The sequence below is a fragment of the Anolis carolinensis genome, chromosome 2, assembly GCF_035594765.1.
Source record: "Anolis carolinensis isolate JA03-04 chromosome 2, rAnoCar3.1.pri, whole genome shotgun sequence".
NCBI classification, from domain to species: Eukaryota; Metazoa; Chordata; class Lepidosauria; order Squamata; family Dactyloidae; genus Anolis; species Anolis carolinensis.
The window spans coordinates 189,963,177-190,235,911 of NC_085842.1; the positions used below are offsets into that span (position 1 = coordinate 189,963,177).

The following is a 272,735-nucleotide window of genomic DNA, read 5'->3' on the forward strand; positions in this document are numbered from 1 at the left end:
ATGCGGGGACATCCCAAAAGGATGGTAAAAACATCATAACATCCAGGCATCCCTCAGGCAACGTCCTTGCAGATGGCCAATTCTCTCACACCAGAAGCGACTTGTAGTTTCTCAAGTTGCTCCTGACACACACACAAAATAAAAATAAAAATAAAGAGGACATAAATGCATTTCTGGATTCCCTTACTATGGATCAAATATGAATTACTGCTCTTTCACAGGTACAAAAATCCCTTACATATTAAAAACTACAGCACTAGAAAGGCCGTTAAAGGCCATTATGTATTCAGTAGAATCTAGGTACAGTAGAGTCTCACTTATCCAACATAAACGGGCTGGCAGAACGTTGGATAAGCGAATATGTTGGATAATAAGGAGAGATTAAGGAGGAGCCTATTAAACATCAAATTAGGTTATGATTTTACAAATTAAGCACCAAAACATCATGTTATACAACAAATTTGGCAAAAAAAGTAGTTCAATATGCAGTAATGCTATGTAGTAATTGCTGTATTTACGAATTTAGCACCAAAATATCACGGTGTATTGAAAACATTGACTACAAAAATGCATTGGATAATCCAGAACGTTGGATAACCGAATGTTGGATAAGTGAGACTCTACTGTACTGCTCTTTCACAGGTACAAAAATCCCTTACATATCAAAACCTACAGCACTAGAAAGGCCGTTAAAGCATACAGTATGTATTTAGTAGAATCTAGGTAAAACATTTCCAGAATAACACTACTTCAGACTAAAGGAGAGTGTGTGATATACTGTATCCTGCACACAGAAAGCTCACATTGAAAGATTTTTCAGCCTTGAATTCTCCCTGACATTTTAATTTCTATGTGTGGGGAATATATGAAGGGGGCATTAAACATGGAAAACCTCCTCGATTTTCAACACTAATGCATATATGCATGTGTCTTTTCCAAAACTGACAAAAACATGTAGACATATTCTAAGATGTAAAGAGTTATTGCTAAAAGAAATGCAGGACTACAAATAAAAGGGATATGTGTAATGGAGAAGATGAGTGTCAGAAGAACTAACATAATTTTTATGCTAATTCAGAGAGACTTTCAGGTCACAAGGAACTTATTTCACTGTGTGTATGAGATTATGAAGATTCCTCCTAATCTGATGCATGAAGCCAAAGCAGAAGGTTCTTTACTCTGCTTCCTCAGAATCATTGTCTTCAGGGCATTATCTGGCACTCACATAACTTTGTGCTCATTTCTACAGGCAACCTTGCTTCCAATTGGCCACAAAGGAACATCTTTGTGACTAAAATGATTAAGGGTCTGGAGAACAAGCCCTATGAGGAGCGGCTTAAAGAGCTGGGCATGTTTAGCCTGCAGAAGAGAAGGCTGAGAGGAGACATGATAGCCATGTACAAATACGTGAAGGGAAGTCATAGGGAAGAGGGAGCAAGCTTGTTTTCTGCTGCCCTGCAGACTAGGACACGGAACAATGGCTTCAAACTACAGGAAAGGAGATTCCACCTGAACATCAGGAAGAACTTCCTCACTGTGAGGGCTGTTCGACAGTGGAACTCTCTCCCCGGGGCCGTGGTGGAGGCTCCTTCCTTGGAGGCTTTTAAGCAGAGGCTGGATGGCCATCTGTCGGGGGTGCTTTGAATGCGATTTCCTGCTTCTTAGCAGGGGGTTGGACTAGATGGCCCATGTGGTCTCTTCCAACTCTACTATTCTATGATTCTATGATTCTATGATTCTATGATTCCCATTCTCTCTGTCTGAAAGAGTGAGCCAAGTTTCTTTCCTACCATTGCAGCTCTCCTCTCATGGTAAGAAACAAGGGTATGTAGATGAACCAATCATAGTGGTAGGCTCTGAGAGGGCAACAAAGAGATTTTTTTTTTCTGTGCTTCACTCAGACACGGCCTCCAGGCAGTAGTGGAAGTTGTGGACAAAAACATTTGGTTTGCATCCCAGACACCCTTCTCCAGTGCCATATAAAATCCATGGTTTATTGAAATTTTATTACTGTCCACACCCCAAATGGTTTATTGAAATAGTGGAGCCCCTAGTGGTGCAGTGGATTAACCCCTTGTGCTGGCAGGACTGTTGACTTGAAGGTTGGATTGCCGACTTGAAGGTTACTGGTTCAAATCCAACTCGGGGAGAGCACGATGAGCTCCCTCTATCAACTCCAGCTCCATGTGGGGACATGAGAGAAGTCTCCCACAAGGATGGTAAAACATCAAAACATTTGGGCATCCCCTGGGCAATATCCTTGCAGACAGCCAATTCTCTCACAACAGAAATGACTTGCAGTTTCTCAAATTATTCCTGACATGGGAAAAAAATACGATATATTTCCTCCATCCCAGTGGTCTTTTTTCTTCTTTTTTCTTTGCAGATTCATATGTTATTTGAGTGATTATATTCCTTCTGCTTATGAGATTGTTTTAGTCAATTGTTATGTTTTGTTTTTGTTTTTAATTCTTAAAGCGTTTTATAGTGTTTTCAGTGTTTTATTGTATAATGTTTTATGCTGATTTTATATTGGAAACCGCCCTGAGTCCCTTACTTACTTACTTACTTACATGTAGGTGTTCTACTAATGGGAAAGATAAAATAAGTTACAACTGGGAGTTTTGCACATGTGGAGAGAAATTCATACATTAAGGATTGGGTAGATCATAGTATGTATTTCAGAAAACTAGAAACAACTTTAATCTTGTTGCCATCTAACTGTTTTGTCTTCATGTGTTTAGACATTCATATTGGCCTAAATCTTAGTAGGATGGATCCAAACATATATTTGTCATTAAACTATTCATAGCTATGAGTGGTAAAGGGGGCCAAATTTACAAATAAAGTTTGAACGTTGAGCACGCAATTCTGAGCATAATGTCATCTTCCAATGAATCTCATTTTTGCACATCGTACTAAAAATTATGATGGCTGAAAAAGGAAATAGCCATGTTGCAAAATAGATTAAAAAACCCAAAATCAGTAAAATCTATATTCAACATGGTGAAATGAGCATGCGATATCAGCTAGGAATACGCTGTCTCCTGCCCTTGGTAGTTTGACATCCATTCTGATCAATGTATATATGCGAACTATATAAACAAGATTGTCAAGGTTTCTAAAAGTCCCAGGGGATGCTGCTGACTTAAGACCTTATCGAATGGGCAGTGGTAAAGCGGTGGGACAGCAGAGGGAACCATCAGGTTCTGTTCCTTCCTGTCAGGGTCTGTTCTCTCTTCCCACATCGCTTCCCCATTTGTCCCCGCTTCCTTTTCGTCTTCTCTTCCCTTCTTTAATGAGGAGTTGGGTAAACATCTGACTCCGCTGCTACAATGCTACTGCAATGGAGCTCCACGGACTCCTGCTGGAAGTAATCCTGCATCATGTGATGGGCTTCATGGGATTCGGTTCCAGCATCGTAGAGAAGTGGGGAGAAGACGCTCCTCTCCCTGCATCTGATAAGGTCCCAAATATCTATGAGATTCTCTGTCTTGACCTCATCTTCCCTCAACCAGCCTCCATAGCAAGCATGGGATTTTATCCTCACATGGGAGCACTCAACTATTCCCAAAATGATAGGACTTTTGTGTGGGAAAACTAAAATGTTAAAGCCCTCACTAAAAAAATAATTCCTTCATATAGCAGGGTGATTCATACTACTCTCATTCTGAAAGCAGCATTTGGAATTAACTTGTTGATGGACTAATAACATTTTAAAAATGTGAACATTTTAAAGTGATTTTATCTAACTTTGAAGATTCAACAATTCATGCTGAAGGTAAAACTATGCTTTAGTGAACTTATTAGATTCAAATTCCCCAGGTTCACTTCACTTCACTTCACTTCACTTTATTTCTTAATTAGTCGCTCTCCACCAGAGTGCTCCGAGCGACTTACAAATTTAAAATATCATTCCACAATATAAAAACATTCAACATAAAAACATTGAACAGTGACTATTTGGCAAATTAGATCTGATTTACTTAAATGCACAACCAAACAGCCAAGTGTTGAGCGCTTTTACAAAAGGTTGCAATTCCGACATTGCTCTAACATATGGAGGCAATGAGTTCCACAGAATTGGAGCATAGGTCGAAAAGGCTCTATGCCTTGTAGCTTCCAGGTGTACCTCCCTAGGGCCCAGTACGTACAGGAGATTTTCCTGGGAGGGTCGAGGTGACCACTGGTTGAATATATCTCTGTTGGTCATGTGCCACAAAACACCAAGGCCTGCTGTTTCAGGAGAATCCCCATGCTAAGTTTATGAGATGCAAAAAATTAAGAGTCCCCCCAGGCACTATCTCAAGCAGATATTGACAGGTCTGTAGCGAGGGGGGGGGGTGTTAGGGGTTCAACCCCCCCTGGAATTTTCACCTCCCCCCCAAAAAAAGCTGGCTACAGCTCTGAGTAAATGCACCGTGTTGCTCTGCTCTTAAGAAAGGTAATGTGTAATGTCTTTGAAAATGTACTCTAGCTGAGAGTTTGTGGAGCAGAAAAATTGTTAAATTTGAAAAAGAAGAAAAAGAAGAAGGATGCAAATGTATTATGGTGTATCATTGCAGAATGAATGTAGTATGATACATTAACTGCAATCTGACACCACTTTCACTGCTATAGCTCAATGCTCTGGAATCAAGGGGGTTGTAGTTTTACAAGGTCTTTACCCTTCTCTGTCAAAGAATGCCAGTGCCTCACCAAACTATAATTCCCAGGATCTCATAGTGTCAAGCAGATAGGACCATTTCAACATTTCAATATTTTGCCATCTCTTTATATGAAGACGTATATGCAAAAAAAGTGTTTTAATCTTTCTGGAGATTGCATTCTGATTAAAAATTTACATTATGCAATTATTTTTCAAACCTGACATTTCATGTTCTAGTTCAATGACGGGCAAGCTTTTGCACTTGGTGTGTCAAAATTCACCAAAAAACCTAGCATGACTTGGGTGGTGTGTCACTTCGAGAGAGAAAAAACATAATTTTTAATATGTATAGTTTAAATAACAAAAATGTATAATTGTAATATATAACTGTATTTAGTAAATCAAAAACTATTTACTACCCTTATTTCCATGTACAACAATCTATGGTACCTCTTGCAGTTTCCACGTTGATTTCTCTCTATTCTAGTTTCAATGTAGTCATGAATAATTAATAATATAATAGTAATAATATGATAATATACTACAATAATAGAATTATACATATATATATGCATATATATATATATATATATATATATATATATATATATATATATTATTAAACTTATATACCGCTACTCCCGGTTTGGCTCGGAGCGGTTTACAAAAATAGATTAAAACAATACATTTGGCTTTAAAATAACAATACAAACAATAAAAGCAACAATAAAAGCAACAATAAAAGCAACAGTAAAAACATATATATAAACATATAAAATATATATGTAATGTGCATAATTCTCATGGAGTAAACAACAAAACCACTGGACCAAATCACACCAAATTTGGCCACAAAAGACATAGTCATCCAATCAATCTGCAGGCAGCAGCGCGTCAGCAAAAAAGGCTAGGCATGTCAGTACTGACACGCGTGTCAAGGTTGGCCATCACTGTTCTAGTTCAAAGCATGTTAAATAAATAGATTACACTTGTCTCTCCACATTTGATGTTTTATTTTTGTGGATTTGATTATTCACATATTTGATTAATATGTTCTGTCTAGGAATCTCTCGATCCTCCAGTGCAACTTGAAGGTCAACTTCCATCGTACAATCGTGCTGGAGGACATAGATTTTTAGAAGGACACTTCCCTAGGCATTTATAGACCCTTAAGCGTGTTTCTGGCAGCAGATGACTATAATTGCACAGAAGAGCTAGAGACTCCTAGAGAGATGTTCTCTTAGGTTAAATATTAGTGGGGTTTTTAAAATTAGTGTTTCCCCCCTTTACTGCACCAACTATGTGCTCATTGTCCTTACAATCAAATCCATGCTTTGCTAGAAATGCATGGGTCAACCAATGTGGGCCTTTCACCTCACAAATATATTTTGAAGTGGGAGAGAGAGTGTCGTTCGAATTCTTCTATGAGTGTTGCCTGCATCGAGCCCTAGAATCAGCAACAGGAGTAAGCAATGTTTTCAAAAAACTGTATTTCAAAATCCACCCCTCTCTCCAATTCAAAACACTTTTGGTCCCAAGCATTTTAGATCTTCAACTTGTTACCATACACAGTCAAAATGAAAATGGAGGGAACCCATTATCTTTACTCCCATTAAGCCTATTTCTCACAAAATGTACTGACAATTTTCAAACCTCACCCCAGTCTTCTTTCAATGAACCAATAGCAGCACATTTTTGTGTGTGTGAAAGAAGTGACCTTGTAAGAAACAAAATAAAAGCCACCCTTCAAAGAAATGTTAATCCAGATTGTGAGAATTCAGATTGATTTCCCTCAGTAATTTTTGAACAGTTGTTAAATGCATTTCTCTGGAGACATCTAGTGGGGAAAGTCTTGTAAGCAGTGTCCAACTTTTAAACATTAAGAAGCTTGCATGGACATTTGCTTGAAGTGATGTTTCTTACATTTCAATCCCCCAAAAGCCATCTTCAAAGATTTTTCATTTCAGCATGTGAGTCTGAGCCGTTCTTGTGATTGCAGTCATCAGTTATCTGACTTCATCTTGTGACACATTCTTTTTCTGGATTGCGTTTTGCTTCTCTTATTACTTTATCTTCCAAACCTTCTTTTGTAAGGCTACATATTTCAATTAAATTGATCTTGGATTACATTCCACAGAAAATGTATTTATGACTGGTGGACTTTCATGGCATGGGAAGGACTTGAGATTAACCACATACTAATAACTGGGGCGAGTTACAGGGTGAGATCCACTCCCTTGTTCAAGGAGCTCCATTGACTGCCGTTTATTTTCCGGTCCCAATTCAAGGTGCAGACCATCACCTATAAAGCCCTAAACGGTTTGGGACGCACCTACCTTCGTGACCGTATCTCCTATCATAAACCTGCCCGATCCCTTCGATCGTCAGGGGAGGCTCTCCTGTCGCCACTGCCAATATCTCAGGCCTGCCTTGTGGGAACAAGGGAGAGGGCCTTCTCTGCTGTGGCCCCCCGATTGTGGAACTCATTGCCCGGTGAGATTAGGCAAGCCCCCACACTAGCAGCCTTTAAGAAAGACCTGAAAACATGGCTCTTCCGTTGTGCCTTTGGAGAGTAATCACTACATACATCCCTTTTGCTGCTTTCCTTCAATATTTGTCCTCCATATCGCACCGTCACTTTATGACTCTGTCCTCTGTGGTTTTTACTCCTACTTCCTTTCTCACCTCGAGTTTTAATCTAGTGTTCATGTGGCCCGCCCATGGTTTTATTGTTCTTTTGATCTTGTTTAATGTAGTGTATATTTTCTTTTATTGTGTTGTTTAATGTGCTATGATTTGTTGTTCTATTATATTCTGTTATATTGTATTGTTCTGGGCATGGCCCCATGTAAGCCGCCCCGAGTCCCCGTTGGGGAGATGGTGGCGGGGTATAAATAAAGTATTATTATTATTATTATTATTATTATTATTATTATTATTATTATTATTATTATTATAGGGCTGTGAAGAATCTTGAGAAGGGTTACTATTCGACACAAACAATGTTATCCTTGTTGATCTCCTTTAAAATGGGCTCACATTTGATTATTTAAAAGTACAATCATGTGGTCTCTGGACAGCACTGAAAAGGCTGTAGGAAGGAACATAACCCTTATGATGTTTTAGACCAGGGGTCCCCAAACTAAGGCCCAGGGGCCGGATGCGGCCCTCCAAGGTCATTTACCTGGCCCCCGCTCTTAGTTTTAGACTTCGCCTCACCCAAAGTCTGAAATGACTTGAAGGCACACAATACCAACAATCCTACTTACCTTGTAGGATCTTGAGCATTACCTTACTGGCATGTGAAATAATGCTACTGTACGAAAGTTTGAGCATTCTTTAGCGTTTCCCTTTTTTTTTTTTTAATAAGGTAAGGTAAAGGTTTCTGCTGATGTTAAGTCCAGTCATGTCTGACTCTGGGGGTTGGTGCTCATCTCCATTTCTAAGCCGAAGAGCCGGCGTTGTCCGTAGGACCTCCAAGGTCATGTGGCCAGCATGACTACATGAAGCGCCGTTACCTTCCCGCTGGAGCGGTACCTATTGATCTACTCACATTGGCATGTTTTTGAACTGCTAGGTTGGCAGAAGCTGGAGCTAACAGCGGGTGCTCACTCTGCTCTTGGGATTTGAACCCGGGACCTTTCAGTCTGCAAGTTCAGCAGCTCAGTGCTTTAACTCACTTCGCCACCTTTCTTGTGTTTTCTATATTTGCTGGCATATGGCATGCATTACCTTGACAGCATCATCTTTCAAGATTTTAAACAACTCTGATGGGATTCCGTCGTCTCCTGCTGCCTTGTTATTAGCAATGCTTCTTAAGGCCCATTAAATCTTACTCCTCAGGATGTCTGGTTCTAATTCATTCACCACACCGTCAAAGCTATCCTCTATATTATTATCCTTCCTATACAGATCTTCTGTATATTTTCACCACCTTTTCTTGATCTCTTCAGCTTTTGTTAGGTCCTTGCCATCTTTGTTTTTGATCATGCCCATTTTTGCCTGAAATTTACCTCCGATGTTTCTAATTTTCTGGAAGAGATCTCTTGTCCTTCCTATTCTATTGTCCTCTTCCACTTCCATGCATTGCTTGTTTAAAAATAGTTCCTTGTCTCTCCTGGCTAACCTCTGGAATTTTGCATTTAATTGGGCATATCTCCCCCATCACTTTTTCCTTTCGCCTTCCTTCTTTCTTGGGCTACTTCCAGTGTCTCAGCAGACAACCATCTTGCCTTCTTGGTTTTCTTTTTCTTTGGGACATACTTTGTTGCTGCCTCCTGAACAATGTTGTGAACTTCTGTCCATAGTTCTTTTGGGACTCTGTTTATTAAATCTAGTCCCTGAAATCTATTCTTCACCTCCACTGCAAATTCACTGGGAATATTTGTGAGATCATATCTAACTGGTCTATTTTCCCCAATCTCTTTAGTCTGATTCTAAATTGTGCAATAAGAAGTTCATGATCTGAACTACAGTCAGCTTCAGGTCTTGTTTTCACCGACTGGATGGATGTCTGCCACCTTTGGCTGCAAAGGATGTAGTCAATCTGATTTCGGTGTTGACCATCTGGTGAAGTCCATGTATAAAGCCGTCTTTTTGGATGTTGGAAGAGAGTGTTTGTTATGCACAATGAGTTTTCCTGGCAAAATTCTATCAGCCTACGTCCTGCTTCATTTTGTTGTCCCAAACCATGCTTGCCTATGATCCCGGTGATCCCAGTTGTCATTTGACGGTCCACTTTAGCATTCTAATCTCCTGTAATGAAAATAATGTCTCTTTTTGGTGTATTATCCAGTAGGTGCTGCAGATCCTCATAGAACTGATCTACTTCTGCTTCTTCAGCAGCTGTAGTGAAATAATAATACTGTGAAGTAATACACAAAGGAAATGTGGAGACATTTAACAGTGTGATAAAAGGTAAAGAAAACATCTGTTTCATTTAAAAAAAACAGAGTAAGATTGCGCTCTTCTCTGCTGTCCTCTGCCACACACTTCCCTGTCTAATGTGATGAAGTGGTAAGTGAAATATTGCACCTTCTCAGGCTGGCAGTAAGTGGCACTGTTGGAGAAGGCAAGTGATGATTCTCAAACAGCTCTCCACAAGTGCTCCCGGTTGAAATACAGTTAAGATCTGCAGGGCAGACTGAAGCTGTAAACAGTGCTATAGAAGGGATTCATTATTCCACCAGTAGCAGAAGATTCAGAAATGAGATGAAAGTTTCTCAACTCCAGCTTTTTTTTGTTTGTTAAGTATTGATCTCAAAGAATCTCTTCCAACTTCTAGAGATTTTCAGGTATAGCACCTGTTCTTTTCAAACTGCACACAAAACTGCACACTATAATGCAGAATTGCTTTTGTTGTGTTTCTAGTGCTTATTTTTCTTGTTGATGTGTTATGGAAATGAAAAAAGCATTCTGACAGCATCATGTGCCTTAATGTTTGCTATAATCCTGCTTTTTTGTTCATAAACCAGGGTTTATTAGACAGACAACCCTTCCCCTCTCCTCCTCTCTTCTTCTTCTTCAGTTCCCTTGCCTCTCTTCCTGCCTTTTCTCACCCATTATAACGTAAAACTTTCACATTGCACAAGTACTAGAAAATCCTTGCTTGTTCTCTGAGAGGGAGAGCTGAGGAAGCATCTGCACCAAATGGGATTATGCTATCTTATTTCTGATCAAGAGGCAGGGGATCACATTACTGGAAAATTTGCAGGACATTTCCCTCTAGCCAGTTTCAACTGACCTGCTCTTTGCTGGATTTTTGTGAAAAGATGTAGGAGAGTTGTGTGTCATCTGTGTATAGATGGCACTGAACTCCAAAACTCTGGATGAACTCACCCAGCAGTTTCATGTAGGTATAGAAAAGCATGGGGGATAGAATGAAACCTTGTGGGACCCCACAGGTCAGTGGCCAGTGATCCAAGCAGGTGTCCATCAGCTCCACCAACTGGGTGCGATCCTCCAGGAAGGAGCAGAGCCACTGCAGTGCAATGTCCCCAAGATCCATTTCAGAGAGTCTCCCCAGATGGTATCGAAAGCCGCTGATATATCCAAAAGAATCAATAAGGTCACACTCCCCCTGTCTAGCTCTTTGCAGAGGTCATTCACCAAGGCAACCAAAGCTGTTTCTGTTCCGTGTCCAGGCCTAAAACCAGAATGTGATGGATCAAGATAATCATTATCAACCAAGAATTCCTGGAGTTGAGAAGCCACCACTCACTTCAGAACCTTGCCCAAAAAGGAGAGATTAGAAATTTGCCGATAGTTGTTTAGCATCAAAGAATCCAGGGATGCCTTCTTCAAAATTGGTCTTATTATTGCCTTTTTGAGGCTTGAAGGATGTTGTCCCTGCTCCAATGAGGCATTTATAATCTTCATGAACCACTCAGCTAATCCCCCGCTGGCAAGTTTGATAAGTCAGGAAGGGCAAGGGTCTAGAACACATGTGGTCACTCTCACAGCTCCAAAAATCTTGTCCACATCATCAGGCTGAACATGCAGAAACACATCCATCAAAACAGGACAGACTAGTGCCTTAGGCACAACCCTTGGTACTGATATAAGACTGGTGTGTCAAGTCGGAATGTATCCAAGCAACTTTATCTGCAAAGTGATGGGTGAACTCATCATTTCGAGTTGTCGAGTGGTCAGGGGTCTCCTCCAGATCACTAGGATGAAGGAGTTCCCTGACTACCTGAAAAAACTGAAAAAACTCTGCAGGTCTATTTGTTGCAGATGCAATACAGGCAGTCCAGAACACTTTCCTGGATTCCCTCACTGCCACACAGTAGGCCTTAAGAAAGGCCCTAGCCCATGCTCAGTCAGATACTTTCCAAGTCTTCTGCCAGTGGCAATCTAGTCTATCTCTAGGAATATGCTGTACAGACTGGCTTGCCTGTTCTATTTCTACTTCACAAATTATCTGTTTCCACTTCCTTTTCTTTCTCTTTGAATGGTATCTGAGGACAGCTTCCCTCTCCATGAGACTTGTCCTTTTCTTGCTTCTCTGTCATGGAAATACTCTGCCATTATGCTGGGGAGAGGTGGGAGCAGCTACTCATACATCCAGCTGTCTGAAAACAGTTGCTCATCATCCCACCCCTGCATGGATATTTTGTGGCTGTAGGGAGTACCAAAGGATGCATCCAGGTTTCAGAAATTAGATGATTCTCAGCATTGGAGGGTTCGGACCAAATAGTGGCTCAGCCAGAGAACAGTGAGTGTGGAGCTTATTGCATTCAAAGCACTTCAAAGCAGTCTCAGAAAGATGGTCTGAGCAAATATTCTCAAGCAGTAATTTCCAAAAAAAAGACTTACTTCATCACATGCAATAAAATCAGCATTTCTATACATTTAAAAAACAGCTACCAGCATAGCCCATCACAGGACACAAACTCATACAGTTGGTTCCAGGTATTTTGCAATGTTTTCCCAGTTTTTTTTTTTTTAAATTCCACAATCTGTAATAGGGAGGTAAGGAGGGAAGGCAGGATTTATTCACGTTAGTTTTAGTAATTTAATATATTAGTTTCATAGATTTTAACAAATGTCTAATAAATAATCTAAAAAGGCGGGTGGTGATGGGGGCAGGTAAGGGGCCTTTTATAACAATATATTGCATTACATTCAGTTTTTGGTCTCTATTATACTAACATTAATTGTTTACACTACTAAAATTTTTGGAAAGTCTGTGTTTCTTCTATGCCCTTTAAACCTATTAATCATGTCTTCGTATGTTAGATCTTTGATTCCTGTTGGTTATCTTCTTTCTTTTTCTGCTTTTCTTGGTTGTTTCTGTTTGGTTGTTTCTTTTAATTATCAAACCATTCTTAGAAAACTATTACATAAACCTATTTGTTAGTACATTAGTATTGTATATACTTATATTATGTATACTTATATACTGTATATATATTATATATCTAATCTAATCTAAATCTAAATCTATCTAATCTAAATCTAATCTATCTAATCTAATCTAAATCTAAAATCTATCTAAATCCATAATAAAAGCAAAAACCTGTATGTGCGTATGTGGCATGGATGTCTGCTCACACAGACAGCCTCCGGCCTCCACAAACAGGCTATACTTCCCAGGGTTAAGAATCTAACAAGTCACTCTTTTCCACTGACATTACGGTTACAGCGAGCGCCATGAACATGCAGCCCAACTCCTGCCAATGTCCTTCCCAAACACTACAGCCCACCACCCATGGAATGCTTTTGTTTGGGGACCATTTCATCCTAGATTTTGCTTTTTCTTCCACCACAGGCAGGCATCCCAGGGTTCTCCATTGCTGTGGAATTTGCATGGCCCCGCCCACTGCCCTTTCCTTTCCAATCTCTCTGCATAACAAACAGAGCAGAACTGAGCTGCAACTAAACTTACTGGAGGAGTTTAGGGATTGACTCCACATGGTGGAAGTTGTAGTTCACTCTTCATCAGGTCAGAGCACTGTCACTCCTACTGAGGAATATAGAGGAGTTGTAGTTCACCTACACCCAGAATGCTATTAACCCAAATAATGATGGCTCTCGGCCAAACTTGCCATGCAGACCCGATATGCCCAGATTTGACTACTGGTGGGTTTTGAGGGGAACTGGGCTGGAAGTTGAGGAGTAGAAGGTACTGGGGTTTATAGTTCACCTAAAATGAATCAGCATCACACTTGGCACACAGAGCCCCCATAACCAATACAAAATATTGGACAAGTTTGGGAAAAGGGGAGTTATAGTTCACCTGCAGCCATATAAACACTGACCCCCCACCGACAATGCACTAGGACCACACTTCACACAGAGAAGCCTCATGACCTACTGAACATACTGCAGATATTTGTGGGAAGGGGCCTTGATTTTGGGAGTTGTAGTTCACCTCCATCCAAAGACCACTGAACCCAGCCAATAACGAATCTAGACCAAACTAGGCACACAGACTGAATATTGCCTGCTGTGGATTCTGATAGATATTTCGGGGCAATTGCCCCAGGAATCTGGAAGTTGCAGTAGTTCACCCCCATCCAGACAGTACTGCACCACACCTGGTACACACACCCAAAATGGCCAACTTTTCTTTAGGGAGGACTTTCCAGAGGGATGGGGCAACCACAGAGAATGCCCCCTCTCTTGTTCCCACCAACCGTGCTTGAGAAGGGAGTAGGGCCGAGAGCAGGGCCCCCTCGGCTGATCGCAGTGCCCAAACAGGTTTATATATGGGGATGCAATTTGTCAAATAGTCTGGTCCCAAACTGCTTAGTATTACAGTAGAGTCTCACGTATCCAACATCCTGGATTATCCAACACATTTTTGTAGTCAATATTTCCAATACATCATGATATTTTGGTGCTAAATTCGTAAATACGGTAATTACCAAATAGCATTACTGCGTATTGAACTACTTTTTCTGTCAAATTTGTTGTATAACATGATGTTTTGGTGCTTAATTTGTAAAATCATAACCTAATTTGATGTTTAATAGGCTTTTCCTTAATGCCTCCTTATTATCCAACATATTCGCTTATCCAACATTCTGCCGGCCCATTTATGTTGGATAAGTGAGACTCTACTGTATTATTAAGGGATTATGTCTTCCAAAACTAAGAGAAATAGATTTCCTTTCTTTTATTAAAAAAAATTAAAGGAAGCATTCATAACCTTTGAAAATGTTGGCAGAATCCATTTTTATGTTTACAGAATAATTTTTTGCTGTTTTATAAATTAAGACTGCTAAATTGTAGAGGAACAGATGCAGTGGTTTTATGAAGAAATATCATTTAATTCCCTATGGGCCCAAAACACAGGCACTATCACGGGCATAAAATTAACGCTGCAGGTAAACCCAAATTAATATTTTAATATTAAGAAAACTGAAGCAAAGCAGCTTTACATACAGACAATCAAGGCAACAAGCATAAAGTTGTTTGCAGAACTTACTCTGATTTAATTTGACACATGGAGAGATCCGGACCTTAATGTAAGGTCTGGATTTTCCCAGAGCCCCTTCTACACTGTCAGATAATCCTGGTTATCAAAACAGAAAATCCACATTATCAAATTTGAACTGGATTATCTTAGTCTGCACTGCCATATAATCCAGTTCAAAGCAGATAATGTGGATTTAATACAGATGTGTAGAGGGGGCCCAGGTGTGGGCCCTCTGGGGATGAACTCCCAGGACTGTTTCTGCAATACTGGGATTCAATTCTCAATGCAATCCTGGTTCTTTGGATTGGGTGTGGGGCCTCAGTCTTAGCAGGGATATACCAATTCCTCCTGGGATTGATGCTTGTATAGAATGGCCCTATGTAACATGATTTTTGTCACTGGGTTATAAATGTCATTTTGTAATTAGTTCTGTCGTAGAAATGTGGAAAATGTTAATCAAACTTCAAAAAGTTTGTTTTTGCGGTCTACACATTGAAAAGTTTAAAAAGGCATATTTTCTTTAAGGAAAATTACAAATGAAGTGCTTAGGCTGAAGGAAAATATAGTACTACCCTCAGTCACAAAAACAAAGTTTCTGGAGTGTAACAATTGCTTTCAAAGTAAGTACTACATAATTAAACAGAAAACAAAACTTTCAGTGGGGACAAATTAGCAAACAGAAGTTTGTAAAGGGAGAAGTGGGTGGGCTGAAGTTCCCCTTGGGCTGGCTGCATTCCTCTGGTGAGATGGCTATTTGAGGGCCCTTCCAGACAGCCCAAAATGCAGGACATGTTGGATTTTTACATGAGGCATCCAAATAACACCTCAGGTAAAAGTAAAGTAAATTGAGACAAAGCAGGAAAACTCTGCTTTGTCCCAATTTATTAAGATACTCAGTTAAGGTAAAGGTCTCCCCTGACGTTAAGTCCAGTCATGTCTGACTCTGGGGGTTGGTACTCATCTCCATTTCTAAGCCGAAGAGCCTGTGTTGTCCATAGACACCTCCAAAGTCATGTGGCCGGTATGACTGCATGGAGCGCTGTTATCTTCCCGCCAGAGCGGTACCTATTTATCTACTCACATTTGCATGTTTTCGAACTGCTAGGTTGGCAGGAGATACTCAATTAGATCCAGACTTTCCTGAAAGGCCCATTTCTCATGGGGTATGGGCCCTGTGGGGACAGACTACTGGGACTGCGGAAGCAGTCCCAGTAGTCTGCCCCCACAGCCCAATCTGCTCTTCAGGCCCTATGAGCCTGGAGAAGTGAAAAGGGCACCCACCCCCTCCCCAAAACCCTGCCTAAAAGCTTTAAAAACAACAGAAAACTGCAGACCTCTTAGTACCAATGATGCATCAGGAGGCTAGGGAGGGGGACCAGGAGCAATCCCCCCCCCCTTTCTGGCATATCATTGTTACATTCCAGGAGGCCTGTAAATTTTCTGTTGTTTTTAGGGCATTTAGGGAGGGTTTTGCAAGGGGTGTTCTTTTAATGAAATTTCAGTGTGAGGGGGTATATCAGAACTTTTACAAAATAACAAAGAACAACATTAGACATACAGACATATAGACACATAAGATTCTATGAGACTACATTGGATTCACAACCTACTTACATTGACTAACAAAGAGATAACGGGAGGTTACATTTTTACTCAGCATTCACACACATGTACATGCATTCATCCTCATGCACACATCCAAATATTACCATGTCCTTTTCTCTCTCCTTTGAGAAGCACCTGCTTAGGGCAGGACCTGCATTCCTGTAGCCTGCCAACACATAGTTCCAAAACATCAAAATGCCAAAACTCCAAAACGCCAAAATGTATCCTCTTTCCCCTAAGAACAATGCCAAGGTTTGAACACCTGTTTCCATACAGCAGAACTGACTCCCTGCAACACATTTCATGACTCCAAAATGCATATCTTCCTCTTCCCTTGAAAAAAGGAGCAAGTTACAGACTTTGTTCCATTCCATATCTGCCACTCCCAAAAGCATACACTATCTCTGTCCTTCCCATGGAGCAGAGCTTAGCAGGTGAGCTAAACTCCTCTGGTCTGCCACAATTTCTGGATTGTCATAAGGTCACTTATATAGCAATATTTTGCTGATGTTGTCCCAAAGTTGTAAATGAATGATAGATGTCTTACATCCTGGCTTCATCTTAGTTTACTGGACCAGATGTTAATTCTTCTTGATTTGTGTTGCAAAGATAAGTCTTGTGTTGACTTCCTTCTTAACATCCTTAACTTAAAAAGAGCCATTGTCTCTGCCCCAAAAGTTCATAAAGTTAGCAAATGTTGACAGATGTAAACATTTCTCTTATTACTGCCACAGTTCTTATTACAGTTAGCAGGCAGGTCCACTATTTCACCTCTCATTAGCAGGTTTTAATTACAATTAATTGCAGGCCTTAATATTATTAAATGGTTTGTCCAAATTATTAGGTTTCATTCATTCATCTTCCATATGATTCATTCATACCCACATATATCAAATTCACATTTATCAAATCTGCACATATGGGCATGATCAAAAACAAAGATGGCAAGGACCTAACAAAAGCTGAAGAGATCAAGAAAAGGTGGCAAGAATATACAATTAAACGAACAATTCCAGAGGTTAGCCAGAAGGGACAAGGAACTATTTTTAAACAAGTAATGCATGGAAGTGGAAGAAGACAATAGAATAGGAAGGACAAGAGACCTCTTCCAGAAAATTAGAAACATCAGAGGTAAATTTCAGGCAGAAATGGGCATGATCAAAAACAAAGATGGCAAGGACCTAACAAAAGCTGAAGAGATCAAGAAAAGGTGGTGAAAATACACAGAAGATCTGTAAAGGAAGGATAACAGTATAGAGGATAGCTTTGACAGTGTGGTGAATGAATTAGAACCAGACATCCTGAGGAATGAAGTTGAATGAATAATAATAACAAGGCAGCAGGAGATGATGGGATCCCAGCTGAGTTGTTTAAAATCTTGAAAGATGATGCTGTCAAGGAGATGCATACCATATGCCAGCAAATATGGAAAACACAAGAATGGCCATCAATTTATATCCCCATACCAAAAAAGAGAAACGCTAAAGAATGCTCAACGTTTTGTACAGTGGCACTTATTTCACATGCCAGTAAAGTAATGCTCAAGATCCTGCAAGGAGATTCCAGCAATACATGGAGCAAGAGTTGCCAGATGTACAAGCTGGGTTTAGAAAAGGCAGAGGAACGAGAGACCAAATTGCCAATATCTGCTGGATAATGGAGGAAGCTAGGGATAATGGCAACCAGACTGACTGATGACTGGCAAATAGAGGGAGAAAATGTGGAGGCAGTGACAGACTTTATATTTCTATGAGCGAACATCACTGCAGATGCAGACTGCAGCCAGGAAATCAGAAGATGTTTACTTCTTGGGAGGAGAGGAATGGCCAACCTCGATAAAATAGTGAAGAGCAGAGACATCACACTGGCAATGAAGGTCCGCATAGTTAAAGCAATGGTATTCCCATAGTAACTTATGGATGCGAGAGCTGGACCATAAGGAAGGCTGAGCGAAGGAAGATATATGCTTTTGGACTTTGGTGTTCAAGGAAAATCCTGAGAGTGCCTTGGACCGCAAGAAGATCCAACCAGTTCATCCTCCAGGAAATAATGCCCGGCTGCTCACTGGAGGGAAGGATATTAGAGGCAAAGATGAAGTATTTTGGCCACATAATGAGATGACAGAAAAGCTTGGAAAAGATCATGGTGCTGGGGAAAATGGAAGGAAAAAGGAAGAGAGGTCAACCAAGGGCAAGATGGATGGATGGTATCCTTGAAGTGACTGGCTTGACCTTGAAGGAACTGGGAGCGGCAATGGTCGACAGGAAACTCTGGCGTGGACTGGTCCATGAAGTCACGAAGAGTCGGAAATGACTGAATGAATAAACAACAAAGCATACTATTTTTGTGATGGGGTGGGGGCCCGATGCTCCCCAGGGTGTGGGGACTTAGCCCTGCTTCCGAGTGGGTTTAACGTGTGTCTGGAAGCGCCCTAAATTTTCTGCCCTCAGCAGGCTTTTTAGCCAATCCAGATACCTGACTGCCTCCCCTCTTTCTCCAGGAACAAAAACACCTGTTGATACTGGCACTGTCTTTACTGCACACTATGCTGTCCCTACTGACAAGGATCAGCTCAGCTTTATTCCTGCCTGTCATAAATAGCACGGATGAGGGATTCCTAATAGAAGTCTCAGCTGTAGAACTAGAGTTTGGCAATAAACAGCTTCCTCAGCCATATCCTGAAGGAACATCTATACCGTGTTTCCCCGAAAATAAGACAGTGTCTAATATTAATTTTTGCTCCCAAAGATGCGCTAGGTCTTATTTTCAGGGGATGTCTTAGTTTTCCATGAAGAAGAATTCACATTTATTGTTGAACAAAAAAAAATATGAACATTTATTATATACTGTACAGTAGTTGTCATCACAAACCAACATAACCAGATAAACTGAATCCTATCAAGAATTTCTTGTTACTACCATTATTTCCATGTACAACAATCTATAGTATGTACATTTACCGATCCTGCACGCTCTGGTGTTCTGTTCGGCGGGCAAGCTTCCAAACAAAGACTTTGCTAGGTCTTACTTTCGGGGGAGGCCTTATATTTAGCAATTCAGCAAAACCTCTACTAGGTCTTATTTTCTGGGGATGTCTTATTTTAGGGGAAACAGGGTAGAAGAAATGACTACTTTGCCTGCCGACCAGATGAGCACCCCCACCCCCCACCCCCCACAGACATGACTAGACTTAATGTCAAGGAGAAACCTTTACCTTTACTATGTGAATGATCTATGGTTTAGGCATTAATAAACTGCTACTATATAGAATCTTCAAAGAAGATTGCCTTTAAAAATGAATCAAAGGACAATAGAGTCCAAATGGACCACATGGGCAATTGACTGCCATCCCTAGCTCAGAGCAGGATTTCCATCCTCAGTATCCTCAGTACTGAAGACCTCAAGAGGAGACTCCATTAACCCTAGGCAATTGGTTTCACTTATGAACAACTCTCACTGTGAAGCAGTGCTTTCAAATGGTTAGTTGAAATCTAACCTCCTGTAACTTAAAACCATCAGACATGGGCTTATCCATGGGCTTATCTGATGCAGCAGAGAATAGGCCTATTTCCCAGCCTTTTAATCTCTGGCTGATTTTTTATACCTTAGGTCAGCATTTCTCAACCTGGGTGTCGGGATCCCTGGGGGGGGGGGGGGTCACAGAGGGGTCACCAAAGGCCATCAGAAAACACATATTTCTGATGGCCTTAGGAACCCCTTTGACAAAGAAGTCTGAATATCTCTTCGCCTGTCCTTCTCTTCCTTTTTGGAAACATATGGTGAATCCTCCAATCAAAAGCCCAATTTGCCCAATTCTCTTTTTGGTGAGGTTCAAGGGGCTCTTTGATTGTATGTGAACTATAAATCCTAGCAACTACAACTCTCAAATGTCAAGGTCTATTTTCCCCAAATTCCACCAGTGTTCAAATTTGGCCATATTGAATATTGGTGCCAAGTTTGGTCCAGATCCATTATTGTTTGAGTCCACAGTGCTCTCTGGATGTAGGTGAACTACAACTCCAAAACTCAAGGTCAATGCCCACCAAACCCTTCCAGTATTTTCTGTTGGTCATGAGAGTTCTGTGTGCCAAGTTTGGCTCAATTCCATCATTAGTGGAGTTCAGAATGCTCTTTGATTGTAGGCTAACTACAACTCCTAAATGACAAAATCAACAGTATTCAAATTTTGGCGTATTGGGTATTTGTACAAAATTTGGTCCAGTGAATGAAAATACATCCTGCATATCAGATATTTACATTGCGATTCATAATAGTAGCAAAATTACAGTTATGAAGTAGCAATGAAAATAATTTTATGGTTGGGGGTCACCACAAGAGGAACTGTATTAGGGGTCATGGCATTAGGAAGGTTGAAAGAACCACTTTTGCAAAGCAGAAATTTGCAAGAATAGCCAATTCTACTAAGGTGCCTGAAGTGGCAGCTCTCCAGAGGTGTAGGGCTCTCCATTGACAAGGGGCCAGTGAGATGGTTTTTTCCCAACACCCTGATCCCACCTATGGCATGAGCATGGCTAATTCATGCATCACATCTGCTCTGGGTATATAAAATCCTTGACGAACAACATACTGGAAAGCATCTTGTTTACCCAGATTCAGCTGGAGGCAAGTCTTTTGAATGTGAATATATTTTCTCTGACAAGGAATTCATGCATCTTTGTCATGAGATTAATAAATGCAGCCTTCTTATCACATTCCACAAACTCCAGATGCAAGAAAGTATTTCCATTATATGGAAGGGATTTGGTAGTAATTTATAAAACCTTTCTGAAAGCATATTGCCTGTATTCTTTTGCCTCCAAAGGTGAAAGTATGAAATTTGAAGGAGCAATGGATTTCTTGCGACAAGTATATTGTAAGGCAAGGAATGAAAATACATGTGGCCCTTTGCTTTCTCCACTGGTAGCAACCTGCTGTCTAATTAGTGCTGCAATTTCTGTGGTACACTGTGGCATTTTCAGCTTGAAGAGCTCTGGCTCCACGTCCATTGTCACAGCATGCCTTGACACTTGAAAAGAAGTGCTTGCTTTAAAGGAGCTGCAGATGGGAAAAGAGAATATTCTCACTTGTATTGTCAAGTTAAGTGTTGTGCACTTAGATGTATAGAGAAGCTGGATCACACAGAGCATGGTTTCCTCTGGAGTTAATTGAGCTGCTCTATTTTGATATGTTAAACACCCAGAAAGCAGCTAAAATAAGTCAGCCAGCCTTTCAAATGGCAATCATGAAGCAATGGTGTGAATGTTTGCAAGGGGAAATTAAGAAGGTGTGATGGCAATTACTTTTCAGCTAAATCTGTGCTCTGGATTTTTCTTCAAGGAGGCAGGATTGAACTCCATTTAGTGACTGCTTCACTTGACTAAACTCCTGTTCAAACCTGAATTTGAAGTATTCTCTTTGCATACATTTCCCATTATTTGGTGTATGAGTTGTTATTATTCCATCTTGCTGGCACAATTAATCACAGAAATGGAAATCTAGACAAATAAGACCTCAGGTTATCTGCAGTGAACCCATCATATATTGAAACAACCAGGAACCTTACAATCAACAAATTGCATACACTGTCCTTGAGTAGAGCCCCTTTCATTAGATGAATGGAATTATCAGCTGCACTGATCTCATAAATTTGCTTACACATATCTATGGGAGGGTTATAAAGGGATAAAAAGAATGGAGGTGCAAAAAAGTATATAAAGTGATAATTATCCCAATATTGAGATTCACAAAATTGTTGCTGGGTGATACTTTAGATATAAGTGGTGAATTGATTAGCATATGTACTGTATATGATGGATATTCTTATTTTTGACTTGTGTCAGTATATTCTTTAGCAGTCACCTATTTGCTTTATGTAGACTGCAGTAGGGCTTAAATGACATCATTTATTGTAAAAGCGATATAGTTGGCAACTGGTTCATCACAGGGTCTGTCTCAAATATATAAGCCCATTGATAATTTGTTTTTGTATTTCATTTATATTTGGCAACTTTTCCTGAATTAAGTAATTCTCAATGTTTTCTAGAAATATGTGGTTAGCCTTATATAAATTACTGTAGTAGTAGTAGTAGAAGTAGTAGTAGTAGTAATAATAATAATAATAATAATAATACTTTATTTATACCCCGCCACCATCTCCCCGACGGGGACTCGGGGTGGCTAACATGGGGCCATGCCCAGAGCAATACAATATAACAAAATATAAAACAACATAACATAGCACCATTAAAAATACAATAAATGCATCACATCAAGAAATCAAAAAAACAGTAAAACAAGGGCAGGCCACGTGAACACAAAGATAAAACCTGGAGTGAGAGGGACATAGGGGTACTCCACTGCGGGCAGGGACATATGGAAGTGGGGTAATCTAGAGGATAGATGTTCGGGGGTGGGAGTAACACAGAAATAACAGATGTTACTCACCAAAGGCACAGCGGAAGAGCCATGTTTTCAAGTCTTTCCTAAAAGCTAACAGCGTGGGAGCTTGCCTAATTTCAGTAGGTAGTGAGTTCCACAATCGGGGGGCCACAGCAGAAAAGGCCCTCTCCCTTGTACTCACAAGGCGGGCCTGGGATAAAGACAGTGGTGCTAAAAGGGCCTCCCCGGATGATCGTAAAGATCGGGCAGGTTTATGAAAGGAAATACGGTCACGGAGGTAGGTGGGTCCCAAACCGTTTAGGGCTTTATAGATGATAGTCTGCACCTTGAATTGGGACCGGAAAATGAACGGCAGCCAGTGGAGCTCCTTAAACAGGGGAGTGGATCTCTCCCTGTAACTTGCCCCCGTTATTAATCTGGCTGCCGAGCATTGGACCAATTGTAATTTCCGGGCCGTCTTCAAGGGAAGCCCCACGTAGAGCGCATTACAGTAGTCCAGTCTAGAGGTAACTAAGGCATGGACCACCGTGGTCAAATCAGACTTCACGAGGTATGGTCGCAGTTGGCGCACAAGTTTGAGTTGTGCGAAAGCCCTCCTGGCCACCACCGACACCTGTGCTTCAAGCGTCAACGCTGAATCCAGGAGGACCCCCAAACTGCGGACCTGTGATTTCAGGGGGAGTGCAACCCCGTCCAGCACAGGTTGCCACCCAATACCCCGATCCGACGCACGATTGACCAGGAGGGCCTCTGTCTTGTCAGGATTGATCCTCAGCTTGTTCCTCCTCATCCAGTCCGCCACAGCGGCCAGGCACTGGTTCAGCACCCGAGGGGCTTCCTCGGAGTCAGGTGGAAAGGAATAGTGGATTTGCGTGTCATCTGCGTAGAGATGGCAACGCCCTCCAAAACTCCGGATGACCTCTCCCAGCGGTTTCATGTAGATGTTAAATAGCATGGGGGATAAAATAGACCCCTGCGGAACCCCACAGGTCAATGGCCAGGGGTCCGAGCAGGTGTCCCCCAGCTTCACCATCTGGGAACGATCCTCCAGGAAGGACTGGAGCCACAGCAGAACCGTGCCCCCGAGCCCCATCCCGGAGAGCCTCCCCAGAAGGATACCATGGTCGATGGTATCGAAAGCCGCTGAGATATCCAGGAGAACCAGCAGGGTCACACTCCCCCTGTCCAGCTCCCTGCGGAGGTCATCCACCAAGGCGACCAAAGCCGTCTCGGTGCTGTGCCCAGGCCTGAAGCCAGACTGCGAGCGGTCCAGAAAATCAGTGTCATCGAGGAACTCCTGGAGCTGCGTGGCAACCACCCGCTCCAGAACCTTGCCCAAAAATGGGAGGTTGGAGATTGGTCTGTAATTGTCACAAACCGATGGTCTAGTGAGGTCTTTTTTAGTAACGGTTTTACCACCGCTTGCTTAAAACAGGATGGAAATGACCCTTGACCCAAGGAGGCATTTATTATAGCCACAAACCACTCCAACAACCCATCTTTGGCCAGTTTAACCAGCCAAGAGGGACAAGGATCCAGAGCACAAGTGGTCGCCCTCACAGACCCAAGAATCCCCTCCACGTCATCAGGAAGAACAAGCCGGAAAGATCGAACCGACAGGTGCTTCGGTTACCTCCGCTGAAACCACAGTCAAGCTGGAGTCCAACTCACGACGTATCTGAGCAACTTTGCCTGCGAAGTGGTGTGCGAAATCGCTACACCGAGTCGCCAAGTCATCGGGAAGCTCCTGGGCCTCAGGAGGCCGCAGGAGCTCCCCAACAACTCGGAACAACTCCGATGGCCTATTGGCTGCAGACGCTATGCGGGCAGTCGTGAAAGCTTTCCTGGCTGCTCGCAGAGCCACGGAGTAAGCCTTAATAGCGGCTTTATCCCGTGCTTGGTCGGACACATCCTGAGATTTTCTCCAGATGCATTCTAGTCCCCTCCTCGTACGCTTCATCACGGCCAGCTCCTCAGTGAACCAAGGGGTTGACGTGACTCTACGCAGCGAGAGGGGACGTTCGGGAGCGATCGTGTCCAGTGCCCTTGCTAGCTCACTATTATAGTGATCAGCCAGGACATCAACAGGATCGCCAGTCTCCAGAACAGGAAGGTCCCCATGAGACCTCAGGAGTCCATCTGGATCCATCAGCCTCCTGGGGCGGACCATCTTAATGGGTCCACCACCCCTGCGGAGGTTAGAAGACACGGCGAAACTTAAACAGATCAGATGATGGTCAGACCATGACAATGGAAGGATGTTTTGTTCTTCCACTCTGACTGTCCCACCGTCCACAATGAAGTCAAGGTCCAACGTGTGTCCCGCCTGATGTGTGGGCCTAGATATAACTTGAGTCAGCCCCATGGTCGTCATGGCAACCATGAAATCCTGAGCTGCACCTGTTAATGTGGTCTCGGCATGGATGTTGAAGTCTCCCAAAACTATGAGTTGTTGGGAGACCAAGGCCGCATTAGAGACCACTTCTGCTAGCTCAGACAGGGAGACTGCTGGGTCGCGGGGTGGACGGTACACCAACAGAATCCCCAAGCTGTCTCGGGCTCCCACCCTCAGCAGGACACATTCAAACCTCGTAGATTGTGGAACGGTGCATCTGATCAGGGCGATGGACTGCTGGAAGACCGCAACTCTTCCTCCCCGCCCCTCAACCCTGGCCTGCTGATAGACCCCGAAATCCGGTGGACACAGCTGGGTGAGATTCACCCCACCCGGTTCATCCAACCATGTCTCGGTAATACATGCCAGATCCGCCCCCTCATCCAGGATCAAATCCTGGATGATAGCTGTCTTACCATTGACAGATCTGGCATTCAGAAGCAGGACCTTAAGGTTGAGGGGTCTGTCCTGAAGACTACCACACCTATTCCTCTCCAGGGTCGCAATAACTCTGTTGCGCTTCTCCCTGGGTCATTGGTGACCGTTCTTCCTTCTCCCCCACACCACCTCAATGGGCCCCCACCCGTGAGAACCCTCTTCCTCCTGAGGGATTGGCTTGTTGAGATTGCCATTTGAAGGGGATAGTCAGCTATCCTGGGATGAAAGGCCTCCAAGTGTATTTGATTGTTTAAAAGAGAGGCTTATCTCCGCTGGTATGAGAGAGGAGGAGTCATCTAATATGATAACATCATCTAATGTGGGAGGGGGACTAGGCACAGCTAATGACTGATGACAGGGCTGGGGGGTAGAACAGACATGGCTTGAAATTAGAGACTCTTGTATTTCGCGAGACAGCCCAATGTCTAGGGGGCGGATCACTGGGTCTACTAATACCCTCTTAAGAATGATACCCCATTGTTGGAGTTTAGGCCCGTACAAAAACAGTTCTTCCAGTAACATTCTATCCTCCAGCCCAATGAGAAGACATAAGGAGCGGTTCAAGATTGATAGTCTCTGCGAAGCCAGTCAATGGTCTTGATCTTCACTTCCAACCGGCTCAAAGAAAGAATTTGAGAGAGAGATATCTGGACAGCTCGCTTTGATGTCCATCTGCCTCTATTTAGCATAGAGTCTGAGACTTCCACTGCCACCTTGTTGGTTCGCAACAGATTGCAGGAAGTATCTCGAGATTGTCCAAACAGTTCTGGGGACAGTGTGTTGTTTGTCCTTTGGTAGACTCTATTAATTTCCTTCCAGGCCACCCTCCCCTGACCCTCTTTCCCAGATAATAGCCCATCCCCATCCTTGGCCACTTCCAAATCTGACGTATTAACTACTTTCTGCTCCTCTAGCTTTATTCTTCCATGGTCTTCCAGAACGTTTAGTTCCTCATTAATGTTAGTAGAACTGGTTGGTACAGTTGTTATAGTGTCTATAGGAGAAGGGTTTTTCGCAATCAGGGAAATTCCCTTGAAAAGATGATCAATTTTCTTGTTCAGTGTCTCCAGTTGATACAAAACAGTACTGAACGATTTCCCCAACAAATCACATAGGTGAAGAAGTTCATTTTTCTTCGGAAATTCCTGCCAACTCATTCCTAATACTTTCTCAAAAACCTTCCTATAGTAACCACTCTAATCTTTCAAAATTAACAGACCGTTTCTACTGACTCTTTCCACTCAGATGTATATCAACCAACATGCGCACACCATCATTCACATTCTAATACCATCAATATACCAGACAATTAACTTCATGGAACTCACGAATCCTATGTGATCACTTCCTATGTTTAAGTACCAAATACACAAATCCACTTCCTATCAACAATCAAATCTGTCTTCCTGCATCAAGATAAAATTTTCTCACTCCTATCTAAATACACACACATACACACTTCAAAAGGGGAGGGGAGGAAAAAAATAAAAATAAAATAAAAATAAAATAAAAATAAAAATAAAATAAAATAAAATGGAATAGAATAGATGGCGGCTTCAGCACTGAGGATCCTGACAACGCCGCTTCATACAATCCACCCTGTTCAGTAGAGCCGATGAAGAGGGCCCAGCTGTCTCTCTTTGAGAACTGAAGGAGAGGGTTGGGAGAACTGCCCGGTCCGGCGCAGCCCCCAAGGCTCAACTCTCACCACGAGGAAAGCTGGGAAGGAGGCCGGGAGGCAGCACAGCAAAGGCAGCGGCAGAAGCAGGAGGAACCCAGGCCGGCGGGAACACCTCAGAGGGCCATCCAAGACGACGCAAACCACCGCAGGCCCAAATGTCCTCTCTCCACCCAAGCCGCTGGTAAGGCTCAAGGAAGCTGCCCGGATCGGCGCAGCTTCCAGGGGCTTGCGATAACTTTAAAGGCCCAGGGAGGAGGTTGGAGACAGGGGGGGGGAGGAGGCCGCCCGGTCCGGCGCGGCCTAGATCTTGTTGTGGGGGCCTACCAGGGGTTGCAGGAGGGCTGGTAGGGAGTCGAGAGAGGCCGCCCGGTTCGGCGCGGCCTCCACCGTCGAGGGAAAGCTGAGGACGGAGCTAAGGGTGGTCACCCGGTTCGGCGCGGCCACCCAAAGACAGAGGTGGGGGTCAAGTTGGAGTTGAAAATAAAAAATCTACGATCAGATGCAAGTAACATGAAAAATATGAAAGAGAAGAAACTGAAGAATGACAGAATCAAGCAATACCTGATCAGAAAGTACTGGCTGAACACCAGAAAAATTGCAGAAGTTTTGGAAATTGTGAAAGAACACATTACAGTAACTGCCAGAAAAACTGAAAGATATGAAGCCAGAATAATCCAGTACAGACAAAATCAACTGTTTCAATCAGACCAAAGATGGTTCTACCAGAGCCTGAACCAAACAACAGACACAGTAACCACAAAGCCTGAGAAAAGTGCAACTACTAAGTTCTGGAAAGAACTTTGGGAAAATAATAAGAACTACAACAAAAACGCTGGGTGGATAAAGGAGTTTGAAGGAAAATTCTCACAGAACAAAATGGAACAGATGGAAATAACAACTAAAATGTTCAGCAAGCGAGTGCAAAAAGTCAAGAACTTCACATTGCCTGGTAGTGATCAACTGCATGGATTTTGGCTCAAATATCTGATTAGTTTACATGGAAAAATGGCCCACCAATTCAATGAGATGCTGCAGAAAGGAAGTATCAATGAATGGTTAACTACTTGAAGAACATACCTGATACAAAAGGATCCAGCAAAAGGAGCAGCACCAGGAAACTACAGGCCAATAACATGTCTGCCCACTATGTTTAAACTACTGACTGGCATCATAGCTGACAGAATTCAAGACTATCTTGGAGAAAAGAGCATCTTGCCAGGTGAACAGAAAGGCAACAAACGGAAAAACAGGGGCACAAAAGACCAGTTTTTAATTGACAAAATAATTCTAGAGAACTGTAAAAGCCGAAAAACTAATCTTCACATGACGTGGATTGACTACAAAAAGGCCTTTGACTCACTCCCACACAGCTGGATCATCAAGTGCCTGGATCCCATAGGGGTTTGTAAAAATGATGGAGCACTGGAAAACCGAACTGTTTGTTGGAAATGAAAGCTATGGACTTGTCAACATCAGAAGAGGAATTTTCCAGGAAGAGTCATTATCCCCACTGCTTTTCATTTTTGTCATGATCCCTCTGTCAACAATCTGACAAAAAAACAAAACAAAACAAAAACAAAAACAAAAAAACCTTGGCTATCAAACCTCTAAGAAATCTCACAAAATTTCACATCTGATGTACATGGATGACCTGAAGCTGTATGGGAAAACTGAAACTGAAATCAAGTCTCTGACTAACACTGTCCAAATCTTTAGCACTGATATCAGCACAGAGTTTGGTCTGGAAAAATGTTTGACAGTGGCATTGAAGAAGGGAAAAATCATTGTAAGTGAGGGCATAAATATAGCTAATGGCCAAACAATAAAGTGTAACCAGCCAGAGGCCTATAAATATCTGGGCATAATTCAGCTGGAGAACATCAAACATGAACATGTAAAAACTGTGGTCAGCAAAGAATACACTCAAAGAGTCAGAAAAATTCTCAAAAGCAAGCTCAATGAAGGCATCACCATCAAGGCCATCAACACCTGGGCCATACCTGTCATAAGATATACTGCTACCATCATAAATTGGATGCAGTTCATCCTCGCAGTGATGTTGACTGGCTATATCTGCCTAGAACATCTGGTCTTGGGTGGCCCTGCACGGTTTAGCTCATGGCATCAACAAGACTCGCAAGCCCCAGCACCAAGACAAGGTAACGATCCTTTGCATGGGGGGGGGGGTGCAAACTTTAAATCCCATGATTCCTTAGCATTGAGCCATGGCAGATAAAGTGGTGTCAAATCACATTGATTTTACAATGTAGATTAACCCTAGGAGCCAACAAGATGTATAGCAGTCTTAATGATGGGGTAGGCCTAGAAACAGAGGTTTCCACATGTCTTTTGTCACATGTCAGAGCCGAGGTTGGTACCCATACCCCTTGTTTAACTCAGAATCAGCTTAGGACATCAAAATAAACAAGTATTCTCAAAATATGACATGCTTTGGGGGGTCGGGACTGTTACTACAGTAGAGTCTCACTTATCCAACACTCGCTTATCCAACGTTCTGGATTATCCAACGCATTTTTGTAGTCAATGTTTTCAATACATCGTGATATTTTGGTGCTAAATTCGTAAATACAGTAATTACTACATAGCATTACTGTGTATTTAACTATTTTTTCTGTCAAATTTGTTGTATAACATAATATTTTGGTGCTTAATTTGTAAAAGCATAACATAATTTGATGTTTAATAGGCTTTTCCTTAATCTCTCATTATCCAACATATTCGCTTATCCAACATTCTGCCAGCCCGTTTACGTTGGATAAGTGAGACTCTACTGTATATGCACTGAATTATATCAACATGTTCTGTATCAGAAGCTGAGTCCAAATAATCTGTCTGTAGAAGCATCCTTACCTACCTGTTAAATTGAATCATGTTTTCTAGAAGTTTAAATAATAAAAGTTGTATACTACACACACACACACACACACACACACACACACATATATAGTATATAAAATATAATCAATCTTATGAAAATCTACAATAACCTGGCCAATCTTTCACCAATGTCAGCAATCCCAACATGACACAATCTTCATTCTTTTTCCTTATGGAGACCAAAGGGACAACCTTGCACTTCATCTTGTATTTGATACTAGTGCTGCTTAAATTGGGAGCTCATTCTGTTTTTTATGAGAATCTCAACTCTTTCCTTGGCCCTTTTATATAAATGTTACATCCCCTGCAGATATCATGGATTTTTGAAAGTACAGTTTGAATTCATGCTAATGAAACATGCTTTTACAATGTATTTTTGAAAGACTGATGTTATATTCCTGTGGTGTTTCTTTTTTAAATTACAATAATGTAATTTAAAAAATGTAGCAATGTAGCAATTACAATCCCTCTAATGGAAAAATGCTTTTCAGTTGCATCAGAATGCCACTGCGTTTCAAGCTCATGATTTTTTTTTTTATTCTGAGGGCTGTTCTTTTCACTTTTCATCCCCCCTGCGGTGTGAATAATAATGGAATATTATGCATCTAGCTCCAGGTAGTGAACGAGTGAATCAAGCCCATTTTTCTGGAGGTGGAAAAGAATGAGCTGTACACTTTTGCTTCCTCCCACCAAGTTGATTCACATGGTTTCCTGGGGTGCAGTAAAAATCTTGACCAGCATACTTTGCAATGTTGCTCAGCAGGTATGTCCCTTGGGAAGCTTCCAGAATGCCAAATGGCTCATTATTTGGACAAAAAAAATACACCAACACATATTATTTTCATGTGCTGGGGGGCTCTGGTCCTGCTTATGTTCCCTTCATATTTTGAAAAGGTAGCAGGCTAAGATTATTCTAGTCACCTGGCAATGTACTCAAGCAAAGAAATCTCGCAATGTACCCTTGAGATAAAAGGTGAACTAGGCCTCATGAGTTGCCTTATTGTTATTTTAAAGAAGGAGGGAATAATTTGGTATGATTCAGAATGCTCAAAGTGTGTACCCAGGTAATGATGGCCCTGGTTCACTTGCCTCCTTGACTTTGAAAGGCTGGCCATTAAGCAAGATTAAGAAGCTGATCAGGGATGTAGTCATACAAATTAAAATTTAAAAAATGTGTTAAGACTGTGCAATCAGTGTTTCATGAAGCACAATAATAGCCAGATGAATTCTCTAGATTCTCTACATTCAGAGGTACATTCTACAATTAATACAACTTTACACCACTTTAACAGCTATGTCTCAATACCCTGGAATCGTGGAGTTTGTAGTTTTGCAAGGTCATCAGTTTTCTCTGCCAAACAGGACCACTGCCTCACCAAACAACAAATTACAAGATTACATTGCATTAAGTAATGGCAGTTAATGTCACGTCCAAAATGGCCATCCAAGATCTGCACAGTAATAATACAATTCGAATCATAGAATCAGACAGTCAGGAGAGACCCCTAAAGGCCATCCAGTCCAACCCAACTCTGCCATTGGACGATACAATCCAAGCACTCCCAACAGATGGCCACCCAGCCTCTTAATAATAATAATAATAATAATAATAATAATAATAATAATAATAATAATAATAATATCATACAATCCTAAGGTTAGCAAAAAACCCTAAGGATCATCCAGATCAACATCCTTCTACCACGCAGGAGGACACAATCCAAGCACTCCTGACAGATGCCCATCCAGCCTCTACATAATAATGATGATGAAGATGATAATAATAATAATAATAATAATAATAATAATAATAACAGAAGCATAGAATCCAAGAGTTTGGAGAGACCCCTAAGGGCATCCAGCCCAACCCTTTCTACTGTGCAGCAGGACACAATCCAAGCATTCACAACCCATGGACAACGTATAAATACTATACAATACTACACAGGGACATAGACCCCCCCTCTACCCTCACCACTTTCACAGTACACAAACAACCAAATGCATACTAAACATAAAGGCAACCATACAACAGACATTCAATACCACCACTACCTCAACAAGTTCTCACCAACACCACCAGACAACGCCACAGCAACGCGTGGCCGGGCACAGCTAGTGTATATATAATGTAAAGTGCGGTTTTACTATGGAGTAAACAACAAAACCACTGAACCCAATCACACCAAATTTGGCCACAAAAGACATAGTCATCCAATCTATGTCTTTCAAACAAAACAAAACAATAGAAAATAAGGTCCAAATTAGAAGATGTGGAAAAGCTGTTTTCTCCCTGGCTGCTGTTCAGAAGGGTAGGCCCCGCCCCTTTAGGCCCCACCCCTGAAAAAGGAATGCTTTGACTGCAATATAGGATATAATATGATAGGGGAACTCAAACAAACACAGATCAGTACCCCTTATTTTTATTTATTTATTTATTTATTTATTATTTAAACTTATGTGCCTCCACTCCCCTAGCGCTCGGGGCGGCTTACAAGAAAGGCTAAAATCTAACAATGTAAAAACATCTTTAAAATATCTTTAAAAAAAAACATCTTAAAAACACTCCCCCAGGGCTCAGAGTGGCTTACAAAAACAAGCTAAAATCTAAGCAATTTAAAAACAGCAATAATGGAGATCAAAAGCCTGCCGAAACAGGTGTGCCTTACATGCCCTGCGAAAGACTGATAAGTCCCGCAAGGCACGAACTTCAGGCGGCAGAGTGTTTCAGAGTGATGGCACCACTGCTGTAAAAGCTCTACATATAGTTGCTGTTAGACGCAAGGTCTTAAAACTGGGAACTTCCAATAGATCTTGGTCCTCAGAGCAGAGGGATCTCTGGGGTTGGTAGGGGGTGAGGCTGGCTTGGAATAGATGTTTTAAAACAATGTGAAAAGCCTTAATAATATGGAGAAATCAAACAGAGGGATTTTCCTCAGGAGTAGACTTGGCTTTGCAGGCTATATGACTTTTGAATTTATACAAACACTGATTTTAGAAGCTGATATATTGATTTCCACAAACTACAAATCCCCCTCCCCTAACTTAATTGGTCAGTTTTGGTGGGTTTCAATTGTAATTCAAATAAAAAAGACACTAACACCCAGGCTTTTAGCCCCAGCACTCTTCAACCAAATGAACCCCACTCATGCTGCCCCGCAGAGGAGGAATGTCAGGACACAGACCCCTCTTAAAGGGCCACACACAATGGGTAAAGATAACAAATGTTTATTAAATGATATTCTGAACCTAGGAACACTTAACTTCAGTGTTCCTGGTAAAAGTAAATGTCTTTGCTTCAAGAAAAAGGCAAAAATGCGAGAACATAAAATAATCTGCATTATCCTGCCCAATAATCCAGCTTAACTCCAGCCAAGAGTTCACTGAAACTATAGTCATGCCAAACTACGGCACAGGAAGCCAGGAGAGGGCCAAACGCACACCCGTAGCGAGAGCAGGCGACACCATTGTCCAAAAGCCAAGCCGAATCCAGAAACCAAAGGAGAGCCAACTAGGAGTAGCGAAGTCGCCGTCAAAAGCCAAGCCGCATTCAGGAACCAGAAGGAGAGCCAACCAGGAGTAGCGATGCCGTCGCCAGGAACCAAGCAGAATTCAGGAGCCGAAGGGGAAGCCAGGAAACACCAAGCCAGGAACAAGCGATGCCGTCGTCAGGAGCCAAACCGCATCCAGGAACACGAAGCTGTACAGCCAGGACCCAAGCCCAACAGGAGAACAGGCAGCGACAACCCAATGTCCAAAACGACACCTTGCCTTCTGCAAGGAGTCTGTACTTCCAACTCCACTTTTAACTTACACATCATTATCCGACGATGATGAGGCCTCCGCCCTGTCATCATTATCCACAGCTGATCTTGATCTAATACGTGAACCTCGCCCATCATCCATCCAGTCCCTCCATCTTTGTTCAAGACTTAGATCTCCCCATGTCCCTGGTGTATCAGTAGTTTGCCAATCTCCTGATGCATTCCCAGGAACTGGCTCTGCACACACATTTACTTGAGTCCAATCTGCAGCACTTTCCATCTCACTCCCAGACCCATCATTCCCAGAAAAACCCTCAAATGTTTCATCTTCCGTGGGAGCAGTGAGTAGATCCCGGATCTTCTTCCTTTCCCTTTCCTCATCTGACTCTTGCTCCTGAGTTGACCTTTTAGTTCCTCTACTCTCTGTTAACCCATCTTTATTTATTTATTTATTTATTTATTTATTTATTTATTTACAGTATTTATATTCCGCCCTTCTCACCCCGAAAGGGACTCAGGGCGGATTACAATGAACACATATATGGCAAACATTCAATGCCAACAGACAAACAATATACATTAGACAGACTCAGAGGCATTTTTAACATTTTTCCAGCTTCACGATTCCGGCCACAGGGGGAGCTGTTGCTTCACTGTCCAGGAGTGGCTGTACTTCCGCATTCCTTTCCTCGTGTTTTGCTGGCAGTTTTATGGTGTTGTAAATTAGCCTCCCACATAAAGCGTCCCTAAATTTCCCTAATTGACAGGTACAACTGTCTTTCGGGGCTGCATAGGTCAACAGCAAGCTGGGGCTATTAATGGTTGGAGGCTTAACCCGACCCGGGCTTCGAACTCATGACCTCTCGGTCAGTAGTGATTTATAGCAGTTGGTTACTAGCCAGCTGCGCCACAGCTGTGCCACATCTTCTTCCACCATTGACTCCTCATTGCTAGAGAACCCTTCAAACATTTCATCCTCAGAAGGAGCCATAAGTATTTCCCTGACCCGCTTTGCCTGCTGTTCCTCATCAAACACCTGCTCACCACTAGCCCTTTTCCTCCTGCAAGCAGTTCTACTACTAGTAGTAGTAGTAGTATTGCCCCCTGGTCCAACTACTACAAGGAGATTACTTTTCCCTCTCCTTCTTTCTTTCTTTCTTTCTTTCTTTCTTTCTTTCTTTCTTTCTTTCTTTCTTTCTTTCTGTCAGTCTCTCTCTCTCTCTCTCCCTCTCCCTCCCTCCCAATATCCCTCCTTCTTCGCTGTTCTCCTGCCTGCCTCCCACCCTACTTTGCCAAGCAGCTAGCCACAGCACCCAGTAGCAGCCGCCCTCCACCGTCCCATCCTCAGGAGCAATGAAGCTTGCTGCTACATCGGTTTTTAAAAGGGTAGTGATGGCCAGATGTGCTGATAATCCCTCCCCCTCCCTCCAACATAAGCCCTGATTGGCTGAAAGGCAAGCCTACATGTTCGGCTTTGCTTCCCAGTAGGGCTTGCTTGATTTGCACCGAGTCCCCTTGGGGAGATAGGGCAGAATATATTATTATTATTATTATTATTATTATTATTATTATTATTATTATTATTATTATTTCAGCTAAGTCATACTTATGAATACATCCAAGCCATTGGAAGCAATGGCTCCAAAAGCTTCAAATTGTACATGTTGAAGGGGGGGGGGGGGAACGTGTGCATGTGTGTCAGAACCCCCTTCGGAAGTGCTAAACTTCCAAATTAGATCCAACTTCCAAGAACTTCCACACCAAATGCACAACCCTACTACCTTTCTGTCAGTGAATTTATGTCAGGATCAAGTTGGTGCTTTTTATGCATACTCTATCTGTTCTACCATAGCTATTCTAACTACTGTCATTTAAGGACAGTTTATGATAATACACTGTTTTGTCATTAATGCACTGTCCCCATTAGTGATACAACAAAATGAAACACAACTGGAATGCTTAAGTTTACTATAACAGATGTTCACATGTAAATGTGTTTCATTCTTATTCTTTTCTTTTCTCTCTCTCTCTTTTTTTGTAATATTGAACACCACCAGCCACAGGTGATAAAGAAACAGATAATTTAATTTTAAAAACTGCTGACAGGAAATGACATATGAAAATACTCTCAGATTAATAATATACATTTCAAAACCAACAAATTTATTGTGCAAACAGTCAGAGAAGAGGCTACTAACATCTCAGCAAGAAGGCTGATCTGTCAAGGTTGGTTTTTTAAGAGATTTCTAATGATTGTCATAATTTTGTAGTATTTCAAAGGGGAATATTTTAAAGCAGTCCAATGAAACACCCTGGAACAATAAAAACAGAAGGGAGTAAAGACACCTCTCAACAATGCAGAGATCTACCTTGGTTTGTGATCGATTAATCCAGACATGTAAATACACACTTCCCTGGCTGTCTCTGAGGAGGGCAGAACTCCTGCTGTAAGAATTGGCAGGGAAGCTTTGAAAAGTCGAGTCCATTTTTCTTTCAATCATTCCACAGAGAGATATATGCAAGGTTAAGAAAATAAACACGTTTGTTGGTTGGAAATTTTCCTGGAGCCATGTTATTTGGAATGGACGACTCCCAATAAAGAAACAATATTTTCTATTACTATGGTGCTAGTTAAAAATTTAGGAAATTCAGTTGTAATATCAGCTGTAAGTTCAGCAGTGTAGCGGGTTAAACCGCTGAGCTGCTGACCAAAAGGTTGGTGGTTCAAATCCGGGGAGCAGGGTGAACTCCTGTTAGCCCCAGCTTCTGCCAACCTAGATGTTCAAAAATATGCAAATGTGAGTAGATCAATAGGTACTGCTCTGGCGGGAAGGTAACAGCGCTCCATGCAGTCATGCCGGCCACATGATCTAGGAGATGTCTATGGACAACACCAGCTCTTCGGCTTAGAAATGGAGATGAGCACCAATCCCCAGAGTTGGACATGACTAGACTTAATGTCAGGGGAAAACCTTTACCTTTACTATTTATTATGTGCAGAAAAACCAAATCATATAGGGGATACTAACAGAATTAGCAACATGATTAATGAGCTGTAAATTACAATTTTAACCACTTTCAATAAATTAATTTGGTCTTTGTTTCAAATTTTATTTGTAACTTAACATTTCTAAACTACTAAAATATTTTTTGAACAGAAAACACCTAGAATTCTTAAGCCTGCCCATATATTGTAATTAAGAATCCTAAAAAAGGTCCATAAGGCTCACATTTTGTTAAGCTACATTTATTTGCATAGAAAAATATTTACCATAGGCATTAACTATCACAGAGAAATTGCATTTCTTTCAAATTGAAAAAAGATAGCTAAAAAGTTTCTGTGGGTTATTGCAACAGTACAAGAATACAAGATGCTCCCATTTAATAAAAAAATGTAAAAGAAATTGTGAAAGCTAAAGCAGGCTACAAAACAGAAGGTTTTTCTCTTTATTTTCCTTCATAGAATTATGTTACAAGTTCATCTCCAACAATTCTGAATGCTTTGCTTTTCTATTGTCTGATGTAGTTTTAAGTATCTTCCCAAATAATGTAATATATGTATTTTTAAGCTCAGGCTGCTGTCATCACAATCTTGTGGTCAAGTAATTTTCCTGAATAATTGTCTCTTGTTTCACAGTGGAATCACTATTGATATCCTGCTCTTTCTCCATCAAATCCTTTGGTATGGTCAGATCCAAGTCCTGAATCATAGCCTTCTTTGTTTCAGAAGAAGTAGCTTTGTCATCCAAGACAGAATCTAAAGTCTCATTTTCAGTTTGTGTTTTAGTGGCCGCTGTGCACTTTCCACCGACATCCTGAATGTTTAGTTCACAGTTCACAACTAATGTTTTCTCTCCAATTCCAGGGACTTTCTCACTTTGTTCTTCTGCTTGTTGCCGCGAAACTTCTTCTGAAATGGAGTAGATTTTGTTTGTACTGTGGTCAGTGGAGCTGTTTTTTGACTGTCTGTGGAAGAACCCAAACTTCTTTGCATCAGCCTTAAAGTTCACTTTCTTTTCCTTTTCCTTGGTGGCCTCCAATGCCACCATTGCTGACCCATTGCTCTGGCTGTGTGCTCCAGAGGCTCTGGTCACAACTCTGGGCCGAATCATTGTAGTTAAGTCAAAGAGGCTAAGGGGCTTCTTTTTAACCTTCTCGTTTCCTCCATTTTCACTGCCTTCATCAGACTCTGGCAAAGAAGAAGATTCTCTGCTGTTTTTTGAGGACTGCAAATTAGGCAGCTTGTTTCCTTTTAGCAGACCCAGGACTTCAAAGCGGAAACTAGAAATATCTTGCTTTAACTCCTAGAGATATAGAATAAAATGAGTGAGAGTTACAGCTTAGAAAACGCTACACGTAACAGGAAAGGATCTGACTTTTTAAGCACCATGTATTCATTTTATATATGTTGAACAACCATAATATTTGGTTGTTATATGTTTTCTGGGCTGTATGGCCATGTTCCAGAAGTATCCAGAACTATCCAGAAGCAAATATTTTAAGACCTGTGACAATGGAAAATGGAAACGTATGACTGGAGGCAACAGGGTGGTTGACTGTATGTGTTCAGGATTGTGAATCTCATAAAAGTTCCATAAGGAAGAATAGCTCCAGTTCCCTACATGCACATGTTCTGTTTTGTCAAGTGCTGCCCGCAAAATTGATGGGAGCTACATATTAAGTTAAACTTCCATCATAATTTGATAGATTACACTGTGAAAATGCAAAAAAATATGTTCCTGGTTTGAAAGGATTATTTCCTGTGTAATTGTGCGGTACTTCCTTTGAAAGTAGCTGTTATACTCCAGAAACTTCATTTTTTTTTTGTGGCTGCCACAAACTATGTTGAATTGGTCAAGTCTCCATGAGATACTCACTGAAAAACTATAGAAAAATGTGCTGCAGGATGTCCCGCAAAATCAAAGTTATTGCAGTTTAATAAGCTTGTTCCATGTTTTAATGTTAGAACTGATTCAGAAATGACATTTATATATAGGAACAAAAATGTGTTAGTTTTATCTCTTTACCCAGTCTACTTTTACAACCTCTCCGTTTTAATACATGTTTTATTAGTTCTTGTCATTTGTTTTTATTGGCTAATGTTTAAATTTTTATAATTGTGCATGTTCTTTGTCTATTGTTGTGTTTTATATTGCTATTGTTTTTATTCGGGCTTGGCCCCATGTAAGCCGCCCTGAGTCCCCTTTGGGGAGATAGAGGCAGCGTATAAAAATAAAGTTATTATTATTATTATTATTATTATTTATCAAGTGGCATCAATGTGGATGCAATCTCTGGCTCTATGACTTCAGAGAATTCATAAATCTGTTGCATATACACAAGTAGATCTTTAATGTATCTTCTGCAAATTGTGATCAAGTGCATTTTTGTGGGGAAGGGGTCCATAGCCTTAATTAGATTCTCAAAAGGTACAGTGACCTCAAAAATGTTAAGAACTACTCCTGTATTTCAAAGAAGGTATTGGAAATAACTATATTTTGCTTGTGTTTGTAATGACAACAAAATTGGTTGAGGAAAAATATCAAAACCATGTCTGTGTCTGTATTAATATGGTGGTCAAGTTTCTGTTGGCCTAAGTTTCATTCTGAGAACTGAGAACAGAAATAGGCAAAGGGGGCGAGGTAGGAAATATATAAAATCTCAATCTCACACAGTTCTCAGAATAATAACAAATCCTATTTGGTCACAGCTTAAAGAAGCTTAACACATTACTGAAAGTAAAGATGGGATGAGGTGATCACATATATCTCATTACAAAGTCAGAAGCTACTGAAACACCTGTGTTCCTGTAGAAATGTCCGCTAGTTTATTTGTTTAAAAGACCTTGGAGTGAGTGGGCATCCATTTTCTTTCTAAATTTCTTTGGGCCAGGAATCTGTAGATAGCTGGTATGAACTGAGAACTGAATTAGGTGAGGGTGAATAGAACTGAGAGGAAAAGATTGCTAGCGATTGGTTTTGGAATTTATGGAAATAAAGGACAGATCCAATTCATGGTGCATTGTTCTCTAGAAAATTATCCTATAGAAGGTGGAAGTGAGTTGACAGGAGCCATATTACATTGCTGGGCAGCTTCCTTTCATGCCAGTGGCCTTCCACAAGAAAACGTTGTCTCTTATGTTATTTGCGGGACAAGTGGGTGTCACCTGAATTCTTTAGATTTTTCTTCTTTTTTATGAAATTTTCTTGTAGCTATCTGTTCAGTGCTAAATCAATTAAACTGAGCTGGATATCTTTTAACATATTATTTGCATTAAATATATTAAATGCTTGCTTTTATGTATAGAAACTTAACTGTTCTCAATTCTTAAGATTATTCTTTTTTATCTGTGATTCTGTAATTCCGATCCACTGTTACTAGATAAATAAATAAATAAATATTGGAGGACTTAGTAACAGTGGATTGGAATTACAGAGTCGCAGATAAAAAAGAATAATATTTAAAAAAAGAATATGGCAGGAATTACCTTAAAATTTTCTTCAGTCAGCCCCTCTTCAGTTTTAGCATCTCTTATCATTGCTGCCACATATCTCTTAACCAGATTTCTCATGACCTCCTGAAAGATTAAAAACAGTTGAATGTGTTATCACGCCTAGCTGTGGTGACTTCAATAAACACAGACGGTGCTGTTTTTTCATATTGGGTAGAAATAAATTCTGGAGCCCTTTGGCTATTTCACAGTTGGGTGAAAGCAGCAGAAGTACTAGTAGCATATAACAGCAAGGGTAGTAGGCCATTTTACCATTTTCTCCTGATGTTTTGCCTACATTTATGGCTGGAATCTTCAGGATCCTCTGAAGATGCCTGCCACAGATGCAGGTGAAACGTCAGAAGAAAATACTGCTAGAACAGGGCTACACAGCCCGGAAACCACACAACACCCCAGTGATTCTGACCATAAAATCCTTCAACAATACTCTGAAGAAGAATGTTTGACTTTTACACAAAGGGTAGCTTCAAAATCTTAGCAACAATCTCTGCCCATTCCCAGCTGTGGCAAAACTCTCTGGCTCAGTACTAAAGGTATTTGCAGCCTTATTGGGTTCATTTAATGTTGATGTGCAAAGAGGCCAGGAGGAAGGTACTAGAGAAAGGATCTGTGGGACCCATCATGCCATTCAGAGCAATGCCAGGAGTACAGTACTAGGATTCTGTGAGCCTTCAGTTAAAAAACCTGGCAGTGATGGCATAGAGAGCTCCCTGCTTGTAGAAGCAGTGAGTCTTTGCAAGCCCTAGTAATACCAACAGCATAGGCCCTAGAAAGGTTCTTCATATGCCATGCTTGATCTAAGCCAAAATGCCAAAACAGGTGATAGTAGAAAGGCAACCTCTGCAGCCACTGAAAATGAAGGAGAAGATGGGTTTCTAGTGAAAGGCCCAGAAGAATGTAGCTACAGCTCTGACTTCCTCCTTATAACCTATTATAATTACCAGACCCATTATTATTATTATTATTATTATTATTATTATTATTATTATTATTATTGACACAACAAGATAGTATGACAATAATAATAATAATAATAATAATAATAATAATAATAATAATAATAATAATAATAATAATTTTGAATATTTCCATTTTTTCCACACAAATGTGTGTGTGGGAGAGAGAGGTGTGAAAGTCAGGGAAAAAAGGAAGAAGAAAGAAGATGGGGAAGTGGAGTTATTATTAGTAAAATAAGTCTTTAAAAAGATCTAGTGTGTCGCCGAGAGAGAAGAAGAGGGTTGGAGTGTGGGGGATGGAACACAGTACACACTTATAATTGTGAAGAGGTCCCTTGTATTATCCTATGTTCTTTCTGTCTTCTCCCATTATTTTTATCAACCAGACACATTTACCTGCATGTCCAGTCACCAAAAATGATTTGACTTCCCCAACTCTGGTTGACTGTATTACCTGGTTAGCTGGGTTTTACCCAAATGCTGGGCCTATTTACCCAAGTTCTCCTCATGCTTGTGTTCATAATTGGTTGACCCAGAATTAGTTCCAGCTCATCTGCCAAACCTTGCTTTACCCCACCTCTGCAACATCACAAACCACCCAGCTCGGGTTCAGGTTTTGGCTTGGAAATCTCAGGACTTTGAGGCTTTTGAACAGTAATGCAGGTTCAAATTCCTGTCAGCCAATAAGGTCACCGAGTGACCACTCACAATCTCGAATTATTCTTACATCTCCAAATCTGTGCATTAGCATATCTCAGTGAATTCAATTACTCTTTGATATAAAAAAATATTCAGAGTTCTGCAGTCATGGTGAAAGAGAAAATCAGAACTTTTCTGGGCAACTGACATTCCTGTCCAACTTTTCAGATTTTTCTTTCTGATACTGAATTGAAATGTGCAATTTGAACACAATGATTTTTGTCTGTCCCATTAGCCATGCTGGATGGGGAAGATAGAACAGTAGTTCAAGACAATTGGAGGGTGAAAGGTTGAGGAAAGCTGGGCAAGTTTGTTCATTCCATTGCACGTGAACACCATTGTACATCTCCCTTCGGGAGATGGGGCGGGATATAAAAATAAAGTTTATTATTATTATTATTATTATTATTATTATTATTATTATTATTATTATAATAACAGCAAAACAGTTCAAAGGTGGGGTGTAATGTCATATTTGAAAGGGTTGAACTAAAGGCTGGTTACCTGGTACTGATGATGCCTTCTCAAATTATCAGCAGCACGTCTCTGAAAATGGAGTATATGTAAAATAAATTAGTCAGAACACTATTTTGTTTAAAAACACACACAAGTAGTGCAGGTAGAATTGTCAACAAAATCTTCCTCTAAGTTGGGCTAAATTTGACATCATCTATCAAAAAACAATATTCAGGAGGAATGTAACACCACATCAAAATGAGAAGCCCATATAATGTTTACAGAAAACCCTTCTTCATGAACAGTGCAGAAGTCTAGACCTAACTCCACACAGATTTCAAGAACTCGGCAGTATTTGATATTTTAATTCCTTTAAAAATATCCACAAACTTGTAGCCTCAATACTGTAAACTGAAACCAACTGCAAATTGGTAGCCTGGAAGCAAAGGGAGCAGCAAAATAAGGCTGCAAGGCACAACCACACAGCCAGCCATAAAATGGTAGTTGGGGGCACAGTTATTGTAAAACATTAATCAGTACATAGAAGAAATCCCAACTACCATCTGTACAAAGAAGGCCTCTGTACAAATCTCTCTCTGTACAAATGCAAGTACTACTCAGAAGGACTAAACATCAAAATCCAATCTTTAACATCTAATGGGAGATATTGGGCTTGATGCCACACACAATTTTGAAAAGGGGTCAGACAGTGCTTAGAAGCTATGATACTTTGTGTTAATGGCAGATTACAAGAGTTAGTTGCAGTTAATGCTGAAGGCAAAGATCGAATGCTGTGATCAATCCAAGTCAGTGAATTAATGGCAAAACATTCAGGCTTCCCTTTCTTAGGCATTTAATTCAAGTACAGATATAAACACACATAGACGATACACAGGCATTCTATTTCTTTAAACACAGAAACTCTACTCAAGTGTGCAAATTACATAACCAGTGAGATAAAACAGGCCAGCCAAGTTAATTCCATTCTCATTGCAATCCTCATTTATAGAAGTTGGCCTCTACTTCACGAAGGCAAGCAGGATATTGGTGAGGTGATGAGATGTTATACCAATTTCTCTCTTTTTAAATAGAATCTAAGGCCCATTCTACACTGCTATATAATCCAGATTATCAAACAGATAATCCACATTATCTGATTTGAACTGGATTATTATTATTATTATATGACACAGCAAACAGAACAGATATACTGGATTTCATATCACAAAATCACAAGTCGAACACTTCCCAAGTGTCTAGGACTGTGTGATGTATTTTCGGATGATGCGCGCAGATCCCAGTAGGGTGGCCTTTTGCAGTTGGCAGATCGTAATTTTGTCAATGCCTATTGTTTCCAAATGCCGGCTGAGATCTTTTGGCACGGACCCAATGTGCCAATCACCACTGGGACCACCTGCACTGGTTTCTGCCAGAGTCTTTGAAGTTCGATCTTGAGATCCTAATAGCGGCTGAGTTTTTCCTGTTGTTTTTCGTCAATGCGACTGTCACCTGGGATGGCAACATCAATCATCCAGACCTTTTTCTTTTCCACAACTGCGATGTCTCGTGTGTTGTGTTCCAGACCTTTGTCAGTCTGGATTCGGAAGTCCCACAGCATCTTTGCGTGCTCATTTTCCAATACTTTTGCAGGTTTGTGATCCCACCAGTTCTTTACTGCTGGGAGGTGGTACTTGAGGCATAAGTTCCAATGAATCATTTGGGCCACATAGTTGTGCCTCTGTTTGTAGTCTGTCTATGCGATTTTCTTACAGCAGCTGAGGATATGATCAATGGTTTCGTCGGTTTCCTTGCACAGTCTGCATTTTGGGTCATCAGCTGATTTTCCGATCTTGGCCTTAATTGCCTTTGTTCTGATGGCTTGCCCCTGGGCTGCAAGGATCAGGCCTTCTGTCTCCTTCTTCAGGGTCCCATTCGTGAGCCAGAGCCAGGTCTTCTCCTTATCAGTTTTTCCTTCAATTTTGTCAAGGAACTTTCCATGCAATGTTTTGTTGTGCCAGTTGTCAGCTCTAGTTTGTAGTGTGGTTTTCTTGTACTGGTTTTTTGTCTGCTGTGCTTTGAGGAGTTTCTGATTTTTAACTTCAATCAAAGCAGGTTCTTCACTTTGCTTTACATATTCTGCCCGGGCATGTTCTTCTTCTTTGACTGCTTGTTTGCAGCAGCAAACAAGTGCTTTGACTGCTTTGACTGCAGCAGAAAATAAGCCTGCTCCCTCTTCCTTATGACATCCTTTCACATATTTATACATGGGTATCGTGTCTGCTCTAAACCTTTTAGGTTTGGTCGCTTAGTCAATTATAGATCCATCTAACATTAGCATTGTCTAGCCCACATTGGACTAGTTTGTTTGCAAGAAGGTCATGGGGGACCTTGTCGAAGGCCTTACTGAAATCAAGATAAACTGCATCAACAGCATAAGAGTCCTCTGCCCCCTGATCTTCTGGGCAGATATAGCCGGTCAACATCACTGCGAGGGTGCAGTGAATGATGAATGGTCATGAGGCCGGGCCGGGCTGTGGCGCAGCTGTTGAGCAGCTGCCTTAAATCACTCTGACCATGAGGTCATGAGTTCGAGGCCAGCCCGTGGCGGGGTGAGCACCCGTCAATTAAAAATAAAAAATAGCCCCTGCTCGTTGCTGACCTAGCAACCCGAAAGATAGTTGCATCTATCAAGTAGGAGATAAGGTACCACTAATAAAGTGGGGAGGCAAGATTAACTAATTTACGACCTGGAATGAGGAAGTGCCGTCAGTGTGGATGATGAAGCAGCTGCTCCCCCCTGTGGCCAGAATCGAACATCCCCTCAGAAGATGGTTAACTTGCCTCTGTGTGTGTCTCTCAGTCTCTGTTTGATGTGTTTATGGGCATTGAATGTTTGCCCTATGTGTGTTATAATGTGATCCGCCCTGAGTCCCCTTCGGGGTGAGAAGGGCGGAATATAAATACTGTAAATAAATAAATAAATGAGTTTTCTTGTTTTTCTGTCCAAATTGTCCAATTTATAATGCCAGCAGTATCTCTTATGACAGGTATGGCCCAGGTGTTTATGGCCTTGATAGTGTTGCCTCCATTGAGCTTGCTTTTGAGAATTTTTATGACCCTTTTATTATTATTATTATTATTATTATTATTATTATTATTTTATTTCTTACCCACCTCTCCTTACAGCTCGACACGGGTTGCAACATTGTTAAAACACACAATCAAAACACAAAATCATTTAAAAACACTCTGTAAAATACACATATTAAAACATATTTTCATACAATACATATTAAAATAAACAAAAATTAGACATAAAATTGAAGTTTAAAATTTGTCATTAAAACTGTCTGGGTAGGCCTGCCAGAAGAGATAGATCTTCACTTATGTCTTAAATTCTGACAGCTGATTCAGCTGTTGGAGCTCTACTGGCAGGTCGTTCCACAGTCATGGGGCAGATGATGAAAAGGTCCTTTGGGTGATGGTTGCCAGTCGGGTTCTGGCAGGCTGGAGCAGATGCCCTCCAGAGGATTTCAGTGTTCAGGGGAGAAGACAATCCTGTAGGTAACCATGTAGGGCTTTAAAGGTCAAAACCAACACCTTGTGCTTTGCCCGGAAACTAACTGTCAGCCAGTGGAATGACTTTAGGATAAATGTGATATGTTCATACCTGGATGTTCCCAAAACCAATCTGGCTGACATATTTTGAACCAGCTGGAGTTTCCAAACTTGGTACAAAGGTAGCCCAATGTAAATCTCATTGCAAAAGTCCAATCTTGAGATTATCAGTGTGTGCACTACCATCTTCATGTCTTCCAAATCTAGGGAGGGGCGCAGCCAAAGCACTCCTTACTGTCGTATCTACCTGGGCTGACGTTTGGAGAGATGGATCCAGGGGCATTCCCAAGCTATGGACACAATTTTTCAGGGGGAGTGTAAGCCCATACAGAACTGGTTGACACACCTCCACCCCAGATTAGGACCCTTGATAGCAAGCACCTCTTTTTTGACTGGATTCTGTTTCAGTCTGGTTCTCCTCATCCAGCCATTACCTTCTCCAGGCATTCATTCAGAGGAGATACACTATCCTTAACTGTAGCTGTTTTGGAAGGCATGGAGAAATATATTTTGGTGTCATCAGTATACTGATAACACCCCGCCCCATGCCTACAGCTGATCTCTCCCAGTGGCTTCATGTAAATATTAAAGATCATTGGGGATAGAATGACACCTCATGGAATACCACATAACTGCTCTTTTTTGGAGGGGCAGCTATCCCTAAGCACTACCATCTGGAACCTGCCTGAGTCTACACTGCCATATAATCTAGTTCAAAACAGATAATCTGGATTTTATATAATAGTGTAGAAGAGGCCTAAGTCAGGCTGGATCTACATTGCAATATAATCTAGATTATCAAATCAGATAATCCACATTATCTGATTTGAACTGGGTTATATGAGTCTACCCTGCCATATAATATAGTTCAAAGCAGATAATCTGGATTGTATATGGCAGTGTAAATCTAGCCTATGATGGAAAGTATACAAAGATATAATGCAACCCATTCTCCAATAATAAAAATACAGCACCATAGATAAAGAGCATGGACAGCCCTTCTACACAGCCATAAAACCCAGAATATCACGGCAGAAAATCCCACAATATCTGCTTTGAACTGGGTTATCTGAGTCCACATTGCCATATATCTCAGTTCAAGGCAGATAATGTGGGATTTTATTCAGCTCTGTGGAAGGGGCCGGAGAGGCACCTATTCAGAAAAGGGAGCCAATATAAAGAGATGTCAGAATTTAAAATGCAATTGAAGACCCAACTATTCCAGCAGGTCTACCCAGTCAAATTTCAATCATGAGTTTTGATTTACATTCTATTGCTATTATATGTCAATTATGTATCTTTGTTTGGTGCAGGTTTTTAAATATATCTGTGTTTTTATCTATGTAATTTTTGTATATATTTTATATTCATATATTTTTGCTGTACCCCATCTCAAGCCATCAGGAGAGGCAGGTAATAGATAAGAATTATTATTATTATTATTATCATTATTATTATTATTATTATTATTATGACACAGCAAACAAGATAGATATGCTGGATTTCAAAAAATCACAAGTTGAACACTTCCCAAGTGTCTAGGATTGTGTGATGTATTTTCGGATGATGCGTGCAGATCCCAGTAGGGTGGCCTTTTGCAGTTGGTAAATCGTGATTTTGTCAATGTCTATTGTTTCCAAATGCCAGCTGAGATCTTTTGGCACGGACCCAATGTGCCAATCACCACCGGGACCACCTGCACTGGTTTCTGCCAGAGTCTTTGAAGTTCAATCTTGAGGTCCTGATAGCGGCTGAGTTTTTCCTGTTGTTTTTCGTCAATGCGACTGTCATCTGGGATGGCAACATCAATGATCCAAACCTTGTTCTTTTCCACAACTGTGATGTCTGCTGTATTGTGTTCCAGAACTTTGTCAGTCTGGATTCGGAAGTCCCACAGCATCTTTGCGTGCTCATTTTCCAATACTTTTGCAGGTTTGTGATCCCACCAGTTCTTTGCTGCTGGCAGGTGGTACTTGAGGCATAAGTTCCAATGAATCATTTGGGCCACGTAGTTGTGCCTCTGTTTGTAGTCTGTCTATGTGATTTTCTTACAGCAGCTGAGGATATGATCAATGGTTTCGTCGGTTTCCTTGCACAGTCTGCATTTTAGGTCATCAGCTGATTTTTCGATCTTGGCCTTAATTGCATTTGTTCTGATGGCTTGCTCCTGGGCTGCAAGGATCAGGCCTTCTGTCTCCTTCTTCAGTGTCCCATTTTTTAATTGTTGTTGTTGTTGTTGTTGTTGTTATTATTATTATTATTATTATTATTATTATTATTATTATTATTATTATTAAAGGGACATCACTTCTTCACAATGGATATCCTGAGTTGTGGGAACAAGGAACTGCTTTGGACCTGGGAAAATCTGACTTCAAAAGATATATCCACTTGCTTGTTTCTAGCCCAGGCCCAGGAAAAGACACTACAAGCCATAGGAATATGTTTGTTTAATTAGTTCCTCCAGAGGAAAAGGAAATTTTTCCCAATTTAAGAATACCTTTAAAATCTATGCTGCTGTTCTTGTATAACATTTCCATCCCACTTGCTTTTTAGTGCCCCCTTCCCCCCTGTAAGGCAAGGGAAGAGGGTAGCCACAAGAAAGTCCTCCTGTTTTTGGTTATCATGGCTGGTGGCAGACAAGGAACTGGAGGAAAAAAATATGTGTTTAAGCTGGATTCGTTTTCTTGGAGATCCTAATACTCAAGACGTTCCCTCTTTATCACTCTCCCCAGTATCTTTACCTTTTATCTCCAGTAAACCACTATGCAGAGAGATCTCACTGAGTACATACTTGAAATCTATGCATTGTAAACATATTGCAAATACACCAGTAAAGTGTATCGGAGTAAAATTGCTTCCCTAGAATGCTGTTTTTATTTTATTTTCTACATATGGCTTGAGGCATATGTAGAAAATAATATTTAATATTTAATATTAATATTTAATAATATAATATTTTCTACATATGGCATTATTTAGCTGGAGATTAACGTTGTGTAGTTGGTAGATGTTGGTGGGTTAAAATTCTAAAAATGTCTAATTTTTTCCTGATTGCAATAAAGCAAGAATAATGATTTCTTTTTGCCATGAATTGGAAATGTATTGTCACTTTGTGTTGGTTTCCCAAGAATATAGCAGCAACAACTGAGAGATTAAACCCAGACTCTTTATGGGCATCCTAGCCTTGGCATCTGATTAATTTGCTAGTTGCTGGTATACATGACTAACAGATGTACATAAAGACAGAAGGGCATGGAGAAAGTAATACACTCTCTTACCCCAATAGTTCCAAAACTTTCAGGTTTCCTTCTAATCTTTTTCCTGCACAATTGTCTCCATAGCCATCTGATGAGGTACCAGAGAGATTTGGGACTTGGTATGACGTTGAAGGGAGTGGGCAAAGTTCCCCCTTCTTCAAAGTAACTCATCCAGAGTTTTGTTCGTGCAAATTTCCATTCAATGTCTGCATGATCCTAAATAAAGGAAACAGAGGGCTCAAATAAATATTAAAGTTGATACTGAATTCATATTAGATTGCATTCTCTTGATTTCATATTCTTTCTGTTTTTGAATGGGTACTGGAAAATATCTTTTAGATACAGTGGGGGGGGGGGAGTATTTAGTCAGATACCAATTGTACAAGTTCTCCCATTTAAAAAAATGAGAGAGGCCTGTAATTGACATCATAGGTAGACCTCAACTATGAGAGACAACATGAGAAAACACATCCAGAAAATCACATTGTCTGATTTTTCACGAGTTTATTTGCAAATTATGGTGGAAAATAAGTATTTGGTCACCTACAAACAAGCAATATTTCTAGGTCTCACAGACCTGTAACTTCTTCTTCAAGAGGCTTCTCTGTCCTCCACTCATTACCTGTAGTAATGGCACCTATTTGGACTTGTTATCAGTATAAAAGACACCTGTCCACAACCTCAAGCAATCACACTCCAAACTCCACTATGGTGAAGACCATAGATACCAGAACCTAAATTATAGCCATGCACCAGACTGGGAAGACTGAATCTGCAATAGGCAAGCAGTTTGGTGTGAAGAAATCAACTGTGGGAACAATAATTAGAAAATGGAAGAGATACAAGACCACTGATAATCTCCCTCGATCTGGGGCTCCACGCAAGATCTCACCCCATGGGGTCAAAATGATCACAAGAATGGTGGACAAAAAGCCCAAAACCACACGGGGGAACCTAGTGAATGACCTGCAGAGAGCTGGAACCACTGTCACAAAGGCTTCTATCCGTAACACACTATGCCGCCAGGGACTCAGATCCTGCAGTGCAAGATGTGTCCTCCTGCTTAAGCCAGTACATGTCCAGGCCCGACTGAAGTTTGCTAGAGAGCATTTGGATGATCTAGAAGAGTATTGGGAGAATGTCATATGGTCAGATGAAACCAAAGTAGAACTGTTTGGCAGAAACACAACTCGTCATGTTTGTAGGTGAAATAATGCATCCAAAGAACACCATACCTACTGTGAAGCCTGGGGGTGGCAACATCATGCTTTGGGGCTGTTTCTCTGCAAAGGGACCAGGACGACTGATCTGTATACATGAAAGAATGAATGGAGCCATATATCATGAGATTTTGAGTTCAAACCTCCTTCCATCAGCAAGGGCACTGAAGATGAAACATGGGTGGGTCTTTCAGCATGACAATGATCCCAAGCACACCGTCAGGGCAATGAAGGAGTGCCTTCGTAAGAAGCATTTCAAGGTCCTGGAGTGGCCGAGCCAGTCTCCAGATCTCAACCCTATAGAAAACCTTTGGAGGGAGTTGAAAGTCCGTGTTGCCCAGCAGCAGCCCCAAAACATCACTGCTCTTGAGGAGATCTGCATGGAGGAATGGGCCAACATACCAGGAACAGTGTGTGCCAACCTTGTGAGGGCTTACAGAAAACGTTTGACCTCTGTCATTGCCAATAAAGGATATATAACAAAGTACTGAGATGATTTTTTGTTATTGACCAAATACTTATTTTCCACCATAATTTGCAAATAAATTCGTGAAAAATCAGACAATGTGATTTTCTGGATGTGTTTTCTCATGTTGTCTCTCATAGTTGAGGTCTACCTATGATGTCAATTACAGGCCTCTCATCTTTTTAAATGGGAGAACTTGTACAATTGGTATCTGACTAAATACTCCCACCCCCACTGTATTTGGCAACCCTAAGGTGAACCTATTGCAAGATTTTTCTGACATAATTTGTTCAGAAGGGATTTGATTTTGCTTTCCTATGAGGCCGAGAGATTGAGAATTGCCCAAGGTGTCCATGGTCAAGGAGGGATGCAAACTCTTCTCAGTTAAAACTTCAATTAAAGTGGAATCAAACAACATTAATTCTACAGCGTAGATGCACCCTAACACTGAATGGCGGCACCTGTCTGCAGTTAGCACACTTGTGGCTGTTTAAAAAAAATTGCATAGAAAATGTGTTGTCGAAGGCTTTCATAGGTGGAACCACTGGGTTGCTGTGAGTTTTTCTGGCTGTATGGCCGTGTTCCAGAAACATTCTCTCCTGACGTTTTGCCCACATCTATGGCAGGCATCCCCAAAGGTTGTGAAGTTTGTTGAAAACTAGTCAAATGGGGTTTATATATCTGTGGAATATCCAGGGTGGGAGAGAGAACTCTTGTCTGAGGCAAGTGTGAATGTAGCAATTGATACCTTGATTAGCATTGAATAGCCTTTCAGCTTCAAAGCTTGGCTGCTTCCTGCCTGGGGGAATCTTTTGTTTGGAGATGATTAGCTGGCCCTAATTGTTTACTGTCTGGAATTCTCCATTGAAATCCACAAGCATGTGGACAATTTCAACAGAAAGGAGGAAACCATGAAAATGAACAAAATCTGGCTACCAGTATTTTAAAAAACTGTAAAATCAGGGCAGTAAACAAAGAACAATACTCAAAAACTGAAAGGCTATTACAATTGATTACCTTGATCAGCACTGAATAGCCTTTCGGCTTCAAAGCTTGGCTGCTTCCTTCCTGGGGGAATCCTTTGTTGGGTGGTGATTAGCTGGCTATGATTGTTTCTTGTCTGGAATTTCCCTGTTTTTGAGTATAGTTCTTTGTTTACTGTCCTGATTTTAGTTTTTTTTTTTAAAAAAAAAATACTGGTAGCCAGATTTTGTTCATTTTCATGGTGTTCTCCATTTTGTTGAAATTTTCCACATGCTTGTGGATTTCAATGGGGAATTCCAGACACACTTGCCTCAAACAGACAAGATTTCTTTCTCCCACGCTGGACATTAGGAATCTAAGACAAGGTTATGAACAAGGATAAATTGGCTTAATGTCTTCACAGTGCTTTAGTGACAGAAGTCATGGTGAAGGGTGCACGGGTGTGGGGAAGTGGTTTTACCTTGTCTGAGATATGGGGTTTGGGTTTGTGTATGGTTTGCAATACGTTGTGTGCTGTTGTTTGGTTCTTATGGTGAAGTCTTTTATTAATAAAAATTATACGGAAGAAAAAAAATAAGATAAGGGACAAAAGTGAACAGACGATGCTGGACATGTTAGACAAGTTCAGTAGATGATAAGTGAGAAGAGTGAAGGAAAAGAAAGAATGAACAGATAAAGGAAAAATGGAGATTAGAATTAGAGTAGAAAATATATAGGTCAGGATAGACTTTGTCTTAACAGTATAATGAAAAACAAAATAGCAATATAAACTGATACATAATCATAACAACACTTTATTTGTATTCTGCCCTGTCTCCCCGAGGAGACTCAGGGTGGATTCCAGCATATACAGAGAGATTCAATGCTTCAAAACAATGAAACACAGACACACAGATAAAGGTTTTCCCCTTCATCTCCGGCTCTGCAGGCTGGTGCTCAGCTTCGTTTCTAAGCCGAAGAGCCTGCATTGACCATAGACACCTTCTGGTCATGTGGAGCTCCATGACTGCATGGAGTGCCGTTTACATTCCAACCGAGGCGGTACCTATTGATCTACCCACATTTGCATGTTTTCGAAATGCTAGGTTGGCAGGAGCTGGAGCTAACAGCGGGAGCTCACCCCATCCCATGGATTAGAACTGCCAACCTTCTGGTCAACATGTTCAGCAAATCAATGGTTTAACCCACTGTGCCACCGAAGAATTGAGAAGAAAGTCAGAAGAACTGAGGCAAGAAAGTAAAGAGAAAAGACATTGAAGCTGAGAAGGGGATTGGCTAGAAAGAAACATCCAGTAACACCTTGGCATAGACTGCCATGGTTCAATGTTGTGGAATCTTGGGAGTTGTAGCTTTTCAAAGTCCTTATCTCTCTCTATTTAAAAGTGCGGGTGCATCACCAAACTATAATGTTCAGGCTTCTATTGCACTGAACAATGGCAGTTAAAGCACATCTTGTATTCACTATATTTTAATCTTTGTTCTGTGTATTTTAATATGTATATGTAGAAATACATTTTAATATGTGTATTTTATATAATGTTTATGATTATTATATGTTTTAGCTATGCTGTAACTCACTTTGAACTGCAAAGAGAAGCAGGTAAGAAATACAGTTATTATTATTATTATTATTATTATTATTATTATTATTTTATTAACACAAAGACATAGTGTGACAGCAAACGAGATATATATGCTAGATTTCGTATTACAAAATCACAAATCAAACATTTCCCAAGTGTTTAGGACTGTGTGATGTATTTTTGGATGATGCCTACAGATCCCAATAATAATAATAATAATAATAATAATAATAATAATAATAATAATAATAATAATAATAATAATAATAATAATGTCAGACTACATTAATTCTACTGTTCCGTATCTGCTGAAAATTCAGCTGAAATTGAACAGCTACTGGGATGTTCAGGGCAGAGCTTATTAATATTAGTTTTATAAATATCGACAGCCAGAATTTCCCAGACAGTATAATTGCTGGCCGTATTGGCTGGGGGATTCTAGTGGTTTTAATCCCCAAAAGAATGTTTTCTGGCCTCTAACTGATTTCTGCTTCTTTTTCAATGGTACACAATCATGAAAGCAAGGCAAAAAAGTAGGAACTGACAGCAATGAGCTGGTAGGAATTATTCATCATGGCTATCAACATGTTGAGCAGGACGACCAGAGAGATGACGTTGTAGGTACCAAACATAGTGGCCCCAACAAATTCAGTGAATTCATGGCGTGCTTTAACATTGGTGACATAGAGGTTGATGAGTCCAAAGACAGACCAAAACAGTGACTGGAGAGTTTCAAATAAACTGCAAAAGAAGAAAAAAGAATCATTGCTAGTAATGACTACATTTGTATTTTCCAAGCAAATGCAGGTATAGTAGAGTATCGCTTATCCAACATAAACGGGCCGGCAGAAAGTTGGATAAGTGAAAAAGTTGGATAATAAGGAGGGATTAAGGGAAAGCTTATCAAACATAAAATTACATTATGATTTTTCAAATTAAGCACCAAAACATCATGTTTTGCAACAAATTGACAGAAAAAAGCAGTTCAATATATGGTAGTGTTATATAGTAATTTCTGTATTTACGAATTTAGCACCAAAACATCGCAACATTTACTACAAAAATATTGACTACTAAAAGGCAGACTGTGTTGAATAATGCTGAACATTGTATAAGTGAAGGTTGGATAAGTGAGACTCTACTGTAATACCTTTTTTTTAAAAGAGAGAAGTAGTTTTAATGAGAACTGCTTTAAATATCACATCTGTACCAAAAGTTAGATTTAAATCTTTTAGCTTAAAGTATCAAATGAAAAAATACATAAAATTAAAATTTAAAAGTACAGCTCCAGAATATACAAATTGAGTATCCTTTATCTGAAATCATTGGAACCAGAAGTACTTTGGAATGCCTGTAATTGCATAGACATACATAATGAGATACCTTAGAGCTAGGACTCAATACTAGACACAAAATTATGTTTCATACACCTTATAAATATAGATGGAAGGCAATTTTATATGTATTTTAAATATTTTTGTGCATGAAACAAAATTTGGGTACACTGAAACATCCGAAAGCAAAGGTATGGACAAATTTGGATTTTGGAGCATTTTGTCTTTTGGAATGCAGGGTAAGAGATGCTCACTCTTTATTAATTAGGATGCCAGCATGAATTATAGGAAAGTCCCATTTCTATTGGAATAGAAAGAGCCTCTGGAGGACAGGGAGGCTTCATTTATTTGAAACACTCCTACCTCCTCCACCAAGAGGGTCATACAATAATTTAACACTTTAAAGTATCAGAAATCTAAAATAACACATAAACAACAAATACAAGCTGTCAAGAAAAGATAGGCGGGGTGTCGCAACTGAGGATTGCCATGCCACTGGGGGAGGGAGTTAGAGGGGTCTATGTCCCACTTCCCCAGGCCAAATGAGCCAGGGGAAAGTAGGATAGCAGTCAAAATTGCTACTGCCAGCTCTGCTTCATGACTAGTCCAGCTGTCTTCCCTCTAACTCAGGGGAAAGCTCTGCATGAAACCTGGGTCAACTGAACCCTAGGCAAGGCCACATTGAAGCAGCACTGACACAAGTTCAGCCGGATCAGTCTTGTGCAGTGTTTAGCCACAACAGAGCTGATCCAGATACACAATGACCGAGACAGGGTTCTCAACCTTTAGTCCTCTAGGTGTTTTGGACCAACTCTCAGAAATCCCATTCAGCATACCAACTGTTAGGAATGTTTGAAGCTGGAGTCCAAAACACTTGGAGGACCAAAGGTTGGGAACCACTGACCTAGAGAAAAGCCTGTGTCCAGTATCTACTCTTGCTGGGTGGTGAAGGTGAGGGAGGACAGGGCATGTTCCTCTATCATTCCTTTGGCATGAACTCCAAACGCACATGGAATTTTTTGCTAGCCATGGCACACTGAGCATTCCCCCCCCCCATTTTTATTTGCAAATTATATCAAATTAGCCATTCTGTTGTGATTTATTAGATACAGAACGTATGAACTCAATGCTTTTTTGTGTCTTCCTATATATTATTGAGTTCCCAGCTCCTTTTTCTATTGAGTTCCCTGCCTGAAGTCATTAGATGTTGTTCCTTCACAGAGACTCTGAAGCACAACATATTTGTACGCAAAAACACATTGAGCTTTGGACTGCAATTTAAATGATTAATGTATTGCTTTGTTTACCAGAAGAAGGCAGATTGGGATCTATTAATAGAGGGAGGTTGGCAAGGATTTCTAACCCCTAATCATTCAACATTAGCAATACTAAAGGGATTCCCATTCAGCCTAAATTACTGGAGTGGGGTGCATTTTCACTTGAGTCAGGCTGTATCTCTCCATTTTTGGATTTAAAAATGAAGCTAGAAGTGACCAGAAATAACCACCAATTTACACTTCCTTTTTTCTTATCTCTGTTGAATTATTAATTTGTTTTCAGGGAGTTGGGAATATTAAAGGTCTGACTATCAAATCTCTGGCAATTTGGGTGTGTGTGTATTTGGGAGGGGGCATCTGATCAAGGGCAACACATTCTCCATCCATCTTCTGAATTGTATACTTAGCAGGACAGGTTAAGCAGGCTTGTAAATTTATATGGGAGGTCTGCCAGCTCTTATCCCTCCTGAGACCCAGAATGAACTGTTGGGCTCAGCATGAGGAACGTATCTTTTACAACAGACTTTGTTTAGGGCAGTGGTTCTCAACCTGGGGTCCCCAGATGTTTCTGGCCTACAACTCCCAGAACTCCCAGGCAGTTTACCAGCTGTTAGGATTTCTTCAAGTTGAAGGCCAAAAACATCTGGGGACCCCAGGTTGAGAACCACTAGTATAGGGGCTTCCAATTAGTACTTGGGCTGTTTCTCCCTCTCTTTCTTGTGGCAGTTGTTATGCTAAGGTCAAAGAAAAAAAAGGACCATATTATTTGTACAGTTGCCTGCCTACATTTGTAGTTTTCACTTTGTAGACTCGATTATTCCTAGATTTGATTTGAAATGTTCTTCCTAGGAATCTCTAGGTCCTCCAGTATGAATCTATAGTCAACTACCTCCACTCATGTTGGAGGATCTAGAGAGTTCTAGAGAGAAAACCTCTCTAGGAATTTCTAGGCTCTCCTTTGCAATTCTGTGGCCAGCGTCCAGTGGAAGTTGACCTCAGGTATGATAACAACAACAGCAGTAATATACAAATAGTAATTTATTTATTCATAGTTTTTCACTTTCATAGTGGTCCTATGTCCTGTAACTCCAGTGAACATGGAGGGCTGGCTAAAATTTTTAGAAAGTAACCATGTACTTTTCCATTTCTCAAAAATCACCAAAATCGTTAGATTTGTCATTACTTAAAACACATACCCACACACACACACACACACATCTGCATTCTATAGGCTTTTTCTCCTATGGCACACCCCCAACACACCTCCCATCCATCTGTGTCACCTCAAAACCCACAACAGAGCATGAAGTGACAGCATGAGGCACAGCCATGAGCTGGCGCTTGGAAGAATGTGATTTTAGCCCTGTGCAGTCACTATCTAAGCATGCTAAACTGATATATGGAGAAAGGCAGACAGCCAGCTCTTTGGTCTCCTGTTTCTTCCCTGAAGGGGAGAGTCTCTACAGAACAGAGGCCAACAAGAAAAGCAATGACGAATCTGAATCATTGTCTGTGCAGTGTTTGCATACAATCTAATGGGTTTTGTGTGCAGGAAATTTGGGGACAGAAACAAAAGGATAAGTTTTTATAAAACATTTGAGCAATCAATGAGAAGATACTTCACATCTATAAAATATCCACAGAGACACGAGAGGAAATACTAATAACTGGGTCTTTTTCCTTCTCCGCTTGCAACTTGAGTCAAAGGCAAAGGTGTAGAGCAGGTCTGCACAACATGTGGCCTTACAAGTCTTTCATGCGGCTCAAAGAAACTCCGAGCCTAAGCCTTAGAGATGGAGGTCACACACAGCGCTACAGAAGAGTAGAAATCAGATCCTGTCATTCCCTCCTCCAAGAGTTTTACCTCTACATGTTTCCTTTCTATATGCATCAAAGTTACCAAACTAACCAGTGACAAAGGGGGCACTACCGCCTACTAGGGATGTTGTTAGACTCAGGCTGGAGCAGTTGGGAGTGGGGATCAAATTTTAAGGGGAATTGGACCTTTATTGCTGTGAAGATGGGGATCTTGGACTCCAAGTTATTATATTAAAATTTAACATTAGATTGGCTGTTTTAGAGGGAGAAGGAGGCGGTAAAGAAGAAGGGCCTCAGTTCTTGTCTCTGCTGCTATTTTTTAATCTTCACTTCTGTTGTCACCTTCTCATCCAGTGGCAAAACTGCCATTTAGGCTAATCCTGCTGTTTGTTAACAAACAAAGTACTACTGTGTTTGGAGGATAATAAGACTTTTCGATTAGATGGACAAAACTAGACCTCTTTTCACTATTGAGTCAATGTTGAAAGAACCACACACACACACACACACACACATATACACACACACACACACACACACACACACACACACACACACTGAATTCTAGCATCAAATGTGAGAATTGTCTTCGTCTTTCATTTTGTTACCTGAAGTAACTGAGAGTTTCCCAGGGATGACGGCTATATACATTTGCTGTAAAAACAGCATCATGGAGTCAAAATACAAACTAATTTTTAGATAGTAGAACATGTTAAACATTTTGTGTTACAGTAGAGTCTCGCTTATCCAATGTAAACGGGCTGGCAGAACATTGGATAAGCGAATATGTTGGATAATAAGGAGAGATAAGGAAAATCCCATTAAACATCAAATTAGGTTGTGATTTTACAAATTAAGCACCAAAACATCATGTTTAACAACAAATTTGACAGAAAAAGTAGTTCAATACGCAGTAATGCTATGTAGTAATTACTGTATTTACGAATTTAGCACCAAAATATCATGTGTATTGAAAACATTGACTACAAAAATGTGTTGGATAATCCAGAACGTAGGATATGCGAGTCTTGGATAAGTGAGACTCTACCGTACTTGTGTAAAAGGATCAAAATGTGAAAAATGGGCAACTATATAAAATGTTCTTTCTTTGTCTAGCATTCTATCTGAGGTAGTTTGAAACAGTTATCTATGCCAGGAAAATGAGATGGTAGCTTTGAAACTCCATATGAAGCACCTGATTGCATCCTGCATCAGGTCATCACCGTTTAATCAAAATGAGCCAGGCTTGGGTTTATTCCAGTTGGGTTCTTGTTTGGATGTTATAATCTCATATTTTATTTCATACAATGTTGTATTATTATATGAAATCTAATTGCATACTTCCATAACCTTTTCATGTGGTATGTGAATCCCGCCACTTCATCACATAACTTAAATTCCACTGAGTTCTACACTTAAAATCTGGTATTCTGTGGGTCCACTACATTCGTTTTGGTTAAAGTGCAGTTTTTGAGTCTTTTAAATGTTGACGAGAGCATTTCCCCCCCCCCCCCCCCAAGGTATCAGGGAGAGATTTCTCAAAAATCACGACATCGAGAAATGGATTTTTCTCGAAACTCCGGATGTTTTGCCAAATTTTTAATGAAGTAGCATTAATTGCTCTCAGGTTAGAAACATCCAATTTGTGGGAGAAGAAACAGGGGGAGGAGTCAAAATAAACTTTTTTGGGCAATTTCCTCCCCAAGCTGTTGGGAATTGTGGGAGTTGTAGTCCAAAAACCAGCTGAGCTTCTGCTGCTGCCTCTTCAAATGGGATTCCCTCCCACCTCTTCCTCTCGGCTGTTGGGACTTGTGGGAGTTGAAGTATCAAAAAGCATCGAGAAGGATGGTGGGCAGGGCTAAATATGCAAGACAACTGAGTGCATTAAACAGTGTGATCCCAAGGTAAGGAAAAACTCTTTTTTATTACAGAATGGAATTAGACTGAACTCTCTTCTTCTGAACACTTCCCAGTGTAATCTAATGAAATCCCCAGGATCAGGCCTGGAGTACACATGGCAGGTACTATACAATAGCATCCTGGTTGAGATAAATTAATTGTACATATATCTGTCCAATTAGAGTGAACCAGTTCCCTTCTTCATGAGATGGAAAAGTGAAGAAGATCAGGTAAGCAGAATATGTTATGTATGTCATATAACTGTATATTTCCATTACATCATAGTAATACATTCCTGCTAGTAATACCCACATTACTGAGACATGACTGTGGGTGTAAACCTCCAAACCGAGAAAAATGTTACTTTAACAAGGATGAGGCTTTTCAACATTAGAAGTGAGAAAACTGCCTTATATAAAGTCATTTGAAAGGAAGGAGAATACTTCAAGGTTCCAAGGAAATGTTTTCCAACTGTACCAGAAGATACTGGGAATTAAACAATAATGTCTCTTTATTTTGAAAGTGCATTAGTAAAATCCATAGATGCAATACACATATTTCTCCCATTCATTCCCAAGTGTTTATATAACAAAGCTGCTGTTCCTTTCCATTTCAACATAATGGAATGAATGTGTACAAGCAGCAGCAATGCCATGAATGGGAAATCTGCTCCAGTGCCACATCACTGTATTCCAAATGCAACCTCATTCAATAGCTATGAAATATATCATGGCATTCAGAACATTTGCATTATCTATCATGACCTATATAATCATAGCCTCCAGACAGTGCTGATCTAGTTTGGATTCTATCTTTACTGCTGTCAGATAATTTTTATGACCAAGGCCTTCTAGCACTAGTGTCGTGCAGTCTATATTTCTTAAAATAATTTCAGCCTTCCATACAATGTTTTACCAATAAATCAGTACAGAAGTAAATAGAATTGTGTGAAACAATTAAAAAGATGTGAAATAGTAGGAAGGGACATGTTAACTTACGTTGAAAATGCATTGTTTTGATTTTCACACCTTATCCCTTTGCAGCGATCAGTTTCAGTAGTCTCATAATAGAAATATAGCTGGTTGAGTCCATTTGCAAAAGCTAGCAGCACAAGGCAGTAGATGAACAGAAACTTTAAAATGTCCAGCAGCATTCTTCCAAGGGAGATCTGCAATGGTCCCAGGTGAGAATTTGCAGTGAATAATGAGATTAGGCGGAGAGAACTAAAAATGTTTGCAATAGCAAACAGGGCCTCAGCCACCAGGGTTGGGTGCCACATATCCCAGCTCTGTCTTGGGAGTAGCCCACTGTACTGAAAAGAAAAGAGTGAGGTAACATTAACAATTTTTCCTGGCTCAATTAAAAAAAACATTTAAAACTTCACAAGTTTCATGTTTATTTTCATGGGTTTAAGACCTTATGTTTTCACATATTTATTTTGGTTTAAGATTATCATTTAAGCAAAGTACTAGTTATGGTTTGTTTATTTGTGTCAGGAGAGACTTGAGAAACTGCAAGTCGCTTCTGGTGTGAGATAATTGGTTGTCTGCAAGGACGTTGCCCGGGGATGCCCAGATATTTTGATGTTTTGACTGTCCTTGTGAGAGGCTTCTCTCATGTCCCCGCATGGAGCTGGAGCTGATAGAGGGAGCTCATCCACACTCTCTCAGTTGGATTCGAACTGGCAACCTTCAGGTCAGCAACCCAACCTTTAAGTCAGCAGTCCTGCCACTGAGCCACTGGCGGCTCCATGCTAGTTATGGTGAATTTAATTTAATTTTTACAACAGAGTCCTACGTTCAGATACAGTAGGGCTGTTATTTGCAAGGCTTGCTAAACAGGCTGAATTTTCTTTTTATGTACAACTGAAACATTTTTTGCAGAGTCTACTGTTAAACACTGCATTTTGTTGCTAACAGATTCATGTAAATGTCTAAAAAGACACTAGATTTAGTGTTGCCAATTTTTTGCAACTCTAACATTGAGCTAAGGAGACCCCATTTGGGTTTGAGACCCACAGTTTAAGAAGCAGCATTCTATGGTATATTTCAGGTGAAAGTGCACGACATCATTAATTTTAGGTAAGAAAAAGATAGGGTTTAAATTATACAAAAATTGTATTATGCAAAAGGTCCTGGAATGCATCCATCATGTAATATGCAGACCTACAATACAGTTTGCAGTTCTAGGGAACCTGTTTCAATAAGGAGTAGTATATAACTATGAAGCAAACACATGCTTGCTTGCAAAGAATAGTAAAGCACCTCAGCCTCTCTAGATCAGAGTTTCACAGGCCCCTTCCACACAACTGAATAAAATCCCATATTTTCTGCTTTAAACTGGAATATATGACAACTAGCTGTGCCCGGCCACGCGTTGCTGTGGCGAAGAATGGTGGTATGGGAAATAAAGTATTGAGGAATTGGTGGTAGTTAAGGTCAAGGGTAAACGTTTTCCCCTGACGTTAAGTCCAGTCATGTCTGATTCTGGGGGTTGGTGCTCATCTCCATTTCTAAGCCGAAGAGCCGTCGTTGTCTGTAGACTCCTCCAAGGTCATGTGGGATGACTGCATGGAGCGGCGTTACCTTCCTACCGGAGCAGTACCTATTGATGCACTCACATTTACATGTTTTTGAACTTCTGGGTTGGCAGAAGCTGGGGCTAACAGTGGGGGCTCTGTCAGTTCCCCCAATTCAAACCTGCGGCCTTTCGGTCCAGAAGTTCAGCAGCTCAGCGCTTTTAACATGCTGTGCCATCAGGGGACATTATTTCCTAAAGGTTGTGAATATACAATATTTCTGATTGTTTTTTTTGTCTGTTGGAGGCAAGTATGAATGCTGCAATTAGGAAAAATGATTAGGATGTAATGGCCTTGCAGATTTAAAGCCTAGCTGTTTCCTCCCTGAGTGATTTTTTTGTTGGGAGGTGTTAGCTGGCCCTGATTGTTTCCTGTCTGGAATTACCTTGTTTTCAGAGTGGTGTTGTTTGCGATATTTTATATGCTTCTACTGTCTGTGGCCCTCAGAAAACAGAGGATTGGCCAGACTTTGATTATGGGAATCCTTTGTTGGGAGGTGTTAGCTGGCCCTGATTGTTTTCTGTGTGGAATTCCCCTATTTTCAGAGTGTTCTTTATTTAGTGTTCTGATTTTAGAGATTGTATTGTTCTGTTTTATTATACCACATTAATTTTTATATATTCTGATTTTAGTGTTTTTGAATACTTGGAGCCAGATTGTATTCATTTTCACGGTTGACTGCAACACAACAATAATAATAATAATAATAATAATAATAATAATAATAGTAAGGATAGTAATGATAGTAATGATAGTAATAATAATGGCTTTGGTAATACATAGTGCTTCACTGCCTTCTCAGCTTCCTTTCTGGAAGAATCCTTTCTTGGGAGGTGTTAGCTGGCCCTGATTGTTTCCTTTGTGGAATTTCTAATTTCCTTGCTTTATTTACTTTCTTTATTTCTTTATTACTGTCCTGGTTTTAGAGATTATATTGTTCTGCATTATTCTATCCTAGAAATTATTTCATATCAAAGTAGAATCTCACTTATCCAACATTCGCTTATACAATGTTCTGGATTATCCAACACAGTCTGCCTTTTCATAATCAATGTTTTTGTAGTCAGTGTTTCAAATTCATTGTGATATTTTACTGGTAAATTTGTAAATACAGTACAGTAGAGTCTCACTTATCCAACATAAGTGGGCTGGCAAAATGTTGGATAACCGAATATGTTGGATAATAAGGAGGCGTTAAGGAAAAGCCTATTAAATATCAAATTAGGTTATGATTTTACAAATGAAACACCAAAACATCATGTTAGACAACAAATTTGGCAGAAAAAGTAGTTCAATACGCAGTAATGCTATGTAGTAATTACTGTATTTATGAATTTAGCACCAAAATATCACGATATATTGAAAACATTGACTACAAAAATGCGTTGGATAATCCAGAACATTGGATAAGCGAGTGTTGGATAAGTGAGACTCTACTGTAATTACTACATAGCATTACTGCGCATGGAACTACCTTTTCTGTCAAATTTGTTGTATAATATGATGTTTTGGTGCTTAATTTGTATAACGATTACCTAATTTGATGTTTAATCAGCTTTTCCTGAATCCCTTCTTATTATCCAATATATTTACTTATCCTGCCGGCCTGTTTATGTTGGATAAGTGAGAGTCTACTGTATATTGATCATCTTATATTATCTGCTTAGAACTGGATTATATGAGGCCCCTTCTTCACAGTTGTATAAAATGCACACTGAAGTGGATTATATGGCAGTGTGGAGTCAAGATAATCCAGTGCAAAGCAGATAATATAAGATTATAAATGGGTTATATAGCTGTGTGGAAGAACCTTGAGTCTACACTGCCATATAATCCAGTGCAAATTAGATAATCTGTGGAAGAAGCCTAAGTGAGGCCTAAATCTGCCTGTCCCCTAACTGAAACCTGGCTGTCCCTTGGTTGCTAGGCAACGAAGTGGGCAGAGATTAGCCCTCTAAACTGGCAGCAATTGGATAAAAACAATTATTGCTCTCCCTCTAATTAGGACTTTATTTTTCTTTTCTTTTTGTTGTATCAACCTAGAGGCGTGGATGATGGGTTGTGTTGTCAAATTTCGAGGTTGGGGGGCCTGTAGTTTTGTTGTTTTGTCCACTGCCCTGATGCCATCACTCTTTTATATATATAAATGTGGACTCAGACAACCCAGTTCAAAGTGAATATTGTGGGATTTTCTGCCTTGATATTCTGGGTTATATGGCTGTGTGGAAGGACCCTTAGATGCTTTGGACTAAAGCTCCCACAATTCTTAACAGCTGGTAAATTGGCTGGGATTTCTTAGAGCTGAAATCCAAAACACCTGGAGGAGCAGTTTGAGAAACTTTCTATATGAAGTGGACTAGGGGTCCTTCTACACAGTCATATAATATCAAGGCAGATAATCAAGGCAGATAATCCACAATATCTGCTCTGAACTGGGTTATCTGATAATGTGGGATTTTATACAGCTACTATGTGGAAGAGATTCTCAGATGCTGTCAGGTCACAGACAACCTAATGTCACCCACTGAATGTTTGCCATTACCTCTGCATTCTCTCCAGTCCTTGAATAAACAGAATTACAAAGTGTAAAGAAGTGTGTGTTTTTGTTTTGATTTATGGATGACATGTTTGTTTGATTTTGTTTTAAAAGTCATGTTTGGCTATGTTTAAAATGGGTAAGTATTAGAGTTGATAATATGTAGGGGAGGTAACCGGCTCAGCATTCTGAGGCAGGTTACTATAGCAACAGGGGCGGAGCCAATCACCATTTGGAGAGAAAAGGAGGGAACGTTTTAAACCCACTTTAGTCTGTGATTTTTAGTCACAGGAGATAGACTAGTTCCAGATAAGGGAAACAGGGAGACAGACCTCTAATAGACCAGACTAAGCAAGTTGGGTGACTTGTTTAGGGTTATTTGTAGAGGCTGTGGAGTAAGGGGAAGAGACCCCAGTAGATCCAAGTGATCAGTTTATAGATTGGTTCGGAGAGGAGAAAGTATTTTGGAATTTGGAACACCTCACATCTATTTGTAACAATTATTTAAGTGCCTCAACGAAGTTATAGCAACCACAAGCTTTGTACATGAAATAAACTTGTTTTTGTTCTTTAACCCATCTAAGTCTCTGTCACACTCATATTCTAAGCTAAGCAACATCAACATCAAAAGTGAAATAAATAAAGAAAGCTTAAAAAGAATAAGTATCCTCTGCCTGACATCTCCACAATTGGTGGCCAGAGCTGAATAAAGCATATTTATATTGGTGGCAGCGAAGATAGTTAAATATATATATAATAAATAACTAGTTGATTAAAGTCATCATCGATTCCTCCCTGTCACATCATCTTTACACAAAGCAACTTAAATGGAGTGAGAGGGGGCTTCCTCCTCCCAAGCTGCATTGCTCAGTCACATTCTGGAGCTCAGGTAAGTACCATTTTTTCTGTATGTAGGGGGATGACAGGATCAGAATGCTAGAGAGATGGAAAGCAGCGCCAAACCAGATTTAGCATGGCTAGGCTGTGGGGCCTGGCAATGCCTTTGTCTGCCCATAATGCAGCCCTGTACTGTCATGTTTCATGTCGGTTTGTCACTGCATTATATGCCTGTGCCAAACCGCCCCACCATTCCCCATAGAATGGAGGAATTAACCCTTAAGGGAAATTCTGCATCAGTGGTTCCCAACCTTTGTCTCACCAGGGCCCACTTTGACCAGGGCCCACTCTTCAACATTAGTACCAAAAGGGTAACGAATCAGTTTTTGGTCAACTTTAGATTCGGTTTAGTTATTTGAAGAGAGAGTTCAAGAGGGCGTGAAACCGTTAAGAGGTAAACGGGTGGGGCCCGCGCAGTCCGCCCGGAGGATTCATGGCCATCTGTCGGGGGTGCTTTGAATGCGATTTCCTGCTTCTTGGCAGGGGGTTGGACTGGATGGCCCATGAGGTCTCTTCCAACTCTACTATTCTATGATTCTATGATTCTATGATTCTAGGTGATGATTCAGAAAATTGCATTGGATAGACCACATCAGCTCTAGTTTCTGATACAGAACCATCTGCTTGCCCACAGAAAATCATATCTAATAATCTAGAGCTGATGTGCTTTATCCATTGCAATGGTCAGCTCTGCAGAAAAAATAAATAAAGAGGAAGTAGATTTGCAGACCAGGTTTTAATTCTTGCGGCTCACTGTTGGGCCACGGCCCACAGGTTGAGAACCACTGTTCTACATAAACACTATAATCCATTTTGGAAGTGGATTAAAAGGAACAAGGGTTGCTGTGCAGTGCCCACAGAAACACTCCAGAAACTGGTTCAAGGCTGGGATGGTGAGTCCCCTCGGGTGAGAAGGGCGGGGTATAAATGTTGTAAATAAATAAATAAAATAAATGGTGGCTGCAGTATTTGCTGATTGTGGATTGGAACTGGACCCAGGAATCGCAGTATGCCAATTGTGAAGCTGCCCTGAGTCTCTCTCTCTCCCCTCCTCCCTGGGGTGAGAAGGATGGGATACAAATGTATTAAATAAATAAATAAATAGGCAGCAGCACTCATTGGCTCCTTCCAAGGTGCGAGGGTTTGCCGAAGGACGTATCCCTGGATCTCCCTCGGCCAGGCCCTTGCTGGAGGAAAGAGTTTCCTTCAGCAATGGCCTGGCCAAGGAAAACCCCCGGCATGCTCCTTGTATGTGTTTTTTAATATGTTGTTTCTGGTTTGACAAATGCTTCTGTTAGGTGCTGTATATTTTGTGGACACCCTGAGCTGGCTTCAAATTGAATTATAGTGTCTGTATAGAACCATCCTAAGTTGAAACTCGGGAAAAGTGTTCTGTAACCAAACCCCAATGGGTATCAAGCCAACTTCAGTATCCCTGCCACCATGTTTTTTTCCATTAGTCTGTTGAGCCATGGAGAAGATACCAGTGCAGTGACTGGCAATCAAGCATAACATAAGAGAGTTAGCACGGTTCTCCTCTCCCTGTCCAGCAACACCTCAAGCTCAACTGTTTATGTTACGGGTGGCTCTCCATGCTTCAAAAACTACACCTACATTTTACAGTTGTGGTATTTTAAAATAGCTGTTAATAATCCTGCCAAATATTTCACAGATGAAAACACAAAAAATCCTGTGCACAGATGCCTAGGTAAACACAACAGTAGCACTCAGCAGTTCAGGGAAGATCGCCTGCTTGGCATATCCTAGTTGGTATCCCAGCTAACATCCAGAAAACATATCATGCAACCCTCCAACATTTCATAGGTGAAAACAAATGTCACCAAAGAACATCATAATGTGATGAGGAGGAGCCTCCGGTGGCCTAGGGGATAAAAGCCTTGTGACTTGAAGGTTGGGTTGCTGACCTGAAGGCTGCCAGGTTCGAATCCCACCCAGGAAGAGTGTGGATGAGCTCCCTCTATCAGCTCCAGCTCCATGTGTGGACATGAGAGAAGCCTCCCATAAGGATGGTAAAGCATCAAAACATCCGGGCGTCCCCTGGGCAACGTCCTTGCAGACGGCCAATTCTCACTCCAGAAGCAACTCAGGTTGCTCCTGACACGAAAAAAAAATCATAATGTGATCAAGATGACAACAGTTATTGAGGAAGAATACATAAGCAGTCATTAGCTTTTACTGGAGATTACTGAGAAGAGCAAGATTCTGTTCCTCTTCCCTGCTGAGAATTGAGTTAAAACTACTTTTGACTTTGAACTGTCTGCAGACATTTTTGACTTTGAACTGGGCCAAGGGCAAAAAAGGTTAAGTGGGAGGAGGAATGGAATCTGGGACATCAAAGAATTCAAAATGATCTTGACAGACTAGAGAGGGCCGAAACTAACAAAATGAAGTTCAACAGGGACAAATGCAAGAATGGGGGGCGCCTGGCTTGACAGCAGTGTGTGCGAAAAAGACCTTGGAGTCCTCGTGGACAACAAGTTAAACATGAGGCAACAATGTGATGCGGCAGCTAAAAAAGCCAATGGGATTCTGGCCTGCATCAATAGGGGAATAGCATCTAGATCCAGGGAAGTCATGCTACCCCTCTATTCTGCCTTGGTCAGACCACACCTGGAATACTGTGTCCAATTTTGGGCACCGCAATTGAAGGGAGACGTTGACAAGCTGGAAAGCGTCCAGAGGAGGGCGACTAAAATGATTAAGGGTCTGGAGAACAAGCCCTATGAGGAGCGGCTTAAAGAGCTGGGCATGTTTAGCCTGCAGAAGAGAAGGCTGAGAGGAGACATGATAGCCATATACAAATATGTGAGGGGAAGTCATAGGGAGGAGGGAGCAAGCTTATTTTCTGCTGCCCTGGAGACTAGACACGGAACAATGGCTTCAAACTACAGGAAAGGAGATTCCACCTGAACATCAGGAAGAACTTCCTCACTGTGAGGGCTGTTCGACAGTGGAACTCTCCCCCCCGGACTGTGGTGGAGGCTCCTTCTTTGGAGGCTTTTAAGCAGAGACTGGATGGCCATCTGTCGGGGGTGCTTTGAATGCGATTTCCTACTTCTTAGCGGGGGGTTGGACTAGATGGCCCATGAAGTCTCTTCCAACTCGACTATTCTATGATTCTATCTTAAAAGCAACAGGGAAAATGGGACGACAGATGAATAAACAGGACTGTGTCTCCCAAATTGGGGCAGTTAGAGGGCATAGATCAGGGGTCCTCAAACTTTGAAAGCAGAGGGCCAGTCCATGGTCCCTCAGAGTGTTGGGGGCCGGTATATAAGAACAAATTCTTATGCACACTGCACATGTCTTATTTATAGTGCAAAAAATGAAAAAACAATACAATATTTAAAAATAAGAACAATTTAAACCAACATAAACCTACCAGGATTTCAATGGGAAGTGTGGGCCTTCTTCTTGCTGATGAGATAGTCAAGTTAATTAGGATTGTTGTTGTTGTGTGCCATCAAGTCATTTCAGACTTAGGGCAAGCCCAAGTTAAAAACTGAGGGCAGGGGTGAGATAAATGACCCTGGAAGGCCGCATCCAGCCCACAGGCCTTAGTTTGGGGACCCCTGGCATAGATAATGCCAGACCACATATTTCGGATTACAAAGATATTGTGGGTGGATGCATTTGCAAATGGCTGTCCTCCTGGAAGTAGACACAAAATGAAATGGACATGCTACAAATAAGCATGGAAATGCAAATGGACAAATCATTTGCATAAAGATCATGAGAAATTGTTTCCTAACACTGCACCTGCAGACTGCTGAGCCTTTGAAATCATTTTGGAAAAAGACTCCCCTTACTGTGTTGAATTCAGTTTGGTATAAATGCCACCAGCTACAATTATTTATTTATTTATATCCTGATTTTCTCCTGTGCGTGGGATTCAAAGTGGCGTGCAACATATAACATTCATACAAATACATCCAACCACAATACATAATCAGATAAAAACATCATATCCTAATATAAAAAATCCGATTAACATATCAAATAAAACAATTTAAAAAACATGCAGCAAGAACCATTTACAGATATCCATAACCTCTGGCCACTGAAGTCATTTGTCAGGTATGATCAAATTATTTATCAGACTGGCAGTGCCTATTATCATTTGTCTGGGAAGGCTTGGCTCCACAGAAAGGTTTTAATTTGCTAACAAAAGTCCAGTAACGAGGGGGCTGATTGTACCTTATTAGGGAGGGAGTTCCAGAGCTGCGGGGCCACCACCGAAAAGACCCTCTTCTCTTGTTCCCACTAAACGCACCTACAGTGGTGATGGGACCAAGAGAAGGGCCTCTCCTGAGGATCTCAGGGCTCGAGTGGATTGGTAGAAGGAGATAGGGTCCCTCAAGTAGGCTGGGCCCAAACCTTATAAGGCTTTGTAGGCCAAAGCCAGAACCTTGAATTGCGCCTGGAAACAAACCAGAAGCCAGTGTAGCTGCTTCAGGAGCAGGGCAGTTCTTTCTCTATATCCCACTTCTGTGAGCAGTCTAGCAGCTGACCTTTGAACGAGTTGAAGCTTCCGAACGCTCTTCTGGGGCAGCCCCATGTAAAGTGTGTTACAGTAATCTAGCCTGGATGTGACTAAGGTGTGTACTACCATGGCCAGATTGGGCTTTTCAAGGAAGGGGCACAGTTGGTGCATGAGTTTTAACTGTTCAAAGGCCCTCCTGGCCACCACGACACCTGGGACTCCAGGGTCAGCTCTGAGTCCAGGAGGAGCCCCAGACTGTGAACCTGTGCCTTCAGGGTGAGTGTGACCCCATCCGGCACAGGTTGCAACCCAATACCCTGATCAGCCCTACGGCTGACCAGGAGAACTGTCTGGATTCAATTTCAACCTGTTCAACCTCATCTAGTCCATCACAGCTGACAGGCTCAAGGTTCAAGGCATCCTTGGCAACAGGTGGAAAGGAGTAGTAGAGTTGAGTGTCATCTCCAGATGATCTCTCCCAGGGGATTCATGTAGATGTTATATATCAAGGGGCACAGAATTGAACCCTGCAGGACCCCACTGGACAAAGGCCAAAGCAGGAGTCCCCCAGCACCACCTTCTGGACTCAACCCTCTAGGAAGGACCAAAACCACTGCAAGACCCATTTCCACAAGGCGGTCCAGAAGGATACCATGGCCGATGGTATTGAATGCCGCTGAGAGGTCTAAGAGAACCAGAAGGGACACACTCCCCCATCTAACTCTCTACGTAGATCATCTACCAAAGCGACCAATGCCATCTCAGTCCCATGGCCCGGCCTGAAATCAGACTGCAATGGATCAAGCTAATCCATGTCATCCAGGAATCCCTGGAGTTGTAAGGCCACCACACGTTCCAGGACCTTGCCGAGGAAGGGGGGATTTGACACTGGCCTAAAGTTGTTCATGTCTAAGTGGTCAAGCAATGGTTTTTTAAAGATGGGCCTTACTATGGTCTCTTTCAGGCTAGTTAGAATTACACCTTGGACCAATGAGACGTTAACCACCATTTTGACCCACTTGGACAGTCCCCCTTTGGCAAATTTTATAAGCCATGAAGGGCAAGGGTCTAGGATACATGTGGTGGCTCTCACTCCTCCAAGGATCCTGTCCACATCCTTGGATTGAACAAGTTGAAAAGAATCCATTAAAACAGGACAAGTCAGTGCCTGAGTCACATCCAATGTTACTGTATTTAAACTGGAATCCAGCTCAGAATGGATCTGAGCGACTTTATCCGCAAAGTGCTGAACATATTCCTCACAATGAGCCACCAAGTGGTTAGAGATCGTCCCACTCGGTGACGAGTGCAGAAGACCCAGGACCGCTCAGAACAGCTTCGACGGGCGGTTCTTTGCAGATGCAATGCTGCCAATTATGTAATTTCTTTTTGCTGCTTCCAATAGGCTTTTAAATAAGCTCTGTCCTGTGCTCGGTCGGACTCGCTATGGGTCTGGCGCTAATGACACTCTAGCCTTCATTTCTCTTGCTTCATCGCCACCAGCTCCTTGTTGTACCAAGGGGCTGGTTTTGCTCTGAGAGGGCGTTCGGGAGCAATTGTGTCAACTGTCCTGGTCTTTTCCCCATTCCAGAGATCAACCAAGGCTTCGACAAAATCACCTATCTCTGTGGCAGGACAATCCCCAAGAGCCATCAGGAACCTATCAGGTTCCATAAGCCTCCTGGGGCAGACCATTCTAATTGGTCCCCCCCCCCCCCCAATTGGTCAGGGGCAGCGGTAAGACTAAACCTGATCAGGTGATGATTGGTCCATGACAATGGGACTATAGATAAGTCCTGCACACAATCACCTTCCTCCCATCCCATAGAAAAAAATGAGATCTAACATGTGTCCAGCTGTATGGGTAGGGCCAGAGATTTGTTGGGACAGCCCCATGGTTATCATGGCTGCCATGAATTCCTGAGCTGCGCCCAACAGGGCAATCTCAGCATGGATGTTGAAATCCCCCAGTACAATAAGCTCCTGAGTTTCTAACACCAAGCTCGAGACCACCCCGGTCAGCTCAGCTCACTGTAGTGCAGTGAGGTGGGCGGTACACTAACAGAATCCCTATTCTGTCCCAGCAACTCACTCACAGATAGACACAGAAACTCAGATGATTGTGGGATGGGGCACCTGGTCAGGGAGATAGTATTCCTATAGACCACCGCTACTCCCCCTCCCCGCCTCCTGGGTCTAGCCTGCTGCTGTACAGAGAACCCTGGAGGACAAAGCCGGACCAAATTGACTCCTCCAGCCTCATCCAGCCAGGTCTCCGTAATACAAGCCAGGTCAGCATTTTCATTGCAGATTAAATCTTGGATGGCTGTTGTTTTGCCATTCACTGACCTGGCATTGAGCAGCAGCAGTCTAAGCCTGACTCTTCTAAGTGCTAACTATGCATCTATGTCAGTCAAGGCTATCTCAAGCAAAGATTGAGGGGCCTATACTTTAATTCAATGCTATCCCAAATAAAAATGACAAGAGTGAGGATATTGCTAAAAATCTTATCCCCTGAAAAAAGGTAACAGAAAGTGAAAGTGTCCAGTTCTGTTCAGGTCTCTACAAAACATAAACCTTTTCTTAGGAACGTTCTTTTTATCTTATAGGCTGCAGTAGTATATTGGTCACCAAGGAAGGTCAACATGAAGATTTTGAAAAGCAAACAGAACAGAACTATGTCCGAAGTAAATGCAAGTCATATAATATGGCAAGAATACATGTCTGTCTTTTACCTTTGAAAATGCAACAATTTTTAATGATATTGTTGCAAGATATAAGGAGTTCATTACAAAATCCATCAGGTTCCACCAGTCATGGATATAATCCTGAAGGCCACCATCCCACATTTGCTTGATTTCACCCCAGATAAACCCTGAAAACAGAAAAAGGAGACATTTTAGCATACTTAAATACAGTTGGTCCTTTATATCCAGGGATTCTGTATCTACAGATTCATCCATTCCCTACCGCCACTGCATCCCCCCCCCCCCCCGCCCCCGCCCAGTAAATCTTTATTTTACTATTCCATTCACTGCTCTGTTGCATATAATGAGAATTGTCCAACCATGAGTTTTGGTATCCACAGGGAGTCCTGGAACCAAACTCAATCAGATAGCAGTGATAGCACTGTTGAGTCCACAATCAAATTGCATTTTAAAAGCAGGACCCATAATTATTTTGCATGTGTAACTCATGTTTCCATAACTCACAGGGAACAATCCAGCAGACACTCTCCATGACAGGCTCTGTTATGTAGAACAGCTGAAGCTATTCTTCTCAATGTATGGTGTACTTCTATCTCCCTGACTACATCCTAGCACTGAAGGCAGTAGAACTAATGTGAAAGTCACATTAGTCCTACTGATTTGAATCCTGCATCAAATTTATAACCATCTTTCAATCTTTTCTTTCCTGCAAATAAATCATCTTATAGAATACTCCCTAAAACTCAGCATAGGCAACATATTTCCCTTTTATTTTCCTCAGGGTTCTGCCCACGTTTATTGTTGGAAAATAAATCTTTTATGACCTTGGACAACCATTTGCAACATCTTTTGTTTTCCATGGCAGTCATAACTGAGCTCACACATTCTTAGGAATGGCTAATTGCAAACACTTATCAGATTTTATGCATCCAGGTGCTTGTGGAAACCAAGATATTTTTTAAGTTGCTAAGGAACTTCATGCTGAGTCTTATATACCTTTGAAAATAATGGTTTTGGGGGAGAAAATGTTGGGAGTATTTAAGGTCATAATCCTATGACAAAGATGCAGGTTTTTGAATGGATCAGAACCATCCCTGTCCTGTAGAAAAAGAGAATTGTCTTCAACGTAAAATGCAAAGTTTCAATTACATGGTTTCCTTGTTATACTCTACTGTCTACATATTTCATATTTATCTTAAATACTTTGATGTGATTCTGAATACTACAAAATACTCACGATTCATGAAACTGAAATTCGTAAAGCAAAATTATTTTGAAAATGCGAACAAACCCGGTAAATGGTTAGCCAGGAAAATTTGGAAAAAAATTCAGGCACGACAAATTGTGAAAATAAAAGGAAAGGATGATGAAATTACGGAGGCAGAAATTATAAAAGCAATAAATTTTTTTAAAACCTAACAAATCACCTGGCCCTGACGGCTTCACTGCAAGCTTTTATAAAACAATGGAAGACAAAATCATCCAATCTCTCAAAAAAAACGAATGAATCAGGCATTACAAGAAAAAATTATCCCAGACACATGGAAAACATGGAAATTATCATGATATATAAAGAAGGCAGAAGATAAAGAACTACCACCCCATTTCCTTACTGAACACTGACTACAAAATCTATGCAAATATTCTGGCAGAGAGAGTAAAAGGATTTCTAAATTCATGGATAGTGGAAGATCAGAATGGGTTCTTAACAAATAGAAATGTAAAAGATAACATAAGAATAGTGCTGAACACAATAGAATACTATGAGACTGTACATCAAAAGGAAATGGGGTTGTTATCGCTGGATGTGGAAAAAGCCTTCGATAATTTAAATTGGGAGTGTTTTCAATTACTATTCCAAGAGTTAGATTCAGGATTCTGCTTTCAAAATGCAGTGAATGCTATATACGAAGATCAGAAAGCAAGTATTATTATTAATGGACGCAACACGGAACAATTTACTATCAACAAAGGCACCAGACAAGGCTCACAACGATAGAAGAATTCGGTTGACTAGCTGGACTTAAAATTAACAAGAAAAAGACAACGATTCTAACCAAATATATGCCAAAGAAGAATTAAGAGGAATTACTGACCATCTCTTTGAAAATCAAATATCACTGCAAGAAACAACCAATTATTGGAAAATAATTATATTGCAACTTGGAAAGGGATAAAATCGGATTTAGAAAATTGGAGAAACTTTAACTTATCACTACTAGGCCGTATTACGTCTATCAAAATGAACATTTTACCAAGATTATTATATTTATTCCAAAGCATCCCTATAATCCCGAACATGAAACTATTTAAACAATGGAACAGTGAACTGATGAAATTTACTTGGAATGGAAAAAAACCCTAGAATTAAATATTTAACTATGATTACACCAAGGAATAAAGGAGGATTTGGTTTTCCAGACCTCAAATCTTATTTTGAAGCATGCACCTTAGGATGGGTAAAGGACTGGGCAAAGCTAGATAAGAAAAAAATCTTATCTCTTGAAGGTTTTGACCTGAGAAGAGGGTGGCATGTGTACCTATGGCACGGGAAGACGGCGGTCGAGAAGAATTTTGGCAACCACTTTATAAGGTCATCCCTCATCAAAGTATGGAAGAAATACAAAGATTATTTTTACATGAAAACACCTGTGGCTCTCACTGCTGGAGGCCAACCAAAGAAGAGTTCTCAGTTGGACAGAATGGACCACTTACAAGGGAATATTGACAAAAAAGGGTAAAGATGAAGGCCTCCAAGTAAGAGGATTTGAAGAACTTTCCCAAAAATACAAAAATATCTCCTGGCTTCAGTATATGCAGGGGCGGTTCACCCGTAAGGCAAACCAGGCAGTTGCCTGTGGTGCCATTCTCTTTGGGCACACTTGAGGAGCTCCCCCGTGCGCATGCACACACCCTGCCTCCTCCTCCCAAGTTCGCTCGCAAACCTCCCAGCACCAGGAAGTCGAAGGTGGAGGAGGAAGAAGCACGCAGCTGGGCCATGGCTCTGCCTTTGACTTTGGCACAGCAGCAGGCAAGAAGAGGAAGGAGGCGAGGCAAAGGTTCAATGCCAGACCCATCCCTCCTCCCCTCCGGACTCTCCAGCGATGCCTCGGGCTCCTGCTCCGCTCCTTCCTCATTTTCCCACCTCCCCCCACCATCCAGGCCCCCTCCCACTGCTTGGTGCTCCTCAGGGGCATCTACACGCAGGAACCAAGGCAGTTTGGCACCACTTTCCCTGCCCCGGGCATCCTGCTCTGCCCCCTTCCCTTCCCGGCTGAGCCCTCTCCAAGGCTGTTCAATGCTAATCAAGGTGGCCATTTGGAACATTAGGAATTGTGGGAGTTAGTGGAAATAATAACCATGAATATGAACATAATCTGGCAACCAGTGTTTAAAAAATCTCTAAAATCAGGACAGTAAACAGATAACAACACTCAGAGGAATTCCAGACATGAAACAGTCAGGGACAGCTAACACCTCTCAACAAAGGATTCCCCCAGGCAGGAAGCAGCCAGGCTTTGAAGCTGCAAGACTATTTAATGCTAATTAAGCTGGCCAACTGCAACACTCACACTTGCCTCAAGCAGAAAAGAGTTCTTTCTCCCACTCTGGACACCATTCCACAGATATATAAACCCCACTTTCCTAGTTTCCAACAGACCTCCTTTAAATGGATATTTGGCAAAAGGGAATATGCATGAAGGAAAGCGGGCAAATGGGCCGGAAAGCCCTTCTGCAAGGCTCCCAGCTCTCCTCTCTCTATTTCCCTCCGGGCTTCTTTGGTGCTGCCTTCGCTCCCTGCCTCTTGCCTCTTGCCTCCTGCGCAGCCCTCACCATGCGGCTGGCTGCCATTTGCTTCCAAAGGCTCCGTGTTCTTCGCCCACAGGGAGCGAAGCATTCGCCGAGCATTCAAGGCGAGCCTTGGGGGCTGTGAAGGTACTTCTTTCTGACTCCAGGGAGAGAAGGGGCAAACTACATAGGGCCACAGGGTTGTTGTATGTCTTTCGGGCTGTGTGGCCATGGGGCCTCCTTCTCTGGAGGCTTTAAAGCAGGCATGGGCTGATAATATAATATATTATATATGCATATAATAGTGATAATAATATTATAATAATGTAATGCAATATAATAATAATAATACACTATTATAATGGTATATATTACATGTAATATTACTAATAATAGTGCAGTGTAGTGGTCTAGTACAATATAATACAGTAGTCTCACTTATCCAACATAAACGGGCCAGCAGAAAGTTGGATAAGCGAATATGTTGGATAATAAGGAGAAATTAGGGAAAAGCCTATTGCGTTGGATAATCCAGAACATTGGATAAGCGAGTGTTGGATAAGTGAGATTCTACTGTAATACTAAAATGCTATACTGTAGGCTGTTAGGAATTGTGGGGGTTGAAGTCCAGAACACCTGGAGGGAAGGCCCAAGTTTGCCCATGCCTGCTTTAAAGCAAAAGCTGGATGGCCACCTGTTGACTGTGTGGATCCTAGAGTGGAGCTTTCTCCCATACTAGGATCCTATGACTCCTTCCTTAGGAAACCTCTCGGGTTTCCTAGCAGTTTGAATACATGCAAATGTGAGTAGATCAATAGGTACTGCTCTGGCAGGAAGGTAATGGTGATCCATGCAGTCATGTTGGCCACATGACCTTGGGGGTGTCTATGGACAACACTGGCTCTTCAGCTTAGAAATGGAGATAAGCTGCAACCCACAGAGTTGGACACAACTAGACTTAATATCAGGGGAAAACCTTTACCTTTGAGTTATATTTATTTGTCCTGTATGTCACCTTTTCCCCTCTAAAAATGCTCCAAAGCAGATCATAAGCATTAAAATAGCAACAATTTAGAAAATGTGTTATTCCACACAGCCATATAACCCAGAATATCAAAGCAGAATAACCCACAATATCTGCTTTGAACTGGGTTATTTGAGTCCACTCTGTCCTATATCCCAGTTCAATGTTTGGTGCTAAATTCTCAAATATAGTAATTCCTACATAACATTACCATGTATTGAACTGCTTTTTCTGTTGATTTGCTGTAAAACATGATGTTTTGGTGCTTAATTTGTAAAATCATAATGTAATTGGATGTTTAATAGGCTTTTCCTTAATCCCTCCTTATTATCAAACATTTTCGCTTATCCAACACTTTTATTTTTCAGTGATTGGTTGGGGGGGGGCAAACTTCTGTTCACTTACACTTGAAAATTACCTAGGTCCGGCCCTGAGTATATGCAAATTAAAGAAGCATTTGGATTAGATAAAAATCAAGCTTTAATGAGAATCAGGACTGTTGGAACAAAGTGTTACTATCGGACAGGAAAAGGATTACTAAACTATATAGTAATTTAATTGAATGGGAAACGGAAATAGAAGAAATAAAAAATTCAGTGATACTCTGGGCAAGAAATATTGGCAGACCAATAAATCGGAAGGAATGGGAAACAATCTGGACAAAAAAATTAAAATATACGTATGCCACCGATCTAAAGGAGAACTGGTTAAAAATGATACACAGGTGGTATTTAACATCAGAAAGATTAGGGACAATGTATAAGGATAAGGACAAAAATGCTGGAAATGCAAAGAACAAATTGGTACATATTTCCACATGTGGTGGAGTTGTAAAAGAACATTTTGGAAAATGATTCAGGAAGAGTCCAAAAAAATCCTAAAAATAAACTTACCACTGAAGCCAGAATATTACCTATTAGGAATGACTGATATGCAAGTAATGGAGGAAACAAATAATGATAAGATCTTTGCATATCTGATTGCAGCAGCCAGAATAATATTTGTCAGTGTGGAAATTGGAAACTAAACCCAATCGGGAGCAATGGTTAGAGAAAATAATGGAAATAAAAAAACATGGATAGACTGACATTCTTATTGAAAAGGAATACTGGAAATCCCCTGAAGGAGACGGAATGGACTTGCTTGGAAGAATATTTAAAGCAGGAATACTATGGAAGAATCTTAAAGACTGAAAAGTTGGAAGACAATGGAATAAAATTAAGACTATAATTATATTGTTCTTCTCTCTTCCGCAGTTACTAAGAAGAAAGCCGAATTTGGGAGGAAGATGAACGGAAGCAAACCAACCTCCCGCCCCCACCCCCCCCTCCCATCCCCATAATGCCCTACTCCGCCCCCTCACTTCCTTTACCCTTCACTTTTACCAACCCCCCCATTCTCCCTCTTCTTTCCCTTTTCCCAACCTTTTCCCAATCCTCTTTTTTGTGTTTTGTTTTATCTCTATAAACTTCAATAAAAACTATTTTAAATAGAAACTGACTTGTCTAATGTCCTCCTAAAAGGCATTCACTGCAGCAAAGATTCTAGCAAATTCGAAATTAGGATTCAATATCAACACAGCCCTGTTATGTAGAGAATTCCTGAGAATATCCTGAGAATTATGGGTCTTCCTGCCACAACAAATGATGTGGAAAATGTGTAGTAACAGGAATTATATTGCTAATAATGTCAAAATTAAGTCCTGAAAAGGCAATATAATGTTTTAGCTTTTGTTTTCCTTCTTCCCTCTCCTTGAATGCTCATATTTCAATCTATTTTCTTACTTTTTTTCCTCCATCGGAATGAGTCCATTTTCAGAGAATGGCTCAGGAAACAATGCTGATGTGCGTGAGCAGAATGTTCTTATCCTATGTCTGGGTAGAAGAGTTTTGAACCCCAACATATCTTACTTTGCACAAGCTTCCTTGGCATGCAGCATCCCATTCAGATAAGTAAAGGAAGAAATTTCAAGGAAATTATGCCATTTCATAATGTTGTTTAACTGCATTATATGGCACTGTAGACTCATATAATGCAGTTCAATGCACTTAAACTGCATTATGAAACTCCATTTTGGCAGTGCAGATGGGCCCCAGTTTCTGTCCAAAAAATCTTGAAAAACATATGATTCTCCTGACACAATTATGAGACTTATCCTCCTACTATACGGTTATCCACCCTTCCATTACTATTTGGTACACAAAGATATGAGAAGATAGTTTCTTTTTAGAGTTATACAATAATAGAGATGGAAGAGACCCCATGGGCCATCTAGTACAACCCCCTGCCATGCAGGAAAAGCATAATAAAAGTACCCCTGATAGATGGCGAAGAAAAAAAAAAAGAAGGAATTGGGGTTACTAGCCTCAAACTGCGTAGAGCAGAATGTGTGTCTCCTTTAGTGAGAAAACATGAAGGCAGTGACAGACTTTGTATTTCTAGGCGCGAAAATCACTGCAGATGCAGACTGCAGCCAAGAAATCAGAAGACGTTTACTTCTTGGGAGGAGAGCAATGGCCAACCTCGATAAAATAATGAAAAGCAGAGACATCACACTGGCAAAGAAGGTCCGCATAGTGAAAGTAATGGTATTCCCTATAGTAACCTATGGATGCGAGAGCTGGACCATAAGGAAGACTGAGTGAAGGAAGATAGATGCTTTTGAACTCTGGTGCTGGAGGAAAATCCTGAGAGTGCCTTGGACCGCAAGAAGATCCAACCAGTCCATCTTCCAGGAAATAATGCCTGGCTGCTCACTGGAGGGAAGGATATTAGAGGCAAAGATGAAGTATTTTGGCCACATCATAAGAAGACAGGAAAGCTTGGAAAAGATCTTGATGCTGGGGAAAATGGAAGGAAAAAGGAAGAGAGGCCGACCAAGAGCAAGATGGATGGATGGTATCCTTGAAGTTACTGGCTTGACCTTAAAGGAATTGGGGGCGGCAACGGCTGACAGGGAGCTCTGCCGTGGACTGGTGCATGAGGTCATGAAGAGTTGGAAACGACTGTGTGAATGAAGAAGAAGAAGACTTATTTACAACACTTTCCTCTTACATTTAAAATAACATTGATTTGAATTTTCTACTACTGTTCTAGTTTGCAACTTATTTGGAAGAAAGTTTCTGATCTGTTCTTGTGCCCTGTGTCACATTTCTTTCAGACTGCAGTAAGGCAATTGCTTAAGAATTAGACAATTCAATTGTATTTGCTTTACTAATACATTTACCCAGGACCCACGGTAATATCATCCATTCGACAATGGTTGGTGGCGGCCCCTGCATGTTCAGATCTGACCTGTCGATGTGCTGTGATGCAAGCAGCAGGAGAAACAAGAAAGTCAAGTAGGATGCAGTATGGCAGATAAATTTGATGAATGGCTTCCTGATAAACAGCCCCAGTGGGCTCTTGGGAGCAATCAGATAGCAGGCAGAGAAGACAGGGAAAAGGAATCCAATGATGACACAAGTCAGCATCTTCACAGCCCAATGGCGCCTTCTCCATCCAGGGAACTCATCATACCAGCGAGAGGCAAGAAGCTGCTGGCAATTTGGCTGGGCAACAAACTGAAAGAAAAGCACAGAAACAGTTAAATCTCTTCCACCTCATACAATATCATCTACTGTATTGCAAAATCTATGCTGCTGTTATTATCATCACCACCACCACCACCACCACCACCAATATTTATATCCTGCCTTTCCCCTAAACTTAAGACTCAAGGTGGCTATGCTGAATTTCACGACTTGCAATCCAGTGTTGCTTGCCAGCTATGCAATTTAAAATTCCATGAAAGTCAAACTTAAATTGCCCCCCTTTCTGCATAGATATTAATGACATGAAAACACTGTCTTTCATTTCATCGAATCACCATATTTTTCAATTAACACAGAATGATTTTTTAGACCTTATCACAGTGGTCCAGCCATTTGAAAATCACACCTGAGGGAATTCTGTTTGTGGAACATTTAAAAGAGACTGGATTTGGCTCTTTGACTCAGACCAAGATGAAAACAAAGAGGAATTTAAGCATTACAAATATAGATTGCACTATATAGCGAAAACGCTACCCAATTTACATTGTACACATATACTAAAATGTTAGTATTTAATTTAAAAAGAAAGAATTCTTTTAGAAATATTCAAGAGGATCTATAACACATATACACAGGGACACAAAATTTGACAAAGCACAAATTCCTTTGAAACTAAACATTATCTAGAATTAGACCAAGCATATATTTAAATTAAGGCATTCTTGTCATTCTTATAGAACTAGATTTGAATCTACATCTATAAAGAAGTCTGTCATACTGTGGTGAGAGTAAGATTGTTTTCTGCTGCTCCAGAGACTGTGACACAGCAATGGAGAAGAGGTTCCACCTAGATATTAGGAAGAAGTTCCTGATGGTAAGATTTGTTTGACAGTGGCATATGCTGCCTTGAAGTATGGCAGAATCTATTTTTAAAATATACAAATATTAAAGCAGAATTAAACAGCATTGAGCCCCCGGTGGTGCATTATGGAGCCCCCGGTTGTCAGGACACAGACCCCTTTGAAAAGGCCACACACAAGAAAGTAAAGTCAGCAACATTTAATAATTAGCTCTTTTCCTCCTGCTAGTAGTTCTACTAGTAGTAGTATTATTGCCCCCTGGCCCAACTACAACACCGGTGGTGCAGCAAGTTAAACCGCTGAGCTGCTGAATGAAAGATTGGCAGTTAAAACCTGGGGAGTGGGGTGAGCTTCTACCAATCTAGCAGTTCGAAAAAATGCCAATGTGAGTAGATCAATAGGTACTGCTCTGTCGGGAAGGTAATGGCGCTCCATGCAGACATGCCGGCCACATGACCTTGGAGGTGTCTATGAACAATGCCGACTCTTCAGCTTAGAAATGGAGATGAGCACCAACTCCAGTTGGACATGACTAGACTTAATGTCAGGGCAAAACCTTTACTTTTACTTAAACATCATTAGTATCAAAGACAATTCAGATTAAATCCATAAAAACATTAAAAAAAACCACAGCATCCCCGACATAATCTTTAAAACTTTCTTCTTTAAAAGTCAGCTTAAATAAAAAGATTTTAGCCTACCGCCTAAAGGATAGCAGGGAGGGGGCCATTTTGGCTTCCCTGGGCAGAAGAGAGTTCGGGTTGAGAGGCAGCCACTGAAAGGCCCGCTTTCTCGTTCCCACCAACTGAGCTTGAGATGGAGGTGGGACTGAGAGAAGGGCTTCTCCTGAAGATCTCAGGGCCCAGGCATGTTTGGAAAAGGGGATACGTTCAGTAAAATAGCCTGGACCTGAACTGACTATGGCTTTAAAGGCCATAACCAGCACTTTGAATTGTGTCTGGAAACAGACTGAAAGCCAACGGAGCTGCTGCAATAGGGAGGTTGTCCGTTCCCTGTAGCCAGCCTCAGTTAGCAACCTAGTTGAAGCTCTTTGGACCAGCTGAGTTTCTGAGCACTCTTCAGAGGCAGCCCCACATCAAGCGCATTATAGTCTTCCAGATGGACTATAACTAATGCATGTACTACTGTGGTCAGATCTGGCTTCTCAAGGAACGAGCGCAGTTGACACACAAGTTTTATTTGTGCAAAGATTCAGTGCTGAGTCCAGGAGTACACTCAAACTGCAGACCTGTGTCTTCAGGGGGAGTATAACCCCATCCAGCATATATTTAGGTGGAACCCCTTTTCTTGCAGTTAGTCTCTAATAGAGTTTTGTACAGATCCCATTTCCTTCGGTACTGGCTCCTTCATTGCCTTCAGGAGCTGCTTTGGTTTCTTTTCTTTTCTTTTAAAACATTTGGGTCACTCTGAGAGCCTTGAGTCAACCTTATTTTTCTCCTCCCCTCCCCTCCTTCTCAAAATCCCTTTTTAATAACAGCAAACAAAAAGGAACACTCTCAAAACCTTCCTATAATGTAATTGCTTTACTTCTGTCATATTTCTGTGTATTCAGCCTGCTTTGTAAATAATTACTATTAAAACAAAAACATTTGTGGGCTTCTGTGAAGAAAGTTGCCCTGTTGGCCATACAAGCCTTTGAAAACTGGATCTCTCTTTCTAGTCTCTCTGTCTGGCATCTGCTGTCTCTCTGCTGCATTTCCAGAAGTAATTATTAATAATAACAGTAATCTGAGGTGCCCCATAGTGCCACAAAGTTTCAACAACTGCTTTGTTGGGATTCATGCTACATTATTCAACATCTGCCCTCGAACTCTTTGCTGCATTTCCAGAAGTAATTGTTATTATAATCACAATAATTCCAAGAAGAAGAACAGTATTGATTTGGCTGGGAGGCAAAGGTGCCCCATAGTGCCTCTGAGATTCAACAAATGTTTTGTTGGGCTTCACACTGCCATAGAGTAACTTGGCTCGTGGGCACAGAGCCAGCCCTAGGTATTTTTCAAGTGTAGGCGAACAGAATTTTGGCGCCCCCCCCCTCCCCCAAACCAATCACTGAAAAATAAAAGCGTTGGATAAGTGAAAATGTTGGATAATAAGGAAAGATAAAGGAAAAGCCTATTAAACATCAAATTACATTATGATTTTACAAATTAAGCACCAAAACATTATGTTTTACAACAAATCAATAGAAAAAGCAGTTCAATACATGGTAATGTTATGTAGGAATTACTATATTTGCGAATTTAGCACTAAACATTGAACAGGGATATAGGGCAGTGTGGACTTAGATAACCCAGATAGCCCTCAGTATTAAAAAAACTCTAAAATCAGGACAATAAATAAAGAACAACACTCTGAAAACAGAAGAAATCCAGACAGTAAATAATCAGGGACAGCTAACACCTCCCAAAAAAAGATTCTCCCAGGCAAGAAGAAGCCAGGCCTTGAAGCCACAGGGCCATTAAATCATCAAGGTGATTAATTACAACATTCACACCTGCTTCAAAGAAAAGTTATTTCTCCCACCCTGGACCTTCTACAGATATATAAACCCCACATACCTAACTTCCAAGTTCCCACAGACCTCACAATCTCTGAAGGCCCCAAAGGTGGGCTCCCATGGTGCGAAGGTGGGTCTGCGCCGGACGGAAAGCCCAGCGCGGGCACCGGGAGGCCCAGCGTGGCTGCCGGAAGGCCCAAAAGAGAAGGAGGTGGAGAGTGGTGCCCTCCTCCCAGGACAATGCCGCCCCTGGGACGATGGCGCCACAGGCAAGTGCCTAGTTCGCCTTATGGTTGGACCGCCTCTGCGTGGGCACATCCTTTGTAAACTAGATCTTTATTTATTTATTTATTTATTTGCAGTATTTATATTCTGCCCTTTTCACCCCGAAGGGGACTCAGGGCGGATCACATTGCACATATAAGGCAAACATTCAATGCCATAACATAGAACAGAGTCAGAGGCAGGCATGGGCAGGCCTCAAACTCATGACCTCTTGGGCAGAGTGATTGGTTGCAGCTGGCTGCCAACCAGCCTACGCCACAGCCTGGCCTACTCTAGTCTCTCTATCCAGCATCTGCTTTCTAACAGTCTGCTGCATTTCCAGAATTAATTGTTATTATAATCACAATAATCATAAGATGAAGAATAACAGTATTGATTTGGCTGGCAGGCTAAGGTGCCCCATAGTGCCACAAACAAACAGGAGACCATCAACTGCTTTTCTTTTTTTGTCTTGTCTCTCTATATCTGCCCTCTCTGCCTTCTGAGTGACAATTTATAATACCAAAGAAAAAAATAACAATTTTCCAAACTATGAATGTTGCAGATGACAATGATGTTAAGGATGTTGATGCTCTGGATCCTGATTGCAGTGCCCATATGACAAAAATCATCAGATTAGGGCATGTATGTTTCCCTACCACCTTGTCACATGCTGTAAGCACCATCCTGATATTGTGAGAAAGCTGGTCATGTGCCCATTTAATGCCTGCCATCAGGTTCCCAGAGAAGAGCTTTGCCAACACATAGCAAACTGTGATGATTAAAAACTCATTGTGCAGGGCATCACATTTGGGCAGAATAACAATAGAAGAAAGGTTAATGACAATGTCATACATTCTTCATGGCAACCTCCTCCATCTGAAGAAAACTGGGACAAAGAGATGGACAACCCACCCCCATCCTGGGGGTCTCCTTCTTCCCCGTCCTCCCCTTTCCTTCTTTGGGGGACTGATTGACTCATTGTAAAGCTGGGTGGCCACTCTAGCCAATCACTCTGCCCCTGAGCTGAAGTCATCCTTCTCCCCTTTTCCCTGAGCCCCTCTATTGCCGTTTTTTGGGGCTGCTGCCACAGCTGTCTTACTTTTCTGGATCAGTGAGGCTGATGGTCATGCTCTGAATCACTAAGACATGAAATACAACAACCCTGTGATCCCGGCCATGAAAGCCTTCGACAACACATTGAACATCTCTATGGGGAGAAATTGTTCCAAGACACACGGAGATTGGAAAAACTAAGGACCAGGAAAGCACATCTGCTGTGCTCCCTGACCTTCCTTCTACGCTGCAGAGACCAGTATTACAAAACTCCAAAATCAAAACAGTAGATGGGAACCAACACAATGAGGGCTTGACTGAACAAAGGATGCCCCCAGGCAAGAGAACTGAAACATTAATGCTGGCTACACAGATATATATTCTTTCCTTTCCTTACTTAGTTTATCCATACCTCACAACCTCTGAGGATGCCTGCCATAGATGTGGGCGAAACGTCAGGAGAGAATACTTCTGGAACATGGCCACACAGCCCGAAAGACATACAACAACCTTGTGATCCCGGCCATGAAAGCCTTCGACAACACAATATGCTCCAAAAACATGTTTTCCCCCCAACATGGCTAATTTCCAACAATACGTTTTGAAAAGTTTCCCCCCCCCCCAGTGGATCAGTGTTTTTTTAAATAAGGGGACAATGCTTGTTTGCTGCTGCTGCTACAAAAGCTTTGGAAGAAGTTGCTTGCTGTTTTATTTATTAGTAAAGAAGAAAGTGCAATAGTGTGGCTGGGTCCTGGGCTGTGTGGTGTGGTGCATCTTGGCAGGAAGGAATAGTTCCCCACCCTGCCTCCCTCCTCCTGCTGCTTCTGGAGAAGTTAGAGGACAGGGCCAGCGGGAGGAAAGACGGAATGTTTTTAAGGACATTTTATTACTAGAAACAAAAGAAACCTAAATATCAAGTGATGACCAAAACGTAATAAAACTGGGTGAGCTAACAGTGGTAGATGTGTCCTCCAAGTGTGGTGATTTTCACTCCTTTAGCCCTCAAACTGGGAGCCTGGGAAGCCCACCCATTGGCATCAATAGGATGAAAATATCAGTTTTTTCGTGTGCTAAACAAAATGTCCATTTGGGAGCGTGACCATTTTTGTGAGTAATGTGAAAACAAGAATGGGGGACTTCCGGAAGAAGCTTACTTACTAACTTAGGCAATTGTCTGAGTATGATGTCCTTCCAAGTGCAGTGTTTTGGCGGTGGATATGCAGATGACTGTGGAGGCTTATTCTTGACCCACATGTTCTTCCACAGCAAGGGCATCGATTTCCAGATGAAAGGCAGCCCCAGTCAGGGTTGATTTGACATGCGTTCCTCTTGGCACATTTCTCCCTTTCGCCCTCCATTCGTACCTCTTCAAATTCCACAGCACTGCTGGTCAGAGCTGACCTCCAGTTAGAACGCTCAAGGGCTAGGGTTTCCCAGTGCTCAGTGTCTATGCCACAGTTTTTAAGCTTAGCTTTAAGCCCAACTTTCTTTTCTCTTTTCCTCTCCACCAACATTTCATTTTCTGTTCTTGAGTTGGGAGTATAGTAACTGCATTGGGAGAAGGTGATCTGGCATTCAGACAATGTGGCCAGTCCAGCGGAGTTGATGGCATAAAAGCATCACTTCAGTGCTGTTGATCTTTGCTTCTTCCAGCACGCAGAAATTTGTCCGCCTGTCTTCCCAGGAGATTTGCAGGATTTTTTCGGAGGCAATGCTGATGGAATTGTTCCAGGAGTTGAGTGTAACGGTCGAGAAATGTTTGCACTTTGTGCTCTTGCCCCGAAGCACTTTATAACCATACTATTGCACTTTAGTTCAAATGCCCCCCCCCCCTCCACCAAACTGTCGGTCCATCTTATTTTATTTTATTGTTACTCATTTTATGCTTTAAAAGAGTTTTTATGGTCTAATGTATTGTTCTGCATAATGTTGTTTTTACTGTGTTTTTATTCTTTGTAATATGTTTTAATTGTTGTACTTCGGGCCTTTGTCCCGTGTTAGCCGCCCCGGGTCCCAGCCGGGAGATGGTGGCAAGATAGAAAAATAAAGTTACTTACTTACTTACTTACTTACTTAACGTCTGTAGACAGTCCATGCTTCGCAGGCATATGACAGAACGGGAGAAATCCCAGCAGATTGGAGGAAAGCAAATGTGGTCCCTATCTTCAAGAATGGAAAAAAGGATAACCCAAACAAGAGATTAGAGAGATGTGCTGAAACTAACAAAATGAAGTTCAACAGGGACAAATGCAAGACTTAGGCACTTAGGCAGAAAAAATGAAATGCAAAGATACAGAATGGGGGGATGCCTGGCTTAACAGCGGTTTGTGTGAAAAAGATCTTGGAATTCTTGTGGACAACAAGTTAAACATGAGCCTACAATGTGATGCGGCGGCAAAAAAAAACCCAATAGGTTTTTGGCCTGCATAAGTATAGTGTCTAGATCCAGGGAAGTCATGCTACCCCTCTATTCTGCCTTGGTCAGACCACACCTGGAATACTGTGTCCAATTCTGGGCACCACAGTTGAAGGGAGATGTTGACAAGCTGGAATGTGTCCAGATGAGGGTGACAAAAATGATTAAGGATCTGGAGAACAAGCCCTACAAGGAGCAGCTTAAAGAGCTGGTCATGTTTAGAAGAGAAGACTGAGAGGAGACATGATAGCCATGTATAAATATGAGAGGGGAAGTCATAGGGAGGAGGGAGCAAGCTTGTTTTCTGCTGCCTTGGAGACTAGGACATGGAACAATGGCTTCAAACTCCAGGAACAGAGATTCCACCTGAACATCAGGAAGAACTTCCTCACTGTGAGAGCTGTTCAGCACTGGAACTCTCTGCCCCGGGGTGTGGTTGAGGCTCCTTCTTTGCAGGTTTTTAAGCAGCGGCTTGATGGCCATCTGTCAGGGGTGCTTTGAATGTGATTTTCCTGCTTCTTGGACTGGATGGCCCATGAGGGCTTTTCCAACTTGATTCTATGATTCTAGGGTTGGGAGGACAATAGCTTTATAAAAAAGCACCTTGGTATCCCTATGGATGTCCCGATCCTCAAACACTCTCTGCTTCATTCAGAAAAATGCTGCACTCAGGCAGTGCTGTATTTCAACATAGTGGAAATGTCAAATGTTTCTAATGTTACACCATTAAGCTGTATTTCTGGCATTGCAGAAGAATTGGTTGGTGACAGCTGGAAGAGCACTTTGGTTTTCTCGATGTTCAGTGAGAGACGAACTTCTCATATGCTTCTGCTAAGGTGTTTAGAGTGGCTTGTAGGTCTTCTTCTGAATGCACACAGATTACATTATCATCAGCATATTAGAGATCTATAACAGATGTTTTGACCTTGGCTTTGGCTTTCAGTTTGCTGAGGTTAAACAGATTGCCATCTGTCCGATAGATTTCCACTCCAGTGGGAAGCTTCCTATCAACAAGATGAAGTATCATAGCGATGAAGATGAAGATGGCAAATATGTCCCTGTTTGACAACTGATATCACCTTAAATGAGTCACTTTGGGAGCCAGTGCTGTCCAAGACTGTTGCCATTATTTCATCATGGAGGAGCCGTAGGATGTTCACAAATTTGTCAGGGTATACAGAAAAAGCAAGTTGAAATTGATAGCCATTATCACGAAATGCACAACCCTAGTCTCTAGAGAGCAACAGAAAACACATTTGCTATCTACTCAATGTGATATCCTTTCAAATATTTAATCACTTTCTCATTCTAAAGCTAACTCCCTACATTGCTTCCTCTAGACCTTTGATTATCTTGGTCGCCCTTCTCTAGCTAGTCAATATCTTCCTTGAATTGTGGTGCCCACAACTTGATATAGTATTCCAGGTGAAGTCTGACCAAAGCAATATATCGTGGGACTATGACTCCCTTCAATCTAGACATTATAGTCCTATTGATGCAGCCTGAAATCACATTGGCCTTTAAAGCTGCTGCATCACACTGTTAACTCAAGTTCATCATGTAACTACAAACGTTCATAAATCCCTTTTACATGCACTGTTTATTTATGCAATGCTTTTGACATGAAATAAATAAAAGACAAGTACCATCCATTCTCTACCCATGCATTTCATTTTTACTGCTGTAGTGTGTTACCATACATTTCTCCCTGTTGAAATGCATTTTGTTAGTCTTGACCCAGCTCTCTAGTCTACTCAGGTCACTTTGGTTACTGATCCTGTCCTCTAAAGTATTAGCTATCCCAATTTGGTGTTATCTGCAAGTTTGAAATGATGCCTTCTCTTCCACCAGTCAAGTCTTTAGTAAAGATGGGGCCAGGAAAGAACCCTATGGCACCCACTGGTCACTTCTCTCCAGGATGAAGAGAAGCCATTAGGAAGCACCCTTTGGTTTCGCCATTTAAACAATTCCCAGTCCACCCAGTAATATTGCCTAGTCCGTATTTCACTAGCTTCTTTGTGAGAATATCATGGGGGGGGGATGGGACTTCTGTTGAAGTGGGAATGATTGTATATAGAGTTGTTTAAATGTAATTGAGTCATGTATGCAATGTGTACTGGGGATTGCATCATGCACTGTCTGCTGTCCACTATGCAAGTGTGTAAAGAGTTAACTGAGTGTTGCATCATACAGCAGAGGTGTTTATATATAGCCTTCTGCTTCCTGTATTCTCTCTCTGGTTATCTGCTCTCTGCACTCTGTCTGTATGTATATCGTCTTGTGAGAGTCTTCCGTTCACCAGTAAACCTGTTTATAGATAGCTGAAGTTTCAAGCCTCGTTACTGGTGCTAGTGCTTCTACGTGGGTCTTCTGCTGCGTGTATGCTTATCCAAAGCGCGCTCTGACAGTGGTTATGGGCCCAGGTTTGACCAGTTTGACCAGTATAGCCCAGTCTGCCCAGTTTAACCAGTCCCAGAAGGACCAGGCAGAATCCAGAAGGACCCAGAAGGACCAGTGTCTGCAGCTGAACCAGCACCAGAACCTGCTACTCCAGAGCCTGCGACTGTGCCAGAACCAGACCAGTTTCCAGTGTACCCAGTATACTGAACAGTCTGTGTGGAGCCAGAAGTCCGGGTGAGCTGAGTGGTGAGCTGAGCTGTGAGCTGTGTGAAGGAAGCCGTTCCGGTGAGCCGTGCTTAAGCTGCTTGAGGGGGAGAGTTTGTCTTCGGTGGAAATTTTGCCCGTAGCAGAAAAAGCAGAGCTTCGCAATGGGGCATGCTGGGCTTTGAAGAGATTTACGAGGTGAAGGTGCAAAGGAAAAGCCATAAAAAGCCATAAATTCCTGTGGTGGTGGGGACTGCCGGGCTGTGCTGAGCGTGTGTGTCGTCAGCTGCTAAAGGCTTTATCTCGGGGAATCGAGGGTCCTCCAGGAAAGGCAGAATGGCAAGTTCAAATCCTTTGGCTGTTTTTGATAAATTAAATGACGGAAATTATAAGGAGTGGAGTATTTATGTAAAGCATCTGTTAGTCAGAGAAGGACTACAAAATACTATTCTAGGAATGGAACAAGAAGCAGTTAAAAATGAGAGAGGACTGGCAACATTGGTTTTGAGTTTAATGCCAAGTCAGTTGGTTCATGTGCAGAATTTGCAAACTGCACAGGAGGTATGGAATGTGTTGAAGCAAGTGCATCAGAGACAGAGTATTCTTGGAAAAATGATTTGGACTAAACGCCTTTATAAAACTACATTGGAAGAAGGAGCAGATGTGAGGCAACATGTGAAGAGGATGAAAGATTTGTTTATTGAATGCCAAAACAGAGGTGTTTAGATTGCTAAAGAGCAACAGGCTTATATTATGATGTCCACCTTAACTGCTGATTGGGATCATCTGTTGCATTCCTTGCAAAATGTGCCAGAAGGAGATCTGAGTCTGGATTTAGTGTGCTCCAGGATCTTGGAAGAAGCTGAGCGTCTGGAGTTTGAGAGAGGAGCCTCGTGTGGGAGAAGATGCCTGAGCGAGGGGGAGTCAACTCCAGAGATGCCAAGCCAGACAGCTGCTTGTGCGAGTGTGAGAGCTGTAAGGAGATGTTTTATTTGTAACAGGCAAGGCCATTTAGCAAGAAATTGCCAGAGCCGAGGAAGACATCAAAGAGGCCAAACCAGAGGTGGACACAAGAGGAGTGGACTGAACAACAAACCTGAGCCAAGAGTTTTGATGGCTGCAAATGAAGATGGAGACAGCGAAAGAAGTAACAAATGGGTTTTGGACTCAGGGGCCACTCATCATGTTACTAATGATATTTCTCTGTTGAGAGATGTACAAGATTTGGAAGGTGCAAATGTAACATTGGCTGATGGGTCATTTAAATTGTTTTCTAAATTTGGAACCTGTTACATTTCATGTTTGAAATTGCATTGGGAGAAAGTTTTGTATGTGCCTGAAATGAAGACAAATTTGTTAAGTGTAGCCACATTGACTGATCAACAGTTTAAAGTGTTCTTTAAAGGAATTTACTGTTATGTTCGTGATAGGGAAGGAAAATTGGTTGGCAAAGGAGTAAAAAGAAACAGAATGTATGAAATGTTTGAAAAAGTGAACAACATTGATGGAGAAAATGTAGAAGTTATGTGTGTAGGAGGTCAAATTCAACATGATCGTTGTCTGCATTTGTTCCACCGAGTAATGGGTCATGCTAGTATGGAAGTATTAAGGAAGACACTCAATTTGTGCCCTAATCATAAAATGGAGTCATGTAACTATGATTTAGATTGTGCCATATGTAATGAAGTGAAGGAAGAGCCTGTAAAATTTTACAAGAGATCTAAAATAAGTGTGGATGGCATGTTTGAAAAGGCACATGTTCATATTGAGGGACCTTTTGACAAAAGTACTGGTGGATCTAAATATATGATGCTTGTTGTAGAAAGAATGAGCAGATTTGGTTATGCATATTTCTTTGCTAACTTATCAGAAGCAACTAGAAAACTGAGTGATTGGCTAAATTTGGTAGAAAATGTGTATGAAAAGAAATTGGATACTTTAATAATTGACAAAGGTGCAGGAGTCTGTGGCAGTGAATTTAAAGCATTGTTAAGGTCAAAGAATATTAATTGGATTGAAATTGAACAAATGAAAGGTGAAGAAGGTGTTGCTGAAAAAAGTGCACAGCTATTAAATGTGATGAAATTGTGTATGTTTAAAGACAGTCATATAGCTAACAACTATTGGCCAGAAGTGTTACACACGTGTAATTATTTGACAAACAGGCTATGGGATGAGTGTGTACAAGACATTCCTTTTCGTAAAATGTATGGTCATGTACCAAATTACAAGTTTTTGAGAATATTTGGCCAGAGAGCAAATATAGTCATCCCAGCCAGTGAGAGAACAAATAAGAAACAAAAATACAAAGAGATGACATTCATTGGGTACAGCAAAAAGTCTTACAAATTCTTAGAGGCACCTACAAAAGTGAAATTGTCAAAGCTTGCTTATTTTGAGAGACCTAGTGATTGGAAACAGATTCATTCGAATTCGGAACAGCTACATGGTTTCCAGAAAGCGAAAGTCAATGTAGAAAGTGAAGAAACATCTAAGAAAGTAAATGAGTCATTAAAGTCAGAATACACAACACCAAAGAAAGTAAGTCAAGGTACACCTAAGAAACATGAAATAAGAAGAAGATCAAGTAACAAAGGTGTAGACACACAGGTGAAACAAGAAGTTAAAGAAGAGGTAAATTTGAGTAGTGTTAGTGCTGAGAAGAAAGAGAAGAAGAGATATGCTTTAGTACCAACTTTATCTGATCCAACTAAGTTTCATAAAACACCTGTGGCAAAAGATTTTGTTAGTAGAGGTAGATTTGTAATTGTTGAAGAATGAGTCTATAGTTGTTGGTGATTGTGTGTAATGAATTGTAAACTTGTGAAAGTGTTCCCCATACATGTAAGAAGATGATTGAAATGTGTTCGAGCTGTGTATATAACTGTGGTGACTAAATTACATTTAAAGAGGGGGAATTGTTGAAGTGGGAATGATTGTATATAGAGTTGTTTAAATGTAATTGAGTCATGTATGCAATGTGTGCTGGGGATTGCATCATGCACTGTCTGCTGTCCACTATGCAAGTGTGTAAAGAGTTAACTGAGTGTTGCATCATACAGCAGAGGTGTTTATATATAGCCTTCTGCTTCCTGTATTCTCTCTCTGGTTATCTGCTCTCTGCACTCTGTCTGTATGTATATCGTCTTGTGAGAGTCTTCCGTTCACCAGTAAACCTGTTTATAGATAGCTGAAGTCTCAAGACTCGTTACTGGTGCTAGTGCTTCTACGTGGGTCTTCTGCTGCGTGTATGCTTATCCAAAGCGCGCTCTGACAACTTCCACTCAGCTCACACAAACAAATAGCCTTCTCCCAGAAGACACTACAACTTTAGCTCAACAAATTCTCTCAAATGATTCTACTTGAGAGGTTTTTTCAAGAGACACAATCTCACTTTGTGCTGTTTCTTCTACCACACTAAACACACGTCCTGTTTCTCTTGCCTGTGTCTCATTCCTGTAAACTAAGGGCCCTTCCACACAGCCATATAACCCAGAATATCAAGGCAGAAAATTCCACAATATCTGCTTTGAACTGGGTTATCTGAGTCCATACTGCCATACATTACAGTTCAAAGTAGATGATGTGGGATTGTATTCAGCTGTGTGGAAGGGGTCTGAGCTCCAGGAACTGGTAATGTATTGCCATTAACCACCATGGAGTTAATTTCTGGGGTGTCACAGTGTTTCTGCCTTTGGGGCTCATTCAGAAAACAGTAATCAGGGATTTCTGCTCAAATCCTGAGCAGCTGTGGGGTCCTACAGAGTTCCATCTTATTATTTAACATCTGCATGAGTTCTTTGAGAACTGGCATTGGGCAATTAGGGGCAAAATGTCACCAGCATTTTCTACACATCAGGCTATAAAGATTATTGAAGCTAGAGGGACCAATACCCTTTTCTTCAGAATGAAGCCTGAGCCTAGGCTACTAAAACAACTGTGTTCTTCCATACAAACCTACATAGCGTTTGAGGTACAATAATTATCTCTATATATAAAAGGGTAATGAAATTTCAGCCTAGGACAAAACAACCAAACTACACATCCCAGAAACACTAAACTTGGCAGCACAACCCCTCATCCATGCCTCTATGTTCATACAACAAAAAGAAAAGAAAATTAAAGTCCCAATTAGAGGGAGAGGGATAATTGTTTTTATCCAATTGCTGCCAGTTAGAAGGCTAAGCTCTGCCCACTTGGTCTCCTAGCAACCCACTCAGCCCAGGGGACAGGCAGAGTTAGGCCTCACTTAGGCCTCTTCCACACTGGCTATAAAATACAGATTATCTGATTTTAACTGGATTATATGGCAGTATAGACTCAAGGCCCTTCCACACAGCTATATAACCCATTTATAATCCTATATTATCTGCTTTGAACTGGATTATCTTGACTCCACACTGCCATATAATCCACTTCAGTGTGCAATTTATCCAGCTGTGTAGAAGGGGCCTCATACTTCGCCACAGCAACGCGTGGCCGGGCACAGCTAGTAATATAATATATTAATAAAACTTTATTTATATCCCACCCTATCTCCCCATGGGGACTCAGGGAGATCTTCAAGAGAGTCTTGTTTTCCCTTATCCTCTCCTTAAGACATGTAATGTGGAAACTCAAGAAAAGGTTTTCACCATGATGGCTTCCAGTTTGTGGAATTAAAGATAGATTGTCCTCCTTCCTGTCATTTTTATTCCAGCCAGCTAAGACCACTTTTTCAAAAAAAGGGATCTCTTGACAATTGAAACCTGAGAAAAGGAGTTTTGAACTGGTGTGTCCTGTAAGATTTTTATCGTTGAAATTTATTTCAATGTAGCTTTATGTTAATGTTAGTTGAATGGTCTTTCAATATTGGTGTAATTATTTGCATCTGCTCTTTAAGTCGGTTGTAAGTTCCATCAAATTCCAATTTTGGGAGAAAAGTGCCATATAAATTAAAGAATTAAAAACATTGTGCCCAATTCAATAGATCTTTTAAAATGTTTGTTTTCCTGCCTGTGTAAAGCACAATGCTTCCAACTGGCATTCAGAAATTTGTGAAAATAAAACCTTGTTCTCTATTAAAGTTTTTCTAACAATTGATCCAGAATAATTGGTGGGAAATGGAAAATAATTATTTTCACAGTGTTTTTGAAGGCTTTCATGGCCGAGATCACAGGGTTGTATGTCTTTCGGGCTGTGTGGCCATGTTCCAGAAGTATTCTCTCCTGATGTTTCGCCCACATCTATGGCAGGCATCCTCAGAGGTTGTGAGGTATGGATAAACTAGGCAAGGAAAGGAAAAAAAAAATATCTGTGGAGAGTCCAGGGTGTGGCAAGAGTCCTTTGTCACTGGGAAGCCAGCATTAATGTTTCAGTTAATCACCCTAATTAGCATTGGAAAGGTTTTGTCTCTTGCCTGGGGGCATCCTTTGTTCAGTCATTAGCTGTCCTCTGCCATCAGTGTTTTTTTTCCACAGTGTTTCCCTTTAAATCACAATGCTCACACCCAGACTAATGAGAAAAGACAAACTCTTGTTATCTGACAGACCATAAAACATACTGTTTGTTTTGTATCTGTTATTATTTACAGTGACAGGCTATTAAATACATTTTACAACATTTGAATGACAAATAAGTAGCTGGAAACAGTAAACAGAACCTCTTTGTCCTGTGACTAGAAACATGTATGGAAAGTTTTTAAATTTTTATTCAAACTGGCGCACCACATTACCTAATATGAAACATCATCGTCCTCATCTTCATAGGTGATCCCTCGTGGTTGAGTATGATTATTTTCCAAAGGTAGAGCCTTGGTGGTGAATCTATAAGTGGCTCTAGAGACCTATTCTGGATCCTCATGGTCTTTTGCAGTGAGGCCATACATTTCCAGATGGAAGGCGGTCGTGACAAGGGTTTCCTTGATGTGACTTCATCCTGGCACATTTCTCCCTTTCTATTTGTACATCACCTTGTGGTTATCTATGATGCATTATCAGTGTACTAATCTATTAATTCATCCCAAGACATGGTGTAAAGGTGAATCAGATATCAGCGCCTGTGAAGCAAAGCTTGTCTATCCACTCTTGCATGCTGGTTTCTAGCAGCTATTTTTAAGGCTCCAGAGGATTGCATCATCCTTAATAGCACAGAGGGCCCGACCAATTGTCCTAAAAGATGAGCCAGGGATGGGGAGCCTCTGACACAGCCCAGAGGTCATCCCTGCAAATTCTCCCAAATTTTTGCCTAATCCTTCCCCCTGGATACAGCTTCAAGGGAAGGGAAATAGTTTCTTCTTTTCAGGGCCAAGAAGATGATGAGTCTCCCTGAGCACTGGGCAGGGAAAAGACATCTCAGCTTATCTGTATGACTCATCTGAAGATCTGGGACCGAGAAATATGCATTTGTGTTCATGGTGAAGCTCAACAGTTGAACTGAGTGAGGATGATGTGTGACTGAAGGGTGACATTGTGTGGAGTATTTGCATACCAGCACTTTAAGAACTGACCTTTTCTGGTATATAGCATGCAATGTTGCACACTTGGGCCAAAAATGGTTCCCAGATCTTATACAAAGCCCATTCGTATATAGTATAACCCCATACCCAAACTCCCTCTGTGGATATCTGAAAATGTGGATAATAGCAAACCCTATATTTTGACTACACGTGGGCTGGACACATTATCATAGAATTGCTTTGGAGGAACTAGAGATGTTCACAAACACTTTTGAGAATTTTTTTATGCAGCAGGAATAAGTGAAAGCATGGATATTGAATCTGGATAAATGGGTTGCACCGTACGTTAGGAATCATCCTATGCCCATTTTTGGTAACTTAATCCCATTATAGCCCTCCTTACAGGCACAGCTCTCTGATATGCAAAATCAAGATTAGTTTGAAAAAAAAAAACCCAGGTGTGGCTAGCATACTGGATACCCCAGCAACTTTTCCTGATTTTTTTTACTAGCTCAACCAGATATTGGCAAGGCACATAATGTGATTGTGGTTGTGGTGGCTTCCCTCTGTAGAAAGTTCTGGTCCACAATATGAATATTACTTTAGGAAAACCTGGTTGGTTTTTTTCCATTAATAAATCATAGTCTAGATTGCGAAGTCTAACAGTGAGACTTTCTAGATCTATACAGTGACAAATAACATGTCCTTCAAGGCTGAAAAGCTAAACTCCCTCAACACATCCCATAACAATCAGAAGATCTCCATGCTGAATCTACATATGACAGTTGTTTATTTTTACATATATGGGCTTAATCTATATGGTTGATAGATGACCGTTTGAGTCATACTAATGTCATTGTGAATTGGCTTCAGGTCCTTTCCCTCTCCTTTTTATTCTATTTTTCTTTCATTACATTATTTCCTTTGTGGTTATTGTTTCTCTCCCTTTCCTACTTTGTATATTTGCAAAGAATAATGTAAATAATGTAATTGTGTGGTGTGGTGTAGCAGTGTTCATAAGTGTGTATGCGTGAGTGTGTTGGGAGGAGGATCCAATCAATTCATCCATCAATTTTGAGCAAAAACTAACATGAAGGAGCACAAGGCTACAAGGTTGGGTGATTTGCAGGTTTTGTTTTTTCCCTTACTCAATTGTGGGGATGCGGCATATCATGGTGGATCATGTATCCTACTCCTCTGCTATTTTCTACTAATTAAGGACAGGGACCTTCCCTTGGACCCAATAAGGATGCACAGATAAGTATAGTCAAAAGACTTTTCACTCTCTAGAACAATGTTATGGATGATTACATGTAATTCACCCAATAATATATTTTTAGAAATTTAATTATCTCTCCAAATTGAGCATGTCAGATGGTAGTTATTAAAACCTTACCAATGTATAATACATGCTTCAATATGTTAGATATTAAATCCAAGAGCAGCAGTACAGAGGACGTCAAATAAAGAACTCCATTATTACTATCAGAATTTTCCTGTGTTACTACAAAGGGGTTAATACATTTAGTTAATTGTTTTTTAAAACCTCTAGATAGAGACTATTTATTTACTGTATTTATACAACACCCCTTTCACCCTGAAGGGGACTCAGAGTGGCTTACAAGTACATTAAATTGTCATTTAAATGTAAGTTAGATGCTGGCACTAAATGTCTTATCATAATGAAGCTTTAAAATGCCATCTATGATTTTGCTTTCAACATCCTTGTTCATATAGGCCCCATCTGCACTGCCATATAAAATCCAGATTATCTGCTTTGAACTGGATTATATGCCAGTATAGACTCATTTGATCCAGTTCAAAGCAGATATTGTGGATTATCTATTTTGACAATCTGGATTATATGGCAGTGTAGATCCAGCCACTGACTATTTTAACTTCGCTTTAAGTATATTCACACTACACAGAACATTTTGATAGCACTTTCATTGTCCTGATAATTATATGGTCCCTTGAATTGAAGCATATAATTATCAGCCTATCATTAAGCTGTCATTCATCACCTCTCAAAACACAAGACAGAATCTTTGTTCAAAAAAATCCACACACACACACACACACACACACACACACGAAAATATTAAGTAAACAGGAGGTCCAGGAATCCCATAGGCTCTAAAGAGGTTTGGAATCTTATAAACACTCCTCTAACTTTGCCTTGAAGAGGAAAACTGGCATAGTTTGCTGCTCCTGAAGCACTTTGGCTTTTAGTAGTTCCAAACCTTTGGGCTTCCTGGTGTTTTGGACTTCAACTCCCAGAAATTCCAGCCAGTTTAGCAGCTGTTAGGAACTGTGGAAGCTGAAGTTCAAAACACCGGAGGTCCAAAGATTGGGAATCACTGCCCTAGAAGGAGGAAGGAAAAACTGTCAAAGGAATACAGACGATTCTTCACTTTGCTTTTTCCTTTCAGTTACATACACACACCTTTTCAAATGCACAGGATGATGTTGTGCTGCTTCAAATAACTGGCTATTTAGGACATTCCCTACTTCAATCAAACTTGTCTTGGTAAGATTTATTCAGAAAGGGGCTGCCACTGCCTTCCTCAGAGTCTGAGAGAGTATAACCTGCCCAAGATCACCTAGTGAGATTCCGTGGCTGAGAGAGGGGATTCCAACCCTGGTCTCTTAATCCTAACCCAGCACTCAAACTATTAGAAATACAACCACGCTTACCACTGAAAGGTGAAGAAGGATGTTGAAAGTCTTATCTTATTAAAGTCTTAAAGTTTTATGTAAATATTCAAAAACATTTAACCTACTGATGTCTCAATCAGTATAATTTTATTGGTGTCTGTTTTATTTTTATTTTTGAAATTAATAATAGCTGCTGCATTTCTCACCCTCGTCTTATACTCAAGTCAATAAGATTTCTGAGTTTTGTGTGGTAAAATTAGGTGCCTTAGCTTATATTTGGGTTGGCTTATACTCGAGTATAAACAGTAGGTCCTACAACAAAGCTTAAGTTCATTCTCCAAGCAATTGGAATGTTTGCACCTTAAATCAAGATCTCTACTGCATGCATTTTAACACAAATACAGCACACTAGCCCTTATAGGGACACTATATTTTTACAAATACAGGTTAGTCAGTCGCCATCTTATTTCTTATGTTAGCTATTAGAATCATAGAATCATAGAACCGTAGAGTTGGAAGAGACCTCACAGGCCATGCAGTCCAACCCCCTGCAAGAAGCAGGAAAATCTCATTCAAAGCACCCCCGACAGATGGCCATCTAGCCTCTGCTTAAAAGCCTCCAAAGAAGGAGCCTCCACCACTGTCCGGGGTAGAGAGTTCCACTGCCGAACAGTTCTCACAGTGAGAAAGTTCTTCCTGATGTTCAGGTGGAATCTCCTTTCCTGTAGTTTGAAGCCATTGTTCTGCGTCCTAGTCTCCAAGGCAGCAGAAAACAAGCTTGCTCCCTCCTCCCTATGACTTCCCCTCACATATTTATACATGGCTATCATGTCTCCTCTCAGCCTTCTCTTCTGCAGGCTAAACATGCCCAGCTCTTTAAGCTGCTCCTCGTAGGGCTTTAGAGCAGCCAGGTATTCCTGGATGACTTCTTTCCCGATTTGGGGTTGGATTTCCCCCAATCATTCATTAGTAGTGCTATTTTCTCTTAACTCACTGATATATTTGTAATTTCTTCATCGTGGTGTCTGAGAAAATTGCACATATGGTACTTCTCCTGGGCCTGCACAGTAAGCTTCGGAATCTCCTTGAAAGCTTTAGCGCTTTAAGGCTATGGACCTGCTCAGCCTCCCCAGGTGATGTAAGCAGTGGCTGGGGCTATACGCTCAGTTCCTTTTGTCTGCCGCCTTAGCAGCAAGCAACTGGAATCGCTTTTACAAACAGTCTGGCTATTAAATGGTTATTTGACCTAGGATCTATTTGACTATTCTCTTCTTTGCTAACCTTATGGATTTGTTGACTACGAAAAGGCCAGTTATGTCTTCTTTACTTAAGAAATGTGTTTCGTGTGGAACTACTTTACAAACTTCAAACAAACACACTATGTGTTTGTTATGTCTGGGAGAGGGCCACAAGGTGAATGCCTGTGAAGTGTGCCTTTGTTTCATCACCAGGCCAAAAAGAACAGGGCAGGATGCCTGCAGACTATGCTTTGTGAGCAAACCCTGTTATTGAAAGCCAGTTCTAGGAAGAGGGAGACCTCAGAGCTGGCCCCGGAGGCTAGGAAACAGCGCTTGTTGGTGAAAGCATCAGTGGCGTCTTCGCCAGGAGAGCTACAGCCCCCACCAGTGAAACGGGCTAAGTCTGCCCCAGTGGCAGCGACGAACTTACCTAGCAGTTCTGGGCAGCCTAAAAAAACAAAGAGGAAAACTGCAACAGCTGGGCATGCTTTTCACGCAACCACCTTCATTGGCTGATGTACCTCCACCCTCCCTGCTACTGCTGATGGGAGAGGAATCGAAGAGAACTATAGCAACCAGGCATGCTTTTATGCCACCACTTTCCAGGGCTGCAGAGTGTCCTCCCTCCCCAGTGCTTCCACTGCCGGGAGTGGAGTCAATGGGGCAGGGCAGGCGTTTCCTGCCAGAAGTGCAGGGCTCGGTCCTTCTTCCCTCTCTGGCAGAAATAAAAGAGGCCTAGATGCCTATGCAGCATCACAGAATCATAGAATTGTAGAATCATAGAGATGGAAGAGATATGGTGGGCCATCCAGTCCAAACCCTCCCCTCCCACACCAAGAAGCAGGAAAATCGTATTCAAAGAACTCCCGACAGATGGCCATCCAGTCTCTGCTTAAAAGCCTCCAAAAAAGGACTCCCCCCACCACACTCCAGGACAGAGAGTTTCACTGAACACCTTCCTCTGAACACGTTCCAGCTTGTCAACATCTAAAATGATCAAAGATCTGGACAACAAGCCCTATGAGGAACGACTTAAAGAACTGGGCGACAGAAGAGAAGGCTGAGAGAAGAAATGATGGCCATGTATAAATATGTGAGGGGAAGTAAATAAATATAGGGAGGAAGGAGGAAGCTTGTTTTCTGCTGCCCTGGAGACTAGGACACGGAACAATGGCTTCAAATTACAGGAGATTTCACACTTCCTAACTTTGAGAGCTGTCCAGCAGTGGAACTCTTTGTCCTGCAGTGTTGTGGAGGTTCCTTCTTTGGAGGCTTTTAAACAGAAGCAGGATGGCCATCTGTTCAGGGTGCTTTGAATGTGATTTTCCGGTTTCTTGGCAGGTGGTTGGACTGAATTGCCCACGAGATCCAACTCTATGATTCTATGATTCTAAGTACAGTAAAGTCTCACTTAGCCAACATAAATGGGCCGGCAGAACGTTGGATAAGCAAATATGTTGGATAATAAGGAGGGAGTAAGGAAAAGCCTATTAAAAATCAAATTAGATTATGATTTTACAAATTAAGCACCAAAACATCATGTTATACAACAAATTTGACAGAAAAAGTAGTTCAATACGCAGTAATGCTATGTAGTAATTATTGTATTTACGTATTTAGCACCAAAATATCACAATGTATTGAAAACACTGACTACAAAAATGCGTTGGATAATCCAGAATGTGTTGGAAAAGTGAGACTCTACTGTACCACACAATTAAACACAAAATAATATTTTCAAACCAGGAACAGATATTTTTCTTCAAATTTTGTTACATAGTGTAATTTGAGTAAACTCATCATTCAAGCAAATTCATCACCTTAGAGTCTAATGAGTTTGCTCCAATCTGTCCATGTATACGGTTTTCTCTTGTTGCTTTTGACATGAAACAGGGCTGGCCGGAGATAAATTTAAATATTAAGCGGGGGTGCTGAAAAGCGCCTCCCGCCGGCCCCGCCTCCTGCGCCCTGGCCCCGCCTCCCGCCCAGCGTGCCCTGGCTCCGCCTCCCACTCTGCGTGGGAGGCGGGGCCAGGGCACGCTGGGTGGGAGGCGGGGCCAGGGTTGGCCCCGCCTCCCATGCTATTCGCCCTGGCCTCGCCTCCCACGCAGAGTGGGAGGCGGGGCCAGGGCACGCTGGGTGGGAGGCGGGGCCAGGGTTGGCCCCGCCTCCCATGCTATTCGCCCTGGCCCCGCGTGGGAGGCGGGGCCAGGGCACGCTGCGTGGGAGGCGGGGCCAGGGCACGCTGCGTGGGAGGCGGGGCCAGGGCACGCTGGGTGGGAGGCGGGGCCAGGGTTGGCCCCGCCTCCCATGCTATTCGCCCTGGCCCCGCGTGGGAGGCGGGGCCAGGGCACGCTGCGTGGGAGGCGGGGCCAGGGCACGCTGGGTGGGAGGCGGGGCCAGGGTTGGCCCCGCCTCCCATGCTATTCGCCCTGGCCTCGCCTCCCACGCAGAGTGGGAGGCGGGGCCAGGGCACACTGGGTGGGAGGCGGGGCCAGGGGTGGCCCGCCTCCCATGCTATTCGCCCTGGCCCCGCGTGGGAGGCGGGGCCAGGGCACGCTGCGTGGGAGGCGGGGCCAGGGCACGCTGCGTGGGAGGCGGGGCCAGGGTTGCCCCCGCCTCCCATGCTATTCGCCCTGGCCTCGCCTCCCACGCAGAGTGGGAGGCGGAGCCAGGGCACGCTGGGTGGGAGGCGGGGCCAGGGTTGGCCCCGCCTCCCATGCTATTCACCCTGGCCCCGCCTCCCACGCAGTGTGGGAGGCAGGGCCAGGGTTGGAAAGAGGTAGCCTTCGCCGCCCGGGGGGGGGGGAGGATAGGATTCCTCCTCCCCTTCCCGGGCGGCGAAAGAGAGAGGCTTCGCCGCCCGGGGAGGATGGGATCCTTCCTCCCGTTCCTGGGCGGCGAAAGAGGGAGCCTGGGCAAGGCCAGCCAGGCCACAAGGCCAGGGCGCACTGGTCGGTCGGCGGGGCACCGTCAGAGCGGTGCCCCGCCTCCCGCCCAGCCTGACGGCGCCCCCCGGGACCTGCGCCCGAGGCGGCGGCGTCACATGGCCTACATGGTGGGGCCGGCCCTGACATGAAATAAACTGTAAATTGGTTCATAATGTTTTAGGATTAATTTTTTTTATATACTGCTTTGATTTTTTCAGCTACTTCGAACAGCTTTTACATAACTACAGTATGTTCCAAAAAACTTCAGGATATCAATATTTTAATAAATATACAAATAACATAATATATATTACAAGCATAGAAAACATTTATCTGAAGCAAATAAAATGGTCAATGTACTTGGTGATGCACGGTTTAACCTGGATTGTACTTACAATGCACTGTTCAACTTGCATATATGCATTTGATGGTATATAATGAAAGATATCACTGAAGACTGGCATTTCTCCGGTGAACTTAAAGCAGCAATCTGCTGTGGGCCAGTGACATGTAATACTATTTCTATGTAATATGCAGAACATTCTTTCTACCAATGTATATGCATTTTTCTATTTATTCACCCTAGCGGGCCAAAGATAAGTGGCCTAGCTGTGTGTCATTTTCAGTATCTTGCTTTTTTATTAATATGTCAAATAATTTCTCCCTCCAGACATGTGTTTTTCCTTGCCTTAATGCTAGGTTTTCCATGCCTGAAACATGGTGAACCATAAAGCTCATGTTAATGAAGCCCTTGAGCTTACCTATTTAGAAGAATCTCCAGCTCAATGAATACATTCCTCCGGTAATTAAATACTATTACTCCTCTTATACAACATTATCATTCTTCAGGCTTATCTTAGAAGAGTATGGCCCACATTCCCAGTAAGTTATCGTCATGTTTCCTGTCAGCAAAGGGATGGTAATTCAAAGTAGCAGAGGATCAGGGCAAAGCTACTGGCTCATGAGTTAACTGGCCCATATGCAAAACAATTCAAGAAAGAAGAGAATGGCAGAAAGCAAATGACGGCTTCCCACGAGGTTTATTAAAATAAATGAAATTTGAGCACCAGCTTGCTTGGCACTTGCGAATTTTTATGTATAGCTCTTTCTTTACATTTTTTTCTGTTCTCAGAGATCCCACAATAATGCAAAGTTTTCAAAGTCTTTACATCCTGGATGTAAAGGAAAAAGGAGGGTAAAGTTAAAGGTTTTCCCCTGATGTTAATTCCAGTCATGTCTGACTTTGGGGATTAGTGCTCATCTCAATTTCTAAGCCGAAGAGCCGGCGTTGTCAATAGACACCTCCAAGGTCATGTGGCCGGCATGACTGCATGGAGCGCCGTTACCTTTCCACCGCAGCGGTACCTATTGATCTACTCACATTGGAATGTTTTCGAACTGCTAGGTTGGCAGAAGCTGGAGCTAACAACGGGCGCTCATTCTGCTCCCGGGAATTGAACCTGGGACCTTTTGGTCTGCAAGTTGTCGGCGGTGGCCGGGAGGGCCTTTGCACAACTCAAACTTGTGCGCCAACTGTGACCATACCTCGTGAAGTCTGACTTGACCACGGTGGTCCATGCCTTAGTTACCTCTAGACTGGACTACTGTAATGCGCTCTACGTGGGGCTTCCCTTGAAGACGGCCCGGAAATTACAATTGGTCCAACGCTCGGCTGCCAGATTAATAACGGGGGCAAGTTACAGGGAGAGATCTACTCCCTTATTTAAAGAGCTCCACTGGCTGCCGTTCATCTTCCGGTCCCAATTCAAGGTGCAGACCATCACTTATAAAGCCCTAAACGGTTTGGGACCCACCTACCTTCGTGACCGTATCTCCCACTATAAACCTGCCCGATCTCTCCGATCATCTGGGGAGGCCCTCCTTACGCCACTTCCTATATCCCAGTCCCGCCTTGTGGGTACTAGGGAGAGGGCCTTTTCTGCTGTGGCCCCTCGACTATGGAACTCACTGCCCATTGAGATTAGGCAAGCTCCCACTCTGTTAGCTTTTAAAAAAGATTTAAAAACATGGCTCTTCCGCTGTGCTTTTGGAGAGTAACTGTTTTTATTCTTCTTTTGCGCTTCTCCAACATCTTTCCTCTAGTTGGTTCCACTCTCGTATATCCCTGCTCCCCGTGGTCTCCATTCCCTTTATCTTTCTCACCCGAATTTTAATTTTTGTATTCATGCGGCCAGCCCTGTTTTTACTGTTTTTGTGATTTGCGTTGTAGTGTATATTGTATATTATTATTTACTGTATCGTTTATTGCTCTATATTATGTTGTATTTATACTTGTTATATTGTCTTGCTCTGGGCATGGTCCCATGTAAGCCACCCCGAGTCCCCGCCGGGGAGATGGTGGCGGGGTATAAATAAAGATTATTATTATTATTATTATTATTATTATTATTATTATTATTATTATTATTATTATAAGTTCAGCAGCTCAGTGCTTTAACACACTTCACCACCGGGGCTCCAGGAAAAAGGAAATGAAACAAAAAATTCTGGCATCCTTCCTTCAAACTGGTCAGCCTAATATCTGGGCTTGGGAATTCCATGCTTCTTTCTTGCTTTCTCTCTCTCACACACATGCACAAACACACATACACAGGAAGGACTGAAGTCAAGGGAACTTTATCAAGTTCAGCTAGAATGAAAAATGTGAAGTAGATCCAGCTTGTAAAAGATAGTTTTATGGACTATTTATTTATTTACAGCATTTATATTCCGCCCTTCTCACCCCGAAGGGGACTCAGGGCGGATCACATTACACATATAGGCAAACATTCAATGCCTTTTAACATAGAACAAAGACAAGACAAACATAGGCTCCGAGCGGGCCTCGAACTCATGAGCTCCTGGTCAGAGTGATTCATTGCAGCTGGTAGCAGCTGGCTTGCTCTCCAGCCTGCGCCACAGCCCGGAGCCGGAGACTACAATGCATTATATCATATTGAATTGTTGAAAACACTGGAAGCACTTTCCTCCTCCTTTGCACAAAATTTCACAATTCGCATATAAAAAAACTACACGAAATTCTAAATTTCCTGCAATGTGCAGGTTCCTGAAACACTTTATGATGTCTGAACTCTGGGCAAAAATGCAAAATTCTTGCCACTGTTCTACTCCTCCTTACTGAGGACAGCAATAAGGCGGGGTTGAAAACCCTCTTCTCCCTTCCCATTTCACTCAGCCATTGGGCTTTCTAACTGACATCAGCTAGAGTGTCCTCAAGAAGGTTGATGAAGGTGCCACTGATTTAGTGGCAGCTGAAACAAGGGGGTAGGAAGGAGAGGTGACTGCCATTCCATGTCCCTGAGCCGCAAGAGCCCAGGGCTTTTGGGATGGCGGTCAAGACAACTGCTGCCAGTTCTGGTTAGGAACCAGAGCAACTTTCTGGGCTATCTTGAACTTGGGATAAGATTAACTTGGGGAGTTAAGATGGCCTTGCCCTGGGTTAAGCCAATCAGATCTCTGCAGTGTTTAGCCATCATGAGGCTGATCTGTGCACACACCAACCTAGGCGATCATGAAAATTAACTGGGAAAAATGGGAGAAGCAAAACTGTAGACCTGATCAACCCCCTTCCCCTTCCCCAAACCCAAAACAAAACAAAAGTACTTTAACAAAATTATTTCAAGTAGAGAAAGATGCCCAAACCCATTTGAAAAGCTATCATTTTTGTAGGTTTAATGAAGACATCTACTTTCAGTGTAGAGCCAACACTGAAATTATCTGTTCAGGGGCCAGATAAAATATTTATTGTGTTATACAGTTTAATATTCCTTAAGCTATAAAAACACAAAACTTCTGAAAGATTCCTGAAGCAAACAGATAGTATGTTTTAATGCTGATGTCCTCTTTGGACTTGTTTATGAAATATAGCTTGGAAACATTAGCTTTGGAAACATATACCAAGACGTGCAATCTTTTATATGGTAGTTCTCCCAGATGAAATATTCCCTCTTCTAATGCCAAGGAGTCCATTCATGATAAAAAGGGGTACACGTGGCAGCAGAAACACAGACTTAAAAGTTTGTGTCTGTGTATCGCGTCATGGTTACCCCATTAACTACATGGAGTCTGGGTTTCTTCATTCTGATGTACACAGTACAAAACTATGTTTCTCTCGTTGCCAGTGGACTGCAACTTAAACTATCCTGTATATTCCAACTTCTTTTTACAACCACAGACAGTCTTTAATGCTTCTAGATATAGCTGACCTTTTAAAGATTATAAATCAGGGATGACTGAAGGAACATTTTCTTAATCCAAATTTAAAATCAAATAAAATTCTAATTCTTATAGCCCTTCTAAAGTATGTCTCTGGGAATGAAAAGGGATTGCTTTTCTTTCTGAGTTTTTGCCTTGTTCAACCACTTGCTTTCATCCAGATTTTCTTCAATGCAATTTAATATAATAAAATATTGTAGAAGGATAGTGTTTATAGCCTGAAAACTAGGGTGGTATAGCAGTTTGCATTATGGAGAAAGAGTCTGGAAGTTCAAATCTCCAATTGGCCATGGAAATGCACCGGGGTTGGTTCTAAATTACCTAATAAAGTGAGCTAGATATGGTGTCTGAGACACCAGACTGCGACCACATTTACACTACCATATAACGGGTAGCAACCAGATTAATAACTGGGGCGGCTTACAGGGAGCGTACCACCCCCCTACTAAGCCATTCCACTGGCTGCCGATATGCTACCGAGCCCAATTCAAAGTGCTGGTTTTGACCTATAAAGCCCTAAATGGTTCTGGCTCAATCTACTTGTCCAAACGTATCTCCTCCTATGAGCCAGGAAGATCCCTAAGGTCATCTGGTGAGGTCCTGCTCTCGGTCCCGCCTGCCTCACAAGCACGGCTGGCGGGAACTAGGGACAGGCCTTTTCGGTACTCCTTGGCTGTGGAACACCCTAGAGATATACAAGCCCCAACCCTTTTGAGTTTTAGAAAAGCCCTGAAAACATGGCTATGTGCCCAGGCTTTCGATGATTAAATGATATAGACGACCCGGACTGATTTACGGCTACAGCACAAGGATTTTGGATGAATGGATTTTTAACCATCTATATATATAAAAGAGTGACGGCATCACGGCAATTCACAAAACAACAAAAGTACAGGCCCCTCAACCTCAAAATTTGACAACACAACCCATCACCCACGCCTCAAGGTTGATACAACAAAAAGAAAAGAAAAATAAAGTCCTAATTAGAGGGAGAGCAATAATTTTTTTTATCCAATTGCTGCCAGTTTAGAGGGCTAATCTCTGCCCACTTGGTTGCCTAGCAACCAAGGGACAGCCAGGTTTCAGTTAGGGGACAGGCAGATTTAGGCCTCACTTAGACTTCTTCCACAGATTATCAGATTTGCAGTGTAGACTCAAGGCCCTTCCACACAGCTATATAACCCATTTATAATCTTATATTATCTGCTTTGAACTGGATTATCTTGACTCCACACTGCCATATAATCCACTTCAGTGTGCATTTTATACAGCTGTGAAGAAGGGGCCTCATATAATCCAGTTCTGAGCAGATAATATAAGATTAGAAATATACAGTAGAGTCTCACTTATCCAACGTAAACAGGCCGGCAGGATAAGTGAATATGTTGGATAATAAGAAGGGATTCAGGAAAAGCCAATTAAACATCAAATTAGGTAATCGTTATACAAATTAAGCACCAAAACATCATATTATACAACAAATTTGACAGAAAAAGTAGTTCTATGCGCAGTAATGCTATGTAGTATTTACAGTAGAGTCTCACTTATCCAACACTCGCTTATCCAACGCATTTTTGTAGTCAATGCTTTCAATATATCGTGATATTTTGGTGCTAAATTCATAAATCCAGTAATTTCTACATAGAATTACTGTGTATTGAACTACTTTTTCTTCCAAATTTGTTGTCTAACATGATGTTTTGGTCCTTAATTTGTGAAATCATAACTTAATTTGATGTTTAATAGGCTTATCCTTAATCCCTCCTTATTATCCAACATATTCGCTTATCCAACATTCTGCCGGCCCGTTTATGTTGGATAAGTGAGACTCTACTGTACTGTATTTACAAATTTACCACTAAAATATCACAATGAATTTAAAACACTGACTACAAAAACATTGATTATGAAAAGGCAGACTGCGTTGTATAATCCAGAACATTGTATAAGCGAATGTTGGATAAGTGAGATTCTTCTTTAATATGAAATAATTACTGGGATAGAATAATGCAGAACAATATAATCTCTAAAACCAGGACAGTAAATAAACAGGGGAATTCCACACAGGAAACAATCAGGGCCAGCTAACACCTCCCAACAAAGTATTCCCATCATCAAAGTCTGGCAAATCCTCTGTTTTCTCAGGGCCACAGACAGTAGAAGCACATAAAATATCGCAAACAACACCACTCTGAAAACAAGGGAATTCCAGACAGGAAACAATCAGGGCCAGCTAACACCTCCCCACAAAAAATTCACTCAGGGAGGAAACAGCCAGGCTTTAAAGCTGCAAGGCCATTACATCCTAATCATTTTTCCTAATTGCAGCATTCATACTTGCCTCCAACAAACAAAAAAAACCAATCAGAAATATTATATATTCACAACCTTTAGGAAATAATATCCCCTGATGGCGCAGCGTGTTAAAGCGCTGAGCTGCTGAACTTCTCGACTGAAAGGCCGCAGGTTTGAATTGGGGGACCAGAGTGAGCCTTTACTGTTAGCCCCAGCTTCTGCCAATCCAGAAGTTCAAAAACATGCAAATGTGAGTGCATCAATAGGTACTGCTCCGGCGGGAAGGTAACGCCGCTCCATGTAGTCATCCCACATGACCTTGGAGGAGTCTATGGACAACGCCGGCTCTTCGGCTTAGAAATGGAGATGAGCACCAACCCCCAGAGTAAGACACGACTGGACTTAATGTCTGGAGAAAACTTTTACCCTTGACCTTAACTACCACCAATTCCTCAATACTTTATTTCCCATACCACCAGACTTCGCCACAGCAACGCGTGGACAGGCACAGCTAGTATGTTATATATTTTATATTGCTTTAATTGTTATAATTGGATTTTCATTGCTATGTTTTAATTATGTGTAGGCATAATTCGGGTGGGATATACCGTAAATGTTGGAAATAAATAAATAAATAAATATAATCCAATTTCTGAATCCAGATTATCTGCTTTGAACTGAAGTATATGGCAGAGTAGTCTCGTATAATCCAGTTCAAAGCAGATAATCTGGATTCAGAAACTGGATCATACGGCAGTGGAAATCCAGGGTCTGTTTTGAGGTCTGACAGGGAGTACCTTGCCAGATTTGTTGAATCCAGTTTAGCGCTGTTCAGCAGGGGCCTAATTGCCACTCACCCCATGGCATTGCTGGCTACTGCAATTACAGGGTGACCTACCTTACAATTCCGCCCCCCCCCCCCCCGCCATTGCTTCTAGCTTTCTGCCCTCCTTACCCAGCAGGGTTGAGTGAGCCTTTCTGTATCGTTTATTTTGAGTGATATCTACTACCACCAAATTGGGTTTAGGAGGCTTCGCCACCCAAGGTGGCGAAGGAATGATGCCCACTGTAAGGAATGATGCCCACTTTGTAGAGGGCATCACTCCTGCATGAACTTGCTGGTACTGCCATGGGCACCACATCTGAGGGCCTTGCTAGATAGGCCAGGGCGGGTATTGCCATTGGTGCCACCGGCCCCTGTTGCTGTTGGTCAGATGGAAACGGGATCTTCCACTGGCTGCTGGGTTTTAGAGACAAGTAAGTTTAAGGCATGGGTTAGCCACATCTTCCGGGCTGAGAATCCTGTAACATCATCTGGCAAAGCCTGTTCTGAGGTTCTTGAACTTCTGCTGCATCCTTAGAAGAGTCTGAATCAGAGCTAGATTCAAAAGGTGGGACTTGAGCATCAAAGTAGCCTGACAGCTCCGTTCCCAGATGCTGTGGAGCCTGCAAGTGAGTGTTCATAGTGGCGACTGTAAGTGTGGCTGAACCCCTTGAGGCTCTGGGACCAGTATGGGGCCAAAGAAATATGCCCATCCCCTGGCGACCAGTGAATGTAATCTGATTGGGGGGGGGGATGTGCTGCACCCCATCTCATAGGGGCCTCTAGACAGTCCTGTCTCCTTGGAGGAGAGGGGAAATAGTTATGGGTGTAAGGCACCGGGCTGCGAGATTGTGAGGATCTGGATCCATCACTTGAGAGTGATAGCTCCCTATCAAGATGGAAGAGTGCACAGAAGGAGAGTGGTTGCAACTCCTCCAGCCATCATGGCTCATGATTCCAAGCCGGCAGTCTCCACAACCTCATGTTGGGCCCCAGGCTCCATCCCTATCGGAACAGGGAGAGGGAGCAGCTCCAGCTGGGGTGGTGTCAGAGGGTAGCAATGCCCTGCATAGGGGCATGCCCAAGGCGACTTGTGCTCCGGATGCCTTTTCCCCTTATAATGTAACGTCTTTATGAAGCAAGGAACCTTTAGAAGATTTGGAGGGTCTCCTCTTGCTGGCATGTGATGTAGCAGGTGAAGCACTTGGTAAAGCAAGGCTTGCTGTAGAACCCGGCAGCAGGGTGGGTGGCTCAGGATGTCCCTGGTTCTCCTCCAGTGTCAGAGGCAAAAGTGTCCACTCATAAAAGAGCGCCTTTAACCGCCTCTCCCAATTTTTACATGCTTATGGCATGAACGCCAGGCAAGCAGCACATGTCTTGACTGAGTGAGTCTCTCCCAAACAGAGGAGACACCTTGTGTGGCTGTCAGAATCAGGTAGTTTACCACCACAAGATATACACTTCTTAAAAATTGGAGTAGTCATACTGGCCTGAGGAAAATTCTTCATCCAGGTAATGTTGTCAAACAGTCCGTGGTCAATATTCAGGAAGTATCAAGAGAGGCTCTTACAAGAGCTACTGCTAGGTGGCAGAAGGAAAAGGAACTGAAGCTACAGCCCTGCCCAGTGTCTATATGCCTTCTGAGGGAGATGAGCGGGGCTATAGTCAAGGCACTTAAAGCAGCTGCTAGAGGATTTCAAGATTGCTGCACAGGTGCAATAACTACCATATGTGTGATTTCACAGTGACAACAATGAAGAGGAAGTAAAAGTCTATGATTAATAATAATAATAATAATAATAATAATAATAATAATAATAACAATAAACTTTATTTATATCCCACACTTATCTCCTGGGCTAAGAACAGGCCTGCTGGAAGGCTTCAACTGAGCCGATGGTCCCCGTGGGGGGGGGGGGGGCTCAACGGCGCCCCAGGGGACCGTGCGCTCCAAGCGGGGGCCTCACTGGCCTAATTGTGAACAGCCTTTCTCATGGTCTATGAATAAGTAAACATTAAAGTAGCCAGCAGAGACAGAAAGACATTTCCCATGGGAAAGCTGGGAAAGATGTTTGCCATTGTTTCATCACAACCATATTCACATGGGGCCATGGCTGGGCAGCATAAGTAAATACCCTAAATATGTGATAGCAGCCTTGTCAAAAGCTGACCTAAAGGTCATAGTTGGTAAGAACAATGCAGGGTCTTTAGAAAAAAGACCAAGGCCCTTCCACCCTAGCACGAAATGTGACATGAACCAGCACAAAAAATACCAGTTTCGAGCCACATCTTTTCTCCTCATGGGTGCTATTACCCCACAGCAGTGATGTGGGTCCTGCCACACAGCCCAGCCCCCATATTCTCCCTGCACTCTGTTACCCTCCCCACCCACCCAAATGAAGGGAAAACCTCATTACCATTGTAGGAGGCTGCCCTCTTCCAGCTTCAGGTTGCTGAGTACATGAAGGAGCTCTGGAGTCGAAGTCCCCGCATCTCAGACCCCTGAAATAGGATCTGAGATGATAGTCCACTCAGCCCCCAAACTGGGAAGATCTCCACCTTTCACGATTGGATTAACCACTTTAGGTTTAAAAAATTAGCCTTGGTGCATTGTTTGGACAACCCAGGGTAATGCAATTCCTACACTGCATTTTGTGGTAGTGTAGGTGCAGCCCAAGAAAGAGCAATTTGGAAGGTGTCTTCTTCAACAGCCAGGCTTGGAGGAGGAAGTGAGCTATGGAAGCTTTTGAAGCATCTGAAATCTCCCAGCAATGAAGTGTCATGAATACACATATGTTCTACAGTTTTCTGAAGCAGAACAGAGGCATGTCTTTTGTGCGTTGCAGTAAGATGCCTGTTCAGCACAGGTGGCAATGTATAGATTGTGGAAAGGCTTTCCTTGCCCAATAAGGTCTTCAAACAGCTGGTTCTTATGATGTAGAACAAGGCTGTGTCATGACTATAAGTTTAAAAATGTGTCATGGTTCAAAACAAAGTTCAAGAGTTCAATAAAGTTTAAAAGGGAAGTTTAATAAGAGCATTAAAAATATAATTATGCCAGCATTATAAATATTTCTGTGCATTGTTTTTGGATATTGTTGCTGGGGACTGGAAGACCAGTCTGGGCACATGGTTTGTTATGTTATCCTCTTACAGATACCAAGTTTTGCTAACTCTACACTGCATGCATTTATTTTCACTGTTGTCTTACTGTATTTAAACGTGCTTTGTATCACAGACCAGAGGCTTATAGCATGCATATTTTGAGTAACCAAAAGCTAGTTTAAAAATTACATTGACTAATAGAAAGATCATTTTAAAAATATACCAATAAGGAAACCAATTCCTTTTCGAATATAGCATTCTAAGCTGCTGGCTGGGGTTGCCATAAATCAATAAGCAACTTGAAGGCATATACAAACATATTTCAGTGGCAACACAAATACCAATATATTTGTATTATGCCACTGAAAGCAGAGGAGACCTAATACTACTTCAAGATTTTCATTTCATTACAAATATGAAAGTTTTAACAGCAATACATGAAGTGCATTTCTTTACACATGTATTCTGAAGTAGTTCCCATGGAGTCACAGACACCTCACTAGCAGCAGATTTTAAAGCTATAATCTAACTTTTTAAATAACTCACAGATGAGGGAGTCTTTGCATGTCCCTGGGCAGCCATCTTTCTATAAATAAAGATAACAGAGAGTTTTGAAATGACAGAAAGCAGACAGAAGAGTGGGAGTGTATTTAGTCTAGAAATAAATGAACATTAAGTGGAGACAAGACAATTGCTCTCCCTTCCTCTACTGATCAAGCAGAACAGCGGCTTAGTCAAACAGAAAGATTTTGTCTCACTGAATCATGCCAATATTGGATCATGCACGGCCTCCTACTACCAAAGGATGATGCCATTGTAACATAGGGTAATACACAGACATTTCCTAAAGCTGAGTCTTGGGAACTTGTGGATTGCACTGCACTTTTATCCCGCGAGGCTCTGGAGTTTAATTGAAATAGCCTATAGTTTCTCAAAGACTTACTGTACTTTCAGCTAAATTGGAGCTGTGATTAATGTTCAAAACTTCAACAAAAATAAACATTTCAATTAAACCCATCTTTAAAATATAAAGCTACAGAACTTCTCATGGAAATGACATTTGAACTCAGAAAATTTGCACTCCAAACAATGCAGTTACACATTTGGCAACATCACTAGGAATGTAGTGTTCTTTTAATATCTTCCAAGGAACCACTGGTTTCTCTTATGAATAACTCTTTGTATTTTCAAACCACTTCATCACATAACTTAATTTCTACTGAGTTTTATACTTAAAATCTGGTATTCCACTGGTCCACTACATTTGTTTTGGTTAAAGTGCAGTTTCTTGAGTCTTTTAAACGTTGAGGGCAGCAATTTTTCCAATGCATCAGGAAGAGGTGAGGAAATGGATTTTTCTCAAAATTCCAGATGTTTTGCCCAATTTCTAATGAAGTAGCCCTTGTTGCTCTCAAGTTAGGAGCACCCAATTTTGGGCAGTTTCCATAATTTCCTTTTGCTCCCCAAGCAGGAAGGTTTTGTTGTAAGCTACCTCTACTTTGCCAAAAAAATAAAATAGTCTTTCAGGGTATCTTTATTTCTTCCTTCCATGATTTTCCTGTGTTATGAGTTGTCAGCCTGTGCTGCATTCCAAACATCACTTTTCTCTCCCTCTTTCTCTCTCTCTGCAGTTGGGAATTGTGGGAGTTGTAGTCCAAAACACCAGCTTGCCCTTGGTCAGCCTCTCTTCCTTTTTCCTTCCATTTTCCCCAGCATCATGATCTTTTCCAAGCTTTCCTGCCTTCTCATGATGTGGCCAAAATACTTCATCTTTGCCACAATATCATTCCCTCCAGTGAGCAGCCAGGCATTATTTCCTGGAGGATGGACTCCAGGGGCCACCACATTCCACCCCACCCTTCTCTAGCCAGCCATAACAGCTAAAAATATGTATTTTTTGCCAAAATTTAAAAATTCACCAAAAATCAGGGGATGTGTGAATCTTTTTGAAACTTAGGGGTGTGGGTGGGGGTAATGCCCTGAGTATGTTGTGTAATTGTAGAGAAATTCAAGGATATAGGTATTATAGTTTGTTTTTAAAAAAAGGTTTTTGGTTTAACCTAAATAATTCCCCAAAAATCAATAGATGAGTGAAACCTTCTGAAACTTTGGGGCAGGGATTACAGTGTTAAATGTGTTCTACCGTTGTAGTTAGTTCCACCCCAATAGCTCTAAAAATTAGAGAGAAAAGATCCCTGGAATCCCCCCACAAACACACACACAATCACTTTAACGAAATAGTAACAAAATTTTGTTACTCTTGTTATAATGATGACATTTTTATTAATGACACGTTAGAAACACTTTAGAAATGAAACACCAATGCCCCCTAATTTTGTAATGAATTTGGAAACTTTTTTATTGATCACACAGCTCTAATATGTACCTTCTATGGAATGTTAAAAGAAGAAATGATGTATTTGTTACATGCCCCTAACTTTTACCCTCAACTTAACCATGAGTTAAAGCAAAATCCATAGTTATGGCTTTAAAACATGACATTGACTTATGCAGGAGGGTAACTTATACACAAGTATGTACCAAACAGTACAAATCCTGAATGGATTCGTGAAGCATGTGTGTTCATAGAGAAGAACATCTCTCTCATTTCCCAAGGGCCAGTTAAGTGAGAGAATAATGGGAACTGCAGGCTAACTACATCTGTATAGCTGTATGTTCCCCACGTTTCTCCTAATTAGAGTTTGTTTCCTCTTCCTCCTCCCTCCCTCCTCAACCATTTGATACTAGCGGAGTCCCACTTCCCCAAAGCTAGATGATAATCTGCTCTAAAAAATATTCTGTTTTGAAGGCTTTTGTTATTTGGCACAATTGTACCTAAAAAATACAATACCGACAGTCCCCCTGAAGAGGCAGAATTCATTATGGTCTAATTTTTTGAGTCCTGGTCATAATTTTCTTCCCCCTTGCAGTCCTCTAGTAGGAGCTACTGACTGGGAGGGTGGAGGATGCCATCTGTTCTATCGAGGCTTGAGGAAATTCATAGCCTACTCAGCTTGGATAAAGTTAAGCAATACATTTATGACAATAAAATGTAGTGTACATGCACATGTGCCTGTCTATTAGTGGCACCCATATGTCACTGGGACATGTGAGAAAGACTTCAAAACTTAAACTCGCCATGTAACTTCCGGTGAGTTCAAAACAGGGCACCTAGCCATGTGAACACTAAAAGCGGTGTCATCAGCTCTCCTGAGGAGCTGCTTTCGACTGGTGAAACAGTGGTGGGAATTTACTGATGTGTGAATACTATATTGCTCCAGATCCATCCTGATCCGTCTGTCTGCATGACAAAAGCACTTGGGGCTATTCTGGCATTTCCTGGAAGTTCTGGAGTAACCTGCAATTTCTTTTGTGCTGAATTAACACTAGAAACACCTCTTAGAATCATAGAATAGTAGAGATGGAAGAGACCTCATGGGCCATCCAGTCCAACCCCCTGTCAAGAAGCAGGAAATCGCATTCAAAGCACTGCTGACATGTATCTTGACAGCAGTGCACAAACCCATGACACAAAAGGCTTACTCCTACAAGACAGCCCAGTTCTGAGCCTTCCTCCAGTTTCATCCGGTCCCGCCACCGAACTCATTGGTATCCTTGACTTCTTACTTACCTCCTTACTTACCCTAGCATCCATAAAATCACATATTTATACATGGCTATCATGCCTCCTCTCAGCCTTCACTTCTGCAGGCTAAACATGCCTTCTTTAGTTCTTTAAGCTGCTCCTCATAGGGCTTGTTCTCCATAGGGTTTATTGACTTGGAGAGCTGCCAGTTCCAATGGCTGAGGTGATAGCGACCTGGAAGGCCACAATCCTTGAGAGAAGACGAAGGTCTGCTGTGGCAAGGGGTTCAAAGGGAGGACCTGAGATCTGTGAAAGGACTTGTTTGAGGTGGGAGGGCAACCTGGTGGGTAAAGGTTGGTGTAGCCCTTCAGGAAGGACTTGATGAGATAGTCAATGAACAGCGACGGTCAGCCTTGCTGCTGCATGGACAATGAGATGGCTGCTGGGTAAGATTTTATGGATGCTAGGGTAAGTAAGGAGGTAAGTAAGAAGTCAAGGATACCAATGAGTTCGGTGGCGGGACCGGATGAAACTGGAGGAAGGCTCAGAACTGGGCTGTCTTGTAGGAGTAAGCCTTTTGTGTCATGGGTTTGTGCACTGCTGTCAAGATACAGTGGAGAGCGAGTTGGAGGGGGACTAGGGTTGAATCCTCCATGCTGTTAGATGGAGAGACGGAATGTTGGGATGCAGTATCTTACCCTGCTCCCTGGAAAAGAGAGTAAGCAGTAGGTGCCCCCAGAGATGTTGAGGAGTGACAGGTACTACACCTTCCTTGGCCAAGCAGGTGCGATCAGGATGCAGTTCGTACTGGCAGCTATTATGCGCTCTATCACCATGAGGATCAGAGGAATCGATAGGAAGAGGTAGAGGTATGCTGCTGACCAATCTTCTAGGAAGGCGTCCCCTAGGTCGCTGTGGGATGTGTGTGGAGGAAGTCAGGCTCTGAACTGAGGCAGCTGGGTGTTCTCTGGGAACGTGGAGAGGTCTGCTTGTGGCCAGCCCCAGGTATCGAATATCTGGTGGAGCTGAGCATCCATTTGTGATCGAAGATGGAGCCTGGTGAGGGGATTGACTGCTACTGTTGAGGCCATGTGGCCTAGGAGCACTTGAATTGCTCTGACTTGAACCCGATGGTGAGCCCGACAGTGAGTGATTTTTCTCTGGAAAGTTGCAAAGTGTTCTCGGGCAGAAAAACTGAATCAATGAGTTCAATATCGCTCCAATGAACTTTACCTTTGTTGTAATCAGGTGTGACTTGTCGGCCTTGAGTTGCAGGCCAAGTGATTCCAGGAGAGACAGAGTGCTGCTTACGTGAGATTCCAGTAGCTGAGGCAAAGTTCTATTGTCAGCCTGTTGTCCATGTATGGAAAGAGGATGATGTGAAGCTTCCTGAGGTGTGCTGCCACTACCGACATGCATTTGGTAAACACTCTAGGTGCCAACACCCATCCAAAGGGAAATACTGTGAACTGGAAGGTTTGGTTGGGGACTTTGCATGAGAGGAAGTGTCTGTGGAATCGTCTGACCGACACTTAGAAATATGCATCACGTAGGTTGATTGAGGTGAACCAGTCGCCCTCGTGACCATTCAGAACTGTTCAGAACCATTCAGAAGAGTTGAGGTCTCTGAGGTCTAAGATGGTGTCCACCTTTTTTGGGAATGGTAAAGTACCTAGAACAGAAGGCACTTACATCTGAGTCTGATATTGAGGGGTGTATGACACCTTTCAGGAGTAGGAATTGAACTTCTTCCAGGATTTCAGGTGATGGTTGGGTGTCAAGAACATGCCCAGTCGGGGGTAGGTCCTCGAATTCTAATGTGTAGCCTTTTCTACAATTTTTAGTACGCATACATGGTTTCCCAGACATGGAGAAAATGTGCGAGGTGGTTGTAGAACAGCAGGCAGGTGTCGTGGGCTAAGTTGAGGCAGTGCAGGCTGGGAAAGCAATCTGGTATGTAGGCGGCAATGGTAGTTGAGGTAGACATGGTGTCGTCTGACGCACCATCAAACTCAGCGCTTGGGCTAGTTGTGGCTGTTGTTTTGGCAGCCACGATGTTTTTGAGGCTGCTGATGACAGCTGGGTTATTGTGGAGGAGTAGTGGAGGATGGCCTGTAGTTCTGGTGGTAGCCTTTCTGGCCTTAGGACTGTTGGCCTTAGCGTCAATGCTGATGGTGGTACTAGCAAGTCTTCTGTATGTGCGGCTGGATTTGAAAGGAAGGTCTTTGATCACTTGTCGGGTTGATGTAGATAGAGCAGAGGAGCAGAATCATAGAATCATAGAATCATAGAATAGTAGAGTTGGAAGAGACCACATGGGCCATCTAGTCCAACCCCCTGCTAAGAAGCAGGAAATCGCATTCAAAGCACCCCCGACAGATGGCCATCCAGCCTCTGCTTAAAAGCCTCCAAGGAAGGAGCCTCCACCACGGCCCCGGGGAGAGAGTTCCACTGTCGAACAGCTCTCACAGTGAGGAAGTTCTTCCTGATGTTCAGGTGGAATCTCCTTTCCTGTAGTTTGAAGCCATTGTTCCGTGTCCTAGTCTGCAGGGCAGCAGAAAACAAGCTTGCTCCCTCTTCCCTATGACTTCCCTTCACATATTTGTACATGGCTATCATGTCTCCTCTCAGCCTTCTCTTCTGCAGGCTAAACATGCCCAGCTCTTTAAGCCGCTCCTCATAGGGCTTGTTCTCCAGACCCTTAATCATTTTAGTCGCCCTCCTCTGGACGCTTTCCAGCTTGTCAACATCTCCCTTCAACTGTGGTGCCCAAAATTGGACACAGTATTCCAGGTGTGGTCTGACCAAGGCAGAATAGAGGGGGAGCATAACTTCCCTGGATCTAGACGCTATTCCCCTATTGATGCAGGCCAGAATCCCATTGGCTTTTTTAGCAGCCGCATCACATTGTTGGCTCATGTTTAACTTGTTGTCCACGAGGACTCCAAGGTCTTTTTCGCACACACTGCTGTCAAGCCAGGCGTCCCCCATTCTGTATCTTTGATTTCCATTTTTTCTGCCGAAGTGAAGTATCTTGCATTTGTCCCTGTTGAACTTCATTTTGTTAGTTTTGGCCCATCTCTCTAGTCTGTCAAGATCGTTTTGAATTCTGCTCCTGTCTTCTGGAGTGTTAGCTATCCCTCCCAGTTTTGTGTCGTCTGCAAACTTGATGATCGTGCCTTCTAACCCTTCGTCTAAGTCGTTAATAAAGATGTTGAACAGAACCGGGCCCAGGACGGAGCCCTGCGGCACTCCACTTGTCACTTCTTTCCATGATGAAGACGACGCATTGGTGAGCACCCTTTGGGTTCGTTCGCTTAGCCAATTACAGATCCACCTAACCATAGTTTTGTCTAGCCCACATTTTACTAGTTTGTTTGCCAGAAGGTCGTGGGGGACTTTGTCGAAGGCCTTACTGAAATCCAGGTACGCTACATCCACAGCATTCCCTGTATCCACCCAACTCGTAACTCTATCGAAAAAAAGCTTGACAGCATATTGCAATGGCAAGTGCAATAATTTTGCCAGCGGTGTCAGTTGTGTTTTGACATCTGATCTGATTATGTGCTAGGGATGAGGCCTCCTGCTGAAGTGTTGCTAGCACTGCTTGATCATCATCTGACACCTTGGCATGAAACAGCCGAGCCTTCTCCCAGAGGACTTGTTGGTATGCACTAATACATGCACCACAGTTTGCCATTGTGGAGAGAAGGGATGCCCCTTAATGCAGCTTTCAGCTGACAAGTCAAAACGTTTACCTTCTCTATCGACAGGGATATTGGCTTGTTTTCCCAATGACTGGGATGCCTTTACTACTATGGAGTTTAGGTCTGGGTGGTATTTGAGCCAGTCCAATCTCTCATCATCCTTACAATACCATGCTTCTGTATCAGTGGATCTCAACCTGTGGATCCCCAGATTTTTTGACCTACAACTCCCAGAAATCCCAGCCAATTTACCAGCTGTTAGGATTTCTGGGAGTTGAAGGCCAAAACATCTGGGGACCCACAGGGTGAGAACCACTGCTCAATATGCTTTGAGGTGGGTCGTATCGATGATGTGTTCTTCCATAATGCTTATATGACATTGAATAGGTATGGTAGGAATGGAAAGAGTTTTACTGGAGGCGCCTCCGTTTGCACTCTTTTGAAGACAAGGTCAGTCACCATCTTGGATGTTTGCTTTATCTCAGGGCCCAAAATCTCTGCCATGTGGACCATATGGTTGGAAAAGGCACTTATGTTGTCCGCCAGAGAAGGGGGATCAACATAGCAGGCATCTGGATTTGGAGAGAAGTCGAGACCGAGCAATAGAACTGATTCGGAGTGTACTGACTCTGGTAAGTTCTGTTCCTCCTCCTCAACCCTTAATGGTGACTGGAGGGGTGGCTGGGGTATGGTAGCCACGGGAGCCTCTTTAGGTAAGGTTGGGGATCTTGGTCTTGGGTATTTTGATGCTGAGGCCTGAGTCACCTGGCTAGGCATGTAGTTTGCCTACCGTTCTCTGGTGTGGATGTTGTCATTGGGAACAACTCTTGCCGGGCTTGAGGCTGCGGGAGGGATGGTGCCCTAATGACCGTGTGGGTCAAGCAGGACGGTTGGGGTGGGGCGTGGGTGGGTTTATGTATCTCTTGGAGGAGGGCGAATGTGGTCCCTATCTTCATGAAGGGAAAAAAGGACGACCCAAACAATTACAGTCTGGTCAGCCTCACGTCGATACCAGGCAAGATTCTGGAAAAGATCATTAAGGAAGTGGTCTGCGAACATTTAGAAACAAATGCGGTCATTGCTAATAGCCAACACAGATTTACCAAAAACAAGTCATGCCAGACTAATCTGATCTCTTTTTTCGATAGAGTTACGAGTTGGGTCGATACAGGGAATGCTGTGGATGTAGTGTACCTGGATTTCAGTAAGACCTTCGACAAAGTCTCCCACGACCTTCTGGCAAACAAACTAGTCAAATGTGGGCTAGTGTGATGCCTCATGGGCCTTGTAGTCCTGTTCCTAGTACTATTGTGGCAGATGAAGATGAAAACATGGGGTTTTCGCCGGTTCAACAAGAGCTGGAGTCTCTTCACCTGCCGGATGTTGACGTTTGCCCTCAAGAATTCAGTAAACCAGGCATTGGGCAGTACTCCCCTCCGTTTCCCAGGAAGGAATCTTATTCTAAAGACAGAGGAGTCAGAGAAGCTAATCGGAGAAGTCTAAGAATCGCTGCCAAACAAACAGGCTGATTAGGCCTGCTTCCCTTGGGAAAATCTAAGGAGTCTTGCATCTGGACAGAGTTGGGTTTCGCTTCTTGTTCTCTAGGGAAAGAGATTGTTGGCGGGAAAACGAGACCCAATATAGGGGTTTGGCGCGAGAGATTCTTTGCGGAGTCAATTGATCAGCTTCAGGAGAGAGTTCGTGTGTGGACTTCGTAACCCCAGTTCCTTGCTTCCCGGATCGAGTTTCAAGCCTTGCCTTACCTTGCTGTTAACCACGGATCCTGCTCCATGCTTCACGTTTTGCCTTGTCTCCAGTCACGGACCTAGCCAAGAATCAAGTTTATTTCCAGCCTTGTTGTCAAGCTTCATTGGACTTTAAGACTCTGACATTTCCGCACACTATTGCTTGGCAAGAGTGTGTGTTTCGGTCAAGTGGATTAAAACTTTGAACTCTAATATCATTTATTGGACAATACCTTTTTGGACTATATTTGACCTCTTTTGAAAGGTCTGTTTCTGAACTATATTCTTCACTTGTTTTTATTGATTTTATATATTTCTTTAATAAAGATATTAGATAGAGACTGGCCTCTGTGTAAGGTTATTGGTGCCCAGCAGCCAGGGTTCTGACAGCTAGACAAAATTCCGGTTAGGTGGATCTGTAATTGGTTAAGCGAAAGAACCCAAAGGGTGCTCACCAATTCATCGTCTTCATCTTGGAAATAAGTGATGAGTGGAGTACCGCAGGGTTCCGTCTTGGGCTCGGTTCTGTACAACATTTTTATTAACGACTTAGACGAAGGGTTGGAAGGCACGATCATCAAGTTTGCAGATGACACCAAACTGGGAGGGATAGCCAACACTCCAGAAGACAGGAGCAGAATTCAAAATGATCTTGACAGACTAGAGAGATGGGCCGAAACTAACAAAATGAAGTTCAACAGGGACAAATGCAAGATACTTCACTTCGGCAGAAAAAATGGAATTCAAAGATACAGAATGGGGGACGCCTGGCTCGACAGCAGTACGTGTGAAAAAGATCTTGGAGTCCTTGTGGACAACAAGTTACACATGAGCCAACAATGTGATGCGGCTGCTAAAAAAGCCAACGGGATTCTGGCCTGCATAAATAGGGGTATAGCATCTAGATCCAGGGAAGTTATGCTACCCCTCTATTCTGCCTTGGTCAGGCCATACCTGGAATACTGTGTCCAATTCTGGGCACCGCAATTGAAGGGATATGTTGACAAGGTGGAAAGCATCCAGAGGAGGGCGACTAAAATGATCAAGGGTCTGGGGAACAAGCCCTATGAGGAGCTGCTTAAAGAGCTGGGCTTGTTTAGCCTGCAGAAGAGAAGGCTGAGAGGACACATGATAGCCATGTATAAATATGTAAGGGGAAGTCATAGGGAGGAGGGAGCAAGCTTGTTTTCTGCTGCCCTGCAGACTAGGACGCGGAACAATGGCTTCAAACTACAGGAAAGGAGATTCCACCTGAACATCAGGAAGAACTTCCTCCCTGTGAGGGCTGTTCGGCAGTGGAACTCTCTGCCTTGGAGTGTGGTGGAGGCTCCTTCTTTGGAGGCTTTTAAGCAGAGGCTGGATGGCCATCTGTCGGGAGTGCTTTGAATGTGATTTCCTGATTCTTGGCAGGGTGTTGGACTGGATGGCCCATGAGGTCTCTTCCAACTCTACTGTTCTATGATTCTATGATTCCGTTTGAAAGGTGTTGGCTAGGTGAGTTGGGAGACGGCCAGGTCTGCTGAGTTGGATGGATGGCGGAAAATGACCTGTGGGACAAGGTGGCCAAGGAAGAGGGTTGATTTTTTCTTAATGAAGAAGAGGAGGAGACTGGTGGGCCATTCTTCTCTTTGGTGGTGGTTGGGCTTGGGTGGCCAAGTGGGATTCGAGACCTTTCCTCGGAGTTGGCGGGATTAGCATCAAGGCAGCCCCATCAAATTGTGCCCGTCGAGAATCCTCACACACCCACTTAAACACTACCTTCATCAAGGAAGTCAAAGATGGAGTGGTCATGTTGATCAAGTATATCTTACTGAGGCCATCAAGCTCAAAGTCGAGGGTGGTCTGTCCAGTGGCAGTCGGATGGGCAAGATCAATGTGGTGACTGAGTGGGCTGTCTTAGGCACCCCAGAAGTCTTCAAGCCTTTTGATGCACTGGAGGCTGTTGAGCAAGCCGTGGGAGGTGCTGGAGCTGCTGGGGTTGTTAAAGTTAATGGTGCCAAGGATTTCTGGTATAGTAGAGCCTTTAGATGCTGTGAAGGCTTGGTAATGGTGGCAGGAGCCTACAACATGGCCTTCCCCAAGGCAGAGGAGGCATTTTGCATGTCCATCCAAGTCTGGGATTTTAGAGACATGCTGGGTGCGGGGCTTAAAATGCATAATTCTATAAAGTTCTGAAGAGTTGCATGGCAGAAAAAAGGAATTGGGGTCCGTGCAGCCAGGGCACCTTTTATACCCTGAAAGGAGTGGGAGAGGCTACCACCAAAGTCTGGAAAATACAGCTTGAGAAGCTTTCCATTGAAGTCAGCACAGGTACAGTAACTCCATATGTGTGCATTCACAGAGACAACAAAAAACATAGTTAATATTGGGACAGATGATTCCATAAAGGATAAGTGCAGTAGAAAACAGTATGCTTCCTGGATCCCTTTGGGGGTATTAGGTATGGATAGAGACAGAGCTAATTACACTTTACTAGTTCCAACTAACTTCTAACACAACACCTGGGGACCTGTGGCTTTCCAGAGATAGTTGGACCAAAGTTCCTCTGTCCCTGTACTGTTTGGGGTTGATGAGTCTTGGAAAATCAGCAGTTTTCTCAGCCTTTGCTCTGATAGCTTCACATGGTTTCTTAATTGCAATTCTGAAAATGTTAATAACATGCAATGTGTCTATATCTACCCACACAAACACTCAGTGGGGTTTTTGTGCATTGCACGATGGCTTTTGAAAAATAAAATATTGTTCATATTCATATTTAACCCAGCTTTTGTTTCCAGTATTTAAAAATCAGAAATAATTAAAAAGTAGTTAAAATTAAGCAAAGCTTAGAAAGAATTAGGGTGTAAGAACCAACACATTATTCCTCAGGGATGCATGTTCCAAATTTCACCTTTGCAGAAGAAACAATAATATCACTTTGGGACATTTAAAGCGACATGTAGCCAGAGGGAGAAGGCTTAGCATTTTCTTGTGCTCATTTACTTTTTCCTACTACTAGCTTCTTTTTGACCCCCTGCTCCCACCCCCAAGTAACTAGCCACTTCATCACATGTACTAAATTCCACTGACTGCTACACTTAAAATCTGGGAAGCCACTGCTCCCACCACATTAGTTTGGCTTCAGGTGTAGAAGAGAGCATTCCTCGTGTATTTTTAAGCGTAGTGGCCAGCATTTCAGAAGGTGCCGGGGAACTGGATTTTTTGAAATCATCTGGAAGTTTGGCCTTTTCTGTAATGTAGTGGCCTTGGTTGTTCCCAGGTTGAAAATGTGGGAGGGGAAGCTGTGGGAGGAGCTAAACCACCCACCCCAATAAGGAAGAGTTCTGCAGCTGTTACCTTTTCCTCACAGAGCAAGTTGCCAAAACAATTTCTGCTTCTTAGCAGGGAGTTGGACTGGATGACCCACAAGGTCTCTTCCAACTATGATTTTATGATTCTACGATGTGCTATGAAATCAATATTCGCCTCATTTGAATTCCTCAGGTAAACCCGCTACAGGTCCCACATTTTGGGCCTGTCATGAAGAACTGTCTGTTGCAAGAGACATTAGCCTTTCATGCTGCATTCTTGGAAAACCTTGTTAAAGATGCTAAGAAGAATTCATCATGAAGGTACCCACTCACATTTAGATGAATCACCTGTTAACAACCCCCCCCCCCCAAACACACACACACACACTTGCTTGGGTTAGGAGCACAAAATGTCCATGAAAATGAAAAATCACAAAAAACCCTATTTTTTATCCTGAGAAAACAATTAGGTAGGAATGTCTAGGTCTTCCAGTACAACTCTGTGGTCAATGTCCACTGTAAGCTGCCCATCAAATTGCATTGGAGGACCTAAGGATTACTAGAGAATTGTATCTACAGAAAACATTTTATTATTATAAAATAATAATAAAATGTTTGGGGTGAGAAGGGTGAAATATAAATACTGTAAATAAAATTTATTTATTTATTTATTGCTATCCTGGTTTTTTTTCTCCCTGCAAGAGGACTCAAAGCAGCTTACAACCTACAAAATTTAGACAGTTACAGTCAAAAATACAATATAAATCCCCAGGTAACTATGAACAAATTACAACATTTAAAACATTAAAATAATTTTAAAAATTCCCATTCCCCATAACAGAAGATATAAAACAGACATAAAAAACATATTATACATACAATTTAAAGTCATACAATATCCTATTCCTTTAGGCTGTAAGAAACAAATCAATCACCTGAGGTCCGCTATATATAAGTACTGAGCACCAATATAGTAAAGGTAAAGGTAAAGGTTTCCCCTGACGTTAAGTCCAGTCGTGTCTGACTCTGGGGTTTGGTGCTCATTTCCATTTCTAAATTGAGCCGGCGTTATCTGTAGACACCTCCGAAGTTATGTGGCCGGCATGACTGCATGGAGCGCCAATATAGCTGATACCAAAATGTATGTTTATAAAGCTATTGTTCTTCCAACTCTATTGTATGTCTGCAAAACATGGACCACGTCACTCAATTTCTGGAATTATTCCATCAGCATTGCCTTTGGAAAATCCTGTAAATATCTTGAGAATACAGGTGGACAAACATCAGTGTTCTGGAAGAAGTAATGAACACCAGCATTGAAATGATGATCCTCCGCCATCAGTTTCGCTGAACTGGCTTTGTTGTCCAAATGTCTGATCACCATCTCCCAAAGCAGTTACTTTAGTTTCAGCTCATGAATTGAATAGAATATTGGTGGACAGCAAAAGAAATTTAAAGATGGGCTTAAAGCTAGCCTAAAAATGTGGAATAAATACCAAGCACTGGGAAGCCCTAGCCCCCGAGCAATCTAATAGTTACCAACAGTGAAATGGATTTTGAGGAAGCATGAATAGAGAGCAAAAGGGAGAAATGTGCCAAGAGGAAGGCATGTAAAATAAACCCTTGTCATGTAAACCCTTCCGTCTAGAAATCTATGTCCTCATTGTGAAAGACCATACAGATCCAGAATAGGTCTCTACAGTAACTTATGGACCCACTACCAAGACTCTACCTTTGGAAGACAATCATACTGGCCACAAGTAATAGTCTGTGATGATTATCTCACACATTAATTACTTCAAAAATAATATGCTGCAACTTACCTCTTTCTGGCGATACTTAATTGCCAGTTTTAATCTTGCCAAATCATTGCCACTCTGCTCTTCTATAAGGCTGCTTTCATCTCTGTAGTTAAGGATGATTTCCAATTCCCTGGAACTTCGGGTCTGATCCAAGAGATCTTTTGCAAACTGCTTACATTGCTGAGACAGTTCCTCATATTCAGATTTAAATTCATTTTCCACTTTGCTTAGCTCCTGAAGTTCCCAGCTTAACTGAAAAGCTGTAAGAAAAGGATCCTCACTTGATAGGGCAATCAACGATGGACTGGCAAGAGCTCTGTAGATATTCAGCCTTGAACGGGAATGGCGAAGGCTGTCCACATCTGAGCTGGAGACACACTCCACACAGTTACAACGGACTTCATGAGGTCGGGGGACAGAAACACCCTTCTGTACTAAAAGTTTTATGATCTCATAATTGTTTGTATGGGCAGCCAGGATAATGGGAGTAATGTCTGGTGTAAATTCTGAAAACTGCTTGTCCAGAAGTATAGGTGGAACCTGTGTGGGAGAAAAAGTGAACAGAGTTATAGTTTCTTCGTAGCTCAATGGCCAGAACTAATTTTATGATGGTCCCTCCTATATCCAAAGACTGAGGACTCATCTACATGAGCTCAATAGCCCATACTGACTGAAAAGTTGCTCCTACATGACATCCATAGACCTCCGGTACTTATCACAAGGATGAAACTCTGGTACTTATTACAAGAAAGCAACCCCACAGTTTGGGCATGGTGTGAACGGCTCCTCATGGGCCACAGCTGCCATTCTCTTTTTCCTGTACCTGTCAGTCAAGGAAGGGGGGAAGAACAGGATCTGTGTCATGGCTGTCACCAATACTACTCTCTCCTTCTCTCTCTGTCTTCAAGTCTGATAGTTGTTCAAGCAGAAGAGGCATTTTGAATGAAAACAAGACAATGTAGGTTTTATTTTTACACTGCCTGAAAACCAAATGAAGCATAACAAGATAGTCTTTGGCCCCTTCCACACAGGACTAAATCCAGGGAGGAACTGGGATATTTAATTTCCATTCCTTCTGGGATTCAGTCCCCACCCCACCCCAAACTACGTGCTTTCATTGGGGGGAGGGGAGGCTAGATGCCCTCCCCCAGCCCCCCATTTTCCCCCTAAACTTACCTAAGTGGCCTTGCAGCATGCTCAGGCACCTCCATCCTGAGCTCCTGGTGCATCAAAATGCCCTTTTGGGGGAGGGAAGGAGGGATTTATGTGGGATTGCTGTGAGGATTGACCCCCAGGATTGTTAAAGCCCACACCTGGATATTTCCAGGTTTCCAATTAAACTAATCACCCATAAGTCTCCAAACAGTATTTGAAAAATTTGATTCCCCTTATCCCACAGAGGACAAAACAACCTCAAGCACAGCATCCACGCAGCCAGCAGGAAGAAGAAATAATCTCACATTCTGATGTCCCAGAGTTGCCCATTTCAAGATTTACATAAAATTCAAATAATGAGCTTCTGCCAATAACAGATGGACGGCTAATGAATACAGTTGATGCCTAATGTGTGGGATTCTATGTATTAGTTTCAGAAACAAGCATTTTCAAAACAGAGATGCAATGCCTTCATTTTGGACAGAATTCTAGGGTACCTTCAAAAATAAAAAGCTTATTAAAGCACTAATGAAAGCAACTGATTTTGCTTGAGTTAAAAATTTGTTCTCCCACCCCAGTGCACTTTCTTTTTTCTTGCTTTTACTTTCTCACTTGCTGGTCTTTTTGTTTTTCTACTCCAGTAGCCTGTGACAACTATACATAGGTTAGTACTTTAATCCCTTTACAATGGATTTAGCAGCAAAAAACCAATGAGAAATTCAGCTGAGCACTTCAAGACTGTCCTACATATGAGTAATTTGCAAAGACTTGTGAAGTTTATAATGGTGGGCTCCTACAGCCTTTAGTTTACCAAGCAGGGTATTACATAAATTGCACCAACATGAGAAGCTTCCATGTAAGCCTTCCTGCGACATCCTGGTTCTATGTGCCAACTTCTGATAAAGATGTTTTTACAGAAAAGCTGAGAAATCCCCCCTTTTATAGTGGATAGCTAGTGATTTGTCATACACAGGCAGATGATAAATCTACCTCTCAGTTTGTGTGCTTATAAGCAATTTACAGAATCTGGGAGATTAGTTTGATTCACCCTGGAAAGAGGAAAGCAGGCTGCTAATTCAGAAAATTTAAACACCTGTGAACTTTAATAAATCTTTGTGGAATGGTTTAATATTTATCTGCAAAGAATAGACTGGAGGGTATGTGTTAAAATGTTTGCATTTATTTCTTACTTTTTGCATCATTTCTCATTTATGCATCATCTAAACTGTAACATGTTTCATTTCAAGAAAACCTTGAATCTTTTTTTCATCTGGGACCTCAGTAGATCAGGCCCTCGAACCCAATGAAATCTCCTTGTACTCTCTTCAACCTACCTCTGGGGAGATGGTTCTATTTCCTACTACCCTTCCCCTTCTCCACCACCCCTTTCTTTCTTCCTGATTTTTCTGTCTCTCTGCCTCAGTGCTCACTCAACATTTTCCTCTACAAAATCTGCTCTCCACTCTTGTCAGAGCCTGGCAGTTTTCATCTTCCTCTTAGGCTGCTAGTTTCAATTTCTATTCTTTTTCAATTCTAGTCCTCAAAATAAAAGTAGCCATATTTGTATATTGTACTCATTATACATATCATGTGTAAGTCATGTAAAGGTTAACCAGTACATGTGCATGTAAGAGACACACAGAGAGATGCACCCATTAAATTTCCTATTTGGAAACTGTTGTATCCCTGCAGCTGATATAAGATAGACATGCCAACTTTGATCCTGGAATATGATCAAATTCTTCATTAATTATCTTCCTGAGAGGAAGCAGTGAGTAATTTTAGCAATTTTCTTCCTACTGTGAAAATGTCTTGGAAAACAGCACTAATTTCAAGGTCTATTCATAGTTAAAGACTAAAATTTACACATGGCTGTTTTGCAGCATTATCTGCATCGTTGTTATGCTGTTAAAGTGTTATAAAGGCAACTTTGACTTATCATGACCCTATAAATGAGAGACCTTGAATTCATCATATTATCAAAAGCCTTTCTCAAGTGTTGCAGACTCAGTGCCATGGCTTCCTTGATTTTGTCAATCCACCTGGAATACAGTCTTCCTCTTTTCCTACTTCTAAGTTGGCAAGAATTTGTGTCTTTTCTATCGGGTTCTGTCTTCTCATGATATAGCTAAAGTATCAGTCATTTTGGTTTCTAGGGAGTCTTGGGACCAGAGCCAGTCCAACAATGAGGCAAATTAAGTGGTCGCTTCGGGCGCAAAACATGCGGGGGCGCAGTCGAGACTGCTTTTTCTGTTGATTTGTTGTAAAACATGATGTTTTGGTGCTTAATTTGTAAAATCTTAATGTAATTTGATGTGTAATAGGCTTTTCCTTAATCCCTCCTTATTATCCAACATTTTTGCTTATCCAACGTTTTTATTTTTCAGTGATTGGTTTTTTTTTGGGGGGGGGGGGGCAAAATTCTGTTCGCCTACACTTGAAAAATACCTAGGGCCGGCTCTGCTTGGGACCCTTCCACATAGGCATATAACCCAGAAAATCAAGTCAGAAAATCCCACAATATTTGCTTTGAACTGAGTTATCTTGAGTCCACACTGCCATATAGGTAAAGGTAAAGGTTTCCCTTGATGTTAAGTCCAGTCGTGTCTGACTCTGGGGGTTGGTGCTCATCTCCATTTCTAAGCCAAAGAGCCAGCGTCATCTGTAGACACCTCCAAGGTCATGTGGCCGGCATGACTGCATGGAGCACCATTACCTTCCCGCTAGAGAGGTACCTATTGATCTACTCTCATTTGCATGTTTTCGAACTGCTAGGTTGGCAGAAGCTGGGGCTTACAGCGGGCACTCATTCCGCTCCCCAGATTTGAACCTGTGACCTTTTGGTCCACAAGTTCAGCAGCTCAGCGCTTTAACACACTGTGCCACCAGAGGCCCCCACACTGCCATATATTCCAGTTCAATGCAAATACTGCATATACACAAGTATAAGCTGGGGTTTTCAGCCCTTTTTAGGGCTGAAAAATCCCCCCTTGGCTTATACTCAAGTGAGGGTCCTGGACGGCTTATATTTGGGTCAGCTTTTACTCGAGTATATAGGTAATAAGAATTGGAAAGTCTTATCATACTAAAGTCTGATTATTATCTTAAATTACAGGTTTATGTAAATATTCAAAAATATTTAACGTACTGATACCACAATTAATGTAATTTTATTGGTATCTATTTTTATTTTTGAAATTTACTAGTAGCTACTGCATTTCCCACCCTCGTTTTATAGAATCATAGAATTATAGAGTTGGAAGAGACCTCATGGGCCATCCAGTCCAATCCCCTGCCAAGAAGCAGGAAAATCACATTCAAAGCATCTTATACTCGTGTCAATAAGTTTTCCCACTTTTTTGTGGTATAATTAGGTGCCCCAGCTTATATTCAAGTCGACTTATACTTGAGTATGTACAGTAATGTGAGATTTTATTCAGCGGCATGGAAAGGGTCTTATTTGCTTTAATACCCATTTATGTGTCTTTTTGTAGTTCAGAATATCCATGGAACATCTGTCCAGCACTACATTTTAAATGAGCTGATTTTCTTCCTATCACCTTTTTTCACATAGAAACCGGAAATACAATGGCATGAAAACACTTTTAGCCATCTTCATTTGCAGCAATTATCTTTGGTGGTTTTAATTATTCAAGGATTTGATTGGTATGTTATTCCTAAATATCTCTAGGTCATCCAGGAAAATTCTATGGTCAACCTCTGGTAGAAGTTGACCATAGTCATCCTGGACATTAGAAATTCCTAGAGAGGTGTTCTCTCAGATAAAAAGTGATTTGTTTTCAGTTTTCCCACTATTGTTGGGGTTCTGCATACCTAGCCCCTGCAAAAGTCAAAGGCCTACTGTAACATTTCACAAAACAGTTGTGTGTAAATTTTATACAGAATAAATCTGATGTGATAAAGATTTTAATCAGTCTACGATTCTGATCTTCACATTTTCTCAACACTCAAAAAGTATGTCTCTTAAAAACATTTTCCCAAGTATTTTAGAATATTATTTCCATCCCTATTTTGAAGTCATAATGAGTACAGCCCTCATGACTTTTTGGTATGCTTATCTCCTATGAAGTTGCCTAATTCCATTTAAAACTAATCAAATTAGTTCAATTATTGTTGTTGCAGCTCCAATGAGGTGAAAGTATGTCACACATGAGGACACTGAACCATTTCATCCACCAGTTGAAGTCAGGCCTGTAGTGACATTATTAAAAAGGGAATGCTAGCAGAGAAATCAGCTCCCTCCTGCAGTAAATCCCACCTAATTTGCCATCTGTACCAGCAGACAGATGTTTTATCTGCCTCTACTCTCTTGTCTGTCTGTATGAACTCCTAAACTATACCCTACCTGTCCTTACTTATTCCAGGGTCAGAAGGGTCAGCAGACAAAACCTATCACTTAAGAATTCTATCATCTTCTTGATGTAGTGGGCAGATTCTCAACTGTTTTTGCTTTTGACAGGCAAACATATGTGAAGTGCAAGAAGATGTCAGTTATCAAACACTGTCATCTAATTCCAATTATGAGTGTCAAATACTAAGGACAATTGGTCACTTCAGCAGCACTTACCTTAAAAATTGGAATTACCACTGCATGCCAACTATTTTACAAGGACTTAATTGAAATATTGAACAAACTGCACTGGCTGTCATGTACAACAGGCAATTACTGTAGCAGCTACAGTGTAGCTCATAAATAATGAGATACAGTACAGTCTCACTTATCCAAGCTAAACGGGCAGGCAGAAGCTTGGATAAGTGAATATCTTGGATAATTAGGAGGGATTAAGGAAAAGCCTATTAAACATCAAATTAGGTTATGATTTTACAAATTAAGCCCCAGACATCATGTTATACAACAAATTTGAAAAAAAAGTAGTTCATGATATACAAAATGGCTTGGATCATCCAGAGGCTTGGATAAGCGAGGCTTGGATAAGTGAGACTCTACTGTATATGTTAGGTTTGTTTGATTCTACTAAAGAGTTGTAGTTGTAAGTATTTTATAAGTTTAGAATGCAACATTTAATCTATTTCAATATTTAAATTTCAATGCTGCTTACAGATCCTTTCAGTTTGTACACCACTTTTTATTTACTGAACAGTGACACACACACACACACACATACATATATGAATACATTTAAAGTACAGAGGGAAATCTTCCAATATATGATCAAGAAAACAGGGAATTCCAAGAACATATAACTGGGGAAAATAGGAACAGGCAGTATCTGAGAAGGTTTCTTAAATGGGGAGTAAAGCAGAGAGAATATCTGCTCCAAGGCAGCTGTGGACCATGTATGTCAACTGGATCATGATGAGAAACATTACACCTTGATATGGCTGCAATCCTTTCGGCAGAACCCAAGGCAGGTCACATATAACCCTAACCCACCACTCATCTACATCAATGCTACTTAAATCACCAGATGTGGGGCTCTGGTAGGTTTTTCCCCAATGTGCCACTATAACTTTTTTTTTTCTTTCCTAGAGACATGCCATGGCACTCTATAACTCTCAGAGTGGCATAGTCCACACATCACCACACTGAGTACCACGATACTCAGCTCTGCTCACAAATCCACACAGCTCTGCAGTGACTGCTGGTGGTTTCCATGTCGGTGTAGAAGCATATACATTCCAGGTTTCAATCTCAGTTTTATCCAACGGACAGAACCTATTTCATATATAGAGTTCAAGCTTGAAATAAAACTCAGAGCTATTTCATCACCCTCGCATGGAAAACACCAGTTGAACTGCATTTCTATCGTCCCATTGGTCCCAGACAGCCGATTTGTGATTTACTGATGACACATTGCATAGAAGGCTACCATACTTGTTTACATACCTGGATGGAGGACTATATATGGCTTGCTAAGTCCGTTGTTATTGCCGTCCTGATTTAGTTATGGTTTTTAGCCACAATTAGGTATGGTTTTTAGCCACAATAACACTCATAACCATAAAATGTAGAAGAGCAGCAACAAATCAGTATCCACATTTAGACAGGATACGGTGTATCATCAGCCCCACTCCCTTCAAATTTAAGAACAGCTCCACAGCCACTCTATGGTCTGGTGGGACATCAACATTAGTGCATTCCTTCTCCTACCTCCAGGCCCCAGGTCTGGGCCCAATGAAATCCAGGTCTTGCAGATTTTGTCTTCACACCTCATCCCATATACAACAGTGCCCTTGGGATGTTCTTGCCAACTTTGGAACAGGAATTCTAAATGATCATGACTGGCAAATGGGAAAAGGAGGTTTCAGGAGGGTTGTGTCTCACTCTCCTGATACCTCCTGCCCCCAAATTAAATAATTAAGGGAATCCGCAGGATTCTGGAGTAAAAGAACAAAGGCATCCCCTCTCCTCTCCATAAATTTCTCCAGTTCACCTATGGGAAGTTTTAAAATCTTATGATGCACATCCTTCCTCCTGATCTTAACTTTCTCTAGGACCTCATAAGTTTTTAGGGTCCTGAGTAAGCCTTATTTGTTTTACCAATGGTTTCTGGGACCAAACCCCAACAAGGTCCATTTTAGCTGTGTAAGTGTGGTACTGTTACTCTGGAGAACTTCCTCCTGAAATGTCTCAAAGGAGAAGGTGAGGGCCTGACAAATTCCTTATGGTCAGGCATTTTGGTTCCCCATTTTGTGACACATTTATTTTTTCAGTAAAAGTGGATTAATTTGAGTCAAAGCAGGAAACCCCTGCTTTATCCTGCAATAATTTGTGAAAAGCACGGGTCTAATGGGCTTTGGACTCTGTGGGGACAGACTGCCGGATAGCCCTAGGACTAGCTGAGGGGCCTGTCCACACACCCACCTTGCATCTTTTGGGCACCTGAAGCCCAAATATGTGAGATGGCGCCCACCTGTTTCCCAACGCCTCCCCTCCCCACAAAACACAAAATAAAAATAAAACTTACTGGGTACCATTAGGCCTCTCTTCAGGCCTGATGGAACATACCAATGACATGTGAGGAGATGGGGGAGCCAGGTGCGACCTCCCCCATTTCCTCACACATCATTGGTATGTTCCATCAGGCTTGAAGAGAGGTCTAATGGCTCTCCGTAAGCTTAATTTTTATTTTTAAGGGTTTTGGGGTTTTTTTGGATGGCCAGATGCCATCCCGAAAATTTTCGGGATGACATGTGGACAGTCAATGGGCAAAGCCCGTTTTTTCCCCTGGCTGTGCGGACTTAAACCCATTCTGAAGTGGGTTTAATATATGTCTGGAACTCCCCCTAGTCAGGGCCAGTACATATACACTGTACAAAGAATGCAGTTTGTCACCACTTTAACTGCCATAGCTCAATGCTATTGAATCATAGGATTTAAAATGCAGTGAGGCACCAGTACTCTCTTGCCCCTTCTACACCGCCATATAATCCACATTATCAAAGCAGACAATTCAAATTATTTGCTTTGAACTGGATTCTATAAGCCTACACTGGCATATAATTCAGTTTAAAGCACATAATCTGGATTTTATATTGCAGTGTGGAAGGGGTCTCAGTCAGAGAAGACTAAAGAAAGGCACCCGTACCACCTTCCGTTCTTGTACTTTTTTGTTTTGGTGAGATTCATAAATGGTTTTATTTATTTTCATGTAGGACGTGTGCAGAAAGCAAGATTACTCCAGGCATATGGTGTTGTAGAAAAAATGTGTCTGAAAAAGGAGAAATGTCAAGAGAACCATTACCTGGAAAGAGAATAAAAAGGAGGAATGGGGGGATGATGTAGCAAAAAATCTATTGTTTCCTATGTTCAGAATACCTGGTAATGTAGCAATGCAAACAACACAGGAAAAATTATTAAACCAAATGCTTTCCTAAAGACTATAGAGCAATTATTTTGCAATTACAAAATGTATTATGTACTTTGCTCATTTTTTCTACTGAATCCATGAGAGCAAGACAGTGTAATTAAATGATACTGTATGAATTGTGAGATGCCTCTAGACATTTAAACCTATTGTTCTCTTACATTTTTTCAACACAGTACTGATAATGTATGAAAATTGAAGTGAATTTAATTGAATTTAAATTTGTAACACCAGCTCATTAAAGAGGGGGGGGGCTAGATCTATCCTGCCCTATATCTCAGAATGTGATACCAGATTATCTGCTTTGAATTGGATTATATGAGGGCCCTTACAGACATGGATAAATCCTGGGGGGAACTGGCATATTATATCCTAGTTCCTCCGAGGATTTAATCCACACACACACCCCAAACCTGGGCCTTAACCTGGGGAGAGGGCGGTGGAGGCAGCCCAGAAGGTATGGAGCCAGCTCATTTCCCCCCAAAAACTTACATCAAAATGATGCATTGAGATGTTTCGACATAACAGGAACTTTCCACAGAAGGGCCTGAGCATGCGGCCAGCCCGCTAGGGTAAATTGGGGGAGGGGGGCTGGGGGCTGAAGGGGGAGGTTGAGAATGCCATCCTACTCCTTTGAGCTTCAGGAACCTGAAGAACTGGGATTATTCCAGATTAAACTCAGATTATTCCAAAGTAAACTGGGATTTCTCATTTTACTTCAGATTAATTAAGCATCTTACTGACAGGTTCAGATCTATTGAGGTGCTGAGTCTGTGGGGATTGATTCCGGAATCGTAGAACGTGGTCCTGGAAGTCAAAGATCCGGACCTGTGGTTAGGTGTTTAATCGGGAGTAAAATGAGAAATCCCAGCTTACTTTAGTATAATCTGGGTTTATCTGAGATGTTGTTTGGATGCCTCAGGTACACCCGTGACCCATCATGGGTTTTAGGGTCTGTGTAGAAGGGCCCTAAGTGTACATGGCCAGATAATTTGGAATAAGCAGATCAGATAATGGGCTATAGGATAATGTAGATCCAGGCAGAGAGAGAGCAAGAGAAAGAAAGACCAAAAGAAAGAAAAGAGAGAAGATAACAACTGTGTAAGAATATACAGGCAGTCCTGAAGTTACAAACAAGATAGGATCTGTATGTTGTAGTTGGGCCAAGGGGCAATAATGGTTCTAAGGGTTTGTTCTTAAAGGTTTGTTCTATGGGTTTGTTCTATAGGTTTGTTCTTAAATTGAATTTAGATGTAAGTCAGAACAGGCACATTTTAAAAGTGTAACTTCATTCATCTATCTTTGGATAGCATAGGGGAGGATTAACATCCCTGTGGTTTTTGTTTTGCTGTCTGTGCCCCTATTCAGAAGATTTCACCTCACTTTCTGTACCTGTGATAGTTGGATTTTTTTAAAATGGCTTGTTGCGGAAACAAGGATTGGTGATAAAGCTTCAGGTGAGACACCCTTTTTTCTTATGATAACCCTTACAAGAGTGATTTCCCTTTTTATGGGGAGATTTCTCTCACTTCCTGTTGTCTTACTCCCATTTATAATTATGAGATGTTTGTAAGTGAGGTCTTGGAAACTTGGAGACTGCCTGTATACTCAATTTCTCTATAATCATATATGCCGCTGTTATCTCCAGCTGTTAGCTCCCCTCCCTCCCCGCCCACTAAGAACCTTGAAAATGTTGAGCAAATTTAAAAAAAAAACACCAAATGATGGTTGTAAGTGACATGACATCACTTTCCAGGAGTTCTTAACCCCTCCTAGTCCATCCAAGTGCTCATGCTTGTTTTCTATGGGAATTACCTGCTGCATTGTAATCTACCTCTCTGCCAGGCAAAGGGAAGCAGGGCAGACTCTGAGATGCCACAAAAGCTGAGTTCATGAACAATGAGAACAAAAACATGTACAGAAACAGAAGCACAGAAACACAAGCAAGCTGTTTTAATTCAAACATCTTTTGTGTGTAATAACTCCCCAGTGATTAACCTTCTCAGGTTATTTCTTCAATCTACTTCTGGTTTTATAAGAGCTTTCTGGGGTTGGGGCGATGTTGCTGATTCTGGACACTACCTCTCAAAATGGAAGTTTCTCCAAATACCTGTTTCTCCCCGCTGGGCTTCTTGTGGTTTAACAGCAGTTCAACAGCGCCAACCACTTCCTTCCTGATGGCATGCAACAGGGCATCCCCCACATAAACATTAAAGCTCAAGAGCAGCTCTATGAGCTCTAGGTTTTCATTTTCAATTGCAATAAGGAGAGCCGTCCTTCCAAGGGGGTCAATGCAATTAATATTGATCTTGAAATAAATTTCCGCTTCCTCCAGGGCTTGCTTCACACTGGCATAATCTCCTTTCTCCACCGCACTCAAATAGGCTTTCTCAGCAGGTGACAATTCAGACTCGGCTCGCACAATGCGAAGTGGGATGCGATCTCTGTACGGGGCACTGACGGTTCTCTTGTAATAGAACTGGGCCATAGTTTACACCACCCTAAACATGTTTCTCTGAAAGAGAAAAGAAAGAATGAATCAGTTGCAGTAAAAAGGTATGAATGCATGACCTAAATGGCTCCCTATGTAGCTCCTGTGTTGCTCTGAACACCTTCCCCACCCTCTACAGGCGCATCCAACAGCTCAATAATCTGGGAATATTTGCGTTTAAAAAACATGACTGTTCCCGGTTCGTAATCTACACATGCCCCAGAAAGTGCATGCCTTTGGGGCAAGTGTCCAGATGTGCTCCCGGATCTTTCTGGGAGAACACTTGGACACCCAAACCCCCTCCCCAACCCCACTTTAAAAGTAAAAGAACTTACTTGAAGTTCATTAGAGTGGTGCCAGAGTGGTCTCCCCCATCCTGACGCATCATTCCTACTTGCCAGGAGAGCTCCGGCACCACTCTAATAGAGGCCAGGTAAGTTCTTTTACTTTTAAAGGGCTTTTGGGCAGAGGGTTTATGTTTTTGCGGTTTTCCAGGCTAATTTAGCCTGGAAAGCTTTGGAACTACTATCTGGATTGCCTCTTCAAAAGCCCAGAACTTTTGAGGGTGCATTCCAGACAGCAGAAGTAGTGAGTTTATCCCGCATCTTCCAAGAAGGCGTGGAATAAACCCACTAGCAAATTAATTCACCACAAACCAGGCCTTTCCTGGTTTGTGGTGAATTAATTCATGTTTTCCTAGGACGTCATCTGGGTGGCCCCCTTTTATTTTTGGGAACTCTTGTGTTAAAGGGGCTATCTAGAGAGGCCCTATAGCAAAGCTTTCCAAACTTTTCATGCAACACGATAATTCAGTTTTACTGGCAAACTGGAGATCAAACCAACCTCTTATAAAAGTTTTATACTATATAATATATACAGTCAAGAAAGAGTTACTGTTGGTGGTCAGTTCTTCTGTCTGAGGTATTCAAGTCTTTCTGAATAGGACTACATTTACAAAAATGGGTTCAAAGATTTTTATTTCCTCTGCTAAACTGGACTGCACACTATGCTCTTTGCTGTTGAAATGGGGTGGGATGGAATTGAATGGGAGATTCCCATGGCTGGTAAAAGTGGTATCTAACTGCATTAATTCTATGGTGTAAATGGACCCATGGGGGCAACTCCACCTTTCTAGGAATCTCTAGCTCTTCCAGTGCAATTATTTAGGTAGCTTCCACCAGCAGTTGACTAGAGTCATGTTGGATGACCTAGAAATTGCTAGAGAGGTATTCACTCATGTAAAAAAAAATCCAGCAATTTCTTTATTCATAGTTTTTCACTTTCGTATAGGTTTTGTGCCCCAAACCCTAGCGAATGCAGAGGGCTCGCTGTATTTAGAATACATTCCTGTACTATTCCCTAAGTGGTCTATTGTCCCAAGTCACTACTTACAAGATTGCTAGTATTCATTAACCATTTTATATTTGATTTTAGTGTCTAGCCTCTCTCTGTATCTTTCCATTCTTTATTAAGTGAAACAGCCCACCTGTGCCAAAAACATCCTTGCCATGTGCCTACATATACACATCAGTATGCATGAGAGAAAACCTAGGATTGAAAGGCAAGAGACAAGCACAAGAGATCATAGGTAGTCTCATATGCATTAATGAAGTAATTAGCTCAATTAGAGCTTGGGACATTGTCTTTAATAGGTAATTTGTTATGCTTTGCTGCTGCTGGTGATTATTGTTATTGTTATTGAAAGCTAACATGGTAGCATTACTCTGAAGAATGCTAACTTTTTTCAAAAATACACTTAATTCACAAAAAGAATTTTTGCCTACATTATTCTAAAAGTAAGATTCTCGAAATAGCTAATAAATGGTATATAACATATACATGAGACCAGTGGGAGAGGTATGTGGATGACATATAACTCTATTACTCCTTACCATCATAAGACAAAAAAGCAATTTCATTCCTAAACTGGTACTGAATGAGGGCAAACAAATTGAAAATTAAGATGGAGGGGCTACTGGCCAGGCCCCATCCACACTACCAGATAACTGAATCCAGATAATCTGCTTTGAACTGAATTATATGGCAGTGTATTCACATAATACAGTTCAAAGCAGTCAATCTAGCATCAGATACTGGATTATATGGCAGTGTAGATCCAGCCTTAGCCACATCTTGTTTGGGTTACTGTAACAGGCTCCCTTTGAAGAGTTTTCAGAAACTTCAACTGGCCCAAAGAGCTGCAGCCAGATTGCTAACTGTTGTTGGCTGCAAGGGAGCACATAACTCAGAGCCCATTCAGACACGCCTTAAAAATGAGACCTGTTGTGCTTCTACTGGAGGCATCCAAATGACACCTCTGGTAAAACCAAATTAATGAAACACCTGGTAAGATCTGGATCTCAGGATGAGGAAATGATAGCAATCAGGATGGCATGTAGACACACACACCCTCCCAGGAAAGCCTGGGTTTTTTTAGGGGGTGAACTTGAGGGCAGTCTGTGATAGAGTGGTGGTGGTGGTGATGATATGGTATATTTTTATAGTGCTGTGTAGTGAACCTTACCTATTAGGCCGGGAATGAAGCCTTGGTAACAGTGAGTGAGGCAGGCATCCATTTTGTAGAGGAATGCCAGGCAGCCATCTTGAGTGTGGTTACAAAGGAGGAGGAGCTTAGAGAGAGACTCCTAGGATTGGTCAACCAGAGCAGATGGGAGGAGCCAAGTCTTAGAGTGCAGGGGGAAAAAAAAGAGCTCCAGGAAGTTCTGTCTGGAGGGTTTGAAGAAGGCTGTTCTGTTTGAGGGTTTGAAGAGAGCAGTTTGGTTTTGGAGTTTGGATAGTGTGTGTGTGAGAGAGAACTGAAAGCTGTGGAAACTGACAGGCTAAGTCAGGCAGTTTGGATCTCTTGAGGGGAGGATAACTCAAGGGATTGTCTCTCACTACTGGGCTGGTTAATAGAAGGACTCTAGGCTAGAGTTAATTAACAACCCAGGGGAACTCGTGTCTATTCTCAGCAAATAGAGCGAGGGTTTTTGTGACCAATAGACAGATTGGTTGGTTGGAACTGTTTGAAACTAAGTGAAGTAACCTGAAACATACAACTAAGTTAAGCTGAAGAACGTCTGTAACCGATTACGCTTATGAACCTCTCTGAAGTAATTATTTGCCTGTTTTTAAGAAAATAAATTTTATTCTATTTTCAACTTTCAAGAGCCTCCACAGTGTATATTTTCCATCAAGAAGACTTTATAAAAGTTCCAGCAATACAACAATAAAATACCACAGGAAAGCCTCATAGTGAACTTCAGTTTGGGAGCCAGGGGTGGGAAACAGTGTGGGCAGTAAATGGGAGAAACTTATCTCAGACACATTTAACAACAAAAATCCTAAAGACATTTTAGGTTGGTGGCAGTTACCATTTTAAAAGAAAATCTGTTATAACCAGCCTCCCTGCTTTGCTCATTCTTTTATATTGGTGGCAGCGGTGGGATATTATAAAAAGATTCCCCCCTGCCTGAAGGAGTAGCCTCTTAGCCCCCCTCTCTGCTCAGTCTTTGCTGTCATTGCAAATGGTGCTTTACAAGAAAACAGTAAGAAAACAGTACCTTACCCTCAGGCTTTCCAGCTAAAGATTGTGATACACTGGATGACTGGCACTCTTCCAGATAAAGCAAAAGTGATCGTGCTCAGTCAAAATGCAAATCAAGAGAAAATGATACAGAGCTCAATGGGGTCAGCCCCCCCCCCCCCCCAATGAAATCTCACATATGATCCTTGAAACTGAGAGTTGAACAATAATGAGGATTCAATTTGCACAACTAAAACTAGTATGCCAGCAACATCCATGCCTGAAGATGTCCTATCTACCTACAGTAACTCATGACCTGATTACATTCCATTTGGATTATGATAATAGACTCATATTTGGTGTTGCCTTTTGGACCTTCAGCAGATCCGAAGCACTGTGTCCATGTAACTTCCATGTTACAACAGCTTCTCTAACTAGTTTTCTGTTTCCAGGTAGAAGTGCTTGTTAGGACCTACATGGATTGGGTCCAGGCTGTCTGAAACTTTGTATCTCTCTATGTGAGCTTGTGATGATGTAGGCTGGATCTACACTGCCCAATATCCCAGGATCGGATCTCAGATTATCTGCTTTGAATGGATTATATGAGTCTACACTGCCAGATAATCTGGGACAAGCAGATAATCTGGGATCAGATCCTGGGATACAGGGCAATGTAGATCCAGGCTACATCATCATAAGAAGAGGTGACACAGGAAAGAGGTTTCTCAGTGGCTGCTTTCATGCCTCTCTTGAGATGATTGGTGCCTCTGCTTTCTCTTTCCTCGGGCAGGCAAAACATCCTATAGTTTAGGTATATCTTTAATTCTCAACTCATTGTGATTTTTTAAATTGCATGTGGTGCACCTTCATCTCATTACTAAGTTTTACAAGTGCATTAATGGTTTTAAATGTAGTGTTTTTAACAAACTGTTTACTTTTTAAATATCTGTATTATTATTATTATTATTATTATTATCAACAACAACAACAACAACAACAACAACAACAACAACAACAACTTTATTTTTGTATCCTGCCTCCATCTCTCCGAAGGGACTCGGGGTTTCTCACATGGGTACAAGCTCGACATTGACATAAGTTAAAACAATCAATGAAATTAAAAACAATATAACAATATTGTATAAAACAGCATAAAACTGCATAAAACAACATGAAAACATATCAGTTACTTAAAAGCCTGAGCATAAGTGCAGGGGTGAGCTTGTGCAGGACTCCGAGTGAGGCTCGAGGATAAAATAGGGGTGCTCAGGGAAGGCAAGGAAAAGTCTCATTAAAAATATTAACAGCCAACAAGGATGAGGGACAATGATAAAGTGCAGTGATTGTAAACAAGTTGGGTATCTGGGTGGACTATTCTTCCAACTAGATCTTAGATGTACTCTGTTTTAATTTGACTGCCATCTGCCTTTGGCCACATGTGAAAAGAATGGCAACATATATATTAATAAAAGAAATAAAATATTTGGGCCAGGGGAAATGGTATCATTTAGTGATACATTAAAGCAGGGAGTTGAACAGATGGGTTTGGAGTACCACAACAAAGTATTTATTAAATGGGATTATGTATATACCTTGCCAAGAAAACCCTATTAAATTCATAGAGCTACCATAAGGAAACAGTCGACACTTATTGAAATCTGGCTTGATGGGGCATTTTATAAAGAAGAATCATTTAAGTGAATTATATTCATGAATCATAGTATAGCCTGCAGCAGACTGAACTGTGGTTGGTTTGCAAGAAGTTAAGAGGAAGAGTATACAGAAGGAACGCAAATTAGCAGTAACGAGGATAAGATCCAAAGGTAACATTTTCCTTGAATTAACATTTTTTTCACAAAACACATGTTTTTTTGTCCTCTCAACAGATGTTCTGCATTGTCTGTGGGTGATATTATCATGGCTGCTTTAGTACACCAAATTCTGAAATTAAAATGCTTTTGTTTAAAAAACAACACTTTTGACAACATGAAAAGCTCGTCATTAACCACTTTATAGCACAATTAACCATTTTCATTTTTAAAAGCCCTCACAACATTGCACAGTTTGAAGTCTGCCCCTGCAGCATTTTTGTATTATCCCCTTCCTTTTTTATCCTGTGAAAGAAGAATTATTGTTATGGGTTATTTTTCTATCTTTCAATCTTATTTACAATCTTTCAATGTCATTCTCTGCTATATGGCAGCAAATACAAAAAGAGCAAGTGGAACATACTGTAATCATTATATCTTCCATTGCTTCTGAGAGGCAAGGAAAACGTTATTTTATTTTAGCGGGGAAAAATAAAAATATCATCCTGAATGCTTCAGGGATATGCCATTGTTACTAAAGTAAAGCACAGCCAGGTGTCTCCCTGTTTGCAAAATTTAATTGGGAGGAAAGGGGATTGTTCCATTCTCCGCCTGGAATATTCCAGAGCCTTAGGAAAATATGGTATTTCAAATGCCAACCAGTATGCCTTCCCCATTGTTGTTGCGGCATTGCATCTGGAACATCTCTGTCTGCTACGCTCAATTAGTCTGGTACAACCTAGTCAAGCTAGCCGTTATGCCGCGAAAATACTGCTTGGATTCTAAATACAATTCCTTAATCTTCAAATCCAAACTATTAAATAGCCCACACATTTTATAAATCATCAGCACGGTTTCTTGTTATAATATGCCCTTGGGAACTAGTTTTACACTTTTAGGTTACATTTCATAGCACAAGCGGTACAGCTACACTCTAGCATTAATGCAGTTTGACACCATGTTAATCTGCCAAGACTGAGTGCTATGGGATCCTGGGAGTTGTAGATGGCGAGGTCTTTAGCCCTGAGAGAGAAGACTAGAGACTTCAGAAACTTACAACATCCAGGATTCCATAGAATTGAGCCAGGGTAGTTAAAGTGATGTAAAACCATTAATTCTAAAGTGTAGATCATTTTGGAGTTGGGTGCCATCTCTACGCAGCTGTAAACATGGCTTTTAAAGCAAGCCTTTGATCTTACATAGGTTTTTAAGGATTAATCCAAGGACTTGTTGTGGACATCACGTCAGCACTGGGCTATCTCAATTGAAACAACTTGTTTTTATCCACAGCCATGACTGCATTTTATGAATTTTAATGTTTTACATTGTAATTATGTATGTGTGTGGTTGTAATTCTGTGGTTTTTATTGTTTCAGATTTATGTCTCATCTATGCGTGGCACTTCATTGTATTTTGTTGGCCACCTCAAGTCCCTTTGCGAGATTGTGGTGGGGTAGAAATAAAATAGATAGATAGATAGATAGATAGATAGATAGATAGATAGATGTCACTGAGGTCACAATTCTGGTTCTATTTCCACATTTTTGGTCCTGTCTACATTGCCATATAATGAAGTTTCAAAATGCAGATTAACTGCCCCTATATCCTAGGATCTGATCCCAGATTATCTTCTTATCCCAGATTATCTGACAGTGTAGACTCATATAACTCAGTATAAAGCAGATAACCTGGGGTCAGATCCTGGGATATAGGGCAGTGTAGAAGGGGCTGTAGACTCATATGCAATTCAATGGAGTTTAATCTGCATTATATGCTTCTACATGGACCATTATAACTCCATTTCAGAATGCAGATTAATAGTGGCTGGATCTACACTGTTATATAATCCAGATTATCAAATCTAATAAACCACATTATCTGGTTTGAATTAGGTTATATGGGCTGCCATATAATCCAGTTCAAAGCAGATAATCTGGATTTATATGGTAGTGTAGATCCAGATTTAGGCCCCTTCTACACTGCCATATAATCCAGATAATTAAATCAGATAATCCATATTATGTGCTTTGAACTGGATTATATGAGTTTACACTTCCATATAGTCCAGTTCAAAGCAGATAATCTGGATTATATGGCAGTTTAGAAGGGGCCTTAGAGATGTGTATTTTTAGGTTTGTTTGTTTGTTTTTAAACTGGGATTCAATGTGATATTGAGTTGACTGTGACAACTGTGCATTCTTGAAATCTTTTACAAGCACTGCCAACTAAATGGCTGTTCTGGTCTGCAACTCTGTAGAGAAGAAATTACCCCACAGGCAGACTGGAAGGCTTTTATTTCTCAAAGTATACAGTATGGTTACAAGCAAAGTTCCATCTGAAAGTTGCTTTCCCTCTCACCTCCTCACATCCCTCACCCTGGCCCTGTTCTTCACACCATCACTGTGCCCGCCCCATTTCCACGGAGCCTCTCCGTCATGGTCAGCTCTCCCTTGCTTCAAGTTTGCTACCGGCCAAGGCATGATCTACTTTCATGGTTCCACAACACCAGGAAGGAAGGTCATGACAATGACAGGCAAAAATCACCCCTAAATTGGTGAAAAGTGCCCAACTATGGGGATAGGTAAAATAATGCTGCCTAATTCCTATAACAGAAAAAATTGAAAAATAATAATATGTTGATATTGAAACTTCTGTTTTGATGTTCACCATATTTTCAAGGCAGGGAAGCATGTTTATAGGGACTGCAAGGGCCTGCATAGCCTTTTAAACTTTCTTCCCCTGACATAAAACTTTCCAGCATCTTTAAATACAAAACAACAATTGCTTAAAATGAAATGGAAGCATGTTTGGATGTAAATGTGTTACATATCACTCCTTCTGAGTAATCCCCCAGCCTTTTTAGCACAGAATGACTGTGGTTATTAATGTCTTTATCTGAAAATTTTAAAAGGCCATCGTAACAACATGTTGTAGTGTGAACAGGCAAAGAGCTTTTAGAGGTTTTATGCTTTTGAAAAAAGCAATTCCCTTTTCCTCCTGCTGATTCCAGCTTGACAATTAAATGAAGAATTGCCTCTGATTTGATCCTCGAACAAATTTGCTACACTGCTGAGTGCCAAATACTCCATTGAGGAAAAGGAGGAAGAAAAAGGAGAGGAATGTGGAAGTTATAATAACCTCTTTCTTTATGGCAATAGACTTTTCTAAATAGCAAAGCATTGCGGTCCCTCCAATTTCACATGTTTCACACTCATCCTTTTATTTATTTGTAAGCTTTTGCTGTTGACCAGTGTCCCATTATCAACAGATCACAGGTGGGTTGTTAGGGAGATACATGTGATGCCTGTATCTGGCTCTATCTACAATGCCATGTAATGCACTTTCAGAATGCAGATTAACTGCATTGATGGCAGCATAGATGGGGCCTCTGTTTCACTTTTTCCCTTCTTTTGCTCTGGCAAAATAGACATTTGTGACACACAGGAAGAGGAAGAGGAGCCAGGATCTACAGGATAAGCAAAGTGTCATGCAGGGCCTGCTCCTCTTCATCTTCCCCCTGGGATGATGGTGAATACCCTTCTTGGGGGCTGCAATTGTAGGATTCCCCCCTCCCAAGTTTTTCATTTTTTTCCAGTTTCACAGGGGATCTGTATCAGTATAAATACCAACAGAAAAGGAATGAAAACAGATAACTAACGGTTCTTTTCTCTCCATCTCTCAGAGAAGAGAGATGGGCATTGTGGCACCTCAGGACTCAAGTTATCATTAATCTTCTGCCCAGATAAACATGGCAGAGTACAATGGACTGAAGCTGCAAATCTAGGACAGTAAATAAACTATTTTTCACAATTAATAGCAGAGAAGAGTCTTTTCAGTAAAGGAAGAAATGTTTTCATCAAGAACATATAGAATATGTTATACACTTAACAGTTTTCAAAAGTTACTATTATTGTTTTGCCGCTGCTGTTGTTGTTGTTGATGATGATGATAATAATAATAATAATAATAATATTTTGGCTTTTGTGTCCAAAAAGAGACCCATATGCACAAACAGAGCTTGAAGGGAAAAGTCTTCTAACTTTTTCTCAGCAAGTAGAATATTGTTGGCAAAAAGAAATGTAGTGTGTTTAATTTCCTGTATTAATAAAAATGATCCACTTCAGCAGCTGGTCAAATTTTTCAGTGCCAGAATTTTAATGACAAAATTTGACATTTCTCTTCAAATATTATATGCATTTTTCCGGCTTTACAGATGGTGAAATAACTTTGCATAATACTCAAATCATTATATAAATTATTCCACCAGCCACTTTAAAATTCCATTAAAAGGGCAAACTTGTAAAATATATCTTTTTTATTAAACATATATATTGTTTCAAGTGGATGGATTTATTGCTAGTTTGTTAATTGATTAACATGTCTTCTGGAAAGTAAATGTAGCAAGCAAAGCGTTTAGTTGGAAAATCCAACACTATGTAGTGTCAGTAGCCACAATAGTTACGTTGCTAGTCTTGCAACGGATACCAAAACGTGTGATTAATTTCTCTTCCTACATGCACATGCTAACATCTTTAACTACTTTCACTCACTGGAAAATTCTCAGCACATACCAGAAATGCATCACCAGGAGTCAAATGAATAAAACCCAGTTATCTCACTGGGGTTACATGTGCCTCCTTCCTCTTGGAAATGTAGGAGCAGACACTTTGCAAGTGCAGCCAAGGATGTGCTGTCTTTCACAGTTTCTACAGCTACTGTTGATGGTATAGAATCTTTATTTATTTACAGCATTTATATTCCGCCCTTCTCACCCCGAAGGGGACTCAGGGCGGATCACATTACACATATAGGCAAACATTCAATGCCTTTTAACATAGAACAAAGACAAGACAAACATAGGCTCCGAGCGGGCCTCGAACTCATGACCTCCTGGTCAGAGTGATTCATTGCAGTGATTCATTGCAGCTGCTCTCCAGCCTGCGCCACAGCCCGAGCCCGGGCTACTTTCAGATGGATACTACACTTGGCTTTACATAGACTTTTCCTCCCCCTTGAGATCAGAGCGCATCTGTTAGAGAATCAATGTTCGTTACACAAATTCAGCACTATGCAAAGAACTGTCTGGAGTATGGCATCAACAAAGCAAGTATGGCATTAACAAAGATCACAGCAATTTTTTCTTTATTGTCTAATGGCTGACAGTTGAAATACTATGTAATAAACTGAGACCACATCTACACTGATCACTTAATGGTGCAGATGAGAATCAGTCCTGCAGCAACCAAATATCACATGGGGCTGTTCCGTGATAATGGGACTTTAATGCAGCCTTGCCCCACTTTAACCAAAGTTAGGAAAAGGTCTGAATTCTGATTCAAAATATGGGCTTTCCCGACTTAGGGCCAGTGGGAATAGTTGGACCAATTCTCAAATGGAACCAGTTGCAACTGTCCCCACTGCCATCCAGTATTTCCTGGGCTTAGGTGGCCCAAGAATGTGGGATGACAGTCTCTTTAATACCTGTCATGATCCCCTATCTCATGCCATCTCCGAACACAGAGCGCTGACACAGAACATATGGCCAGCCATAAAACCTCAATTGCTCTCAGATGGGGACACAAAGGGATGTGGTATGTGGGAGGGGCAACCTTCAGGCGCCACGTCTCTGAGAGTGACTTATAACATTGTAGCAAGCCCCTATATAGATGGGCTTTAGAGTAGGCTTTGGTATTCCGAACAATAAAAGCTGTATGGTATCTACCTCATTGTGTGTCTTGGTGTATTCTTCCGGAGAAGATTAACCCATAGCACAACTGGAGATGAGAACCTTACAATACCCCACCCTGCCTCCACATTGCAGCAGTCTCTGGCTGTGACATAAGTCCTAGCTGTCTCCCGTCCTCCTCTCCCTCTCCCCCCTTCCTTGATACCCCATCATCTGGTTGACATCAGGGCAAATAATGGGGAACAGGTTGGACTCATATCGCAGATGGAGTCAACTATGACACAGAGGGTAAAGGTGGGGCCAATTAGGGTGGTCGCCCAGTGGCACTGAACTGCATTTGGCATCACTGGGCAGTGGGGATTCCCTACAGCCTCTGCTGCGGCTGGGGAGTCCCTGTAGGAGTCTCCAGGGCCGATCCAGCATCCAGGACACCAGATCAGCCTCAAAATAAGTGCCAGTGTAGATGTGCTCTGAGTCACACCAGAAGTGACTTGCAGTTTCTCAAGTTGCTCCTGACATGAAAAAAGTGTGCACCAGTTTGTATTGCTTTGGGCTGTTCCTCATTATTCTATTCTTCAGTATTCCCTGATATGTGATGTTTTTGCACATACTGTATCTCAAAGCAAAAGAAAAGATCAATGAGAAAATAGTGCGAATAGTAGATTACATACCAAGTAACAAGCCAGACTGTCTATTCACAACTTCCCCCTCTAACTTCAGAGTACTCTGTAGGCTGGATGTCTAAATTTTGTTTATGTATGCAAATATTTATCCCTTCAGTGGAAACACAAGTTAGTAATCCTCTTTCTATTACTGATGGCAGTTCTAGGCACTGATAGAATGTTCAGGAAATTTGTCTCTTGAACATTCTCCTGAACAAATTTGTCTCCTGAATACACACATTGGCATCAGCTTGTACAAATAAGTTCTTCCTTGAAAATCTAATATTTCTAATTATCATAGATAACACAGATGAATGGATTGAAAGGCAGGCAGACATTATCTCAGAGCTGTATATATGAAGGGCAGGTAGATATGTAGACACTGGTAGAAAGATAACTAGACAGACTGTGCCTCTGAAAGAAAAAGAGAGCAAGAGAGGTTAGCAACTTCTGCCATGCTAAATATGGCATGTGTTTTCACATACTTGGTGGTCTCCCTAAGCATGTAGAACTACAGCCAGCTCTCTGTATCAACAAATTCTGAATTCTAGGATTGAAACTATTCTCACTACCCACCCACCAAAATAATCCAAAAATAATATCTTGATTTTGCCATTTTGTATAAGGCAAAATGTAAGGAATAAGCCTCAGGGATAAGCAAACTTTTTTTGCCTTGGGGCCGCATTGTAGGCCTGACCAAGAGGGATGGGCTGGGAGGGAGAGGTCCTATGAAAGGGTGGGGCTGGGAGGGGACGGGGCAGGGCCCGGGTCATCATCAGGTTGCCCTTGCATAAGCAAGGGGATGCTTGCCTTATGTAGAGAAGAAAATGAGACATACAGCAACTGACCCAATCCTTCTCCCAGATCCTCCTCCCCCAATCTTTGGGCTGTTCTCTTGGCATTATGCCAAGAGGACGGCGAGACATGCAGTGGCTCAGAGTGTTCCAGGGGGCTCTCAGTTGCTGCGTGCCTTCCTCCTATTTTTTCTGCATAAGTATGTGGCAGGCTATCGTGTCCTTATACTGAGAAGACAGGGAAAATGAGGAGGGGCTCAGGTAAGTGCCCAGGGGGCTGCATCCGCCCCCCGGACCTTCATTTGCCCATGCCTGGAATAAAGCCACTTTGTATAAGTTCCCTTTTACTATGAGACTTGAGCATCCACAGATTTTGATATCCATGAGAAGTCCTGGAACCAATCTGTACAATACCAAGGGCCTATTATGTGAAGATTTAAAAATTAAAGGAAGGGTGAAGTAAAAGGCAATAACAGTCAGTTTGAAACTGAGAGTATTTACTGCCTTAAAGGAAATAGACATGGAATGATGAATTTACTGCCTTACAGGAAATAGACATGAAATGTGAAACAGAAAACTAGAGTCAGTAGGTTGTGATGGAGGAGTGGGACAGAAAATTAGCCTATTTGAGCCTGATGTAGTTTCCAATATCTTGGAGGAAGCTATCTTAAGGCTCAAATAGGAACTCTACCCTCTTAGAGTTTGGGGGCATGGACACCGCAACACTTTACAGAAAGGCTAATTTACTGGATCCATTATTTATTCTAGTCTGTGTGAGGCTCTTGAATTTTTTATTTCCTGTGAGTCTAATAATAAAAGAAAAGTAATACCTAAAAAACAAAATTTAAAAGAAGACATACTGGATCCATGGTTTGAAAAAGACAAAAAGCAATTACAGTAGAGTCTCACTTATCCAACACTCGCTTATCCAACGTTCTGGATTATCCAACGCATTTTTGTAGTCAATGTTTTCAATATATCGTGATATTTTGGTGCTAAATTCGTAAATACAGTAATTACTACATAGCATTACTGCATATTGAACTACTTTTTCTGTCAAATTTGTTGTATAACATGATGTTTTTGTGCTTAATTTGTAAAATCATAACCTAATTTGATGTTTAATAGGCTTTTCCTTAATCCCTCCTTATTATCCAACATATTCACTTATCCAACGTTCTGCCGGCCCGTTTATGTTGGATAAGTGAGACTCTACTGTACCATATTTATAATTTCATTATGAATATTAATTTTTTTGTTTTCTGTCATTTAATGACTTCTTGTGCTTTTGTTTTTCTAAGAGCATTGATGATGAGTCATTTCCCCCCCCCCTCAAAAAAAGAGAAAATAATCCCAGGTTATGGGAGATTTCCACCCCAATACTGTTAAAAATGCTGAGCAATGACAAGCAATGAGCAATATGACTTATTCATAACTCTACAGAACAGAAACATAGTCTGTGCTACGGAAACCTGCATAGTGAATTGATTCGGATACATTAAATATATTTAACTTTCACATTAATGTTTTACTCTTTTTATCCATTTCAAAGTTTAGATCTTGACATTAAATAGAAACTTTAGGTTAAATGAGCATGGGCAAACACATCTCTGCAATGAGATAAATGCTAAATCTCTCCAGGGAAGGATCAACATTTATCACCCAAAGCTGTTCTGATACCTTTAACAATGTTTTAGTTTTGTGTTCATGTCAAATGAAGCAATTTCTCTTGTGCTCTGATACTTTGCCTCCACATATTTTTTAATAGAAATGAATTATGGCTGCTTCATACTAAAGGGTTCTTTCTTTATCTAATAATATGAGCATATGTACCCTCAAGTAGTCTTGTGCATTTGTATTGAATCACGATTCATTTCTGTTTGTTTCATTCTTATGGCTCCATTTTAGTTTTTGAGTGCCGCTTCTGAAAGCGCATTTCCAAATATTTGTTCTGTATCCGTAAGAATGAAAATTTTCATCCCATTTGCAGCAATGGGCGAGCTTCCCAGGCTCTCCTTTCCCTCACTTTTAGGGTTAAAGGTGTGACAATGGCCACACATGAAGAGCATATCTACTACTTTTATCCCACCAACTTTTATAATGGTAACCCCACCCAGCAAACAGCCAAGACAATCAGTCCCCTAAAAACGGAATGGGGACGGATGGGGAAGAGAAGGAGAACCCCAGGATGGCTGGGGCTCTGTGACTCCGGTCCCAAATCCTTCATGAAAAAGAAATGTGAATTAGTTAGGCCGCTGAAACTAGGTGGCTGGCCACCCATCCACTCCACAAATAGCCCATTAGTGTCCTCCTAGATAAGGTAAGGATTTTGGCCAGACAGGCCACTCAACGACTTTGCTGTTTGGTGAACTGCTACACTTAAATGACTTTCACCTTGTTTTCATTCTGAAATATTGCTCCTCAAGTTACCTCATCCGCGTGGAAGGCAGCAGCAGTGAAGTACTAGCAGACCATGACTCGAAACATGTTTGGAGAAGACCTAAATGTTTAACAAGGCCCATTCAGGGAGAGCAGTGAGCAATGTCAGACAAGAAGGAAGGTGTTATACAGTAAAAGCCAGCCTTCTGTAAGAGTGTGACTGGCTCTCTCTTTGAGACTCTTGATGCCCCAAGATCAGATTAGAGGAACTCGGGGTACATGGGGTAGCTCCCGACCTTCTTTAAGAGAGTGAATGTATCTCCCTTTGTGACAGCTGAGAAATGCTGCAGCTTGACAACAGTCTACCTCTGAACCCACAGATAAGAAGTGCCACAGCAATGCATTGCCATCCCCTACAAAAGACCACAGTTGGTGACCCACAACAAGGCAGCCTGGCAAAGGAAGCTCGACAAATCCTTGATGAAATCCACCCAGTGACTCAAAGCCGAAAATGCAAGTATGTGGAAGACTTGGTGGATTTGTCTCCACTGCAGGACTCCCTCACCATTGGTGGAACTCCTTTACAAAATGGCAGAAAGTACTGGTGAGAAAAGAAAGGAGGATAAAGGTTAACTTCGAAATCCTGTAGGAGCCCTTACGGGCCCCCACCTAATACTTGCGCGTGCCATGAATCTATTGGACCAGCACTTAAAAATTGCTTCTTACTTCTTATTGGTGCTAAAAAATTTACTGTGGCAAACTTACAAGAGAGAAGTTGCTTACAAGAGCTGCACTGGGCGGGCCACTGCATGACACAGGCCAGTGCCATGTGACTGTTGGCACAACTTGTAATAATTGATGCAAAACATTGCTTTTCCAAAAGAGAGAGCGAGCTTGCAACAGAGTGAGAGGTAGTTTAGTTTGAGTTTGGGGAAGTGGATTGGAGCATGTGAGGTCGAGGTAGGTTATATCATGTGCCTTAGTGAACTCTAAGGAATGCTGGGAGAGATCGCTTGGCCCCACGTAACTGGCATGTGGCGTGGAGTGCTGAGGCAGTGTGTCACAGAGACCAGAAGTGAAGGTCTTGTCAAAGACTTTGATGTGGAGCATGGCCCAGCGATGCTGTCTCCAAGTTACCCTTTCTCTCCCACCAATGTCCAGTTAAAGAGAGATAAACGTGGGCTGCCCTGGTGCAAGTCCACAGGTCGGTGGTGAAGTAGATGAAGGTTTGGCCACCGGCAGCATCCAGGCAGTGTGCAAGCAGGTCCTTATAGCGGCAGTACATGGATGGAATCACCGTGTGGGAGAATGTAGTGCGGGTGGCGGCGGCGGCGGGGATTCTGTAGTGGGGAGCCATGCGGTCAAAGAATTGTTGAAACCCTTTCCTCTCCACCATGTTGAAGGCCTTCTCACCCAGAGCCATCAATTCTCCTATTCACACAGTTATCTCACTTTCAGTGGGTGCTTCAGCCCCTTTGTAACCCTGACCTAGACATGCCCAACTTCTCAAGGGTGGACTGCCTCTTCTCCCCCAGTCACAACAATGAGGAAACTGGTAGTACTGCTGCTGCTGCCACCGCCATACTGCATGAGGTGTTGCTTCATGACGTGGTGTATCAAGCCGCTGGTAGAGAAGTTTCTGACGTCCTTTCCACAGCTGACTTTGGCATTACAATGCTGACACACTGACAGCTTTGAATTGTCTGGATTAATTTCAAAATGCTCCCAAATGGAGGAAAAATGCCTTCCAGTTCTTGCTGCTTTGGGGGCTACAGTACCAGGCTTGGAGGGGATAGCCGGGCTGTGGTGCAGGCTGTTGAGCAGCTGCAATAAATCACTCTGACCATGAGGTCATGAGTTCGAGGCCAGCCCGTGGCCAGGTGAGCACCCGTCAATAAAAAATAAAAAATAGCCCCTGCTCGTTGCTGACCTAGCAACCCGAAAGATAGTTGCATCTATCAAGTAGGAAATAAGGTACCACTTATAAAAAAAAGTGGGGAGGCAAGTTTAACTAATTTATGACCTGGAATGAGGAAGTGCCGTCAGAGTGGATGATGAAGTAGCTGCTCCCCCGTGGCCAGAATCGAACATTCCCTCAGGAGAAGGTTAAATTGCCTCTGCGTCTGTCTGTCTTGGTCTCTGTTTGATGTGTTTATGGGCATTGAATGTTTGCTCTATGTGTGTATAATGTGATCCGCCCTGAATCCCCTTCAGGGTGAGAAGGGCGGAATATAAATACTGCAAATAAAGAAATAAATAAATAGTTGCAGATGGAGACAGTAACGACACCGGGGTGGGGCATATAATGCATCTCCCCCTCCACTGCAGGCACCACTATCTCCACCTCCACCTCCTCCACCACTTCCTGTGACACCACCACCTCTTCCTTCTCCACCACCTCATCCACATATTCCTTCTCCATTTCCTTCACCATCTCCTCCTCCTCATCCTCTTGTCCATTTTCCTGTGATTTATCTACACTGAAAATTCGTAGTAACACAGACTATTCTAAGCCAAAGGCTTCTTCCCGTTCTTCTCCAAAGTCCTCCAGAGGCTGTGCTTCAGCAGTTGTACTATCCAAAGAAAAACTGATTGTCCTTTGAACGTTTGGTGGTGTCATGGTTGGATCTGATTGCATTTCTGGAGCATTAAAAGATGCATTAGAAGTTGTGCCTCCTTTCCCTCTCCCTGTGGGTATTGAACCAGAGCCAGCACCAGCAGCACAATGGCCAGCAGACCTCGTGTTTCCTAAGTTTGGGTATTACAAATTTCCCCCCCACCTAGTGCTGACCCTTCACCCCAGAAATACATTTTTCCAATTTTTTAACATATTTAAAAGACCTCCAGATGTGTATGTATGTACCAGTTCCTTGTACCAGCTCCTCCCTCCCTGGTGCATTCTACCTTCTGTAACTAGGCAACACTCTCTAACTCCCCCACCAATCAGGCACCACTACCATATAAGGAGCGGGCTGTTCCCTCCTCCTTTAGTTTGGATTGGGCCTTTTCTCCCAGGGCCTAGAACTTTTCCCACACACTAGCCTGGCAAGGTAGGCCTATTCCATTACACAGATAATCTAGGATCAGATCCTTGGATATAGGGCAGTGTTGAAGGGGCCTAGATTAATATGTTTTTGGGTTGGTCTAATGTAGCCATGGGCAAACTGGCCCTCCAGGTTTTTGGACTTCAACTCCCACAATTCCTAACAGCCTACCAGCTGTTAGGAATTGTGGGAGTGAAAGTCCAAAACACCTGGATGGCCAAAGTTTGCCCATGGCTGGTCTAATGGTACTACCACAAGTTAATCTCTGAAAATAATCTTCTCTATCTACCCCTCCTTTCCCTACCAAATGAATCAGGAGCCCATTTTTCCTATACCACCTTCCAGTCATGCAAGAGGAAAAACCATCCAATTAAAATTCTGCCTATTACTCAGCTCTTACAGCTAGAACTCCAACTGTTATGATAGAAAATATTTTAAAATGTGCACACTTATCTCAAAGATGGCCATGAAGCTTTAATTTGGTAGCCACGAGAAAGTCACTTCATGATTTTATCATTCTCGTGCAACTCTTCTCGTTTTCTCTTAACTCTAACTTCTGTCACTACCCCTCCTTTCTCAGTTTATTTTTCCTCTTAGTCATTGATCTATACGAATGGACAACATGACCTCAAAGGCTTAAATGTATCCAGAGTGCCTGCCACTACTGAGAATTTCATTGAGGACCCCTTGGCTGAAATAAGCATCTGAAGAACCTCAGGATCCCTAAAGCACAATTAGAAAACCCTGGATATCTCTATTCACTTAACCACTGGGCAAAAGCCTTCCTAAATTAATCTAATTTTCTATTCAAACAACAACAAAGCTTAAGAGAAATTGTGTAAAAGGATGTTTCATTAACCGGACATTCATCTCTGATATTTTTTAATATCAAAATCCCAAGAAAGAAAAATCAAAGGTCTAACATTTGAAAACTTAGGGCTTGAAGCCCTTCCATAGTAAGTCTCTAATATAAGGTAACAGTAAGAGACAAATACAATAGTCTGATACTAATCAATATAATAAACATGTATCTAGAGAAATGCTATTTTTTACTGTTCTTAATTGTAACTATTTGATAACACTTTTTATATCTATATATATAAAGGGAGAAAAACTGGCCACCGTGAAGGTAGCAACGAACCCACACATCCAAGAAACACAAAATTTGACAACGGAACCCAGCACCTTTGCCGCTAGGTTCCCACCACAAAACAAAACATCTGGAACCAAATCTGCCCCCCCCAAAAGCCCAAAAACCACTAAAATAGAACAGCGCATGCGCCAGACACGAAATGGCGTGTGCTCACCACACACACACCCTCCACCCTCAACAGTCGACCCTCTATTCCTGCCGCCACCGCCAGCAACCTCAATGGCCGGTACACAACATGGGAGCCACGCGTCCTTAAAGTGAGGCAGACTGGACCCTCCTGCCAATGTTTCAGGAAAGCAAGCAAGGAAGGAGGCCGGGAAGGTGCAGGCATGGAGGACAAGGCAGAGAACCGGCCCTCGCAGCTCCCGCCACTCCTGGAAACCCTCCCCTACCCCCGACCACCTGGACGTGGTACTTTTAAACATAGTCCCCATTGAAAATTAGGCACTTTTCATAACGATTACTGACTTTGTAAAGTTCTTACCCTCAGCACTTTCCTGCTACCCCCCTGAACAGTGTGGAACCCACGATATTGCAATGCTGAAACTCACCCAGCTGAAGAATGAATGCAAAAGGGAAGGAGGAGGTCTCCCTTCTTTTCCAAGATCTGAAGAGAGAATCGAAACATTCCGCCTTCCCTTCCCCTTCCTGCCACTTCTCTTCCAGGTGCAGGCTCCCTTGGCTCCCAAGGAGAAGCAGCCACAATCACCAAGGGCTTCTTCTACCCATTCCTAGAGGAGAGCAGCGTTACCTCCCGAGAACCAGCCAAAAACCCCTCACCGATCTTGGCAGCTTCTCCTCGGGAGACAACCTGGAGCAGAACTGGCAGGAAGGGGAAGGGAAAGTGGAATGTTTTAATTCTCTGTTCACATCTTGCAAAAAAAGGGACAACGAGTTCTTCCTTGCTCCTCCCTTCCTTTTCCATTCATTTTTCAGCTGCCTGAGTTGCAGCGTTCCAATAGCGTGGGTCCCACACTCTTCAGGACGGCAGTGGGAAAGTGCTGAGGGTAAGAATTTTCCAAACTCACTAATTGTTATGAAAAGTACCTAAGTTTGAATGGACACTATGTTTAAAAGTACTATTACAGTGTACCAAAGGAAAAAAAACTGGCCCACCAAAAACATCCCACTAAAAACAGAATATATCGAAACAGGTCTACCACCAACACCAAACAATCAGACCCACTAAACACCTCCCAACAAAGGATTACCCCAGGCAGGAATCAACCACCATTTCGAGCTACAAGACATGAAACAATCACGGCCAGCTAACACCTCCAAACACATGAATTCCCCAGACACAAACCACCCAGGCTTTCACATTACAACACTATTAAATACTAAACAAATGGACTAATAACCATTCCATTCAGACCTGCGGCACCGACACTATTCATTGCAATCCAGCTCACCAAACAAACTTATTCACTGCTATTCCACCTGGCCAACAAATCATTCCGAGGAGCCACAGCAACGCGTGGCCGGGCAAAGCTAGTAATATATATAATACATGGAAATACTGATTAACATCAGTATCACCTCTTGATAAGAGTATTATATTTACCATGTTAAGCTAATTTTAAAATTATCTTCACTAAAATTTCAATGCCATCAATACTTTAGCATTTAGATCTTGGAATGCTATTTTAACAGAAGTAATCCTCACTTTTTACATTTTTAAAATAACATCAATCATGTTTTATTGATTAGCCCATGGGCCGTATCAAAACATTTAACACATAGACATACATATAATATACAACCCGTGGTACAAAAGAAGTCAAAATAGATCCCATCCAGGTCAAATATCTGCATCACCTTTACAGTTTACCACAATTGATTCCAAATATGCAGTTCTATGCAGTTCAGAGCCTCCGGTGGTGTAATGGCTTAAAGCCTTGTAACCTGAAAGTTGGGTTGCTGACCTGAAAGCTGTCAGGTTCAAATCCCACCCGGAGAGAGCGCGGATGAGCTCCCTCTATCAGCTCCAGCTCCACGCGGGGACATAAGCCTCCCACAAGGATGGTAAAAACATCAAAACATCCGGGCGTCCCCTGGGCAACGTTCTTGCAGATGGCCAATTCTCTCACACCAGAAGCGACTCAGGTTTCTCCTGACATGAAAAAAAAAAGTTCTCAGCTGTGTTGCTTTGAATAGTTAAAGGGTTGTTTTGTGTGTTATTTTAGGATTCTGGCTGGCCAACAAAGATGTAGTTTTAATAAGTGGGTCCCAGTGTGGTTTGCGAATAATGAATGGCCCGAGGTATTGGTCTCTCTCTTTATTATACAATTCACAGCTGAACAGTATATGTGGAATATCCTCCACCTCTGATGCTCCACAAATACAAAATCGTTTGTTGTATGGAATTTCATTAAACCTTCCATATTTGACCATTGTATCCAGCTGCTCAAATCGAGCTCTGGTAAGTACCCTCCTGAGGTGTTTAGGCATTTCTCTCTTTAGATATTGGGCTGTTTGGTAAGTATGTTTAAAGTGACTTAACCATTTCAATGAGACAGCTTTACTGAGGGAAGCAATGTCTTTTTGGGCTTCTATATCTAGTACTCATTGAGCGACTATTTTTGGGTCTAGTTCTTCTAAGAGATTTGGATACCGAATTGAAAGTCCACAACTCCTAATGTATTTTGTCAGATGAACTAGCCAAGGGGTTTGGTGTTGATTTTCTATCTGCTCTAACAGGCACAGTTTTGGTACTCTATCATTTGCCATGGCAATCAGTTTTACCAGTAGTTGTAGGCCCTGATTTTGGATAAGCCATCAACTGCATATACTCCCAGTTCGGCTCTTACTGCGGCAGCTGGGGTTGTTTTGTCCACTCCTAGAAAACTTCGCAGGTGCTGTGACTGTGATTGCTCTAAAAATGGTACCTGGTTTAGACCTCAAACTTCGGCTCCATATAATAGCATTGGGGGTAACCTTCGCCTTATACACTTTAAGGAATGGGTCTAAAGATCCTGGTTGGCTGTGATTTGTTAATTTAAGTAGTTGATTTGCACGTGCTCTTGCCCTGACTGAGCTCATTTGATGATGTGATAGCCAAGAGCCAGTTGCAGAAAAAACAATTCCCAGGTACGTGAAGGTGCAAACTTGCTCTATTGGTTCACCATCCAGGGACCATCTATGTCTGTTATGTCGTTTACCAAATACCATTATTTTTGACTTTGCTTTATTAATAGTTAGGGCGTTGTTATGACAATAAGAATTAAATCTTCTCAGCAGCCTACCTAGCTCAACTTGCGAATATGATAATAAAATCATATCATCAGCATATAGTAGGATGTTAAAGTGTGTTTTGCACACCTTAGGCATATGTACCACAGTCCTTCAGCTGTTCGGGGAGATCATTTACGTATAAGCTAAATAACAGTGGCGCTAATATGCACATTTAAAGTAACACGTTACTGTTACTTAGTATTGCTTATCTGGATAGTTAAACATTATCAACTGTTTACTAGTGATGCTTTTTGAGATACTTTTATATTAAATTTTCAATTTTATGTAGAGAGTTTTTAAAAGTATACTTAACACAAAAAGTATCTATTTTGCTGTTTTATGCTAGTCAATTTGTCATAAAGGTGGTGTCGTGGAGGGGGGCGGTACAAGAAAGGGAGACCTAAATATCCAATTCGGCCTAGGGTTTCTGAAAGAATACTTGTAGTTCCAAAATGGTCTCCTGACATAGTTAATCTGAGTACCCAGGTTGGCGGTCCTTCCAGACTAAAAGTGGTGCTGTTTAACACCAGGTCTGTGAATGAGGCTTGATGAATCCAAGGCCGGAGTTAAAATTGCTGGAAGAAACATTAACAATCTTAGATATGCAGATGATACCACTCTGATGGCTGAAAGTGAGGAACAGCTGAGGAGCCTTATCACCAAGGTGAAAGAAGAAAGTGCAAAAGCTGGGTTGCAGTTAAACATCAAGAAAACCAAGATCATGGCAACTACACCTATTGATAACTGGCAAATAGAAGGAGAAAACGTGGAGGCAGTGACAGACTTTATATTTCTAGGCGTGAAGATCACTGCAGATGCAGACTGCAGCCAGGAAATCAGAAGATGTTTACTTCTTGGGAGGAGAGCAATTGCCAACCTCGATAAAATAGTGAAGAGCAGAGACATCACACTGGCAATGAAGGTCCGCATAGTTAAAGCAATGGTATTCCCATATTAACCTATGGTTGCGAGAGCTGGACCATAAGGAAGGCTGAGAGAAGGAAGATAGATGCTTTTGAACTCTGGTGCTGGAAGAAAATCCTTGGACCGCAAGAAGATCCAACCAGTCCATCCTCCAGGAAATAATGCCCAGCTGCTCACTGGAGGGAAGGATATTAGAGGCAAAGTTGAAGTATTTTGGCCACATCATGAGAAGACAGGAAAGCTATTCTACTATTCTATGATTCTATGCTGGGGAAAATGGAAGGAAAAAGGTCAAGATGGATGGATGGATGGGATCCTTAAAGTGACTGGCTTGACCTTGAAGGAACTGGGAGCGGCCACGGCCAACAGGAAGCTCTGGCATGGGATGGTCCATGAGGTCATGAAGAGTCGGAAGCGACTGAACAAATAAACAACAGCCTTCAATTTTCATTGAAAGGAGAAAATATTTAAAAGATGAGTTGATTTTTTATTGATATTTACATTTATATTTCACTATTGCACTAAAGGTTTACCCAGAATAAAGTTGGAAAACCCTCTTTTGAAGCAACATTGTTCTCCAGAGAGAGGCATGAAGGGGGAAGAGCAAAAATACAATGGGAAAAGGACAATGAAAATACCCAGGGAGGAGATTGGAAGTCAAGTTTCTTTCTTTCTTTCTTTCTTTCTTTCTTTCTTTCTTTCTTTCTTTCTTTCTTTCTTTCTTTTTCTTTCTTTCTTTCTTTCTCTCCACCCACCTATTCACCCTTTCAAAACCACAAACATTTCTATCATTTTTATATATTTATATTCTTTTTTTCTTTTATCCTTTCATTCCCTAGATTGTTAGATATACCTATCCCTTTTCCCAGTTTTGACTATTTTTACTCATTCACTAAAAAAATTCTGAAAAAAGAAGTGTTAGGCAGTTACATTGTCATTTGCACTTGATTTAACATGTATTTTTTTTTATTTGTCATATTTATATCCCGCCAATCTCACCCCGAAGGCACATATAAATGCACAATTCAAAGCCATACAATGCATGTATATAAATGATGTCAAAATGCCTTAACCTATTGGACATATGCCCAAACCTAGGGTTAAAAAAATCAGCACATTACTTTATGCTAATGATGCTATTATTCTTAGTCATTATGGACCCGGGTATAATCACTAGGTCCTTCTCATGTTAAGGATAATGGTCTGAAAAATAAACAATTACAAAAGATTATCTTGTCTAACCATTTACTAAAATTATCTTAATTGCCATCCTCTGCTACCCTACTTCTACATTTATAAGATTTATAATGAGTTTTCCCGACAACTAGGGCCCTCCGTCAGTACAGCTCATAACAAATATTATGGCAATACAATAAAATATAATAAAATATTAATCCATAAAAATGGACATAGTTACATCCATTTGCCAAATCCTTTTTTTAAAAATCTAAGATCCCTATCTTCTCAAAAGGGATGAAAAACGATAAATAGTAAGTATCTGTTGGATGGACAATGATAAAATTGAGTAGCAGATTCTTTATTCAAGTACAATTTTGTGATGGTTTCTATAGTGATGGAAACCATTTCTATCATAACAATTGTCCTTCTGATTAATATGTATTAGATTGGGAGTTCAATTAGCCTCTTTCAGTCATGCTTCTGCATATTCTCCTAGCAAATGGAATTAATGTAAAGTGAGATGTTGGCAACCTAGCATATGAAATACAGGCCAGCTGTTCACAATTATTTTTCCCCTTTGGAGCCATTATTCAAATATTTCAAAGATACGAGTGACTCCTGGACACATATCACTATTTTTGAAGATTTGGTGGTGTTGGTTGTTGGTTTTTAAGTCTCAAATAAACAGTGTTTCCTTGCTAACTGAGTGTGAAGTATCTAAAAACAAAAATCAGTGAAATTTACAGCTGTAATATCATAATTACGCATATAACTTTACATTATCTTTACATTGCAAATACTTCTATCATCTTGAGATAGACAGAGAAGAAAGAAACTTTATCCACATTGTTAGCACTCCCTCCAGCCTGGCATGTTCACAAACACTAGGAAGACAGCCAAATAGGACCTCATTCTGTGCTTAGTAACTACAACAGGCAGGTAAAACACACAGGTCTTTATACATTTCCTTCAGGATCACTACAAGACTATCTGTGATGAAGGTAGCCAACAAGAGAAAATTAGGACTTGGATATGTGCATAACATCCAAATTAAAGTTTTGCTTATCTTCAAAATGTATCAATTTACCAAAGCCTATAGCAGAAATTATGAAATTTCTTCCCATGTTTTGAGTTCCATTGAGAATTCTGATATCTTGTTATGTCTACTCTTTCAAAAAAATCTCCTGTCTTTCTATTATCTTAAACTGAACAACTGTCACATACATTTTTTAAAAGGGTGTGTTATAATCAAATAGTTCATTCTAATTCAGGCCCCATCTACACTGCCATATAAGGCAGTTTGAACTCATATGATGCAGTCTGAATTGCACTGAACTGGATTATATGTCTGCACTGCTATGTAAAGCAGTTCAATCTACATTATAATGGCAATGTAGATGGGGCTTAGATCTTCCAAATTAAAAAAGAACGAAAAAAAGAACGACACATCTTCTACCGATGTGCTATTCTTATCAGCAATACGTTAATATTAACATATTAATATTAACATATTAATATGTTAATTTTATCAATATTTGTATGTATGTTTTTATCCTTCACAATTTTATCTTGTAAATCGCCTAGAGCATCTTGGATAGAGGGCGATTAATAAGTAATTAAATGATGATGATGATGATATTGTAGCAATCAGTAGAAAACAAAAAAAATGAGCTTCACATTTTATATTGCAAAGCAAGGCTAATGAAAATTCAACTAGAGTCTTTAGTGCACTACTATTGCAGTTTCTCCCTAGTTTTCTAGGAATTCTGCTCTCTCTCCCCATGTCACATTATATAGGATTTTTGCTTTCTGTAATAGGAATCATGCCCTCTAGCCAGATGGGTTGCTGGAACCACGAATCTGAAACCAAATAATTATCATTGAACATTCAAATATTGTCAAATCACATCCCAGGGAAATGGCAAGGTATCCCATGAATAGCATGAAAGCACACTGAAATGAAATATCTTTAGCCTACACCTTAATAATCCTTCCTATTGGACTGCTTCTCTTTAAAAATAAGTATCACTAATACTTCTAATTGGATACCTCACAATCAACCAGTCTGGAACTGGATGCAATATTATGTGCATACTGAATATGATGGCAACAGTGAACTGGAACAGATGACATTAAACTGGGAAGTGCAAACTGTCACCTCTGAACACACACACTCAAGATAATGCAGCACTTCACATCCCATCTGCTCTAGTGACTATGACCAGTAGTTAGGGCTAATGAGAACTGAAATGGAAAATCAGGAAGTCCATAGGTTACCCACCATAGTAGCAGATGAACAAGAGACCCGTCAACTTAGAAAATGCTCAACCATTTCAAATTCTGCCATAATTTTATGAGCTTCCTGGCAATTGGAATATTTTGGGATACAGGCTAGGAGCTAGAAATTCATATGCTCCTTCATAGGCAATTAAGATTCAAAGAGCTCAGTGGAAATGTTGGCTACCTCCCACTACTTTTTCTCATTCCCATTATCAGTGCACTAAATGTTAAAAGAAAGAATGCCTTTATAAACATTATTATTCCTATTATTTTCATGAGGTATTTTTATACTTACTCAAAAAAATTCAGAGTGATTATAAAAGACTGATGAAAACAAAAATTATAAACAAATAAACATAAATCTACAAAAATGTAATAATTGTTATGAATAACTTTTCAATAACTTTTAAAGCATAGGTTCTTTTATTGCAATTTTCAGTGTGATTGTCAGTCCTAGGAAGGTATAGGACACAAAGGTAGGCTCACACAGCTGGTGCTAGGGAAACTTTATTGAATCCGTCTTGCCAAGATATTACTTGCCCACTGTATCATGGAGTTTTTTTTTAAATCTCTTCTATTTCCATTGCCCAGTCGATTAGTTTGTTGTATAGTATGGTTATATTTTTCTTCTCTATTTGGAGTAAATTATCCCAGAATCCTTGGTCTAAATTGAATCCAATTATTTTATCTTTGTTGTAAGCTTCTTTAATTCCATATATTGGAAGCATGAGATATTTTTGTTACTCCTCTGTAATTCCTCTAATTCTCTCATTTGTGGCGTCGCCTGTTTATAGTTTTTTTTTGTTTAAAATATCCTTGTATGTCGGCCTATTCTTCCAACCCAGCAGCCTTCTTTGGCTGGCTTCTAATGGCAAGAGCCATAGTGGTGTTTTAGTATAAAAATTGGGAAATAATATTATTCATCAGATGAGAAGAAAAAAAGAGGAGTAGTACTTTATACAGACAGAAAGATTAAATCACAATTACAATTCAAAGATCAAGAAGGCAGAATAATAGCCATAAAAATTAAAACTGACTACGAAAAAATCCTCTTGTGTAATATATATGCACCAAATGGTTCAAAAAGTAAATTCATTAACCAATTACATGACAATATTATTTATTCAATTTTTAGAGGTTGTGGGAGGGGATGCAGGCCACATGATCAAATCTGAGATTGCTCAGAGTCCATTTTAGAGGTCAGACACCTTTCGACTTTGGACTGTTAAGAGTAATGAGGGTTAAGTCTTGGTCAATTAGCAAAGACACTAACAACAACAACAAGGACCCTTCCCATGTTAGATAGTGTGTATATTTAATCAAGGCTTTATGTCCTATATTTCACATATTTATAGCATAAGGTAACAAATTTATTACTGGAAACCATGCCCCTTAGTTCCAGGGTAGACCCCAACTGGCCCCTTGCCTGCCTGGGCTGAATGGGAAAAACCCTGGGATCCCCATCTATTCCCTCATGGAAACGCGAAGGGGGGTTAAAGCCTCTTCAAACAGCCATGAGACTGAGTTTGTCTTCCCAAACTCAAAAGGGATGTTGGATCCTGAAGATTCTACCCATGAATGGGTCCCTCACGTGTTTGCTATCATTATTATTATTTTATCATTATTTCTCTGTTATTATTTACCTTTATTATTATTTTTATAATATCTTAACCCCTATGAATGGGGCAGTTGTAACCTTGGCATGAATTCTGGTCAGCACATCACACCTAAGCCTAAAGCTAATGGATTACAAACATCACTCTCTGCAATAAAGGGCAATGGATTTCTTTCCTGGATCTCGGAGGACACAGATGTCAGGCCATCCAGGAAGGAATCTCTTTGGACATTCTGAAACCACTCATCATAAAAGACTCATTCTCCTGCCAAGGGAGACCAGGAGTCACTGGTACTCAGACAAAGGTCACATCCCTTCTTGAACTCTGAATCATATATAATCTCATCAATGACTCTGCCATGACTGCTTTCTTTCACAATGGGACTGACCAGTGGGTGCCAAATCCTCTTTTATGAAATTTGCTAAATCAGTCAGTGAGCCATAAACAAGGTCCGGCTTGAGGGCCCATAGGCAATCGCCAGGCCATTTTGACAAAGAACTTTAATAATCCTGTCATTTAACATATGTTTGCCCTTTGTTTTTCTTGTTGCCACGCCTCCATCTCCCCCATTAGCCTACGAGGGAGTGATGTCACAAACAGGGCTCGCGCTCCCATTGGATGAAGTGTGCAAGCCTCCCAGACCACCCCTCCTACCTCCTGATGTCAGGGGCTCCCCTGACCAATCAGTGAGGAGTCAGCTGGGTGGGTGGGTGCAAAATTATAAAAAGTGCAATTTTTCTGTAATGGCGTGTCAGTTCTTTCTGCAATCTATTGCTGCTGTCATCCTGCTCCAACTGGACAGAATAAACACTTTGGTGATCTCTGCTTCTAACCTGGGTGAGACTATTTTATTGGAAATAAGAGGAAAACTTTTATTTTGCTTTTCGTGAGCTCACCAGGTGTTGCACAACCCTTCTTGCCAGGTCTAGCACGGGTCTCTTTCGTTAGAGGAGACCCCAAATCTTTGATCTCCACTTCAAGACAACTAGGTTATCAGTCTAACAACTGGAAACTAAATTGCCTTGCATAAGTACATGTGGTTATTATGTGATGAAATACAGAATGTACAAAACCACATAACTCTGAAGTAACACAAATGAAACCATGCACAAATTATTGATGTGGAAATGGGAAAGGACAGAATGAAAAGCCAATGAATAATTTAAAATGAATATAAAAAATTTCTACATCCCTAAGATGAGGAAGGATTGACTCTTCACCTCGAATGAAACTACAATTACCCCTCTCCCACACACATACACTAAAGCACAACTTCACTACTTGTGAAGACCTAGCAGACAATCATGTTGTTGAAAAGCTTCCTGATATTACTGGCTTCCTAGGAGCTGCAAAAACAGCTTGGTTGTCAAATACAATATTTAGTTCAGTGGGTGGTGGCAATGACAACAGCCAGAAGCTAGCCTGAAGCTATAATGAAGTTACTTGGAGCAGACAGGATGAATTTTGAATTGGATCTGATCTTGGGACCAAAGGGCATGAAGTGCTAGATGTCAGTTTGATCACGCAACTGAACTGATGGAAGGTCACAAAGCTCAGTGCGCTGCAGACTGAACCCTGCCTCTTCAAGAAACTGCTTAATAGCAGAAATGAGCAAGAGCTCATCCTTTCTCAAATGCATTTCAATACACTAAGCTTTATAGTGAAATGTCATTTATAATGTGGGGTTTTTTGCCTAAAATTAACTGTGTAGTAAGATAAGCTTTTCCTATAAGTTAGACAACTTTATTTGTTCCTGAACTGTAAAGACTATATATTAAAAGTGAATACAGAACAAATCCTGACAATTTAATTGCCAAATAAAACATAAATTTCACTCAGATAGCTAATCAATAGAACATATCCCTTCTGACAAGCTGAAGACCTTACCATTCCTTGGTAAAATGTGAAGTAAATATCAGGGAATGCCTCCAACTTGGTCCATTAAACAAGGAGCTGCCACTCTATATGTTCTTGTTAATAACAGTTGGAATTCTGACTGAGTGAAAGATCTGAAATACTTGATACAATATACCTCTAGGCAAAAACTAGAAACATCTGCAGCCAAGGAAACCCAAGAGGAGATAAAAGCTATGTAGCCAATCAAAATGTGTTTCACTGGAGCAGAAAGACAAGCAAAGAGACTCTAGATGTCAATGTATCTGCCTCATTTTCAGGATGTTTTGTCATTCAGCAGGTAAGTTTCAGTTGAGTCTTTCTTCAAAGTTGCTTTGGATTTGATAAAATAAAAGAAGGCACCTATAAAAACTTACCCTCAAGATAGCTATTACTCAAATGCCCAGATTTAGCACTGTTGCCATCCACACGTTGCCTGCTATTTGTTTTCAAGAAAGTAGACGGGGTTCTTGTTAAACCCCAAATAAATAAGATTGGAAGGAAATAGAGAAAAAGAAATCATAGGTGGTTCTATATAGCCACAAAATATGAGCCGAAAACAGTATACAAAAAGCCAGATTCTGCCTGCTTGCAGCTAGACATGGGTGGTTCAACCTGCCCTAGCAGTGGTGGCTGTCCACATTGCCCAGCCATGCTGAAGCTGGTTTGGCACCATTGGGCAGTGGCCCAACTGGCACCTACCCTCCCACCCCGCTGCTGTTACAGTAAGTACAATGGACCAACCTGCTGCTTGTCCCTAGCTCTTCCTGGTTTTGTGCCATGTAACTGGCAAAACACCCTGAAAGGAGTGAGGAAGGAAAACTCCCCCCCCCACACTTCCTTCAGGCTCCTTTACCAGTCACATGTCATGGAACCAGGAAAAGAGGTGTATGTCTCTGGGCAGCCTGGAGACATAGGAAGGCTGTTCTCTCCCATCTTCCCCCATGCTGTTGCTGCCAGCTAGTGGTGACAGGATGACCTACTGCATGGTTAGCAGTCTTTCTTCCTGGTTCCATGCTATTACATTCTGATTCTGGTTTTCTCTATGTGTGTTTTTTTAAATCCAGGGTATGTCAGCATCTAGTCTAACCTGCTTTTTTCAGGTTAAACCAGATCAGCCTGTGTGCATTTTGTAGCCATCCGCAGACTGATCTGCTCTCATACTGAAATGGTCAGTATAGACAGAGCCTATATGAACAAGATGAAAGCAAAAGACTGCCAAAACAAAAAAAAAAATGAAACAAAACATTATGTATATACTTCCACTCTACCTCTACCAATTAATACATTTCCAAAAACATACATCTTTGTATCTGTGTAAATCAGTGGTTCCCAAACAATGGTCCATGGACCACAGGTGGTCTACAATAAACAGAAAAGTGGTCTATGGGGGTCTTTCCCAGAAAACCTGAGTCGGCTCAGCGTGGCTGTTGAGGAACTGGCCCCATAGGTATAATCCCCCTCCCCCCTCAACATGCACCCTTCTCCTGCTGGCCCTCCCCTTCTCCTTCATCCCAGAGCCCTGGCTACTGTTAGCACTTGGGCTTAAGAGTGTTCCTCTCCCCTGGCCCAGTCAAAAGGAAGTGAGCACCCACGTGCTCCCTTCCACTGCATCCTCATGAGGAGCCAGTGATGATGGAGCTATCTCTGCCCTCTGTCTTCACTTCCTGAGGGCTTCAACTGCCTCCTCCTCCTAAGCAATCCAACACTAAGCAAAGGGAGGGAGCAGGACTGGTGACACCGAATCCTTCATTCCTTACCTGCTTTTGAGGCAAGGAAAGAAGCCTCATTCGCAGGCCGGATTGCAAGTAGGAGGCGGCAGTCAAAATCTGCAGTTCAGTGAAGGCAGGGACGAGGGAAGCTCCATCACTGGCTCCTCATGAGGAAGCAAGGGAAAGGAAGCACGTGGGTACGCCTTCTCCCTTTGGTTGAGCCAGTGGAAGAGATCTTGGGAGCCCATTCTCCCAGACTGGCTTTTGAAGCTCAAGAACAGGAGTCTAATATTTGGGCTTCAAAAGCCAGTCTGGGAAGCTACTACTATCAAGATCCAATCTACTACTACTCAGTGCCACGACATGTACATGGCATTGAACAATAGTATCAATACAAGGATCCCCTACCTAATGAAAGAAACATAAACTCAAAAATCACATTCATTTTTCATTAAGTTTCATTATGGTGTTTTGTCTTTGTATCACAAAATAAAAATGTATATGTGAATGTTAAAATGAATAAAACATTCTAGTTATTTAAAAACTCTTTAAATTTATTTTTGTCCGGGTGGTAGGGAGAAGGGTTGATTGACCTTGATGGTCTACAATGTATCCAATTTTGTCTCAGTGGTCCACGGTCTCTTAAAGGTTAGGAACTACTATATTAAACAATCATCAATATCAATATAATTCAATAAAACAGCTCTAGGTAGCAGCCTACTCATCAGAGCTGCATGGCTGCTGTGATATGCTGATTAATGCATTTTTTGGCTCTTAGGATCTATCCTATTGTCAGTTGTAGCAACAGCGAGAGTTTGTATGCATAGTTTTTCCCCACTTTCTGCTAAAAGCAAATGGAAACCATCTTGACATTGTATTATCTGGGCAGTAAAAGGGTATTGTCAGAAGTGCCAAGAACTCAATCACTCTGATGGTACTAAAGACTGGATGTATGGAACAGGAAGTAGCCCTGCACACAATTTACACATCACCCCTACCTCAGTAAAAATGCTATGCTCTCAGCAGTCACCGCCCTGTCAGAATGTCAGGCCCTTGAGATATAAATCACTTTAAGTATAGTAAGTTTTCCTCTCGGGTAAGTGGGTAAAAAACCTCTGTAGCCATTTGTAATTCGCCTGTTTTTCATAAGTGACAAGATGGGTGAAATTAGGAGGTTGTAAATCTTGGGCACAGAGGATCAATAAGGACACAGTGTCAGAACAGATATTTAGTGATGTTTCTATGATCATGTACTGCATATATTCATTATAAATCTAAACATTTGTTTCAAATTCTGATAACCCATTTAGTTGTTAAATTTCTTCCAGCCTAGAGGTGGCTGATGAAAAGATCTTTTGGGAGTCAGCTGCCAGTCAGGTTCTGGTTGGTTGAAGTAATCATCCTGCAGAAGATTAAGTGTGCAGTATAGATTTATATGGGAGAAGGCAATCTGGTAGATAAAATAACAGAATCATAGAATTGGAAAGGACCACCAATCTAATCCAACCCCTGCCATGCAGGAAAAGCACAATCAAAGCACCCTGACAGACGGCTATCAAGCCTCTGTTTAAAGACCTCCAGAGAAGCCTCCACCATGCTCCGAGGAAGTATATTACACTGCTGAACATCTCCGACCATCAGGAAGTTCTTTCTAATGTGGAAAACTCTGCCATGGAGTGTGGTGGAAGTGCCTTCCTTGGAAGCTATTAAACAGAGGCTGGATGGCCATCTGTCAGAGGTACTTTGATTATGCTTTTCCTGCATAGCAGGGGGTTGGCCTAGATGGCCATGTGGTCTCTTCCAACTCTATGATTCTATTATTCTAATGTTTAGGTGGAGGCTTTTCTCCCTGCAATTTGAATCCATTGTGCCATGTCCTAGTCTCCAGAACCTTGATCCAAATTGTGTTTAGCTTTAAAGGTCATAGCCAATGGGGTTGTTGTATGTCTTTCGGGCTGTGTGGCCATGTTCCAGAAGCATTCTCTCCTGACGTTTCGCCCACATCTATGGCAGGCATCCTCAGAGGTTGTGAGGTACCTCACAACCTCTGAGGATGCCTGCCATAGATGTGGGCGAAACGTCAGGAGAGAATGCTTCTGGAACATGGCCACACAGCCCGAAAGACATACAACAACCCTGTGATCCCGGCCATGAAAGCCTTCGACGACACGTCATAGCCAATGTTTTATACTTTGCCCAGAAACTAACTGGCAACCAGCGGAGTGATTTTAGTATAGGTATAACATGCTCACTCCTAGATGTTCTCATAACAAATCTGGCTTCAATATTTTGAACTAAATAGTGTTTCCAAACTTGGTACAGAAGTAGTCAAATGTACTGTACATAGAATAAGTATAACCTTGAGGTTACCAGTACATGCACATCTTCCAATTCTAGGAGGGGACACAGTTGGCATATCATCCATGAATGATAATAAATCCTGACTGACATATCTATCTGGGCTGACATTTGGAGAGCGGGATACAAGAGCACTTTCAATCTGCGAACTCAGTATTTCAGAGTGGAACCCTATTCAAAACTGATTGACAAACTCCCAACCCCAGGTTAGGAATCTTAATTGCAAGCCTCTCTGTCTTATCTGGATTCAAGTTCAATTTGGGTTTTTTTTTTTAACCAGCACATTCCTTTGAGAGGAAGTAACAGGATAGTGTGTCTTCTCTGACACTATCCTTAGCTATTAGCCAAGACTGTTTTTGAAGGCACAGGGAAATATATTTGGGTGTCAGCATACTGATGGCAACCTCTCCCATGCCTCTGGATGATTTCATGAATATGTTAAAAAGCATTGGGGATAAAATGACACCATGTGGAATGCCACACAACAGCTCATTTTTGAGAAGCAGCTATCCCGAAGCACCACAATCTGGAATCTGCCTGAGAGGCATGACCAGAATCATGGCCAATAGTATCGAATGCCACTGACAGATTTAAAAGCTCCAACAGGGATACACACATCCTGTCAGTGTTAATACAGAGATCATCCATTAAGAGGACCATAGTAGTCTCAACTCCATATCAGCTCTAAAGCCAGTTTCAATTAGGCCAAGATGTGAATTAAGGCACAATATATACAGAGAAAGAAGTTTTCTTCACTGCATGTATTGCCAACTCATAGGAACAAAGATGGCCTCTATATCATGGCTAACAACATAGAAGTTTCTGTCATCTGTGTTCTTGTAATTGTCCTTCTCAGTTCAGTTCCCTGATTATTTCTGTATACCAAGAATCTGGTTAGTAATGGGTTGGGCATTTGGGAACACTTGAGTCAAATAGCCCTGGTTAAATTTTGGTTCCACTTATTGAACAGGACTTCAACAGAATCACTGGTAATACCAGCCAGGGAACCCTCTAAGGCAGTGGTTCTCAATCTGTTGGTCCCCAGGTGTTTTGGCCTACAACTCTCAGAAATTCCAGCCAGTTTACCAGCTGTTAGGATTTCTGGGAGTTGAAGGCCAAAACACCTGGGGGACCCACAGGTTGAGAACTACTGCCCTAAGCCCTCCTGTAATCTCAAAGGATAAATTAGTCTTCAGGGATGGACCAGGGGTAGGTTGTAGCTGTGATACTAGCCCTGGCCAGAAAATAATCTGTACTTGATAACTCCACCCACAGATCCATATGTTCTGACCTAAAAACTATGTCAAGGAAAATGTAGGTCAGAAAACCAATTGAGATAAGCCCATGTTTGTTATGGTTACCATGAATTTCTGAGCTACATCTAACAAACTGGCCTCGAATTGTATGTTGAAGTCACCCATGGTCAATGTTAACAAATTACTTTTAGACCTAAAATTCTAAACCTAAAATTTCCCAGCTTGATCTATCTGTGGCTTTTCTTGCCAAAGCTATAGGTCTATACAGTAACTTACAAACATGCAGTGTAATTACGAAGTTTACTTTAAAGATCTATACCTCATTTTCATAGAAAGTGCATCTTATGTTGCATGGAGGTCTGCTTCTTTGGTTTCTTCTTTAGTTACTACTTCTATGTTGGAAAACTATTAGTTGGGGTCATTTTTCATCTCAATGGATCTCTGAGATTAATCTGCCTGAAATTTTTGCTCATTTCATACACAGTAGGACAAAAAAGGGTAAATCAGCAGGACTAATCTGGATAATTAATATACACTTTAATTTAGCGAAACAGTTTGATAAGGGGTTTAGTAAGTCCTGAAAGATCTTGCATCCTCTCCTGAGGCTTTCTCTGATCGCAGACATGATACTGTGGTAAAAGTAAAGCTCATTTTAAGCTGAAATAAATCCATTCTTACAAATAGGGCTGTGGAGTTGGAACCAAACCAGTAAGTAAGTTTGAATGAAGCTGGAGTGTGAAGAAACATAGTGACTCAGACTTCAGCTTCAAAATGAAAATGTATAATGCTATTAACACTACAGTATATCATAAATATATCATTTTATACTGACATTTTAGACTTCTTTATTTTTTGGGGAAATATCTGTAATTTTGATTGACAAGTTTTTTAAAATATAAATTCACATATCAAAGATTCCGCTGAAATCAGCTGTTTTTGAGCATTTTATCATAAATCAAGGTGGAAAGCAACATTTATGTGCCAGTGTATGAAACAAGATTCAGCTAAATAACAATGCTATGATGGCAAGGAGTCCAGGTTGGAGTTGGAATCATATAATTGAAAAATGGAAGAATTGGAATGTAAGATTTGATTTTCAATTTGATATGATACTATTTTATCCTGATGGTTCATCACTACAGTCAGTATTTCATCCCTGTTACTGCTATATATTTCAAAGGATGAGGTGCTATGTGTTGAATTTTCACTGGAATGATGGGCTATTTGCAATTTTTTGGAAGGACGGATGACAATGATTTAAAAAAACACAAAGTAAGTTCTACAAAACTGTCAGTTTGTGGATAAAACAAACTTCAAATATATCTATATCTTTTTTTGAAAATCAAAATCTGAAAAACTGAAAAGCTCAACTCATTCAATAGGATGTCATCAGAAAAAAATACAAAGTGAATGACATGTGAGGAGGGAGGCATCAGTATATTGAAAAAAATAATATATCTAGGTGTTATTACTCACCATGAGATCAAACAACATATGAATCAGATTTTATAATTTCCCCGGTTAAATTTTATTGAACTTCTTACTGCAGGACAGCTTCAAGGAATATGGAAGACAAGAAAATGGAAGTGACTGGCTCCCTATCATACCTTGCAAAAAAAAAAGCTTCCATGCCAGAGCCTTTGTTATCAGTGGTATGTCTTTATTTTTTAAAATTAGATGTAAAGATCAGAATATTTGGCAATGTTACAGACACTGAGAGACAATTCAATAAATCTCTTGTTCTCTTATGCCCCAAGAGATATATAGACATAAGCAGGACTATCCCTTTAGATCCTTCCTTGAAATAATAAGAATTCAGATAGCACCTCTGCAATTTCTTTCCATGAACCATTCTCCCATTTTAATGGTCAATTTAATACTGAGGCATAGAAGTAAAGCTTAGCCTGAGATATATCACTCATAAAAATCCAGATGTATTATTCACATCAAGAGGTCACCGCACAAAGAAAAGCTGTTAATCATTCATTTCTCTTGATCAGCTCAAATGTTAACACTCACAGAGTTCTCACATAATTGCAGAATTGGTATTAAAGTTGTGCCGACATATGTAACCTACTTAACATTCCTGTTTCCCAAAAGAGCCATGGGCACCAGGTAAAACCACTTTCCAGGTCTGCTTCTCATCATTCCTCTCATTCCTCTTGTACGAAGAATACTCAATACATATATAAGTGGTCTAGTTCTGGACATACTTTTAGCAAAAATCTAGCTGACCTTTCCAGTCTGAGAAATGGGGATAGATTTATGGAAAGTTTAAGGGTAATTTGAGATTAACTTCAGTACCATGAGCTATTTTAATCATGTTCCATGACTGGATGGTTATGAGTCAGTTTTCCCTTTCTGTATCATCTTGAAATATTGCTGGGCACAAAATAAGATTGTGGATGAAGAATTTGGGAAATGACTCTCATCATCTGATATTTTTTGTCTTCAGGAAAGTTGGATATTTTAGGGTGCTTTTTAGTTCATTTCTGCTCTCTGAAAAAAATTCACTGAAGAGAAAAACAAGGTGTGATGATACCACTTTACTAAATGTTGTGTATGAAGTGATTCATCACACTCTAAAACTAATTTCATTGCATTTACATTGTTAAGAGTTAAGTGACTGAAGAGCCTGCCTTTCACAGGAAGCGAGAGAGACTTCCTGGCACACCATATCCTCTACTCGCTGTAGTACAGGAGCACCGCCTTTTGCCCTATATATTGGCTCTTACAAGGCCTAGAGATTAACTTTTCTTTTAAAAATGAAACTGGGATTTAGGTCAGATGATGTGGCATGCCTTGAATCTGGGTAAAACCCAGACAAGTACATGACATAGCAGCCCTTGCTACAGTCCCTGTTTGTGCAATGTAGAATTGCACTGCCTTTAAAGTTGAATAATTTCCTTTATTTCCCTTCATCACACTGTTTAGCTTTTACTAAGACTCACTACATTCTTTTCATAGCATTAACAGAGAAAATGACATGTTTAAAATGTACACTGTGAGAGATAGTGCCTGCAGAGGAAGATTTTGTGAACTCTGGAACTCCAAGCTCTTAAAACCTAATTAAATTTTAACTGAATGAAGGAACTTTAAAAGTATAAAATAATTTTATTTATATAGTCTATATTTAAATATTTATACCCACATAAATAAACAGGAAAAGCTCATAGAAATGTTACAAGTTAAACAGAAGCAATTCCAAGTGCTGGTCCATGAAATTAAGGAACCTGGATCAAACAAACGGAACTTTTGGAAATAGAAGAACTCATGCACCAGATAACTACTGTACTTGCTTCTCCTTCATGAAAAACTGAACTGTGTAGGTTGAATGTTCCTTACTGGGAGCATAGATAGAGAAGAATGTGCTTTTTCCAGGTGCAGGCATTTACACTTTACTGTAACCTTGATATCAATAGACATGTCTATACACCTTACTGTAACTTTGATAAAACTGTGTATTTGACACAAGAAAGAGAGTTGATTTAGGCAATTGTGAAGATTGTAAGCCTCAATGGAGGGAGGGACCAGTGGCACTGGAAAGGGAGGATATAAAAATGTGCTAAGCTTTGTGTGTGTGTCCTTGTTTTAGGACACCCATCTTGCAAGATGTATCATAATAAATGCTTTTCTGCTTCACCAGTTTTGTTCAAGTATCTTTTAGGGTTCAAATACACAGTGCTATTTCTTTCCCTCAAAATTAAAATGGACAGACCAAAGAGCAGCAGATGATCTAGACCTTTAACAATACAACAGGGTTGTTGTATGTTTTCTGGGCTGTATGGCCATGTTCCAGAAGTATTCTTTCCTGACGTTTCACCCACATCTATGGAAGGCATCCTCAGAAGTTGTGAGGTATATGGAGAAACTAAGCAAGGAAGGTTTATATATCTGTGGAAGTTCCTGGGTGGGGGGAAAGAACTCTTGTCTGTTGGAGGCCAGTGTGAATGTTGTAATTAATCACCATTGAAATCCACAAGCACGTGGACAATTTCAACAGAAAGGAGGAAACCATGAAAATGAACAAAATCTGGCTACCAGTATTAAAAAAACCTCTCCAAAATCAGAACAGTAAATGAGGAGCAACACTCTGAAAACAGAAGAATTCCAGATATGAATCAATCAGGGGCAGCTAACGACTCTGAACAAAGAATTCCCCCAGGCCAGGATGTGAGGCTGGGAAGGCATTTTAATGCTAATCCATGTGATTAGCATTAAAGCAAGGGAGAGCTGACAAAGATGAAGGGTCTCAATGGAAACGGGGCAGGCTTGGTGAAAGGGAGGGCCAGGGCGAGGGATACCCTGTTTCCCCGAAAATAAGAGAGGGTCTTATATTAATTTTTGGTCCCAAAGATGCACTAAGTCTTATTTTCAGGGGATGTCTTATTTTTCCATGAAGAAGAGCTCACATTTATTGTTGAAGAACAAAATGAACATTTATTATATACTGTAAAGTAGTTGTCATCACAAACCAGCATAACCAGACAAACTATGAATCCTATTAAGAATTTCTTGTTACTACCATTATTTACATGTACAACAATCACAAGGTTTCCACGCTGATTTCTCTCTATTCTAGTTTCAATGTAGTCATGAATGATGAATAATATAATATACTATAATAATAATATGATAATATAATAATAAAATGATGATATACAATATATTAATGAGATAATATAATAATAGGATATAATAATAACAGAATATGATAACAATATGGTATTAATAGGATAATATAATAATGGGATATAATAACAGAATAACATAATAATAATATAATAATAATAGGATAATAGAATAATAGAATGGAATAGAATGATATAAAATATATTAATAGAATAATATAAAATGGAATATAATAATAATAACAGAATATGCTAATAATAATAAAATAATAGAATAGAATAGAATAATAGTATAGAATATAATGATATAAAATATATTAATAGGATAATATAAAATGGAATATAATAATAACAGAAAAATAATATAATATGAAAATATAATAGAATAATAATATAATAATAATATAATGATATAATAGAAAAATATAATATAATGATATAAAATATATTAATAGGATAATTAGTTTCATGGGGCTTGGGTGGTTTTGGTGATTTTGTTCTTCGTCCAGCACCTTATGGCATTGAATGTTTGCCGATTTGTTCTTTTCTTTGGAGAAATGGAAACTGGATATTGGCATTACCAATATGTGAAACTTTTTCGACCCAAAACAATAACAACAATGGCTTGTATAGTCTTTGTTAATGTTTCTGGTTATAATGCAACTTGTATTTTGAGTAAATGTCAACCTTTGAAAATACCTACATACTTTCAAAAGCTTGAGTGACTGCTTAGAAAGTGGGCACAAACATCTTCATGTAATTTCATGTATTTTTAAGTTGCCAAAACTGGCATCCAAAACTGGTATATTCAATTAGGTAATATTTTTCAAATGTCAACTCTAATTACACTATGATTTTTACTGTTGCATAATGCCAAAGTTGGAGAAATGGTGATCCATCACACTGAAAGTAGAACCTAGGTCCAGTACTGTGGAATGGTTGGCAATATCAGGCAGTAGAAACAAGAGCATTCTCAAGGTTTAAGTAAACTAGAGCTTCTTAAACTTTTATACTTGTGACCCCTTTCTGTCCAAAAAATATTTATATGAGGGCAGCTATATACTGAAGATAAATAAACAATTTACAAGGCTTGTTAAACAGGCTGATTTTCCTCTTTATGAAGAGGACAGTCCACTGTAAACACTGCACATTATTGCTAACCGATTTCTGTAAACGGGTGGTGTTCCATATCTTTTAATTGTTGCCAAATTTTTAGGACACTAACATTGTGCTGAAGGGTTCTCATTGGGGGTAGGGTCCACAGTTTAAGAAGCAGTGATATAGACCACCCTATATAACTTATGGCTAATATTTGACTGGGTAGGTGCACAAATAAATGTCTCATTTTTCTGCATGTGAACTGACAGCAATAGTGATTGAAAACATCGCAGCGTGGTGGAAGGAGGGATTAATTATTGCTCCCCAGATACATGCCAGCAAGACCATAGCCAGAAAAAAAATGGGGGGGGGGGGGGTTAGCGAATCATGAATAATAGTTTCATAATGCAAAATAATTTAGAATCAGGCTCCATTGATAAACTTTAGTGGACACTCATGGGGATTTGGTTAACCAATTTAAATTCACGAGTAAACAAAGTTTTTTTTTAACCTGAAAAATGGGGGGGGGGGTTGAACGCCTAAGCCCCCCCCCCCCCGGCTGCAGTCCTGCATGCCAGTCTAAAGGTGTGTGTGTGTGGTGGGGGGGGGGGGGGTTTACATATTATCTTCTCCAAAATACAGTAACTTACCCCCAACCCCATACGCATATCATTAAAAAGACCAGACCAGCGTATCTCAGTTTTCTGTTAAATCATTTGGCCCTCTGATATCAAGTCTTTCACAAGACGTACGTGCAGCTTTTCTAGACTTTTACAACAACAAATATCAAGTATTCATTGTTTTAAAAAATTAGTTGTTTTGATTTGTTTTCTGACTGTCATGAGCAAGCCAGCCAAATACCCAACACATTACCCAGTCAACTCATCCACCAAGCTCTGCTGAAACCAGAAGCCTAAATCATATGAACATGCTTTTTTGCTTCTTCTCTAGCAGGTCAATCTGTTGTTTTTTAATGCTTTATCAATGTATGTTCTACAATAAATAAATAAATAAATAAATAAAGGGAAAGAGGATAAGGAGGCATTAAAATTCACAATGTAAACACCAGAAGCTTGGATTAAGACAAAAAATGTCTTCATCGTATCAAGGTGTCATCAATCAGTCCGGTGTTGTATCAAATGGGGGGGGGGGTAGGACGCTAACAGAGGTGTGTGTGTGTGTGTGTGATTGAGAGAGAGAGAGAGAGAGAGAGAGAGAGAGACTGAGAATGTCTTAACATGAAGCCTGTATTGCAAGAAATGTTTGACAGAAGAAATGTCACTCTTCCCAAAAATACCAGTGGCACAGAACAAGAGGTGGCACCTTTCATGGGCAGGTCTTGGCAATTCCCATGCCCTGCTTCTGTTTTGGTACACATACATCATACTTTTATATAACTGAGCTGACACTGAATTGTATCCAGTCAGGAATTCAGGCTCAGATATGTTTAAACAACTATTAATTTATCTGCACCATGTATGCCAGTGGTTCTCAACCTGGGGTCCCCAGATGTTTTTAGCCTACAACTCCCAGAAATCCTAGCCAGTTTACTAGCTGTTAGGATTTCTGGGAGTTGAAGGCCAAAAACATCTGGGGACCCCAGGTTGAGAACCATTGATGTATGCCACTCTCCAGAGTTACACTGCTCATTTGATTGCTCATAAATTGTGCAAATAAGACAGGCTCCCACAGAAGTTTATAACAGCTTAGAAATCTATGTTAATTATTTTACAGAAGGAGCACAGATGGGCAATTGAAAGATGTGAGGGAAACAAAAATACAAAAAAATGCACAAAGTCTGCATGTACTAAGATACTGTTACAGATACAAGTTTCTACTTGCTAGATGCAATTTTACACTTCTAAGTACAAATAACAGTTGAAAAAGCCATGCCATTGATGGGAACTATAGTCTAATGCAGTGTTTCTCAAACTCTGCTCCTTCAGGTATTTTGGATTTCAACTCCCCCAGAAATCCCAGCCAGCGTACTAGCTGTTAGGAATTGTGAGAGCTGGCTGAAGTCAAAAACATCTGGGGGAACAGACTTTCAGAAACACTAGTCTAATGGATCTGGAGATCACCATGTTGGGATAGGCTAATTTTAAAAACTCAGATTCGATTCTATTTCATTCCATGTTATTTGTATTCTGCCTTTTCTGCAGCACAAGATACAAGGTGGTGTACAATCACTCAAAACACTGTCAAACTAAAAAACCCTCTTCGAACAAACATTAAAACACCACTAAGCCAATAAAATCTTAGCCTGTATGCCCAGGTTTTGGCAGAAGGTAGGAGTGCATTTGTAGCAATATTTGTTCCACAAGATGTCAGATCTGGCTACAGAGACAAATGCCTTGATTACATCCCACTGTACTACAAGTAACTCACTACACAGTGTCGTCTTTGGAAACTGCTTAGAAACTTCACAGGTCTGAAATGCAGCAACCAGAATGCTGACTGGGACTGAGAGAAAACTCTCCCCTGAGCATCCTGAAACTTAAGCATTCTCATACAGAAAGATATGATCGTTCAAACAGTCTCAGTCAAAACTGTGTAGGACTTTAAATATAATAACCAGCACTTGGAATTTTGCCTGGAAATTAATTTAATTTAGAGATTAAACACTGATTATACCTGTTGTACTTACTTACTTACTTACTACTTAGGCAACCCCTTGTTGTCCGAGTATGATGGCCTTCTAAGTATAGTGTCTTGGCGATGGATATGTAGGTGACTGTGGAGCCCTATTCTTGACCCGCATGTTCTTCTGCAGTGAGGGCATTGGTTTCCAGATGAAAGGAGGTCCCGGTTAGGGTTGGCTTGACCTTTCCTCTTGGCACATTTCTCCTTTTCGCTCTCCATTTGTGCCTCTTCAAATTTGGTAGCACTACTAGTCACAGCTGACCTCCAGTTAGAGAGCTCAAGGGCCAGGGCTTCCCAGTTCTTGGTGTCTATGCCACAGTTTTTAAGCTTAGCTTTAATCCCATCCTTAAATCTTTTTTCCTGTTCACCAACATTCCGCTTTCCGTTCTTGAATTGGGAGTAGAGTAACTGCTTTGGGAGATGTTGATCGGGCATTCAGACAACTTGCCCAGTCCAGCGGAGTCAATGGCATAGGAGCATCGCTTCAATACTGGTGGTGTTTGCTTCTTACAGCACACTGACATTTGTCTGCCTGTCTTCCCAAGAGGATTTTTCAGAGGCAACACTGATGGAATTGTTCCAGGAGTTGAGTATAACTTCTGTATAGCCCATGTTTCGCAGGCATATAACAGGGCTGGGAGGACAATGGCTTTGTAAACAAGCACCTTGGTATCCCTACAGACTTTCTGTTCCCTTCCACCTAACAACTTTCTGCTGTCATCTCCATACTATTTTTGCCACTGCCTCCTCCTCATCATAAAATAATGTATGTCAAGACTTCATCTGAATTTAGCTAAAGAGTCTGCTTTCAATACTAGGACTATAATCCAGACTACAAAGACAGTACCTCTATGCAGGTACAAAATGCCTTTCTCGCATTAGTACACCATGCAAAAATAAAAACAAAACAAAATAAAACATGCATAACTTTGAGCTGAAACCATTTCCAAGTCAGTAGAGTGGGTAGTCTTTTAGTCTGCTACACCATTCTCACAAATCAGGAGAAAACCCTGAGAATGCACATAGCAAACTCCAACTCAAGCTGCAAGCCTCTGCACATTTTTCTGGAAATAAGCCTTGTAGAACAAAGTGGAACTTAAAACACATCTATACTGATAATATAATGCAGCTTGGAACTGGTTTGTGAAGAACTGGTTTCCCTGTGCAAGTGATTAGATTAACAAATGTGGAACTGGTTTGAGACCAGGAAGGTGAATACAGTAACCTTGGAACATAGCCTCAAACCACTGTGCTCTCCCCTGCCATCTCCGGGAGAGATGAACACCAGAGCTCCAGAAGCACAGGAGGTGAAAAAAAGGTGGAAAGTAATAGGAGATACCCAATTGGTCATCCTGGGGGTCAATTAGCCCCTGGTAGCCTGCCATGCCCCTCACCCCTCCTCCTGAATTCTCCAAAGCGCTCCATCAAAAGAGAGTATCTATAATGTGCTCCACATTCTGTACAGCTGATCGCACTCTGGGATCTGGCATGTATTGGGATCTGCTACAGTGCTTTAAAGAGCTTATTTCAGACTTTACTGCTACTTGCTTTAATGTCCAATATATCTTTCATCCACACTGCAGCACACATTGGCAGTGAACATTTTGTGGCCAGCCCAATTTTGAGTCGGCTTGGTGCTATATTAAATGGTCAATGTACAGAAGCTCTTACTTTTGTGGAAATAAATGCAAGAATGCATATGTATTTGCCTCCTTTCTTTCACACTCAAAAAAAATCCTCATTTGAAAGAAAGTCTACCATTGCATTGCTGGACAGCTTCCACTGACAACTGAATTATCTGCCATCTACAACTGTGTGAACCTGATTTCCTAAAAAGTTACAAGTAGGGAATGAAAAGAAAAATACATCTATTTTTCTGCTTTTGCGGAGTCATGTAAATTTCTGGACTATTCATTAGGCTTGTCATAATTTCGGATTATAATCAGATTAAATTTGGAAAATTTGTGCATATGAAGAAATTTCCGAGACATGCAGAAATGGTGGGGGATTTAGAATTTAAACAAATCACCAATAATTTTTGTTAATGTTCTGTAACATTTGGATGTCTCCCAAGGTCAGATTAATTTTCAGTATGACCATTAAGCAGCTTTGGTAAAGCCAAAGGCACATAAAGTGATAGAAACCAATTCTTTTACTTTGGAGTTTTTCCCCATTGTTGCCATAAGCAGGGTGCTGGGGTGGGATTTAACTTAATGGAGATTGATAACACAGCCATCTTAAGTGTAGTTTTGGAAAGTGAGGGCCCCAATGGCAGATAATGTAAAAGGCCCATGGTAAACTACATTTCTCAGAATGCAGGAGCCAAATGATGGCTGAATGACTCAAATAGCTGGCTGAAGTAGTCGCCGTTGTTCTTTGTTTTTTCTTCATTTATTTTGATTATTATCTTATATATTTTACTAGTTATTCCTTTCAGGTCTTATGTTCTTCCATATCTCTTTCATTCTGTACTATTTGCTCAAATTGAGTGAGTTTATTTGCATTTATATTATTTTTACCCAGTTCTTAAACCACTGTTCTAGTTGTATACATTGGAACCAATATTATTTTATTTCCCCACATTCTTCCACAATATTTTCCTTCTTCATACCAAACTTTACCCAGACCTCTATTTCATCTAGGATTTTTCCCCTTAGTTTTTCTCCATTATATATATATATATATATATTGGGGGGGGGGATTTCCTTTCTATTATAATTGGGGTTATTGTTGATTCTTCTGTCATTCTCTTTTTCCTATATTTGCTCTATGTTTCTAATACTTTACTCAACGTTGGGTTTCCAACTTCTCTGATTTCTTGTCTTGTTAATTATTTAAAAACATATTACAAAATTTTCCTCTATTTCCTCAGAATCCAATTTTAATCATTCTAAATCCTCCTTATCTATAATTCCTTCTATAACCAATCTCAACCTATTTGCTTCATAATACTGTTTATATTGGGAAGTGCTAATCCTCCTATTTTTTGTGATCTATAATATAATTGCTTATTTAACTTATTTTTTACTGCCATAACAATATTTATTTATCATTTGTTACCATTTATTTGAATCACCCTCTGTAATTTGCAGTGATGACATCCTAAATATAAAGTTTATCTTCAGAAGAATTTTCATTTTAACTAGTGCTATCTTTCCAAACCAAGATACCTGTATATTTTCATATTCCTTTAAATCTTTTTGAATTACTTCTCTTAATGCTACTACATTAACCTCTTCCATCTCTTTTAAATCCTTGGTTATAAATACTCCCAAATATTTTATTTCATTCTTAATTTTTATTCCCATATTGCTCCGCTTTATAAAATCTTCCCTTTTGTGGAATTAAATAACATCATCTCTGATTTATTCCAATTTACTTGTAAGCCCATTGTTTTACCAAATACCATATCTAAATGACCCTTTATCCTGACTATTTTACTAACCAATTTTTTTCATAGTTAACAATATGTCATCAGCAAATAAACTCACCTTCTGTTTTGTCTTTATTCCTACCCCTTCTAAATTCTTATCTCTCCTTTTGGCACTTGCAAATAACTGTATTACCATAGAAAACAGTATTGGTGATAAAGGACAGACTTGTCTTGTTCCCCTTGTCACTTTTATTTCTTTTGTCACCCCATCATTAATTGCTACTATTGCTAATTTTTGAATAATGTTGTTTTATTAATCCTTTTATTTTGTTGCCCATTCCAAATTTATTTATAATTTTCCTTAAGGTTTGCCATTCCACACAATCAAATGCTTTAAAAACATCTAAAGCTAAAATCCCTAATTTTATCTTTTGCTCTTTAGTCACACAAATTTTATTTAGCACTCTTTCAATCAAATTTGACATCAGTCTTCCTTTTACCAACCCACATTGGTCTATTTGTACATACATTTATTCATTATATTGGCCATTATAGCTGATAATATTTTTGCATCCTGATTCATTAATGATATGGGCTATATGATCCTGGGTCTGTTAAATCTTTATCAGGTTTGGTATTAATATTATTAATGACTTCCTCTATGAATTTGGTATTTCTCCCAACAAGAAAAAAATCAAGGACGAAACTAGCTGACCTCTCTCAATTGACTTTGGCTCAAAACTTTCCCTTTTGTAATGGTCACATGGTTTAATTGTTTTATTTGATTTGGATACCGGTTTTTGTTCATGTTTTATGTTTGGTTTTTACTGCTTGTTGTATTGTATGTGGCATTTGATTCTGCCATTGTGTTAAACTGCTCTGGGTCCCCTTGGGGAGAAGAGTGGTATATAAAATAAATAAATAAATAAATAAATAAATAAGATAAATTTTCTCTCCTTTCATTATTCCATTATACAATTCTAATAATTTTAGATTCAATATTTCACTGAAACATTTATAAAATTCTGGTCTTAATCCATCCAGTCCTGGAGCTTTTCCAGTTTTTAGTTTTTTAATAACTTGCTCTATTTTGAGCCTTTTAATGGGTTGTTCCAATAATTCCCTGTCATTCTCTTGCAGTTTACTCTCCCAGTGCTCCACATATTTCATATGGAGCTGTCTTTTGATATAACTCCTTGCAAAACTCTTTGAAGACCTTCAGTTTTTCTTTCACTGATCTACATATTTTGTCTGTTTTATCTTTTATCATGTTTATTATACTTTCCATTTTCTTTCTTTGTGTGGATCTGGCTAGAATTTTCAAATTCCTATTGCTATATTCAAAAAATTATCTCCATAAATATATTAAGTTTTCTTGTACTTCATCAAATTCAATTTTATCCAAATTCATATTTTTAGCTCTTAATTATATGTGTGTGTATCTCCCTTTATTGTATACTCCTTTTCCAGTTTTTCTACCTCTTTTTCCTTCTTGCCTTTTTTCGAGATTGTTTCTTTTATATATAATTCTTACCACCACTTTCATTGTATCCTATAATATTCCTTTTGAGTCCTCCTTTCATTCAATTCCCAAGGAGCCACCAGTGGCGCAGTGGGTTGAAACCTTGTGCCGGCAGGACTGATGACTTGAAGGTTGGGTTGCTGACCTGAAGGTTGCCGGTTAGAATCTAATACAGGGAAAGCATGGATGCGCTCCCTCTATCAGCTTCAGCTCCATGTGGGAACATGAAAGAAGCCTCCCAGAAGGATGGTAAAAACATCAAAACATCTGGGTTACCCCTGGGTAATGTCCTTGGAGACAGCCAATTCTCTCACATCAGAAACGACTTGCAGTTTCTCAAGTAGCTCTTGACATAAAAAAAATTAATCCCCACATTTCTTGCCATTCAGCTCTTATTGTATCCATAATTTTTTATAATTCAATATCCTGGTATTTAACCTCCACTTTTTCGTTTTATCATCATCACATTTTAAAACATGATAAAAAACCTTAATATTTACAATATCCACATTTAACAATTTACTTAATATATTTCTGAGACAAAAATATAATCAATTATTTTATAAACTCTACGTATAGCAGAATATAATGTATATTTTTCTTCTCACGTTACTACTCTCCATCCTTTGATTGCCATATATTCATCACTTTACTTAAATCCATTATATCACTATTTTTACCCTTTACTTTTCGTGGAGTTCTGTCTTTTTAATCCATATAACAATTACAGTACCCTCCAAATATCATATGTTGGTGAAACATTTCTATCTGACTTAATACTTTTGCATAAAATTCCTGCTGCTTTATGTTTGCAGCATATAGATTTACTAATACATATTTCCCCATACATTATTATATATCTGTCTTCATCATCTTTCAATATTTTTTATTACCAAATTACATTTCCTTGCAATAATTATAGCTACTCTTCTAGATGCTGCTGCTCAATCACATAGTCGCTTCTGACTCTTCGTGCCCTCATGGACCAGTCCACGCCAGAGCTCCCTGTTGGCCGTCGTTGCCCCTAGTTCCTTCAAGATCATGCCAGTCACTTCAAGGATACCATTCATCCATCTCGCCCTTGGTCGGCCTCTCTTCCTTTTTCCTTCCATTTTCCCCAGCATCGTGATCTTTTCCAAGCTTTCCTGCCTTCTCATGATGTGGCCAAAATACTTCAACTTTGCCTCTAATATCCTTCCCTCCAGTGAGCAGTTGGGCATTATTTCCTGGAAGATGGACTGGTTGGATTTTCTTGCGTCCAAGGAACTCTCAGGATTTTCCTCCAGCACCAAAGTTCAAAGGCATCTATCTTCCTTCACTCAGCCTTCCTTATGGTCCAGCTCTCGCAACCATAAGTTACTATAGGGAATACCATTGCTTTGACTATGCAGACCTTTGTTGCCAGTGTGATGTCTCTGCTCTTCACTATTTTATCAAGACTGGCCATTGCTCTCCTCCCAAGAAGTAAATGTCTTCTGATTTCCTGGCTGCAGTCTGCATCTGCAGTGATCTGTGCGCCTAGAAATATAAAGTCTGTCACTGCCTCCAGGTCTTCTTCTATTTGCCAGTTATCAATAGATGTAGTTGCCATGATCTTGGTTTTCTTGATGTTTAACTGCAACCCAGCTTTTGCACTTTCTTCTTTCACCTTGGTGATAAGGCTCCTCAGCTCTTCTTCACTTTTGGCCATCAGAGTGGTATCATCTGCATACCTAAGGTTGTTAATGTTTCTTCCAGCAATTTTAACTCCGGCCTTGGAATTGTCAAGCCCCGCATGTCGCATGATGTGTTCTGCGTACAAGTTGAATAGGTAGGGTGAAAGTATGCAGCCCTGCCGTACTCCTTTCCCAATCTTGAACCAGTCTGTTCTTCCGTGATCTGTTCTTACTGTGGCTGCTTGGTCTTTATACAGATTTCTCAGGAGACAGACAAGGTGACTTGGTATCCCCATACCACCAAGAACATGCCATAGTTTATTATGATCCACATAGTCAAAGGCTTTAGAGTAGTCAATAAAGCAGAAGTAGATGTTTTTCTGAAACTCCCTGGCTCCCCCATTATCCAGCGGATATTGGCAATTTCGTCTCTTGTTCCTCTGCCTTTTCTGAACCCAGCTTGTACATCTGGCAACTCTCGCTCCATGTATTGCTGGAGTCTGCCTTGCAGGATCTTGAGCATTACCTTACTGGCATGGGAAATAAGTGCCACTGTACGGAAGTTTGAGCATTCTTTAGCGTTTCCCTTTTTTGGTATGGGGATATGAATTGATTTTTTCCAATCTGATGGCCAATCTTGTGTTTTCCATATTTGCTGGCATATGGCATGCATCACCTTAACAGCATCACCTTCCAAGATTTTAAACAACTCAGCTGGGATCCCGTCGTCTCCTGCTGCCTTGTTATTAGAAATGCTTCTTAAGGCCCATTCAACCTTACTCCTCAGGATGTCTGGTTCTAATTCACTCACCACACTGTCAAAGCTATCCTCTATATTATTATCCTTCCTATACAGATCTTCTGTATATTCTCACCATCTTTTCTTGATCTCTTCAGCTTCTGTTAGGTCCCTGCCATCTTTGTTTTTGATCATGCCCATTTTTGCCTGAAATTTGCCTCCGATGTTTCTGATTTTCTGGAAGAGGTCTCTTGTCCTTCCTATTCTGTTGTCTTCTTCCACTTCCATGCATTGCTTGTTTAAAAATAGTTCTTTGTCTCTTCTGGCTAGCCTCTGGATTGGGCATATCTCTCCCTATCGCTGTTTCCTTTCGCCTTCCTTCTTTCTTGGGCTACTTCCAGTGTCTCAGCAGACAACCATCTTGCCTTCTTGGTTTTCTTTTTCTTTGGGATGTACTTTGTTGCTGCCTCCTGAACAATGTTGTGGACTTCTGTCCATAGTTCTTCTGGGACTCTATTTATTAAACCTAGTCCCTGAAATCTATTCTTCACCTCCACTGCATATTCACTAGGAATATTTGTGAGATCATATCTAATTGGTCTGTGTATTTTTCCCATTCTCTTTAGTCTGATTCTAAATTTTGCAATAAGAAGTTCGTGATCTGAACTACAGTCAGCTGTAGGTCTTGTTTTCACCGACTGGATAATGTCCGCCACCTTTGGCTGCAAAGGATGTAGACAGTGTTGACCATCTGGTGAAGACCATGTGTAAAGCCGTCTTTTAGGTTGTTGGAAAAGAGTGTTTGTTATGCACAAAGAGTTTTCCTGGCAAAATTCTATCAGCCTACGTCCTGCTTCGTTTGGTTGTCCCAGACCATGCTTGGTTCGAGATTTAGAAGTCATAAACTATTTTTCATAGTTTCTTATCCATTTCAACTTCAGCTCATTCGATCCCTCTTTACCTTGGTGTATTTCTTGTAGAAAGATAACAGCAGCTGCATCTGTCTTCAATAAGGCTTCATTTCTCCCCCGTTTAATTACTGCTCCCAAACCTTTAGTGTTCAACATTGATATTCTTAATTTATTGGACATAATTTCTATTAAGTAGTTTTTTAGTGGCTCGAGCTACTGTGCACCCTTGTCCCTTATAATCCCCTAGCCCAGGCCCCCTTCCCCCCTACCCTTCTTTCCTTCATTCCCCTCTTCCCCTACATCCAATCATTGGGACTTCTTTTCACAACAATGGCCCCCGGTCTTCCCAAGTGGGGAGGAGGGATGGATTCATCCTGTGGCCCAGTCTACCTCACCGAGTGCTCTTTTATAAAAAAAATTTTTTGCAATGCTTTTAGTTTAATTCTTGCAACCCAATTCCTCCAACATGGCCAATTATTTCCTCTTCCTCCTCTGTATTATCTCCTTCTTCCTCCTCTTTATAGTTGCAAAGTTTTCACTCTTTACAGCATTTATGTGATGTAATTAATTGTTATCAATAATCAATTGTAATCAAAAAGCTCCTAAACCTTTAAGAACTTTTGTTTTCTGAACTGAAGTTAGCCTGTATATTACATAGGGCTGGAGTTCACCATGGCTCTAATTATATCTTGTGCTCACAGAAGCATCTTGCAAAAAGCATGACGGCACCAAAGCATGATATCATAAATACAAGTATGACACAGACAATTACTATTTTTTGCCAAAGAAAGAAAATGTTGCATTCACTGCAAAGGGCAGTAACCTCATTCCATATTTGCTCTGCATCATACTTCAAAGGCTACCATAAATTACAACTACTTTTATTCTGGATCAAAATTAGTGAAAAATAATCTCATTATATTAAAACCACATCTCAGAACAGAATAGGTATAAACATAATGTATTGAAGCTAATTAACATTAGTATTACTATCTGCAAAACTGAGAACCATAAAAACGTTTTAAAAATGTACGCTGCATTTACAGGAATCTAGTGTTCTACATTCAAAAATAATTACCACAGATTTGCTCCATTATGCACATTTTTCACAACTTGGTTTGACATGTAATATGTAACTGAACAAAATTAGTATTAAAATTATTAATGAAATTTGTAAAAGTCTGTATGAGTAACATTTTTTCAGCATCCAAAATACATTGAAAACAGCTACAATACTGAAGCAAGTTTTATCACATGCCTGTGATCAGTATGTAATTAATATTATCTAAGGCATGCATGAAGATTTTCTTTCATGTAATATGCTGACCAGAGGTTCAGAAAGGGGCCACAAGCATAAGTATGGAGAACAAAACATAAGAGGAAAGGCTGAAGCAGCTGGATGTGTTCAGCTTGGTTAAGAAAAGATTGTGTAGAGTACCTCAAAGGGTCTTATAGAAAGGAAGAGGTATACCTGTTCTTTGCTATCCCAGGAAGGAATGTTTTGAGGTTACACAAACATTTGAAATGTGTGGTTCAGCAATAGATCCCATTGCCTACAGAGATGGTGGAATCTCTTGCTCTGGACATCTTCAAACAGAGTCTGGATTGCTCTCTGCTGGTGAGGCTCTAGCTGGAGATTCTGCACTGAACCAGGGCATGTGACTCACTGGCCCATGGGGCCCCCTCTAATACTATAGAATAATCTACACTGTAGAATTAATGCAATCTCATGCCACTTTAACTGCCATGAATCAAAGCTATGGAATCCTGGGAGTTGTAGTCTTACAAGGCATTTAGCCTTCTCTGCCAGTATTGGTGCTTCACCATAGAACAACACTGAGGATTCCACAGCATTGAGCCATGGCAGTTAAAATTGCATCAAACTGCATTAATTCTACAGTGTAGTGTAACTGAACCCTACAATTCTACAGTGTGAAATGCAATGCTTCTTGGTCTTTTTGAGTTCATAGTATATGGATCACAGGGACACTTAAACCTTTTCCTCCAACTGAATAATATTCAATTCTTGCAGTACCTTCAAAGTGACACTCAAGCCTCAGCATAAATGGGCTTGGTCTCCTGAAATCCTGATTCCCCATTTTCAAACAAGCATAATCACCACAAACGTGGCTGAGGAAGGATAAAGCCTTAAGATTGTGACATGAATTTAGAGGTACAATAGTCAGCTCTCCCACCGGTATTCTGTACCCATGGATTCAACCTTTCAAGGCCTGGAAATAACTCCCCCCTCCCAGTTCAAAAAGCAAAGACTGACTTTGCCATTTTATATTTGGGAAACCATTTTGCTAAACCGTTATTATAATGGGACTTGAGCATCCACATATTTTAGTGTCCACATAAAGTTCTGCAACCAAATCCCTTGCAGAGACCAAGGGCCCACTGTATATAGCATGGCCAGTACTGAACAAATGGCTTTCTGATAAAATTACCAACACAACTAAGCTGCATTAAATCCAGAGGAAAGAAAACAGAGCACCAACACATTAAAAACAGTTCTTTTCCTGGAGTTTGTCTTGAACAATGTTCATTGGTTGGATTGTGCCCAAAGTGTTGGCCAATACTTTTTCTTGGAAGGAAAGCTTGCCTGATGACAAGGTTACATTTACTTGAAATAAACAAGAGCCAGGGTACAGCAGCACTAGTGAAACAAAACAAAAAGTTACCCATGCACAACCTCTTTCTCACTGCTATGTTAATGAATGCAATCGGAGCCTATTTTCCCTCTGTCAGAAAGAGCTCTCTGGGCTGAAGCCTTATTTTAATTCTGGAGAATAGCTTAGAGGTGCCAAAAGCCTCCCACAGATCACTTCAGGGGCTGTGTCATTCCAACATTGCCTGTCTTAACTCTCTGTCAAGGCTGGCCTGACTTCACAAGCAGGGAATGCTATGGATGTAGCGTATCTGGATTTCAATAAGGCCTTTGACAAGGTCCCCCATGACCTTCTGACAAACAAAACTATGGTTAGGTGGATCTGTAATTGATTAAGCAAACGAACCCAAAGGCTGCTCACCAATGCTTTGTCTTCATCCTGGAAAGAAGTGACAAGTGGAGTACCGGAGGGTTCCTTCCTGGGCCCGGTTATGTTCAACATCTTTATTAATGACTTAGATGAAAGGTTGGAAGGCATGATCATCAAGTTTGCAGATGACACCAAAATGGGAGGAATAGCTAATACTCCAGAAGACAGGAGTAGAATTCAAAATGATCTTAAAATCTTAGAGAGATGGGCCAAAACTAACAAAATGAAGTTCAACAGGGACAAGTGCAAGATACTCCCAAGTAGACAGAAAAAAATGAAATGCAAAGATACGGAATGGGGGATACCTGGCTCGATAGCAGTACATGTGAAAAAGATCTTGGAGTACTCGTGGACAACAAGTTAAACATGAGTCAACAATGTGATGCGGCAGCTTAAAAAGCCAATGGGATTTTGGCCTGCAAAAATAGGAGTCTAGTGTCTAGATCCAGGGAAGTCATGCCACCCCTCATTGTTTCAGGAATTTGTGTTAATATATCATTTGGTTTCCCAATATTGGGGAGCTTATTCGCCTCCTTAGACCCTGTCACTGCCTTAACAGTCTTTTGGTGGGGGGGCGGGACCGTGGGGGCGCCACTGAGGTTGTATGGGGGAGGAGAAGATGTGATCAGTTTCATCAACCCAGGGAGAAGTGCATTAGAGCGCTTGCAACCCTGAAGAAAGATAGGCCAGACAGCCTACATGACAGATCCCCCGAACTCAAGATCCTACTGCTAAATGCCAGATCTGTAGATGGTAAAACAGTGGCCATTCAGGATCTGATCTTGGATGAAAAAGCAGATCTGGCTTGTATTACCGAGACCTGGCTGGACGGGTTGGGTGGGGTTAATCTTGCCTAGCTATGCCCTCCGGGTTTCGGAGTGCATCAGCAGGCCAGGTCTGGGGGGCAAGGAGGCGGGGTTGCACTGGTCTAAAAGGAATCCATCTGTCTGATCAGATGCCCTGTTTTGCAATGTTCTGGATTTGAATGTGTTCTGCTGAAAGTAGGGAACAGGTTGGATATTTTGCTTGTGTACCATCCACCCCTCAACACAGCAGTCTCACTGCCTAAACTTGCCAAGGTGGTCTCTAGCCTGGTGTTGGAGTCCCAACACGTGGTTGTGCTGAAGGACTTCAATGTCCATGCAGAGTCCACCTTATCTGGTTTAGCCCAGGACTTCATGGTTGCCATGATGGCCATGGGACTTTCCCAAGTGATTTCTGGACACACCCATCAAGTGGGACATACTCTAGACTTGGTTTTTGTTATGAATGGAGGAGATGTTAATGTGGAGGAGCAAAATATTCTTCCACTGTCATGGACTGACCATCATCTGATTAGCTTTAGACTAACTGCAGCCTTCAACCTCTGCAGGGGTGTGGACCGATTAAGATGGTCTGCCCCAGGAGACTATGGATCCGGATGGACTCCTGATGCCTCTTGGGGATTTCTCTATCATGGTGGTTGATGATCCTGTCAAAGTCTTGGTTGACCTCTATAACACCAAGATAGCCAGGGTGGGGGGCACAATCACCCCTGAATGTCCCCTCTCATCAAACAGTCAATCCGGCCCCTTGGTTCTCTGAAGAGCTGGCTTTGATGAAGCGGTCGAGATGGAGACTAGAGTGCATGTGGTGAAGAATTAGAATGTGTCCGACCGAACACAGGCTAGAGCCTCACTTAAGGCCTACTTAAGACCTGCAATATTGCAGGCAGCCAGAAAGGTTTTCTCACCTGCCCGCATTGCATCTGCAACCAACAGACCAGCAGAGTTGTTTTGAGTGGTCAGGGAGCTCCTCCATCCTCATGAAGGGGAGGTGACCCCCCCCCCAACCACTTGACAACTCAATGTAGCGAGTTTGCACATCACTTTGCAGACAAAGTCACTCGGATACATTTCGACTTGGACACCAGCAGTGCCAGCGGAGGTAACCGAGGCCCCTGCTTGTCTGGTTTTAATCGATTTGTTTCAGATTGTTTAGCCTGAAGACATTGAGGGGATCCATGGAGCTGTAAGGGCAACTACATGCACTCTAGACCCTTGCCCTTCTTGGCTAATAAAACTGGCCAGCGAGGGATTGGTAAATTGGTTTATGAGGATTATAAATGCCTTACTGGACCAAGGAAGCCTTCTGGATCCTGGATGAGTGCCTGGCCGCTGAGATGGAGTGGATGAGGGCTAACAGACTGAAGCTTAATATTGGCAAGACAGAGGTCCTCCAGATCAGTCGTGTGGCCGATCGGGGTATAGGATGGAAACCTGTCCTCAATGGGGTTACACTCCCCCTAAGGACACAGGTTCGCAGGTTGGGGGTCCTCCTGGACTCAGCACTGACGCTTGATGATCAGGTGTCGGTGGTGGCCGGGAGGGCCTTTGCACAATTAAAACTTATGCGCCAACTGCGGCCATACCTTGTGAAGTCTGACTTGGCCATGCTGATACATGCCTTAGTTACTTCTAGATTGAACTACTATAATGTGCTTTACGTGGGGCTGCCTTTGAAGATGGCTCAGAAATTGCAGTTGGTACAAAGGTCGGCGGCCAGGTTGTTAACTGGCGCAAACTACTGGGAGTGGTCAATCCCCCTGTTTAACAGCCCCACTGGCTGCCGATAAGTTTCCGGTCCTAATTCAAGGTGCAAGTAATTACCTACAAAGTCCTAAACTGTTTGGGACCTGCTTATCTTCGCAATCGCATCTTCCCCTACGAACCCACATGGGCTCTAAGATCTGCAGGGAAGGCTCTTCTTTCACTCCCACCTCTGTCTCAAGCATGTTTGGTGGGGACAAGGTAGAGGGCCTTCTGTGTGGTGGCCCCCTGGCTCTGGAACTCTCTCCCCAGGGAGATTAGACTTGCACCCACACTGTTCATGTTCCGTAAAGAGCTAAAAACATGGATGTTCCATTGTGCTTTTGATTAAGCAGCTCACAAGATATTCGGACACCAACCATATCTACCATCAATTTCCACACTTTATCCCTGTCCTTCCTCCTTTAGGTTTAGCGTTTTAAACCGACTTTGCTCTTTTACTTCTAATTTATTACTGACCCTTGCATTTCTGTCCACCAGCCCTGTTCTGAAATCTATTGCACAATTCCCCCCCCCCCCCGAATTTCAGTACCCATTACTGCTCAGACTACTGACTGTTCATGATGCTGTTTTTATGTTATTGTCTTGTTGTAATGTTGTTGATTTTACTGAGATATATTTTAATCTATGTTTGGTTTTAATTTTGTTGGATCAGGCTTGTCCCCATGTAAGCCGCCCCGAGTTCCTTTGGGGAGATAGAGGTGGGATATAAAAATAAAGTTATATTATTATTACTGTATTATTATTATTATTATTATTATTATTATTATTATTATTATTATTATTATGACATAGCAACAAGATAGATATGCTGAATTTTGTATCACAAAATCACAAGTCAAACACTTTCCAAGCGTCTAGGACTGTGTGATGTATTTTCGGATGATGCGTGCAGATCCCAGCAGGGTGGCCTTTTGCAGTTGGCAGATCGTGATTTTGTCAATGTCTATTGTTTCCAAATGCCGGCTGAGATCTTTTGGCACAGCACCCAATGTGCCGATCACCACTGGGACCACCTGCACTGGTTTCTGCCAGAGTCTTTGAAGTTCAATCTTGAGGTCCTGATAGCGGCTGAGTTTTTCCTGTTGTTTTTCATCAATGTGACTGTCACCTGGGATGGCGACATCAATGATCCAAACCTTTTTTTCCCCACAACTGTGATGTCTGGTGTGTTGTGTTCCAGAACTTTGTCAGTCTGGATTCGGAAGTCCCACAGTATCTTTGTGTGCTCATTTTCCAATACTTTTCCAATACTGTCTGTGCGATTTTCTTACAGCAGCTGAGGAGATGATCAATGGTTTTGTCGGTTTCCTTGCACAGTCTGCATTTTGGGTCATCAGCTGATTTTTCGATCTTGGCCTTAATTGCATTTGTTCTGATGGCTTGCTCCTGGGCTGCAAGGATCAGGCCTTCTGTCTCCTTCTTCAGGGTCCCATTTGTGAGCCAGAGCCAGGACTTCTCCTTATCAGCTTTTCCTTCAATTTTGTCAAGGAACTTTCCATGAAATGTTTTGTTGTACCAGCTATCAGCTCTAGTTTGTAGTGTGGTTTTCTTGTACTGGTTTTTTGTCTGCTGTGCTTTGAGGAGTTTCTGATTTTTGACTTCAATCAAAGCAGGTTCTTCACTTTGCTTTACATATTCTGCCAGGGCATGTTCTTCTTCTCTGACTGTTTGTTTTACTTGTAAGAGTCCTCTGCCCCCTGATCTTCTAGGCAGATATAGCCGGTCAACATCACTGCGAGGGTGCAGTAAATGATTAATGGTCATGAGTTTTCTTGTTTTCTGTCCAAATTGTCCAGTTCCACCTGTGCCCAATTTATGATGCCAGCAGTATATCTTATGACAGGTATGCCTCAGGTGTTTATGGCCTTGATGGTGTTGTCTCCATTGAGCTTGCTTTTGAGAATTTTTCTGACCCTTTGTGTGTATTCTTTTCTGACCACCGTTTTCACATGTTCATGCTTGATGTTTTCCAGCTGTAATATTCCCAGATATTTATAGGCCTCTGGTTGGTGACACTTTATTGTTTGGCCATTAGGCATATTTATGCCCTCGCTTTCAATGATTTTTCCTTTCTTCAATGCCACTGTCGAACATTTGTCCAAACCAAACTCCATGCTGATATCAGTGCTAAAAATTTAGATAGTGTTAGTCAGAGACTGGATTTCAGTTTCCTTTTTCCCATACAGGTTCAGGTCATCCATGTACATCAGATGCGAAATTTTGTGAGATTTCTTAGATGTTTGATAGCCAAGATTTGTTTTTTGTAAGATTGTTGACAGAGGGATCATGGCAATAATGAAAAGCAGAGGGGACAATGAGTCTCCCTGGAAAATTCCTCTTCTGATGTTAACAAGTCCATAGCTTTTATTTCCAACAAACAGTTCAGTTTTCCAATGTTCCATCATGTTTTCAATAAAGGTGCCAATGTTTTTACAAATCCCGATGGCGTCCAGGCACTTGATGATCCAACTGTGTGGGAGTGAGTCAAAGGCCTTTTTGTAGTCAATCCACGTCATGTGAAGATTAACTTTTCAGCTCTTACAGTTCTCCAGAATCATTTTGTCAATCAATAACCGGTCTTTTGTGCCCCTGCTTTTCTGTTTGTTGCCTTTCTGTTCATCTGGCAAGATGTTTTTTTCTTCAAGATAATCTTGAACTTTGTCAGCTATGATGCCAGTCAGTAGTTTAAACAATTATTATTATTATTATTATTATTATTATTATTATTATTATTATTATTATTTTATTATGACACAGCAAACAAGATAGATATGCTGGATTTCGTATCACAAAATCACAAGTCGAACACTTCCCAAGTGTCTAGGACTGTGTGATGTATTTTCGGATGATGCGTGCACATCCCCCCCCCCCGCAGGTGCCACCTTGACGCCCCCCCCGCAGGTGCCACCCTGACGCCCCCCCCCCCCCCCACAGGTGCCACCTTGACGTGGTGGGGGGGCTTAACCACTCCAATGATGACTGAGGGCTGTGCTGGCGGTAGTGTAACTACCGGCAGGTCCAACCAAGCCAGAGAGGCCTCAGCTGAGGAGTGGAACTAAGAGCACTTAACCCATTAGCATTATGGAGAATCAAACCAAAACGAAGTCTATACTGGCTCGGTCGTCGCCCAGGATAAAAAGGACCGTGGTGGATGCTGCTGATTCTGGACATCCATCGACAAGTGAGCTACGGAATCAAATTATTATTATTATTATTATTATTATTATTATTACGTCTTTTCCAACTCTATGATTCTATCATTCTATGAGGGTTGAATGATATTGAATGACTGCATGTTGCTTAAGTCGCATTGACTGACCATCTGTGCAGGGTTCCATACTTCGCACTTTAACAAAACAACCATTCAATGCTAAGGCTTCCCGCCAAATGGAACAGTAAAGGAGAGTCTACTGAACAAGCCAGTACCTGCCACATACCAGTACTGCCATCTGTTGAGGAGTTACGAGGGTGGAGGCATTACTTTTCATTCAACTGTCGTATGAACTCAAGAAATTCGCTTGGAGAAAAAAATTGCAATGTATAAACCAGCATAATAGGTGCCTGTGAACAGTATGCATGCCAACAAATGCATCAAGAATGTCTTGCAAAAATGAACAAGCTGGGAAGTTCCAGTTTTTTCTGAGTCTATTATAATATCCCAACCTGAGAGGAAAGCATCTTGGGGAGAACCTCTAATTGGGTGGCACAGTTATTTTAGGCAGTAAAATATTATGGAGTGGGTTTCCTATCAGTATTAAATGGCCATCTGACTGCTGTCTAGGAAACGTTGGAAAGTGTTGCCAAATGTTTGGAGAACAATAAGGTACAGGGAAGGAGTAGAGGAAGAGAGGGAATTTTAGCAATGAAGTATTAGAAGGCAGGTAATTCTGTGATGACTTCCTTGTGCTGAAGCAGCTCTCCAAACAGTAGTAGTACTAGTTATTATTGTTGTTCTTATTTTCTATTCAAACTTTTTCCCGAGATGAGAACTCAAAGCAACATGCATCAAACACACATAGTGGTACAATTAGTAATATTCACTGCATTATGTAAGATGGGCCTTCTATAGTGAACATTAAATGTCTGTCAGAATAAAAAAATAAAATAAAAACCTTTCCTTCTCTGCACAAAGAAGGTAGGGAGGGTGTGATTCCTGTAGCCAACCCCAGTTAGAAAACTGGCTGTGGCTCTTTGGACTAGTTGAAGTTTCTGAAAAATCTTTGCAGGTAGCACTATGTAAAGCACACCATGGTAATCCGACAGAGAGGTAACTAAGGCATGTGTCACTGGGGCCAGATCTGACATCTCAAGGAATTGGTGCACCTGGCACACAAACTATAACTGTACAAATACATTCCTGGCCACCACCAAAACTCGGGCTTTCAGGCTCAGAGTTCAATCCAGGAGCACACTCAAGATGTGGAGCTATGTCTATAATCCCATACAGCACATTGGCTGATCTGCTTTTCTCCTCACCAGAACCAGAATCCTTATCTGGATTAAATTTAAATTTATTTTCCTTCATCTTTGGCCAGACTTCACCTGGAAAACTGTGTCTAATTCTGGGCACCACAATTCAAGAGTTATATTGACATGCTGGAATGTATTCAGAGGAGGACAACCAAAATAACCAAAGGTCTGGAAATCATGCCATAGGAGGTGTGGCTAAAAGAGCTGGGTATGTTTAGCCTGCAGAAGAGAAAGTTGAGAGGAGACGTAATAGCCATATTTAAATATTTGAAATTATGTCAAAAGGAAGAGGCAGCAGGCTTGTTTTCTGCTGCCCTGGAGACTAGGACAAAGCAATGGGTTGAAATTTCAGGAAAGGAGATCCCACCTGAACATTAGTAAGAACATCCTAACAGCTGTTCAACGGTGCAACTCCACCTCTCTTTTTCTAGCAGGCCTGAACAGAAAAGGGGTGGCGAGTGTGTATGTTGAATATATAGACTGTGAGTGAATGTTTGAGTGAATGTGATATTTTCAGCTCTGTCAGTTTAACTAATAAAGCTATTATAAAAAGAGTCACTGGTGTCTGTGTGTCTACTACTTTCTCTGAAAAGATCTGAAACACTCGGTCCCACTGAAAACAAATCAAAGAACATTTTAAGGTGTAAAATTCTTAATAAAGTTGGGTGCCATCCACATACTGATGGCCCTGAACTCCAAAATTCTGGACAACCTCTCCCAGCAGTTTTGTATATCTTAAATTAGCATGGGGAACAGAATCAAACACTTGGGAATGGTCAGGGGGTCAAACAGGTGTCTTCCAGCACCATCTTCTGACTTCACCTTTCCAGGAAGGAATGAAGTCACTGTAAAACATTTATCATGTTAAGTTTTTGTGTATATTTGATTCTGTTTTTATTATTGTATACAGCATCAAATATTTGCCTTTTGTATGTGTAAACTGCCCTGAGTCCCTTTGGAGAGAGAGGGCAGATGAATAAAATGTAATGGGTGTTTTTCACATGGAGTAAACAACACAACTACTGAACCAAATCACACAAAATCTGGCCACAAAAGACATAGTCATCAATCCATAAAACCTAGAAAAATAGTCCAAATTACAGAGAAGGAGCCATTCTCCCCCTGGCTGCCAGTGAGAAAGGTAGGTCCCGCTGCCTTTATGCCCCGCCCCCTTCACTTCCTAGCAACCTCCTCAGCCACAATGGTACCCAGGGGACAGGCAAAGTTCACTTAGATCTCATCCACACTGCCTACAGATTATCTTATTTGAACTGGATTATATGGCAGTGTAGACTCAAGGCCCTTCCACATAGCTATATAACCCAGAATACCAAGGCACATAATCCACAGTATATGCTTTGAACTGGATTATTTTGAGCCCACACTGCCATATAATCCAGTTCAGTGTGGATTTTATACAGGTGTGTAGAAGGGGGCCCATATAATCCAGCTCTAAGCAGATAATATAAGATTATAAATATAATATATAATAATTACTGTGGTATAATAATACAGAACAATATAATCTCTAAAATCAGGACAGTCAATAAAGAACAGGATAATTCCAGGATAATTCCAGACATGAAACAACCAGAGACAGCTAACACCTCCCAACAAAAAATTCCCCCAAGAAGAAAGCAGGCAGGCTTTGAAGCTGCAATGCCATTAAATGCTAATCAAGGTGACTAACTGCAGCATTTATACTTGCCGCATCGAGACTATTCATTACTATTCAACCCGGCCAACCAAGGATTCCACAAGGTAGAAAGTGACCAGGCTTGCAAGCAGCAAGGCTATTCAGTGCTATTCAACCTGGCCAACCAAGATTTCCCCTAGGTAGAAAACCCACAGGCTTTGAAGCCACGAGGCTACTCTGTCCCATTCAACCTGGCCTAGCAAGGATGCTCTATGTAAAAAGCAGCCAGGCTTTTAAGTTGCAAGACTATTCAGTGTAATTCAAGCTGGCCAAACAAGGATTCCCCTACAAAGGAAATAGCCAGGCTTCAAAACGGCTCTTTGATTGAGGGTGCTACTCCAGCTCACCAAATAAGAATTCCTCTAGGTATAACATAGCCAGGCATTGAAACTGCAAGGCTATTCAGTGCAATTCAACCAGACCAGCAAAGGATTAACCTTGGTAGAAGGCATCCAGGCTTTGAAGCAGAGAGATTACTCTGTACTATTGAAGCTGATCAACCAAAGATTCCCCTAGGTAGCAAGCAGCCAGGCTTTGAAGTAGTGAGGCTATTCATTGCAGTTCTAGCAGCCTAAAAAACCATTCCCCTATAACGCAAGTACCCAGCCTTCCAAGCAGCAAGCCTATTCCTTTTATTCCAGCTCACCAAACAAGGATTTCCATAAGAAGAAAACAGCTAGGCTTTCAGGCTGCAATGCTATTCCACTTGGCCAACAAAGCATTACCATAAAGCAATGCGGGGCCAGGCACAGCTAGTTATTATTATAAAACAGTGTCATCAAGTCCCATCCTAGCAAGATGGCCCAGAAAGATACTATAATCGATGGTAACAAAAGTCACTGAGATGTTCATCAGCACCAGTATATATCATCTACCAACACTGTCGCCCTCTCATAACTCTCTTAAAAATGCAAAAGCCAATTAAAAATACATAATCAGTTGAGAGTGTAACATTAGTTTTAAAAGTATACATATTAAAATCAATTTTAAAAACTCACAAATTTAAAAGCATCTTGATAGGGATGCCAGAAGAGTGGTCTATAATGCTGTTTTAAACACTTGGATTAATAGTTGCCAGGCTGTTTTTTTCTGACTGAAGTAAAGGTCCCGCAGAAGACCTGAGGCTGGTTCTACACAGCAGAAAAATCTGCGTCGAACCAGGTTTAAAAAACCCAGGTTGGAGCGGACTTTAGTCCACACACCAGTCCCAAAAGCCTGCACTTTCCATGGGGGGAGGGGGGGTTAGATGTTCTCCTAGTACCTTCCAGGAGAACATCCAGACACCCAAACCACCTCCCTGCCTCAAAAGACTTTAAATAATAAAATTACTTACCCAGCCACCATTAAAACGCTGCCAGAGCTCTCCTGGTGGGTAGAAATGACATGCCAGGAGAGCTCCAGCAGCAGTTTAATGGCAGCTGGGTAAGTAATTTTATTTTTAAAGTCTTTTTGGAAACTACCAACAAGTCAGTCCCCACAGGGCCCATACTGCATTCGAACCAGGTCTTTCAGGAAGACCCAGGCCTAATGCAGTATCAAATCAATTCGGGACAAAGCAGGGTTTTCCTGCTGTGCCCCACATCAATTTGGTTTTACCGGAGGTGTCATTTGGATGCCTCTGGTAAAACCAAGGGAGCTCCCGCTTTATGGGCCCTGTGTGGAAGGGCCCTGGGTGTATAGGACTGATTATACAGGAGAAGACGATCCTGTAGATAATCTGAACCCAAACCATGGTGGGCTTTAAAAGTCACAGCCAACACTCCTAGACGCACCATTAACCAATCTGGCTTCCATGATACATCAAATATAAACTTCACTTTCAGTACTTCACTTTTGTGTAAACACCCATGCTCATGTTTAACAGCAGTAAATTAAATGACCATAAGGGCAATCATAAGGAAAGAGAAGAAATGGGAGCATACTCTGTGTTGTTGCCCACATTTTGCATAGTAGTGTCGATTGAAGATGTCACAGTGGTCAGTTTTCTGTACTACAGCGCATTTTATTTATATAAAGTGCAGACCAACATATCACAACATGATCAACAATATCTACTGAAACAGATGACAGATCTAGTCCCCACCAACCCGCAAAAATTCTCATATTTTTTCTTCTGCTCAGAATTTGATGAGAACCATTTAGTGGCCACGGGGACTAAGACCCCTTCCAAACAGCTGAATAAAATCCCACAACATCTGCTTTTTACTGGAATACATGGCAGACTGGACTCAGATAACCCAGTTCAAAGCAGATATTCTGAGATTTTCTGCCTTGATATTCTGGGTTATATGGCTGTGTAGAAAGGCCCTAGGAGAACCTCGCTCAGTTTTAACTCAGCGTCTGCAGGGAGGTTTCCACACCAAGGTCCCATTCATGCTAGACAGTTTAATGCTTCCCACTTCGTTGTATCATCTATTCTTACACAGGGAAGAGCTACCCCTCCCACAAATTCTCAAATATGTTGACAGCCGTAAAGCCCCACTCCACAACAATTGGTTATATAAAGTTGTTTTGTTCGTGGAGTTATGGATTCCTCTCCTTGATGATAAAGCCACAAATGAGGTAGTACTTAGATCTCATTACTAGCTGTATTGTGTCAACAGTGAACCAGGCTGCTGCGGGTATCTGACAACACTGCACAGAGACAAATCTTTTAAAACTGAAATGGCATATTAACTGGTTAGCACATATAGACAGAATAAGAAGAGTTTGGTTGGTTGGTTCAAGGCTGCCTTGTAAAAACCCTACTGAAAGGGGTTTGAGGGGGGTCCACCCAACACAAGCTTCATGTTATTCCTTTGGCATTTGAATCTGACTAGCAGATGAACAGCAAGGAAAATAATGTGAAGGTCCATCGAGAAACATCAGAGTCTTCCTCCAGCAACTAAATTCTATGTTAGGTATGAGAGTGAATCATGCTCCCCAGCCTAGCAGATAAAATGGTTCTGCTTCATATATTTAATCCAAAAAGCCCACAGTGGATTAGCACCAATAGATAGGCCAGTCTGGGGGGAAAAAACAGCAGCATACTGCAAATATTATACTGGCAGCCTCTGTAACCATGTAAAATGCCCCAAACATCTATTTTTGCATTCTAAAGCCTTTGACTGTGTGGATCATAATAAACTGTGGAAAGTTCTTGGTGGTATAGGTATACCAAGTCACCTTGTCTGTCTCCTGAAAAATCTGTATAAAGACCAAGTAGCAAAAGTAAGAACAGACCACGGAACAACAGACTGGTTCAAGATTTGGAAAGGAGGACGGCAGGGATGTATACTTTCACCCTACCTATTCAGCTTGTATGAAGAACACATCATGCGATGTGCGGTGCTTGATGAATCAAAGGCTGGAGTTAAAATTACTGGCAGAACCATTAACAACCTTAGGTATGCAGATGATACCACTCTGATGGCCGAAAGTGAGGAGGAGCTGAGGAGCCTTATGACCATGATGAAAGAATGTGCAAAAGCTGGGTTGCAGTTAAACATAAAAAGACCAAGATTATGGCAACCAGAGATATTGATAACTGACAAATAGAGGGAGAAAATGTGGAGGCAGCGACAGAAGGCTGAGAGGAGACATGATAGCCATGTACAAATATGTGAGTGGAAGTCATAGGGAGGAGGGAGCAAGCTTGTTTTCTGCTGCCCTGCAGACTAGGACACGGAACAATGGCTTCAAACTACAGGAAAGGAGATTCCACCTGAACATTAGGAAGAACTTCCTCACAGTGAGAGCTGTTCGGCAGTGGAACTCTCTGCCCCGGACTGTGGTGGAGGCTCCTTCCTTGGAGGCTTTTAAGCAGAGGCTGGAGGGCCATATGTCAGGGGTGCTTTGAATGCGATTTCCTGCTTCTTAGCGGGGGGTTGGACTGGATGGCCCATGAGGTCTCTTCCAACTCTACTATTCTATGATTCTATGATTTCTAGGCGCAAAGATTACTGCAGATGCAGACTGCAGCCAGGAGATTAGAAGACATTTACTTCTTGGGAGGAGAGCAATGACCAACCTCAATAAAATAATGAAGAGTAGAAACATCACACTGGCAACGAAGGTCCACATAGTTAAAGCAATGGTATTCCCTGCAGTAATCTATGGATGCGAGAGCTGGACCATAAGGAAGGCTGAGCGAAAGAAAATAGACACTTTTAAACTGTGGTGTTGGAGGAAAATTCTGAGAGTGCCTTCGACCACAAGAAGATCCAACCAGTCCAGGAAATACTGCTCACTGGAGGGAAGGATATTAGAGACAAAGATGAAGTACTTTGGCCACATAATGAGAAGACAGGAAAACTTAGAGAAGAGAATGATGCTGGGAAAATGGAAGGAAAAGGGAAGAGGGGTCTACCAAGGGCAAGATGGATGGATGGTATCCTTGAAGTGGCTGGCTTGACCTTGAAGGAACTGGGGGTGGCGATGGCCGACAGGGAGCTCTGGCGTGGGCTGGTCCATGAGGTCACAAAGAGTCAAAAGCGACTGAATGAATAAACAACAAGTTTTTAAATTGAATTTAAATGCTTTTACTGTAAGCCTCTTTGAATCTTCTTTGTGGAGAGAAAAAGTGGGGTATAAATAAACAGAATAAAGGATAATGATAATATCACCCTTCATGAAAGATTTAAATGTCAAGGAAGAGGAAAAAGGACTGGTGTGTTTGTAGAGTTCAACAGTGTCTCACTGGAGGATGCTCACAATGATTTAAAGTAAATTGTAGAAATGATACCTGGAAGAATGAACCTGCTGCAATGTTGGCATGTGCTGTCAGTGTCTACTATCAGCATTTAAGGGATAAATCTTGGAAAAACTGTAAAATATGGACAGAAAAGAGAGATAGTAAGTACTGTGTCATGAGTAAGGGAACTGCCATATATAGTCATGGATAGTTCAAGGCAGGTTTTACATCGAAAATTATGGATTTTGATATGACCCATTAATAGGTCAATGATCATTACAGGGAAAGGGAAAAGCTCTAATGCAACCTCGGGGGGGGGGGGGGGGGGGTGTCAGTGGCCGCTGGCCACCATTTCCTTGTCAAGGCCAGAAGTTGGCCATGTGGCCATAGCAGAGAGTAAAGGAGGGTGGACTTCTTTTACGTTCTCCCAGAATTGGCCAAGCACTTGTCTTTTGCCACTTTACCCAGAGAAGGGGGAGGCTCTTTTAAAAAAAAAATAAGAGTTAAGTTATTGTGCTCACATTGATTCACTGATGTATCAACCCATGTTTCTGGGTTGATTCTTTTTCACTGAAATATTTATACATGAGCATATACAGTATGTAAAAAGAGGTAGGACCTACTAAGAGAATATGAAGTACGAGGTTTGAAAGCCTGGCAGTTTCCTCCCTCCATGAAGCTTACAGAACCAGAATCACTCAGCATACCATTTAATAAGCTCTTTCCTCTATTCTAAAGCCTGCAAATATTATGTATTTTCTAGCAGCAGTCACTCTTATTAAAATCCCCAGAGTATATATCACATCAAGTGAGCATAGCAGTGACTTCAACCTTCAGAAGAAGGGTGTGATTTTGCACAGAAAAACCTGGACCACAAAAATACCAAATGAAACAAGGAGTACGCCCTCCTGGCCATACAAGGAAAAAGAGAAAGGGGGGGAGAAAACAAGCAAGACTTTCATTGGGAGGCAGAGTAGAAAGAAATGTGCCATCTTAAAGTTCAACACTGCCTGAACATGTCAACTCATTGCTGGCAACTTTAGAGGCCTACCCCCCTAAAATGCATTGAGTCAGAGGAGAAACATAGGTTTCAGGGAAGGAAGGAAGAACGAGTAGATATGCCTGTCACGCTGCTACAAACCTTACCAAGCACATGGTATTGTTGTGAGCAGAAGATTTCCTGATGAGGCAGAGAATTTATCAGGCGCACTGGATCATCACTGGGAAACATTTGCTATATGAGAATTACCCTATCTTAAAAATAATCTTCAGATGTAGCTCAAGCAACAGAGAACTATAATTGCAGAAAAAAGAAAGGACTTTATAAGCAGTACACATGACTAAAAGAAGGCAAATTAAGAATCTCTCTAAAAACCAGGGCATCAGACCAAGCACTCAGAAGAAGCCATTATCCATTAATGGTATCTGATCTTATCTCTCCAGAGTAATCACTTTTAATGATGTCAACAATGGTTTATGAGAAGTAAAGTTGAATGAAGTCAAGCAAACTCACTATATCTGATGCAGCAGTTTGTTATTCTAAAGGGCCATGTCTTCATATGGGTATCTCATCTGCATCTGAAGTGTTTCAGAGAAAACTAAACCAGATTGTTGTTTCAGGGCACCAAGTGGACAAGCAATGGAGAAGCCAAGTCAGAATTGGGTCAAATGCAGAGGTTCTATATAGGAACAGGAACACGGTCAATACAGATTATTTATACGTTTTTAAAACTACTTGTTCATCATCTCTGTAGTATTCATCAAAGGATTTTAAATCACTAGCCTCACTTCTTAATCTTTATGATTTATTTCTTTATCCTTATACATATATCAACATATAAGAAAGCCGCTTTCCAGGCTTGTTTGCAATTATTGTTGTTATTTGTTGCATAAGGTATATTTGGTGTTCATCTGGAGTGTAAACAATGAAAACTGTTGTTGAAGTAACCAATCTGTCATTAAACTCGCTTTATTAAAGTTTTCCTTAAGGTTTTCCTCCAACTTCTGTATTTTGTCTATCGACTTCCTCCTTTCAGGTTGGAACTATAAATTGTTCTTTCTTATAAGCTTTGCATACATCCCAAACTACTATGGGTTATGTACCTTTATTTAAATTCAGTTCAAATAATTTTCTCGATGTTTGTTTACACTCTTGTAATATTAGTCTCTTCAGAAGAAAACATTCATCGAGTCTCCATTAAATTTGCTTTCAGGGACATTATGGTAAAATTATGCACTGATGGGGCTTTTTGGTAAAATGTGCTTCTTCTTCAATAGATGAGCCCTATTTTTAGAAAACCAGAACATGGCTATTCTAGAAAAAGGTTTGTGACAATTAGAAAAATGTATAATCTCTAGTTTCACTGAAAATATCTACAATTTTGTACAGTAGACACTCAGGGTCCAAATAACGACTTTGGTAAAAATGAATTAATCTGAAACAAAACAAAATCTCCTTGGTTTGTTCCAAATTCATTTGATACCCTATTAGATCTGGGCCTTCCTAAAAGGGAGACTTGGGGGGAACACACAATGGGCTTGCATCAGACCTATGGGTCCTTTTTTCTGTTTCACTTGATATGACTTGGGAACGTTTCCTCCTCTATGCCCAAAGCTAGACCCATCCTTGTGATATCCATTGAGATGGAAATCACTCTAACATGTCCATTGTTTATCTGGACTAACATCTTTGTCTCGCATTCATTTAGACCGTAGATCAATAAATGGAAAGACTCTTTAAAATAAACCCATAACAGTTTATTCAGGTTTTCCGTCAAAGCAAAAACGAACCAGCGCTGACACTGGCTGGAACCATGGACCAATCAAGGAATGGTTCCCAGCCGGACAGTTTCTAAGTCAATCAGGATGCAGTGCAGTAGAGCTGAATAGCTGTCCAAATGTAATAAATATGCTCTGTATTCACAATTGTGGTATGTCAGTTCTTTGGAGTGCTTTCTCTGCTGACATCCTCTCTGGCTAGTGAGAATAAACCTCTTATTTTGCCTTTAACCCATCTGTGTCTCATTTGGAGTTCTGGGAAGCTAGACAAACCGGCTCCACAAACACGTGGTTCTTGTAGGTGCTGAAATCACACAACACTACTTCCTCCATTGTGCTCATTGTCTTTTTTCTCTTGTCACAATTGAGCTGCCTATGATAGTGGGGCTTCACCACAGAAGTGCAATGGCAGTATTCCAGTCCGAAATTTGGTGTTCAATCTATGAAAAGTGGCAATTATATCTTCAAATACCTAAAAGTTTCATCTAGTTCTGAACTCAAAATACTTATACAGTTGCCTTTAAAAAAAATCACAATTTAAAAAGCTTACATGAGGCTCTAACATAGGACAGGATGCTACTATGCCTGGACATTTTTACCTAATTTTCATTTTTTTAAAAAACTGAAACAGGTATCACCACTTGGTGGTTCCTCATAACATATAGTGGGGAGACATGCAACATTTCAGATTTTCTGGAGTTAGGTTCTGATTCAGGCCCAAATCAAAGCCTCTAGCTTTCAGATAATGCTAAACTGGATTGGGCCCTATCCTAGAATGCCAAATGTTATCTTCAGAGTACAGTCGTACTAATGAAACCCAGTCTGCTCAATGCATTATTCCATAGTTCTGCTCTTTTGAACTAAATCTTATTTAGTCTATTTTCCAAAATGTCTGCTACCTCTTTTTTGGAATATGATGCTTGCCATTTATCCAGAACATTTTGGAGCCTACACAAGTGAACACAATGCACAGATGAATTCCTCCAATCATTCAATTTACCATATAAGTCAGTCTGTTGCTCCCCTTCACCACATTTCTTTGCCTGAATCAACCTAATGCCACCCGCACTTCCCTGGCTCATTTTATGTGATTTGCAGGTCAGTGACTTGTTCTTAAACAACAAACCGAGCAAGGAAATAATCAATTTTGTGGAAGTGAAAGCTGAAAGATACTGTATACAATCTGTGGGATGTTGAACTGATCCAAATTGGTTTTACACAACAAAGAAGAGTGTTAAACTGTTCTCTTGATTAAAATTGACAAGGTGAACAAGATTCACCTAGGAAACCAGTGAAAAACTATCAAGATTCTCCTGTTTCTTTCTTTCTTTTTTTATATGCATACACACAAACCTCTAATGGAACTGGAATAATCCTTCTAGGAATTCAGAGCAGTATTTTAGGACCTCAAAGATAGAACAGTTGCGGACTCATTTCTACAACTCATGGCCTAACCAAAGCACATGTAAATTGGGGTTGGGGCAGATGACTTCATAACATTATCATTCCTGTAGACCTTGCTTGAATCCTCACTCCTCCTGACAGTCTCACATCCAGTATTGGACCAAAATTAGTTTGGACAACCTATTTCAGTGTAGAAAGAGTTCAGTTTTCCTCAATTGCATGACCCAGTCAGCCTTTCATGTCCCTCACACTCACACATGTACAGAGAGTGAGTTTGCTGTCCTATTCTATATACAGTTGGGATAGCCCCAGTTATAAATATCATGCAAACTAATATCAGAAACAACCAAGATAAATCTGTCATAGAATCATAGAATCATAGAAGAATAAAATATTCAAGCCTTAGATTAAAGTGTATACGTTCCATAGCTATGGGGTTGGATTCACTATGAAATAGAATACCAAATGAGACAATTGTTTCACTGATCATAAACTTTCCAAGAATTGGTTTGGCATCTACGAACTAACACACAGAGCTTGCTAGTGTGTTTATTCTATCCTAAGCATGAAAGCAATACATCCCATTTTTAGGAAAGTTACTTTTCTTGAAGGCAGTCTTGGATTGAAAATAATTTTGTTTTCTTGTGATATATGCAACCTAAAAGCAACTTCAAATGACAAATTTGCCCATGGTCAGCAAGTTTCAAAGTGCTCTGTGAAATATTTATTACATATCTCATTAATTCTGCAAATATCTATCTTAAGGCAAGTACAAAACAAAGACCATCTGCAAGACATCTTATCAAACTTCAGGCACACCAGAATACCATTAATATCAGAATGTCATCACAGACATCTGTAGCAGCAGAATACTTTGTTACTGGCTCTCAATTCTGGTTGAGAGCCTTGTCCACTTTTCACTGTTCCCCCCAACCAGTTTGAACAATAAATTCTATCTCAAACCACTTCAAATGAATGGGTTTTTTTAATACCGCACTTTCAAATCTGCATTCTTTGTTGCTCATATTTTTCTATGCAAAAAACAGCCAGGCAAACAAGCCTAGCAAACAAAAGCTGAATACAACAGTTTGGAGGGCTGTAGTTTTCTATCAACTGGTTGGTTACCAATGAACTAATTTCTGTAAACTTCTTTAGATGATTGTAGGAATAAAATGAAAAGGAGCATCCTCTACAATATGTAGGAATGGGGTAATTCTGGCATTTCAGTGGAACTGGCCCAACTAATGGCCAGTAGAATGAAAAAACAATCTTTATTTTCCAGAATGAAATGCAAAGCTAAACAAGGTTTAAATGCCATTTTCTTTGACTTAATCCACTACAACAAAGTGCTGGGACTACTCATAGGTTGTTAGTTCTGTGAGCTTCAAGCTAAATGGGCTTAAATTCAAATTCAGCCGTAAGCTTGAATACAGTTTGCAGAAGCTCTTTACAGAAAGGACAGCTTATATGTTTGAATAAGCCTCTGAAGATTCCACACCTGGAATACTGTGTCCAATTCTGGGCACCACAATTGAAGGGAGATGTTGACAAGCTGGAATGTGTCCAGAGGAGGGCAACTAAAATGATCAAGGGTCTAGAGAACAAGCCCTATGAGGAGTGGCTTAAAGAACTGGGCATATTTAGCCTGCAGAATAGAAGGCTGAGAGGAGACATGATAGCCATGTATAAATATGTGAAGGGAAGTCATAGGGAGGAGGGAACAAACTTGTTTTCTGCTGCTCTGGAGACTAGGATGCGGAACAATGGCTTCAAACTACAGGAAAGGAGATTCCACCTGAACATCAGGAAGAACTTTCTCACTGCGAGAGCTGTTTGGCCGTGGAACTCTCTCCCCCGGACTGTGGTGGAGGCTCCTTCTTTGGAGGCTTTTAAGCAGAGGCTGGGTGGGCATCTGTCAGGGGTGTTTTGAATGCGATTTCCTGCTTCTTGGCAGGGGGTTGGACTGGATGGCCTATGAGGTCTCTTCCAACTCTATTATTCTATGATTAATAACAGCAAGTAACATTTTGATATCCTTCAAAAGCATACAAGCATTTGAGGCAGTTCACATATGCAGTTAAAGAGTTATATTCAGTGCTGCATAAGTCAGTGATGAAATATCAAGTGATGAACCTATAATAACAAAGCATAACCACACTTCTGCATCTGAAGAATAGGAATACCTTTTCCCACCAGTACTATAAATATGATCAGCAATATGTCATTTCTTAATCTCTGTTCCTTGGTAAGCACTAAATCTTTCTCATATATTAACATGAAACGATGGGTCCGTGTGCATAATTTTTCTCCATAATATGTTGAAGGCATGTATATGTTTAAAAAAATGGCGAAATCCGATGACAGTATATTTTTAAAGGCAGTGTAAATGTTATAGAACTGATGAGGCATCTTGTAACTCCAGACTTTCTAGCAGTCCTTAAAGAAAGTAAAGAAGTACTAGCTGCTCTACATACAGAAGAGGCCCAGGACACATATATCCTGGAAATTGCATTCCACAAAGTGATCTAAATCTCAACACAAGAGATCCTGATGGCTTGTAAGCTAAGTAGTCAGGCTTGGGCCCCATCTACACTGCCCTATACTCGAGGACCTGATCCCAGATTATCTGCTCATCCCAGATTATATGGTGGGGTAGACTCATATACAGTAGAGTCTCACTTATCCAAGCTAAATGGGCCGGCAGAAGCTTGGATAAGCAAATATATTGGATAATAAGAAGGGATTAAGGAAAAGCCTATTAAACATCAAATTAGGTTATGATTTTACAAATTAAGCACCAAAACATCATGATATACAACAAATTTGATAGAAAAAGTAGTTCAGTACGCAGTAATGTTATGTTGTAATTACTGTATTTACAAATTTAGCACCAAAATATCACGATATATTGAAAACATTGACTTCAAAAATGGCTTGGATAATCCAGAGGCTTGGATAAGTGAGGCTTGGATAAGTGAGACTTTACTGTAATCCAATTCAAAGCAAATAATATGGGAATAGATCCTGGGCAGTGTAGATTCAACCTTGGTTAACACTTGGATGAGTTACCACCTCAGAATACAGGTGCTCTTGGTCACTGCTTCTTAAACTGTGGGTCTTGACCCCAAATGGGGTCCCCTTAGCTAAATGCTGCAGTCATGAAAAATTTGGCAACAGTAAAAGGCCTCTGAATGCCATCCATTTACACAGATCTGTGAGCAACAATGCAGTGTTTACAATGGATCCTGCAGAAAACACTTCATAAAAAGGGAATGATGATTTATTTTCAGCACACGTTTGATTCGACTGTATATCTGGGCTCCCATAAAAACGTCTTGTGTGGAAAGGGGTCTGCAGCGAAAAAGTTTAAGAAGCTCTGCTCTAGGGGATGTTCAAGAGGTAAAACACCATCTCTGCCTAAGACAAACCACCTCTGCGCACTCCTTGCTTATGATAAACACTATGAAATCCATAGGGTCACTGTAAGTCAACAGGTGATTTGAAGGCACTCAAAGCTAAAAGTATTCTGCGGAGGACCATAGCCTTCTCTAGTTTCCCCAGACAACCAACCGTCATGCTCTCCACACAACGGGAGTAAAGCTTTTAAACGAAACCTACCTTATCCAACAAAAAGAGGACGCTGTGGAGGAGGACGCATAGATGAAACAGAAGCCGAGGAGTGCGCTCTTTCTGGTGTAGTAGTATCGCTGGCGTGTGGAAGGTCTGGGGTCTGGCGCCACCTGAGCCGTGAAACCCACCCGGTTGCCCCAGGGGGAGTCATTCTCTTTCGGCACGACGGAGAGGAAGAACTCGGAGAAACCTAACCAAGAAAGGAGTGAATCCTTTGCTAGGGAAACCGAGGTCCAAGCTTACGCGCAACCTCCCCACCCCTTCGGAGGAGAAAAGTCCTCCCTGGGAAAGGAAGGGAAGGGGCTCGGGGCTCGCTCTGCCTGGCTCCTCCTCCTCCGGCGCGTGGGAGCCTCTGCACCTGCACCGGGGCTGAGCAACGCGCGCCTCAAAAAGGCCCTCCTTCAGCCCCCGCCGTTCCCCGGGCTTCTCGCGCGCCTTGCTGCTAGGGCTCGAGCTCAAGGAGGGTAAGGCAGGCGAGCGACGGCGCGCGCTCCTCGAGGCAAGGCGGGAGTGTTGGCTACCGATGGAGAAGAGAGCCGGAGCGGGAGCGGGCAGGTCTGCGCTTCTGACCTTTCTTCCCTCACTCGCAAACCTAAAGGCGCAAAAGTTCTCCACGCATTAGGAAGACCGCCGCGGTGCGCGCCTATTTCGGATTTAAAAGACAAGCGAGGGCCCCGGGTATTTACTAAGCGCGAGAAGGAGAGGTCGACTGCGTGAGGCAGGGGCGTCTTCCCGCCCACAAAAAGCCCCCCCTCTCCTTTTCCTCAGGGGCAAAGCACTGTTCTTTCTTCCCGTCTCGCCCCGTCTCGCCCCACAGCGCTCACGAGCTGCTCCTGCCGCCGCTCCGGAGCCATGGCACCCGCGCAACTGCTGAGGCGCCCCCCCCCCCCTTCCCGGAGGAACCCCATCCCGGCAGGAAGTGTGAGGACTCCCTTTCCCCGCACGTGCGGATCGCGTGGCGGTGCTTGGGAGACACCGAGGGCTGACGAAGAGCGAGGTTGGTTGATGCCTGTAGGGCCTCGAGGGGCTCTTCTATACAGACCAAAATCCCCAGACGAACCGGATTTTTTGTCCCAGTTCCTCTCGGGATCTAGACCTAAACACCAGTTTTGAGGGGCGGGGGCGGCTACATGCCCCTCCGGGTCAAGCAGAGATTTTCCTCCTCGCCTCTCCAAAGCTCCCGATGACGGGTCAGAAGCTTTCATCGAGAAGCTCTGAGCATGCAGCCACTTTTAGGGGCAAACGGAACTGGGGAAGGGGCGTGCCATCTTGTGCCTTCAGGCTCAGAGCCTGGGGGACTGGGATGGCAACGAGGATTGTCAACCTCCACAGGCCCAGCACATCAACAGATCCGGACTTTTCAGGGTGTCCGGATCTGTTGAGCTGTTTAATTAATCCGACATAAACTGGGAAATCCCATCTTATTTTGGATTAATCTGGGTTAACCATTTGAACCTCAGATGTGTCGCTGGTATTGGGCCTATGTAAAAGCACCCAGAGGTGATGCTGTGGTCTCAGACGGAGATGTGAAATGGCTCTAGGTTAGGTAAAGGTTTTCCGCTGATGTTAAGTCCAGTCGTGACCGACTCTGGGGGTTGGTGCTCATCTCAATTTCTAAGCCGAAGAGCCAGCATTGTCCGTAGACACCTCCAAGGTCATGTGGCCGGCATGACTGCATGGAGTGCCATTACCTTCCCGCCGGAGCGGTACCTATTGATCTACTCACATTTGCATGTTTTCGAATTCTAGGTTGGCAGGAGCTGGGACTAACAGCAGGCGCTCATTCCACTCCTGGGATTTGAACCTGGGACCTTTCGGTCTGCAAGTTCAGCAGCTCAGCGCTTTAACACACTGCGCCACCACCAGGGGCTCTAGAGCAGCGAAATGGGGCTGGGAAAGCTCCTCTCAGAGCCCAGCTACAGAAGCTGTAAAATAATGTAACAATTCTTGTTCCTGGGTTATAAATGTCATTTCCTAATTGATTCAATCATAAAAACATGGAAAAGGATACTGTTCCATTATCCAGGCGGACTCCAAAAGGGGGCCTATACAGAGAAGAATAGTTTTTGTTTTTGCAGGAGGGACATCCTGCAGCACATTTTGCTATAGTTTTTGAATGAATATCTCATCGGGTCTCAACCAATTCAACATAGTTTGTAGCAGCCACACAAACGAAGTTTCTGGAGTATAACAAGTACAGTAGAGTCTCACGCATCCAACATAAACGGGCCGGCAGAACGTTAGATAAGCGAATATGTTGGATAATAAAGAGAGATTAAGGAAAAGCTTATTAAGCATCAAATTACATTATGATTTTACAAATTAAGACCAAAACATCATGTTTTACAAAAAAATTGACAGAAAAACCAGTTCAGCACGTGGTAACGCTATGTAGTAATTACTGTATTTACGAATTTAGCACCAAAACATCGCAATGTATTAAAAACATTGACTACAAAACCACGGATTACTAAAAGGCAGACTGTGTTGGATAATCCAGAAGGTTGGATAAGCAAATGTTGGATAAGTGAGACTCGACTGTACTTTCAAAGTAAGCACTGCACAATTTCCACAGGAATTGAATTTTTTTCAATTTTTGTTACATAGTGTTATTTGGGGGGTGACTAGAAAACACACACCTCTCATGCACACTGCAACATAGATCTACGTGGAAAGCACATGTTAAAAAAGTAAGACGGAAGTCCAAAATCTGTACAATGACTGATCAGCATTGATAAATTCTGATGAAAGATCTAGCTATGGTTCCCTCAAGAAAATAAACAAACACCTCCCCCCCCCCCTTGAGTGGAATTTACTTTCCCCCTTTTTTAATGAGTTGGAAGATTGGTCCCATTGCTGATACTCATCTGAGGGGCTGTTCCAGTTCACTTCAGTGCCTTCATCCCAAGGAGGTAAGGGCAAAAATGTCATTCTGCTGGATTGATTCTACACGAGGGGAGATTTGGGGACTCTGCAGAAGCTTTTTTGCAGTTCCCAGGGTGCCCGTGGACACTCTCCAGAGTGGTATTGGATTTTTTTACTCCACATTTTTATCAGGATTGTGTGGCTGTGTAGAAGCAGCCTTAGTGGGAGCAGGGACTTGGGTGGCTTTCCCTTCATGGGTTGGCTCTATGGGGAGTTACCTGACACCCTCACCATGAATTAGAACAGGAATGGGAATGACAATGTCTGGAGGAATTACTCCTTTCTTGCCATTGAGCCTTCCTTCTTTTTGGAAACTTCTCTTTCTTTATCTTCTATCTCCTTTAATTTTCTTAGTTCCTGTGTGTGTGTCTGTGTGACCCTGAGGCAAACGGTTTTGTGACCGAGACCCGACTGCGAATAGTGCTGGAGCTTTCATTGTGAATATCTTGATGCTCCCCTGATGCTCTGTGGGTTGACTTGGCCAATAGCCCCCATGAGAGAAAGCCAAAAGGCTCCCTAAAGTCAAGTGGCTTCTCCCTGCTCAACATATTTTGAAATGATATTCAAACTTTCCACTCAAAAACTGATCTGCTGTCTGGAGATGATGGGGAAGGCTCAGGGACAGTCCTTCTACGGGATTGGGGTAGGAGAGGGATCGTGGTCCCTGTCCTCTCTCTTTATCTGCAGGGGAAGGGGTGGCACATTGCTTGGAAGAGCAGGAGCATCCCTTTCCTTTCCTGCAGAGGGTGGGGCTTGCTTCCCTTGGGGTAGGTGCTGCAGCCTTCTCCTGGTGCAAGGAGTGCAAGTGGCTATTGTGTCCCTTATTTTCACCTTCAACACCTGGCAACCCTGACAGGGCTTGTCAAAAAGATGGAACCAATTTGAAATTTCTGTATCTCTGCAACCACAAACCGCCCATGAATAAAATTACAGTAGAGTCTCACTTATCCAACATTTGCTTATCCAACGTTCTGGATTATCCAACACATTTTTGTAGTCAATGTTTTTAATACATCGTGATATTTTGGTGCTAAATACGTAGCATTACTGCATATTGAACTACTTTTTGTGTCAAATTTGTTGTAAAACATGTTTTGGTGCTTAATTTGTAAACTCATAACCTAATTTGATGTTGAATAGGCTTCTTCTTAATCTCTCCTTATTATCCAACATATTTGCTTATCCAACGTTCTGCCAGCACGTTTATGTTGGATAAGTGAGACTCTACTGTATTACCTCTTTCAAGTGTGGGTCATAAGAGTTTCAAAGGATTATGGCGAGATGCTTCTCCCAGCGCACAAATATCCCCTAGCCTCAGTACTTTGCAACATAAGGCCTAATGCTGAGGTCCATCATTGTGAAACATACTGCTTTGAAATTGGGTCCATCATTATGTATTAACACATGCCAGCCATTTAACAGATGACGATAGGCTTGTGTTTACTATCCCTCTTCCAAGGAACCAAGGCAGTGAGGGCAGCTGCAGCAGTTCCTAGATGACACAGCCGGATTGGATCCTTTCCAGTCCGGCTTCCATGCGGGGCATGGGACAGAGACTGTATTGGTTTCCATCACGGATCATCTCCGATGCCAGCTTGACCAGGGCGGGTCGGTGCTGCTTGTGTTATTGGATCTCACAGCAGCATTTGACACAGTCGATCACAATCTTCTGACCCACCGCCTTGCCGTTGCTGGAGTTAGGGGGACAGCTTTAAATTGGCTGGCCTCCTTTCTTCACAACCATGGACAGCGAGTGGAGAGGGGAGGCCTGGTCTCTGAGAGGTCCCCTCTACATTGTGGGGTTCCTCAGGGGGCCATTCTCTCCCCTCTGTTGTTTAACATCTATATGCGACCACTTGCTCAGCTGGTCCGAGATTTTGGGCTCGAGTGTTATCAATATGCTGACGACACTCAGCTTGTGTTAAAGATGGAGGGCCGACCGGAGTCTGTACCCGACAGTTTTCATCAGTGCCTCGAGGCCATTATTGGATGGTTGCGTTCCAGTAGGTTGAGGGTGAATCCAGCAAAGACGGAGATCCTATGGCTGGGCCGACCGGGCAGTGGGGATATCCAGTTGCCAACCCTGGATGGCGAAGTGCTACGCCCGTCTTTACTGGTAAAGAGTCTGGGAGTCCTCTTGGACCCTTCATTGATGATGGAGGCCCAGGTCTCCGCCGCTAGCAAAACTGCCTTTTTTCATCTTCGGCAGGCTAGACGGCTAGCCCCCTATCTGTCTAGGGACAACCTGGCTATGATGATCCAGGCTACAGTCATCTCAAGACTGGATTACTGTAACGCCCTTTACATTGGCCTTCCTGTGTCGGTGATCCAGAAGCTCAAATTGGTGCAAAATGCAGCTGCCCGGCTCCTTGCCGCAGTCCCAATAAGATGCCACATAACACCAATCTTACGGCAGCTGCACTGGTTACCAGTTGAGCACCGGATCACTTTCAAAATGATGGTGCTTACCTTCAAGGCCTTACATGGTCTAGGGCTGATGTACCTGAGGGACCGCCTCACTCCCTACAAACCCCAGAGATCCCTCCGTTCTGAGGACCAAGACCTGTTGGAAGTCCCCAGTTTCAAGACCTTGCGTCTTAACAACAACCAGACGCAGAGCCTTTTCAGTAGTGACGCCATCTCTCTGGAACACCTTGCCACCTGAAGTTCGTGCCTTGCGGGACTTGTCGGCCTTCCGCAGGGCATGTAAGACACATCTGTTTCGGCAGGCTTTTGAGTTCTGTTGTTGATGTTTTAAAAGGTGCTTTTAGGATGTTTTTAAGATGTTTTAAAGATGTTTTTTAAATTGTTGATTTTAGCCGGTTCTTGTAAGCCGCTCCGAGCCCTAGGGGAGTGGCGGCATATAAGCTTGAAAAATAAATAAATAAATAAAGGACTTATAGAATCATAGAGACCACAAGAGCCGTCCAATCCAACCCCTTGCCATGCAAGAAATACACAATACAAGCACTGGCCGAACTTTCTCCACTGCAGATTGCAACCAGGAGAACATAGTTCAAGAGCACACTTTCCCTTTACACTGGGGGATAACGAGAATCCTCAGTCCATGCTAGCTCTTGAAATGTACCCATGAACATGCTGTCAAATCCTACCAAATTTCCTTTGCAGATATTCAAATTCCCAAGCACTCAAAACTTTTTCATACATGCCAACAGTAAAAAAACTGCAAAATGTTAACTGTCTGGTCATTGATTAAATCAAATTAACATTGAGAGCTAAAGGCAATATTAGATACTGGGATCAGAATATTCACATAGATATTTCTATGATGACATCCATAGAGAATAACCTGCTTTCTCTTGTACACTTAAGTTCATTTGGGCTTTCTTTGGAATTCCAAGAAAGTATTAGATTACAAGCCCAAAATGCTCTTTTTTTTGCATACCTACATTCATACATGGTTTTCTCTTCCACATATTTGCAAATATACACATCTACTAGAATAACACCGCTTTTCAGAAGTGCAGAATTCTTGTCATGCTCAGAATTTCCCTTTCCCATCACAAATTTCATTTATTTCTTTATTGCATTAGTAGACACTTTCTCCTAAAACGAGATTCTAAATAATAAAAAAACCTCTCTCTACAATCATATAGTTGGAAGTGACCTCATGGGCCATCCATGCCAAGAAGCAGGAAAATTGCATCCAAAGCAAACCTGACAGATGGCCATCCAGCCACTGTTTAAAAGCCTCCAAAAAAGGAGCCTCCACCACACTCCAGGGCAGAGAGTTCCACTGTTGAACAGCTCTCACAGTTAGAAAGCTATTCCTAATATTCAAGTGGTATCTCCTTTCCTGTAGTTTGAAGCCATTGTTCTGTTTCCTAGTCTCCAGGGCAGCAGAAAACAAGCTTGCTCCCTCCTCCCTATGATTTCCCCTTTACATATTTATACATGACCTTAATCATGTCTCCTCTCAGCCTTCCTTCTGCAGTCTAAACATGCCCAGCTCTTTAAACCGCTCCTCATAGGGCTTGTTCTCCAGATCCTTGATCATTTTAGTTGCCCTCCTCTGGACACATTCCAGCTTGTCAACAAGCCCGTCAATTGCGGTGCCCAGAATTGGACACAGTGTGATTCCAGGTGTGATCTGACCAAGGCAGAATAGAGGAGTAGCATGACTTTCTTGGATCTAGACACTAGACTCCTATTTATGCAGGCCAAATTCCCATTGGCTTTTTTAGTTGCTGCATGAAATTGTTTCTCATCGTTAACTTGTCCACAAGGACTACAAGATCATTTTCACACATACTGCTATCAAGCCAGCCATCGTCCCTCATTCCATATCTTTCCATTTCTGCCTTTTTTTCTTGCATTTATCCCTGTTGAACTTCATTTTGTTAGTTTTGGCCCATCTATCTAATCTGTTAAGATCGTTTTGAATTCTGTTCCTGTCTTCTGGAGTATTAGTTATCCCTCCAATTTGGTGTCATCTGCAGACCTGATAATCATGCCGTCTAACCCTTCATCTAAGTCATTAATAAGTATGATGAACAGAACCGGGCCCAGGACGGAACCCTGCTTATGGCGCTCCATTCATCACTTCTTTCTAGGATAATAACAATAATAATAACTTTATTCTTATACCCCGCCCCATCTCCCCGAAGGGACTCGAGGTGGCTTACATGGGGCCATGCCCAAACATAACAATATAAAAGCAAGCAAAACAATAAAGCAAATCACTCAACAATAAAAACAACAATATCGATAAAAACAGTCATAAAAGGTCAACATACAAAATAAGGTGTTAAAAACATGGGTTAAAATCACAGATCAGGGCCAAAGTGCAAAATATGTCAAAGTCATCAGGGAGGGGTAGTTGGAATAGGAAGCATTGGTGTGCACCCTTTGGGTTCATTCTCTTAACCAATTATAGATCCACCTAATCCTAGTTTTACCTAGCCTACATTTGACTACTTTGTTTGCCAGAAGATCATGGGTGACCTTGTCAAAGGTCTTACTGAAATCTAGATAAGAGGACGGACGGACGGAAGGAAGGAAGGAAGGAAGGAAGGAAAAGGAAAGAAAGAAGAGATGAAATGTGTATGAGAGAAAACAAGAGAAGAAGGAAAGAAAAGAGAGGGAGATAAGGTGAATGAGGGAAATTGAGGAAGGAAAGAAAGAGCCACAAAGAGAACCTGCCCATCGTTGCCAGACTGTTGTCATAGAGACATTGTGATATAGGTGTTTTCAGAGCTGGAGAAGGGAGAAAGTAGGTGGACAGCAGTCCCAATGAAACTTGGGTAATGCTGACTAAAATTTAAAAACCATTAGAATCAGATAAAACTAAACATCTAAAATCATAAACAAGTTTAGAAAATAAAAAATAAAACAACATCATAAAAAGGTCTATTGCGTATAGATTACAAGCCCACTTAAAACTGTAATATCCCTGCCATGGAAGGGAGTTCCAGAGGGTGGAAGAGCCAAACTCTCAGCTCTTATTGGCTCTTCCTGAGATGTCTTTGAAATGATGGGTAACTATCCTGTGTCCTTTCAATAGCATCTATTTTTGCTTCATTTTAGAACAGATTTAAACGGCTGAGCTGCTGAACTTGCTGACCAGTGGTTAAAATCTGGGGTGCAGGGTGAGCTCCCACTGTTAGTTCCAGTTTCTGCCAACCTAGCAGTTCGAAAACATGCAAACGTGAGTAGATCAATAGGAACCGCTCCAGCTGGAAGGTAACGGCGCTCCATGCAGTCATGCTGGCCACATGACCCTGGAGGTATCTATGGACAACACTGGCTCTACGCCTTAGAAATTGAGATGCGCACAAACCCCCAGAGTCAGAAATGACTTGACTTAATGTCAGGGGAAAATCTTTGCCTTTACCTATCTCTTCAAAACAAAATAAAAATCATTCATATCCATACCAGAATTGAGACTACTGAGGTGATGTTATTTTCAAATAAGCTATAGTTACAGTGTGTGGTTTCTGCATGTCTGCAACATTTATCATTTTCTGACGAAAACTCATGCAATCCCATTTTCACTTTTTTCATGACAAACCAAATTCAAGATATAAATTTATAATGCAATAAGTGGTATTCTAAGAAGGTTTGAAATGATGATGTGAGGACAATCCTTTTATCTAAAGATTTTGCAACTGGATTAATCTGTAACTTGTAAGTAAAACTGTATTAGTGTATGAGAGAGTGAATCCATTCTTTAGAACTGGGAAACTAAACTTCAAAAACTGCTTTGCTTCCCTCTATGCTACTAAGATGTTGCATTACTGTTACCTCACAGCAATGATTTCCTAATTCATTTAAAATGTTATGTTTTTCCCTCTTCAAAATGAAGGTCTTGAAAGGGATAGTACTAAATGAAACAGAGAACAGCAAATCTAGGCTCAGGTTTTGTACCTGTTCCCTTCACCTCTTTTAGTCTTCCACATCAGTACTTTATAATGCTTTGTGCCATTTATGTAGTCCTGGAGAACAATGGAACAACTTTGTGTGCTTCTGAGACCTCTTTTGCACATTTCCTTCTGTGCTGTGCATTAGCTTTTCCATTCTGCCTGTGATGAGATCATCTTAATTCAGCTATAGGCCTATAGTATTTCCACCAAATCCTCATTTTTCATTTCGACTGCTTCCATTGCTCCAGCACAGATGGTTTTATGTTGCTACTTTTGATCCTATGCATCTCCCTGCTACTGACCACAAGAAAACTAATTGCTTGACTTTGCTAATCAAACCAATCAAAGCAAATCCCAAACCCTGTTATTATTGAAAATTAGACCTCCAAATTATGAATTATAAGACATGTCTCCATTGGGAAATATAACTAGCCACATGCTTATTTTTGATTGCCCTACAGTAACCTTTCTATGAAATTCCCTAGAAATTCCCCAGAATGGTACCTTACCTTACCCTCACCCAGAGGAAAGGGTCATAATTCTTCCACAATGGGCTGGGAAGAATGGGAGGGTGACAAACAATGAATTTGTATCAAAACCTTTAGGTCCCCTTTGTGTGTTTTAACTGATATGATGGGCTAGTCTGTGGATGGTCCCTTTTCCAGGTCTCTGTATCATACCCGTATGGAGAGACCTATTGGTGAGGCCAACACCTTGAAACACCCTATTGCTAATCAAGCCTAAAACCAATGCTGAAGGCATAGGGACCCATCCAAGCACATTATCACCAGACACACTTCATTCCCTTCCGATCGCGTCTCTCTTGGGGGCAGATCGATAAACAGACAGACTCTTAAAATAATTCAGTAACAGTTTTAGTTCCCTCCATGGTGGGGACCAACCAGCAATTATGTCAGAGGGAATTCCGGCCAACTGAGAAGGAGATCCTAGCTGGCAATCACAAGCTAGTGTGGGCATATTGAATAGCTGTTAAATGTAAACAATACGTTCTGTGTCCACAATCAAAGATGTCAATACCTTGGAGTGCTTTCTCTGCTCACATCCTTTCTAGCAATTGAAAATAAACCTCTGATTTTGCCTTCAGCTTGTCTTCGTCTCATTCAGTCCTTTGGAAGCCAAGCACTCCGGGCCCCAAGTCTGTGATTTAGGAAAGCTGAGATCACATTAAAATTGGTGACTTTATCTTATATTTAGCCTCTTTGGGTCTCCTTGTGGAGAGAAAATGTAGGGTATAAATAATAATAATAATAGTAATAAAACATGGCTTTCCTGCCTTCGAGGCTTTATGAAGCAATGTACAATTATGTAGTGTCTCTACCTCAAAAGCAAGCCCAAAAGGCCTCTGTAGGGCAGTTTTCTGTTGAACGAGATGTTATATAAATCCCATAAGTGAGCAGGCAAATATTTGTAGATCCACTTGTTCTTCAAATGATTGTGCTAATTATACTGTTTCAAAGCAGACCATTTTGAAGAAGTCCTAAGAAGCCACACTTTGCTCTCAGACCTACAACTAAGAAAACAGGTCAAATCATGAAAAAAGGAAGATGTTAATTCTCTGGCGGTTACACTATTAAAACCAAGTTTTAATATGCTCCCCATAGGACATAACTATTTGAGAGAAAGACAAGCTGTGGTTTCAAAGATGTATTTCTAAAATTTGAAAGGCTAAGCAAAGACTGACATAATTGTGAAATCCTTTTTTTCTAGAGAACTTATAGAGAAGGAGGAAATATTTTAAATTTCCTGTCTCATTTGCTTAATGGAAATCTTTGCTGGAAGTTCTTTCTCTTTCTTTGACACCCTGATCTTGATAACACTGTATTTCTGAGCCCTTACTAATGCTACCAGATTCGGCAGAGACAGTCCTGTTTAATCTTCTGCCAATTCACTTTTTTTCACCTTCTCTGAAAATTTCCCAATTTATCACTTTTTCCCTTACTTCAGTTCAAAGTGCAAATGTTGTTTTGCACTCCCTGAACTCTAGTAGGGAGAGGAGAGGATGAGGCTTGCTCTTCCCAGTAGATTTAGGCAAAATCAAAAAACTCCTGTCTCTCCTAGCCAATTACTTTGGCTGTCTTGTCTAAGCTCTGATATTGCATGCATCACTGTTTTCATCTGGGAAACAGTGGGCAGTATGATACAATCACTGTTGGTGCTTAAACTGAATAACCACTCCTTGTAATGGCATGATGACACAACCCCCTTCACACACACACACACACACACTTACATACACATTACTGCTTATTGTATACAGTGCTAGCTGGTGATGGTGGTTATGCTGAAATAGTTTGCCCCATGCAAAAACTAGGCATGTACAATTGTTGTAGACTAAAGAAAGTAGAATGGGAAAAAACAGGATTTCCAAAACTGACGTGGCCTACTTTTTAGCTGCTTTTCAAGATTCTACTCCCATGTTAAGTTCCAAATAACAATACAGTATATATTATACTATTGCTTACTTGAAGTCTGTACTGTGCAGGTGGGGAAACATGTTTATTCTATTGTTTAAAGATTTAAAGTTTTTTAGGACACTTTTCTAGTAGATATTATTATTACTGCTGGTAATGACTGTCCCTATTTCTGTCTGTCTCCTTGAAAGGCTTACATGCCTGTAATAAAACAATATATGGGACTTCTTTCACAACAGAAGATGAAATGGTACCATATATACTCGAGTATAAGCCAACCCGAATATAAGCCGAGGCATCTAAAAAAAAATGGTAAAACTTTTTGATTAGAGTGTCAGAACCCTGCTACTAGAGCCTGGATGTGGCTCTGAGTTTCAGGGTCACTGACATGTAGACTGATAAGACACCTGCATCTCGGGATCCTGAGAAGAAACGGCTGTTGGACTTGGCGGGGAAACTTCGCGGGGTTTTGTTGGGCGGGAAATGCTTCTTCAAATGAGGGGGGAGGGTATATAAAGGAATGCTGGCAGACGCCTCCCATTATTGGCTTTTTCCATGTCAATGTTTCCTGCAGTAAGCTTTCTGGTGACAACACAGCTAGTCTCGTGTATCCATTCAGGAGCGGCTGTAGTGAGCCGACCCTAGAGTATAAGCAAGGGTGGGAAATGCAGCAGCTTGGGGTAAATTTAAAAAAAAACAACAACACGTCTTTGCCTCTTGTTTTCCTTACTAGTGGGCACAGCAATGAATGCTAAAAAGATCTTGGGAGTCCTCGTGGACAACAAATTAAAACTGAGCCAACAATATGATGTGGCAGCTTAAAAAACCACTGGGATTTTGGCCCGCATAAATAGGAGTCTAATGTCTAGATCCAGGGAACTCACACTATCCCGCTATTCTGCCTTGGTCAGACTGAAATAGTGTTAAATTCTGGGCACCTCAATTTAAGGGAGATGTTGACAAGCTGGAATGTATCTAGAGGAGGGCAACTAAAATGATCAAGGGTCTGAAGAACAGCTTAAAGAGGAGCAGCTTAAAGAGCTGGGCATGTTTTGCTTGCAGAAGAGAAGGCTGAGAGGAGACATGATGACCATATATAAATATGTGAGGGGAAGTCATAGGGAGGAGGGAGCAAGTTTGTTTTCTGGTGGCCTGGAAATTAGGGCACAGAACAATGGCTTCAAACTACAGGGAAGGAGATTCCACTTGAACGTTAGGAAGAACTTCCTAATTGTGAGAAGTTCAATAGAACTTTCTGCCCTGGAGTGGGGTGGAGGCTCCTTTTTTGGAGGCTTGTAAACAGAGGCTGGGTGGCCATCTGTCTGGGGTGCTTTGAATGTGATTTTCCTGCTCCTTGGCAGGGGGCTGGACTGGATGGCCCACAAGGTCTCTTCCAGTTCTAGGATTGTATGATTCTATAATTCTAGGAGTGTTAACATATCTCATGCAGCTTTTCAGAGCTTTGGCTGTTGATGGATTTCATAAAGATTCTATACATATAGCTCTATGAAATATCATGGAAAGCACTACCAAAAAAGGCGGTGCAGGAACTACATTTTAGGGCTTTTAGGCATGCAAAACAGCTAATGTCTATTTTAAATTTTAAATAGACAGTCTCGGCTATCGAGACATACATGACATGCAGAGACCCAACTGATAGAAGATTACATGTCAATTATGGAAAAGTCTCTGCCAATAACACAATCAGCATTTGCCCCCTTTTGCCCTGGACAATTAAGATTGCCAGGGCAAACTTTGCAAAAGCAGCATGACTAGATTTGCAGAGGCCTTTGCAAGACATCTCTTTCTCTGCAGGTAAAGAATTGCTGCCATCTTTCATCGTGAACAACAGACTCATCCAACAAAAGAAAATATTTATTCTGAGATCCTATAGTTTAGTATGACAAGAGCATGAGGTGTGTCACATGAGTGAGGGAGAAAGGAGCAGGGTGGGGCGAGAGACTGGCAGAAGGCATAATTGCCATTTTACTACTACAGTAGAGTCTCACTTATCCAAGCTAAACGGGCCGGCAGAAGCTTGGATAAGCGAATATCTTGGATAATAAGGAGGGATTAAGGAAAAGCCTATTGATCATCAAATTAGGTTATGATTTTACAAATTAAGCACCAAAACATCATGTTATACAACAAATTTGACAGAAAAATTAGTTCAATACGCAGTAATGTTATGTTGTAATTACTGTATTTATGAATTTAGCACCAAAATATCATGATATATTGAAAACATTGACTACAAAAATGGCTTGGATAATCCAAAATGGGGGTGACTCTAGGCAGCAAGGACCACCTTCAGAGAGCCCCGAAGGGCTGGTCTGCAGCTGGGGCGGAGAATGGCAAAGAAGACAAAGGCAGAGGACGGAAGAGGGAGGCAGAAGCACCATCCAACTCGCTCACGCTCTCTTGCGTTGGCTCTCCCTCCCTTACTGCTCCTTATTCGGCAGTGGCACCGCCTCCTCCTCCCTCCCCTCCCCCCAAGGAAAAGATAGAGAGCAAGTGAGCGCGTGCTGCTCTTTGCTTTGGCCAAGGCTTCAATTTAATGAAGGTGGAGGGAGAGAATCCAAGAGGGGATGCTGCTCTCTCCGCACATGTATTTGGTAGAGAACAGAGTATCCTCATGCAGGAGAAATGAGCCAACAAAGGGGAAGGGAAGAGGGGAGGAGGAGGGAGCAAACCCTCACCCGAGTACAAGTCCAGGGGGGATTTTTCTGCCTAAAAAAATTGCTGAAAACCCAGCTTATACTCGCGTATATGTGCTTTTAAATATCCCAGGTAAACTTAAAGCAGGACTGGGCAATGGGCTGCATGCATTCCCCCACTCAGTTTTGCAGTCTTGTACCAATATTTGAAAAAAAGAAAGCAGCACTTGGTGTGATAAAAAGGATGTGGGGTGCTCACATGCCTTATTTCCAAGCTGCTTAATGCCCCTGGAAGTCTTTATGGAAAGATATGCACATGTGCCTTCTTAGCAAAAACTTCCAGGAGTGCTGATCAACTAAAAAATAGAATAAACAAGAAATTAACACCTTGTTTGCCTTCTTTTAAAAACAAGTCTCTGGCTTGTAGGCTTGTCCGATCAATGGAAAAAATGTTTCAATTCTCGTTTCTAAAGTAGGGGGTGCCGGCTCTTCGATATAGAAATTATTTCTTAATTCTTCACCCAAAATTTTCGGATATTTCCGAAAATTCGTAATGTTTCTAAAATGTTTCTAAAATGGCGGACGTGCATGCGCAATTGCCAAAAAACAGGAAACCGGGGGGGACTTTTCTGGGGGTCTCCCGCCCTCATTTCTTGAGCTATCCTCATCAAACTTGATACAGTGGGAGAACACATTCCACACTCTTTGCTCAACAAATTGCAGAACGTTTCCTGTCTCCTATGATTTTTTGCGAATTTTCATAACTTTTTAAAATACACTATTTTTCAATATTTGAAAAAACCTGTTCCTGGTTTGAAAGTCTTATTTCCTGTTCAATTGGGTTCTTATCACTGTAAAAGTCCCTCTTCTACTTGTGTAGACTTTGGATTAGAAATGCAGCACACGCCAAGCAATGCCTTGACAGGATTGGCAATGTCCTTTGGAAACATTGCTGTGGACCCTCTATTGAATCAAATCAATGTCTGACTTTGTGATTACAGAAATAAAACTCAGCCCAAGGCTTGGGAATAGAAATGGAGCGTGAGGGAAGCAATGCTTTGGCGGGTGCCCCACGTCCTTTGGAAACTATTTCTTCCAATGTACCCTTTAGGTTTGAAAACAATGTGTGTCTTTGTGATTGCTGCAATAACACTCAGCCCGGGGGCTTGGGATTACAAACGGAGCGGGAGGGAAGCAATGCACTTGCAGGAACGCAGACGTCCTTTGGAAACTATTATTTTCAAGTCCCCCCCCCCCTTTCAGGATTGCAAAGAAGGGCTGATGTGGTGATTGCTAAATTCCAAAAAAGAAAACAGAAAGGCAAAAGGTCTCCCTCAGGAGTAGATGGAAAGCACCCCAAGCTCAGCACTAGCAGGGACGCAGACGTCCTTTGGAAAAAAAAAAGTTCCCTAAAGCCAGCCACAGCAAGGACTCTGCCCCAAGCCCCCAGCCAATTTCCCCTCAAAAAAACACAATATCGAACCAGCAACAACAGAAACACTCTACCCCCAGTCACTTAGCCCTCTCTCCCCCAAGCAAGCAAGCAGCTTCCCAGCACGCGCGAAACACCCTCTCTCCTCGGTATCCCAACCCAGAATGGCTTGGCTCAGTTGGGGAGGGGATTTTTATAGAGATCCTCCACGTGGACGCGGAGGACGCTAGCCCCCACCTTTTTCAGCCGTCGTGGAAGTCTCTGATTGGCCAGGGAGCGGTAGCCATGTTAGGCTGTGCTAGGCTCCCATTCATGTTAGGTTGCAGAAACAAAAAAAAAATTAAAAAAATTTTTGGAAGGAAAAAATTTAACGAAAATTTTAAGAAACAATTAGAGAATGGGCCAACAATGGTTTGAATTACATTGCCAGTTGCGCCCAGGGAAAACGTTTCAATACTCGTTTCAAAAAACGAGAACAATCCGAAATAATTACGAAACGAGAAACATAACGAATATTTGGACAACCCTACTGGCTTGTTTGTGGGAGGCGTTGGAATGATTCCAGCAAGTCCCCTTCTTCAGCTATGTATAACTCACCAAAGGGAATCTCTCTATTGGGCCGATTTTTGGGCACTAAATTCAACAGCTTTGCTGGGGGAGCTGGTTAACCAGTAGCTCTTCCCCTGTGTCCACATTCGGTTGAATTCTTGGGGGCGGCAGTCTATAGGAGACATCTTTGGAAAAAAGTACCTGAAATACTCCCAGAGTACTCAACTGCTTTCTTAGCAGTTGACCAGGTATAAAAGGGTTCTTAACGCAGAGGGACACCCTTGTAAGGTCCCATTTCTCCAGGGTCCTAACAGCTATCAGTGATGAATTTCTGCAATTAAAGATCTGCCTTAGATGGATGTTGACTATGTATACTGAGTCCCAAGCTGGTCGTACACCATTCAAGGGACAAATATCCAATACTAACACATAGTTCTGCCATGCGAAACTGATATTCTGTTTCATCTGGGCACCATTCCGTCTATCTATCCTCTTGTCATCATTTCTCATGGTCAGGGCACTTCCCCTGGGGACCTGTGTCTTAGGTAGGTCGTTTAAACCCAGATTGGTTCAACAGAGGAATGTTTCCTTGGTTTACTTCAGGAGCTGTTACAGGTTGGCCAGTGACTCTTCCTTGTTGGGATCAAGGTTGGACTTGAGTTTAATTGTTTTGGCTATCTTAACTTTAGTTGGCTTAACAGTACTAGTTCGCCTTTTCTTCCTGTCCATGAATTTAAATAACTTTTGGAAGTTCATGCTGGATCTTTTGGTTGCACAGATGACAATCTTTCTCTCTTTAGTTTTTCTCATTCTCTTTACCTTGGCCATGGTCTTTACCTTTTTATCGGGTTTGTTGGGTTTGGGGATTGCTTTTGTAATGTTTTTTTGTATCATCTTTGACTGCTAGGTTCCCTTTTACATTGGGGCAATCACCATCTGTGTCACGGCCTGAGACTGGAAGTGTCAAGACAGTGGAAGATGCAGCTTCCACAGAAGCAATGCTCTCACACATGTCAACATTGCCTCTGTCCCAACTGTCAAAAAATAATACTTTGAATTTCTGTCCTTCTTCTCAAAGAGCTTCTCTTTCATCATCACAGCAATAATTAAAACATCCCTGTAAGTTTTAAGCACTATTATTTTTTACATATTGCAGATCTGGGAAAGATTGCAAAGACTGAGAAAAAATGACATTCTGGAAGTATTTCCAGTGAATTGATATCACAGCTGTAAATTATGTACTTGTTATTGAATCTAGACCACAATACCTTTGAGAATTCTGCCTAGCAAGAAATGCTAACAATTAATAATAATCCCAGCATTCCAGATTAAACCTCACCAAAGGCAGGCAAAGACCAGGACAGAGGCGTTTTATTGTTCATCTTGATCAGAGATGGAGATTTGTGACTCTCACCCAAAGGATAAGTCTGAGGAAACGTGTGCTCCTGTAAGGAGCTAAATATAGTCTGTTTCATTGTTACAATTTGAATCTTCCCTCCCTGGCCCGGGATTGGCTGAGCCTTCGATGATGCAGCTGGAAATCTCCTAGCCTAGTGGCAGAGAGTAGTCCACAAAAAGGAGGTTGGCCTGTACCCACCAGGGGATGATGGGACTATGGGATCTACATTCCTGAGAACAATGGGTGGTTTGATCAGGAGTAAGCTTGACTTGACAAACCAGTTTTGAGAGTATAGGATTATCTCTCACCCCTGGTAGACAAAAGGCATTGGAGTTCCTTTGTGAGTCATTGTCTGGTCACTGGATCACAATAGCAGGGTCATTTAACTGTTAGCTTAGGCCAAGCAAAGATCAATACCTTTTGTAATATGGATTCCAACATATTTGTTACTTGTCCATTTCTGATATATATATGTGTGTGTATATATATATACACACACACACACACACACACACACACACACACATATATCAGTATCATATCTCCTTGATTAAATGTACAAAGATCTAACGTGGGAAGAGGATTCTTGCTGCTGTCAGTTCCTTTGCAAGGTGGCCAAGACTTAACCCCCTTTATACCATTTCAGCCTGGTGTCCTTAGAAAAACTATAAGTTCCCTAACTATAAGTTATCTTTTATTGGGGGGGGGGGGGGTTAATGGCGTTTGATAACATACTGAGAACATAGCAGCTCACATGAACTACTTAGTCATACCAGCTGTCAGTCAGGACTCAAAAGTAATCATAGCAAGCATTACACTATAGAAGTAGAATCATAGAATAGTAGAGTTGGAAGAGACCTCATGGGCCATCTAGTCCAACCCCCCGCTAAGAAGCAGGAAATTGCATTCAAAGCACCCCTGACATATGGCCATCTGGCCTCTGCTTAAAAGCCTCCAAAGAAGGAGCCTCCACCACAGTCCAGGGGAGAGAGTTCCACTGCCAAACAGCTCTCACAGTGAGGAAGTTCTTCCTGATGTTCAGGTGGAATCTCCTTTCCTGTAGTTTGAAGCCATTGTTCAGCGTTCTAGTCTCCAGAGCAGCAGAAAACAAGTTTGTTCCCTCCTCCCTATGACTTCATTATCTGGTTTACTCACAAACTTCATGTATTCAGCATACACGTACATAACTTGCCAATCCAGTTACAGATAGGCTTTGAAGTGGTTTCTCTGCAGATAATACAGGGCATCTTTCTTATAATCAACAGCAAAATGAGTTTGCTTTTAACAGTCAAAAGTCTTGTGGCATCTGTTCTAAAATGGAGCCTGAGCTCTCAGCAGTCCCAGATCTGATCATGTGGTCCGCAGCCCCTCCACAACAAGAAACATAAAGGGAAAGCTGCATACCAATATATACACAATACAGTAAGCAAACAGAATCATATACAAATTACTAGTGGATTGCAGAAGGCTGCTATTTCCAACAGCTTTGAGCTTGTAATAAGAAGGTGGGGGACTTCAACATCCACGACAAGTCCACTCAGTCTGTAGTGGCTCAGGAATTCATGGCCCCCATGGCAACCATGGGTCTGTCGCAAATGATTTCTGGCCCCATCCACTGTCGTGGACACAGTGGTCCGATATTATCAAATATCAGGATTATTTGATAACTGATTGACACTTAATGGCAGAATGCCAATTGATATAATCTATTACATTTACTTTGATTTTTTTTGGGGGGGGTCTAAACGGAGGACAGGGAGGGGTGCAGGGAAGCTCATCCCTAGTGAGTTATCTAGATGAAGGTCAGCCATTCCTCCCTTAGTACAGGGGTGGGAATCAGAAGCCAGATGTGAAAGGGGGGGATGGAGGGTATGGGGAGTGTGTGTTAAATGGAAGGGAAGGGAGGGATGAGAGGAGTGGGAGGGAACAGTTAAGAATAGAGAAGGAACATTGATTAACAAAATCATGATGAGACTGCTAAAAGAACAAGCCAAATATGATGGATGAACTAAATATTATGTCAGTAAATACAAATGGCCTTTCAACACTGGTTAAGAGACACAAACTATCCAAAATGTTAAATGCAGCGTTATTGCAGGAGATACGCACACAAAAAAGGATAAATCAAAATTGATAAGCGATAGAAACTGGAAACTACAGTTCGAATCTAGGGGCACAAGTAAATCTAGAGGGGTGGCCATACTCATAAAGGATAATCTAAATTTTGAGTTAGAAAAGGTAATTAAAGACACGGATAGTAGATTTATAATGATAATAGGCAAAATAAACAACACCCAAGTATCCATAGCAAGTGTGTATGCCCCAATCAGAGACAGGTCAAATTCATAAACAAAATCTGCTCAAAAATAAAGAAACAAGCATTAGGAGATATAATAGTAGGAGGGGACCTGAACTTACAATTGTACAAAAAATCAAAAAGCAAAGGAACAGGGAACTCAAGAGCAAATTGCAAAATAAACTTTAGGAAGTGGAACCTAATAGAGGCTAATAATAGAATTGGGGGGGGGGGGGACAGACATTCCCATTTTCTTCTCACAATATTCACCACTATAGATTACTTTATAGTAAGGATTAATAACATAATGCCAATAAAAGAACTATTTGTGAGTAAACAATGGCCAGGAGACTATGCACCTCTCTATTTAAAATTGGGAAATTATATCAGAAACACAGTGAAAAATGGCGATTTAATCCAAACGTTGCCTATAAAGAGGCAGATAGAAAAGAGATAAAAAACCAAATTATTCAATACTTTAACCTAAATAGAACCCCTAGAATGAAAGAAAGCATAGTTTGGGATGTCTTCAAGCCAGGTAAATGTATAGCAATTGAGAAGGGCATAAACAAAAGAGAGAACCAATGAGGAACTGGTTTGACAATTTTCAATTGTTCTATACTTGCTCTACCTTTCTGTCGAATGTAATATAAATAAACCCATGTGTTCACAGTCACAGGAATATTAGTTCTTTGGTGGGCTCTCTCCGCTGACATCCCCTTGGCCATTGAGAATAATGCTTCTGATTTTGCCTTCAACCCATCTGTGTCTCATTTGATCTACTGGAAGGTTGACCCTCTGGGCGCTGAACCCATGATTTTAACAGAACTGAACTCACACAACATCATGATACATGATTCATTAATTTGTCTTTTTGGCAATCCTGCATAGCAGTAGAACTCTTCTCCATCGCAATGTTAGATTAGATTAGATATCAACAACATTTCATTTCAGTTATTGCAAGCTGATCATTCCAGCCTCTGCCTCCTTGTCTCACCATTTTATGAATGGCTCTACACTAACATTATGTGATTGATCTGCCTCAGTCATTTTCAGTAATCATGGTGTAGTGGTTTGAAAATTAGATTGTGACTCTTCCCTGCCATGGAAACTCTCTGGGTGACCTTAGGCAAGTCACACTTTCTCAGCCTCAGAAAGAAAGCTATGGCAAACGTCTGATGAACAAATCTGCCAAGAAAACCCTATGATAGGTCCACCTTAAGGTTGCCATAAATTGGAAATGACCAGAAAGAGCATGAAACCCAATTGTAGTATACAGGTACCATACCACATAGCCACATAATGCATCTGTTAAGGGTTTGACTCTTAGGTGCAATTCTGTGCTATTTTGATGTTCCACTGGCCATGGAAAGCTCTTCACACATCATATTAAAAGAAAGAGGAATGGGATTGTGAATTAGATCATATCTAATGTTACTGCTGTGGAAATAAAATAACAGAACAGATTAGGCGGCAAAAGCAAAATTTAAATAAGAAAACAGAAGTTGAGTTCAGGCTACAGTAGATCTTAGCTGTAATATTTTCTTTCTCTTTGTAGATGGGGAGAAAGGTCTTAGATGCACTGCTAATTTGCCTAAAGGTATGTAGGTGGAGTTCAAAACAGGCAATCACAGAAGGTGGTAGGTTAGACTTTTACCACTGTGATTCAAAGCTACTTGTTCTAATGACAAGATGTGAGGAAAAATTACAAGTACACACATTTTACAAGATGCAGATTCATTATACAATACAATATTCATTGCACAATACAACAAATTATTCTCACTCTTTGTGTGCAATGATGTAATGGTTATTTGCTGGTGCTGAATAAAATGTGTTTAACTTTGCTGTGGAATAGAAAGTAGATAGTTTCCCCTGGCTGTTCATTGTTTCCATACGATTGAAAACATTGTGATAATAGATCTATTATGATTATGCAAACTAACAAGTGCACCCTCTGAAATTGCAGTGAAGTGGTGCTTATCTCCTTCTAACAGCATCCCTTCTGCTTCTATTTGTAAGCCTAGCTGTTAACGCGGAATAGGGGAAGAATAAGTTTTGTCATGAAATGCATTTTAGTTTGTGAAATTCCTAAGAGAGTCACCATATATTACTTATGTACAAGTTGAGACATTTTGACACAAAATTTGATCCAAAAAACTTGGGCTAACTGATCAATGAACCAATGTTAACTGGGTAGTGACAGCAGCTCCGTGACACTTACCTGCCATGACAGGGAGAGTAGAGCAAGTCAGTGCTTATTTTAGGTTCTCCTGGTAGGGACTAAGGTGGAAGATTAGTCCATCAAGGAAAAACCTAAACGAAGCACTAACCTGTTCTATTTGCCCATCTGTGGTGCTAGTTTCTTACTCCTCAAGTGCCCCAGAGGGTTCCTTACCCTGTTGCCGCTGCTGTTGGAATTGCTTGGTTGTCTTGCTGTGTTGTGCCATTAACACTTTGCCAGAACCTGGGCAGTCTCCACATATTATTATCTCTGTCACCAGTATTGCCTCCTCAGCAGGGCTGTTTTGCTTGCGTACCCACTGTTTACTGTTGTTGCCAGAAACAAGTAGTTGGTGGGGAAAGAGGAAAGTGCTGCAGCTGCCTCATATCCCATTCACTTTCAGCCTTTGTTTTTGTTAAATAATCTGGAATAGTACTTTACACACTGCTTCATGGCCCTTGAGTTGGCTTAATATTTAATTTATGTAAAATGTTTATATATTTACTACAACAAAAGAAGGTCCCCATGGTAATGCACAACAGGTAAAAACATCAAAATAATATTGAAATTAAACTGATAAAAAATAAAATGCACTTTAAGAATATTTTAAAACAAACTAAAATAATGTTAAACAGTCAAAACAGTACAAACGTACTTGTTGGAAATGGATTTAGACATTTTCCAGTAACACCAATATCCTTGTATTCTGGGTTGCTGTGAGTTTTTTGGATTGTTTGGCGATGTTCCAGTAGCATTATTTCCTGACTTTTGCCTGCATCTATGGCCAGCAACTTCAGAGTTCTGAACTCACAGAAACCCAGTGATTCCAACTATGAAAGCCTTCAACAACACATCCTTATATTTGTTTACTTTAGAATGCATACTACTGAATTGAAATGAATTCAGCAAAATTTTAGAATTGCTACATTTATAGATGAACAAAGGCATGTATTCAACATTTTCTCGACTAGTAGATCAGATTTTGCAAATGTTCTGTCTCAGAAGGAGGAACTCTGACGTTTTAACCTTCATTTTACATACATGCCTTTAAAAAAAGTTTTTAAGAGAAGAAAGCATAAATGAAACTGGAATTATGTTATTTTAAAAGAAGCACAGAAAATGTTCTAAGAATCAGTAGATGGTGCTGTGGAGATTCTTTGCAACCTGGGTTCAGATGGAGAAATGAGTTCCTCGCATTAATTCCAAGTAGTGAGCAAAGTCAGACAATAATCAAAGTTTTTCATCAACTCAATTTAACCTTTCTTTTGACCTATTATGACTATTCCCCTTCAAATAAATGCCATTCTGGGTTCTGGATGACAAGGCATAGTAGCATTAGGAAGCAATCAGGAATTCTCAGGATTCTCATTAATGGGAAGGTTTGAAAAATCAAATTGTTAGGACCAACAGAATCAATTGCTATAAAGTTAGCATGCATCTACTTTAGTTGTCATGGTTCAATAGAATGGAATCATGAGAGTTGCTGCTTTAAAGTTCTTTAGCATTCCCTGCCAAAAAAACGCTGGTGCCTCACCAGACTACAGCCTCCAGGTTTCTAGAACACTGAGCAACAACATTTAAAGTGGTGTCAAACTGCATTAATTTGACAGTGTGGATGCACCCTAAGTCAACACTTGCGGAGCTTCCAGCGATTTTTAAGGATTTATTGTTTCTAGCAGGGACTAGAACAGCTGAATATATTACTTGTTTCTTCTAAGAGTTTTGGCTGGCTGGCTGGCATTCTTTGTAAATTATACCAGAACTCCATGACAAGATCAGAACAATGCTTCAAGGCAAGCATCCCAGCAGCTACTTCTGAAGCAGATAGAATGTCATGATGAAATAGAGCAATTTTACCCGGCTGCTGATAGTGAGATCCGGGCTGTGGATAGCGAAACCCGAAGCATGGATACTGAATCCTGTCAAGCAGGTGGCTGGTACTGGCAGCGGGCTGCCTGTGGTTCCATGCGCCTGGTGTGATGAAGAAGCTAAATCCAAAGTTTGCAATAAAGAAATGTCATCAGTTGAAGAAGAAGCCACCAAGGTATTTTATTTAAGTCAGCTGAAGTAATGCCAAAGGAAGCTGAGATACCATAACTGGCAAAACATACATTTGTATAGACAGAAATCCTTTGAATTTCCCACGCCCACCCCGGCTGGACCCGACTTAGTGTCAGGATATGTCCGTACCAGCTAATTCCAACAAGCTGCTCCATCCATTCCATGCCAGCTTAATTGGAATGGGAATAGAGCACTGGCTTCTGATAACAGCCATCTGGACTCAGGGGGGAACCTGGGAATTGTAGCTTGCTCTGTGGGAATGGAATGTAGCCATTAGGAGTAGATAATAGGAGCGGGCACGGGTCAACTAGATGATATACTACCAGTTTGGCGGGAATTAGTCAGATCTAGCTTTCTATTCTACGTGCAAGAAGGAACAATAAAGCAATAAAGCTGTTTCCAAGGATCTATCTTTGTGAGAGTGCTTTTGTTCCAAGATTTTCCAGGGTCTGACATTAAGCTAGATATCCAGCTACCAGCTCATCCTGTGAGGAGTATCCTGTCCGATGAGAACATGTCCACAAACAAGGCTGACGACCTGATGGAACCTTTGGTCCCAGAGAGGCAAGATTCAAGCCCGCAGAGTGCCGGAACATCAAAATTGGAGGGGGAGTTATCCCCTGCTGGCAGTGAGGCTGATGCAGACATTATGACACCCAAGTGCCCTCTGAGAAAGGGGTGATGGTGAGATGGAAGATCCCCATAATGATGAAGCAGGGGCAGCGGGAGGAGTTTCCTTGGAGATGAGGCGGCTGGAGAGAAACGTCATCGCGATTGAATGAATGTCGCAGACTTTTTCATTCCAATTCGGTGAGATGCGGAGAGAGATGATGGCATCCTGGATGGAGGTTGCCTAGCAAAGAGATCAAAGGAGATCTCATTACCAAGGAAGGGCAGCATTCTAGCCATCGGGCTGGGTGGGATTTGTGGATGTGGGGGAGGACACTCAGCAGCAAGGTGCATCAACTTTCCCAACAAGCTTGTCTTGGAGAAGCCAGCTGCAGGCCACACCTGGCAAAGGGGAACTTCGTTTAAAGTTCAACGGAGATCTGAAGCAGCTGTCTTCATAATAAATGTAAGACACTACATGGAGGACTATGGGGATTTTTTTCCCTTCTGAGGGGGCGAAGATCCACACTGTAGGGGCAAACCTAAAGATGCTGCTGCAGACTGGTTGATGCAAATGTATGACACCAGAATGCCTGAGTTGAAAAGGTTGGATGACTTCTTGGGAGTCCTGAGAGAGAGGTTCCAAGACCCCTTAGCTGAAGAAAAGGCCAAGGGACAGTTAAAAAGGATTTACCAGGGAAATAAAATTGTGTCTGAGTATGCCCTGGAGTTCAAGGCTGTTGCCGGGAGGATTAGAGACTGGTCCAAGACCACTAAACTGGAGTATTTCCAAGCAGGCCTGTGAGCAGACGTACTGGAGTGGGCATTACACTGTGGCAACCCAGACACCCTGGACGAGTGGATCGTGTTAGCCGGGAGAGTAGAATGTGACAAAGAACAGATGCCATGCCAATGCAGGGAAAGTGGCCATTCCAGACACCCGGCAGCAGGGATGTGGCGCCCCTCTCCCAATGGCAGGTCAGCAAGCAACGAAAGGAAATGGAGAAAGGAGCATGCTTTATGTGCGGTTGAAAGGGGCATAGAGCCATAGAGTGCCCGAAAGGAGTGAGCCAGATGAAAGGAGACAAACCTCCTGTCCAGAAGACCCCACTCACTACAAAGGTTGCAAAAGGAAAGGTGTCCACTGCAACTGAGTCAGCTTTAGTCCCCGGCCAGCTCCCTGTGGAGGAGGTAGAGCTGGAGGGGGGGAAAGTAGCTACCTGGTTGCTGGGAAATGACAATGATCTGGTTTAGACACCCAACGGCAGATTGAACCTTCCCAGGGTGGTAAGTTGACAAAGCTCAATTGTGACATTGTGAGGGTGAGAGTGGGTTTTCTAAACCTCTAAACAACTGGCGCATGGAGGCAGACACTATGTTAGATTGTGGCTGCATCAGATGTTTAATCACCCCAGCACTGGCAGAGCAGTTAGGAGTGAAGCCTCAGCCTTTAAAGATACCCATTGTGTGAGTTCTACAAAACAGAATTGGACTATTTGGGTTTTTGCATTTCTACTTTGCACGTGTTTGGTGACTTTGATACAAAGCAGCACATTGTCCAGATTGATGGATTACAGGATCAGTTGCTGGGAAAAGGAGTGTGTTATTGAGGAGAGCAGGTCAAGTCACCCCAACATTGGGGAACAAAATGTTTTTTTGTATAGCTATATGGCTACACAAAGAACAGGTGGTCTGACTCTGAGGTCTGTTGTCTCTTGCACATCCGGTAGTATGGGTCACAGATGATTGGTGATTGAGTTCTTTATGATTTATATGTTGCCCAGGAAAATGGCTGATTGTATTGATTGTAGGTCTTTATTCATATTGTTAACATGCCTAGTTAACTCTACCAGTTTTTCCTCTTCCTGGGACAGGATCTGTTGTTTCAAGTCAATCTCTTTTCCAGTTTTCTGAGACCTTAGGAGTAATTCTGTTTTTTTCTTTGGTTGGGTAACTGTTACACACAACGTTTTCAACAGGGGTATTTTCAGCTGCCAAGCTTGTGTCCTTCTCATTGTGTGGATTTATTTATTTCGTGTCAAAAGCATTGCATAACAAATACATTTTAAAATGATGAAAAAAAATAGAGGAAATCACAAACAACTAAATAGTTTTAGACCAGAAACGGGCAACAGCAACCGCATTGTCCGTAGCTTTAAACAACTCCTCCTCCGTGCATGAGGCAGGACATTGTGGGCAAGCATACATATGCGGAGTTGTTTGTTCTGCTCCACAGTCACACAAGGTGGAGGATTCCTCCAGGTAGTGCCACCTTGCCAAGTTGTCTTTAGATCTGCCCACTCCACTTCTGAGTCTGTTCAGGGACTTCCAAGTTGCCCATTCTTGGTTTGCCCCTGGAGGAAGACCCTCATGGGGGGCCATCCAGTTAGAATTGCCAGGTTTAGCTGCCCAGAGAGACACCCTTGCTGCTGCTGGAGGAACATCAAGAGGAGTGGTGGTTCTCATGAAGCCCTTCCTTGATTTGAGTCTGGTGGGAGGAGGCTGATAGTCATGCAGTGGGTGGCTTTCACAATGTTCAACCTTATTTCCCTCACCATTAGCAGCAACTTCCCGTCGCACGTCAGGAGGGGCAATGCCAGCTAACTTGTAGAGCTTATCAACAGGTGTAGGTTTAAGGCATCCTGTGATTATTCTGTATGTTTCGTTTAGTGCTATGTCCACTTGCTTCGCATGGGCAGACTTTTGCCAGACAGGACAGGCGTACTCAGCAGTTGAGAAAGACAAGGCCAGGGCTGATGTTCTTATTACTTGTGGGTCTGCACCCTATGAGCTGCCAGTCAGTTTCCCCAGGATGTTGTTGCGTGCAGCTACTTTGTGCTTGGTGTTCGTGCAGTGTTTCCTATATGTTAGTGTTCGATCTAAGGTGACACCAAGATATTTAGGATGGAAACAGTGTTCGAGCTCTTGGCCTTCCCAAGTAACTTTCAGTTTCCTGTTGGCTTCACGGTTACGTAGGTGGAAAGCACACACTTGTGTCTTGGCAGGGTTGGGCTTCAGGTGGTTCTCTTTGTAGTAGCTGGAGAGGTCTTTCAAGGCATTTGTGAGTTTCAAGGCATTGTGAGTTTCAAGGCATTGTGTGGATCGATCATGATTTGTCTGTGGTTCAAGGACCAGTGTAAAGAGGAATCAGAGGGAAGTTCTGGCCCTAAGTTATTTATTTTTATTACTGGTGAGAAGTAGACAGAGGTTTTGTTTAGTAGCAGGCTCTCAGCAGATTCATTTTCATCTGCTAGATTCACTCCACCCACATCGCATGGATCTAATGCAAATTGACCATGAGTCAGAGTCCAATCTCCTGCGTAGTCAGAAAGTGAGACTGGTCTACTATCATCTGCCTCTGCAATTGGAGTGAAATATGCCAAGATCTTTGTCCCTTCTTATTACGAGAGGGTGGATCCACTTCGCCAGGCTCAGTGGGAGGAAGACCCAGGCTCCTGTACCCCTGCCTAGTCAGAACCATTGTCTTCACCACACAAGATAGTTACTCCCCTTCCAAATTCAGTTCCTTTTCTAGATTCCTGTGCCTTTATCTAACCTTGTGCTCATTTATCATGTCAGCGACATAGTCTCAGGACATGGAGGTAAAATGCCTTTATCTTTGGAGCACCTTAATTAAAGCACCTGCAAGTCTTGAGCAAATCTTGAGAGGAAGAGGGGAAAAGGCAAGTTGACAGAGGTATTGTAGTTCCCGGAGTTTGGAGTTTTCTATTTTGTGTTTTGGGGTTCTTTCTGTTTTCAGTTTATATAGTTTTAGTTAGAAACTCCTCAGCAGTAGGTGTTGTTTGCAGAGTAACAGAGATAAATATGAGCAACAAGGTGTAGGAAGCAGCATACACAGCACAAGTAATGTGAGCAAACGGCCAGAGTTTCTAAAATAATGTTGCTCACTGCTCAAGCTGGAGATAACTGAAACAGACTGGAGCAGAATGGGAGTAAAATAATATAAAATATTAAAAGATAAAAGTAAGGAAAACAATGAGATACAGGAGCTCTGCTAAATGCCTCTTAACTCTTCGGCGTCTGCCTCCCTTCCAGATTTCCAGATGGAAGGTGATCATGACAAGGGTTTGCTTGGTGTGCTTTCCTCTCAGCACATTTCTGCCTTTTGTCTTCTATTTGTATCTCCTCAAAATCCATGGCACAATTGGTAACAGCTGACTTCCAGTTACAACACTTGAGTGCCAGGGCTTCTCAGTTCTGAGTGTTTATACCACATTTTTAAGATTAGTTTTAAGCCTATGTTTAAACCGCTTTTGCTGTCCAGTGACATTCCATTTTTCATTCTTGAATTAAAAGTAAAGTAACTGCTTTGGGGTGCTATGATCGGGCATTCAGACAATATAGCCAATCCAATGAAGTTGATGGTGGAGAATCATTGCTTCACTGCTGGTGTCCTTTGTTTCTTCCAGAAAGATGGCATTTGTCTGCCTGTATTCCTAAGATATTTGCAGGATTTTTTTTGAAGGCAACGCTGATGGAATCTTATATTGGATTAGATGGACTGGTGGTCAGGGTCAATGCAAGGCAGCCTTGCATGCACTAATTTTTTTCTCAGTGATCACAAATCAGTGTTTTTGAACAAAGCTGCCCCAGCAGTAAGTAGAATCATGCAAGGTAGAGCTGAAAAAGATAGTGGAAAGGGCAGAGTCAAAGGGAACGGCATCAATGTGTTCCCTGTTTGCCCTCAATCATCTACCGGCACCCCCTTCCAAGCTTCTGAGTGGAGCTAAAGAGGGAAGTCATCACTCCTGTTGTGCGTTAAGTCAAATGGCAGCAGTGGGGATGAAAGCACCAAACAAAGCAATCTCATTCCTTCTCAAGCCTTTTTCAGATAAGAAGACAAGAAGAGCAGTTCTGGAAAGAGATGGCAAAAGTATTTTCTATTATTAATATCCTAACAGAGCTGAAAATTTGGTACATTGTCTCCCTGTATCTGAGGTGTTCCAAATAATGGTGATGATGCACAGAAAAACATGGGATTTTCTTTGGTAGGGAAAATGTGCACAGATTTTACAATATTTTTGTCCAGAAAATTTTCCCAGAATATTCAAATACCAGTAGTAGGAGTTTACTGCAGAGAAATATTCATTTCCCCCCAAAGTGGGGAGAAAGCAGCAATACTTTTGCATCTTGTATGTAAAGATAAAATAGTTGAGCATTCAGATCTCACCTGCTATATCAGAGCAAAGGACTATGAAGAAAATCACTCTGCTTTCACACTGGTCAGTCTAATGGCTGTAGGAAGCTCATGAGGAAAAATTGGCATCTGAATCCAGACATCAGAAAAAGAAAGCTTTCCCTTCCTCCTTTCCATTATCTTAGTGAAAAAGCAGTCGGGTAAAAATCACAGCTGCCAGACCATTTTGCAATTCTTTCCCCCCATTTTCTTGTCATTGTTCTTTCTTTTCTGTAGGATTAATTCCGTTCAAAAACTCTAGACTGCAGTGTTAAAAAACATGGTACCACTCCAGAGAAATGTAGAAGGATGTTCCTGACAGAAAACTGTTAAAAATTAAAGACCCTAATTTACCTCGGAAGAGAAGTTACTTCAGCAAATGGCCTTGAATGATTTATGAAATTAGAAACGCCAGAAGTCAACATAAAGTTATGAACACTCTGAACTCTTCCTAATTCAAATTTCTCTTGAGATCTGGTAGCCCTGAAGTGTATTGTTGCTTAATTTGCCCCAACACAGGCTCTACACTGTAGAGTTAATGTGGTTTGACATGCCGTGACTCAATGCTATGGAATCTTGGGAGTTGTAGTTTGATGAGACACCAGCATTCTTTGGCAGAGAACCTCAGAACAAATACCACTTTTTAATTCTTTTTGTGAAAGTCTGTGAGGAGAGCTGCAAGTTGTGAATAAACAGATGGCAACCACATCTTTTAAAAAGCATTGCCGAAGTGCATATCTGCTCCACTGGAATTAGAATTATTTTAGCTGCTTTATTAACTTGGCTAGAACAATATTGGTTTGTATGAGACAAATCTGATCGACACTGTTTCTGCTCTAAATAACTGGAGAACTTTAACAAAAGTGCATTTTAAGTTGTTATAGTCTATTTGTTAGAAGTGTTCAGAGAGTGATGGAATTTTATCAGTATGATGTGTGCATTCATATGCCTCTAGTAATGAATTATATATCTGTCTCACAAATACACGAGATCAAAAGACAAATGTTATACAGCCAGTAGTTTTCCTTTTACAGTTAAGAACACCCATTAGTCATTTCCTTGCCTTGCCTTCATATTTAGCAATACATTTCCTTAACATTTGGAAGCTTCTGGAAGAGAAATTATATTGCATAAGCAGAACAAATAATTATGTAGGCCAGTCTCATAATAATATTCTAACAGACTAGACTGGATGTTAGGTTACTGGACACATCAACATTTTTCATGCTTTATTTATTTTCACTTCCCACCATCCACAATGTTTAATTTATTGCCTCCTAGACTCAAGACTTGTCAACAAGGATAAAAAGGATCCAGCGGTGATCTGTGGTACTTTGAAATGCTCTAGTTTATTGACTTCTGCTTGCTCCATCTACTAGGAAATGGTAGTTACTGCTTAAGGCTCCTTTTCTGCAACAGCTACGCTAGGCTGGGAGGGATACTGCAGACTGCTGGTTTCTAACACTGGTTCTTCTAACAACCTTTCATCCTCACTGTCCAAGCTAACCAGGACAGTCAGACAATGTGTAATGACTGTGCATACTTAACTTGTGAATGGCCAAGGTGTGGAAAAGAAGATCTAAGGCCTCATCACACTTGAGTATTTTCCCACTTTAGTCCACTTTAAATTCTGTGACTGCCTCCTGCACGATTCTGGGATTTATAGTTTAGGGAGACCCAGGGCTTCTCTGGATGAGCAGTTTAAAGGCCCTCCCCTAAACTACAAACTCCAGAATTCTGCAGGAAACTGTCACAGCATTTAAAGTGGAAAAATGCTCAAGTGTAATTTTCAAGGAATTGCCAGAATTGAGACTTTGAGACTTCAAATAGGTTATCTGGGCTGTAATGGCACCTCTAAATTTGGGGGTGGGGTCAATAACAGGGGCAACAGACTCACACTGATTTTCTCCCCCTCCAATGTGAAGAAATGTCCAAATAATCTGGATGGCTGAAGATGTAACAGTAGCACTATCAACTGAGAAGATTGATTCTTCTTGCTCAAGAAGCTGCTGTTCCAGTTGGAAGTCTTTGTAGAGATTATTGATTTGAAAATCTGCTTCTTTCTTTATGGATTCTTCTGATTCTGGCTTGGAGAACCTGCTTCTCTTGCTTTATCCCTTTGCAATTGTAAGTAATGCCAGCTTGTGGTAATCCGCCAAAGAAACCTGAGATACAGTACAGTAAATAAAAAAAACCCAGACATTTTATAGACAGAAATTCTTTTAATCCCCTGCCCCTGCTAGAGTTGGCTTTGCCGTGATTGGCTGGACTCCACTAATGTCCTGGACAAGGAGGGATACCCTGCAGAGGCCAATCAGAGAGTGTTACCTGCTTCCACTGCAGATGTCACCTCTCCAATGGCAGAAAGTGTGCAGGACAAAAACTTCAGATAAAAGATACATAGTTTTATGGATGAATTGCAGTGTCCCACTATAGGAACCGACAAAGGGGATTAAGAAATCTCTGAGGTTTTATTGTCCTGAAGATAGCTATCATGAACCCTGGCTTCGTGGGCTGATGACTATACCAATGTCAACAGAAGGTATAGAATTGAAAAGGAAGGACTACTTCTCTCCCTCTTCAAACACTCCGTTACAGGCGCTGAAGCCTGAGGAGAAAAAATGCCTCAGGTGGAAAAGGGATAAGGGTTAGGGTTAGGGTTGTCAAAGCACTCTGTGATAGTAGCCGTATAGCCCATCTTTTCCCACTGCCAGCGCTTTGTCCTCAGGGGTAAGGGGGGAGGGGAAAAGGAAAGAAGCCAGGGCTACGGTGCAGGGGATGCAACGGGCACTTGCATGTATTTCCCTTGCAGCTATTATCCAGTGCTGGTGCCAAGCCCCACCCACCTGGCTAACGCCCCCAATTTTCCTCACTCAAGCAAAGGAACAACCTATCTATCTATCTATCTATCTATCTATCTATCTATCTATCTATCTGGATATAGATATAGATACAGTAGAGTCTCACTTATCCAACATAAACGGGCCGGCAGAATGTTGGATAAATGAATATGTTGGATAATAAAGAGGGATTAAGGAAAACCCTATTAAACATCAAATTAGGCTATGATTTTACAAATTAAGCACCAAAACATCATGTTATACAACAAACTTGACAAAAAAATGATGTTCAATAGGCAGTAATGCTATGTAGTAACTACTGTATTTACGAATTTAGCACCAAAATATCATGATGTATTGAAAACATTGACTACAAAAATGTGTTGGATAATCCAGAACGTTGGATAAGCAAGTGTTGGATAAGTGAGACTCTACTGTATATACTGACTACTTCTCTCCCTCCTGATAACCGTCCTTTACGTTCTCCTCTCACTGCTGACGCTTTCTCCTGAAGGGGAAAGGGCACAGAAAGGAAAGGAAGCAACGCCTGGGGCGCTTTGGCCACTTCTAATCCCCTCTCAAGCAGCTGTCAAGGTTGCCAGCCGCAAGCCCCTCCCACCACAGCAACAGTCTTAAAAGTTGGGTTGGGCTCCACGTGCTGCTGTGTGGTCCTCTGAGTGATGTAATTTTTTCAATGGGGGGTGGTTCTGCATGTGCACAGAAAGCAATTTTGTGTTTTTGGGTTTTTTCTGTTATTTCCACTTTATATTTTTAGGTTTTTTTTGTTTGAAAGACATATTTTGGATGACTATGTGTTTTGTGGCCAAATTTGGTGTGATTGGGTTCAGTGCATTTGCTGATTACTCCATAATAAAATTAATATTACACACACACACACACACACACACACACACACACACACACACACACACAATATATAATATATATATATATCCTCTGAAGATGCCTGCCATAGATGTAGGCAAAACTTCAGGAGAGAATACTTCTGGAACATGGCCATACAGCCCAGGAAAACACACAAGAATCCTGTGATTCTGGCCATGAAAGCCTTTGACAACTCAATAAACAGGTGGCCTTGCTCTGAAGCCTATTGTCTCTGCACATCCTGGGGTTATGAGTCAGAGATGCTGGGCGATTGGGTCCAGTGTCAAGAGCTGATGACCAGCAAAGCGGCTGGAAGGAATTCCCAGGTCAATGGAATGCCGATGAAAAGTCACCAAGTTGACTCTGAATGGCTTCAGTCTCCAAAGGTTCTTATATTAAGTCATAAAATATGAAACATTAAACATACACACACATGAGGGCACATTTTGGGGATGATTCAGGGTAAGTTGAGGAGAAGGGAGGACACATTTGAGATATGAGAAATAATGGCAATATAATATATTTTTCTTTGGCTTCCCTTCTGCTGAAGCATGTAAATGTTCCTCACCCCAGCTTAGACAAAATGCATTGGAATTCCTTTGTTTGTGCATCATTGTGCAAGGGAAGGGTCATTTAGATGTTGGCTTAAATTAAGCAAAGGTCACTGTCATTTGTAACATGGATTCAAGCATATTTGTTACCTGTCTCTGTTATAAAAAATATAAAACTGATCAAATGTACACATTTCTAACATGGGAAGGGGTCCTTGTTGTTGTTGTTGTTGTTGTTGTTAGTCATTTTGCAAATTGGCCAAGACTTAACCCTTATTATATCATTTGTCCTTGGCAAAGCCATAAGTTCCCTAATTATAAACTATCTTTTAGGAGAGGGTGGTCACACTCGACAACACTTGTAACAAGACTTATCAGTGAGTGGTCACACATGACATATTTGCAAATAAATCTCAACCATTTCAAATGTGTTCATCACAAAAAATACTTTGCCCAGTTGTGACCATTTGACAAAAGCTGATGCTGCAGAGGTCGGGTGCCTTCAGCCAGCAGGAGAACAGCTGCCAAATTGGCCCAAACATAAATAGTACAGGCAAATGGCTCAGGTAAAACCATCAGAAGAAATTTCAAGCCACTGAATCATCCCTTTCCCAGTAAGTAGTCATTGAAGTTATAAAACAGAACCAGAGGCTAATGCCCTTCTATAAAAATGTCAATTTCTGGGTTATTTGTGACTAAAATAAATATCTAAGCCAGCATATCTGCTATTTCTTCCAAGCAGATTTTCCCTTTGTAAGGAAACCTTTGAAGTCTCTCTCTTCTCTCTCTCATTTTTTATCATGAGATATCTGCACTAATGATGACATCGTAACAAAGACAGTTTTAGGGCACTGCCAGTGACATTAAGAATAAATAGTAATTCCTGGCTATTTAGCTTAGTGATAATGAAATAGCAGAAAACCATACACCCTTGCAGAAAGTAAAGAGGTTCTTCCCATTGCTGATGCCAGTGGCAAAATTATGCTCCACAAACAACAGTAAATAACATCTATAATGCAGCTGCTTTCTGCTTGGTTTCCTCTGTGAAGCTAGGGAAATTAAATGGCCCTGCATTTTATCTCTTAATACAGCTGCTTTTTGTTTAGATAAATTAGATTCACTGGATGCTTCTCTTTCCTGCACCAATCTACCTGGCATAAAATGTTAGCACAACAAACTAGGCAATGCATGCACCCTCCCCTTTGCTTGCATTCTTTCTGTAAAAGGCATTGCCAACGTCCCTTGTTGCTTTGAGGTGTAATTTCACTTTGCACTGTAAACTGATCAACCTTTTGATTCCTTTGGGGTAGCTGTGCCAGGACTTCTGTTTCCAATCAAAGAACTGGATGAAAGTAACTCTGTGCATTAAATACCTTTCCTACACATCTAGAACATAAGGTGGAAGGTGTGGTAATGCCAATCTTCATCTCAATAAGCTGAGTGGAGGAACTTTGAATGGTATAGGGCTATCAGCTTTTATGTCTGGTTGAGAGTTTAGGGCTAGATCTGGATAGGATGACACCTACTCAAAACCTGGAATGGAAGCAGAAACCACAAGTACGGTAATTCACATGTTAAATAAATAAATGAAATAGTCTTTACACATGGTAAATGTTCTACCTCTCCCTTCTTGGCTGCCAAATAGCAGAACAATGAATATAATATCAAACCTAGACATAAAGTGTCATCGCCCAGATCCAGCAATCAAAGTCCGGTAAGGGCCTCTCTGAGGCCTCTCCAGACCCTCAAGGTCACAGAACGGGATCAGTAAGAGGGAGGACGGGACGAGCGGATTAATGCAGGGTTTAGATCTTCCCCCCTTGGAGCCCGTCACCGCCTCTGCAGCTTTGCCGCCATCTTTTTTCCTAAATTGGCTCCTACAATACAAAGTATGATAATTAAAAATGTTTTGGGAAATGTTTTATTCAAAACTAACAAAATGCAGATGTAAAAGGAAACAACCAAGTCAAATATACCTTGAATATTTTTAAGCATTTTGAATTTCTGGAGACCACTTCAAGGCTTCTTCCAAAATGCATCCATAATTCTCAGTTTGTAAATATACTGGCAACCTCATCTGATGGAGTGAAGAAATCATCTCCCTGTCTATTGGATGGAGCCTGATGCCAAACATCACACATTGTGTGACATCCATCAGAAACGCTGCCCACAACCAGGGTGACACTTTTGCCCCAACATGGAAGGCTTTCCATGTTATGCTGGGCCTTTCTGCGAGGGCAACACTTTTCCCATGTGATGGGGAATACGTTGCGGGAAAGGAACTGCACACAGGGTGACAGATTCACCCTGCTGCTCCTTCGTTCCTTGCCAGAAGCCAGGTGAAGTGTCTATTGGAGCCAGCACAACATGGGAAGCTTCCCAGTTTGGGGGTAAAGCATCTGGCGACTCTTTCACCCCAGTTGTGGACGAGGCTTCTACTTAATGTCATACCATGTTGTGTGATGTCCGGCATCAGGCTCCATCCATTAGACAGGGGAAAAGAGTCCTAGGGCTTTCTGATGAGGTCATGAGTGTAGCTGATGAGACAGGTTTGTCTGCACTCTCCTTTTCCCCCAGTTCTGCTGTTCACACCTGCTCAGAAATGGATTCTGGAGGGAGCTGTAGTTTACCTTGCCTGTTGGACAAAGAGACATGTTGTCACAGTAAGATTTGACCATGATGATCTTTGGGGCAATGCTAGTAGGCAATGCCTCTCAATTCTAATGATACTCACTCCCCCCCTCCCCCCAGATTCACCAGATTCTCCAATTTCTTTCTTTTATGGGAATGTTGAGAGAGCTACAGTATGCCCAGGAGCCTTGCTTGCTTTTCTGGGTTTTGATTGATACACAAGCTTTCCAGGAAAACTTTTCCACAGCTGTAGAGGAGGGTATAAATGCTGTAAAAGACAAATAAATGGATATATCAATTGTCCAGTCGACCTCTTCCCCATTGCTAGCTGCCTCTAAAGATAAATTTGGGTTAAATGAGGCTGTGTATTCCTACCTGCTCTGATCATCACACATTTTTAGTGCTCTCATTCCTGATTCTAGCTGGGAAAAGAAAGCACTTGAAAAAGCATGAGTCTGCCTCTGAAGGGAACAGATGTGGTTGCCATGGGAGGAGGGTGGGCGGGAAGGATATGCAGGCAAAGTCATTAGAATGGTTTTACAGAATAAAAATACCCTGTTTCTCCAAAAATAAGACAGTGTCTTATATTAATCTTTGCTCCCAAAGATGTGCTAGGTCTTATTTTCAGAGGATGTCTTATTTTTTCATGAAGAAGAATACACATTTATTGTTAAACAAATAAAAATGAACATTTATTATATGCTGTACAGAGTTGTCATCACAAACCAGCATAACCATGTATCTGCTTTGAAGTGGATGATATGAGTCTAAACTGTCATAGAAACCAGGTTTCTGAATCCAGATTATCTGTTTTGAAGCACATTATATGATATCTGCTTTGAAGTGGATGATATGAGTCTAAACCAGGCCTAGGCCAACTTCAGGCCTCCAGGTGTTTTGGACTTCAACTCCCACAATTCCTTACAGGCTACCAGCTGTGAGAATTGGAGTCCAAAATATCTGGAGGGCTGGAGTTGGCCCAGGCCTGGTCTAAACTGTCACAGAATCCAGGTTAATGTCTCCAGATGATCTGCTTTGGCCTGGATGGTATGAATATACACTGCCAGATAATCCAGTTTGAAGCAGACAAACTGGATCTGGAAACTGGCAAGGGAGACGGGGCAGAGGCCTGGCACAAGAGAGAAGCCCAACCCATGGTGTCCCTTGCCAGGTAGGTGTCCCTGCCACCGAGGGGCTCAAAGGCAGAGAAAGACCCGATCATCCAGACCCTTTCCTCCCTCCCCCACTCCCCAGGAGGCCCAGCCCCGCACTCTCAACTCGCCCTTGCCAAATTTCTCCCAAGTCTTTATCCACTGGGCAGGGAGCGTCGTCCCCATTGCCGCCGCCATCTTCCCCATCTGGCGCTGGAAGTGCCCAGATGTACGAGTGGCAGGCAGGCAAGCAAGCAAGAAGGGGCCCACCACACCTTCCTCAGTGGCGGCGCCTTCATCGAGGAAGGTACGCTGGGCCCCTTCTTGCTTGCTTGCCTGCCTACCTGCCTGCCTAGGTCTTTCTTTCCAGGGATGTCTTATATTTGGTAATTCACAAAAACCTCTACTAGGTCTTATTTTCAGGTGATGTCCTATTTTTGGGAAAACAGAGTAGTAACCTTTAAGACTTGCCCCCTGGAGGCTCAAGGCACAGGACACTTGCGGGATGCCAAGATAATTGATTATATGTAAATGTCAGAGTGATACATGATGCAAAATAGTAGAAATGTATATTTGCCCAAGAGAGATAGCCCATACACATGAAAGACAGTATACTTCTGTATCAAAAAGAGAAGCTAATGCTTTCATCTTTTGGAAAATACTTTACTCAGATTTCTTCCTTCACTGGTCTTTGGATAATAATGCTTTCTTTTCATCTCATTTAGGTTTAAATAATATGGTCCTATTCTTTTGGAACAGGGGCACAGGCCAGACTGTTTTGACTGAATCCTTTTGTTAGTCCCAATTAGAGTAAAACTCAGTGGAATTTCCATACGTATTGAATTATCAAGGCCACTATTAATTTAATGAGTATTTCATTGAGGAGCAGTGTAAGCTAATGGCATTTATGCCAGCAGGTGAATAAAATCCACTCCAGGTTTTAAACTGAACTTGAAAGAATCTATCCAAGTTTCAGAACTCTGTGGCAGTCAGCAATTGCAGAATTTGCAGTTTTCACCCTTGTCTTTATCTCATGCCTTTGTGGCAAAAGAGTGATTTAAACAAGAGGTCATGCGGTAGGAAGCAGAAAATAACCTCCAGCCAGTTACATTATGCATATTCTGAATTAGAGTTTGAGCCATATTTTAGAAAGATCTGCCTGAGGGGACGCTTTCAGCCCCAATAGTTTAATCCGGATTATACTTCTGTTTAACCCGGTTTATCCCTTTGAACCGTTTAAGCTCAAACTGAGCTGTTTTTTGTTACTTATCACACTGAAGTCAAGTGTTTGCCCTGTTCTTTGTTTCCTATGGGCGTTTTTAGTTCTGTAACCTCAATAAACTGAGTTTTGTTTTACTCGCTGGCGTTCTGTCTGTGACAGATTGCCCAACGCCCATAAAATTTCAGTGAGGTACCAACGTCAAGAAGATGATGGAGGAACTCAAGGCTCGTTTTGATCAGCTGCAGGCTGCATTTTATGCTGCACAAGCAGCACAGCCAGCTAAGGGACATGTAATGACTCCTGAACGTTTTGATGGATCCCGGGACAAATTGCCTACTTTTTTGGCTCAAGTTGAACTTTATTTTTCTCAGATTAGCCCACAAGCTTTTCCTACGGACACCAGCAAGGTGGCATTTATTTTGAGTTTACTGACCGGTTCAGCGGGACAGTGGGCAACTAATTTGATTTTGGGTAATGACCCAGTCAAGGATAATTTGGTTAACTTCAAGAAATTATTGTCGGACACTTTTGGAGATCCCCTCCGTATGGAGAATGCTAGCTGGGCTCTTTACCGGTTAAAACAGGGAAAAGGGTCTGTTTTGGACTATTTGAATAAGTTTAATTCTCTTCGCCATCAATTGGACTGGGGGGAGAACGCATTTATGCTTTTGTTTATAGCTGGTTTAAGTGACCATCTTCAAGATGAACTGGCGCGGTTAGAGCCAGCAGAAAACTGGGACGCTTTGGTGGCTAAGGTTTTGCGTTTGGACGCCCGGTTTGAATCTCGTAAACAATCTCGGGCTATGTATGCGCCATCTGTATCTGTATCTAGGGCACCTGTGGCTAAGGGGGAGGAGCCTATGGAACTCGGGGTGTTTAGAAAGTTGTCGACGGCGGAAAAAGATCGTAGAAGGCAATTAGGATTATGTTTGTATTGTGGGACTGCTGGGCACTTTGCTAGGAACTGTAACATCAAGCCTTCTCAGTTTTCGGGAAAAGGCCAGCCCTAGTGCGATGTGAGTCCAACACACTAGGGCTTACAAGGCAGTCACTAGAGGGAAAGAAACATGTTTTTGTACCCATTTCTCTATCTGTTGGGGGAAAGGAACTTGCTTCAACTCTGGCACTGCTGGACTCAGGGGCTACGGTCTCGTACGTGGATGTTGGGTTTGCAAGAAAACATAGGCTCCCTACAATACGTAAAGCATGCGATATATGGGTGGAAGGGGCGGATGGGAGACTACTGGAATCTGGGGTGGTTAATCGAGAAACCTCAGGAATAACATGGGAGGTGCAAGGGGTAACTGGAGAATTTGTATGGGACATCACACGGTTACCAAGATACAATGTAATTCTGGGAATGGATTGGTTAACTTTGGTGAACCCTCAAGTGGATTGGGTGAAGCGTACTATAGCTTTTAAAAGGCAGGGATGTTTTGCTTTAAATTCTTCCCAGATTGATATGGAGGGTGTGCCTACTGAATACAGGGAATTCCAAGATGTTTTCTGTAAGAGGGAAGCAGATAAGTTACCGCCTCATAGACCATACGATTGTGCGATTAGACTGGTGGAAGGCGCTAAGTTACCAGCAGGAAGGTTGTACGCTCTAACGGTACCTGAAAGACAAGCCTTGAGAGAATTCCTTGATGAGAATCTAGCCAAAGGGTTTATTCGTCCATCTAGCTCTCCAACTGCTGCACCTGTGTTTTTTGTGGCTAAAAAGACAGGGGAGCTTAGGCTAGTATGTGACTATCGGGTTCTTAATAAGCATACCATTCGTGATAGGTATCTGCTACCTTTGATTTCGGAGCTTCTCTCAAGGGTTCAAGGGGCTAAGATCTTTTCTAAACTTGACCTACGGGGGGCGTATAATTTGATTAGGATACGGGAAGGTGACGAATGGAAGACGGCATTCAATACATGCTTCGGATGTCACGAATTTCGTGTGATGCCCTTCGGGTTATGTAATGCGCCCGCCGTCTTCCAAAGGTTCATAAATGACGTGTTTAGAGATTTGATTGATCAGTTTGTGGTTGTTTATTTGGACGATATATTGGTTTTCTCAAAAGATGAGAAGGAACATCAGCAACATGTGAGGCAGGTGTTGCAACGTTTACGGGATAATGGGCTTTTTGCTAAGGCCTCCAAATGTGTGTTTAACGTGTCAGAGGTGGAATTCTTGGGACATGTAGTTTCAGGAAAAGAACTAAAAATGGACCCGCACAAGGTTGACGCTGTCAACTCCTGGCAGGACCTCAAGTCTAAAAAAGATGTACAGCGTTTTTTGGGGTTTGCTAATTACTATCGAGAGTTTATTCCAAACTTTGCTAAACTTACTGTACCTTTAACACAGCTATTACGTAAGAAGCAACCGTTTGTGTGGGGAAGGGAGGCTCGAGATGCGTTTGAACAGTTGAAATCTAGTTTCCAAGATGATAATGTACTAATACATCCAGACATTGATAAACCATTCATAGTAGAAGCAGATGCTTCTAGCTATGCGTTGGGGGCTGTGTTATCTCAAAGGGATTCATCAGGGACCTTGCGTCCCTGTGGATTCTATTCCAGACAACTAACACCTTTTGAACAAAATTACACCATCTGGGAAAAGGAATTGTTGGCTATAAAGGTAGCTTTTGAGATGTGGCGGCACTGGTTAGAAGGCGCACGTCATCAAATCGTGGTCAGATCTGACCACAAGAACTTAGAACATTTACAGACTGCCAAGAAATTGAATCAACGCCAGATTCAATGGGCCTTGTTTTTCTCTAGGTTCAACTTTAAGGTTCAGTTTGTGGAGGGGAAGGTTAATTTAAGGGCGGATGCTTTGTCTCGTAAACCAGAGTTTAAAACTTGCGAGCAAACAGTGCGTCAGATAATATTACCAACTGCTTCTTTATGTGTGGTAGAAAACGAGTCTGGGCTACACACTCAGATTCTAGAGGCTCAAAAGAATGATAACTGGACTCAAGAACAACTCATATTGCTTTCGGTAGGGACTCGTACTGTGCTACCTCATTTACAGGAACAGGAGGGGGTATTGGTGCGTAATGGGCAAGTTTATGTACCGGCGGGTTCACTCAGGTTGGAAGTAATTAGGGCACATCATGATGAGCCGATGGCTGGGCATTTTGGTAGGTTTAAGACTGTGCAACTTATTACCAGAAATTATTGGTGGCCTAAAATGCGACAGGACATTCTTCGTTACTGTGATAGTTGTGCAGTATGTCAACAGAGCAAGACGCCTGTCGGGCGCCCTAGGGGATTATTGTCTTCACTGCCTGTTCCTGAAAGACCCTGGCAAATTATTTCTATGGATTTCATTTCTGATTTACCTAGGTCTGGGGGTTACACGTGTATCTAGGTGGTGGTAGATTTGTTTTCTAAAATGGCTCATTTTATACCTTGTTCAACGATTCCGGCGGCTCCTACATTGGCTTTACTTTTTACTAAGCATGTTTTCCGTTTGCATGGGGCTCCTGAGACTATTGTGTCTGACAGGGCTCCTCAGTTCGTATCTCGTTTTTGGAAGTATTTCCATGAGTGTTTGGGAACCAAGTTGAATGTGTCCTCTGCTTTCCATCCGCAAACGGATGGACAATCTGAGAGAGTTAATGGACTGTTGGAGCAGTATTTGCGCTGCTTTTGCCTGGAACAACCTGGTGATTGGGTGAAGTGGTTGTCGGTAGCCGAGTTTGCTTATAATAACGCTACGCATACGTCCAGTCGACACACACCATTTGAGTTGACTTATGGTTTCCATCCGCGGGGGGGAGTGGCACCGTCAACCAATGTGGTTTCTTCTGATCCTGTATATCGCTCATCTGAAATGGCTGCCTTACATATCGCTCGTAAGTTGTTGTTAGAAGCCAAGGCAGCTCAGAAAACTCAAGCAGATCGACATAGGCAAGCAGGGGAGGAGTTAGAAGAGGGGGATCTGGTTTGGTTATCCTCTAAGTATATAAAACATTCTGGGGGAAAGTTTGGACCACGGTATTTAGGGCCATTCCCTATTGTTAAGAAGATCTCTTCTGTGGCGTTTAGATTACGTTTGCCGTCCTCTCTTAAGGTCCATCCTGTATTCCATCGCTCTTTGTTAAAGTTGGACACTTCTGGGCAACGGGATACTGTAGCCGCGGAGGTCTCTGCTGTGTCTCCACCTTTGGAGGGTGAGGCCTTTGTGAGGGGGGATAGTGTTATGGTTGAGCCTTCGGGCTCTGGTAATAGAAGAAGGGGTCATAAGACTCCTTGAGAGTCAGACTCTTTCGAGGAGCGTGAAAGAAAACGGCTCCGGGATTTGTTTACAGACCCGACAGATGAGGACTCATTTGAGGGTTTTTCTGAGGGTTTGGAGGAAGAGATGGCCAGCTCGGAGGAGGACGACATGGAATGGACTCGTGTGAGGGAGGATTTGGGTGTTGGGGAAACAGGCAATGAAAGCATGGGAGGTGATTGGCGGGTTGCAGGATCAGACTCATGGACTGGCTGGAGGGATGGAGCGGGATCCACAGCTGGGGATGCTGTGGGGCGTAGTCAAAGGTGCTTAAGCTCTGATGAGGATGATGATGTTGGGGCATCTGGAATTGGGATGGCAGCTGACAGCGATGATGAGCTTGAACTGGGATAAATTGGGGTTTGGGACCAATGTCTAATTGCGTTGGGCAAGGTAATCTGGACGGACGCTTGGGCTTTTGTTGGGGAACTTCCTGAAGACGGGTGTGATTCGTTACTGGATACGTAAGTTTACCAAGGACACTGGGCATCGACGGCGGGAGGAACTGTGCGGGGTTTTTCTCTGTGCAACTTGTGTTTAATCTCGATAGCTTGGACCTCCGTCGTCTTTTTGACGGGCAATATCTACTCGCACTGGATTGACGCTGGACTGACTGACTTCGATTCCGGATTATCCCTTCTGCTGGCTATCGGTGAGACCTTTGGATTTCTAGACGACTACGCTTGGCTATTGACCTCTGGACCGGATTGGGACCCTGCTGACTGCCGTTACCCTGACTGCTGTGCCTGGACCTGGATATCGTTGGCCGCTGAACCTTAAACTGAATCCTGACTACGACCACGCTTTTCGTTCGCTGCAGGAAGGAATAAACAAGCCTGGTTTATTCTCCTGCTGTTTCTGAGTAGCAGAGAGGAATCTGCTACCAGTCTGTTGTTTACATTCTGACTCCTGTTGATCCTCTTTTGTTTGCATTGTTTGCCAGGCTGAAGTAAGCACTTTTGATTTAATCCGGATTATGCTTCTGTTTAACCCGGTTTATCCCTTTGAACCGTTTAAGCTCAAACTGAGCTGTTTTTTGTTACTTATCACACTGAAGTCAAGTGTTTCCCTGTTCTTTGTTTCCTATGGGCGTTTTTAGTTCTGTAACCTCAATAAACTGAGTTTTGTTTTACTCGCTGGCGTTCTGTCTGTGACAAATAGCCCCTGACCATCTCCTTCCACTTGCCGTTGAGTCTCCCTCAGGCCATTTTAGAAATATACATAGTTTAGTGGTAGGTTTTTTAAATGATGGATCCAAATTCTTAATTCTTCCTTTAAACTATTGGCATCCATGCCAAAGGGAAGTGGTGTGTTTCTTATTAGTCCTATAAGTCACCTTGGCTAATTTTTATGTTTTTAAGATGTAAGCAACAAAATGAATATTAATGTAATCAAATATATTCATTAGCATCCCCTTGGGAATATATGAATTTGTTTATACACTGCTGGCTGATTGACAGATTACATATCCTCCAGAATTAAGTATCCTTCATTTTTAGTCTTTCCTTTCCAAGAGACCTGATTAAGGGCACAGACACACCATCTATATTTTAGCATCTTATATATCATATAATTTTGGTCATGCTCCAATTTTTGACCAACATGCAATTTCAGATATTCCTAGTAGCAAGTGTATAGTTGACATGTCATAACAACAACAACAACAACAACAACTACTACTACTACTACTACTACTTCATTTTTGTATTCTGCCTCCATCTCCCCAAAGGGACTCAGGGCGGCTCACATGGGGACAAGCCCAACAACACAAGTTAAAACACAGAACAATCAATTTAAACATTATAACTACATAAAACAATAAAACACATCAACAGAATTAAAACCAAGACAATGACAATAACTAAACATTCAGAGGGTAGTGCAATAACTGATCATGAGTTGTAAGCAGGCTGAGTATCTGGTGGGACTGCTTATACTCATGTGTCTCAGATTTCAGCTTGCCATTTATTGCACAAATACCCCTAACAATTTAACCCCTATTAAGAAAACAGCATTTTTCCTGCAACAAAATCAGGGGAGGACTCAGCATCTCACCCACCATCTTTTGCATTGAGTGGAAAATGGTACATCTGAAGAGGAGCAGTCCCTGTTTTTGGAAGTTTTCTCCACTTGAGTAAGAATCCTGGAAAATCTGTAATATTGTTCACATGGAAATCCTTTACATGAACAGAACTTTCTCCACTTTTGACATGTAAGGAAAATAATAACAGTCAGTGATAAGGGAAGTGTTCCATTGCTTCTGGATAGAGATGGGAAGGCCTGGGATGGGAACAGAAAAATTGGGGGGAAAACATTTTTTTCCAAAGCATTTTTTAAAATAATACAGTAGATATTGTGGGATTTTCTACCTTGATATTCTGGGATACAGGGCTATATGGAAGGGCTGTAGGAGTATGGTGGGGGAGCAGAGCAGGTTTTCTTGTCCCCAGTGAAAACTGTTCCTCCTGTTTCTTTACCTTCTTCATTAACTGACTTGGTGGGTATGGCCATGGTGCACAACATTATTTAATCTAAACATTTGGCTTTTCCAAAATATAGTTCCCATTGGTTCTGGTCCCCTAGCAGCACACTGTCAATACCCAAAGGAAGCATATCTTCCCTGTGGATCCTTATTCTTTGTATGCTCTCATGTCAATGCCAGTGAAAGTCCCACAGCAAGACAACTATTGCATCACAGACAGATTTGATGTGATAGATGCAAAAAAGAAAGTAAGTACTCACTACAGATAGAGATGCAGTCTTGTATAGTGGGTCAAAGGATTTTAAGAAGACAGAAATCATGAATCATGGAATCAGAGAGTTGGAAGAGACTGCAAGTGCTGTCCATCCAACCCCATTCTGTCATGCAGGAACCAAGAATCAAAGCACTCCCGACATTCAGTCTCTGCTTAAAAACTTCCACCCCACCATTTTTGAACGGTCTTCCAGACAGGCCTATATCCCAGGACCTGTCTTAGTTTTTCCTGAGGCATCCAAATTAATCCAGAGAAAACTGGGATTTCCCAGTTTACTCCATATTAATAAAACACCTGGGAAGATCTAGACCTTAAGCCAAGGTCCAAATCTTTCCAGGTGAGGGCCCTGTGGGAATTTGCCCCCAGTTCTGTTTCCACGACCCTGGGGTCAATCTTCACCATGATCTCGGTTCTTTGGGCTGTAAGAGCCAAAGGAGAGGGATGGCATACCCCTGCCAGTCCCTCCGTATCAAAGGGGCTTTCCTTCCCTCACCTTCTGATGCATCATTTTCAACACCAGGAGAGCTCTCTAGAGGGGCTTGTGCTGCTGGTAGGCCCCTCAGGTAAGTTTTTTGGGAAAATGGGGGTCTGGGGGTGGCTGGATGCATGTAGCCCACCCTCCAGGGAAAGCACAAGGTTGTGGGAAGGTGTGTGTGGCCTTAATCACTGGAGGAACTGGGTTTAAATAAACTATTACCATCAAGAAATTCTTCCTAATGTGTTTGCAGAATCTCTTTTTCTGCATTTTCCCTACATGGCAGGGTGTTTGACAGAAGTTTTAGATAGCTAATGACAAGTTAATGATAGTTAATGACAAGGATACTGTGGATAGCGAAGCTTTGTTAAAGATATTCTATACACCAGCACAATAATCAATAATAATAATATAATAATAATAATAATAATAATAATAATAATAATAATAATAATAATGGACACAATTGAATACTACAAACATCATCATCAAAAAGAAGTAGCATTACTTTCTATTGATGCTGAGAAAGCATTTGATAACTTGAATTAGAACTTCTTCAAATTATTATTTTGAGAAATGGATATGGGCTTCCAATTCCAAAAAGCGGTTGATGCAATTTATAAACAGCAAAAGGCAAAAATTGTGATTAACGGAGAAACTACAGAAGAATTTGATATTGAAAAGGGCTCCAGACAGGGATACCCACTCTCTCCACTAATATTTATATTTGCCTTGGAGATACTGATGAGAAATGTAAGAGAGAACAAAGAATTAAGAGGTATTAAGATCGATAAACAGGAATATAAGATTAGAGCCTTTGCTGATGACATAATCTGTATAACTGAAAGTTCAAAAGAGAAAATTCATGCCTGGCTAGATATAATAAACGAATTTGGCCAATTAGCAGGCCTTAAACTAAATAAGAAAACTACAATTCTCAAGAAGAATATTTCAAAAGAAAATCAAGACTGGCTACAAGAACGAACAGGGTTTAAGATAGTCACAAAATTTAAATATTTGGGCATTTGGATCTCGACCAAGAACAACCAACTTCTAAAGAATGACTATACAGTTAAATGGCAAGAAATAAAAGAAGATCTTGAGAGTTGGAAAAATTTAAATTTTTCAATGATGGGCTGAATAGCAGCAATAAAAATAAATGTATTGCCAAAGATCTTATATTTATTTCAAAACATCCCAATCATAAGAAATATGAAAATAATTTAAGACTGGAATAAAGACTTGTCAAAGTTCATCTGGAAAGGGAAAAAACCTAGACTCAAATCTATTATAATGATTGACTCCAAAACGAGGGGGGATTTGGGACCCCCGACCTGAGACTTTATTTTGAGGCTTGTGCTATGGGGCCGCGGTGCTCCCCGGCCTTGAGGCCACCCCTTCAGGCCTCTATATCAAAAAGAAAATAGTTAAAAGAAAAGAAACCTTGTGGCCTCCGGCGGGAGGCGGAGGTGGCTCTTCGGGGGGGTGGGGAAGGTTCAGGCTCCGGCTCTCTTGTGGGGCCCCCCTTCGCCTTTGCCTTTGCAGGCCTCAACATAAAAAAAAACCTTGGGGCCTCGCGGGCTCCCTCCGTCTGGCAGGAAGCTGAGGTGGCTCTTCCGGGGGAGGGGGGGTTGTTCCAGGCCTGTTCGGCAGGCGTCACAGGCCCCGCCGCGTGGAGGCCCCTCCTCCGACCACCATGGGGCCTTCTGGCCTCCCTCCCACGAGGCCCACAGCTCGGACCAGGCTCACAGCTGGGTTTTTAAGGCCCCGTGGAGGTTCTTGAGGTGATGTTTTGTTGTATCAACCTAGAGGCGTGGATGATGGGTTGTCTTGTCAAAATTTGAGGTTGGGGGGCCTTTAGTTTTGTTGTTTTGCTCAGCATCGCAATTCCATCACTCTTATATATATAGATTTGCAGAGACTTGCAAACATATGGGGGGAAATTCATATGTAAAAATAATGTATATGTATGGCTACAGATACACAAGTACATGGATCTATATGTATAAAGGATTTGCAAAGACCTGCAAACATATGAGGGGAAATTCATATATAAAATTAATGTATATAGATAGATACATATATAAAGGTACACAGAGATGGCACACGTTTGCAAGGGTTAATGCCTATACAGTATATCTGTTGGAGAGTTTAACAAATATTTCAGTTGAAAATGCTTTCATAAGATTAAGGAATATATATTTTTCTTCTTCCTGACTTGCAAGGGTGTTTTTCTCTTTTCAAAACATTCCCTTGACTAAGAGCGAGGGAGGCTTTGGAAAGGAAAACACACTGATAAGGGAGAAGAGAGAAATAGATCACATATTGCGAGCAATAGCCTGCAAGCTCTGTTGCTGGCCTTGACCTTGACCTGATTATAAGCCGGGGGAGGCTTTTTCAGCTCATAAATAAGGGCTGAAAAACTCGGCTTATCTTCGAGTATATACGGTACAATTCAGCAAGCAGGTAGTTAATGGTTTGTCTAGCTCACATTCATTAATCTACCATTTATATCCACATATATTTTTGTCACAAACAAACATAGCATACAAATTACAGTGAACTGCAAATTCTTTTGTCTCTAGGCCTGCAGTTAGCTTTCCTCCTCTTTTAGACTCTTGTGTCTCTTTGGAATATAGCTGTGTGCCCTGTGATATTGTCTACTGACTCAAACATGTGTTTTCTCACCCAATAGGACCTCTTTTCTATTCACAGTAACTTCAGAAAGATTGTTAGGAATGATATGTAGATTAGCTGCTCTTCTTTTCAGAGTTCTGTCTCCTGTTCCATTTGCTCAAGTGCTTGCTTCCTCATCATATATTTACCTTTATATGCTAAGAATTCAGTTAATCTTGTTCATATCTCATGCTCTGTTCATTAATGCTCAGACATCTTAATCAAGGATTCATTCCTCTTGTTTCCTTGTGGTTTCTCTGAATGCTATTGGACCATTGTATAACTGGCTCAAGTCCCTCATATCACCAAGGCAATTGTCCCCAGCTGCAATCATAAATGTATTGCTGGCTAATTTGACAATTTGGGAAAAAAATGGAACTCAGAGATGAAAGGCTGGTCAGCAATGGCTGCCCCAGAAACAAGATCAACTTACTTTGAATCTCAAGATCGTGGGAAACTGGATAGGGAGGGTTTGAAATCATTAAAAAAAAGCTTCAATATAAACATTTAAAAACTGAACATCAAACCAATTTGCTAGTAATGAATTTGATATGCAAAAAGCATAGTAAACACAAGAAATCTATGGAACTCAATGACACATATTATTGTCTGGTGCCATCATGGACTGGCAGTCCAATCCAATCCAATTCTACACAAAAGTATGTTCCATTTGTTTCTCAAAGACTTATTCCCAGGTATCTTAATACAGGGTTGTACTTTACAGAATATGAATGCTGTAGGTGAGGCTATTATCCTGCACACAGTTGAACTCAGTGGGTAGAGATTACACTGGCAGTTACTTTAGCTTTAAAATGATTACAGATACATCTGTCTCACACATGCAAGAGAAAAGACTTTGTATTTTTAAAGGAGTCTGAGCATTGCTGCTTTAATATATTCATGTTATCATTCTGGAGACAGCTGTCTTTCCCCCTCTAAAATTGCATGCAGATAAATATCAGAAAATACAGAACATGACAGGCACTGGCAGGGAAGTCATCACATTTTAACAAGATTGCTATAAGTAGTACAGAAATATATTTGTGTCTGAAATTACAGCTTCATACAGCTTTTATTAATATCAGATCAAGGAAGCAATGAGTTGCAATTAGAAAATTAAAGCCTTGGCTGAGAAGTAGTTGATTTGGAGGAGATGTTGTCCCTGTCCCCACCACTTCTTCCTCCTCCTCCTCTTCCTCCTCTTCTTCTCTTTCATTCATTTCTTTCTTTTTTACAAAATTTTGTTAAATCATGAATTCGGGAGGCATTTTTAGGAGAAGTTGACTGTTATGAAGAAGCCACGGGTAAAACACAAATACATCCAGTAATGGTAGGGGCGACTGGAAACAGAGAGTCAGGGCAGTCAACCCACTAGGTCCTTAGCTGCCCAAAGAAGGAGGAGAAGCAGCAACGCCTTTTCCATGATCCAAAACTCACAATTCTTCATTCCTTTGCCTCCAAGAGCAGCTCTGAACATCTCCTGGCTGGTCTGGATTGGCTACCAAGGGTCCAGGTGAAAGAGTACTCAGAGTGATGGCAAGGGAAGGGAGTGGTGATGGTTGTGGGTGGCAATGAGTACGTATCTTCCCCACTTTTAGGGACTTAAGGGTATACCTCTAGGAAGTGGGACAATCCCCAAACACACGAGGTTGATACTTTGTTGCACCCCAAGGCAGCGCGAGCACCCAAAAACCAGGTAGGAGCCAATATAACACACAAGCGGTTTATTGAAGCAGAGTATATATATATAGTCCTTAATATATAGTCAATTGCAGATCAGAAAGAGTTCAGCAATGTCCCAACTGTAATCCACAAGTGAAGCTCGATAACTTCTTTTAAGAAGTCAAAGTTTGTCCATGAAACAATAGCAGGAACAATGCGTTGCAAATCCACTTGAAAAGTCCTGTAACAGGATCAAGGAAACAAGGTAAACATAGCAGAATCAAACACAATTCAGGAACAAGGAGGACATGGTAGTAAGGCAAGGTCTACTCGGGAGTCGCGACTCGGCACGGCTCGCCTGGAACTGGGAACTTGGCACGGAATCAGGAGACAAGGCAAGGAGCTGGAAACTGGAACCTCTTCCGAGGAAAGGCAAAGTTGACACCACAAGGAGAATCCAGTGAGGGGCACTTTTAACAGAAACCCAAATCTGTAAGATTAGGGAGTACAGGACCCACAAAACTTCTCATGGGAAAATTAACCATTATCCAATTTAAGAGCGAGTCTCCAGCTTCTTCTCACTCCCTCTCTCCTACTCCTATCTTTTGTAACAAAATCTCTCCAATTAAAAGTTCAATTCTCCCCCAAGTCTGTACCATCTGGTACCACTGGAGAGACTTCAGAATGTTCGCCAATTAGCTGATCCTGTAATTCAACAAATATCCGGCACCTGCAAGGCCATGGGGCCTGGGTCCGGAGCAGGAATGTCCTCGAATTCCGCTGCCTCATCTGTTTCTAACTCCATCTCTCTATGAAACCTGGGCTATGATGGCTGAGCCACAACATATTTGGAATAATGTGACACACAGTAGGATAACTGTCAAGAATCATGTGAATTTGGAACTACATGATTGATACCAGGCTCTCCCCTTAATAACTGATTATGGGGCACCTTGAACAGTTTTATAAATGGAAGCAGTCTTTTAAATTCCCAGAGGATAAAGAGATACATGGTGGAAGTAAGTGATTCCTTGCTGGGATGAACACAAACAATGGCATATAGATTTAACAAAATGTCTTAAGTGGGTTGTTACCCTGAGGCAGACAAGACTCATAAAGTCCACTAAATTTAACACCTTTATGACCAACATGGAAACAAATGATACCGAGTCCATTCAGGGAGAGAGGGTGGTCTAGAAATATATTATTATTATTATTATTATTATTATTATTATTATTATTATTATTATTTATTCTGCAATATATAGCATTAAATGTGAATTTCTGTATTGAAAGCTAAAGAACCTAGTCTCGCATTGGGGTCACCACAATCCCTCCTTATTACAAGTCAGTCTTGTTACAGTTATTTTGTTGTTGCTCTTTGTGCTATTAAGCTGGCTTCAATTTACAGTGGTTCTGTGACTGGCAGACACCTTCCTCACCAAATAAAATCTGTTAGGGTATATTATCTTGTAATTAAATCAGTGCAAAAAAAAAATCTTGCTCTGATTGTACGGGATAGGGATTTCTTTTGAATAGTGGTTCCATTAGGCCACATGCATGCTGGGGCACATCAGTTATCTATAAAATGTAAACTGCAAACTGAGTCAAATATGTGCCGTTTTGGGTGCTTATCTTATGAGCTGTGTTAAGCCAAATGACAGGTGGAATGTAAGACAGAGTCAATTCACAGATCAATGGCAGAAAGAACAGGTCAAATCTGTTCAACTCTAAGTCTACCCTCTCCTCACTCTGCATATACCCCAAAGTCACTCAACCTTTTTCCATAAGAAATACGTTGCATGTGTCACTTTCTTTCAATTGTTCTTTAGCACAATGCCTGCCCCTCTTCCTTTGTGAGACTACATTCAGCATTCAGAATGTGGGTACTCCTCTTATATCAGTCCTGCTGGTTTAATTTCACCTGTTTTTTAAATTTTCCATGATACCACATTTGTCTTTCTCATTGGTGCACCTTTTTTTCTGCGTGTTCTTCCAGACTTGGGTGGACACAGATTTTGTCCAATAAGCCAGTAGGCCTAGCAAGTAGCTGAAGAGGGTTTGACAAGCCTTCTATTAGTCTGTATTTTATTGGTTTAAACAACATTTTGGTGCATTTCATTTCATGCATTTCATTTTACTTCCTTGCTTTCCCCTCTCTGCAAACAAGCCATGGCTAGGCTCCTCCTTTTATTGTCAACACACCCTGAACTTTGACATTTGCTTAGTTCTTGCACTCATCTAGTCTCATTGGTCCAGATGAAACAATAAAGAGAAAGACATATTTGAATGAGGAAAATATATTATTTGGAATATGGCATTGTCAATTTATTTTGCTGAACTGCAGCAGTTCTTGGAGGATTCCTTGCCTCAAGTAAAAATATGTATATACTTTAGAGTGCAGTGTGTTATTCCATTTCCAAAAATATTATTGATTCTACTGATTAGCTAGCATAATGTTGACTTGTCTTGGTAGAATTGGTTTCTGTTTGATGTAACTAGGTTTTCCTTGACACTAACAAATTGCTTTTGGATGTGATAGTTTCTGACTATGAAGGTAAGAGAATTATATCCCACAAACCTAGTTATTCCATTTGAAGATAGGGGCTGTAATTCCATTCAGGCTTTATTTGGCTCCAGAAAAAAAGAAAAAAAATCATTTCCCAAAGCATGAAACATTTGAAGAAGCTTCAAATAAGGAAAAATGCAAAGATAAAGCAATAATGTTGCAGCCTCACATCCCCACCCACCCTTGAACAATTCCTTCATTCTGCTCAGTGGGCACAAAGAAATTATCAGCTTCAGAATCTAAGGACTTCATCAGATGGCCCTTACAAAGCCAGCGAGGGAAATCATGGGACAACATCACAGCTACGTGCCTTACTGTTGGGGATCGTAGCGGGTCGTGATATCCTTTTCCATGACATTTCCCTGCTGTCCCTTGCTTCCTCTTCACCTCCTCTAGCCTTCTTGTATGAGGAGTTGGGTGAAATAGAGTCTGGGCTCCATTTCTCTGTACCACCAATATGCTGCCAGCATGGAGTGCTACTGTCAGTCCTTGGAAGGTGTAGGACACAAAGGCTCACACAGGTATTCCGTGGATATACTTTATTGAAATCCTTCTTGCCAAGATGAAATCGAAGCTACTACTGACTGAGATTCGCCCAGACCTCAGCATATCAAACTACTACTCCCCCCCCCCCACCCAACTTCCACATTTACACCTATCTGTCGATAGTCCTTTCCCAGGCTCAGAGGCCAGAGCAGGCCACAAATCAGTCCTCCCAGCCAGATGGCCCTTATCATTTAGGTTATCTCCATTCCAATTGCTCTGGCAGGATGGGAACAGGTCAGCTTAGTGTGAATGCTGGGCGGTCACATCCTGACAGCTACAGAGCCCCACTGGAAATAACCCTGCATCATATGATGGGCTCTGGGGGACTCCATGCCAGCAGCGTGCCAGCATCACAGAGAAGCAGGGAGAAAATGCTTCTCTGCCTCAATGTGATTGTGAGGAACTGGAGTGTTTGTATGGGTGCTTGTGAAGAAAAGAAAAAACACAGAACTCAAAAGATGGAGACCGTGCAAAGCATGATACGGGATGGACCTGGCAGGTGAAGTGAGGAATCAACAAGACGTATCTAACCTGGCAAGACAAAACAAGGGTTCAGTAAGGCGAATCCGAAATAACAATGGACAATAAAGTGTGCAGTTGGTACCCTATAAGTCATGCAGCCTGAGATGTAAAATATTTTGAAACCATGCCATAAGAATGGAACAGCATGTTTACCAAAAGAAGGACTAAACTTTAGCCTATAAATGCAGGGGGCCTAAAAGATCCAGCATGCTTTCTGGAACTGCAGCCATGGAGCGTCCAAGCCTGTTGGAGGAACCTGATCTCCACTTCTGAACAGGACCTGTGTGTGAAAGAGTATGGATGTATGGATGTGTGTGTGTGCATCTGGACATCTCAGGGTGTCCAGATTAAAACACATGTAAACTTCAGCTTCTGTATTTCTTAGGGACGATCTGAAGAACTGATAGGCTGAAGGAGAAATTGGGGAGGTGGGATTCTGTCTGGGGGGTCGACTCATCTGTTGAAGGACTTTTTCTTTGCCTTCTCCTCTTCAGTCTAATTTACCTTGTTTCAGAACAACAGTGCATCCTCATGCTCTGCATATGTTGTGAAACTGACTCCAAGTGAAATCTGGAAAAAAAAAACCCTCAGTACATTATACATTATGCATCTCTCACCCACAACATACCTTGGATGGGAAAATGTTTTTGTCTCTTTCTTTGTGTGCACATTTTGATTTCCTATTTGGGCATATTATGAATATTTACAGGTAGGAAACTATAAAGGGGGCAATTTCAGAAAATTCAAAGTGATCACCCTAAAGATGAGTCATACAGCTTTGATTTTTATCCACAGATGTTTACAAATGTTGTTTTCCTCCTTTTGCCTTTCTCAGTTTGGGCTCTATATTAGAAGTTACTGTCACTTGCGTGACATGAAAACAGTCAACTGGGAACAAAGTCAATCAAGTTTGGTGATGTGACAAGTTGGATCATCATCAAGGGCAAGGCGAATCCGAAACTGCCTTGGCATATATGGGAAAA

At 41.5% G+C, this 272,735-nt stretch overlaps 1 protein-coding gene and 1 long non-coding RNA gene across 4 annotated transcripts; one reads left to right on the top strand and one right to left on the bottom strand.

Moving 5' to 3' along the window:
- Window positions 1–35,817: 35,817 nt before the first annotated feature.
- trpc4 (transient receptor potential cation channel subfamily C member 4) lies at window positions 35,818–217,684 on the bottom strand. Of its 3 annotated transcripts, none has more exons than XM_003216851.4 (11): window positions 216,818–217,684; window positions 140,091–140,495; window positions 128,997–129,515; window positions 81,097–81,433; window positions 73,085–73,224; window positions 60,833–61,146; window positions 54,052–54,247; window positions 49,275–49,469; window positions 42,424–42,465; window positions 40,241–40,330; window positions 35,818–38,057 (listed from the first exon to the last, which is right to left on the bottom strand). In XM_003216851.4, exons 2-11 carry the CDS (start codon window positions 140,466–140,468, stop codon window positions 37,338–37,340), a joined length of 2,931 nt encoding a protein of 976 aa, XP_003216899.1. In that variant the 5' UTR covers window positions 140,469–140,495; window positions 216,818–217,684; the 3' UTR covers window positions 35,818–37,337. The 3 variants fall into 3 exon arrangements, with proteins under 3 accessions (XP_003216899.1, XP_062827443.1, XP_062827444.1); XM_062971373.1 differs by lacking the exon at window positions 216,818–217,684 and adding an exon at window positions 142,996–143,772; XM_062971374.1 differs by lacking the exons at window positions 128,997–129,515; window positions 140,091–140,495; window positions 216,818–217,684 and having other exon boundaries at window positions 81,108–81,245.
- Window positions 169,010–177,609, top strand: LOC134296425 (uncharacterized). Its single transcript, XR_010003161.1, has 3 exons — window positions 169,010–169,593; window positions 170,795–170,950; window positions 177,525–177,609. It is a non-coding gene; the product is annotated as an uncharacterized LOC134296425 (long non-coding RNA).
- Window positions 217,685–272,735: the final 55,051 nt, after the last annotated feature.

What these genes read in the sequence shown, in the direction of transcription:
- trpc4 (XM_003216851.4), bottom strand. Translation starts at nt 140,468, where the DNA reads ATGGCCCAGTTCTATTACAAGAGAACCGTCAGTGCCCCGTACAGAGAT. An exon ending in CAAAACAATGCATTTTCAAC is followed by an intron (nt 54,248 to 60,832) that starts GTAAGTTAACAT and finishes CTTCTTTTGCAG; the next exon opens with TTTATTTGAAACTCTCCAGT. An exon ending in ATTCCTACCAGCTCATTGCT is followed by an intron (nt 49,470 to 54,051) that starts GTCAGTTCCTAC and finishes TCCTTTATTTAG; the next exon opens with GATCATGCAGACATTGAATG.